The sequence below is a fragment of the Colius striatus genome, chromosome 7 (genome assembly GCF_028858725.1).
Source record: "Colius striatus isolate bColStr4 chromosome 7, bColStr4.1.hap1, whole genome shotgun sequence".
Lineage (NCBI taxonomy): Eukaryota > Metazoa > Chordata > Aves > Coliiformes > Coliidae > Colius > Colius striatus.
In genome coordinates this window covers 41,889,157-42,130,902 of record NC_084765.1, presented here as the reverse complement: position 1 = coordinate 42,130,902, position 241,746 = coordinate 41,889,157, and the positions used below count along the sequence as shown (strand labels likewise).

The 241,746-nt window shown below is 45.6% G+C and overlaps 3 protein-coding genes and 2 long non-coding RNA genes across 13 annotated transcripts; 4 read left to right on the top strand and 1 right to left on the bottom strand.

The window, feature by feature from the left end:
* Positions 1 to 8,993: 8,993 nt before the first annotated feature.
* MAP2K5 (mitogen-activated protein kinase kinase 5) lies at positions 8,994 to 145,386 on the top strand. Of its 6 annotated transcripts, XR_009819077.1 has the most exons (23): positions 8,994 to 9,200; positions 16,734 to 16,782; positions 22,257 to 22,324; positions 27,393 to 27,462; positions 30,991 to 31,031; positions 31,788 to 31,855; positions 34,500 to 34,548; positions 39,611 to 39,675; positions 53,645 to 53,684; positions 60,507 to 60,575; positions 60,671 to 60,752; positions 64,145 to 64,206; positions 71,105 to 71,153; positions 79,178 to 79,251; positions 80,186 to 80,236; positions 83,765 to 83,836; positions 97,285 to 97,314; positions 110,003 to 110,029; positions 110,350 to 110,382; positions 122,693 to 122,754; positions 125,034 to 125,079; positions 140,067 to 140,205; positions 144,998 to 145,071. XR_009819077.1 is itself a non-coding variant. In XM_062000024.1 (22 exons), the coding sequence occupies exons 1-22, from the start codon at positions 9,066 to 9,068 to the stop codon at positions 145,100 to 145,102; spliced, it is 1,347 nt and encodes a 448-aa protein (XP_061856008.1). In that variant the 5' UTR covers positions 8,994 to 9,065; the 3' UTR covers positions 145,103 to 145,386. The 6 variants fall into 6 exon arrangements, 5 of the variants coding, with proteins under 5 accessions (XP_061856008.1, XP_061856009.1, XP_061856011.1 ...); XM_062000024.1 differs by lacking the exon at positions 140,067 to 140,205 and having other exon boundaries at positions 144,998 to 145,386; XM_062000025.1 differs by lacking the exons at positions 97,285 to 97,314; positions 140,067 to 140,205 and having other exon boundaries at positions 144,998 to 145,386.
* Positions 145,387 to 154,376: 8,990 nt separating this feature from the next.
* Positions 154,377 to 158,368, top strand: SKOR1 (SKI family transcriptional corepressor 1). Its single transcript, XM_062000135.1, has 8 exons — positions 154,377 to 156,350; positions 156,441 to 156,537; positions 156,968 to 157,075; positions 157,159 to 157,230; positions 157,448 to 157,522; positions 157,595 to 157,669; positions 158,095 to 158,160; positions 158,271 to 158,368. Exons 1-8 carry the CDS (start codon positions 154,377 to 154,379, stop codon positions 158,366 to 158,368), a joined length of 2,565 nt encoding a protein of 854 aa, XP_061856119.1.
* A 10,914-nt stretch (positions 158,369 to 169,282) lies between these two features.
* LOC133625803 (uncharacterized) lies at positions 169,283 to 174,758 on the top strand. Its single transcript, XR_009819092.1, has 4 exons — positions 169,283 to 171,852; positions 172,269 to 172,429; positions 172,892 to 173,017; positions 173,603 to 174,758. It is a non-coding gene; the product is annotated as an uncharacterized LOC133625803 (long non-coding RNA).
* On the bottom strand, positions 172,138 to 179,064 carry LOC133625802 (uncharacterized). Of its 2 annotated transcripts, XR_009819091.1 has the most exons (4): positions 178,178 to 179,064; positions 177,763 to 177,878; positions 177,111 to 177,216; positions 172,138 to 172,590 (listed from the first exon to the last, which is right to left on the bottom strand). It is a non-coding gene; the product is annotated as an uncharacterized LOC133625802 (long non-coding RNA). The 2 variants fall into 2 exon arrangements; XR_009819090.1 differs by lacking the exon at positions 177,763 to 177,878.
* PIAS1 (protein inhibitor of activated STAT 1) lies at positions 178,690 to 238,219 on the top strand. Of its 3 annotated transcripts, none has more exons than XM_062000174.1 (14): positions 178,690 to 178,956; positions 204,793 to 205,234; positions 219,652 to 219,736; positions 220,363 to 220,410; positions 221,836 to 221,926; positions 222,542 to 222,676; positions 225,707 to 225,812; positions 227,278 to 227,351; positions 232,187 to 232,347; positions 234,185 to 234,315; positions 234,608 to 234,785; positions 235,911 to 236,053; positions 236,386 to 236,423; positions 238,077 to 238,219. In XM_062000174.1, exons 1-14 carry the CDS (start codon positions 178,831 to 178,833, stop codon positions 238,110 to 238,112), a joined length of 1,794 nt encoding a protein of 597 aa, XP_061856158.1. In that variant the 5' UTR covers positions 178,690 to 178,830; the 3' UTR covers positions 238,113 to 238,219. The 3 variants fall into 3 exon arrangements, with proteins under 3 accessions (XP_061856158.1, XP_061856156.1, XP_061856157.1); XM_062000172.1 differs by having other exon boundaries at positions 178,694 to 178,956; positions 237,877 to 238,219; XM_062000173.1 differs by lacking the exon at positions 178,690 to 178,956 and adding an exon at positions 199,988 to 200,054 and having other exon boundaries at positions 237,877 to 238,219.
* The last annotated feature ends 3,527 nt before the right edge of the window (positions 238,220 to 241,746 follow it).

Here is a 241,746-nt window from a genome sequence, read left to right as displayed (position 1 = left end):
ACTGCAGCTCATAAGTTTAAAGTCAAATACTGCTCATTCGTTGCCACGGATCTTGTCAATACCTTGCTGTAAAGGTTTAGTCTCAACGTGAGGTTGATAAAATGGTTTTTAATTACCAGACTATAAATACAGCTCTTCATTGGAATTGCACCTCCACTCACTGCAGCTTGTTTGATTTCTGATAATGTGTACTGCTGACTTTGCTTACCTGTTTCTCAATAAATGCAGGCAACATGACTCCTTGCCCATTCAGTGATGGGCAAGTCTCCTTAGAGAACATCTTTGACAAACTACCCTATTGATTACTGCAATTCTGTGCTGCTTGCAGCATTAAATAGAGCCTTGATTTCTTGTTCAATGATCTCACTGTGTAACAATTAGGCAAATGTAATATTTTGTTGTATTACATGAAAATCAATAGACCTCTTGCTCTTCTGATGTTGATCATGCTAAAGGATGAACTAGAAGATGTCTGAGGGCAGAGTGCAAATATAATATCGTTCATTCCTTTCATTAAGGCTTGTATGTGACCTGTTAAAGTACTTGGGAGAGAAAATACACTGTTCATCAGGGATAACGCTCCAGTTATTAAATCATTACAAAAATGATTTTCAAGTATGACTATAAACCTACTTGCAAGTCTTCAACCAAAGGTAAAATACTTCATCTGGCTTTTATTCTTGGTTTTTTGATATTAAATACCTACTTCATAGCATCTTTTTTTTTTTCACTTACGTTTTGGCCTGAATGCAAGGTCGAAATGTTGAGGGCCAAGAAGATTCTCACCACCTCAACTCAAAAGTGTCTGTAAGGCTCAGGGGAACACAGGGATGGCAAACAAGGATGTGCAGGCAGCATATAGTTCTCAGCCAAACCTTTGCTGCTTTACCTTTCTAATCCCCATCACCGTTAACTCTTGCCACGTGGCAGTCAGCTCCTAAAGGAACGCTCCAGTATGAGGAGACCTGGCTGGTCTGTTGTGGAGAAGTACAAATGCTTGAACTAAAAGAGTGTCCCTGAAGTGGGCTTTACAGGTGAGTTTCTAGCAGTTTAAGTGTTCAAAGATGCATTATTTGCACATGTTGCTTGCCTGTAAGGTCCTTTTGGGTTGTCCTTTTAGGGAACCAGGCTTTGTTAATTCATCTGGACCAGAATAATTTGTAATTGTTTTAATTAGCAGCTTCCTTTTGTCACATAGTATAATTTGTAGAAAATCCTAATGTTGAGACATAGTTTTTTATAGATGACTGAACTACAAAACACCCCTTCTAACTTTTTGCCTTCAATCTGCACTATTTCCATCGGAAAGAAACGTGTAGTTTGTCTTGTCTTGCCTTAACTATCTCTACTGTATTCATGAATGATGTTTAAATGAGTGAGAGATGACATAAAAAGGCAGAGAGCTTTGTTTCACCTCACTTAACAACTACTTCAGATAAATGAAACCTTAGTCTAAACCCAGAGGATCAGGTAGCTACTTCTTGTAGCAGTCTTTTTAAACAGTAATGACTATTGGGGGCATCTTAACCTAAACGAGCGCTTAGCATTACATCTTACCTAGGTCAATGGTCTCAGGTATCTGAGCTAAACTGTGCTACTGTAAATTAATGGAAAATGTAACTGCGCTTTGCTGAAAGATCAATGTCCAATAAAGGCTGCACAATCAAATCTTGTTGCAATGATTGAGGTCCTTAATTGCCTTTCAAAGATAAGGTGGTAATCAACATAGGTTTAACTGATCTTTTTTACCAGTTCAATTACATGCTAATGACTACAGCCAAGTCAGGATCTTTAACTACTTATACTTATTAGATCTTATGTTTGTTGTGAAAAATTACCTAAGCCACACAATCGATAAAACTCAGGTCTTAATTACTATATTTCACTTTTATACCTTTTTGTATGTTTGACAAATGTTTCACTAGAGGCTGCACAGCACTAATGATAGTACCCCAAGAAATACCCTTTTCAGTTGGTCTGCTCCTCCAAGTCTTGCTAACACAAGGCTGTGTTTACCTTTGGTTCAGTGAAGTTTTGTGACTAGTAATGCAAATGTTTTCCAGGCAGCTCATTGTACTTAAATAGCCTTTTTACATATCATAGCACCCTTTTTATCATGAGAAGATGTACTTCTTGCTAAGCTTCATGCAGACACCGTTTCCATGTGAAGTTCTTCACCTTTTTTTTTTTCCAATGTAAACTGATACTTAGATTTAGGTACTAAAAAGGCTTGATACTCCCAGTTTTTGATGACTAGTATTAAGTCGCTGTGTCCTGATGTTCTCAATCTCCTTTCTTTCCTGGAGTGATGTCCAGTGCTTTTCTCATCTTTAGAGAAAGCTGGAGCCAACTTATCTTTTTATTGACTTAAGCAGAAGTTAGGTCTGTCCTCAGCTCACTTTGTGAGGTTGACCTACTGTAATTAGGAGTGTGTAGCAGCATCAGGTAGATTGTTTTGTTGTTTTGTTTTTCCCTCTGATCTTTATTTTAGTGTATTTTTGCTTATTCTGGATGCAGAAAGTTGGCAGGCATGAATGAATCTCAGGTTCTGGAGGCTCCTGTGAAGTAGCACAGCAGGATGTAAGATTTAGCCAAAGTGATGTACCTGCACTGGTATGCAAGTCTAAGCTTCCAGGTGTGCTTGCTCAGGCAGACTCAGTGAACAATATGAATACTGAAAACCTGTAAAATAGTCAATATTTGAGAGAACAGTGTCAGCCCTTTCAGAGCTCTTACAAGAAAGGACACTGGTATCAGCCACTTTGTTCAAAGCAGTTCCAACTCAGCAGCAGTGGCAAGTTAATTACTTGTCAATTGAGAGGCTATTTTATTTCCTTTTGTTTGTTCCTTTTTGAAACTACAGAGATTAAAGACGTTAGAGAAATGAAGGAGACTGCTGATGTAGAAATTCTGGAGCTTCCAGAATTTGGTCAATGTAGTGGAGGCAGTGTTGGTTCCCTAAAGAATTTACTGAGCAAATAAGACTTGAGCAGAAACAGTTCTAGTCAATTAGAAGGCGTGGAGTGTGGTGTTCAGTTGAAGAAAGATGAATTTGGTAGGAAGGACGTCTAGGATGGGACTGAGAATGAGGCGAAAATGTCAGGTTTGAAGAAGTTTTTTGCCTCAGCTTGGTACTCTTCAGCTGTAATTGTTCTCCAACCTCTTGATGTTCCTTCCGTTTCCAATGCTTTCTGGAAAAGGAGAACTGGAATCCAGAGTTCATTCTTCCTGCTCTCAGAAGTGTTACTGCATTCTGTCACAGACAGGTTTAAGGTTTCTGATGAAACAGAATTTATTGGGATCATTCTATAGGCAAGAAAAATGAAGCAGAAAAATGTGAATTGACTAAATAGTCCCCTTTGAAAATCTAATAGCAGTAAAAAGATCCTTGATGTCTAAATCTCATTGTAAACCATTATTATAGATCTCCATGATGCACATTACTATTGAATGAAACTTATGTATGTATTAATAGTTGAATGCCCTTAGGCCTCTGACTTAGAACAACTTTGCCTGAAACAAGGGAGATTTTGCTTCATATATTATTTACTTTGGCCATTTAATTTAAATTGACTTTTGCTGTAACTCCTTAATCGTGTTCACTACAGAAAAGTAAGTTAATTCTGAGAGTTGTCTTGATTTCATCCCAAAATATGCATATTTGTGGCAGTAGACATCATGTTTTCTTGGGCTGTACTGTTCAGCTTAAATACACCTACAAAATGTGTTCGCTTCAGCATTAGAGCAAGGAGAATATAGAATCAAAATTGTCACTAATATATCCCAAGTTTATTTAAAAGCTGTGTTTGATTCCTACAAAGGAATGTTATTACTGTGTTTGCATTGAAGTCTTTTAAATAAAGCATGTGTGCAGTAGAACATCCACATTTGCATTAATGATTGGGAGACTCAATGTCAATTACTGACCTTCGTGAATTAGTAAGTGAATAAATGCTGCTAAAATGAAGAGGGCTAATGTATCACCACATATTTATTACTCATAGATGAGTGTGGTTTAACCTTAATTATTTATGCTAATACATTGCAGTGTTCTAGTAAATGCACTGTGATAAGGTTTTATAAAGTAATGATGTCGGGGTAGCATGAGAGCTTCTGCAGCAGACAGCTAGAGATCCTGACCTCAGTTTAGGTGAGAAATGATCCAGATTGTTAACATTTTCAGAGATGGAGTTGTCTTTTATAGAAAGATCCAATTGATATCTGTCCAGCATTTAAAAAATACAGAGGAAGCCACTAAGGTTTGAAAGGATAGAATTGTCTGTGTGACAGTTTAGCCATTGTGGTTGCTGTTTCCTCGGTAAGGTAGAATACATAATGGCTTGGAGTGATTTTAATAGCAATTGCATCACTTCAAGCACAGTTTATGAGCCCTGTTCTACCTGATTATAAAACCAATCTGTTATTTTCAGCGATATTAATAATCCAAATAGAGTTAAAACTATAAAAGATGATTGAAAGCAATCCTTCAGATCAAAAAAATCTGATCAAGGAAAGTTCCCAGTTTGAAATGTCAATTTCACAATAGACCCCTTTCAAAGAACACTCGAAGATTTTGAACAAGATGATAAAATATTCCAGAGTCAAACCTATTTTTATTCCAACGAGAAGAAATGCCATTAGATAATGATTGTTACACACTTAGTGATTCATGGGCCTGGTTATATACATGCCTTCTGATATATGAATTATTTAGTAAGAAAAATCACAATAATTTTGTTGTTACTCAAGAATTTATAGGTTGACAGAAAAACAATTATGCAGCCCCTGAAGCTGGGCTGGTGGGGTACAGTAACATCGTTAATGATAAACAGCCATTTTTGCTCAATCCAACTGGTACAGTTTATTGTAGTTTTTCAGTATTGTGTCATATCTGCCCTTTAAAATACACCTAAAACATGCTTGTGCTCTGCTTTATTTTGATATATGTTCATCATGTAAAGCTAGAACTAAACGCTTAGTAATTCAGCCCAAATCAAGTTTACTGATGTTCTGGGGTTTTTTGCATTCAAAATAACTTTACTGTCAGAAAGAGTTTAAAAAGACTTCTCTGAGGCCAGATTCTGCTCCAACTGCAGTGAGAGTAAGATTGGTTTATTTCCTCTGCTTCTTATTCTGGAGAGCCCGTGCAAAGTCACTGCAAGGGGGAGTGGGAAGGCATGGAAGGGAGACAGCAAGTTTTAATGCAGGTTTTAAAGGATCTTAAATCTGTACACATATCGATCAAAGTGGTACACTTGGGTGATTCTTTCCTAGGAGATGCATTTTAGAGAAGAACATGTTCAGAAAGGCTGGACACTGTTGACCTACTTTCTCCATAAGCCTAAGGGAATTCAGTTTGCACTCGCTGGCAGCCTGAAGATGTGGGAAGGGGAAAAAAAAGGTGAATTTCACCGTGAAACATTATTTTATCAACAATTGTGTATTTATCTCTTTATTAAAAAAGCCATGAAAATGTGCTGTACTAAAGCAATGATAAGGTGCCATTTTCTGTAGGAAATGAAGAGCTTGTCCTTTGTTGTTTATAACACCTATCTAGAAACTGGTACAGGGAGGAGGCAGAGATGACAAATTGAATTTAGTGAACCAAGGACTGGCATTTAGATTCTGATTCCTCTGAGTCTGTTTTATATACCATGTCTGAATTACATGGAATATAGTGCAGTACTGCCAATACAGGGTTCCAAAACATTTGTAATAGCTGGGATGTTGGGTAACAATTAGCAGATGTAGTTAACAAATGTTAACTATTTAGCCTGCAACGTGGTAAATGCATGGTTCGGGTGTCACATAGCAGGGCAAACCCTAGTAGCAGCGAGGTTAGATGCTCAGTAGTAGCTATAATGAAAATAGAGGACTTTCAGACTCTCCTCAGCTTCCTTCCCATGCCTCACGTCCTTCTCCCCAACGGTCTGTGCAGAGGACTAAGGGACATTAGTTGCAGTTCCTAATGCTGGTTGTAGTGCACTTCAGCTCCTGATGTGACTCGGTGCAATTGGCATAAGTTGCTGCTTCTGTTTCCACTGAATCTTTACAATGGCATATTGTAAGGGTTGTAACAGAAAGAGCAGGTAGCATGTATGTGAAGACATGCTGTGTAAAGAGGACTATGTGAGTTCTAAGCACTGCATTTGTCACCTGCATCAGCCTGATCCACTCCTGAGCCTAAGCTCACATATCCCTCCACTGACAGCAAGGAAAACCTCCTCTATGCAGGTCCTGGAGCAGGAATATTCAAGAACAGGGCCAGGGGAGTCAGCTCTTTCTTTCCTCCCTCTTCTGCCTGTGGAGTTGTGGTAGAGGGACTCAAAACTTCATTATATAACATGTGTGGTAGTGAAAAGATAGAAAATGATTGTGTGTTAGATAACTTACTTTGCAGTGGGAATTAGAGAGGGAAACAACTAATAACTTATTTCCTTACTTTCCAAGAACCTTGCAAATTATCATAACTGTGTTCCAGGCAATCAGTGGGGGGGACAGCATTTTTTCCATACCTCTCCCTGGTATTCCTGTGAGATTCTGCAGCAGGGCAAATCATTTTAGTGTTCTTCAGCATCAGCATTCTGCTTTTCCTTGACGTGACCATCTCCGTATCTCGTCTGTCCTCTCAAACCGCAGTGGAAAGCAGCAGAGAGCAGCAGCAGACTGCAGTGAGACAGTTGGTCTTGCACTCACAGCATAAAACCAGCCTGGAAGCCTGTGGTACTGAGTGAGGATATTCCTCCTCCCTCCCAGAAAAAAACCACCCCACAATTTATAGAAGTTACAGGCTTCATGATCCTCCTGTAATTAAAGAACTGATCTATAGTTCCTTTGCAGATTTTGAATGTCATTTCATTGTGGGTAGGCAACAACAGTAGATTGGTCATTATAGATAGGAAATCCATGTGTTTTTCTTGCTGACAGCACAGCATCTGGATTTAGTGGAGAAAATCAGACTGCTTTAATATTTCCTTCCCGTGTTCCTCACTGGAACGTGATAAGCTTGGCTTCTTAAGCAATTGGCTCAATTTTAGCACTATTATCATATCTTGCTTCTTCCAGTACGTTATTCCACTTTCTTGTTGAGGTTTCAAAGAGGAGATTCTTGGGGCACTCAAATACTGAACTTTTAACTAAATTGGATGACACATCTTAAAAAAAATAAATCAGTGTTCTTGCTACCCACATTTTCCCCTCAGCATTGAGGAAAAAGATACAAAACAGCTTTTGGTGCAGTTCTGTTCCCATAGCAGAAATTCTGCAGGACAAGAAAGTAAATATTAGCTGTTTGTTTGAAGTGGTGGTGGTCAGAATGGAAAATTCTGAGGAAACTGAAGTTTTAAAGAAATATGTGGCAAAACCAAACCTGTATGAAGAAACATGTGCTTGATGTGCCGTGCTTCTTAAGGTATAAAACCCCTTGAAGTTTGATTACAGCTGCATCGGCACAAATCAGAGCTGGAGATGGAGGTTGTGATTAGCCCTGGAAACTCTGCATAAGATTTATGCAAATTTGGCAAATTGAGTTGGTTTTCCCCATAGTCTTGTAAATGAAAAAGACATTTTAGGCAAATTGCAGGTCTATAGAAATTCGATGATTTTGTATCCTGTTCTTTAAGGTGTAATAGAAAATGAATCTGATTGAAATGAAGCTGACTGCAAGGTACACAGGGACTGCGGGTAAAAGGTTCATTTGAGCAGAAAGACGTCTGTGTGGGCAGCACCAATCCCTTAGACACTGAGGAGTTTGGGCTCTATTAATTTCTAGTGTAGGAAGTAAATTATGAAGTTATTGAACAGAGAGAGAATTTATCTCTGCTAATGGCCATTGAAAGATCCTTTTTTTTTCCTCTCTAAAGTTCTAACAAAGTAGAATTCTAGTATGAGGGAGCTTGAAGATATTTCAGGGATTAAACCAAATATCTCTTCATTTTTGCCTCCCTCTAAATTGATGCTGTAACTCAAATCATCCAGTTTGCCATTTATGATGATATGTGAGATTGTGGGGAAAAAAAAATGCTCTTCTCCCACTGAAAGAAACTGGAAGGTTTGTGCTGCAGAGCTGTTTGGAGCAGAGAGCCTGCCTCCCCTCAGACTCCTGGCCAAAAAGCTTTTTATTAAAAGCTAAACATAGTGTGTCGTGTTTTGTGACTGCAGGACAGAGCTGTCACGCTCCTTGCTGCTGCTGAGGACACCGGACCAAGCTTTTAGCAGTGATTTTTCTCTCACCGGAGCTATGCTTGAAGATAACTCTATTTTGAATCAGAGTGTTTTCAGCTGCACCACTGACCAGATGTGGAAAAACTCTTTGTTAAACGTATTTTACCCTGGCCTCAATATAGGAGATAGTTAAACTGAGTATTTGGTCATGTGGAGAAGGAGTGAAGTATATGACAGCTATTGGCAAAACCGCTTAAAGCCCGTTACTGCGGATGCTGGGGTATTGCAGCAAGGAGCAGAACGCAGCACAGCCCCGTTTGCGGTGCCCCGGGTTACTGGTTTGTGCTGGGAGGGTCGGACAGGCAGGGCACAGCGGTGCATGTGCAGCGTGAGCTGGCCACACGCGCACGTTTATGTCTGCAGATGCGTTTCTGTGTGTTGGAGTAAACTGAAGCCAAACGCCTTAAGGAGAGTCCCGAAGGCAACGCTGCCAACGGAGGCGACCCCAGCTCATCACGTCCACATTTGAAGACGGGCAGCACCGGGGACTTTCCACACTTTGTAACTCGTGCAGGAGGCCCAGCGTGGCTCTGATGTGCTGTCTCAGCGGTGGTTTTCCTGTTAAAAGCCGGAGGCGTGAGGAAGGCGGCAAATATCGCCGTGCCTGCGTCCCGCGTCGCGACTCCCGCTCGCTCCCCGGCCCGGGCCGCCTCCTCCCCGCAACATGGCGCGGCCTCCGTTCCCTCCGCCCCTTCCTCCTCCTCTTGCCCCTCCTCCCGCCGCCTCCGTTTTGGTTCCGGGGCAGCGAGTCCTTCCTGCGCGCGGGGCGGGGCGGCGCGGCGCAGGCTCGGCCCGGCTGGGAGCCGCGGGCCCGCCGCAGCATGTGAGCCGCCGGGGCGGGGATGCTCTGGCTGCTCTGCGGCCCCTCCCGCGCCATGGACAGCCAGGCGCTGGTCATCCGCATCAAGATCCCCGACGGCGGGGCCGTCGACTGGACCGTCCACTCCGCGCCCCAGTTGCTCTTCAGGGACGTGTTGGTGAGTTGCGGCGGCGGTCCCGGGACCCGGCGCCCTGCGCTGCCCGCGAGGAGAGGGGGATGGCCGGGGGGACGCGGCGCCGGGGCTCGGGGTCTGCGGTGCCCGGAGCGCCGACCCGCCACACAGAGCGGGAGCGAGAATCCCCGGAAGGCAAGAAGGTGTTTGTGTCAGGGACGGGCTTGTGGCTGCCAGGTGTCTGCGCCTGAAAGTTTTAACGGGAAAGCGGTGTTGGTGGAAACTGACAGAAATGACGGAGTGGCCTCGGTGCTGGTGCAGCACTACGGGGCGGCTTGGCTCTTGTGGGCTGAGAAGCGTTTGTGTGCTGAAGCGGTCAGGAGGAGCCGACCTGCGGGACAGTGGTCCCAAGCCTCCGGAGGGGCCGGTTGCTGCGGGGGGCTGCCGTGCAGTGCCGCCGGGCCGGCAGCATCCCTGCCCTGGTGTGGGGGGGCGGCCAGGGCACCGCTTTAGGGTGCTTTGCAGAGTTGTCATGTGGAAATCAGTGCTTCCCCGGCTCGGGGGGGGCAATGACTGTGTGCTCTGCACACGGGCTTGCAGCTGTGCATGCTTTTGATGAGCTTGCCCATTGCTGTGCCGTGGATGTGTTGCATCTCCTTTGCCCTGAACTGCCCTCAACCCCTGCCTGCTTTATTTTCTCCCTGTGGCACATCAAATACACAAGGATGTTCTGTTTACTCAGAAATGGCAGTAGATATTCATCCCACTTATTGTTTCTTAATTGCATCCCTGGACCAAAGGAAAATCTAATCCTTGTGTGTGTTTTATTCAGGGTGCCCTCATCTTTGCTACAGAGCACATCTGCTAGAGACTCTATATACCCCTGTCTCTCTGAAGAAAAATCTTGCCATACCACAGATCATGTGCATATTTAATTTACTCTGAGGTTGTTAATGTTAAGGAGAGACTCTGCAGATGGATTCCAACATGTTGCATTTTACTGGAGACATGCAGGATGAAGGGGTGGATTTGCTGGAAGATGTTTCATGTTGGGCCTGTAGAGGTTTGCAGAGGTAACTGGAGGAGAGGCAGATATTCCAGGTTTCATTCTTCCAAACATTTAGCATTTTTGAAGACTTCCCATAGATGAAGGAGAAGGAACAGACATATCAGTAAGATTTTTGGTGGGGACAGTTACCCCTTGGTGATTGCGGTGAGTGATTGCACAACAAGCCTGGGACAATCCACTCTGCCCATCAAAGACAAATGGTGCAAGTCTCAACCAAATTTATTCCACATTCTGCTTCATGTTTTCCATAAAGCAAGGGGCTCAGTGGTGCTTGGGCTATCCTTTGGCAGCTTAGAATAATTGGAAGTTGAAGTTGGATTATTTTGCTTACAAGTGAACAGAGAAGTGTCAGGCTGAGGCATGGCTTTGCAAAACAATTTTGCTTTTTAGTTTTTATCTCTCTTGCTTCAGCATAAAAGCAGGTGGGGGTATGTAAACCTTAAGCTGTGTAGTCTTTTAACAAGTAGGTTGAAAAAAACTGCTGTTGAAGCTTAAACTGTGTGTGCAGGAGGAGCTGGTGGCTGTCGTTTCCTCTGAGGCTGTGACCCCACAGAGGTCCTGGCCCTGCAGGTACCCCAGGAGTCATCTTTTGGGGCAGCATTCAGGTACAGGGACCTGCATCTAAAGCCAGAGAGGGCTTCAGGCAACAAAACTGCCAACTAAGAGAGTGATTGGACTGTACTTTACATGTGACACCCTGCACGTTGTGTTGCAGCTCCTGTAGTCACTCCATCAGGTTGCAGCTGGGGCTGGTGTATGACTTTTTGACCTGGAGTTAAGATGAACCTATGTGTTCAGTTGAGGTACAATACTAAGAGGCAGCATGCCTTTTGGAGCCACATTTTAAATAAGCAGGAGTACAATGGTACAGCTGCTGAAGTAGCTCCAATAAGCTTTACCTGCGTTGATTTATTAGTTGTATCTGAACTCGGGTTTAATGAGATGCCCTGCTGCAAGGAGTTAGAGTAATTGCCTCCAGTGTGCTGAGAAGAGAGCCTGACAGAGCCCTTGACATCTGAAGTGCTTCTAAGAGTGATTGTGGTCAATGGACAGGGGGGGACCTTGAAAAGCACCCAAAGTCATCAACACTTGCAGTAACTTTGAGTGTCCTGGAAGCAGTGCTTCCTGAGAGCTGTGGCTGCTCATCAGTGTGAAAGAAGTGAAAGAGTAAGGGAGGAGGACGTGTCAGGGAAGTCTTCAGCTTGGCATGTCTCAGCACTTTGTTTTTCACTGCTAATATGTCTGGGGTGACAGTTATGCAGGGAACTGCCATAGGCATGAGAAATCAAAGCAGAGGCTCTGTGCTATAATGGGTCACACAGAACGTTGTGCCTACTGCCAAATGGGCAGTTCCCTGATCAACAAGCCTCACGCTCACTCACACAAACTCTTCTCACTTAAAGCCCAAGAGCTTCAGGCTGGTTTGGCCAGTGCAGTGCTCCTCGTGTTCTGCCTCACTGTTGAAGTCACTGAGAAAAGAGGAGGTTTCTAATTCTTCCTCCTCCTCATTCAACTTTGCTGCTCATCTTAGTAGCTTGTTTGCAGACATCTGTCAGATCTACTGGACTTCTAAAGCTTTGTTTTTCCAGTCAGGAGCAGGTTGAGCTTACTGTTTCATGGCATAGGTGGTGGTTTCTCTGCTCAGAGGATGTGGTGGAACGTGACACGAGCTTACATTGCTGGTTTTCTTACAGAATCCCAGTTTCTGTCGTTACGTTCATCAGTGTTCTTCCCAGACTTCTGTGATGTTTGTGTAGGAAGCTCTGCATGCTGAGGCAGCCACAAAACATTTGGTGATACCCATTGCCTGTGCTGGATGCACTTCTGCTGCAGCCAAGCACAGCTGCTGAAGCGGGGACTGTACTTGTACGTGGCTGTTTCACTTAGCACAGCAGAGCACTGTGGAGAACTGCCCCAGGTGGGTGGCCACGTGTGCTGTTCGCTCTTCTGCGTGGTGCAGATCACTGTTAGCAGGGTTTTTGAGGAGATGCAGCTGCCACAGTTCACCTGTGGTTCACTTCACCCAGCTCCTTTGCAGACACAGATCGATATCCAGCCAACCACACACTGAATTATTTCCACCCACTGACAGCAGAATGTGAATGGTTCCAGGGTTGAAATATCCCAGCTCTTTGTGGAGTGAAAGCGGATAGAATTCTGTATGGGGGCATATCCGTGTTGGTGTTTTTCAGTTATCCACTGCTAGGCTGTTACATTGAGGGTGGTGGTGGCACCAGCACCTTTGTCCTAACTGGAAGTGTTGAATTGTGTATGGCGAGTCAGGACAAGATGACATTTGTCACCATCAGTGGAAACCTCAGGCGTGAGGGTGATGGGTGTTATGACAGTGTTCAGCTGGGAGTGCAGCCCTACACTAGTACTGTTGACGATTGTTGTTTTCATGTCAAAGAGAAGAAGGAAGAAGTTTCATGAGATCTGAACTGTCTCGAGGCCCTCGTTTCAGTATGCACGTGCTCTTAATTTATCTGGTAACTACAGGAATTAAATGAAGCAAGGCTCTGTACTATAAAGCGTGGTGGATCTGGCACCATGTGTAGCTGGGGAGAAGCCCTGAGCATGGTGGAGAGAGCAGGAATGGGGCTGACCCAGTCTTACATAGTCCTTCTGCCTTCACTGTAATTTCCACTCACCTGGCAGGCAATTACAGAGGGCTTATGTGTTGAAAGTATCAATTAGAAACAGTGTGGAGAATTGAGACATTCCCTAGGAAGGTAAATTACTGCATAATAATAATCCAGTCAAGTCCTGCTGTTTCCCTTATTGTCCACGTCTCTAAATTGAAGACACAAGAATGCAAGGTACTCCTTTTTTCTCAGCTCCTGCTGTTTGGGGCACAGTCAAGCTCTGCATAGTCCCTGTAGTTTGCCCTCTTTAGCTGATCTGGCTCAGTGTTGTCCTATCTGGAGCATAGTAGGCTTGAGCCTGCTGAGCCTGCTCCATGTTCTGCAGTTGAAGTGGTTTGATGGGAAGGAACCATCGTGCCTTGAACTGCAGAAGCACGTTTGCTGGCCAGTGCCAAAAGCCAGACCTCTGGCATCAGTGGGAACTAGGGACTCAGGGGAGCCTTGAGTTAGCTGTGTAGTAAGGCTGTTCTTCCTCCTAAGATGGGTTTCATGATCTGCTTTGTATTAGGAAAGCCCTGTAAGATTGTCTTTAAAAAAAACCCTTGCTGTTCTGAATTTAGCATCTTAGAAGTGTGAAGGGCCTCATGATTCCAAATGAGTGCAGCCTTGCAGGATGCTGGCATTGCAAGGTTACTTCCATTGTCCTTTTTCAAGTGAAACCGCTGTAGAATAGTCACCAAGTGTCCTGTCCATGCCATAGAATAACCTGTTGGCGTCAGGAGTGATGCTCAGTGCAACATCTCGTACGTCAGATGACACATTTCTTAGTTTCCAACTGCTCTAATTCTGTCTCTTGGAGGAGCCCTTACAGGTAGCAGGTATTGAAGCCATAAAACCCAACAGCTAGAGGTTGGTGCTGGTGGCTGGCCTTGACACGGCAGGATGATGCTTGACCCATGGAAGTGGCATTGCTTGTGTGCTTTAGGTCAGACATTGTGTTGGTTGCTTTCCTAAACAGGGTGCTAACATCTGGTTTTCATAATGTCACTTTAAATATGTTCTGTATCTATCACCAGTAAACAGATTTCCTTTAAAGACACTGCTAAAGGAATTACAGTGGGCTTATTTTTTTCACCAGGCTGTCGAGATTCGTTTGCCCTGGCTGTCACTGGAGTATTTAAGCCCTTGGTGTTAATTCAGGATAACTTCATGATATCTTACTGAGATAAAACAAGTTTTAACTGAAATGAGTGAGGGGCATGGTTTCAGTACTCACACTGTCATTTCAAGCAGTGCTTTCACGTGTTCTGCCTTCTTGCCCGAGACATAAGTGCTCCACAGCTCTTCTAGAGAGCAGATTTAATGGAGTTCTTGTTTAAGCTTCTGTGCCTTGATTTTTCTCTGCATTGTTAGAAGCTTTTTAGTTTTGTAAGATAAAATAGAAGCTGTCATGTGTGTGACCCCACTTGAACAACGTCCACGAGTTGTAGCATTTCATTGTTTGTGATCTCTGTTTTGATAGTAGAAAATCATCACACGCAGGTAATCTGTTGGAATTTAGAGTAATCCTTTAAGCTTGGGTCACCAAGAGGTCTGCTGAATGTTTGAGCATTGAAGTCTGGCGTAGCTGATGAGAATACGACCGTAACAACAGAGGGGTGGTGTAACTTCCCTCTCTCCCACTCCCTGCAGGGCTAGTGTGGGTTTATTAAAGTTGACCAGAGCAAAGGTTTTTTGTGGCTATTGGTAGGGTCTTATCTTTAACTATTTATTTAGTGCAAGACAAAGTTACGGTGCATAGTTCTTAAATTCATGTCCTTGGCTATTACTCGTTTCAAAGTCCCAATGTATAGAAAAAGTTACTCTGAATCAGGGAAGGATGGGGTGTAAGAACTCATTGTCCCTGTTTCAGTGCTGTTGCAGCTTTGGGAGTCTTGGAACTTTCCTAGCAGACATTTGGGGCCATCAGAATGCTTAGCCATCTCTTAAACCCCGTTTTTAAACACCCCAGACACTGGAGTCCCTTTCTGATAACAATTCTTAAACCCATTTCATGGAAGCATCTGTGTGCCCACATAAGAACATTTTACAAGTGGCTTAAATCTAACGCAATTACAGTGTGTTTGCTGAGGAATTGTCAATGTTTAACTAAATGGATTTAGAAATAATTAGTTAACAGTGTTCTGTTTAGGCAAGACTTGAGTTTCTTGTTAGGAGCAGAGGGTATGGTTTGGCTGGCTCTTGACAGAAGACTGACAGACCCATCAAACCCTGTAAAAGCATTCAAACACAAGAATTTTTGTTAACGTGGCAATGTTTGAGTCTGTTTCCTCATTTCTTTTGGCTCCATAGAGTTATAGTTTACATAATTAGGTCAGCTGTATTGCACATTCTGTCTTTATATATTCCTGGTTCATTTTAGCATCTAAAATGAGAAGACAACGTGAGAAAGTTTTAGAAGCACTGTTTTCTTCTGTTAGCTCTTTGGAAGTCTTGGAAGTCTTGAGGTTGTTTTTGCTGCTTTCTCATTTTATTAATTGTGTCTCTTTAACATTGCACTAAATGTTTAATTTCCTGGGTTTAGACTAAGTGAAAAAATAGAGGAAACAAAAGTGACAAGGACAGTGATCACTGAAGCTTTGCTACGAGGGGGTGCTTAGCACCCCGAGATGCTCACAGTGCATGCTCTGCAATAAATATTGTTGTTCATTAATTTCTAATCACTTTGTGGTGCTGTCAGTGGCGAGATTGTCTGACATGAGAAATCAGGCAGCAGGAAGGAACAAACCATGCTGTGCATTTCTGCCGTGCCCTGACATGACATATTGCAGCGTCTCAAAGGCTGACAGCAGCACATGCACTGGGAGACCAGGGTGGCTTCAGTCTGAGCAGCTATTTGTCAGGGAAGTTTGTGTATGTGCTGTATGTAAAGACAAAAAAAAACCCAACCCAAACCCAAAATAAGCTCTCTTCCCCTCGATTGGGTTGCTCAGTGTGTTTTGTGATGAGCTTGTGTATGTGAATTGCGCATCCCCGTAGGAAGCAGTTGCATGGCGTCATCATAAAGCTGAGGCTGGAAGTTGCCTTCTAGGTTAGTGCTGCCATTTCTGCAGGTATTTGAAGTTGTCCTTCAGTGCAGCCAACAGATTTGAATCCATCTACCAAGTCCTGAAAACACTTAAATTCCGATTAAGAATGACAAAGAGCCCTCCAGCCTTTCTGGTTTGCATGTTGTGGAGAGCATCTTGAGACACAGTGCTGCTTTGGAGGGCAGCAGCAGGCAGCTCGTGCAGCTGACAGGTCCTGCCGCTTTCCCAGGCAGTTGTGGAGTGAAAGCAAAGCAAAATTCATTCAGTCTCACAGATACTGCTTTAATTCTCGATGGCAGCCCTAAACCCATCCAAAGCTGTTTGTTACCCCGTTGTTCCTGAGCTGCAGGCAGGGCAGGAGATGGATCTGTGTGAGCAGCTTGCTTTGCGGTGGGAGAGAGGAACAGGGCAGTTGTTGGGAGGTGGAGAGGAGGGATTGGGGTGATGTAAGCAGAAGGACTGAGAGAGAAAATGTGCTTTCTTAAGTTAAAAGCCATTCGTAAACCTCTGGTTTCACGACTGACTTGGATGAGTTAGATGCACATTTAACCTACGGATAAAATGGATTTGCTTTGGAACTGCAAGAACAAACAGCACTGACTCGTTTGCAATTATGATTGAGTTATTTGAGAACAATTCTTCTCAAAGTAACGTGGAGAAGGAAGGAAAAGAGCACTGTCATTTGTACTGATAAAAGTTTGTAGTTCTGGGGCAGTGGGGAGTAGCAGGTCTTGAAGTCCTCAGCCCTCAGCTGGGGAGTGATTAAGATTCTTTACTGTAAATCATCCTGGGCATTTCCCATTTGCTGTGCAGCTAATTCTTCTTTCCATTCTAGGATGTCATCGGTCAAGTTTTGCCAGATGCAACGACAACAGCATTTGAGTGTAAGTATGACTTGTATAAACAGTCTCCATCCCCACCTCCTAGGGCTGTCATTTTTAAATAAATAACGTTTATGTTCATGAGATGTTACACTTAAATATTTATGCATTAATGCAAGTTTAATGGTGATGCTGAACTGAGCAATATTTTATTATTTAATCACATCTGGAATGAGCATATTTCCTACAATATAGCTTTAATTACCAGCGTGACCTTACCATGCTCTTACTCTGCACTGCAATTATATTGCTGGAATTAAATGAAAAGTATAAAGTACCTGGAGGTCTAAGTTGAAGATTTTAATCCTCCGTTGGAAGGAACCAAAAGAGCAGCAGCTTGCACTGAGATATGGTACAATGTACATCTTTTGTACCAAATATAGCAGCATTAGAAATTAATGTTGCCTTTCAATGGAATAAATGTCTGTGTTTTGCTGAAAGCACTGCTGTGTTTCTAGTTTCCCTTTTTCCTTCTCCCGGGCTCAAAGCGTATTACCATCTTCTCCATCTCCTATGTGAGAGCTGGAGGTGTCAGTAGTTACTCAGCTTCAGCTCCCGGAGAAGGTATGAGAGCTGCAGGACAAAGGCAGCTGGTTAGGTTTGGGCAGTGGTAGTAACTTGTAAAAGGCCTGTTAGAGAAGCTGGGAAGCAGCTTCTGTGTGAGATGTGAGCAAGGCGTAGGCTGGGATTATCCGTAACGGCACTTGCACCTCGTGAAGGTGGCTGTGTTACACTTTGGCTGAGTTAGGAAAGCTCAGTAGGCTAGTACCTACCTAACTGAGCAGGTAGTTTAGATCTATAGCTGCTAGTTTTTATTCCATCTGTGTTCTTTGAGCCCTGGTTTGGGTTTGGAGTCTTTTGAGGGATTCCTGAGGGATTGTCTTGTGTGGAGAGCAATAAGCTGCCAAGGGAGAAGGCTCCTGCTCTTCACTTTTAACGTTTGGTTTGGTTTGCTTTGGTTTTAATGCGTAACTGTGGTTTTTTTTTGATAGGAATAAAGTAGCAGGACGGAGCTGGAGAGGGTTAGAAATGTTATACGAGTAAAGTAATGATGCTGAAGGGGAGAGGGCAGATATGACAAGATAGCCTGGCATTCTTATTAGCGTTTCTCCCTGTTTTAGAGCTTTGTGGATCATTCTGTGTATGTAACCAAATGAAGTTCTGTTTTATGGCCCTTCCAGTGCTGTTCACTATTTTATCTTCTCATCTTTTGTCTTTTCCTCTTCTAAAATACCAGAAACTTAAGAATGGAACTGGTATGTGTTATTTCTCTGTAGCCTCCCCTTTTCTCCAGCCTTGCTTTTTAAAAGAAGACTTCCTGCTCCTTTTTTTGGTTATGATTTGCTAATATTTTTTGCTCACATACCTCCCACATCACACATTAGCTTTGTTTGAACTTCATGCACCAGTAGCAGTCACTGCAATCAGGGCAGTAGCCCATATTAATGGTACCATGTGTAGAACTTTCCTGGAAATACTTATTTCATTGTGTCTTCTAACATCTGCTTCTGTGCTTTCAGTTCATGTCTCTAGTCTGTCATTTACATCTGCACAAAACCATTTCCCCTGCCATTTAACTGGCATCTAAAATATGTTATGTATAGCGATGCCTGGTTTTTCTGGTTACTTTTTCCATATCAAATGCCTAGATTTTACCAGCTTAAGCTCCCTTCTCACCTGCTTCATTGCTTCTTCAGACGGGGATAATTGCCATCCCGTGCAGGCTTCTGCACACTTCCCTTAGTTATTGTTATCTACAGCGTTCCGTGCGTTGCAGCTCCTACCTGGGGCTGCACTTCTCCTGTTGGACCTTTATGTGGATTTCACCGTTGTATTACACATTGCTACAAATAAAATCACTAACAACATATGGCCTGTTACGATCCTTTTATCCAAACTCTGCCATTTTGTATATTTGTGACACGCTGCAGATTTTGTGAAGATTGCTTCATAATATTTGTTTACCATCTGCTGCACTCTATTTGGTATCTTGTGAGGATTTCTTCCTCCATTTTAAGTGACATTAGCAAAATCCAGCCAGTTCGTAGGATTTTTTGGTTCTACTCCTGCTTCCCTAATGTGCTGGAAAATCGTATTGCTGTGCTCTAGGCAAGTGGAGAAGCCTGGAAATCTTTCTGAGCCCATGTGTCATATCTAGCTGTTTTTTTTGGGTTGTGCTCACTTAAACTTCATGATAGGATGGCAAAGGATTTCTGCACAGGTACAAGACATAGGGGTTTTTTTTCTGGTTTTGCTCTTTACAAGCATTGCCTGACTATTTTAGGTTTGCTTTTTTAATGCCAGGTAACGTTTCTCTGCCTGTTTATACCCTCATCAGGAATTTTGCAGTTCTGAGAGCTTGGCAGTTAATTTCCCAACCATTTGAAATGAGCTGAGTCATTTATTGCACTATTTTTAAAATAAGCATTTGCAAGAGTTTTCCAGCTTCTCTTTTTCTGCTTTTGTTGGTCCCAGCTCAGTTTGTTCCTTCAACTCAGCGACTTTGATCGTGTCTCGTTGATCCATGGTGTTCATTGTGTTCACTATTCCAACAGCTCTTTCTTCAGCCTTTCTTACTCCGCTACACACTGCGGCTGGGGCTTGGGTTTTGGCCAGGTAGCAGTTTTACAGCTCCTTCTCCTTTCTGCCTAAAATGTTTCCAGGCAAGGAAGCATTCAGTTTCACTTCACTAACTCTTTTTAATCCTTTCCTCATTCATGACTCGCTGCAGGCTGGTAACCTGAGCAAGTGGTTCTAGCAATCTGGCAGTTCACCAGTTAAGTTTCCACGAGACAAGGCTCTCGCAGGACATCACTGTGCTATCTACAGCTAATTCCTCTTCCAGCTTCTGTCTTTCCAGTGGCCCATAGCATTCTGCCAGCACGCTTTTAAAGTCTAATTCTAAGGTTTTTATGTTACTTTTTTGCTTATTACTTCTTGTTGTTTTGCTCTCTCTTCTGCATTGCTTTACTCTTTTCCTTATAGCCTCAGAAATTACCTGCTAGGTTCTCAGAGCCAAAATGAGCAAACTTCTTTCCTCGAGTGGTTTTAATTTGTCGGCTCGGATCTCTTCCCGTATTCTTGAGCATAACTAGGAGCAACAGTGAGTTTTCATCCAGGGACGTGATGGCACTCTTATGCTGATGCAGCACACAGGGGCTGTGGTTGCAGAGAGCGTGTTTACCACAGCTTGTCTGTAGATATGGGACAGACAGGCTGCCCCGGCCTCTGCTCGCATTCTGAGCTGGCCATAGCTCCAGTCCTGAAGCTGTGTAAATGCTCTGGCTCATCTCTGTGAGCTCACCCTTTGGTATTCAACATGTTTGAACTATGATGTGTATGTGATAGACCTCTGGCCCAGGCTGCCCAGGGAGGACGTGGAGGCTCCTACTCTGGAGGTCTTCAGAACCCACCTGAACATGTTCCTATGTGACCTGATCTAGGTGGGACCTGCTTTGGCAGGGGGGTTGGACTGGATGATGTCTAAAGGTCCCTTCCAACCCCCACCATGCTGTGATTCTATGTTGCTCCCTGGCTTCCCAGCACATGTTAGCTCAGGCAGAGCCCTTTTGCTTTCCCTTTGGAACCATATGGCTTTGTAACCAGCTTGCTTGCAACTTGAAGCACGAGCAGAGCTCTTCTGGTCTGTTTGTCCTCGTGTGTGTGGATGTGTCAGTTTTCAGAGAGACCCGAGTGTCTCAAACCTTCTAAATATCCCAACTCGAATAGGCACATGTGGTTGAGATTGCCCACAATAGCTGTTTCCTGGCCAAAAAGGCATGTGAATTTGTCAGCCATTCGTTGGTATCAGTTGGATGTCTCATTGTTCTTTTATTTTCAAAGAGCTCCCAGTCCAAAGGGTTGGGGTGGGGGAATAAAACTGGCCTATGCACCAATGTGCTTTGGTTTTAATAAGTATCTAAGGAAGACGTTTAAATGGCAGCAGGCAAAAATTGGAGACAGATCATTAACCCCTCCCTTCTCCCCAAAAGCTACAGCAATAAAAAGAAATTAACATTTTGTAACTGATTTGGAGGGGAGGGGTCTGGTGCAGCTCTCCTGTGAGGTTTCAGGAGGGGAGGGATGGAGTGGCCACTGCTCTGGTCGCATCGCGGCAACCGCAGCTTCTGACACGGGAGCGTGTTGTTGCAGCAGCTGGTGCTAATGGGGGGATTGAGCCCCCTAGTAAATCTGCACCTGCTGAATCCCACCATATGTCTTTGGAAAGTCTATTCCTCCTTCAGATCTTCATATTAATAGCTCTTTTGTTGAATGCCTTGCTCTGCTGGAGCCTTTCCAAATCTCACTCCTTTTCCTCTGCCTCTTTCCTTATGCCACAAGTGCTTTCTCTGTGTGGCTGTGACTGAGCCATCATCACTGACCTACTCTAGGTGGCCCTGCTCTGACTAGGTGATCTTTCGAGATCCCTTCCAACCCTTAAGATGCTGTCATCACAAAATCACGATGGCCCAGTCGTGCTGCTGGTGCCTCCTGCCTCCTCTCCATCCACAGATGTGTTACAAACAAAGGCACGGACTGGCTTTGCTCATTCACAAACTTCTGCCTTTGTCTGATTCTCTGTAAACTTTGCAGATGTATGTCTGACTGTAAGTTGTCAAAGTCAGCTTTGCTGTGTTGTGAAGAAGCAGCGAGGCCCGTGCACTTGTCACAGGGATGGGGCAGGGGGCTGGGAGGAGCTTGACCTGGGGCAGGTGAGCTGAGCCAGGGTTCACAGTAAGACCAGAAGGTTTTAGTGGGAGGAAAACCATTTTAATTGTTGATTTTTTTAAAGTTTCTGTTAATTCTGATGAAAGAAATGCCAAAACTGAACTCCATCTGGGAGGACCAAAGCACACTTGGAACCTTTGTGTTTGCTCTGTGAAAGGGATACCTTGATGAGTTGCAATGAGGGGTGTGAGAGCATGTGTAAGGCATTCAGCTTCTGCCAGTAAAATAACTGCTGAGAGCAGAGTTTTGAGCATCCTGTAGCCATTTTAGACATAGTCTTTGTTAACTAATGTTTGCAGTCATCATTTACAAATATCAAATACCAAATATGGGTGTCAGGAGGTTGGGGCAGCACTTTTGTCTGTTGTATCCAGTGACAGGACAAGGGCTGATGGGATGAAGCTGCAACACAAACAGTTCCATTTAAACATAAGGAAAAACTCTTTCAGTGCTGAGGTGAGGGAGCCCTGGCCCAGGCTGCCCAGAGAGGGTGTCTGGACACGTTCCTGTGTGACCTGATCTAGGTGGGAGCTGCTTTGGCAGGAGGGTTGGACTGGACGATGTCTAAAGGTCCCTTCCAACCCCACCATTCTATGATCAGCCATTATTATTTCAATGTACCTGGTTACTTGTGTAGTTGGCTTATACCTTTGTATTTTTATTTACTTCTAAAAGCCCAAGTAAAAAGCTCACCTATGAAAGCTGTGACTCCCTCCCTCACTCATGGATGTAATATGTTTCTTTGTCAGATGAAGATGAGGACGGTGATCGGATTACCGTTAGAAGCGATGAAGAAATGAAGGCCATGCTCTCCTATGTAGGTATAATATCACAAATGCTGATATTTTTCCATGCTTTTCAGTTTCTGCTCATGGGTTTTGCCTCCTCTCCAAGTGTTAACCTCAGCCATAGCGTTCACAGTGACATTCTTGTGTTGGCTTCAGAGTGGAATATCCTTGTATTAAATGGAGGTGTTTAAAAACTGTATCACAAGAGATATACGGACATGCTTGACTTTTGGGGGGAAAAAAAGAGACTTTTACACTTACTGATCATATCATAAACATTAAGAATAATGCATCTTAATGACTTTTGCATTAGGTATAGTGCAGGCTAAATGGACTATCAATTTCTTGTATTTTTTATGCAGTACTTAAAGTAACGGCTCATTAAAAATGAACCCCTGGGCTCTGAAAATTTTTCAAAATCTACTTTCATCTGGAGACTGTTTCACCCCTCCTCACAGAAGAGTTTCATTGTAGCTGCAGGCTCAATATTCATAGAGGATTTAAAGACGTGTTTTCTGGTTCTTAGTATGAGATATATGTGTGTCAGCGTGTGCCTTTATATACATAGATGTCTGTAAAGCCTCTGCCTGGGTACCTATAAATGGAAAATCTGTCCACAGAAATGGAGGATGCAGTTGCTTATTGAAACAGAAGAATCTGAACATAGCTCCAGTGTATCTTTCGTGTTGCAGATGTAAGTGGGGGGGGAAGTCATTTAACATTTTCATTCCAATGGGATTGATAAGGAGGAAAATAACAAATGGTGTTTTCTCCCTAAGCCAGATGGAAGGTCAGTTCCTTATTAAGTGCACTTTTTGCTGTATTAATGGCCTTAACTCGGACCAGATCAGAAACAAGCCCTGTTCAGTAGCATTCACAGGTGGTTTGGGTGGGACTTGATGACTTGGCTCAGTTTGCTCCTCCTCATCCATGCTTGGGTCACCCACATCTTGCCTCTCCCTCTTGGGCACGTTCACTGTAGCGTTTAGCAAAGCGGTGTAGCTTTGTTGTCGTGAACTTAGCACATAAATGCATCAAACAGATGTTTCTGATGAAGCAAGCTCCTGTTTTCTAGGCTCCAGGAGGGCTTCCTCAGTGAGATTCTGATCCTCTTGATATCTGCAGAGATCACCCCGTTTCTTGCCTTGCAAAGGCTGGGCTGGCTCTTCTTTGACTGGAAGTCTGCGAGCAGACTCTGGTTCAAAGAGACTTTAGTCATTGCCTGTGACTTAATCCTGGGGTGAAGGAAGTGCAGTTTTCAGATGCTGGTGATTGATCTCTGTGAAACCCAAGGGATTTATTAAATAAACCTCTCTCATGTGCAGTTTTCTCTGCAGAGGAGGTGAAACCATTGTATCACAAGTCTGATATTAAAGATCATTAAGACACTGGTGTGGAAGAAAAGAAGAAAAATCTTGCTGCAGTCCAGGGGGTTTTGTGCTTGTTTGAGAGAGGGGTTTTTTTTGCTGTGTTCCATACAACCAGATCCCTGGTGCTGCTTCTCCCCTGGAATTCCTTCTGTTTCTTGGTTCTTTTCCTTGTGAAACATCTGCCATTTTTGCTGTTAAACTGGAAAACACGAATTTTCCTGGCGCAGCCTTAAGATTAATCATGCCTTTGTAAGGTCATCTTTTTTGCCATGCTTCCAAGCTTACTGTTAAAGTTTCAGTACATTAGAGTTATGATTGCTCAACTCTCTGCTTCCCCTTAAAAATTATGGGATGTCTGTAAATGACTTCTTTCTGCTTCAGCAGCTTTTCGTCTCTGAAAATTTTCCCTTCGGTTTTAAACTAGTTTTCTATTAGAGTGTTGCATTGATGGTTTAACTTTCTAACATCTTTTAGATGTCATTTTGGGGTATGTTTATGTGAAAACAAATGTTCTTAGCCTACCAGAAAAGGAATGAGTTTACTGTAATCTTAAAGAATATACCTGGGAAGAAAAAAGACTCATTTTTGAGCGTTTCGAGGCCTGCAGCAAATATTTGGAGGATTCAAGAGCTGCTCAAATGTCTCTAGCAATTTTGACATGGGACAGTTTGTGTCCAGTTCTGCCAGTATTCTCCAAAATGAAAGTGAAGGGGTTTCTTTCAGATTAAGAACAACAAATCAGTTCCCTGAGAATACAGCTGTCCTCCCTACCGATACCGCAGTACAACTGGGGAAGGTGTTTTGAGTTGTGTATGGCCTCTTACCAGCAGGTTCCTCGGTTTCTGGGCTTGGCAGCGAGTGATTTCAGGCAGTTCTGGAATTATTTTCGAGTATGCAGAAATACTTTGTGCCCAAGCAAATGTTGTGGAATGGTAAATAAAATTGCTCTGATGCACGAGGGTTAATTAAAGGCAGCATTGGGCAGCGGCGGAGTTGCACTTCAGCTGTTGCCTTGTATCAGTATAAAAAGGCAGTAATTTTTTTGACAGCCACTGATTGGAAAGTTGCTTGCAGCTTTCTGAAAGCAAGGGATACATGCTCTGGATCAATAACTGGCAAATTTTCCATTAAAAAGAATACCTGAACAATGTTCCAAATAGCCACTGGCATCTTAATTTTCCATGGAAACCTCAAACGCTCATGTGTGGAGGACAAGTCATTTTCAGACAATTTTTCCAGACTACTTGTTAACAGTTATTGCTGTCCCAAAAGGTTGACAGCTTACATGATTGATATTTCATTTACTTGCCATCACTGTTTGAGTAATGGAGAGGGCCATGGCTTTTTCTCTCTCTTTCCCTGTATTTTTTTCCTCTTTGGTAGGAAACAGTCTCGTGCCTGCTCAGTTTATTATTCCAGAGAGCATGTCATGCATGTTTATATTGTGTATGTATTTATGTCTTCAGGTCATAGAAGGCCACTAGTAAAATGGTAATTAAAAAGTTTGTTTTTCTTAAGCCATTTTGGCCCCTGTGGGGCAGGAGACACTTTTGCAGCTCCATAACTATTACATACTGGTGACACATTTTCATGAAGAGATGGCCCATGCCCCAGGACAGGCTGGGGGTTGACCTGCTTGGAGAGACACCTGGGAGGGCTGGTTGATAATAAACTGACCATGAGCAGCAAGAAGCCAATGGCATCCTGGGGGCAGCAAGAAGAGTGTGGGCAGCAGGGTGAGGGAGGTTGTGCTGCCCCTCTGCTCTGCCCTGCTGAGGCCTCATCTGGAGTCCTGTGGCCAGTTCTGGGCTCCTCAGCTCCAGAGGGACAGGGAACTGCTGGAGAGAGGCCAGAGCAAGATGCTGAGGGAACTGGAGCATCTTCCTATAAGGAAAGGCTGTGGGACCTGGGGCTGTTCAGCCTGGAGGAGACTGAGGGGGCAGCTCATTGATATTTACAAGTATCTAAATGGTGGGTGTCAGGAGGCTGGGACAGCACTTTCTTCTGTTGTATCCAGGGATCCAGCAAGTGTTGTATCCTCTCCCTTTAAGAGGAAAGAAAAGTGTTTCAGAACATTAGGGAGCTGATAAACTTCCATCTTTTTTAAGTTGTGTAAGTGGAGAATCTTCATGTTATGGGAAACCCTTGGTGTGTGTGGAAAACACGTGTTTGATTCTGTAGGCACTTAGAAGTTGACATCCCTTCTTGCCAGTTTGAGTAACAGTATCACAGAGTGACAGGCTGAAGTCTTAGACCACACTCGGCTGGTGAGAATTAGCATGAGAGTCAGTGGAGCTACACTGATTCATGCCATGAAGATCTGGCCCAGAGCCAGCGTGTTTGCTTCAAAGATGCTTGGCAATTGCAAAAGAATCGTGCTTTGTGATGTGCTTTCAGTATTTAACACATCGTGGTGGGAGATGTGTGGGTTGTAGACAGTAAACTCAGAGCAAGGTCTGTCTCCTGCCCCAGGGTTGTCTGCTTGTAAAGTTAAATGTCCTGCCTGGAGAGCATTCACCCCTCCTCAGGAGTGTCAATTAAAAGAGGCTAATAAAGAGTCAGTTTATTTAATCCAAACGTTTGTTTCTTCATTTAATGCAACTCTTCGTCCTCATGCTACTTCTCATGGTTCACAGGATCTCAAGGGCTGGAAGGGACCTGGAAAGCTCACCCAGTGCCACCCCCTGCCAGAGCAGCACCACCCAGAGCAGGGCACACAGGGACTCATCCAGCTGGGTTGGGATGTCTCCAGAGAAGGAGCCTCCACAGCCCATCTGGGCAGCCCCTGCCAGTGCTCCCTCACCTCAACAGGGAAGAAGCTTTTCCTTGTGTTGCTTTGGAACCTCTTCTGTTGCAGCTTGTCCCCGCTGCCCCTTGTCCTGTCATTGGCCATCACTGAGCACAGCCTGGCTCCAGCCTCCTCACACTCACCCTTGATGGATTTATAACATGAATGAGCTCACCCTTCAGGCTCCTCCAAGCTGCAGAGCCCCAGCTCCCTCAGCCTTTCATCACAAGGGAGATGCTCCACTCCATCAGCTTGGTTTCATGTTTTCTTGTCTTCGAGTCTTGATGTTCTCAGCTTCTTCTGCATCCCTGTTTGTCTTTATTGATAAACTTCCCCCCAGATCACTCCCAGAAGTTTCTGTGGAGCCCAAGGTCTCAGCATGTCTGTGGTGCCTTTCCAGTGAGGCTGTTTTGTCCACTGAGGCTACACACAACTTGTCTGCTGACGTGGGATGTGGCTCACACTGCCCTGCCTGCGCTCCATCACTGCAAATACTTGGGTAGTTTCCAGATCCTTTCCTCCCTTGGAGTTTTCCTGATTTCACAGTTTTGGGCTATATTTACAGCATTTCTTTGTTTTCACATTTGACTGGTTTTCCTGGCTTCTCCAGGTGTGGCAGCTGCTGTGTTTGCTGTAAATGTTTCATTTGCTCGCTCTACTGAAGCACCCCCAGGTTTCAGGTGGGACTGAGACTTGCTCAGCTGAGCCAGGAACAGGTCCCTGCGCTGGAGTCAGTACCATGCTGAGTGTGGCATAACCCCTCGGTCACGTTCCTCCCATGACACTTTGTGTGAACATTGCAAATGGTAAAAAAGCAGTCTACAGGCTGAGATGTGCTATGGCAGTCCTGAAAAATATCCCATCAAATACACGGAATTAAACGATCCAAAAGTGCTTTTGTACATTACTGAGTAATCTCTTTCTTTAATCTCTTTGCAGTATTACTCCACTATAATGGAACAGCAAGTAAATGGACAGTTAATAGAGCCTCTGCAGATATACCCAAGAGGTAATGCTTAACAAATTCTAATCACCAATGATGATATCAGCAAACTGTTTCATCAACAGTTATGTTTTCGGGAGGTTTAAATGCACATAACATGATGTTTACCTCTTGATTCGGATAGAAGAATTCATTGTTGTGGGGAGTGTAGGGGAAGCTGCATTTATTGCATATAGAATAGCTAATTTACTGGAGTAAATTAGACTAACAAGATTCAGTTTGCATAGTACATATTTAAGTACATTTTACGAACGGGATGGTGGTGGTTCTGCATGTGTTCACACCGAAGCAGATGAATAACTTGAGTTTTGGGTACTTATGAAAACTGGGCTTTGTTAAGGTCTTCCAATGTCATTAATCAGTCTAACAGACTTGGGGAATGTGACTGTCACTGTTCCTTTTGAGAATGGGAACGTGTCTGTCACAGGAGCTGTGTCTGTGACACGTTCTGTTTGAGATGGCGGCACTTAGGTATGGAAACGATCACAAGCACTTTCTCCTGAACGGGGGAAAGATGTAATCAGTTATGTGGGCTGAGACAATTGAAAAATAGGTCATCTACATCGTGAACACAAATCTGTAGGCAGCTGGTGAGGTTTGGGGGAATGCACTGCTCCCTCTGAAGTCAGGGAGTGCTTAAAAAAGACCGATACGTTACGTCATCCCACTGATTGACTCAGATGCTCCTCAGTACTATCCAGCCTTTGAATCCCTGATTCTTAATTGATGAAACAGAGAAGGTTTAAATTCTCCAAGTAAATCTCCCAGCAATAAATTAATTGAAATAATTAAAAATTAAACTCTTCTCACTTAACTGATATTACACAAATAATCATACTATGAGTTTCCCAATTAAACATTCTAGACTTCCATTACTTACAACTCTCTGAAGTTTGAATTGGGCAATTAACCAACAGCCTTCTCAAACACATGCTAATAAGGTCTCAAAAGGAGGCTGGGTTTCCTGGCAGTTTAGTAAGCTCCTGTGGAGGAGAGACTTGAATTCAAGGGGTATACAGAGAGTTTCTCTTTTATGGCTCAGGCTAGCAGGATCCGATTGAGAGGGGGAGTCGTTGGTATTTGAGCTGCAGGACTCCCGAGCAGTGGGCAGCTGGGACAAGAGCAAGGGCAGCAGTGGAGAGGGAAGCTGTCTTCTGCCTCTTCCTAGGCTGAGATGTGAGGGGCTCAGCCTTTCTCCTCCACCTCGTTCTGCAGAAGGCTGTTGAATTACTACATCCACTCTGTCTAAAACCACTGAGCACCTCTTGCAAAGAGTGAAATGATAGGTTTTGACGTGGCTCTAGAGAACTGATGCAGTGAATGATCCTAGGAGGTGGGGAAGCCTTCTTGGGATACAAGGCAATTAAATATTTTTCCCAAGCACAGTTTGAGGAAGCTGTGGCAGGAGGTGCTCAGTAGCTGGCGTGCCTGAGAGTTGAGGGCTGTTTCTGAGGTTACAAATCAGGCTTAACATTCTTTCAGATTCTCCATTTTGGGTTGTTTCTGAAGAATCATCCGAGTAGATTCCTCCTCCTGCAGCTGTCTCCTATTTGCTTTAGACCCAAGAGTAATCTGTGACAGTACAGGTTCAGAATGCATGTCCATGCTGCTGAGGATACGATCCCCACATCTTACCTCCATGTTTTCACCGTGGGCTCAACTATGTGCCCGTCTGCTGGCTATTCCCTCTTAGGTCATTTGCCACTTACTCCAAATTGCCTCAGAGCCGAGTTGCTGTTTCATCTTTCCAAACTACCTTCTTAAACCATCTATTCTGCCCAGGTTACAGCTTTAAAGCCACCCTGCACTCTCTTCCTACCCAGACTGCCTCTAAGTTCTGCGGTTGTTCTTCTGCAATATCCAACAAAACGCACTTTCCTGCATTTTTTTCCCTGTCTTCTTGTCCTGCCTCTCTAATGAACACCACAAATTTTGTTAGCACAAGCACTTTTCTTTCATGCCCTTTTGGCCACGTCTCTCTACGTCCTGCAGTGAAAACCCCATCAGTAAAATGCAGCTTTCTGCCTGTCATTTAAGGCTCTCTTTTTCTAAGAGCTTTCTTTGCAAGCCCAGTCTTCCCTTGAGTCCTTTTCCCTTTCTGCCCCTCTTATTTCTGAGAAAGTCTCCCAGTTGCTGTCCCTAGTCATCTTCCATAAACACAAGTCTTCCAGAAAGCCTACCAGTAGTAAATGTCCACGTGCCATCCTGTGTTACCTTGGCTGTGTTGTGTTCACATGAGAACGTAATGGCCTTTAAGAGGGAGAAATTGGAAAAAATAATGGCTTGTTGCTGCCTAGGTAGTGAGAGCTGGAGTTCTTTTTTTAGGTGAAAAATAAACCTCTGTGTCTGCATATCCATAAGCAAGAGTGTGTGTGTGTGCATATGCACATGTGTTTCTCTTGTGGGATGCAAGGTGAATATACAGTTCAAATATGTATCATTAAAAATGTTATTCTTTTAATGTCTTGTTCAAAATGATGATTTTGATCTGTTGGGGGGAAAAAAATAGGTGTATTTTAAAATAGTTTATTGTTTCCTGGTGGTTGTGGGTTTGTTTTAATGCTCATGATATCATAATGCTTTTCTTCTTTAAGATGCACGTGGTAATTTCTAATGTCATTTAAAGGCACAGGGCCTGGCCCTAACTGATGTGTTTAATAACTATCATCTGTGTCCTTCTGACTAATAAATAGTTGTGTTTCCTGCTGTCAGAAATGGAAGTGAAATGCATGTGCATCAGAGAGAGAGAGAAATCAAATTCATCCCTCCTCGGACAATCAATCAAAAGTGACAGGCCCTTTAACATACCATTTGTAGGGCACTGTAGTTTTAAAATGGGAGCTGTCTGGAACATGTAGCTGGAAGCCTTTGTGGCTTTAACATTTGACAAAAGCACATGCACCGAATGGAGAGACTTCAGGAAACTGCTGCTTCTCTTCGAGCAGCACATCCCTCTGTAAACCTAAACATCATCCTGAGGTGCCACTCCTGGATGTCTGTGTCCAAAATGTGGCCTTTTCTTTTGTGTTTAGCCGCTGTTTGGTTTATTGAGGCTCACTGCCGTTGCCTCTGACATGTTTTTTCCACGTTTAAGACAAAGGTGCCTGCATTTGGCGTGTGACTGGTTGGTGATGTGTGGCAGCTGAATCCTTTCAAATGCATCTTGCAAATATTTCTGTTAAGCTGTGAAAGCAGCGTGTGAAAACAGAGTGACAGGAGATGTTGGTTTGAATTTGAATTACAAAAAGAATCTGATCATTTAAGCCAACAGTTCTCTTCATTTTTGATGTGTTTTAAGCAGAAATTAGAATGTGTATTACATGATGTCAGAAAGCTCTTAGCATTTATAAATGCTCACTCCTGCAAGTTAAAAATCCTGGTTCAGAATTCCCACTCTGGGTCTTGCGAGGCACTTTTCAATCATTTCTCTCTGCTAATTTTGGTGTCACCCTCATTTCTTTCTAAAAGATTCATTTTGAGCAAATTTGTAAATGGCCCTGATGTGTTCTACAATTTAGTCAATTACTGTTTCAGCCTGCAAGCCTCCTGGGAAACGGAACATACATGGCCTGAAGGTACGAATTTCAATAATTGTTTCAGTAAAGTTAGATGGATTTGTAATGCTGTGTTCCACTTATTGAAATGTCAAATAAAACTGCACTTTCTTGAGCTCTGACAAGCAGATCTTTTTTTAATTTCCTTTTTTCTTTTAGGTGAGGGTGGGAAGGGGATCCATCAGCTGGGTGTTGGCTGGGATGTCTGAGAGGACAGGCTGATTAAATGTAGCATGGCCTCTCGTTTTGTTTTTCACCTCTGTTAATAAGGCTCCTGAATTTTAATATTCAATTTGTCAACTGGCTACTGCTTCAAAGACTTGAAATAAAAACCAAACCCACCCCACCACATTCATTTGATTTCAGTAGTTTTATCTAGGGGTGGAAGGCACTGCAAAGAAATCCGTTTAGGTTGGTTGATTCATTCGGGTGGGCTTATTGCTTCTGTGAGCACACTCATTTTCAAATGCAGAAGGCTACCAAGATACAAAATGATTGTTTAGGATTTTGACATGACAATACGTGGTGGACATACCATCCTTTTCTCTTTCCCATGCTGTTGAGCTAAGGTTTTAAGATGTAATGATAATATTCTGTAGCCCATGAATGCGATAGCCTGCTAACCTACATACCGGCGAGCCCTCAACCATGGGCATGCCTAGCAACAAGCTAATTAACCTTCGTAGTGAAATGAGAAATTCATGGCAAATTACAGGTTAATTAGAATAGTGTCCTCTGAACACAAACGACTGATCGAGATCCTTTCCCTGCCTGCAGGTAAATACACGAGCAGGCTCTGCTAATAATAGCACTTCGGCAGTCTCGGATTCCCTCCCAAGCAATAGGTAAGAGCCAAGAACGGGAGCGTGGGTTTCGTTTGGTTTTCCTTTTGTTAAAGCACCGTGGCACTCTGTGTGCTTTAGTTACCAACAATAAGCTTGATGTTGAATAACTTTTTCAATATGACTACTGGGCACGCAGGAGTGAGGTGGGGAAGAGGAAATTTCCTTGATTCATGGATCTTGTTAGGCTCGTACTGCTGGTTGTTCAGAAGTGTTTTCTGCCAGGAGAAATAAGTCTTTGCCGGGCATTTCAGATGGCTTTGTCTGAGGGTATCGTTCATGGGTGAGCTAATTCGTTTTAGCTGATCTAATAATCACTGCCTATGGCAAGGGCTGTGTGTTGCTTATCTCATTCCAGGATTCTTTGATTTAAAAATGTGATACCTGGTTCAGTAGGTTTACTGTTGTGGAGCAGTTTAGATTCCCTGTTTCATGCAATTTCAGCCAAGTTTTGGAGTCCATCTCCCTTACCTTTCATTTCAGATCCCAGTCCTAGTTGCAAAACCCACAGTAACACCTTAAAATGCAAGAAAACCCGTTGTCTGTTTTCTCTTGAAGACCTGTTTTTAAATACTGGAGCATAAACTCCCTTCTATGACATGAACTGTTACAGGAAATCATTGCACTCAATGTTGGTGTTCAAGCAAATTAAAGGAAAGCCCACCAAAAAACCCCTTATGCATTCATAAAAGGCAATAAGCAAAGTCTGGCTCCATCTCCTTCACCTAAGAGCGTATTTGAAACGTGAGGATAGGAGTCTCTGGTGGTCCTTTTAAACCTAAATTATTCTGTTATTCTACTAAGCATGTAATATCACATTTATCCCTGCATCAGCATGCTGCTGCCTTTTCTCTGTGAGAGCATTTTGCAAACAAGTTGAGATGAACGTGATCACAGGTCGAGGCGCACGGCATCACGCACGTGCAGCTGGTGAAGTTCTGGTACCCCGGTGAAGTGTCTGGTGGTGCTGCAGCGGTGGGATTGGCTCACAAACCCTGTCCTTGCATGGTGGGAGCGACGTGATGTTGTTACCCACTGATGAGGAGGATGCCACCCCACATGGCCAACGGCAGTGCTGGAGTAGCCCCACTCAAGAACCACTTAAAACCAGCTTTGATGTTCCCTATAGTGGCTTTGCTCGTTGAAGAGATGGTAGACAGCCAATACCCTGGGTGAATCCCTTCCAGCAAAGTTTGCCCCCATCCCTGGGGGAAGATTTACTGTGTGGTGCAATGGTGAAGATCTTGTCCAAGACTCTTTAAAGAAAATAAATCTGAATGTCTTTGTGAGCTGCAGCCCTCCTCCTAATCTGCCACATCGCTCAACTAAATAAAGCTGCTTTCTATAGCTGATTTGCTTTGGCTTTCAGTGCTTCCTGTACTTTGAGCTTGTTCTTAAAGTGCATTGAAAATGAGGCTTCTAGAAGATTCTTGTCACCTTATTTGGTGGTTAATTGCCATTCCTTTTCCAAAACCTTCTGCACTATGAGTTTTGTTTTTGAAGTAATTGAAAGTCTCTCTTTGTTTCATGTTCACAAATTGTTAGTCATGAAAGGTGACGAGATCAACTTATGTTTCCTTGGAAAACTTAATTTTTCTTTAAAGTAGTCATGGGAACAAGAGGCCTATTAAAGAACAAAGCCACCAAATATGAAATCTGTGTTTTCACTGTTCTTGTTAATAATGATCTGTGATCAAGACACGTGCACATGCCTTTCAAGAATATCTTATTTTGTACTTCTTTTTTTTTTTCAACTTCAGTAATAAGAGCAGAATATCTCTTTGAGATTAAGTTTTGCAGACATATTGCTACCCAGGCACTTTGTTTAGTTGAACATGCAAGGAACAGAGTTTGTCAGAAATAGAGGCGAAGCAGAATGTTGGGAGAGGGTGAAAGCAGTTTGAAGCCGTTACTAGTTTTACCTACAGACCCCATCAAGCTGATAGGTGCGGTTTGTTAAAGTTCTCTTACTGGAAAGAAGTAACATGGGTCAGTTGTGTAACATCAGACTACTGACACGGGAGTAGTTGCTCCTGAAAAAGCACAGGGCCTGCAGCAGGCATTGGAAGTGGAATGGAGGCACGTGGCAATCTGGGCTCACCACCCTCAGTTGGAGCGTGTCCCTGGGATGCCTGAGCTGTACTCTCCAGCCTCCAGCCTACGGTCAGTTGAGGCATTGAAGCATCATTGGTGACACAACCTTCTGCTGCAGATCCACAGAAGTTATTGAGGGATGATGCCTTCCAAAACGGGATAAGGCAACTGAAAACTAGATGTGAACCTTATTTTCCTGTTGTTTTTTGAATCCTCTGGTGGGTGAGGGTACCTTTTGTTTCTTTTCTCTTCTTTGAACTGACAAACAGTAGATTATCTCTCAAAGGGTGCCATAGGCAGGGATCTAACAAAGCTAGTTTGTAAAGGTGAAAAATACATTGATTTTTCTTAAGTGTTCCTTGCTTCTTCATTTCTGCAGTGTGAGAGGGGCTACACTGAACATCAGTCAGCATGGCTGCAGTTAAAGCTATTGGCATATGTAACCGTGAACTTAACCCGGTGGCTTGCTGCTTCCCACGGCTTCGCTTCATTTTACAGGGTGAGGTGGCACAGGCATTGAAAATAATTGCCTTTCATTTTTTTTTTTTTCCAGCTTAAAGAAATCTTCTGCAGAGCTGAAGAAAATACTTGCAAATGGGCAGGTAGGTGCACTGAATTGAGCCTCGGCTACACGCTCGTCTCGTTACTGCCTCGTACTGCAGTGATTGGCATACCACAAATAGGCAGAGAGATGCTTACTGCTCGTTTAGTTGTAATGTGTTCTTTTAATACAGAACTGGAAGAACCATGAAAACCTTCATGATATGAATGAGTTGTGTGTCCTGATTTACTTTGATTGGCATAGCAATTTGCTTCCCATTCCTCAAAATGTGCTAATCAGATCTAGCTCCAAATAGATTGAAGTACCTCACACGTGTTGCGCTGCTGCCACAATTTCAGGGAAGAAAGTTAATCAATTTTGAATAACTAAGTCAGCTGCTCAGTTGGAATGACCTTCGTATTTTTTAGGCCAGGAGATACTTGAATATCTATCAGGTTCTTGCAAGGAACACAATGTTGTAGCTTCTCACCAAAAAAAAACCAAACCCAAAACGTAAAACAAGCAAACAAAAACCCCCCAAAGTTGTAGAAAGCTGTGGTGTTACTTTCTCTTTCTGCTCCAGAATTCTGTCACCCAGAAGTGAAAGGTTTAATGTAGCAACTGATGGACAAGTGGATGTCCTGGACAAACAGAGCAATCGTGTCCTAGCCATTTTGAGCTGAGTGCGTGGACGAGGCTCGCGGTGCTGTAATGACATTAAATATACAGCATTAAATTAAACTACCTTAAAAGAATCCCAGGTTCTTCAGCAGGAACATAAATATGTTTTAATGTTTGTCATAGTGAAAGCCCTTTGATAGCCTTGGAGGCAGGCACCTGTCCGTTGCGATCAAGCTTGCCTATTAGGCTCTATTGACTGAGACATCTGTGTCACTGCAAATAAAAGACTCTTATTGATTTTCTTAACTGCTGTTCACTTCCCCTCCATGTTTCGAAGGCTGAAATCTTAATTATCTCAGATGCGTATTCAGTGCCTTCACACAATGACCTCTCCAAGCCTCATTGGCATTTCATGAATCAAGTAGTTGTAGTTGAGCGTGTCAAGAAGATAAAGGCTGGTCTTCATGCTTGTCCTTCAGTATCACCTGTAACATTGTGGTCTAATAGATGAGAGTGCCCCTCTAAAATGGGAGGCGAGCAGCCCAGCGTTGCAGCCTTGCCTGTTTGCCACCGAATCCCTTGAATACAGCTTGGAAATGTGTTTTTCAGCTTGTCAGCATTCCTTAACGCTCAGCCTTAGCTTCCCGTTCACAGATCCCTACCAGGTACATTTGTTAATGCCTCAAAGTTGTAGCCAAACGATATATTGCTCTGGATAACTTGAAATCGTTCAAGTGCCAGCAGCACGCTTCTGAACTGAAGCACAATCAAGGCCATCGTTATTTGCAGCGTTACTAGTGGGTTCTTTAAAGCAGAGTTGCTGAACATGAGTAAAAGCCATCTCTCTGACGCTGACTCCATCAGCTGTATGTGGCATTTTGTTTGCTCTGAGTAGCAGAAGTCAGTGTTTCGTGTGCTCCGCGGTAGTTTGTTTCAGATTCCTTTCCTGCATAGTGGAATGTAAGATAAAAAAGAAGCCAGACTCTTACTGTTGTATGAAAAAAAAAAGGTACTTGAGCCCATTCATTTAAAAAAAGAAAAGGAAATCCAGGCTAAGTTTTAAGGCTCTTTGATTCACTCTGCCCTGATGGGAGTGACAACGCTTTCTGTCTAGAGACAATGCTGCTTGCTACGCTGCGTTGTGTTCTGCAAGATTTGGTCACAGATCCGTGACTGGAAATAGGTTTCTAGTTGTAACTTCAACTTTTCCTGCTTTTGGAGGGATCAGATCACACTTATCATCACTTAAATACGGGTTGGGATGTTGTTTGTGATGATGTTTTGGCAGTTTATGCTTTCAGGCGTTCATAATGATATTCCTCTAGTAGTTTCCATTTAGGTTTAATAAGGAATTCATATTAATCATTAAAAGAAGGGGACATGATTCTTCAAGATAATCAAATATTGACAGGTTAGAAATAGCTTTCTGCCTGGGTTCATTGATATAGGTGATGTGATATAAATATTTATTTCTTTTCTGTCACTCAGAGTAAATGCCACCAATTGATTCAGCATTGATATAGTGTCAACAGTTCATAAGAAACATTTGACTGGCTGGTGTTTTCCGATTAGTCTCTGCTCTATAAAGTGGGATTTACTAAATCTCTTCAATTGTCTGCTCACAGACTGTGACTGCTTTCTGAAACCGTGATTGCTTCGATTCCTAAAGCAAAGGTGTGGCTTTAGGACTTTGCCTCTGTCAGGCCCCTACATATGAAATAAGGATTAATTGAGCATTTTGGGTTTAATGATTTGCAAGAGATAGACACTGATTTCTTCCAAAAGCAGCAGGTATAAGCAAGGAGTGTTTTGTTTGCCGATCCATAATCGAGGTCTGTTTGGCTTCTTCATTAATTCTGCTAATATTGGCATCCCATCCAACTTGGGTTTGAGGGTTTAATATTCCAGTCCATGCCGTCGAGTTCATTGTTATTATGTTATCATTTTATGATTGAGAATCCAGTTTTTCCCAGTAAAATAAATAAATCACCACGTGTTTTTGGCATCTTTATTCGAGCCAGTAAATCACACTTTATCTCTCCATCGCTTGCTGTCAGATCCTTGCTCCACCCCAGTCTTCCTGTTTCACCCTGCGTTTCTGGTTGCTCTTTGTGCATAGAGAGGAGAAGCGGTGCTGGGCTGGCAGAGGATGGAGCTGCTCTAACTGGCTGGTAGGAAACAGCCTGAAGAGAGTAATCTCCTTTTCTCACCAGTTAGGAAAAAACAGGAGACAAGAGAATACACTTTATGTCTCTGCTTCCGCTCTATTTGTTGCTTTATAACTTGTGTAACTACCAAAAAATCCTTCTTTTTCCTCCCCCTGCCCCTCCCAAGCAGCAAAGCTGCAGGACTGCTCATGGCTCTGGAGATTCACTTCATTCCTCTGAAGAGTTTTGTTTAGAAGAACATTAGGAAAGGAATGTTTGTTGCTACCTCAAAGACCGGTGAGGTCAAGTCCTCCAGCTTAGAAGAGCAGAACTCCTTTAAACACAGTGTGTGTGTTAATGCCTACTGCAGTCAGAAAGAAAGCACATTTAGAGCAAGGGGTCCCGCATAGATTCTTTACATAGTCTAAAACCCATTAATGAATTATTGTTCCTTGTGAGATGGGTTTTTATTTGCATCTCCTGATTGATGGCAACAACCAAGGTAGCTGCCAGCAGGAAATACATTTTCATTTCCATCATAAACCTTTAGAATTGAGTGGGCCATTTAATACCTTCTGAAGGTACCTGGCCCAGGTTTAACTACAAATAGGTAATACTGGCGAGTCAGCTTCTGCTTTGGGGTGTTTTTGACCTCACTGGAGGAGGTGCTTAAAGGAGAAGTATTTCCTGTGAAAAGCAAGCATGCTTTTTCTCCAGGTGGTAAAAGGAAAAGGTGACCCTGCTTCTGCAGGGGGTTTGGGCTGGATGATCTCTAAAGGTCCCTTCCAACCCCCACCATTCCCTGATTCTATGATTATTTTAAATCCGTGAAATATTCCATTTTCTGTTCACGAGACGTGCTGAGTTTTGACTCTTTAGGGCATTTCAGCTTGTTACCATCACTTACTTGTTCCAGTTGAAGCCAGGGGGCAAAGTTCCTCTTATCTTCACTGACACCATATGAAAAGGGATGCTTAAACATGGCTGAGTAACTGAAGGGCACATGTCCCCGCTGAATTTTAACAGCCATTCCTGAAGCGGGATGAATGCAGATAGTTAGCTTATGGCGAGCTCTGCGTGGCTCTCACCATGGTGCTAGTGGTACTTGAAACAGCTAATTTGAAGCTATCTCAGATGTGCTTTTGTGATTTCTAATCACATCAGTGATAGCAGGCCAGACATATCATTAAGGAATTTTTGATGCCTTTTAACACACAAAAACGAGAGTCTTTAGGCAGCCATGGCAAGCGTTTAACCTGGCATCCCATCACATGTAAATAGTTCATAGGAACAAGGAAATGGTTTGGTGACACATCTCTGGGAAAATGGCTTTTGGAAAGGGGATTTGCCCATTTTTTTCATTACTTACAGTGGGACTGTTTTCATTACTTACAGTGGGACTGTGTTCATTACCTACAGTGGCCAGGCAAGGGAGGAGATCATTTTGTAGCAGCAAGTGCTGCAGCCCAGGGTTTACTCTCATGAAAATCCTTAATTTCAGGGATGCATGTGCGTTCCCAAAATGCCTGGTGATTTTTTTGCCCATTCTAATAGGTGCTTTAGCTGGAAGATCAGTATAACTGTGTTTGTGCAGGAGAAGGTTGAGCTGTGGCTTTACATTTGAGTTGCTCATCCAGCAAGGCGATACACAATCAGCTTGTATAAAATCCATATCGGAAAGCCCCCAAATTCCAAATTGTGTTGGACTTCTGCCCAAGCAGCTGAGGCTGTTGTCATGTCTGGAAGGATGTCCCGGGGAGCAGAAAGGTTGAGGCAAGCGCTGAGTTGTGTGTTTCAAGGCAGGTTGTTTTCAGTGGATAGCAATTCAAGACTTGCTTTTTTGCCAGAGTATTTACTTTAGTTAAAAGGTAGATCAATGAAGCAGTGTGAAGCAATCCTGCTGACACAACTGTCACTCAATTAGTGTCAATTATGCCGATTCCAGAATAGATCATAAACTTTCGTAGCCGTACTTACGGTGACAGTTTTCTGTTGGATTGTTTCCATTCACCTCCAACTTTGGCTTTGGTTATGTGCTGTTCTGGAGACCCTTTTCCTATCAGTATCTGTGACCTGACCCTCTTGAGCTATATTATATCATTCCATTTTGACACCTTTTATCAAACTTTAATGAAATGACCCAGGCAAACAAATTGTCATTAAACTTTCCATCACTTTGTCCCTTGGTATCGTCTTTTATAAATTGGACAGCAAATGTTGTATTGATCTTCTCGTTCTTGCAGCTGAACTTGAAATGACCCAGACTGCTTGTTGTTTATGGCCTACAGTTGCTTTTCCTTGACATTTCCATCCACAGCATGACATCTCTTTTGTTTTTCTTTCTTTCTTGTGGAGATGAATGAACAAGACATACGGTATCGAGACATCCTCGGCCATGGCAATGGAGGCACAGTCTACAAGTGAGTGTTGAATTTCGCTTTCCATTTCATTCCCAAAAATCTTACAGCACACTCTCTCCTTTTTTTTTTTAGCCTTCCTGTTTGTGTGGAGATGTAGGTGGGCCATTACTGCTCCGCAGAAAAGATGATACAAGGAGTTCTTAATATAAACTTCTAAAGAATTCTCTTTACATATTTGCAAGGTATCTGCTCTTGGGTGCCGTGAGGGCTGCTGCATTTTTATTATCTTTTTAATACTCAGCTTGGAATCCCTCCTGGGTACCAAGTTAATGGTTCAGGAGTAGAACTTGAAATGTCCTGAAGCGTAATGAATTGCCTTCAGTATTTGCAAATGCCATTATTCTTGCTGGCATACCACACCCTTTGCTAGCCCAGTACTGAGAATGACACCGGTGGGATGTGATGACACCGTTGCTCTGCCTTTTCTCTAGCAATTCAAAAGCAGTGAGTACCCCTTGTGCTGCTGCTGCAGCCCTTTCCCTCCCTCACGAGCAGGATGGTGAATACGTTAAACCACAGACTCCCCCAAATTTCGGTGGTGAAGCTTCTACCCTGCAGCCAGCCTTAATTTGAATATTGTAAAGGTTGTAATAGCAGAGATCCAGTTTTCTCGACAGGAAAGTCTTTCTCATGCATAGTGCAAAGTTTAAACTACATAATATAATATCTGATACTTAATAGTCTGCAGTGGGGTATGAAAAATATTCCACTGGGAATTAAGAAATCCATACTTTGTGAGAAAGCCCTGAGGGAGTAATAAAGGTTTCCTCCAGAGAGCTATTTACCATATACAGTAACCCAGCATCCCATTATGATTTTGTTTATACCTTAGACATTTTAACTTTGATATTAACGTGCTTTTAGAAGCCAGTGCATTTGGTTGAGTTTCTAATTGGCCGCCAGCACTGCGAGACCACTCTCCTTGCAGAAGCTTTGATGAAAACAGACTTCCAAAACCTCAGAGGAGCAAATCAGTCTTTGAATGGACTCTTCCAAAAGCAGTAGCCTTGTAAGTGGGATGCAGTTCAGAACTCTCATTGATGTTCACCCACGGAAAGACACTCCTAGACCAAGAAACTTGTAGAAACTGTGTTGGTGTCGTACTTTGTAATAAGAAATATTCGAGAGTGTTGAACTTTACAGCCCAGTCAGTGACTTCTTGGTGTTTTCTGATTTAGAGAAGGTTCCTTCCTTTCCCAAGTACTGATAGAGGCCTCAGGAGTGCATGGAGGTGGGAGAAGCATCACAAAGGAGAGACACATGCTCTGGTCCCTGCAGAAGGCACTTGAGGTGCAATTAGGGACAAGGAACATCCCACAAAGTCTAAGAACCCACATGTGTCATTTTTTTATGCAGTTCTGGGTTGTTTTCTTTAAAGAAATAGCTAAAATAATGAATGAACAATGTGAAATCAGGAGCAGTGTAAGAATGGCCATACCAGATCATGCTAAAAGTCTCTCCTCTTTATCCTGTGTCTAATAGTGGCCAGATCTGAGGAGCGTGAACCAAGGCAAGTGAACGTGTTGGATGTTGCATTTAGGGCAATGGTCTAGGGCAGTGGCACCGGCTTTTGGTGCAGCATTTTTACCAAGCTACATCTTTCTCTTGTGATGAATGCTGCTTCAGGAGCTCTGCAGGAGCGGTGAAGGAACAGAGACGTGAACGCTGGAGGCACAGAGGATAATAGCCCAGGAGGGAATGTATAATACTTGTGGCACTTCTGCCTTGCCTTGCTGCATTGTGTGGGCTGATGCTGTGATCTGCCTCGTTAAGTGGCTCAGTGTTGCCTTTGCCTGCAGTTTGGGAGAGCGAAAGAACTTACCTGTGGAAACATGAACCCTCTTCTGTGTGGGGGAAGTACTTCTAGCTCTGGGTTTTTAACTTGTTGTTGCATTCCTGTTGTAGATTAGCAGCTGCAGTGACTTCACAGGGTTTTCTGCAGCACAAGTGTCTTTTTGCACTGCTCCAGGGAACATGCACTTGTTTTTACATGGGGATGTTTCACACCTTCCTGAAGGTTGAATTTCTTTTCAAGTAATAACAGGATATAAATAAGAAACACGTTTTTCTTCCCAGACTGGCTTCTGAGCTCTGCATTCCTCACACATCTTCCTGAGTTGGTTTCTTGCTGCACTGGACTGCAGAGTTCCATCCTGGAAGAGTGAGTGCTTGCAGTTGTTGCAGGGAGCTGGCACTTACAGTGATGTGCTTTGGACAAAGCACTGGCAGAACTTCCTACCTTGGAACAATCACCTCTTCTTAAAGGAGAGCCAACGGAACATCTGAGCTACACAAGCCAATAAGGAATTGCAGAATGGAATACTTACAGGTAGCTGGATTGCACCAGTCATAGATAGCAGCCCACATCTATTTTATTCCAGTAAATCAATGAACATTTGTCAAATAAAATGAATTGCAAAGGTTTGGCTGTTTTCCTCTTCCAGCATTCCACGCTGTCGGTTTGTTTCAGAAGAGGCTGTGTGTAGTATTGATCTCCATCTAAAGAACGACCCTGTCTATGTGGCATCTTTTTCTTCCCCCCCCACCCCTCCTTCCTTTCTAGCTCTTTATACTAAGTCATATCCATTATGGCAATGATATATTATCAGCATTCAGCAAACAAGATAGCGTGTCGCAGGTCGCTGAGCAGAAATGCTCAGCCTCTCTCTCTCTCCACGTGAATTAACTACCATTGAAATAGTTTATTGAGATGGAAGTATTGATCACTTTTCATGCTAACCTTGGCTTAAGAGGGAGAGGGGAGGTGGGTTTGTTCTCTTTGGAAGACGCTGTGTTTAGTTAGAGAATGTGTTGGGTTTCTTTGGGGTCCTTTAGAGCTGACGGCTGGTTTATTGCTTGGAGAAGAGATATCGTGGCTTCGTTTTTATGACAGTATAATTATACTTTAGAAATACACTTGATTACTGTGTGTAGCAAAATTGTTCCAGTATATTGGCTTGGCCAATATTGCTATACAAACAACTTTTCAGTCAATTGAGTCTGGTGAAAAATCAATACTTTATAGCAATATTTGTAGTGAGAACTTGCTGAATCTGAATGTTTTTCCTCCTCTAAAAAGAAGGGATTTGATACTTGTTTGACTTCCTGGTTTTCTCCCCCTACCCTTTGAAGCACAGTTTTCTTAATTAAGGCATGATTACAATGTAAAGGGTTGGATGTGGCATAACCAGTTCATTGTTGGTGCTTTTTGGTTGCTTGTATTGCCAGAAACGTGTGAGAACCTACAAACAATCCCAAACTGGGTATTCAGAAAGTACCTCTGAACATACAAGCAGTCACACACCAAAAATCCTTCCACTGGTGCATATTGGACAGCGTGTGCCCTGTCTTAAGACTGTCCAAAAAGTGGTGAAAGCTGCCATAACAAGGACTGAGAGCACTCCAGTGTCTTTCCTGTTGGCCAGTGGTTGGAGGTAGTTTACACCAGTAACAGGGGTTTCCACTTTCTGTAGAGGATCCCAGGTCCAATTTAACACACTTTTGGCAACTCACAGCTGCCATTATTTCGTGGAGGTTTGACCTGAGAAGGAAGCCCTGTTAGACTGGTGCATGTCCAGCTTTCCAGCTCAGCCTGTCTTATCAGCTATCTCATAGAAGCCGGTAGGATGGAGGGTGCAGAGTTCGGGCTGCCTCACAGCAGCACCAAGCATCTGTACACCACTACACCTGGGGTATTTGCTTAAAATGCAGATTTGGGAAAAAACCTTCCACTGGTAGGTCCAAAAGAGACTGAATTTAGCTCCATCAGTGCAGAGCTCTGAGAGGCTGTTGTGTAAGATTGCTCCTTTTTCCTTCAGTGAAAGGAGGGCGGCATTTTGGCTTGTGATGGGGTGTGTGCACATTGCCAGCCTGTCTCAGGTGTAGCTACATTACATTATTGTGACCTAAAATCCTTAGTTTTATGTGTATTACAAGGTTGTGGTATCTATCATTGGCAAGTGGTTACTCTGTGAAGCCTCTCTCACGTGGCCAATCTAAAGCATGACTTTATAACACCAAAACTTGGGTGTTTTCCTGTTAATTCTTTGCTTTGCAGTTGTAGCTATTGAGGAGGGAGATGTTTGAGGCCCTCAGTGAAAGAGGGGGGTGATAATGGCTTTCTGTGTGTTGTGTAGGGTTTGTGGATCTTTGGATTCTGTGAGCAGAGTCTTCAGCAGCAGCCAGCAAACTCTGAACGCTCTGTACACTGAAAGAAACATCAGGTCCCAGTGATGCCCTAATTAATTTGTGGAGTTACGTGGTATCTGGGAGAGAGGGAAGGAAAGGGAGAGCTGGTTATCATCTTAGCAAAACACTGTCATACCAGAAGGCTTCCCTTTAAGTTAGTAATTGAGAGAGAAGTGGCTGTTGATGATGCACCACCCAGAAGAGTTGTATAGCCAGGGAAAATAGGGGTAGATGAGGAAGCTTAATTTGTTTGAGCAATTTACTTGATCAATTTTGCTCTTGGGTTGAGTTGTACATTCCAGCATATGCCTGTTCCTTTATTCCCCATCTCAGCCAACCTTGGGGTGCCCCATTAGCGGATTAAACATAGCGCACGGCGAGACAGCTGGGAAGTTGCTATGTCTTGTAAGACAGCCTGCAAACTGTGCCTTGCAAGCACGTTGCAGATCCTCTAATGTTAGCAGGGAAAAGTGGTGTCACTTCTGGAGCAAGGAAGCTGGAGGACATCTGTCTGCATTTGCCAGCAAGGGGAAGTGGAGGCCATTTAGTTAGCTCTGTTTGCTGGAATAGTGCTGGAGCAGTCAGAGTTGATTGGTGCCGTGAGGAGCTTTGGCTCGGCAAGGTTGCTCCTTGTGGCTTTTAATGCAGGGCACTGGTGCTGTCATGAGGGAGCTCCCTCAGAAGAGTCTCTGTAGTCCCAGTTTGTTCTTTCAAAGCAGTAACTGTCACACACCTCAGATGGTGCTGGAAGGCAGTCCGAATCTAAGCTGAGCTGTTGCTCTCCTCTCTCCGCTTGTTTCTTGTTTTCCATATGAAGATGCAGTAGGATAACAGTAAGTTGCCCATCTTGAACATCCAGATTATTGTGGCCCCTTGGCAAAGCAGGCTAGTGCCATCCTCTGCACGTGGCAGAGGGTAAACGGAGCCAGGGAGGGAGATGATTTTCCCAAGGTGGCAAAGCAGGGTCAGCAGCCAGCGCAGACACAGAGCCCGTCTCTGCAGCCTCCCAGCCCAGCCGGCCGACCAGGGCACACGGTCCCAGAGGGGGTTCTCACCGTGTTTTGTACACAGTGCTTGTCCCAGCCTGGTGCTAGATGCAGCTCTGAAGGAAGTCCAGGCAGGCTCAGTGTTTAGTTTGGCGCTGAGACGCATCCGTGGCCGTGTGGAGCCCGAAGGTCGCGGCCTCCTGCGCTCTCCTGTTACACCTGTGGAGGCGTTTTCCTTTATTTCCTTTCCCAGACTGCAGTCATTTTCTGTTTCTGCTGCTTTGTTTTGGTTTTAGTCACACTGGGAAGCACTGGAACGGTAATAGCTCGACTAAGTTAGCAATACCCCACCGAATCCCTGCACATTATCCTTGCAGTTTAAACAAGACTGACCAGTGATTGCTGCTCACTTGTTTCCTTTGACCCCGGCTATCGCTTGCCTGCCTCATAAAATCTGTGATGTGTTATGCACAAAAGTGCATAAAATGAAGATAAAGCACCTCCTTCAAGTCTGACAAAAAGCATTCTTCTGCAGAATGTTAGCTGCAGTGGAAGTAAATAAATGAATGGACAGCAATCACAGCCTAGTTGATGAAACTGTTCAATTAAAGCACAGGCATTTACATGGTGTAATTTCCCTAAATTGCCAATGAGCCCCTTTAGACACAACCAGTGTTCAAATTGATTCCAGCATTGATTTTGGCTGAAGCTGATAAATTTCTGCTTGTTAGTTAAAGTAATTTTGCAGAAGACTTTGTGCTGCAGTATTGAAGTGTTCATTTAGCTGATGGTTAAAAGAGGAGTTATTTACAGAGGGTTCTACTGTTGTTCTGAGATGGGACAATTCCCCGGTCATCTTTTTACTTTTAATTTTTAAGCTTCAGCTTCCAATCAATAGGTTATTGAAACTGATTAAAATGTATCCAGCCAGCTGCCTATGGCTGTTTAATTAGAAACTGGGTGATTCTTAAATTAAAGTTGGTTTGTTTGCCTTGTGTGCCCACAGCTTGGAAGGTGAAGCGAGCCCTAATCCTGGACATTTGAGTGTGTAACCGGTGAGTGAGGTGAAGCAGGAGCAGCTTGCCCCAGGGTGGGTCGTAGCACGTGTGTCTTGGTTACAAAGAACACGCCTGGTAGGAGAGGTTTGGTGGAATTTGCCACAGCAGAGCTCTGCCAAGCTCATAGGCACCGACTGCTCCCTAACGTGGAACGCTCTGTTAGATAATGCTTTTGCTCAGAGGAGTGAGTGTGCTGATGGAGGGCAGAAGAACATGAGTAGGAATCCCTTTTTTTGCCATTGTGTTGTGTTTCTGGCCGTCTCCTCGACCTCTGTTGGATGTCTCTGTGCAGAACAGCGGGTGTAACGACACTGGTGAGGTTGATGTTGGTTTTTCTGGTTCTTTTGCCCCAGATTTCTTGAAAATGCTCGCCCAAAATGCTAAAAGCCACCTACTCAGATATCCACTGGTCATCACCAGGACTAGCCAGCCTTTCCCAGCTCCAGTGTGTAACTACATCACCTCAGCTGGTTTAGGGACGGTGGCAAGGAGCTGTGCAAGAGGGGCAATGCCACAACTGTTTCTGGCATGTTGCTCATCGCCATGGCATCTCGATGCCACCAGTGAATGGCACACTGTAACTTTCTGCTTGCAACTCAACCATGATTAGAAGAAAACCCCCTTTCAGCTACTGCAGTGAATGCCTAGAGGACTTTTGCTTCTCTGCTTACTTCTGTTTTCTGCTCCTGGCCCGTACTGAATTCCTCAACAGCTCTGTTTTTCCTTAGTGGTTGTTACACTGTGAGTGTCAGCAACACATCTCTCATGAGCAAATGGTTTGATAATGCAGAAGATGCAGCTTTAGGTCTCCTTATGGAGGGGTCTTAGCCTCGAAGTTGCTGTCACCATAGGATGTGACGTACTTTTTTGGGTCATTCTGCTTGAGATTTCTTCCTAAAGCTGTGATGGGTTGGCTTTGTGCTGGCAGGCTGTATGCTGTGTCAGATAATGCCTGTCTGTGTCAGTCTAAGCTTATGACCGCTCTGCTGCCTTTGTCCTTTCAGCTACCTGAAAGCCAGCAGCTGAAATGCATTACTATGTCTGCATCTGATCTGGGTTGGTGCTGTGGTAGTGACCTAGTGTTGGTGATGGTGGCGGCACCACGGCCTCCCCAAGCCTTGTCAAGGCTAAACCATCTCCATCTTTAGTCCTCTCTGCCTGTACAGGTCTCTCTAAGGAGTGGGGACTGGATAGCAATGGGAGGGGACTGTAATCCAGTTTGCAAAGGTTGACCCTGAACGTTTGGCTGCAGCGAGGAAGGAAGACTCGTGTAAGTGCTGACAGATGGAAGTGGTAGTAGGTTGCAGCATAGAAGAGGTGAGGGATTCATTCTACTGTGCTTAGGCTTGGATGCCAAAGCTGCTTCATTCCCACAGAGATGTGTTAAGTGAGACATTTTGCTATCTGGCATTTTCTTTCTGCAGCTTCTAGTGCCAATTTTACTCTTTTGCAAAGTTTAAAATTTAGACACAAGTATTTTGTGTTTGTTTTCCACTTGAACAACAAATCATTTTGCAATCAGTACTCAAGCATCTGTAATGGGATTTTAGATAGAGGGGAGGTTGGGGTAGATTGCTGTTTGAATTAGCACAGTCCCCATAAAAGCTCCTTTTTACAACTGCTGTGCACTTTGGATTTCCTGTTTTAACAGCCAGAGAGTCAGGCTAATGTGTTTGTCTATTGCAGAAGGCAACAACTGTCAAAGTGTTTATTTCCTAGAAACAATTTGAATCTGTTTCTTTAGATGGCCATTGGAGTACGTGACAATTCCATCATTAGACTGCCAGTGTCTGACCAGGAGCACGACAGACAGTTGCAGTACTGGGGAGAAAAACCAAGGGGGAGGGGGGAAATTAACAATAAGGCAAATCTGTGGGTGATTTGCTGCATATAGTTTGCAGCTGGTGACTGGCATGTCGTTCTGCAGTGCATAACACTTAGAGAATTGTTTTCATCTTGCACGACAGCAGCACAGTCATTTTGCTCTGAGTTATTTCTCCAAGGGCAGGAAAATGCTCGGTTTGACTTCATTCAGTGAAGCACCTTCCATCTGAAGGTGCTGCTTGCTACAGCCATTGCTTCTGGTGGTAACCTTTTAGCTCTGAACCTAAGGGCTTCCACGTGTATGTTCATTTCTGTTAGGAAACACTCTGCCTCAGTCCCAGAGCCCTTCTGCGGGTGGTGTTCTGTGCATCGAGCAAGGAGAGTGTCTGCAGGACCTCCTCTGCAGTGCCAGGGGTGAGCCGATGCACGTATGGGGAAGTGGAACAGTATTTGTGATGCTTGTGGAGTGATGTGATGCCGTGATGTTTTTAACACGTGTGTGTAGTGAGCCCATGGCAAGGTGTGAAGCAGAGGGAAACGCGTCTGGGAGAAAGGACCTGAAATACTGTTGTTTTTACTCTGTGGCCTCAGGTTGCTACCTTGGGAAGTTCAGGTTGGGCACTGAGAGAAACCTCTTCAGAAGTAAGGTGGTGCAGCACTGTAGCAGGGCATGAGAGCAGCAGGGGATCTCCATCCTTGGGGCTTTTGGAACAGAGCTAGACAAAAGCTGTGGCCGAGCTCATCCACTGCGGTAGTCCTGCTTCAGCAGGGAGATGGGATTAAGTGGTGTGCAGAGGTCCCTTTCAGCCACCTTTTCAGCTACTAACAGCATTGTTTATCAGAGTGGCACACAATTTGTATGAGCCAGCAGCAGAGCTTTGGTGGCATTAGCCACAGGTTTCTCTGGTGCCTGGAGCAGAGGGGAGCGTTGCCTCCCCGCGGGCACGCGGCTGACGCGATGGTGCCAGCAGTACATCATTTTGTCGGATCTGCTGATGTTAGTTATATTCCTAGGGAGGGAAGTGACTGACTCATTGGCATAGCAGATAGGTCATGGCTTTCCCTTGAATCATTTGGTCTTGCCAAGGAATATCTTATTGGTTAGAAATTGTTTCTGTGGCAGTTGGGGGAGAAACAGAAAAATACATGGCGGTGGTCAGAGTGAGCAGAGGGGAAGCAGCATCCTGTGCGTGGTGGGCTGCTGCAGGCTGCTGCAGTGCTTCCTTGCATCAGCATGAGCAGCATGATAGAATGATTGTAATGACTCTTTGCTTCTAGGTAGAGACTGCATTTATCTTGTGTTTTCAGATAGCAGTAAGCTCAGTTTGTAGTAAAAAGTGATTGTGTGTATCAGGGAAAGCCGCTTGAGGAAGCTCTTGGCATACCCAGTTCTGGTGTGACCATCTTTACTTAAGTCACTCGTATGTGGGCAAATGCTTTGCCATTAAAAATCAGGAAACTGATTTGAAATTGCTGTTTCTCTTGAGTGCCTGTGTGTTGAAACCTGAAGTTAGTTCTTTGCTTGCCCTGGAAGAAATGACACCACGATCCCAGCAAGTGACGCAGCTCCTCGCAGTGCCTTCGGGTAGAAACTCTCACAGGGAGAACATAAAGTGTTGTCTCAGCAAGTTGAAAGAGGAATTTTTCGTTTGATATCCAGGATATTTATTAGGAAGCTTTTGCATGTTGTGTTTGGTTGATGTTGTTTATTTTACTTCTGAGCTGAGTAGAAACTCACCATGTTCAGTGCGTGAAATTTTTAGCATTACATGTTAGGATGGTTTACTCCACAAAGAGATTTTAGCCAAGGAGTCTTACCTTTCTTCTCTGGTTTTCTTTGCAGTAGAGCTCAGGAAGGACAAAGCAGGCAATGTGAAATTCAGTTACGTTTCTCTTCCTTTTTGAAAGCAGAGACCAGCTGCTTCTGGTGCTTTCATTTTTGAGTTTGCCTTCCTGTAGAAACACATCTTGTACACGGGGAAGAGAGATGCTGAGGAGCTGACAGTTCCCCTAAAGCCCTCTTCTAGTTTTCCATGATATTGATTTTTGTTTCCTCGAGCACAAGGGATGCACATGCTGTACTCAGCAGTCCATCAGAGGTTTTTCTGGCTTAGCTGGAGGGCTTTGTTCAAGCAGAGTGCACGTTGGCTCACGCCGTCTTCCCTCCTCCCCAGAACAACCTGGGTTTTGCCACAGAGCTGGACGAGCTGCCTCCACTGGGCTCCTTCAGGGACAGAGTGTAGGAGACAAAGCTGTGCTAAACGACTTGGCTCACATGAGTCCCTCCAGGGCTTTAAATGTCTAGGGATACGTTTAATAGTCAAGGTTAATAAAACATTTGAACAACTGTGCCAGTCGTGCTTAGAAGCCGTTCATTGCAACGGGTGCAGGGGCTGGGAGGAGTGAACTCTAGTGGGAATGTGAGGGAAGAGATTCACGTGGGAATGTGTCAGGATCCGTGGGGGCTGAGCTCTGCCTGTCCTTTTCTTACACAACAGGCAGCAGCTTTAATCCAACCTGAGAACTTCCCCAAAGGAGACATTGCCACTTCCTCCACCTCACCTTAGCACAGAGTGCCAGGGCAGGGGGGAAGGAAGGACCCCAGCCCTCATCTCCTTTCTGTCTTAACTTCCAACTTTCTTGCTCCATTTCCTCCCAGTTTCTCCGAGCTCCTTCAGTGCTTTCCACCACGCTGCCTCTCTTGCAGGAATAAGTGTTTTTCCAAGGAGATCCGAGTTGCTGCTTTCTTGCTCCCATCTTCCCTGAAGGTTTCTTACTTTTCTGAAACCTATAAAAAAAATGTTATTAGGAGCCTTACCAGGCTGAGTTATTAAAACTTGGATTTAATTAATACCTTGATCCCAACACCGGGTACTGCTAATAAACTTTTCTAGGTTCTTTTTTATAGTGGACACTGGCATCAAGTGCTCAAAATGACTTCTTAAACTTGTGCTTGCTGCTGGTGGCTGTCTCTGATGTCATACCGGCTCTTCGATTTCTCCATAACAACAAAAGATTTATAGACATCTATTCTCAGTCGTCTGTTAACAGCTTTTGCAGTGGGTCAAAAGCAAACCAGAAACAAACCCCGACAATAAGAGCAGAAGAATGAGTTTGTTTTCCCCTCCCGGAGCTGGTTTCTGCAGGAGCTGGTTTCTGCAAGGCGTGAGATGCTGCAAACAGTGGTTGCCTTGAATATTTTGCATTTCAGTGCGTTTAATTTCTAGTGTTTACATTTGTCTTTGGTAGTTCAGCAGCTATTTAGCAACTGTTTTCACTCTTCTTTAACATCCACTTGTCTTTCCTGTTAGGCACTGCTCAAATGCCTTCCCAGCTAGAGGAGTAGTTGTGACTGTTTATTAGGCGACATCGTTTGCCATCCTGGAAGGTTTTTAAGTGTGTGTTCACTGAAATGTGCAACATCTCCGAGGAACCTTTTGCATCTTGTTCTAATGATCTGGTTCTACAGGGATGGGTTTGTTTACTTACTTTTGGAGGTGATGCCGAAATGTGTGAGAGTTGGCCCTTGAGATGAGACTTGCCATAACTGCTAGGGTATGAATTTTAGTTGGATCCCCTCGTAGACATCCCTAGACTTACTGATGGGGTGCAGGATGCACAAAAAGTAGGTTTTTCTTCATGCTGTGCACATTATTCCACGGGATTTTACTTTTTGTTTCAGTGCATCCTTCTGCAGCTCTGTAAAGGTACTAAATCTTCAGGCTTTAGCTGTGCTCACTGTAACCAAAAATGATCAATTCCAACTCCATAATATCTAACCAAAAAAAACCCCACCCCGTTTTCCCTACACACTCATTGGAACTGGTAATTACTGTAGCAACTACAGACTAATTTGAAGTGTTAGCTGTTAATTAAAACACCACAGAGGTGTAGGGTTGTCTTTTGGTGTAACCAAAGCTCCCATTCAAAGTTCATTAATCACTTTACAGTTATTGTGTTGAGGAAGGTCAGGGCAATCGAGATGCAGGATCAGCCTGGAGTAAACAAATTCCTTTCCTCCCAGGTAGCATGGCATTTGCAAAGCCACTGGACAGCAGCACCCATGGGCACGGTATCTCCTTTGTGATCCAATTCTCAGCGATAATTAAATGTTAAATTGGTACTGTCAGTGCTCTGTAAACCAAACCAGGTATCTGCCCTCTGCTGGAAACTTAACCCAAACTTCCACGGATGAATTAGCGTGCATCATAATTAAATAATCAAGTCTTCCCTTTTAATTCACTTGGAAACAGGAGATCTCTCTTATGGAAAAAAGATCAGCTTTCTTGACAAGCTAATTAAGTCGCCAAACTGTCCGGCGCAGCCCATATTAAGCTAACAGACGTTAGGCATGCCATCCCAACCTGTTCATTTGCTTCCTATCATTTCTGCTGATCTCAGAGCCCATAACGTTTTGCCACTGTTGATTCATCCATAGTCAGAGCAGATTTCATTCAGTCCCTTGGATTCGTTGATGCTGCATTCAGCCTCCAGTCCGAATGCTGACGGTTTCCCTTTTTGCCTGATGCACTCATATTAAGGAACACTGATTCTTTTTTGGTGTACCATTTTAAACCACATTTGTCCCTGAAAGCTAAATGCCTCTTGGTTTATCCCTCAGTTATTGAATTAAGGTGAAGTTTGTAGAAACTTCTGAGCCATTAACAGAAATTACCTAAGCGCTCAGGGTTATAAATAAGATATAAAGAACAGTCTCACCCTGTACCTTGTGTATGATTTTGCATGCAAAAAGAACCCCCTTATTAAAGCCTTTCTTCTCCAGTGATAATTGCTACAGGTAGACAGTGGTAAAACATTACAGTTCTTTAAAGTTAGTGCCACGTATATGACATTACTGTGCATAGGGTCATAAATCAGTGTGAGACAATGAAACTAGTGAAGGGGAAAACCTTTAATGGTTTTGTTTTTATGCAGAATTACATTGGAGCCTTAGTAGACGTTGTTTTTTCACCTGCCTTTTCGTCTTCTCACAAGTTTGTGGTCAGGAATACAGAAGTCATTGTTAAGTAGTCTGTTGTAAATGGTTGACTGCAGAAATTAAGACAAACCACTCTTGAGATATCGTGGAACGTTGTTTTGGGCACAGGTGAGCGTTCCCAGTGAGGTTCCAAAGAAACACAAGGCAAAGCCTCTTCCCTGTTGAGGTGAGGAAACACTGGCAGGGGCTGCCCAGATGGGCTGTGGAGGCTCCTTCTCTGGAGACATCCCAACCCAGCTGGATGAGTCCCTGTGTGCCCTGCTCTAGGTGCTGCTGCTCTGGCAGGGGGGTTGCACTGGATGAGCTTTGCAGGTCCCTCCCAACCCTTGAGTTTCTGTGACCCTGTGAACAGTCACTAACCTGAAATACAGCTGCAGAAAACTCATTTTGCTCCTGTTTTCTGTGGGCCCTTAGGTTATGAAAAGGAATCAGCTGTGACTTTAATTGGTGTAGCTGTGTGCCTCAGTGTGCCTTACCACTGAAAATACCAGTAGGACTGGCCAACTTGCACGATGAACCCTCTTTTCCGTGAAGATTCCCAGTAGTGGATATAGGGGCGTTGCACTAGTTGATCTCTCAAGGTCCCTTCCAACCCTTTAGAGCCTGTGATTTGATTTCACCAGAAGAAAGTGTGCAAGTGGATACCTTCACACATACAAGTTTACTCTTGTGCTGTACCAAAGTCCTCAACATGCAGATTCAAAAAGCCCTGGCAGAAGCTTTCGTTGTAGGTATTTTCCTTTGACCAATTGTTCTCATCAATCTTTCTTTAGAAACACGATGTGAGATTGGTTTAATGTAAAAACGTTTCGGCTTCAAGTCATTTTTCTGTGAAATCAGTGGATACATGTTGCACATATGTATAGAGGTAATTTTATGTGATCTCCAGTTATTTAATTTTTTCCCTCATGCAGGGCATATCACGTCCCCAGTGGAAAAACACTAGCAGTAAAGGTAAGATATTACAGTAATTTTCTTTCTCTCCATTCTTTCTTGACCTTGGTTTCCTTCCCCTCCCTCTGATTGCTAGATTTCCATTTGCTTTATTGCATTAAAGTCGACGTTGTTTATGCAGGAAAACTCCAGCCCATAAATATAGTCGTTCCAAACAACCCCAGAGCTCCCAGAACTTGGGTTTTCTCCCCTGGGAACTGCCTGGCTCTGTGTGTGGCTACCACTGTGTCTTCCCCTGGGAATCTCCAAGTGCAGCCGTGGTTTGTGCCTCTCTGGTTGCACCATCCTGAGCCCAGCATTACAGTAGCAGGGCTGCAAAGGTCACAGGGTGTCAGCATCTACCTTCCTCTGCTAATGCCAAAGTGTCCCCAAGGGCATATTCTTCAGTGGTCTCTGCAACCTCATTTTTAAGTAAATAGGATTTCCCTGTTGTCTTTGGGATAATATTCTGGTTTCCTAGGAGACTTTGTGGCTTTAACAGGTTTATTTATTTTAACACCCCCCCTCCCTGAATGTTTTTTATCCAACTTCTTTTTCCTCCCCTTGTTAGCATTCTTTGCAGCAAGGCTGGACACTGGAGGCTTTATGTGGTCAGATAAATCCCAGCCTTGCCTGAAAGTTCAGTTAAAGCTGTGCTACACAATCTGGCAACTCTTGTATGTCATTTGGTAGATTTATCTGTTAAATTATTAATGCAGTTTATACTAAAATATTGAAATGTGCCCTTTTAACACATCAAAAAAGTTCCTTGAGCTTGGCTCTTTTGTTAAAGCAGCAGAGACTTCCAGGAAACAAGTGAATTGTTGCATTCATACAATCCCAGTCCATATTATTCCATTTATGGAATAATTACTTAGAAAACTGTAAAATGGGCTTTTTGTCTCTTTTTTTTCCCCCCTGTTATCTTTCATCATTAAAACTGGGCTACACTGAAAGGATTCAGAGGTGAGAGAGGAGGGCGGGAGGAGGAGTGATGGGAACTGCTGGCTGCCAGCAGAATTGGCGTGAAGTGGAACTTAAAGATGTAAGACACTACCAAGGCTTCAAATGAAGCATTTCTATTTACCAGGCAACATTTACATTTATGGTCAACTTTCAGATTTGGGCTCAGGTTGTCTTACAGTTCCAGTCAGATACAATGGATTGTTTTTGCATTCCCAAGGATCGCACAGGTGAATCCCTTCAGCCCTGGAGGAGAAAAGGGAATGCTTACTACTGGATTCAGAATGATTCCCTACCTGTGGGAAACATGGAAACTGAAATAGCATCCAAATAACTTCTGGTTCTGTGGAATATAGATGTCACTTGAAGGAGTTTCTGAAAAAAATGACCTTGAAGAAGTCTTTATGAGTGGTGTCTGTCAGTTGTAAAGCTGTTGTGAGCAGTCAGAGAAAGGTGGGAGTTCTCTGAGTTGAGATAGGCACAAAAATACAGAGCATTTAACACCACAGAGTATTTATGGTTACAGCTTCCCTTGTGGAACTGAAAATGCTCTTCCCCTAAATGCTGGGCTTGTGTGAGGATGCTGTGTGTCCCTGGTACCTCCTCTGCTGCTTCCTCAAATAGTCTTTATCAAGCTCTCCAGAGAGCATCTCGTGTGCCAGCCCCACTGCTCCTTGGCATCGCCGCTCCGTGCCTGCCCCGCGCTGCCCTGGGGCTGGGGATGCCCGCACAAGCTGCCATCAGAGGAGGTGGAGCAGGAGAAAAGTCACACAGGCACGAGAGGAAATGAGTTCACCCTTCACAAGGTTAATTGAAATCACCTCCCTGTGGCAAAAAGCCTTTTCCCCCAGCAATCTCCCCTCCTTGTTTCCCTGAGAGTCCAAGGGTTCGGGTTGTCCTCGTGGATAATTAGCATCCTGCAGGTTTGGGAAACTGGGTTCTCTTGTAGATACTTCCTCATGGTGGGCCTGTCACTCTCAATTCTGGTTTGTTGGTGTGATTTCAACATGTGTGTGTTATCACAGTTACCATACCACCCTTCCAAGCTGAAGGTCAGTGGTAGGAGTAATCCCTCTGGCTTGCTCTGTGCAGAACGTTACCCAGCACTTCCATGGCTCGGCATACCCAGCGATGAAATGAGGGTGGGGATCTTGACGTGCTCTTCACCCGGATCAGATGCTTTGACAGAGGATTACCACACTAACAGTATAGCTGGGTGGATCTGTGAAGGTGCATTTCTCCATGTAGGGGGCTTTAATTTTTGGTATTGATAGATTTGATAGGACGAGGCAACCTTCAAAAAACCTGTTGATTAAAATGCTTTCAGCTGGTAGATAATCTTGCAAATGTATTGAACAGGAAAGCAAAGCAATGGCTGTGTTACAGAGCAAAGCAAAGCCATTGCATGCTTTATGTAAACTTCACAGCTAGATAATGTGCAGAGGATTTAATGGATTATTCCAAAGTAACTTCTTTTCCTAATTAGAGGGAGAAATCCAGACGCCACAATTGAACATACACAGCCTGATGGCTGCTCTTCCACTGCTTTGAGTTTCTCCTGCTCTTAAGCTAGCATTTTAAATGGACCATTTGATTAATCATTTGTATACTGACTGTAATACTCCCAAATTTCCTTTGAGTTGTACATACTGTAAAAGACAATTATGTCGCCGCAGATTAAATAAGCGAATTAAAACAGAACAGCAGCTTAATTTGACCTGTGATTTTCCTCTCGTTCCCTTTAGTGGAACGTATGCCACTCCAGCAAATAGATCAAGTCATCCATGACAGCTTGTGATGAATTGCCGTATTTATACTGTATATTTTAATAGCCTCACTCTAATTTAAATTGAGCACAGAGTAAATTATAATTCAGTCACTTGACTGCTTGTATTTAACTTGACAACTCATCCTTATTTGTCCTGGAGGTGTAGTGGAGAGCTGAGGAAATACGCTCAGGTATTCCTCCTTCGAAAGTTAACCCTTTTCACGTGAACTCTCGGGCTCACGTGGGTTCTGGGAGTGGTTGCAGCCTTACAGGCAGCAGCTGGGGAAGGAAGATGTGCAGGAGTGCTTGCAGCCCTTCGCTGAAGCCCAGAGCACCACCGTGTCGTTGACATTTCAATGCCCCCTTCTCCAGCTCTGCCTGTGAGGCACCATTTCAGCTGGTTTTGAAGTCAGGGCAGGCACTGGAGCTCGGAGCTGCCAGCCCCAGTCACCCTCGGCCCCATCCCTGTGCTAGTCCTGTTCCGCTGCATCCTTGAGGCACAGTTACCTCTTGGCAGGCACTGAAGGCTGGGAAGCACTGCTCAGCCCAGAGCCCATCTCTTCCTTGGGCTTTTGTTGTGGTTTGTGATGCAGACTTGCTCAAAAACTCTCCTTCTGCATGTGTTGAGCAGTTTCACGCCGGGCTGGTTGGGTTTCACTTCTCTGCTCCCAGTAAATCTGGTTGAATGACTGACTCTCAATACAAAGCTCTTTCCAAAGGTGCCATTTGGAGAAGTTCATTGCCTAATGTTACATCTCAATCCCTCACCTGTGTTACAGCTGTAGAAGTTGCAGCCAGATCTTTTTCCACAACTTCTCTTACCTTGGTGGCAGTGTTTTGGCAGGAGGTTGCATTTTAATCAACAGGCTTTCAGAAGGTCACCTTCTCCTGTCAAGTCTGTGTATTATCACCAAAAAGAGACCCCACATTTGGAGGGTTTTGGTTTGGCTTGTTGGTGGAGTTGTTTGTTTTGCTCTAACACTGTTCCAGCCCATGCTTCCCACTGGCAGCTCACACACGCTTCAGAGTTGTTTCACTCAAGTGAAAGTTGTTTCCTAAGCAGAAGTTTTACATATCAGGGGTATGACCATGGAGGTTAAAAATGCAGATTAAAGCAGATATTTTTTTCTCTGCCCCTATTTCATAGAGTAGAATCACAGAATCATTTCAGCTGGCAGAGCCCTTCCAGCTCATGGAGTGCAGCCTCTGTCCCAGCCCCATCACCCACCAGCCCATTGCCCTCAGTGCAACACCCACCAGCTCTGAAACCCCTCCAGGGATGGTGACTCCAGCAGCTCCCTGGGCAGCTGTTCCAGTGCCTGACAGCCCTGGCACCAAAGACATTCCTCCTCACATCCAGCCTGGTTTCAGTGCTGTTGTAAGTAACACAAGGTTCCTCCAACCTTGACATCAGATGGGTGTCCCTCCTGTGTTGCCATTCACACAAGCCTCACACGTCCAGATGGAAGGAAACACTTCTGGACAATAGTTACACAGAGGCAGTGATCCCCCCTGACTGATTGTGTGCTGACAGATGCCTGCCACACCATTGCACTACACTCCTGTGTAGGCTCTACCCTGCAGCATCCATGCAAACAGGGTAGCTCTGCTTTTCCAGGTTACCCTCACTATTAGGATGCAGGGTCTGTGTGTAATTATAGTGAATGCAAATCAGGCAGAGACCTTTCCTCGTGCCAGGTCTTGGTTGATTGGATGTCAGTGATGGATCTGACGCTGATCATGCTAACTAGTCATTGTTCAGGTTGGCGAAGCCTTCCCAGGGAAGGAGGCAGGGAAATTTCACACTGTGGGTAGGTTTTAAGTGAGGGAACATTTTAATGTTATCATCCTGTTGGCAGGATTAAGTTCTGTTAATATTCAGTGGGTAGCAGTGATGGGGTTTAGCAAATGATTTCAAGTTTTCACACTGGAAAAATGTAAGCAAATATTGTTGGCAAATGATTATTGATCTAGACAAGTGTGTTAAACGTTTCTTGGCAGCCCTGTATTACACTTACAATCTAGTTTAGTGACAGCTTTTATAAATAACCCTAAAGCAAAGTCTTGATAGAAACAGGTTATCGTTTTCTCTTTTAGACAGATTTGGGTGGTGTAAAATGCCTGTGTTTGGAAACGACCTCTCTGTGTTTTGTTTTGTCAGCACTATATGCAGCCTGTAGTATCTATTGTGCTAATTCTGCAGATTGACTACGTTTTGTTTCCCTTTAGCTTAAAGTCTTAAGCTGTGAAATACTGTGTGATAGCAGCCTGAGCCTGGCTAAGTGAAATTCAACAAGGGCAAGTGTAGAGTGTTGGTCTGGGACAGAACAACCCCTGGTAAAGAACAACCCCAGGTACCAGCACAGGCTGGGGAATGAACAGAGAGTAGCACAGGGGAAAGGGACCTGGGGGTGCTGGTGTGCAGCAGGGTGAGCATGAGCCAGCAACGTGCCCTCGTGGGCAAGAAGGTCCCTGGGATAAATTAGAAGGGCTGTGGGCAGTAGGTGGAGAGATTCTGCTCCCTCTCTGCTCTGCCCTTGTGAGGCCACATCTGGGATATTGTGTCCAGTTCTGGCCCCTCAGTTGCAGAAGGACAGGGAGCTGCTGGAGAGAGTTCAGTGCAGGGACACAGAGATGATGGAGTGGAGCATCTGCCATGTGATGAAAGGCTGAGGGAGCTGGGGCTCTGCAGCTTGGAGGAGCCTGAGGGGTGACCTCATTCATGTTTACAGATGCATCAAGGGTGGGTGTGAGGAGGCTGGAGCCAGGCTGTGCTCAGTGATGGCCAATGACAGGACAAGGGGCAACAGGGACAAGCTGGAACAGAAGAGGTTCCAAAGAAACACAAGGCAAAACTTGTTCCCTGTTGAGGTGAGGGAGCACTGGCAGGGGCTGCCCAGATGGGCTGTGGAGGCTCCTTCTCTGGGGACATTCCAACCCAGCTGGATGAGTCCCTGTGTGCCCTGCTCTAGGTGCTGCTGCTCTGGCAGGGGGGTGGCACTGGATGAGCTTTGCAGGTCCCTTCCAACCCTTGAGATCCTGTGGTTCTGTAACAGCTAAAGAAAGTGTGTGTGGAGTCCATTTTGGTTTATATAGTTGTACTTCATATTGGGTGTGCAAGTCTTCAGATAACCAATCATGGCAAGGGTTGGTTGGTTAAAAGTTGGCTTTCGATGCTTGTTCTGTCAGAGGCAGCATCCTTGTAAAGAGTCTGCCTTGAAAATCCTGCACACTCACAACTCCAGACAGTGCACTTCACCTTCACTGCAGCACTTGGTACTTCAGTCCTGGTTAGCAGTTTGGCTCAAAATGGTGAAAAATGAGAGTATGGATGAAGGAAGCAGCAGTTAAGCATGGACACTCCCAGTGATGTAGTTTGTATTTGTGAGGAATGCTTTGCTGATGTTTACCTAAGCCTCTGTACCATCTGCCATCATCTGTGTTCTTTCAGTGCATTTAACAGTTTTCCATGCTGCATACAAAGTTATGAATTTATATTAAGAAGGAGGTAAATACTAAAGAAGCTGAAGCTGTAACAATAGTGTTAAGAGACTCTCCTTTAGGGCACAGCTGAGGCATTCAGAGATACTTTGAATACTACTCTAGTCCTCAGCCCTTGGAGTGAACATCTGCACGTTCAGCACAGCCTGCCTGAGCTCACAGCCTTCCAGGCCTTGAACAGGACATCTGCAGCGAGAAGCATCACTGCTGGGCAGATGAGGAGGAGCCTGTGCTGACCAGGAGCTGGGAGGTGATTGCACTTTGGGTGAACAAGCAGTAATTCTGAGTTCACCAACCTGCAGAGCGACCACTCTGGCTCTTTACATTTGAGGCTTTTGTCCAAGTCCTAACTCATGTCCTGGTGAAACAGTTAAACCATAAACCTCCTGGTATTTCATGGGCAGAGCTGGCTGCATGACTTGGTTGACTTGATCCTGGCTTTTAAAAATAAATAAGTCTGTCCTTTCATTTCCTTCCTTTGCTTATGAGTCCCACCTATTCCTCCCTTTCCTTTTCTCACCTGATCAATACATGGATCTTCAGGTTTTTATTTGCAACACTCAGTTTTGATGTCAACTCTGATCAAATGTCCATTTTTGTTTGTATTTCAGGTCATACCCTTAGATATAACACTGGAACTCCAGAAGCAGATAATGTCAGAGTTAGAAATCCTTTATAAGGTGTGTACATATCCTCCTTTTCACTGTTCTTGCTTCTGATCCTCTCACAGCAAATTCTATAACTGGCTTCTGTTTTTTCCCCCTTCTTTTTGCAGTGTGACTCATCATACATCATAGGATTTTATGGTGCTTTTTTTGTAGAAAACAGGATCTCGTTGTGTACAGAGTTCATGGATGGTGAGTTGTGTGTCTGCTGTGCTACGTCTGTCAATGGGAAAATCATATAAGGATGTGCTCTTCCAGAATGGAGCAAAATGCAATAGTGTGGCTTGGAGATGTAAAGCATTAATAACTTTGCAGGTTGGGGGGGTTTTTTAAGCAACAGGTTGGTGTAGGGATGGTGTTTTATTCCCCACGTTGTGCCGTGTTTTCCCCGAGTGTAACTTCACTTACTTTTATTGAAAATGTAAATAGAACAGAAATAAATGCTGCTTTAATTTGTGGCTTGATATTTGAATCTTCCATACAATCTGTCCTCACTGACAAAACAGCTGTTCCTCACTTGCACTGTTTTGATAGCCAAAACAGATTTTCTTTTAAAGAAATCTATTAACCCAGCGTCCTATGTGTTTTCAGTGGAAATGGTCTCTTAATTGCAAGGCAAGGAATTATTTTCCATCACAGCTGTTTAGCAGTGCTGCACTGAGTTTCTTTTTGAGTGTACTCTTGTTTCTTCCAGCGTGAGTCTTCAGCCCAGCAGCATCCCCTTACAATCCGAAGCCGCTGTCATTACGCAGGTGTATTAGTACTTGGCTTTGCAACCTTGTGCTGTGTGGCATTCTTGGAGAAAAGGCAGGAAAAGTGCACTGATTACAGCAATTTATAATCATTGCTGCCCTCTGTGTATCAGTTCTCAGGAGTGTGTCTCATGACAGATGCTGTCCCCTTGTGTCTCGTGCACGAGAGCCCTCTTCACAGCGGTCACCTTAGCACTGCCTTGTTAGGAGCAGCAGCCTATTGCTCTCACCAGCATTGTCTTATGAGCCAGCACTTTGTGCTCCAACCAGGTTTTTCACAAAGGTTCATTTAAAGTGGAGATAAAGAAGTAAGGATCCTGCAAATCATTTACTCTGGAGGGAAGGCTTTCCAGCAGGAAGAATTTCCAAAGCCGAATGTGTAGCGTCAAGCACTGTTGAATAGCTTCTTTCTGTCTGAAGGGGACCACAGATAAAGCCCTTTAAGGGTTTTATGGTGCATTTTGTTTTCTCCCTGTTAAAATGGTCTCTTATTGCTGTTATTTCTCTCTTACTCTTTACACCTCCTACCTCTGTCTGAGTGATCACAGTGCCCCATTCCCAAGTACAAATACTCTCTCAGATTTCTCACATCTGATGAAAAAGTGTTCCATTTCTTCCACAAAACCCACAAGTCAAATTGTTTGCTCTTGTCATGCTGTGTGACTACTGGCCATTTCTCTGCTCTGCCCTTGCGGTTGCACTCAAGACTTTGCAAGGCTGTGCTAAGCAGCAAGTCACACGCAGTAAGGAAGCATCTGCTCATGCCAAAACATGCCTCTGCCTGGAGTGTGTGTGCTCCTGCTAATTCAGAGATGTTTAAAAATGACAGACACAAATGCTTGTAGTTCTGAATTCTGGTTTGAAAATATTTCAGCCTTCAGGGTATGCATCCCTCATGATGTGGCACAAGGGTGGTGTTTACTGACCATGCACAAATTACTTGGAATTATACTGGAGATGACCTCTGCTCTGCCTCATGTTGTGCACTCCTTCTGGCAGAGAGCAACAGCAATCATTTAAAGGAAGAACAAAATGCAAATAAAGGGACCTTGCCATCTTTTTCCCCCCCTCAGACCTTTAATTTTGATGCTTAAGGATGGAGGTGAAGATAAAATACTTCCTCATCCTGCAGATGAACAGCTTTAACCTTGACAATTTTTTATCCCTTTTTACTGTCTTAGGCCAGTTTATAGTATTTCCTGAGTCCATATCCCCTGACTCTTGTTTGCCCTGTTGTATCCCATACCCATGATTTGTGATATGCTGTTTCCTTTATGAGTTACCCAGGTGGATCTGCATCTTTTGGGAGCCTCATGACTTAGGGGTACACACAGGCACCCACAGGCAGCAAAAAGCCCAGTGGCTCCAAGTCTGCAAATACGAAAACACTCAGATTGAACTGACCTGGGTCACCCTCCCTCCTGCCAGTTGATCATAAAGATCCACAGAGGTGTGAGATGAGGCTTTCTAATCTTTGCCCTTTTGTATTTGTAGTGAAGATGATCTTTGAGATAGAGATGGTGAGGTGTAGTGCTGTCTTTTACTTGTGTTGTGGCCTCTTTTCCTGGTACCCTCTGAGGACTCACTAAATTCCCCTTCAAAGCAGCGAGAGCTGCAGGTTATCAGACTGTACACAGAGATTTGGGAGCTGACATTTGGAATTTTTGGGAAATATTGCCCACTGCAGATCTGTTTTCTCCACAGAAAAATGCCACATTTTCCTGATTCCTTGCAAAAAGAGACTTTCCTTCATTTTCAAACAGAACTGGCTTTAGTGGGATGTGTAATGGCCAGACTTGGCAGTTTGGTCTATTAAAGTACTTTAATTCTGAGTTCCTGTGTGCCCTACTCTAGGTGGTCCTGCTCTGGCAGGGGGTTGGACTGGATGAGCTTTCCAGCTCCCTCCCAGCCCTTGAGACTGTGTGATTCTGTGACACACTGAGCAGGGTTAGGTCAGTGCTGAGCAGGGTTAGGTCAGTACTGAGCAGGGTTAGGTCAGTGCTGAGCACTCTGAAGAACATCAGGCCTTGAATAAGTTGCCTATAACATGCTCTGCCTGTAATTTGCTTGCCCTTGGGTTGTTTTGGCATTTAACTTGGATACTTTCAATTCTCAATTTCACATCTACTTTGTTTCCCAATAATTTGGACATTTTGAACACTGTTTTGTTTAGATCCTGAATCTTCTTTACAGAAGATAAGGGAGACACTGCTTCCCAGTCCCTTGGGGATTGGGGAGACATCATAGAATGGTAGAGCTGGAAGGGACCTTTAGAGATCATCTGGTCCAGCCCCCCTGCAGGAGTAGGTTTCTTGCTTTCCCCATGAAAGTGTGGTGCTGACACGACAGGGTTATGCCAGACAGTAAGTTTTGTCCCATACTAGACTTTACTGGCAAAATGTATCTGCTTGCCCAGGAGCTCCTTGTTCTTCATTTTCAGACATCAGTGTAGATGTCTCAACCAGACTTTGACTGGTTGGGACATCAGGAGCAAAGCTTTAACTGAGCTTTGTGCCCAGATACTGTGTAACATCAGCTCCACGTTTTGGGGGTCAAGGCTTGGGATACTTTGGACTGTTTTCAGACAGGAATTGGATTATTAATGCTGCAAGAAAATACAAGTAACATGAGTGAAGAGGGACCCGAGGACTGTTTCATGTGTTTACTCTGAGTTTGGTAGCTTTTTAAGGTCAGTTATTTCTGACAACCGTTATTGTTACATCACTGATGGTGTTTTTATTAATAACCAGGGCCTAGAAAACCCTTGTGGCTTCAAATCTAGGGCACTATTTCATTTTGCATTACCTAAGCACGTTTTGTTTGTCCCTGCAGGGGGTTCTTTGGATGTGTATAGAAAAATTCCAGAGCACGTGCTGGGAAGGATAGCAGTAGCTGTAAGTACTTCTTGCTGTTTTGTCTTTCAGTTTCTGATTGTGCATGTGATGCATCTCAGGTCTGAGAGCACAGGTGGCCCTTTGGGACACTGAGTCATTTCCAGGATCTGTGTCCTCATTGTGTCTGGGTGAAGAGGAGGGTCCTTCCCATCTCCTGCTCTTCCTGACCATCCTGTGTGCACAAGGACACTGGGGTTAAGAAAAAGCCTTCTTTTTGAGTGACCCCTGAGTTGCCAGGGGCTCAAGGAATGATAAATGGAATGGGATAAGAGAAAAATAGAAGGGATTTTCTGGAGAGCTGTGTGGTCATATTTGTTTGTATCAACCTTTGTAGGATCGAGCCGTCCTCTTAGTCACCTTTATTTACCCTTTAGGTCTTTCTGTGCTGTATGGTCCCTTTAAAATGCAATTGAGAAGCCCTGACTTGGCCCTTCCTTATGGTGATGCTTCATCTGCTGGTTCTCCTGTGTGATTTCCATTCTAACTGTCCTTATGCTGTACAAAGTAACTCCATTAGATTTGCTTCCCAGGTTGAAAAATTAAGTCAGTTCCCGTTATCAAAATGCACTGGCAGAACATGTTTTGTGTCTTCCCCTGTGGCAGATGTACCCCTTGAGGCAGATGAGGCTGAAGTTTTTCTTTGGCACAAGGCTGCCCAGGGACTGGCTGCTCTCTCACCTCTGTGCTGGGACCCTTCACACGTGAGCAGTCACGCCTGAAGAGCTAATAGTCACTGTAGGGGTGAGGGGCAGGGCGATGGTCTGTGATCTAAGAACTGTCAGTCCCCAAAGTCCACTGAGTTTGGGAGCAAGGTGTTGACAGTGAATTCTTAGAGGACCTGGTAGACCATGGTAGTGTCTCAGCAGCATTCAGTGACTGTGTTGCTAGAAATTCACTAGCCATGACTGAAAACTCCAGTTACAGAACAACAACAAAAAGGGAGGAGGGGGGTGTGAGATTCCACGTTTGGCCATAGCTGAACACAGGGTAAATGACCAATGTCTTGGTGGATCTCAGGATGGAGAGAGATACTGCTAAACAATTGCTAAATATAAGGAATACTTTGATAACTTAAGCAGCTTAAAGCATAACAAAGTTATTCTATCATGTGCCATTTAATTAAGTGCTGGGTTTTCACATTCATTATACATCAAGCTGACAGTTTAAATCCTTTAATCCAACACAGGCAGCTATTTAGTCTCTGTTCATTGTAATTCACAGCTCTACTTTCTCTTAATTTGTGTGGCCTGCCCAGGGTGATGAACATCCTTCTCTGATGCTGTTTCCTCTGAGTAGCTTCAAATCTGCTCATTAGATAGCTTAGCAGTTTCTTATGGAATTGGAATGTTTTTCACCTTTTGGTTCAGAGTAAAAACGTTTCATCTCTTCTTTCCTCTGGAGAGATGAGTGATGGGCTGCTCACAGTGTCCTCATGCTCCTGATGCTAGGCAGTGTGTGTAGCAGCCAGTAATACTGGGATGGCCATTTCTTCAGCTGCTTATTGCTTCTCCTTTTCCTCATCTCACTTTGTGTTGTGTGCTTGATACATCCACACTAATTTAACGTAGCGCTTCCTTACCTGCTGTTGTCTCTCCTCTCCCCCATCCTCCCCAGCCCACCTGGATTGATATTCTGCAGATGTTCTCTTCCAGTTTTTCACCTCTCCATAATGGTGGTGCTTCAGCCCCTTCTTTTATGTCTTGCTGGGTCTTTCTTCCCCTTCAAGGTCATCTCTTCACAAAGCTGTTAGTTAGCGAGCTCGGCTCCCTGACACGGGCGGTGAGCAGATCCTTCACTTTTTCTAGTTATTTGCTGCTTTAGCAACCTGCACCGTGCCCAGTGCAGTGCCAGGGGTCAGGAGAGAGGTGAACAAAGGAGCAGGTGCCTTCAGAGAAGGAACGTGCCCCTTTCTCCTGCTTCTCTGTAACAGAAGGTGTGCGCTGAGGCTGAACCAGCTCTGGCAGCTTCCTCTGCTCTGGTGATGCTTTTTTGCTCAGTTGGCATGGTAGGCTTGTTGGAAGGAGGCAGTGAAAGCCTTTGTTTTCTCTAGCATTTATCAGTGGCAGCAGGAATGGCTTCTCTAAGTCTTCCCAAATGGTCACCCTGCATCTTGGTGTCTGACATTTCAGCAGAGCCCAGCATTTAGTGTGTTGGGGCACCTTTTGTGCCAAGTGCAGTACACAGACACCGTAATCCCCACCCCGAACAGCTTGGGAAGATTACCCAAAGCCTAGAGGATTTCTGGTCGTGTGCTGATGAGGAGGAGAATGTCAGACAAAAAGCTAGGGCTTGTGTGCATGGATTTTGTGGACAAAACCTGGAGCTTCCATAGCCTCTTTCCCTTTTTTCCCCCCCCAGTCTGTATGTTTTCTTTCTACCTTCCTTGCACCATGTACACAGAGTCATTTGTCTCTTATGCTCCTGAGACACAGCCAATGCATTAGTCTGTTGAAGCTGCTTAATAATATGTGTGACCTGCACATCTCTTAATTAGAATACCCTTTGTTACATTTGTAGAAGTCTTTAAGTGAAACCATTTCCAAAGGAAAGCGATGCAGGCCCGTGCAGACATCCAGCAGCATCCCAGCTTTCCTCTCACCCCCACCCCATGATTTCCTTGCTGCTTTTCTTGTCATACAAATTTAAGCATTGTAAAAAGAGGTGGGCTGGCAACCCTTAAAAATGATTGTCCTCCTCACAGCAAGGAGCACAAAAGGCAAAGGAAATTCCAGCTGGTGTAGAACAAGATCTGTGTCACAGCAAAGGGAGCACGTTGCCCCCACACTCGCTCCACTTGCTCGGTTAAACACTGAGTTGTACTCAGGGTCGTTTCCTTGTGCTCTTTGATCTCCACAGGCTGGGGCTGAACTACCTGAGAGACATCCTTTTCTTGTCAACCTTGTCTTTCTGTAGCCATAAGGACAGGACTGTGTTGCCAGTCCTTTCTCACTCGTTTCCTTGAAATACAACTATAGATACTTAACAGTTCAGCTTAACCTGCAGTGCTGCTTCACGGGTGTGGATGGTGCCTTGTCATACCCTCCCTTCCCTAACAGACCTTCTCAGCATTTGCCAGGAACCAGAGAAGCTTGTCTGCTGAGACCATCAAACATTTTCTGATGACAGCAGCTGCCACTGTGTTTCTTCTGATGTGATCCTTTATCTGCTGAGAGTTAAACTGGGTAGCACAGAGTCACGTCGAATACGTGTAGCCTTTACACCAGTGTCCTTGCTGTCCATTTCCCACTACAGAAGTGATGACTACTAATTGTGATGGACAATCAGCTCCCAGGCTGAAGTAGCAGGAATGTATTGCCAAGTGCAGTATGCTCTTGGTTGGGTTTTCTTGAGGACTGAAAGGTAGAAGGAAGATTTGAAGCTGAAAAACAGAACGTCAAACATAGAGCAAGGCAGTGGGAAGAAATCCTTCAAGGAGGAAAGCATTTGCCAGGGCTTGGGGAGGAAGCACAGTTTTTTTCAGGGGCAGGATAAAGTGGTTACAGAGAGAGGTAGGGTGCTGAGGTTTGGGCCTCCAAGGAACTGGAGGGATCTCTGACTTCATCACAGAATTCATCCTGGTTGCCTGTACGAGACAGGGGTGAGTCTCTCCTCTTCCTTGTGCTCTGTGTGAAGGGCTGAGGTGTTTTTCCAAAGGAAAAGTGTACCCAGAGAACCCCCCAGTGATGTTGTGATCGCTCCTGTTCTCATACCCATGTGTCTGCTGGCGTAAAATCCGTCCTACCTTTGCTTTGCCACCTCACACATTTATTTTCCCTTCAATTTCTGAAGCAGTGACATTGTGCGCTGTATTTTGAGTGCTAATGTTGATTGAAGTTCTCCCTGAAAGGATGTGCACTTGAACTGTCAAGAGAGTGAGTGATTGACAGCAGGTAGAAGTACTTTTTGTGTCAAGGCTTTGTCAAGTCATTGTTGTAAAACCTACTTTACTGAATACCAATAATTCCTGCAAGATGTTGGATCAAAAGATACTCTCTTCCAGCACCATTTTAGAATAATACTGAAGAGTCCTTCCCTAACAGGCAAATGTAAGTGAATAACAGTACTTTACACTGGGTTAGTCCATTTGGGGGGCTCCTGTGTGCATATTTGCAGCCCAGGATGAAGGGAAAAACTCTTTCCATTCCTTTGTGAGCTGCTGCTGCTGGGAACGTGAGAGTTTGTTTAATGCCGTGTCTCTTGGAACTGCTTATTCAGCACACCTTCCATATGAAGGATGTTTCATAACTCCCAGCTGTTGATTTTGGGTTTTCCCTCCATGGGAAATGTTTCCTTTTTTGCTTTTCCTAGGAATACATGCTTTAAAATCAATAGTTTTATAATGGTTTTAAAGGGCCTGAAAGAAGATGTTCAATACTCTAAATATATGCTTAATAGCCAAAGGAGCTTTACTAGTCTCAAAACCACCCTCACCGTGGGATGAAGCCTGAACTGTTGCACCCCCTTCATTTGTGTTTGCATCAGTACCTTCCCTTTTTTTCTTCTCTTTCTGTCAAAATGCTGTGTAAGTAGAATTCCCCTGTTTTGCTTCTTGAAAGGCTAAAATGAGCAAGGTCACAGGCTGGGCTGGGCCTGCAGAACTTGGCTAAGGCCTTTTGTTACAGGTAATTACCATCTGAGGCCATGAGATGGTTGGGTATGCAATGTGACTTTAACACTGAGGAATTGCCACCTGGAGCAATTTACTGGGGGTGTGGAATCGTGGTTTGCTTTACAAAAGAGGTTCACAGAAACACAGAATGGTGGGGGTTGGAAGGGACCTTTAGAGCTCATCCAGTGCAACCCCCCTGCAGAAGCAGGGTCACCTAGATCAGGTCACACAGGAACGTGTCCAGGCGGGTTTGGAAACCTCCAAGAAGGAGCCTCCACACCCTGCCTGGGCAGCCTGGGCCAGGGGTCCCTCACCTCAGCACTGAAAGAGTTTTTCCTTATGTTTGAATGGAACTGTTTGTGTTCCAGCTTCATCCCATCACCCCTTGTCCTGTCACTGGGTACAACAGACAAAAGTGCTGCCCCAACCTCCTGACACCCTCCCTTTAGATATTGGTAAATATTAATGGATCCCCTCTCAGTCTCCTCCAGGCTGAACAGCCCCAGGTCCCACAGCCTTTCCTCATCAGGAAGATGCTCCAGTCCCCTCAGCATCTTGGCAGCCCTGCACTGGCCTCTCTCCAGCAGTTCCTCTGGAGCTGGGGAGCCCAGAACTGAACACAGGACTCCAGATGAGGCCTCAGCAGAGCAGAGGGGGAGCAGAACCCTCACCCTGCTGCCCACACTCTTGCTGCCCCCAGGCTGCCACTGGCTTCTTGCCCACGAGGGCACGTTGCTGCTCATGGGCAGTTTATTATCAGCCAGCACTGCCAGGTCTCTGTCCTGGAGCTGTTCTCCAGCAGCTCACCCCCAGCCTGTGCTGGTGCAGGGGGTTCCACTGACGTTGGTTTTGTTTACAGTGTAAAATTTTAAGAGTTTCTAAGCCAATAGGAAGGCTGAAAATTGCCCTGCTACCTGCTTGCACACTGTAGGATAGCTGTAGTCCTTCAGCTGCATCACTGTAACAGAGGTGACTTCATCCCACTCTCCTCAGACAGTGGATAGAATGGGATTGTTTCATCTGAAAAATTCAAGCAACTCCACAAAGGGAAATAAATGCTGTTCTGGAGAGGCACAACAAGAGTGAACCTCGGGAAAGTGGATGAAATGTCACCTCATAGATGCAAACTCTCTAGGGCTGTCTGAGGCAGCAGGGATGGTGTGGGTAGAGAGTAATCAGCAGCAGAAGTACCTTAAATCCTGTTAGTTGTCTGGGCTTGTGAAGGTTGTAAATCCATGGGAAACCTTGCAGTGCTGGAAATGCCACAAGTGTTGGGCTTTAATTACTTTGTGGAAACAAAACCTGCGGAGAGGATAACTTGTAACTCCCAGCTACTCTCCTGGGGAGCTGACTGATCTGAGACTATTATAATCCTGTTGTACATAGGAAATAAATACAGTGGCAATTGGACCCAGCCATGCTCTTGTTGGCTCTGGAAGGGCTGCGTGTACCTGGTCTGTGTAGGGAGGTGTCAGGGGTGGTTGTTCTGGGGAGTAGATCTGCATTTATGCTAGAAATGTGTGTCCTGCACCTTTCCATTAATGTTCACGTGGGGCACTCCAGTTTAGTACCAGAGCAACAGGCTTTTGAGTTTAGGTTTTACCAGTTTAGGGAGTGGAAGGGGCAAATTCTGCAACAGCAGGCCAAAGTCTGCCCCAGTTCTTACGTTCTAGGGCTCCTAGTTGTATTTTCTGGGGCTGTGGGTTACAGTAAGGTGTGTGTTTGGTCCAAGATGAGTCATATGAAGAATGAGACAGTGTATACGGTTCAGGAGGAGATGTTCCACATTTGCATGGAGGAAGTAAAAGCAGAAGTAAAGGAGGAAAAAGTACAGATGCACCAAAGGGAAAGAAGTGGAAGAGGCAGTTAGGTATTTGGTTGTTTTATGGCCTTGAATTCCACTTGGTTGCTTTTGCTGCAAGCAGACAAATCATTACACACTTTGCCTTTCGTTGTTTTTAACACCCCAGCAAAGACAAATGAATCAAAAATACATTGAAGTGCCTGAAGGGATTCAGTGTGAGCTCAACTAACTTCAGCTTACAGATCCTGGGAAGGGGTGTTCTTAAAGAACCTGTTGTCATGAAGCAGCAGCTTTGGAGCAGAGGTTCATCTGGGCCCTGTGATCCTTTGGCAGAGGGGCTTGGTCTCCCCTTTTCCTGCTCCATTGCTCCTTGGAACTCGTGTCTTTCGTGGCTCGTACCCACTGAGGTGTGCAATGTTTCTTACCAGGAATCTTCAATATGTTTCTTACCAGGAGTCTTTGTGTTGTTGCTCTTTTAAATTCAGGTTGTGAAGGGCCTTACCTATTTATGGAGCCTGAAGATTTTACACAGAGGTGAGTGACAGCTGTTTTCTGTTTTCCAATGAAATTCTGTGTTACTTTCACCACACTTTCCACAGAGACTAACGTTTGGTTTGGTTCCAGTGGAGTAGTGCAGAGTGGATCTTACTCATCAGCCTTTTACTGCTGTTCTCTTCCTTTGCCCTCCCTCCTCCCATACAAAGAGTAGAGAGTGCAGTGACTTTTGTAGAGATTTAGGGTTACAAACAGGTGCCTGGTGGAAAACTCAGCGAGGAAAATCAGATGCTTGACTAATATTGAAAATAGAAGGTAGGTGATGAATTTCCTGCCGTCCTCCAGAAGCCTCATGTGACAGCCACAGGCAGTGCTGGAGTCTCAGACCTCTAAAATTATGGCTCACTGTCCTCTAACATGGTCATGAATAATTAAAGGCACTTTAAACCTTCTTGGACATAAGCCATGTTTGTGTTTTGCTGTGTGTGCTCCTTCCTGAAGCTCCTCTGTAGCTTTTTGAACCTTCTCATTTATTTCTTGCTTTTTAACGTGGTTACATTTTGTTTCAAATGTATCTGTTGTGATGAGCTAATTCAGATTCCCTACAACTTTCACCACCAGTGTCAGTTCTGGAAACGGTGGAAAATGATGCTTAAAGAACAAAGAAGCCCTTCCCCCTACACCACCATCACCACCTCCCCACATCCCTCCCCCTAAAAAAAACAGAGAGAGAAACTCATTACATTTATAATGTTTCTAAAGTGTCTGAAAGTAACTGCTCTGGTTCCTAATGTTGCTAACAATACTATTTAATTTAACCCATCTGCTCACTCAGCCCGTGTGCACAGTTGGAGCGTGCAGCAACCCACAGCAGTTGTGATTGAGAGAGAAGCACAGAGAGACACACAGAAAATCTTAAGCTGCAAAACCAAACAGTTCAGATGGTCTCTAACTGAGGTGTCTGGTTTTGGAGTGGCTGAGATGGGGGGCCCTGGCAGGGTGGTCAGCAACACCTGGGTCAGGATGAACAACCCGGTGGGGTGATGAGAGTGAGGAGTCATCCAGAAACGTGTGCTGACTGAGGGGAACAGGCTAATTGCAGCCACTAATTACCAGTATGTCTTGAGGTCCAGCTCCTCCTCAGAGCTCGGGCTCAGACTGTCCTGAGGCTTTTGTGGAGCTTGTTTGTCTTGGAGGAGGAAATTGATCCTCTGTGTCGTGGCCCAGTGAGCAGCTACACAACAGGACCTTGGCTTCAATTCCTCCTTGGTCTCACTGCATCTCCTTCCTGGGAGATGGCACTGACGTGAGAGCACAGGCTCTCTCCTGGCTGGGAGAAAGAGAGCTGTGGCCAGAAGAGTGAGTAGAGATCAGGTAAGGACCTGGCTTTGTTACCCCTGATTAGAGGGTGAGTGAAATGCTGCTGGTGGATTTGACCCTAGGCTGTCGCTGGATTAAAAGATCAGAACTAACCCAGAGTCCACGACCAGCTCGGTGCAGGCACAGCTTACCAAGGAGGCTTCGTTTCTGATGGTGGTTTAAGCATTTCACCTACTAGCCTGAATGTGGCCAGGTGCAGAGCTTTTATCAGCTCCATCCAAGAGGATGAACAGTTGAGATGCCAGAACTGCCACAGCAACTGTCAGAATACATAGAAAAGGTAGCTGGAACATCCATGGCTGGCTGCTGCTGTGAATAGACTGTGCAGTCTTTGCCACACTTTTATAACACCTAAAACAACCAATTGCTTCATGAAAGGTTCTGAGCACCTACTGAATGTGATTTGGAGAGGCTGTTGTGGTCAGGCACAAATACTGGAACTGCAACGTTTTCTTCTACTGCTGCTGTAAATTTGGAACCTGGGTCTGCTTCTTTTGCTCTGCTGGTGAAACACAGTCTCCCTTTCTTCATGGGTCTCAGTGCCTTGATTGAAGAGCAGCTCCGAGGTTTTGATGAATGATGTAAGCTCCATGCTATGTTCTAAAGAAAAGCACAGAAACTGATTTTTCATCACAGCTCAGATGTTCCTGGCCTTGGTCTGTTGCTGCATTGACCAAGGTGAGAACAGCACCGCTGGGAGTAGCCAGCGTTGCAGGATTCCTCAGAGTTTCCCTGGGAGGTTGGTTTCCAGTGTTGCTCTGCACCCATTTTTAAGGTACACAACACATGTGTGTACTTCTGTGGGTACAGGGTAATACAGTGCAAGGAAGGTGGCTGTTTCTCAAAGTAACCTCCATCAGCTGCCTACTGGTTCTAGTGCATCAGAGGTAAAGGAAAGAACGGCTAAGGCTGACTGCCTTGCTGGGACACAGAGAGCAGCCCGTGCAGGAAGCTCACACAGGCAAAGAAGTCAAGAAGTTCCACCCTGGTGGTAAGGAAGGTGGAGAAGGAATCGTTGTGCAGAGCTGTGCAAGGCAGTGCAGCAACTGACAGTTTGTGACTGGAGCGTGGATTAAAGCAAAGGAAACAAACAATGATCAAGTCTTTTATTCCAGATCAGACATTTCAGCAAATATTACAGCTTAACTTCAAAACAAACCTTGCAACTAATGAGGTGATAGCCGTGCATATTAATAAACCCAGAGCTGTAGTCGTAGTCATCGCACCCACATCAAACATAAACATAAGATTAACACCTACACCGCTGCTTTGGAAGATGTGAGAATGTCCCAATGATAAGTGTGCTCTTTTCCCCAGAGGATAAGAAGTAGAAATGGAAGGGTAATGAGAAATTAACTTAGATTTAAAACAGAATTAGCAATTAAACAAGTCTAATCATGTACAAAGTCAAAGTTTGTATAAAGGCAAAGCAAAATCTGTTAAGTTCAAGAATAAGTATAGACCATACGCATTTTATCTCGTGTGTTTTCCTCCCTTCACACCTCCTCATTAAAGAAATGAACGGAATAAATGTTACCTGCTTGTGTTTAATTGTACTGATCTGTGTTTGTATGTGTGGCTGTGTGTTTTGCATGGTTTGGGCACCTTGAGATTTGTGTCAGAGTTTTGGGGAGTGTTTTCTGGTTTGTGGTGTGCAAGGGTGAGTGGAGTTGGTGATCTGGAGGATCTTCCTGCACTGGCAGAAGGGAGTTTTGTGCATCACTCAGACCATCTCTTTTGGTTTTTTTTCCCTGGAGTAGAAGGATGTTCAGATCCTCTTTGTTCTGACAGAAGCTGCTGGAGCTGAGGAGTGCTGGGTGGTAGGGATAAGCACTAGTGCAGCGGGGTCTTCAAGACCCACCTGGACATGTTCCTATGCGACCTGATCTAGGTGAACCTGCCTCTGCAAGGGGCTTGGACTGGATGATGTCTAAAGGTCCCTCCCAACCCCCACCATTCTATGATTCTATAGTCAATGAGTGTTCCCATCTCAGTAGTTTGCTGAGGATTTCACCAGAGATGTCCAGGGCAACGTGTTGGGCTTTTCCTCCACCTCTTTTTAGATCTGTGAGGAAGAATCAGCGTTGTCACCACGTGCAGTGGAGCACACCCAGAAATACTGGTGCATGTGTCTGTATACATGGATGTATGTACAGGTAAGCACATCCATGCACACTCACTGGGACTCAGCAATCGTGGCCTCTGCAGAAAGCATGCTGATGAGGTCATTATGGCAAGAAAATACTTCCATTCTTCCAGCAGCTTCACTTTGACAGTGGTGTTCTGTGAGCTGCCTGCAGATGAAGCTGTGCTTTGGTACCTTTTGTCTCCCTCGAAGCTGGTGTGTCACAGTTTCTTCAAAAGTCCAGAGGAAGCCTTTTAAAAACCTGTAAGGTTTGTTTTCTCCCAAATAAGAAGACTGGAGTGGTTGATGTTCAGAAAAGCTGAACCTCTCTGACACTCCTGTTTACTGGCCAGTGAGAGCTTGGAGGTCCCGTTTATTTGCAGAGAGGTGAAGCGACTGTGGCAGATCTATGATAAAGAGGACTTGTTCATCCTCTGTAATGATGCTTCATCGAAATCATTTGTATTAAGCAAGCACTGGTAATGGGAGCATAATGACCCCTTTTGGCTCTTGTTTAAATTCTTTCACTTCTAAACAGTAATATTAATCACAAGCAGATGGTGCAGAACATTATTTATGCACATTTGTTTTCCAAAACCAAAATGTTTAACCCATTAACTGAAGTGCTTTGTGAAGCCAAAAGGCTGATGTATTGATGGGGTGATTTCCCTCCCCACTTTCGGTGGCAGATATTTTGTGATGTGTCTTTTATTTTTGCCTAGGATTGTCACTGCCTTTTTTTTTCCTTGAGTAAACCATTCCAACTTTTGGAATTCATCACAAATACTTGCTTAAATCCCCCATTTGTGCTGCTGTTTAAATTGTGCTGCAAGGGCAGAGTGTGTTTGTTCTCAGCAGTCAGAGGACACTCCTCGTTTGGCTGCAGCTCGCTCAGTGGAGCCCACACAGGCTTCTCTCCCTCCGTGCCCTGATCTCTGATTGCTCTGTTTTCCTTTTGGAATTGATGGGGGTTTTTAAAGTTTCAGTTGTGTGGAAGGATTTTGGGATCAGCCCTTAATGAATGGCAGATGGCTTTTTAATTGTCACCCCACTGTCACAGAGTGGCAGGGAAGGGGCGTTGGGAGGTGAGACCTGCAGATCCCCAGGACACAAGGTGGTGGTTTGGCTCTTCTCTGGTGGGACAGGGGACAACTGTGGCATCGTGGTTTCCTCTAGAGAACAAGAACATGTGGGCTGCACCTGGAGAACATTCTCCCTCTCGCTCTGTCCTTATGACGTGGTTGAGTCCTTCTGGAAAGACAATTTGTTTATGTGCATGTTCCCTCATCGTTGCTTTCCATGAGGTCCTGGTGTTTTACGCTTGGAGCTTCCATCTGCCTTCCCAGACCCTTCCTCACTCAGTGTGAAAGGATTTGTGCTCTGGTAAAAAGCAATGCCAGTGGTCAGTCCTGATCCCACAGACGTGTCTCCTGCTGCACTGCACCAAAAGGTTTCTCTTCCCCATTCTCTTATCAATTACTTTTGGTTAACATCTTTTCCAATTGCAAACAAGAGCCTCTTGTTCTCTTTTGCAAGTGGCAGAGCTGTAAACTGCTGGATTTGTGTGCAGTGTCAGTGTTCGCTGCCTGTGTGGTTGTGTCTGCTGCTTAGTTCCTCGCCACTCAGTGCAAGCCTGGTAACGAGGTGGCTCTGTTGGCTGCCATATTTTTAGAAAGAAGGTTAAACAGGATTACTGTGGAACTTGCTGTTCTGCTCAGGATTCAGGGTAGAGCCTGCATGTCTGCTTAGATTCAGCAAAGGCACTGGAGACCAGAGAGGAGCGTGCTGCTTAGCAGGTTGCCACGAGCAGAGGTTTGAGGCTTCCTGAGGTCGCAGTTAGAAAAACACATTCCTTAAGATATTGTCGGGGAGATTCAGTGGCTCAGAATCGCTCTGTGGTGGTGTTTTGTCTCATCACCTGAGGCAGGGGAATAGGTAGAAGTCCGTGGAAATTGCAGCACAGGGACTGAGTTTCTGAAGATGAAATGGAGACCAGGGCACTCGCAGTCTGTCGGTGCTGGGACGCGATGGAGACCCTCGTGACTGATTCCTGCTTTGGCTCTGGGGGGAGGCTGCTAAGTGTGTGTTGTATGGATACTAACCTAAAGCACACAGATGCTCTTAGGCTATACACTGTGCTATTGAATCCTCCCCCTTTTTAAACTGGATTTTTAGCTCAAATGTGGGAAAGCATTTAATCAGCTTGTTAATTGAGGTTATACATTTCTGCATTACAGAGACAAATTAAGCAAGCTACTGTGGTACCAGCAAACATCTGCTAAACAAAGGCAAACTTAATGATAAACAAAATTAGGTTCCTTTCTACTTGGGTTTCATCCATCTGCACCCAACTAGTGTTCACTTTTAAAGAAGGCAGAGATACAAGCTATTGCTTTTAATCCATTTTGACAGAAGAAAGCAGCGATTAGGCAAAGCCACTGTGCTCTAATCTTCCCAAGTTTAAGCCAGGCCATAACACACACATTGTGCTTTCTGACTGGCATCCCTGGAACAGCAAAGATGCTCAGTGTTTCCTGCATCGCAGTCAGGCTGGGTGTGCAGCAGTTTATTCCCACGTCGATTTTACAGCGTGCAGCAGAAGTGTAGCGACTTCTTTGGGCGTCAGAGGGGGTCAGCATTAACATCTTTACACTGAATCTGGCTTTATGTTGATGTTTTATTTGCTGGGGCAGGATTAGTGATGGTTTTAAGGCATTGCTGGCAGTTAACCTCTGTAAAAGCCCTGAAATGTGTGAAATCAGGGCTGGTTTCTGCAGCAGGAGCCGTGGAAGTGGAAGGCAGTAGCTTTGAGTATCGATGTGCACTAGAGCAAATCTACATCGTGTCTTTCCCTGGGGCAGAAGGAGGCTGCAGTGTGCTCGCAGGTTTGTGTTTTGCCTGTGTTCTATACAGGTGTCTGTGTGGGAGACCTTGTGTTTGTGATTTTTAGGGAATATGAAATTCTGCTCTTGTCACTACGTGGAGTTTAGTGAGGGCTGTTAGAGCAGGGGCAGACAGGGCTAATGGCAGCGTTAGACTACCAAGTCTCAGGGCTGGGATGAACCTTAGGAGGTCACCCTGGCTATCCCTTGGAATGAAAACTGACTTCACCATTTGCACCATTGCTTTGGCTTGTTCCTAAATTGTTTGTTCACTCTCTGGGTGTTTCCTCTTCAGGCCATAACCTGCAGGTGCTTTTTTTGCAGGCCTGCTCCAGCCCACACACCAGGCAGCTGTTTAACCCTGTGTGTGTGCAGCTGATTAATGCCTGTGTAAATGCAGTGCTTCCACTTCTCTCTTTGAATCCCCTTCTATATTTTCAGTCTTGATTTTCAAATTTGTCAAGGTCACTTGGAACTCCAGGTCCCATCCTCCTGTGCACTTGCTGTCCTTCCCACACTGCTGTCACCTGCACATTTGGATTCAGTGATCTTAAAGGTCTTTTCCAACCCAGATGATTCTGTGGTTTAATAACAGGGATTTGAGAGGTACAGACACAACACTGACTGTGCTACTGGCTGTTACAAACCAGAGGTTGCATTTGAAGTACATCTTTGAAATGCTTCATATGAAAATGCACCATGCCAAGATTCATAACAGTGTATCTATGATATATGTGTATCTATGATATATGTGCATCTATGATATATGTGTATCTATGATATATGTGTATCATCTATGATATATGTGTGTCTATGATATGTGTGTATCTATGCTATATGTGTATCATCTGATATATGTGTGTCTATGATATATGTGTATCTATGATATATGTGTATCATCTATGATATATGTGTATCATCTATGATATATGTGTATCTATGATATATGTGTATCATCTATGATATGTGTGTATCTATGATATATGTGTATCTATGATATATGTGTATCTATGATATATGTGTATCATCTATGATATATGTGTATCTATGATATATGTGTATCTATGATATATGTGTGTCTATGATATATGTGTATCATCTATGATATGTGTGTATCTATGATATATGTGTATCTATGATATATGTGTATCTATGATATATGTGTATCATCTATGATATATGTGTATCTATGATATATGTATATCTGATACATGTGTATCTATGATATATGTGTGTCTATGATATATGTGTATCATCTATGATATGTGTGTATCTATGATATATGTGTATCTATGATATATGTGTATCATCTATGATATATGTGTGTCTATGATATATGTGTATCTATGATATATGTGTATCATCTATGATATATGTGTGTCTGATATATGTGTATCTATGATATATGTGTATCATCTATGATATATGTGTATCTATGATATATATGTGTCTATGATATATGTGTATCATCTATGATATGTGTGTATCTATGATATATGTGTATCTATGATATATATGTATCATCTATGATATATGTGTATCTATGATATATGTGTATCTATGATATATGTGTATCATCTATGATACATGTGTATCTATGATACATGTGTATCTATGATATATGTGCTGCCTCTCCGGGATAACATCGATTAAATCCAATTTTCTTCCCTCCACAGACGTGAAGCCATCAAATATGTTGGTGAACACACGAGGCCAGGTGAAGCTGTGTGACTTTGGAGTGAGCACCCAGGTAAATTTCCCCCTTGAAATATCTGCCCCTCTCTCTTTCTAGTGTCAGAATCACCTGGCTGCCAGACAAACAGCCCCACAGCAAACTCCCCTCTGCTGGGACAGCCCCATTCAGTTTTAATCTCCGGGCGACTTTTCATCATCTGAATATGATTGTTCATTGTTTAATGACAGTAAAAACTGCTGATATTGTAATTACTACTTACGAATAGCAAACTTCATTGATATGCAGCTTTGATATGAAAGCGTTTTGGCCAGACAAAAGGGAGGGCAGAACGAGAGACGTGTCTGGGGAGCCCAACTGGCCCACAATAAAAATTAATATTGGGAGTAACAATAGTGGTGGGCTCTGACAATGTGCAGCACAAATTTTAATTAATTTCCATTTTGGGCCTCCCTGGAGAACTTCTGTGATAGTGACCCACGAGCTTGCTGTGCTGTTGATTTGAATTTCAGCACCTTTACTCTCAGCCAAACACGAGGACCAAAGAGAAGGTCAGCCTGGTATTATAAGTTGTCGGGGCCCGTCGTCCCTCCAGCGTATTTAGTGCTCGTTGCATTCAAGCGACGAGCGTGGCTTTGTTCACATCTTGAGCCAGCTGACTGAAAAATGAGCGTGTTCAATCCTTCTTCAAATTGACTTTTTTATATCAGACTGGTTTGGGGTACTAAAGCGATAAAGCATCCTGTTTAACACAATTGTTTAAGGTTATCTGCCATAAAGTGTAATGCAGTGCTTGTTTAAATTGGAGCTCTCATTCCCAACGAAGGAGAGATTTAATCATTTTTAATGCCTTCGCAGATAAATTTGTTCCCTTTTACATAATTTTTGGTTGATTTATAGGAATGATGACTGTAGGTTAAATGAGGAATAATTGCCCATTTTATTTCCACATTATCTTTATATTGTTCTAACAGACTGTTTTGTCTGATAGCTGGTGAATTCCATAGCCAAGACGTATGTCGGAACAAATGCTTACATGGCGGTAAGTGCATTTATGCAGGAGTCGCATCGAAACGGAAATGTGTGTTCACTGGCATGTTCTGTGTCATGCAAGACGTGTTCTAAATCCACCCTCAAGCTTCCTCTCTCCCCATGCTCAGCATAAGCTGTGTCCTAATCACACATGCCGTGACACAGCTCCCTTTCGCTCTCTGGCAGACCCGTTCCTTCCCATCCACGCTCTCTGACAGCCACGCTTCTTGCTGATGGGGAAGGGGAGTGTTGGAAAAGTGCTTCTTTCGTGTGTTTTCAGATGCCTTCACTGCACTGTAACCACTGGGAACAAAGACAAGAGCTTGTTCAAGGTTTAAAAACCAGAGTTTTGCACGGCTGCCCCGGGGCTCTTTGCAGAGCGCTGATGGTGCTGCTCTGAGCCTGCGGTTCAGCAAAAGTGGTGAAGCCTGTGCAGACATCTCATGGGCTTCTTGATACCTCACCACCTGTGTGGCTTCCTCCCACGTGAAGCTGCCATGGCAATTTGAAACCAGAAATAGGCAGACTAAGGATTTGAGGGCGTTAAGTTGCGTGTTGCCGGCCGTTCGTGCCGTACGGATCAAATCCTCGCTCTCCCGGGGAGTTGTGCTCAGAACGCGCGTCACAACCAGGCTGCTCTTGTCCTTTTTCTGGACGTTAAAGCACAAATTCCCGCTGCTTTTTAGATCAAAGTAAGGCATTGCTGAAGAGGCCTCATTTGGGGGAACTCTGCTGCTGTTAGCTAGGATGTGGGGTTTGGGTTCCTCGTTCCCAGCAGCGGGTCCGTGCTGTTCGTGCCGTTGAGATGAATCCGGTGATGAGAGCCAGGCTGAAAGTAACCTACCAAAGTTAGCCCCTCTTTTCCATTAGATCAGTCTGATTGAGTTCTGTTGCCCGTTTCACAGGTGGCAAAACTCAGAAGCTTCAGTTTAGAGCAGTATGTGGACTGTTGTCTTTTAGTTGCAGCTCTAAAAACTCCTTTAGCAAACTACTTATGTCATAATACTAATGAGGAAAAAACAAGCGTTCGACTTGTTTCAGAGAAGAAGAAAGGTGCAAACAATAGGAAGTGGTTGATACTTGTATTTTTCAACCTCAGAAAAGAGGAGAGAGAGAAATCCATGACCTTTAATCGCTTTCAGGGATTTCTTTCTTACTTTCTTGTAAGAAGAAAGCAGAGCAGGGTGTCCATTTATTTGCTAAGTGCTTTTCTAGTCAAGGTGTACTCATTACGTGGCTTCTGAAACACTCGTGTCACCAGCACAGAAAGACTTGGGCTGTCCTGTGTCATCAGAATATTGTGTACACAACAATATTTTGAAGAAGAGAGAAGAAAAATCTGGTGTTGTGTGTTACCACTTTCCTCTGGTAAGCCTGCTGATTCCTGTGCCTCCATTTTCTGACAGAACTGAATGCAGACGAATAAACTGCTTCAAATTAATCAACTTTTCCCACTCAGCTGTTACTCCTGGAGTGGTATTAAGCAGGTCTGAGAGTTAAATTGTATTGTGCTTGAGGTGTACAAAGCAAGATCACTGGTCTCTTTCCCAGATGTACATTAAATAAATTACTTCTTCTGTTTTTTCTTACTGTTTATGGATGAATGTGATGCATTCATCTGGTAATTGAAAAAGAAGTTTAAGCTAAACCTTCCTTGATGGGATTTCTTGGGTTAAGATCCTTTTGCTTGCTCAGCCCCTTTGTCATCATCGAGCGGAGAGTGTAGCCATCGAAAAATGGTGAAGGCCCTAAGCTTGGTTTGTCTGCCAGCTTGGCAGGCTGTGCCAATTTGAAACCATTGTTTAAAATGATGATTCTCTTTAAAAGAAAGAGCAAGAAAGCTTTTTGATCGAGAAATGAGAATCTCCAACAAAGTGCATTTCCCGGACAACCGTTTTGTCACCCCTTTGTGCAGAAGTAAAAGTTAGGCTGGAAAAAAGGAACCAGTTGGAGAGAATATCTCCTCGAGCTGTGTATCCTTAGGACGATCTCTGTTACACACTTCACTTCATGCATGTGTCGTTCTTGCATCTTCTTTCCCATGCTCTGAAACCTGTGAGACAACTTTTCAACCCGCGGGTGATTTTCTTGCCGCTCCCTCCTGCGGACGCGTCGATTCGAAGTCTGAGCTGCTGTTTGAAACCTGAGCTGTTACAACAGAGGAATAAACAATTTGATATTGCTCAGTGTGAATTATGCATCTGATGTGGAGTCTTGGGCAAAACAGTGACCTGGGAAGATGTGCACTCAAAAAGATGTGCCTCGTTACCCTCTTGCCACGGGTGCCGTGGCTGGGGCAGCCGGTGCCGTAGCGTGTTACACAGCCAGCTGTATCTGTTGGTGTGTATTTTTGGCTGCATATCTGTGTCTTTTTGAGGATCTTGATCAGTGTAAGAAGCTGCTTAAAAACTATATCCCTGCAGGATGTTGTTTCAGATGTTCCAAAGATGTACTGAACTACGTGAACTTAAAAACTCACCTTGATGTGGTTTTTAGGATCACTGTTTGGCTCGGAATAAACGAGGCTCAGTCAAAAAGATTTTGTCCCAGTTACATTCTGGGGTGGTTTTTTTTAGGTTAGGGCAGCTGTGGAAGGGGAATCCTTGAAGATAACGTGGGCAGCACTGTGTTTTTTACTTAACATTCACGCTGGGATAAAAGCTGTCGACCTGGGATCAGCAGTGCAGGGCAAACATTGAAAACACATTGCACTGGCACTGATTTGGGAGCTGGTTTTCTAAAAATGATCTCTGGATTATTAAAGACTTAAAAATCCAGCCAGTGCTTTGTAGGTGGTTGGGCTAGACAGGTGCATTAGCAGCACAGTGGGGAGAGAAGTCTCACAGAGCCTTTTATTGTTACGTCTCATGCTGTACTTGACCTTGGAAATACTTAAATTGTGGCTTTCAAGTGAAAACCAGCAGTTACATCTCACAGCATTCTGTTTCATGAGGCATTACACTTGCTGTTAATAGCTTTGAGTGAAATCTACAGATCAAAAATGAAATTAAAAAGTGTATCAAAGAAAATTGCTGCCCTGTGACTCCATTGGTTCTTTTGGCCTCGATAACTTTGCTTTTTTGGACCCTTGTTTCTCCTCGACCCCTTGGCTCAGGCTCCAGAGCCTGTTCTGCTGGACACCTTGCTGCCCTGCCTGGGCTTAGCAGGAGATGTGGATACCGTGGGACTCTCACGCTTCGACCTTGTTCTTTGCTGTGCACACACAAGCCACTGACTTTATGTTTGCAGATGAAACAGCCCCAACACAAACACCAAGGGCAACTCTACAAAGTGCACAGCAGTGCATGGCTAAAAGTGTGGGCACAGCTCAGTCCTCTGCTCTTGCAGAAGAGGCAAAAGTAAACAAGTCCCATTTGCAGAGTGGATTTGCTCTCTGCCAGGTTAGCCGGGGAGCTTTAAGCTTTTGGAGTGTTTCCTCCCTTGCTTTGTTTACCCTGGGCTAGCTGTTGTGGATATAAGTATGTTTGTTTGTTTGTTTGCCAGACTGAAGGAAATGTTTTGTTCTGTCTCTTTGCAGCCTGAGAGGATTTCAGGGGAGCAGTATGGGATTCATTCAGACGTTTGGAGTCTGGGCATTTCCTTCATGGAGGTACGCACAAACCTGTTCATTTCACAAGAATCAAATGAAATCCAGCATCAAAGTGCTCTAATGTAGTGTTTGTAAACTCTTTTACACATGCCTGCTCTGAACTATTGCTGAATTTCTGGGCTGTATTTAGAATGGGTTTGTTCTTACTGCATTGGATTCCTTTAGACTCAAAGAGCCTCTGCTCAAACCACGTCGCACTCTTAAGCCCTCTAATAAAACTCCATCTGAGAGGAAGAAGTAAGTCCCAGCACATGGTTGCCTCTACCTCCTTTCAGCACCTCTGGGACTGAAGCTGATGTCATTTCTGTATTGCATCTTCACAGGCCAGGCCAGAGTGGGCTATTATTAGGGTTAAAATAGCGTTGCACACAGATTGAAGGTTTGAGCTGGTTAATGGCCTTGCAAAGCCTCTGCAGAAATATTAGCACCCTCTCCCTGTGTGGTTAAATAAAGTGTTGGAATTTAAGTGCTCACAGGGGCTTTTAGAAAGATTTCTCACAAACATAGTTTCAAGCAGGAGAAAGTCATCAAAATGAAAGGAAAAGCTCTTCAAAGAGAGTGTGGTTGCAGTCATTCAGGTTTCTGCAGGTTTAGTCACAGCAAGGTCAGTTTTGATTCAAGAAAGAGGTTATTTTTCTCAGCTCAGGGCTCATGAGATGTTTTAAGAGACAGGAAGTTCAATGACTTTATAAAAACAGATGGTTGTTGATGCAAAAAAAACCAACCTGGAGCATATAAGCTGAGTGGAAGTGCCTGTGTTGCCATCGCTTCTCAACCAGTCAAATCAGATCTGGCTTGGTCTGGAAGAAGGGAAAGGTAGCTCTGGTCTGGAGGTGGCAGAAGGGTATGTTTGTTTAGCCCATTTCACACTGGCCTGGGCTGTCCCAAAGAAGGAAGCTTCAGTCAGAAATTCTTGCAGCCTTTACAGCTCCAGCAATAAGCTCTCAGGAGACTTCCTCAGCTCAAGGACTCTCCCACGAAAGCGCTTTCCCCTGCTTGGAGTAGTTGTTTCGTCCTGTAAGAACTGTTCATTCAAACCATCATCGTTGACTCCCACCACCTTCCTTGCACAGCCTGGCAAAGACCTGATATGATTAGCTGAAGCATACAGAAGCCTTTCCCTTCTCTTCTGGTGCAATATAGTGTCATGAAGCTGAATATACCTGCTGGTGGAGGGCAGGTGGTGTTTTTAGCAGAAGATTAGGTAGAAGTTCAGTAGTTTGGGTACAAACGTTCACTTTTTGTATCTTGAAAGTTGACTGAAACTATTGTTATGTTTGCCAAATCAGTTAGAACCAAAAGTGTGGCTGCTTAATGCTGAATCATTGCATTCCCAGCTTGTAAATCTTTGCCAGAGCCTGGCTGAACAACATGCTTTCACTGTCACAGGGGATGCAGTTCTCTTTCTTTGCTTTACTGCAGATTTTAGTGGTTTGTGATGCTGGAGAGCCCTGGCCGTTTTGGGAGAGATACAGAACGTACTCACACACTCTGGAAATGAATCCAGCCAGCAAAGGGCTAAAGTGAGATGGGTTATGTTAAGACTTGACTGTGGTGTTCTTCCTGATTCACGATAGAGTGATGTGAGTGGAGAAGTCCTATAGAGTAGACATTTACTAGTTCCTCTGGTGAATAAAAGATGGGTTGTGTTGTGCAGCAGCAGTCTGATGGTTTACTGTATAGACTAAGAGATTTGGAGTTTTATCTTAGGTTTATTAGTAGGTACCCTGTCTGCTCATGCATTTGTTTTGAAGGGTGAACTTTGCATCCCATTAGCCAACATTAGGAAAACTCCTTTAACTTGCATTTACTCTCCTCTTTCAAACCTCCTCAACTTGGGGGGGAGTTCCTCATCTCACCCCCCTTACTTTCCACAAGTGTCTCCTGAACCAGATGTACAAAAACCAATTTGGTTCTGTGTGCTTTGTGCTTTGTTAATTGGGATGTCATCTGGTCCTCCGAGACCTTCAACACGATCGCTGTGTTATTGAAGTGGTTTGAGTGATGTGTTAAATGATGAAAGCAAGGACAGGGGCTTAGAAAAATGGCTCAAAAAAGAAAGGTGAAGAAGATGCTCAAAGAGCCACACAAGGTCACTGTCATTAAAGTAACACCGTATTGACGCGGGGATTGGTAGTGGAGACACCCAGGCTCTTGTTGATGGAACTGTTAAAAAGGGAAGTTTAGCATTTGCTGCAGGGGTTTAAAAAACATCTCCATTTACTAGTGTAAAACTCCAATCCCTACAACTTCATGCTAGCACGGCTGGAGCATGTCAGGTTAAAAGAAGTGGCGTGTGGGACCAAGTGAGCAAGGGCTGTTCTGCCCTGGGATAATAACATCCAGCAACTGAGCAAAACCTTCTCATTTTCTTTAGTAACTCTTCTGAGCCTTTAAAATGTCTTGGATTTCTTTGCTGAGAAGCTGTATGTAATGAGAACCTGATCTGTTACTTTGGAAGGGCAAGAAAACTGCCCCAAAAAACTCGCTGGTGGAGTGTGAAAAGTCTTAGATGTGGGTACCACCTGAGTTTGGAGAGATGGTGACTGTTCTCGTTCCTTTAGAAGTAAAGAGGTGGCTGAGGGTGCTCAGCCTTCCCTTTGCCAAGAATTAAGAAGACATTAAGTGGGTTTGGAAAAGAAAGGGAAGAAATGCAGCTAGCTTGTTTTATTCCTATTTCTTTCCTTTTGCATTTCTTCCTTTGGGAGATTCTGAAGTGAATTAGCTTTACCATATAAGCTGTAAAACTCTGTTTCATCACGAAGAGTTGGTGTTTGCACAAAGTTTTTAGGTGTTTTCTTTAAGTGCTTCTGGGTTGCCAAAGCGAGTTCAGTTTAAAGCAGTGATACTGCTGTCAGCCCATTCATGTGTCAGCGTTTTCATTGCTAAAAGCTGGTTTTCAGGGATGTAACTCAGTCATAAAATACACTCCAGGCTGACTGGGCTGAGCCTGGGTGCTCTGTGTGCTCTGTAACTGATTCACTCTCCCTCCCAGAGCCGTGCCCTGAGCAGGAGGATAAATGAGATTGCCTGATAGATCCTGTTACTCTCCAACACGACCCTAATCCAGCCTTGCATGGCTGCTGTCTGAAAGTGAACTTCAAAGCATCCAAAACGGGATAAAACACATCTTGTTGGGTTTGGATAGGCAGCATTCTTGTCCACTGGTGTCTTTTTGTGGCAGAGCTATGCTACTGGCACCCTCAGCCGAGCCACTTCTCCTGGGGTAAGAGACAAGAAGCTGAGTGAGAAGAGCTTTGGTGGGACCCTGTAGGGCTGGTGTGTTCTTAGTTTTCTCCTGGATTTGACCACCTCAAAGGTGCCTGCTGAGGAAGCAGTACCATAGACCAGAGTCTCCTACAAGCTGTGAGAAGGGAGTTCTGTGAAGGGAATGGAGCAGAACTGTGGTACAAGTTGTTTGTGGAGGCAAAGGATAGGCTTGCAGATCTTTGCCAGAAGATCCAGGGCTCGTTTTAGCTACGGCTAGAATTGGTGTTATGTTACATTGGAATGCTGCAAATGAAAATGACTCGCTTCTGCCACTAACAGAGTAAGTTTTGGCAGCAGAATATGAGCTCATGTGCTTGGCTAGTGATACCTTTTTGTACTGCCTTTTGTATCCTAAGCCAGTGTCTGCTTTCCCCTGTCCTCCGGTGAGAAAAGCAGCCACTTCCCTGAGTTTCAGGCCTCCTTTTATCATTAACTGTTCTTGCAAAGGTTATCAGTGTTCTCTCCTTCAGGGAAAAGGCATTTGCCTGTTAGTTCTCGTGTTAGAAACAAGTTCTTTGAACTCCCAAAATAAGGATTTTAAGTCTCTTGGTCGCCAGTTCTCTGTATATTTGCAAGAGTGCTCAAGGGTTGCTAGTTGGTTGCAGCTTTTGTGTTAAGATGCTGCTTTAGGCAATACTCCGAGCAGTCATAAGGCAGATTTTCAGCAGCTGTATGCATTCCCACACAGAGGAACACCAATATATATCCCACAAACATGCCTTGCATTGTGTACTTCAGGCACACATACTTATATCTGTATATATGTGTGTCTTCTGAGTGGGTTATGTACATGTGTATCTTCTGAGTGGGGTTTAACACCGACTGCATACAGTGTGAGCACTGTGGGATCTCGTACTCTTCAGCACACCTGGGCTGGAAGTGCAGATGGAGATGTCAGCTCACTCAGACCAAGGAGACAAAGAGGAGGGACATGTTTGAAGAGGGTGCTACAAGAGAAGCTCTGCTTTAAGATGATTCTCTTAGAGCACTTCAATCTTTAAGGTGGTTCACTGCATAAAACTGATGCAAAGACTCAGGGAGATGTAACCTGCTCGAGGAGAAGAGCTTTCAGAAGAATTCTGAGGAGTCTAAGGTACATGATCAGTCACATATGTGAAGTGATAATGGTTCAAGATCAAGACTGTGAGCTGATCTGCAGGAAGTTCTGCCGATCACCATTTATTCCTCTACGGGATTCCACTTATGTGGAGATGTTATGGTTGGTCTTTCATCAGTTTATCTAAACAGTAGCAGGCAGACAGATATGAGAGGAAGATCTGAGACCCGCAGCTTGGTGCTGCAGCAGAGTTTCTGCGGTGTCGCTGGAGACTTGGTGGAGGTTTGGGAGGAAGGGTTACAGTCATGATGGGGTGACGGCGAATGTCTGTGTGACTGCTGGGAGCAGACACAGACACAGTGACCTGCAGTGTCAAAAGCTACACTGAGTAGCAGCAGGAGGAATATTAATTAAAATAGCCCATTAGAAGGTGGCAAGGGTCAGGCTTGAAAGGGAAATGAGAATTTGCATTTAATCTCCGTGCAGAGCAGGAGTGTGGGTATCGTAACAAACTCCTCGGCTGAGGCGCCTCCGATCGAGTGACAGCTCTGACTCGACTTGTCCTTTCTGGTTTGGGTGCTTGTGACGAGCACAGGTTTATTCTGCTTGTTTAAACTGGAGAGGCTGGGAAAGGCCTTGCCGTGGCGACGCTGCTGATGCTGGCAGAGCCCATGGGAATGGCCTGTAGCAGAAGACACGAGCTTGTCATTAAGAGAACACATGAAGAGCAGGATTTCCCCATTCCTACACTGAGAATTCCAGCAGTTCTTACTGTGCTAGAGGTGTCTGGGCACGTTTCAGCAGGTACAGTGTGGTGTGTCTTAAATTACTCTCTTGGGGTTTTTTGTTACTAAGTTCCAACCTTCTCTAATCTAATGAAAAAGAACCCCAATCCTCACTTCTGTGCCCAGCCTTCTGATATCCAGCAGTGCTTGCGTGGGATAGATGTTTTGCTTTGCCCCTGCAAAACACTCCTAAGATTAGAACTTAAGCCAAGTGTTTCTGAAAATGCTGGGTTACCACCTCTGTGGGCTGACACCCTTGCCACTAGCAGGGCCTCGGGCAGTGCTGGTTCCTGTGGCCCTCGCCAGGCTCTTCCTGAAGGAGAATCTACTTTATGGAGGAAATGTTTCATTTATGGACTTCTTCTGGTTTCATGAGGCGTGGGTGGGAGCAGACTGGTGCCTTGAGCCCTTGGGTCTCACAGCTTGGGCCGCTGATAATTGCGTAGGGGTGATTATTTAGTGGCAGACATCTTTCATTCAGGATTCAGGAAAACAAGATAAAAAGTGCTTTTCACAACAAGCCTCATCCTTTTAAGGACTTGTGTGGTGTGTGTGTGTGTATATATATATATATTTAAGGATTATATGTAGTGTAATGTTTGCAGTTTGCAGGGACAAATCCTTGCAGGCTTTGGTCAGCCACGGAGTGCTCAATAACTTGAATTGTTCTTACTCTGGATATTTATGGTCAGAATGACACATTTCACTTGTTGTGAGGCAAAAGCTGGCCTAGATTTCTTCTTCTCCTTCCCCCCACCTCAGGCTATTTTGAGCCACTTCTCCAAGCAGGGGCCATTAGCTCTGTTTCTTCATCTGCCATCCTCACCAGGATGAAGACGCTCAACGTCCAGCCGCATCCTGATCTTGGTGGTGGAGGAATGAGAAGGAAAGGTACCAGTGCCTGAGGGTTGGGTCATGAATTAATAATTGCTGTGGAGTGGTGGGGGCCCGTCAGAAGAGCTGCAAACGGGGAAGTTGCCTGGCAGAGCGCTATCAATCACTCAGTGACCATAACTTCCAGTAATTAGTGTATTTTATGGGCCTTTGCTTCAGTGACTCGGAAGCACATATGCTCCACTCCCAGCTAAACTTAGCCAGAGTAATATTCCAGGATGATTTATCCGCTTGCTGCGCTGGGATGTAACCCTATATTAGGTGAAGATTGTGAACTAAGCTGCAATAAAGTGTAAGTTTAGGTACAGTTTGTGGGGGTTGAGACCTCAATGTATCATGTTTCTCAGCAATTGCTCTTAGGCCACTGCGGGCAGTCGGTGAGGCGGCGAAATAAATAACCCAGTTCTCTACCTGAGTGGACAGATGAGTGGACAATTAAGGAACAACATCTGCCATGGTGTATTCCTAGTATGTAGGGCTAAGTAACGTAGATTAATGTTCCCTCTTCTCATACTGTGTGGTGGAGTTGTTCCTTATCTTCTCATACTGTGTGGTGGAGTTGTTCCTTCTCATACTGTGTAGTCGAGGTGTTTCTTCTCATACTGTGTAGTCGAGGTGTTTCTTCTCATACTGTGTAGTCGTGTTTCTTCTCATACTGTGTAGTCGAGGTGTTTCTTCTCATACTGTGTAGTAGAGATGTTTCTTCTCATACTGTGTAGTAGAGATGTTTCTTCTCATACTGTGTAGTAGAGGTGTTCCTTCTCATGCTGTGTAGTCGAGGTGTTTCTTCTCATACTGTGTAGTCGTGTTTCTTCTCATACTGTGTAGTCGAGGTGTTTCTTCTCATACTATGTAGTAGAGATGTTTCTTCTCATACTGTGTAGTAGAGGTGTTCCTTCTCATGCTGTGTAGTCGAGGTGTTTCTTCTCATACTGTGTAGTCGTGTTTCTTCTCATACTGTGTAGTAGAGGTGTTCCTTCTCATGCTGTGTAGTCAAGGTGTTTCTTCTCATACTATGTAGTCGAGGTGTTTCTTCTCATACTGTGTAGTCGAGGTGTTTCTTCTCATACTGTGTAGTAGAGCCATTTCTACGTTAAAAGTCAAACATTTGGAAGCGGTTTTGGGGCAAGTCTGCCTTTCTTTGTTATTTAGTTGGTTGGTAATGGCAGGTGAGCTACCTCAGTGACAGTCAAGATGGGAAGCATCTGAAGTTGAGGCACATTTCCACCAGCACAATCAAATCTAACTCTTTTTTCCTGTCGGTATTGGATCTAAATGCAGCCAGCACATAAGCAGGAAGCCTCCCTGCTTCAAACACAGAGTCTCATTAATCTTTATGGAGCATTTGCGTGAGTTTTGCACCTGACGGTTTCCACAGACGGGCCCTGAAAGGCTCACGTCCCTCCTCTCTCCCTTTAGAAAAGACTCTGCTATTCTGAGCAGCACCTTTGAAGAGGTGGCAGTGAAAGCCTGGCGATGTGAGGGACCTGTGAGGGGAAGAACGGTGCCATTTAATCACGATTGTCTGCGGCCTTTAGTTCGCAGCGCATTCGCTGTAGTTCACGTTGAAAAGACGTCAAAGTGAAACTAATTATCTTTAATTAAAGTGAATTAGGCTTTGATTTTTAATATATTTTATGTAGAGAGATCTCGAACTCATCTGCTCAAGCCAAGGAACGTCCCAGAGGTTATTAGGGCGTATTTCTGTTGGGCCTGACGGTATTAGCAATAACCTTCTCCCTCACAGTCCTAGACACGAACAAATATGTCACTTCATCAGTCTCTGTTACCCGCTCTTATGCCCCTCCACAGGGGTCGCAGATTCCACAAGTTATCAGCTAATGGCGTTATACATTAAAAATTGAAGCTTTCCTCACTCTGAGGCCTTTCAAGGCTTTGTTCTTAAGCCCCAGACACTTTGGAGTGCAGCTGCAAACTATAGGCAGAAGATTAAATTAATTTGTAACTCTTTTTTTCCGTCCTGCATTACTAAATCCTGCGCATTTAATTGAAACCCTACTTCAAGATGCTTTGTGTTTCTGTTCTTTTTTGTTGTCAGTTTAACCTCAGAAGCACTTTAACGCTGGTAAATTGCTGTTATATCCTTTTGGATTCTTTCTTTTCTGGGTTTTTTTTTTTTCAGCTGTGCAATAAGAGGACAGTGAAATTGATATTAGAAGGAAAGAAGAATCTTAGGGTAGTTTTTGAGGTATTTAATATTTATTAAGGTCCATGCCCTGCAGAGTTTCAGGTGATTTTAAGCCATCTATCTAGGAATGTATAAATTGGTCTTGGAATGAAATTTCACCTGGGGAATTTTATGTTATCCAGTAGTTAAGTCTGGTTCCTGAAGTTCCCCCTGTCTGAGTGTTCGGAAGCGGCGTCTGCTTTTCCATAAAACCAGGGTTTAACTGCGGTGCACAATCTAAATGCAAAACCCTTAGATGGAAATTTAATTGTGTAAAATGTGCACAAGGTAATTAAGAACAAATTTTAGAGCATTTCAGACTATCAAGCCCTCCTTCAGCTTAGATCGCTGGCGATACTCTAAGTGCTTATTTTCAATTTGCAGTTATGCTGGAAAACGTGGGACGTTGTCTGAATTAAGAATAAAAACATCCCATGCTCTTTGTTCTAACTATAAATTACAAAGCAACTTGCACAACGTAGACAGTCACCTAAGTGGGAGACTTTATTGCCTCGATGTCCTAAGAATATGGTCTGCACTTCCTTCCCTCCCTCACTTTGGGATCAGAACTCGGACCAAGCTGCTGTTGTCAGTAACAATATCCAGGCAGGGGAGTCAAGAGCCATGGGAGGGAGGATTTCTGGATTTGTCATTTTTCAGCTCCAAAACTGTTTATTACATTATTTCAACAAGTCATTTTGCTTTTGTGTTCACATTAAATGTGTGTGTTTGAGCAGAGGTTAAAGCTGCTTCCCAGCCCTCCTTACGGCTACTCTGTACAGAGGATTTAGGCACCTGCCTCTACCACAACTGCCTGCCTCGTGTGCTTTTTGCTTTCCTTTACGTTCTTTTGGGTGTAGCTTGATGAAAATCAACATGCATGCACACTGTAGCTCTGCCTGGTGTTTAATAAATCTGGATTATTTCTCAGTTTGTCAAGAACTGGTTTAAAATCTGATGGTGCACTCTACATGTGTCTCAGACCAGCTCTGGAGGAAGCCTCCTGTCAGGTATCACAGGGTAGAATCACAGCATGGTGGGGTTGGAAGGGACCTTTAGAGATCTTCTAGTCCAACACTCTGCTGAAGCAGGTCCCACCTAGATCAGGTCACACAGGAACGTGTCCAGGTGGGTTTGGAAACCTCTCGAGCAGGAGCCTCCACACCCTCCCTGGGCAGCCTGGGCCAGGGCTCCCTCACCTCACAGTGAAACACATGCTGTCACTTGGAAGTGCATGTTGTTTTTCACAGTCTGCCTGAAGCCCACCAGATGAGTGGTTTAGGTGCTCTGATGGGCTGCTTCTGTGTCTGAGAAAGTGAAATTAATAGGGTTTTTTTTGAAACCACACACCACAGCTCCCCCCAAAACACAACCCCTGCACAGACGTGTGGTTGCTCTGCAGTTGTGTCCAGAAGTGCTACTCTGACAGATTTCTTCGGTCTGACTTTCATTTCCATGCTGGTGTTACAGTGGGTCTCTTTAAACTGATGTGGTTTACAGTTCTGGTGTAGTGGGAAGGTATCCAGAGGGAAATGAGAACCAGCTCCTTGGAGTTTAAGCATTCCCTTCTCTCCTCCTTAATACCCAGAGCTGCATAAAATACTGATCAGTTCCTGAACCCAGCCAGTGGGAATGGAAATACTGTGTAAATGGAGAGAAGTTTTCAGCAGTATGTTACTTTGGTAGGTTAGATTTTTGTGTGTCCTGCACTGGGCTTATGCTGCCTATCTTTGCATGACTTCTTGAAGACAGATGACAGTATGAAATCCCTTTAGTGAGGCTCTAATCTGTTTGTTTTGGGGGGTTTGTGGGCTTTTTTTTCCCTTTCCTTTAACTGTGACGCTGTTTATAAAGCTAAATCCACACACAGAGGTCATTGGTTGGCTGAACTTAAACCATTTTACTTAGTAAATTTAATTAAGAAAATACAGTGCAACTCATAAGCAAATGAGTTTTTTCTAGTTTTAAACCAAACCACCCTCTTGAGTGCTGATTGCCTTGCTCGACCCCTGGTGATATAGAAACAGGCAAAATTAAAAAGGACATTAAAGCTTCATTAAATCTGAAACACATTTAGTACAGTGACATATCTGCAGGCTATTTCAGGGAAGATTACATACTCTTTGGTAAGTTTCTTAATTTATAATACCTTGACAATCTTGCAGGGAGGAAACAACTCTGACTAGATGAATCGAGTGGTGGTTCAGGGGGGATGCAGAACTGGCACATCATCTGTCCATGGCTCTGTTGCTTTGCAGTTTCAGTCAAGGAGCAGGTTCCCTGAGAAATGTGTTTCTTTGTTATCAGCCCCCAAAGAACTTATTCCCGACGCAGATCAGGTTCTTCGAAGCTCGTGTGTACACTCTGTACTGAGATCTGGCAGAAAAACTGCTCTCTCCCCAATTATTCTGCTGCCTTTGGAGCCCCTGCTGAGGGTGTGGTGGTCAGGGAGAGGAATTGTCACTGAGAGTGGAAGTGCTTAGTTTGGAGTCGTCACCGAGGCAGCGGTCGTTTCTCTGCTTAAATAAGATCTGCAGAAGGATGCCTTGTGCACAGAGCCATCATCACCTTCTTGTTCCACAGGGAGATAACTCTTACACTCTTCCAGGCCTGTAATGACTATTCTTTGGGAAAAAATCTGAATTCCTTCTGCTTCTGTTTGTGGAAAAGTGTTTGGCATTTCTAGGTTTATGTCTAGGCTACCACAGCAGCAGGGCTCCTCAGGATCTTCAGCAGCCTCTTGGAAGTTAAAGAGTGGTCATCCCAAAGGAAAAGATGAAAAAGGGAACGTATTAGTAGCTCCTGGCCCTTAAGACTGAGCGTAACACAACATGTAGGGTCCTTTGCTCAACCGTTTAGCAGTTTATTCTGCCATCAGAGGCTGACTGGAGTGATGCTGAGCCAGGGAAGCTGTGAACCAGACACAAGGGAGAGAAGGGACAGCAACCAGACCTGCTTAGCTCAGGCTGGTAACGAGGATGAAATTGCCCCAGAGAAAAGCATTGTGCTCAGCACTGCACCAGAAAAAAAACCCTGAAAGGCAGAGTTCGCTCTGGAGAGTTGAGTCTTGAAAGAAAACCTGGAAGACAAACGCAGAAGAAGCCTGGAGGAGGAAGCTGGCTTAAATCATGGACGTGCTCCTGCAGGGGGGTTGGACTGGATGATCTCTAAAGGTCCTTTCCAACCCCTACATGGAATCATACAGTTATGATTCTATGGTCATATCACTTTGGAGAACCTGAAGAGGTCTTACTTGTCACCTCAATGTCATTCCCTGTTCCAGGGTGTCTTGTAAAGCCTGAGTTCTACATTCTGTAGGTGTTGGTCTTACAAACCAAGCAAACAGCATCTCCGAGTGGAAGTCTGCAGGCAGATCACACCTCTCAGAGAGATGGGTGGCACGACAGGAATGTCTCAGAGACACTGCATGTATTATTGTTCATAGGCATCCATAGGTCCACAAAGGCTCCTCCTCAGCCCTCATGCAAACTCCCACTGATGAGATACTGAGGAAGGACTGGGGTGATTTTTCAGTGAGTGCATGGAAACGTGGCTGTGTGGTTCCTGTAACTGTGATGTCTGTGCAGTAAGTGCTCAGAGCTGTTGTACAAACCAAGCAGCCCCTTTAGAAACCACTTGGTGTGTCTGTAGATTTTCGAGACAAATATAGCAAAAACCTGTTTTAAGAGTAGTCACTAAGAAAATTGTTTCACCTTTTAGCGTTTCTCTTGCGTGCTCCTGTTACACAAATGCTTTGGTAACGTCTTCCTCCTGAGGCTCTGGAAGTTTACTGTGTTTGCCGAGGCTCACAGCCAAATGGTTGTGCCATTCCAGGTTTGGACAGCAGCTGGAGTGGAAGGAAGGGCACAATCTCTGCTGTTTTCTAGTTGATTCCATTCATACCATCAGCTGCTTCTTAGCACCTTCTCAGGACATTTCTCCTCAGCTGATGCAGCTCTTGTGTGTCTGCTGGTCTCTTTGCCCCATCACTTCCCCATTTTGCTACTGCTCTGTCTACACCTTATTGTTCATACTTAGGGTAGTTTTGTGCTGCCAGCCAGGCTGAAATTTCATCAGAGGTTAGCACAGCTACCTCAGCTGCAATCTGGCTAGGTCAAGTAACCACAGCACCGAGGAGCTCAAATGTCAGTGGCAACAGAGGTGTCGCAGAACAGCTTTTGCCCGGCGCTGACGTGTGGTTGAGCCTTCACAGCACACGATGGGATGGCTCAGTCCCTCAGCACTGATGCTGTTACTCAGTCTGATGTGACTGTACAGAGCTTATCATGCAGACTAATCAGTGATGATAATGTATCCTGGTAGACCTCCTTCTGAAGGTTGAGGAGGGGAGGGAGGATTCAGGAGAGTTAGCTGGAGTGTGGAGAAGCTCATCTGGCTTCTCCGTACAGCGTGGAGAGAGCTGAGCTTATCCAGGGTGCAGGTCAGAACAGAGCTACTCTGCAGGCCCTTTGGGAGTGTGTGCCAACTCTGCAAACCCTCATCCTTCACTGAACCTACTTAAACTGGCTGTGTTTTGCTGAGATTGCTTCCAAGGTTTCAGGTACCAAACGGGAGTACGTCAAGTCTTGTATGAAGAATTTACCATGGAATATTTATTAGCTGTGGCATTAGTGTTGTTGTTGGGTCTAATAGTGGTACTAGCAGATACTCTACTGATGCACCAATTGACTTCTAAAACGGTGTGGGCAACAAACCCAGCTGGTACTGTGTGCAAATCAGAGTAGTGTCTTTTTGCAGGTGCCATGGTTCCTCTCCAGATCCCACTCACAGGTTCCCTAGCTGGGTTTGACACCGATAAGGAAGCGAACCTCAGCTAAATAACCTAGATTTTACTCTGAGCCAGTTAAGGAAGGACTTTGGGAGTTCAGTGCATGCTCTACAATACCTGTTCATTGCAGATAATTACCAGGAAAGGTCGGTGTCGTTGGCCTCGCTATTGAGGCTGAACTGGTTTAATTTAGAGAGTCCTCAGGAACTTGGGCATCAAACAGTGTCAGTGAGTGGTACAGACAAAAGAGCTGGAGGAATACAGAAATACTCAGAAACTAAGAGCAGGGGGCAGTTGTTGTGAACGACTCCATTCTAAATACAGCCCTTTGTGTCTTTTCAGGTTTACTTTTGCTGACATTTTCCAATGTGTACCGTAGTAAGAGTTGAGTACTTTTCTCTCTTTAAGGAAATGTGCCCTCCATGCAAATCTATATAACTACACAAATATTATTTCCTTTCCCAGCTTGCTCTTGGGAGGTTTCCATATCCTCAGGTAAGATTGTTCATTACTGCTGTTTGCCACTGTGACATTCATTCCTATGTATGAAGGTGCAGAGAGCAATTGTGAACATTTGAGCCACATACAAATAAATCTGTCCTGTTAAATTGAAAAGCAGTATCTTGAAGGAGTCGTTCAGAAGTCTCCGTTGATTCCCTTTCCCTTGCTTTTTGTCTTCTCCAAACTCCAGACCTTCTTTCTCCGGAGACAATGAAAATGATGATGATGTTAATGATTTGTTGGGAGATGAAAAAATAATCCAGTGTGTACAGCAGTGCTTTTTGGAGCAGGAAAGTGTATCTGTTCCTTTTTTATATCTCCATTTTGAATAATGGTCTAAAATCTTCTCAAACCAAAATTGCAACGTGACTGGAATACTTAAGGCCACTCCAGATTCTCCCTTGGACCTGATAATAGTGTTTTATTCAGATACTGGCATCTTCTAACTTTCCACTGGCCTAGCTCAGCTTCACTGAAGTTGGTGGTAAAACTACATCCACCTGCAGTGGCAACGGTTAGGGCAGTGCCGAGCCCTGCAGCTCCTTTTCACTTTGTGCACTGGCAAAGACACAAAGCTCAGAACAAAACAACAAATCCAGAAAGAGGTTTGACGATTGCTTTAAATTCTTTCTGCAAGATGGATGTTAGAATTCATGGGAGGAAACTATTCCATAGTTGCTCAAATGATTCTTTCCCGGGAGAGGGGGGAAAGTGAAACGTCCAGGGACTAAAATGAATTATTTGAATGTGGTTTTTATGTTTTCGTATGTTTTATGAACAGTGTTTTCTGCATCTCGGTCTATACAGATCAGAGTGCCTGGAGGCATGTCTGATTTAAAGGTGGTGTTGGTCTGTGCTCTTTAAGCATCTATTAACTTGCTATTATTATGCAAATAACTGTTGTAATACACATACTAATTTATGCGTGGTTAGATTATGCAGATGCCTCACAAACATGGTTATTGAATAATAGGCTGGGACTCATTCTCTCTCCCATTTTTATAAGCTGTTTTAAGCAAATTCTCCTGACACTTTTATGGACTTGCAAAGGTTGGGTTTGTTTTTTTGCCTAGCTGGAAACACACTGATTTTTCACTTTCTCATCTCCCGTGGAACATGTTTACAGCCTGCAAGAGCTGTAGCAGGTTACCAGAACATACTTTGCATATTGTATCCATATTTTAAAACATACCCTCTCCTTTGAAGAGGGGGCTGAGAAAGCAGCTCTCGTGTTGAAGTGCCTTCCATGCTTTGGCGTGCTCATCGAGTGCCTCGATGTTCATTGCGGATGCTGCGTTACTGAGTCAGAGTGATGCGGGGTGCAGTGTAAGGTAACCCCCCCTCTTCAGAGAAGTGTTGGAGCTTGGGGAAGGGAGTTAGGGAGCATACAGTGTGTGTGATTCCGTCACAAATTTGTTCTTTCTGGATTGGGAGCAAAATATGATTGCTACTTTTAAGATCCTTTTTGCTATTCTAATTAAAGAAGCGGCTCGGGTTGGTGGGAGAATATTTGGCAAGTCAGCAGTCCATGAAATTGTGTATATTTTTTAATGTAAAGCAGTTGAGGAGGTGAAACTTTAAAATGTAGCTATTAAGCTTTTGCAAAAACTGCTTTTCTTAAGGATTTTTATGTGAAGAGTATGTATTTTGCAGATGCTCTTACATAGCTGGTCACAAGAAGCCTTCAAAGCCCACCCTGATTAGGAGGCTAATTAGCCCTGGGAGTGAGTTAATGTCTAAATATCTGTTATCTCCCTATGTAAGGGCCCGATTCTGTACTCACTCACTTGACTAAACCCTTCTCACTTCACTGGGCTTATTCAAATGAATGAAGCTAATCATATGTGTGCTTGCACAATTTGTCCCTAAAATAACTTGAAGTTCTCTCTGAAACCGAGGAGCGGGAGCACGTGTTTGAGAACACCTGAAAGTTCCTGCAAATCAGTGTTTGCCTCCAACTGCATCTGGGAAAAAAAACCCTTTCCCCCTCCCTTTTTGTCTGTTTTTAAGACACGGACAAGTGGTGTGTGGAAATGTAGTTTGAATGAATAGGATTTCTATGTGCAGTCGTTGCGGTGTGGAAATTCAGGACTCCTGCAATATTAAGTAGGACTAAAGGATTCTTTTTTTCCCCTGGCCTTTAATAGAGTATTTTAATGATAGAACTTACCATTTCTCATTTTCCACATCTTCTGTGAGTGTTTGTTTTGCCAACACTTAGCTGTCAAACTGTCACTGTTTAATCTTACCTTCACATTAAAGTCTTCCCTTGAAAGCCTGCGAGCAGCTTCCCTGGTGTCAGTGAAGCTGCTGCTGTGTTCGGAGTGAGTTTGGTTTTGTCTTGATGTGCAGCTGATTTCCTGCAGCCAGCTGCCAAAGGGAAGGAGGGATTCCAGACAAGGAGAGGTCAGTCATGATCAGAACAAGACTTTTCCACTTTGCACAGGCATCTGTGATCCTTAAAAACGTTGTGAGTTTCTCAAGCTGGTCTGAGTTTCGTGGCTTCGTTTGCTTCCCTGCTGCGGGGTTGCCGCTTCTGGAAGTGTCAGAGTAGAGAGCTCAGAGGATTTCCCACGGATACCAACGTCACTTACAAGTATCTCCTTCCCCTGATGTGTTTGCTTAACTCTCCTGAAACGTAGGAACGGTGCCTGTGCTCACACACAAATGATTTACACCAACTTCTTTCCTACCTTAAATGTTTCAGAAAGAAAGGAAACCCCTTTCACCAAACCCAGGTGCTGGCCCATAGTCTGAAGGTGGCACAGAGGGAAAACAAGCTTCCCAGTTTAACCTTAGTTGATGCGATCTGATGTGTGTCTGCAGAAAGGTGTGAGATCAAAACCAACAACCCCAAACAAACCCCCAAGTGCAGTGGCACCTGACAGTGTATTTAGTGAAGTTGAAAGTTGGAAGCCCAAAGATGAGCAGCGGCTGAACGAACGGCGAGCCATCCGCTTCGTCACGTCAGTTCCAACCCAGCTTATTGTGTGAAAACACGATGTGGCCGATGACTTGCCTAATGATGATCAACTGAGGAGAAAGGAAAAGAATTGCCAGCTAAATATTCCCGGCTTGGAGTCAAACTTTACACAGGGCAGGGTGTTGAAAGGGAAATACTCCAGAGGGGCAGGCAGCACTCAGCTGCTGAGGGTTTCATCAGGGGAGTGTGGCTTACAACCACCGTATTTCAGATACTTCTGCATTTGGAGACGTGTTTCCCTTCCTTTGGCTACAATTCCAGGCCTGCCTTAATAAATTCCATGAAAATGACCCAAAGTTTTCGACCACAGCAGCAAAAAGAAAACAAAAAGCCACCAAAAAAAAAATCCCGTCCCCCATTGTGCCCCCTCCCCTCCCACTGCTCCCCCACCCCTAAATCTGAGCAAATACTGCCCCTGGTATTGTAAAGCTTTGAATGTTTTCACACCCCATTAATTTATTACTTCTCTTGCCTCATCTTTAAATTTTTTTCCCTCCTCTTCCCCCCCCCTTCCCTCTTCTGTTTTTTTTTAACTCGGGCTCCCTGCTGCTACAGCGATTTTCATCTTGTTGTTAATTTTCCCTGCTCCATATGGAGCTCCAGACATTTCACCTGGAGGCTGTACTAGATTTTGCTGTAGCGATCGCACTTCCGGAGGCCAAAACTGTCATTTAAGGTTCGTGGTGCATCTGTCTACGCCAGGCTCTTCGCTGGCACGGCGAGAGTGTGAATAACAAATTGGATGCACCTGAGATTCAGATGATTAGTGGGTTTGGTGAATCCGGGCGACTTGTAAGCAGATAGCTGTAGGGATGGGGAGGGCTAAAGAGCCTGCCCTGGGTGAGTCTGTGCTCACACCTTGCGCTTGGGATGCTCGGGGAGAGGGGAGCGGGGCGGGGGGAGCGGGGAAGGCGCGAGCATCCCGGCAGCCTGGCCGCGGAGAGGAGCAAATATTTCATCCTGCCTTGTCATTGATTAGAAAAGAGCCTTTAATTTCATTTCACCCCATGTTGTGATTAATTTGCATTCTTTGTCAGAAGTTAATGGAGTTTTTTATGGTTCACTCTGAAATCCTTGAAGACATCAGAGTTGATCTGATGTTTATACAACCGCCAGCGGAATTTCTGCGTGTGATTGATGGAGAGCTTGATGTGATTCCAAACGGCTTTTTAAGCTGTTTTTAAGAATTATTTGAATGAAATGCAAGCAAGATATTGTTGTAACGATCAAGATTATCTGTTAAAAATCTGTTTCAAATAAAGAACACGATAAGTAGAAAAAAGAGGGATCAAAAAGACAGGAGGGATGATGAACACAGAAGATGACGTTTGCTAAAACAGATAATCCAGGGATTCAAATAAGTTGTTTCGACACATAGTGAAAGTGGGAGAGACCTTAATTTAAGGATCTGTTCTAATATAAAGACTTTTAATATTAGATGAATAGTGGGGATGAATTAGTAAAGAATGTAGTTGTAGTTAGACTCTCCCCTTGGTTGTTTTTTCACCTTCATTTCCCCAGCAACGCGAGCACCGAGCGCTGGTGTGTCTGACTCGGAGAGACGAGGCTGTCAGGCCCGTTAGTTCAACAAAATGATGACATATTGCTTGTCTGAAGGAAGAGGCATCCTTAAATCCCTCTGCAAAGAAAACATAAGTGGATAATAGGAAATTTTATAGCCCAAGAAAGCGCTCGCTGTAGACTTGCCATTGGTTTGCTTTATCAGAAAATATACTGAGGGTGGGGGGGGGGGAGAAAATCCTCGGTGAAAGAAACCCGCTTTTTGCTCCTCCTGTGAGGGAAAGGTTTGTACTTTTCCCAAAGCCCAGCATATCAAAAGCACCGGAGAGACGATGCAGAATATTCTTGCATGTGCTGGGCCAGATCCTGAGCTGGAGCAAATCCCTCCTGCTCCAGGGAGATCAGATGCAGACTTTTGGGACACAGCTCTTGGTGCTTTCTCTTTTCAGCAGGAGAAGATTTTGCCAAATGTGGTTTGTTTGGGGGTTGTGGTGGGGGTGTTTTTTTGTTGCTGATACTAAAGCTTGGGAGGTTTGGTGGGGTTTTTTTTGCAAGATTATGTTTCTGTCCTTTCCTCAGCAAATTCCACCCTCGCTGTGATTTCTGCAAGTAAGATTTAATTATAGGTCAAAAAAACAAAGCTCCTGGGTGAGCGCTTCTGTTTGAAAGAGCTGAATTTCTCTGCTGTGCCTTAGTTTGCTGAATAATTGCGTGGTTTCGAGTGAAGTTGCTGCTTTCCCGAGCCCCGTGTTAACACGGTCTTAAGATTCTTTTTGTTCAGTGTAATCCATACTATTGACCAGATTTGGCCTGGTTTCATCTCAGTGTAAGCAGCTTGTCAAGGGGGAGGGAAAAAAAAAATGTTTAGTTTGCCTTGCCATGTAAAGTAGCCATTTTACTGCTGTGGTTTTTATTTCAATTGACAGGAACATCCTTTAAGCATTCATTTATTTCGTGGAGAATAAACTGAGGGCTGGTTGCAGCATGTTTCCTAGTAAGAGAGCAATGTTTCTCTTCCACGTCTATCGTTACATCCAACCATTTAAAAGACATTAAACCCTGTTCAAATGCTAATGCTGGAATAGTGGATTAAATTATTCTGTAATAGCTTAAATATGATAGATTTGTGCAGATATTTTGTGCTTTTGTAATAGAGTCCAGAAATCACTGCCAATATTTTAAGTCGCCTGCTATTATTTTAAACCCTCAGCAATTGTGGAGCGTAGGTTTCACTAGATACACAGCATTCATGAGATAATGTGCTTTGGCTGCATTTTTCCTTTATTGTTTGAGGTTGGTTTTTTTATTCCCCTTCTTATCCAAAAATAAGTTTGAACTTACATTGGATTTATCTGTTAGAAACTTGCTGTACAATTCAGTGTTAATTTTTTCCAGAGGTGTTTTCTTGTTGGCAGGCTGAGATATTTTCAGGGGATTTAAAACAGGGGGAAAAACAGGGCTCTGAAGTATAAAAAAGCATTTTTTCTCTTTGTTTTAATTTTGACCTTCTTGTCTTTTTCCTTTTCAAATGTGAAATGGATGACTGAATAACATGAGCTTGGAAATGTAGGTAAATCCTGCTTTTGTGATGTGTTTTTAGTATGTTTTCAGAGTAGATCATTCGTTCACGATCCTGAAAGAGGGGTGTGTAATTTTTTTTGCTTTCTAACCCTGAGAACTGCAGGCAATCTGAGGGAACAGGGATTTTAGGCTGTGTTTGAGCAGCATTCTGGGATGTGTTCAGTGCCTGTTCCCCTTGTCTCGTGTAAAACCTCGTACACTCGATACCAGATTCAAAGCTGTGAAGAGGTCGGTTTGCCACAGATGATCACCCGTGGGTGCTGGATGTGAGCTTGTGGTTTCCAGTCAGTGATGGCATTGTCACCCTTTGCAGTTTGTATTGGGTAAGAGAATGGCTCGATGCAAGGAGCCCTTTTGTTGCTCCTTGCAGGTGTTGCCCTTCCTTCCCAGCACAGGACTGACTGCAGAAGTTGAGCAAGATCCTGGAATGAAATCATGTTTGTTGCCATAAAGAGCTACTTACCAAGAGGAGGGGGGAGAAAAAATCCAAGAGGAAACAGTGAAATCTCTTCAGAGAGACTTGTGCAAATATGTAAGGAGCCCCTGCTTCTGTGGAATGGGGAGATACTCTTCTACTGCTTGGAAGGAAATGGCCTTCCAGTTACAATCCCTGCAGTGGATGCTCTTGAATGAGTCGCCCAAACTAAAGCTTCAACCTGGGATCTCAGCCCTCCCTAGGAAGAAAACTCGCAGTGGGAGGATTGATTTGTGTGGCTGGTTGGTTTAGGGGGTCATTTGCAAACTGTCAGCAAATATTGGATTTACTGAAAGTTTACATCTTCTGCTCTCTGAACAGGCTTTCTTGGCTGAGGTGAGGAGGAGGCGTTGTTCCTCCCAAGTCACCCAGGAGCTGGAGGTGACAATGGTGCAGCAGGTCGCTTGCCCCGTTTTACCTGCTTGCTTCCCAAGGGTGCAGCCATAAGAACTCACAAATGAATTGTTTGAAGAGCAAGAGTACCTGCTCCTCACAGGTCTTTGAGGTTGTGAAGTGGTTCTGGAGATGGTCCCAACATTTGCTCTTCCTTAACTTCACGAGGGCTGTGTTTCCAGCATACCTGGTAGGAGCACACAGCACACATCCTCCTTTGCTGAGTGGTGGTTGCTCGGTGTGGTGAAGAGCCCAGACAGCCAGAAGGAGTGTGAATGATGTTGAGGTGTAGGTAAACATTTCCCTTCCATGGCAGCTGTTCTGCCAGCCCCATGGATCTGTGAGTTCCTAGGAACAGTAGAATGACGTAGGAGAGGATGCTCGTTGCATAGAGCCTTTCATTGCCCAAACCCACTCAGCATCTCAGCTGAGTTGGAAAACTCTGCTTGCATACACAATTTTTTCTTGCTTTGGGTTATTTCCTTTCAGATGTCCCTGGGATTGTGTCATCTGTACCAACCACAATTGACTTTGCAGCTCTTTGAAGAAAGCTCAGGATTTTTCTAGATGGCACCTAGTGACAGGCTTTAGGAACTGACTTTTTGATCTGTTTCTCTGCAAGCTGTAAGGCACTTGCAGTGGTTGGCTTGTGAGGAGCAACAATCCTGATGGGTATTCATTTGCTGCTCTTAAACCCTTCTGGTGTTAGAGGCTCTCTTTGTTTCCTTAGATTGTTTGTTCTTGTGCTTTATTACTAGAGAACAGGGTGTAGTGGTAGTTGTGTGTGATGAAAGTGAAGGAGAGATGCAGCAGAAGATTGGTGGGCACGTCATCCTTGCTCTGTCTTTAGTCTGAGGGCTCCAGTCCTTTTGGTTTCTCCTTCCTAGATTTCTGGCTGCTCTTTGAGGTTTCTCCTACTGGCCATCAGCTCTCTGGGGGCTCACAGACCTGGACACAGCACTCTGCTACTGCATGGAGAAAGGATAACCTTGTGTGTCTTCAGGCTGTACTCCTCCCTGGACATCCTGCTATGGCTGTTTGTCCATCTGGGGTTTTGGTTGTCCTCTGGGTTCTCCTGGTATTCCTCTGTGTTACCTCATGGTTGTTTCACTAAACTTGATAAACGTGGGTGACATGAAGCAAGAAATGGTTAGATCTAAACCCCATTCCTTCATCTGGTTTCTAGCTGACCACTCTTTGCTCTACTTAGTGCACTTTTTGTGATGCTTTAAGCAAGGTCTTAAACAGGGGGCTGATGAAGTTACCGTCTTTGCCACGTCTTGTTTTGTCCCACGTTCCTGCTGACCAAGGAATGTGTTATCTTGAGCGTCCTGGTCCTGCTTCAGCGTGGTGGTTACTGTCGGCTTCTCACACTCCTTCCCTAATTTCAACAGTGTGCAGTTTTCCATGCCCACATTGTTGAATTGTGTTACTAAACTCTGGTAAGCAGATTTCTGTGAGAAGTGGCTGCAGTTCAATGGTGGATGAAATAATCTCTTTGTAGAAATTTGTTTGTAGACCTCTGGGAGAACCAGTGTAATATAATTGTAAGGATATATTTAATATTAAGGTGGTTGTGAATTGTCTTTCTATTAATTATTTTGGCTCCCTTTTTGATCCTGTGTTTTGTGACAGGGACTGAAGTTTGCCATTTCCAAAATGCCCGGATTGGGATGGGGGGAAGGGAGTTCAGAGTATCAGGAACAAATTAGAGAGGTCAGTCTTACTGGTTTGGTGCTTTGGACTTCTTTCAGAAGTGTAATCAGTTTGAGTTGTGCAAGGGCTTGTAAAACAAGTCTGAAGATTTTGCTTTCATTCCAAGGGAACGGGAAAACTCACGGTGGTGAAGACCACACGGTGCTTACATGTTCCTTTCCCGTGTACATCAGATACAAACCCAGCCTTGGCCGTGTGTCAGTAGGAGGCAATGTTTGTACTTGCTGCCATTCAATAAAACTTCACCCTCGTTCGTAAGGATTAGAAATAGAAGGGATGTGTACTTAGCAAATCCACAGTTCCCTGGATTAGGAAGAGGAGTGCTCTGCTGTGCAGCCTCCTTTAAATCCATAACTGGGTGATTTGTTGGTGCACCTATTTTTCTATTAAAAAAAAAAATCACGAGCTGGAAAAGCAGTATATATGTAAAGAGAAAAATTGTTAACTGCTATGGGAAGATCTAACCCTGGGTCACCTGCAAATCTCTCAAACAAGAGCTCCAGGGCAAGTCCTAATTCCAGAGAGTAAAAGCGAAAATTAAAGCTTCAGCCGGTGACTCCTTGAAGTTACCCGGGGTGGATTCATTTGAGTTTCCTTGATTGTGCTTGTGAATCTAATGTGCAAGGGACGGCAGAGGTCTTCCCAGCCACTTCCCATCCAAAGTATCTCCATGGAGACAGAAATATAACCTGATGGGCCTGTCAAAAGTTGCTTTTCATAACCAGAGGCATTCATTAAATAGGAGATGAAACAGGAGGCAAACTTTTGCATTTTTAACCAACCTGAAAAAAGAAAAAGCCATTTGGAGAATGTGCTTTATGGAGCAGTTTATCCAGATACCACTGGCTTTTCATGACCTGAGGAACAGACTGCTAATGTGATAGATTTATTTCTCATTTGCCCTGCTTCTTCAAATTATGAACTACCACACACTGTAAGTAAAAACGCTGCAAATACAACGAGGGTTCCAGACTCTGGAACAGCCCATCTCACTCTGCAAAGTCACGCCACTCTGGCTGCCTGTAAAAGCTTCCAAAACCTTCTGGCCAACTGGCTTTTCCAGCAACGAGCAGGTCAGGGGCTGGCAGACGTTCTGGCGTGGCTGAGGGAGCATGTTGGTGATAAAAGGCTTAAAGTGACTTCTCTGAGACAAGAACGATGCTCAGTGAGCACATCAAAGGGTTCCTCGATGCGTCTGAAACACACGCTGCGCCTCCTCCCGTCTCCCTTTTCAAGCAGGGTGTTTAGTTGTGCCACTGCTACCATTCCACTCTTTGAAATCCTTGGTGGAAGCTCCACAAGCACAACAGTGACAATCCCTTTCCTCGCTCCCCAAGTTTTTGGAGCGTCCCACTGGGTAGCAACACACCACGCACGCACGCTTGTGAGCTGCAGCTGATGCGCTTGCATCCCTCGAGATGGACCTGCCGCCTGAACTTCTTGTCTCACAGCAGTGCATGAAAACCAGACGGTTAGGGGAGGTAAAAAAGGAGCGTGGGTGAACAGGAAGATAAAACATTTTATGTTGAGTACTTTTAAAACCGTTCTTAATGTGCTATAAAGCGGGATGCCCCACTTTTCATAACTGTGTGCGAGAGGAGAAGCACCGACTGTAAAGTTGTCATCAGTTAGGTTTGGTTTATAGTTGCAGAGGCTGCCCAATAATGTGGCCTTGGAAAAGGTAAACAACATAGTTTTAACAGTGAAAAATATGCCTAATATAAATACAGCCGAGTTCATTGCTGCTCAGAACTTGAAAAATATGACTGTAACGTTGCATTTTCCAGCGGAGTTAACAGAGGAGCACAGCACAGCCTTACAAGCAATATATCTGAGAGAGAGAAAATAGGTAATACATCTAACCAGGGAGTCTCTGTGGCATTCGCAGGGAGGAAAGCGCAGTAGCTTTATTTAATTGAGAAAATGAATCAATTACAATGATGTTGCATCATCAGACGCGAAGGGAAACAGCAGATATGTCATTACATCGGGTAACAGCGTTAAAAGGTAATTGAGTGTCTTAAGCATTTTGAATCAATTCCAGGTACTGGCACAGCCACCTTAATGCAAAATTTATGAAGATGATCTCAAAATAATATGTCGCCATCAAAAGTGTGTCATAAAAAGCCGGTAACGACGTGCGTGTGAGCGAGCACACGGCTCTGCCTGGCGCGGGAGCCCGGCCTGCCGCTCCGCCACACGCTCCCGGTGTCACAGGAGGGCTTCTGGCACGCTCGGGTTTGCCTTGCTTTTGTTTTGCGAATCAATTAGTTAGGAAACAACGTTCCTAAGGTCTTGTTCTGAAACTGGATGTCGCCGTGTCGAGGCTCCTGTGTGTGATCCCACCTCTGCTCTTTTTCACGGCCAGAGCTGTTTTTTCCAGTGAGGGAACGTGGCTGATGCTGGGGATGAAAAACAGAATTGCCTGCTTGTGTGTGTGCTAATCTAAAGAAGCTCCAGATCACCCCTGTTGAACGAGCTGAGTCTGTTTTGTCATATAGCATCTGGGAGTGAAGTGGGGGGGGTGTAAAAACAAAGACCTTTTTATATTCGCAGAAGATTTTGCTTATTAGCAATAATGCAGCCAGCAAATCTCTTGTGTTGAGCTGACACTGACCATTAAGAAATAGAATGGGCTGCTTCTCTCTCTTTATTATTTGCTTTTCTTCCTGGCCATCAACAAAAATAGGATTATATGTAGAAGCTTTATGTGTGTATTTGTGCGCTGCTAATACGATAACGAAAGACTTCACGTGCATAATAGCAGCTTTTCTTGGTGCTAGTTTGCAGCCTCCTCTGTATTCCATTTTACTACCTGTAAAGTAGTACTCGAGGATCCTGCCTCTGGCTGGGTGTTGGGGGAGAGAGCGTGTCCAAAGCTGATGGCGGCCCTCAGACATTCATCATCGTGGCACTGTACAGCGGAGAGTATTGCGTGTGAGGGGCGAGCCAAATCAACTGTGTGAGAGCAGGAGCCGTTTGCACGGAGGAAGGGCTGCGTTGCGTTTGCCTCGCCGTCGCGGTGGGTCGCCAGCGACTCTGCGTCTGCTTGGGGGGGGCAAAAGCTACGTCGTTAATTCTCCACCCCCGTTACAAATGGCACAAACGAGCACAAGGCCAGCAGCTCAGAATTCAGGCTGATGGGCTGCACAAAGTACCTGCTCTCTGCTTCGTGTTTAAGCGTTTGTGTTGTCCTCCTGCCTTTGTTTGGCGTGGCGATCCCAAGGCGTTGGCCAGAAGACTTTGTGTGTGTCTCTGTAAGCAATCCAGCGGGCTGCTACTGCAAACCCTTCCCCAACCAAAGGGATGGCAACAGATCTCCAGAGCTGACCCACAACAAGTCTTTCCTTTGGCACTTGGAACAACTCGAAAGTTCATCAAACTTTCCAAGCCTCACAGGTGGCGACGCCCCCGCTTCCAGCCGGGGTAAAACTGGGTTGGAACGGATAAGAAACTCGGGTAAAAGTGGAGTGTGAAAGGCTTTCCTGAGCTGCAGCAGACACTTCAACCACATAATTAAAGTTTTCTTCACACACACACACAAAAAAAAACCAGGGGGTTGTGAGCAGAGGCTGGCAGTGATCCAAAATTCTAATTTCTGACTATGATTTAATTTCAATTTTAAATAAATCGGTTTTTAATTTAAAAAGAGTGAGCTTCATAACATTAGCAATGATTGCAACATTAAGCCCAGTGCTCACAATCTAGCAATATAAAACATTATTTATATCTGAATCGTAAACAGCCTTTTGAAATGGATTATGGTTTTTCTTCCTCTTCTAATACAACCTGGAGGGTACTAAAAAGTGTTGTGTGAAATTAACATTCTGCTGACTTTCGCCTATAAATGAGAAGCGAGCTATTAACATTTGTGTATTTTCATTATGTAAATTGTGTTAACACATGCCCACAAATTGCCACCAGCGATGCAATAATTTTCTCTCAGTGATCATAATGTGTCCAAGTGAGTCATTTTGATTATGACATGCTAATTACATATTGCCTTTTTTCAGATTCAGAAAAACCAGGGATCTTTAATGGTAAGCTTTATGAGTTCAGAAAAAAATTCACTTTTCTTTTTCCTGATGGCTGCTTCCTCTGCATGCTTGGATGCCTTGTTTTAAACTTAGCAAATTGCATTTTGAGGAAAATGCAAACCTTTAACTGCCTGTATTAGATTAGGTACCATTAGAAATAATAGAACATCCTGAGCATCAATGTTTTTATAAGAGTTTGCTGCTGTTGATTAATCTTGCTATATTTTATTGCATTAATGATTTTTTCTTTCCACTCCACTGTAAAGATATTGCATATAGGCTAATACTTTATTTTTTCTCCCCCTCTCTCCTTTCCATCGCAGCCTCTCCAGTTATTGCAGTGCATTGTTGATGAGGTGAGTCGCCGTCTTATGTGCTTTCACTCCTAAAGTCATTCCTAATGGAGTGGAAAGCTTATATTTTGTTTCCTAATGAAGCACAGTGCCCAACATCCTCAGAGCACGAGTTGCCTTGTGCAGATTGGAGCTGCTGAACATGAACTGGCCTTGTCCCGCTTTGTGCTGTTTTTCTGCTCTCAGCATTGAGCCTTTTGAAGGACTCGGTTGTCTCAGGGGCCGTTCCTTTGAGCTGTTGGGGCCCTCAGGCCTCGCTCGTGTCGTGCAGGTTGATCCTCTGCATCTTCCAGGTGAGTTGGAACAAAGGCACTCAAGTGGTGGCACACTTTCTCCTGGCTACACTTCACACAATCTACGTGGGCAGAAAGGGCATTTTGAGAAGGAAAACCAGAGTCGCAGCGGGAAAGCATCCGAATGCCAGCCAGTCGTTTTGGTTTGACCAGAAGGCCAAAATAAGGAGCTGAGATGCAGGAGACCCAGGTGTGACCAGTAGGCAGAATGTCAGTGGCTGATGTCCCGTGTCTCGATTGAAACACTCCTTTGCTGCTCCCATCTCCCATCCCAAGCCGACGTGTAAGCAAAGGTCCCAGCTCCTGACAGTAAGGCGAGAGCCGAGGGCAGACTGCTGGCAGTTTTGCTTTGGCTTTCATGTTTAATAAGATGGTGATGATGGTAATTGGGAAGTTTAAACAAGGAAAAGGAAGCTGTAACTTTTTAAAGACTCGCCTCAAGCTCTGGCAGAACGTCAGGTTGGGGTCCCTGCGTGTCGATGTGCACTTTGATCATTCAGCTGTTCCAGCCTCGCCTGTGTACGGTGTTTGTTCAGTTTGGTATGGGCCCACAGCCAGGGTGATGACCTGTTGGGCATCTCTGCGGTATCTCCATCCATTCCTGCCACTCACAAAGCCCACTGCTCTTATCCTTTTATTAGAAGGATGACTTGGTGGCTTAGCTGAGCTTCTTTTAAAAGTGATGTTTGGGCCTTGAGGGATGGGATTGAATTCAGATGATTAAGCATCCGTTGTGTAAAGGAAAGAAGTTGCTCCCAGTCCTGTAGCAGTGCTAGCTCTTTCACCTGGCTCTTTGTGGTGCCTGGTTCTTTGGGAAATTTTAGGCAATTCTGCTTTCTCCATCCACCTGTCATGTACATTTTGGAGGCATGGAGATTCCAAAGCACCAGTGCTGTAACCCCCAGCAGCAAAAGGACACTTAATCCTAAGGAAGGTCAATTAAAGATGCCCATATTTTTACCTGTGTTTTGCTGCTGCTAGACATCTTACCAGGGACTAAATCTAAACTCACTCTTCTGAAACACAGCTCTAAAGAGATGCAGGTTATGGTAGACCTTCTTGCAGCTCTCACATCTTTTCCTCAAGCTTAGACTTGCTCCAGTCTTCTCACAAAAACTCGAATCAATGAACCTCCTGTAGCATGTAAGCGTCCAAGTTCCAAGCTGGCTTTAATGTTAGCAGGTCTGTAGCATGTAAGCATCCAAGTTCCAAGCTGGCTTTAATGTTAGCAGGTCACTGTTTACTTGCTTGGGGAAAGAGGAGGATGGATCAGTGCCATGGTGCTACATGCTCGGTACCTGTGTGTTGTTAGTGGGGGGTCATTTGATAAGGAGGAGTCGTTTAGTAAGACACAGAGTGTTGAGATTCTGGCTGCCACACCTGGAAGTGCAAATTCTTGTTCAATGGTGTCCTGGAGAACATTTGTTTTAAGATGTATTCTGTCCTAGCTCATGGGTAGCATTGACTTGAACAGATCCTCATGCCACTGCCAGGCCTGTCCTCCGTGCAAAAACCTCAAAGGAAAATGTGTTTAACTTGTCTCTGTGCTATTTTTCCCTCCTCGCTTTGTCTTCTGCTAAGATATGTCTCTTGAGGAACAGCAGAGGGACCTGCTTATTTGGCTGATACACACTCTTCCTTCTATGCAAGGACCTTTTGAGAGGGAAAGTCTCTTTACTATCTGGTGCTGTTCATCTGTTGTTGCTACCAAGAGTATTAAGGATGAGATATTATTAGTGTTGTAAGACTGACTATTTTGGGTCCAATTTTTCCCTTGGCTGTAAAGAAGTCCTAAAACTCACAGGAGGTGGGAGCAGAGCCCCTCTTGTACAGCCTGTCCCCAGAGGCACCCCCAGATACTGGTGCAGAACTCCCCACCTGCCTAAATGACAATCCAGAACAGCAAGGAGTGACGGTCTGCAGCTCGCCTCTCCCTCCAAACAGGGCACAGCAGTGCTCCCATCATGGCAGGGCTCTTGGATGAGCCATAATGTCACAGGCTGGGGGAGCTTCACGCCATGGTAATAACTTGCTGATGTGGTTTCAGTTGAAAACTCTGGGTCTTTTTTCCTCAAGCCCTTTGATACGGGTTTTTGTGTGACAGAGACTGGTTTTGGGCATTTGGCTGCTAAAAAATGTGGTTCAACAGCTCTGCAGAAAAGAGCATTTCTTGAAGTTGGGTCTTTGCTGGCAGCGTGCTTACCCAGGTCTTCTCCCCTAGAGATGACTAGAGACTTCAGAGCCCGATGCAGGGAGAACCTGCAAGTTGTTTTACATGATGAAACAGAAGTAACATTAAGAGCTTGACTGTCCACGGTAGGTTGTTATCGTATTAGCAGTCGTTGGGTTTTTGTAGAGCTGTTCCATGTCCCACCTAAACAACAGCAGGAATCCCAAAGCCAATGTGCTCTCCACCTTTAGTTCCCAGGATTTATCAATGGCTGAACTAGTTAAGAGGTTGCTTCTGTGTTGACTTAAGTGTGCTGGACTTTTCTCAGACTCTGTGGGGTGGTGACTGAGGAATAAAAACTGTCCGTGGGAGCTCTCAGATGTTCTGCAGCACTGAGAATTTTTGCAGGTGTTTTTAACTCTTCATGAAATAGGTGAGACAGGGGAAGTCACTCTGGCAGTTCCAAAAGCCTGGTGGTTTTTGTTCGTTTCCTAGGACGTACATTTCCTTGCAGGAGCTCTGCAGAGTGCGTAAGTGACTTGAGAAGCAGGATAATTTAACCAAAAAAGGCACGGTTCTTCTCAAATCACAGTAAACTGTGCCTGATCTTTGGTGTGTTAAATTGTGGTGTTGGGCTTTTAATGGCATTGGTTCTGGGATCATTTCTTTAATGGCAAAATTAGTGAGGAGCATCGTGTGAATAGGAGACAACGCTTGCCAGGACCTTTATTTTTTAACATGTGGTAACTCATAGTGGAATGTGATCCAGCTACAAATAAGACACGCTCATTTAAGCAACGGGCCTAATCGTTGCAGCATCTCCCACCATGATAAGACTCCTGCTTCTGATCCAAAGATGAGGATGGACTAGATGTTGATGTAGTTCACCCTGCCACACAGCCAGCAATAAAGGCAGTCTGCTGTTATTTGAGAGCTGAGAGTAATTTAATATTCCAGCACTCAACTTAGTTTGTCTCCAACTCAACGAAATGTTGTGTGGGAAGCACTGAGCAGTGCAGATGAATCCCTGTTGGGAAGGACATGCATCGCTTGCTGTGCATACAGTCTTTCCAGAAACACTCTGACATGGAGGAGAATGGAGTCCTGCTGGAAGCAGGAGCCATTGCCTGGCTTGGAAGATGTCCTAGATGTGGCCCTAGATGTGTTTCACGATCGTGCAGACAAAGAATCTGCAGTGCAATCTACTCAGCAAAGGGCTTATGGTCCAAAAGCACTAGATGCATTTGAAATGAAAGAAAGAAAAGTTTTGGTGGTTGGAATCTGTTTCAGATGTTAACTTAGAAATACAAACAACAGAACCCCAGAATCATAGAAGGGGTTGGAAGGGACCTTTAGAGATCATCCAGTCCAGTAGAGTAATATGATTAATGCTGAAATGACACATCAGAGAAGGAGTGGCCTCCCCGTTTCACTTAGTGGGTTGGCTCTGAAGACTGCAAGTAAAATCAGTGTGTGCTTTTAACCTCTGTTGCTGCTCATGCTCTCAGAACATCTCCCATGATTTTTGCCTTAGCTGACAAAAAAAAAAAACCCTTAACTGTTCCCTGCTCAGCCTCCAAATCTCCAGCCACGTCCCAGCCAACCTACACGGTCTGGTTAAGTGTTCTCTTTGCTGATGTCTGCGACATCACTCAGTAAATCAAGCAGAGATGATGAGAACTGTAGCCTTGATTATAATAATGCATTTTCCTTTTAATTCTCTTCCTTTTAAAATCCTCAGTTTAAAGGGTGAGAGTAGTCTGAATTTTCTGTTAGGGAAGCAGTTGGTTACTGGGCTCTGCAGCAAAATGTGGGGTTGGGTTTTCAGGGGAGTTGGACTAAATGATCTCTAGAGGTCCCTCCCAACCCCTGCCATTCTGTGGTTCTGTGAAGATCAGAGCTCTGATTGGGAACTGACATTGTCTTCAACATTCTCCCAGCCTGTAGTTACTTATTTCCCTGTTACCTTGATGTCAAAACGCACTATGTGAGAAATTACCGTGTGGTTGCTTCCTCAGCTGTATTCCCTTCTAAACGTGTCATTTTTCCTAGTTGCTAGTTAGAGGGTGTCTAGTAAAACACCTCAGTGATGGCAGCTGGTGTGTGAAGATCTCACAAGGGCAGCCCTGAGAGCTCTGTGGTGTTCAGTGTGCCATCTTAGATGACCCTGTCGATCCCCTGGTGTTTGTCTCTAGAGGTCCCCGCTCTGCACCCGGAGCAGGTTGGCTACACAAAGCCTGCTCTGTGGAATACATCCAGCAGGCAGCCCTCCTGATGTAAGCAACTCCTTTAAATTTTCCTTAAGCTCTCCAGGGCTGTTTTGTTTGACCTTTATTTGGTTAGAGTATCCCTTCTAGGAAAGCAATTATTGCCAGCCCCTTGGGTGGCTGCTGTAAACCAGGTTTCGCTGTACTGGAGCGGTTGTGGTCACAAGCTCTGTAGTTAAACATCAGCTCTGGTTTCTAGCCCTTTCTTCTTCATAACCTGACATAAATTAGGTTTGGTTTCAAAGTTTCCATAGGTTGTCTCAGTGTGATAGTGACTATTTTAAGCTATACTGCATTAAGGAGAAAGGAACTGGTTTGTTGTCCACCAGGGTTGGTTAAATTGCTGTAAGCTACATTAGAAGCTTGAGGAGTGAAAGGCTTTCAAAAGCAAGTCCCATTTGTACAAACAGGAGGCAGCATTGACAAACCTGCCCATTTTGACAAGTCAGGCAAAAATGTAAAAGGAAGCAGGAATTCATTAGCTGTACTCAGGAATCCTTGCAGCTTCACGAGTAAGTAGTGAGAAGCTTGCCATGAGTTTCTTGAGCATCCCTGTGAAGTGCCCCCACAGAGATGCTCAGTCTCACAAGACTGCAGTTTAATCTAGCTCAAGGACTTTACAAACTCTGCAAAGACCTCTCTTCTTTTTTTGTCTTTTCTTTTTAAATTTGTTCTCTGGAACCATTCAGCAGCACCAGGTAACTCTGGTGTCCTCTGAATGCTGAGCAGGGAAGCCCTGCAGTGTCACTCCGTTTCCAGCATTTCCCATGGAAGAAAATAACTTGCATTTAGTAACTGTATCTCCTTGTTTCCATCCCCTTCTTCTTTTCACTTGGTTAAATATATCCCTCTGTTTATTGCTGTGCCATAGCCTTAAAAACTCACAGGATGTTCAGCTTGATCAAGTAACACAGAGAAGCCTGTTGCCTCTCGAGTGCTGGGTTTCTTACCCTTATGCATCAGTGCTGCCTTTTGCTGTAAGTGAAGTAAAAAAGTCTCAGATCGAGACAAGGCTTTATGTTTTTCTTTAGAAATTTCTCTTTAGATTGCCAGGTGTTGATTTAAATGTATGAAGAGGTATATTTAACCCAGAGCTTTGAAGGCTTCCGTGCAGGAAAAGCTGGTGTTAGGGTATAAAGCACGAGTGTGCGCCTGTGTACGCAGACCCACCGTAATTGCCCTGTGAATAAGGTGGTTTAGGGTGTGCTTTTATTGAGACAGAAACTGTGACCTTACTAGTGTATGAGTTTCAGAGACTTATATAGGAACAAGGTAAAACCACAGGTAGGAATTGCTGAATAATTACCTTTAGACCAACCTGAGCAAGAACCTTCCCAAGAGGGCAAGCTCATTTAATGGTTCCTAAAACTCAATCTTGTGGATGTCAATGGTCATGCTTGATTATTTGCAGCAGTGTTTTATGAAAAAGCAATAAAAATGCATTGGGAGCATACAGAGGGAAAAAGAGGGAACAATAAATGGTTTTAGTTTTTCAATTGAGTCCCTTTGGTGTGAACAGGTAGAGGCTGTGTTTCATGCTGCTGTGCCTTAGCTGTTTGAAATGTGCGTGTGTGTATCTACCCAAAACACTGCCGTGCTCTGCTGGCTTATGATCGACAAGAGACCAGCAATGAGAGGGGAGAAAAGAAAAACCCTGATGTTTGTTTTAGAGAGAAAGCAATTACAGTTATGGGTAAAGGATTAACCTGTTTTGCCAGCTCCCTCCACACGTACCTGCAAGGCCCTTCAGAGAGCCCCACTAACAAAGCCTGACAAAGATTATTCCTGGTGTTAATTACACTCTTCTGCTTCTTTCCTTCCCTCTTCTGGGCTCTGAAAAAATATCCCACGGTAGCAAACCCTGCAGAAGTGAGGAGCAGATAGCCTCGGGTATCCCCTGGCTGACTGCAGCAGAAGCATCTTCCCACCTTGGGTACAGATGTAGGTTACCTGGAGGTGATATTTTCAACAGACTGGGGAGCAGGTTCAGTGGTGCTGAGAGAATAGCTGGTCCTCACGTGACTTGAGGTGTTAAAGGTAAGGCTGAGTGTTTTGGTGGATAAAACACTGGCCTTTCGACCTTGGTTTCCCGTCCAGCTAGAGATCTGGAAATAAATGAGTTTACTGCTGACACTCCAATCCCAGCAGACAAAACTTCACACCAAAATGCCCCCACGTATAATTTGTCACATTTGGCATCTGCTGCTAAGAAAAGAGCAAGAAGCGACCTGGCGCAGAGATGTAATCATCTTTCACCTTCCTGCTGGGGGTGGGAGCAGAACTGGGGCAAGCCAGAAATGCTTTCAAGTCTGGGCCTCTGAGGCACCTCCAGACACCTCTGCCTTCTGCAAACTTGTTACTTGTAGGAAATCACCTGCCATTAGGTTTGTGCAAGGCTTTTGAAGTAGATTGGCTGCAAAGTCAGAAGCGGGATGTTAGTGATATGTTTCTTTTTAGGGGTGCTGTGGAAGAAGGTTGTCCTTGCAGGAGTAAAACTGAAGGTGTACAACACTGCAGTTTGCTGCTCTCCTTGGAACAGCTCAGTAACTGCAGAGCATTTCTTACATCTAATTGCACCTGGCAGCATTTCTGCTGCATTTAAAACTTCTGGCTGAAAACAATCACAAAGGAAAATGCACCCTACGTGCATTCCTTGAGAGCTTTAGTAAAGGAGAAGCTGGAGCACGTAAAAATTGTCTGATCCAAGAGAGTTTTTAGGCTGAAGTGATAAGCTGGAAATGCTTTGTAAAGCACACACTTTGTTTATTAAATACTGCCGTTTCAGCATCAGTGGCCAAGTTGCAGGAGAGGAGTATCTGCCCAGAGGAGATGGTAATTTCCAAGACAGGGTGTGCTGGGGAAACCCAGAGGAGAGAGGAACCAGAGTTTGGTTTGCTGGGTTCTGCTAACTTCCCTCCTGTGGCCATAGAGCCATAGGACCATGGCATTTCCTTCTGCACAAGCTTCACACTGAGGAGAGAGTACTGCAGAATAGCAGTGGCTGTGGGGAATGGGGAAGTTTAACCCTTCACAGAGAGGGAGTTGGCAGATGAGAAAGGGGGAGTAAAACCTATTTACACTGAAGGTGGGGACCCACTGGGAATACACAGTGCAGCTGAGCTGGCCTCGGAGCCCCCTTGAGGTCGTGCAGCATGACTTTCCTCTGGGGGACACCTTGATGAGAGGTTGCCATCATCCTGCACCATGACTGTCCATCGGGCTGGCCCCCAAGGGAGGAGGTAGGAGGAGCACAGGTTTGATCTTAACACGTAGCTGGGGCTTTGCCATCGCAACCTTGAAGGTTTTGGGTAGAAAGCTGCATCTCCTGATTTTCCTGTTTTATACTGAAATTGTGACGTTTCTGTTCCTTCTTCCTTGAGAAAATATTTTGCTCTCAAGAAACTGTCTGTTGGGGCAAGACCTCTTAAGGTGTGTAAAGCATGGGGTGCTTTTGGTGTGTATTGTCAGTCAAGAACTGCTGCCTCATTTCACTGACACGAGAGTGTTTCCAAAGGGAACACAGAGCTGTTGTTATCTGTTGGATTTGCTTCTGGAGTTTGTCCAGGTGAACCTCCAGGCTGGACAGAAAAGAGAGGAAAGGTGCCTTATCCATATTTATTTGTGGATTTGCTGGGCATTATTTCCTGGGCCTCAGTCAAGTCTCAGCTTTAGTGAGAGCAAACGGATCAGGAGACATTTGGAGTAACAAGTTTGAGAAGGAGGTGAGGATAACGCTCAGACCTGTAATTCAAGCTCTTGTTGCATAGATGGCAAAGGATTGGTTGGCTTCTGGACACTCCATTAGGTGATTCTCTCTTCCTTTGTTCAGAACCCTGGAAAAAACAAAAGAAGATACAGATAGTGGTGTTATCACTCCCTTCAAAAGAGAAAGGACTTGTGGAGGGATTGCTCAGTCTCAGGTCTTCATTTAGATAATGTGACTTCCCCTGGCTCCGTGGAAGTCAATAAGGTTTATACCAGAGCCTTGGCACTCTATAAATTAAATATTAGGAGCAGTGTTTGAAGTTCGTAAGCCCTCCCTCCTCCTGCTAGCTCAGATTTTCTGCTGCTGTGCTTTTTTCTTTATGCCTGAGCACCTTGCTGACAAGTGCTAATAACAAAATGCCAAGAGAGGGTCCGGTCGGAGTTACCACACATTAAACATTCTGAACTTGTCCTTTTGCTCATAGATTGTGCATAATTAATAATTAAACGGTTTCAGTTGTAATGGGTTGACCTTCTTGAACTGTTCATTATTCACAAGGCAAAGGCATCACTCAAACTTTTTTCCTATTGCCCTTCCTTGTTCTCACTCTGTGTGCACAGTTTGGCTCATTTTAAGAAACCAGAGGCTGGTTTTGTCTTCTCATGCAGCAGATCCAGTTGTGGGAATGTTGCCTGGGTGGATGCTCAGGGGGAAATAGCCAGTCTTGGGAAGAAGCTGCCTGGAGATGAGAGAGGCCAGTGGTACATTGACTCTGAACAAGCATTTGTGCTGTGTTAGCAGCATCCCCAGTACACAGGTCTTCATGATAAAGGTTGCAGTATTTAATGAAAATGAAGCATTTCCCAGTTTAAAATGAGTATACCTATTCCTCACTCCTTTAACATCTCGATTTTCCCACTTATCTTTCCTTCTGTAGTATGATTTCATTATGCAGGTGGGTAAAATAAGGCACTGGAGTGCAGCTGGACCCTCCCCTCTGGATACCTGGAGTGTGACTGTGTTGCGTCACACGGACGGCACACACGTGGTAGAGCTTTGGGTAGCTTTGTGTTGTCTCCTCGTGTTCCCATCTCTTCAAGTGGCAGCCACAGTCCAGAGAACTTCAGGACACAGCATAGGATGCATTTGTTTTGTGTAGCTTGGGAAATCTTTGCCTTATTACCTGATAGAACAACGTTGTGATTGCCCAAGTTACAGAGGCAGCGACAGCAGCACTTTCTGTCCTTAGAAACGGCTCTAGCTACAGACTCCTACCTTTCTCCTGCTCCAATGGTCATGCATAGAACAATGTAAAAACTGACATATTTCAGTCATTGTTTTCCCTGGGATCATTTTTTTCTCTTCCTAAGGTAAAATGCAGCGCTTGAGGTTTCAGTGTTGGCCTTTGGTAGCAGTGGAGGGTCCGCACTGCCCTGCTTCAGCCAAAACCAAAGCCTGCCTCTTTCTCCCTGCCCTGGATGGAGCTGCAATAGCAGTGTTGTACAGAAAGATGAGCCAAAGAAAAAGGGCATTTTGCATTGGCTTTCATCCAGGTGAAGCTTTCTTGCACACTTGTGCAGGAGTGCCTTGTCTTCTGGCTGTGCTGCAGCTCAGGAGCTGCGTGGTCAAGGCAGCTTGACCGGTGGAGCAACTCCTTCCCTTGCTTGCGTGAACCCTGACGCCACCTTACCTTGGGACAGCCACAGTGGTGCCTTCGGGGCGGTTCATCGGCTTCTCCTCCCCTCTCATAAGGAAGTTTCACTCTACCAGGGGTCCAGCATCTCTTTGTAGAAGTTATCAAATTGATGTGAAGTGGCAGGTTCTGTTCCCTGGGACTGACCCGAGCTGGCACCCTGCTTAGAGGGGCCGTTGCTGGATGCTTCTCCCTCGCATTGTTCTCTTGGGTTGCTGGGCCAGTTGCCTGAGAGAGGGGCTCCAATAGCTTCACTCCTCTTCATTTTCTAAACAGTATGTCATAGGTGCCCAGTGTTTCCTACCTCTGCAGCTTTGAGCCTTTCCCACCTGGGAAAGTGGCTTTTGCCCAGGAAGGCTCTGCTGGACAGGAGATGATGATGAGGAGAGCCCAACCCTGCTGGGCCCCGTGCTGGAGAAGCCAGCCTGACGTCCTGCTCTGCGTTTTCTGTGTAAACACCAATCATTGCAGTGTGAGGCTCTTTGAAGTGGAGGAAGTTTAATTGCACTGCTTATTTCCTTGTGTTCTTCCACTCTCCAGTGGAGACCTTCCTCTATTGATGTCATTCATAAGTTTAGAAACAATAACCTCTCCCTCACCGGGTCTAAGTTCAAAGAGGATTTGGGCACGTTCTATCAAACACTCCTTGTGTTTAATAGAAGTCTTTGAAAACTGTAAAGCAATTTTGGCTTCTCCTTTTACTCTTCAGCTACTTTTGATTTAATTGTATTTTCCAGCAGTTTCCAATTGTTTGAATTGGAAACAAAGCCTTAATAAGAGTTCTAGTTAATTTTCTGTCTTGTAATTACCGATCTCATTTTTCTGATAATTGGCCACAGCAATTATATGTATATTTACTAATCACATAGGAGGCTCTGCAGTTGTGTCTATCTGCCACCACTGATAATGGCACACACATTGCAGAGGTGCTTTTATCATCTTCTTTTTTCCACTACATCAAAGCTATTTCCTCGCATTCACAATAATGAATACATGCATGCATTTGACACAGTTGTGTGCTAGAGAAATTGTTTGGCTCCCACCAAATGCTGCACGCTCTGAGTTTCTTGCCTGCAGCGCTGGAAGGTTGTATGTAATGATATATTGCTCATCCAAATGGCCAAAGCACTCCAAAGCACAGTGAGATTAAAATAAGTCATTCCTTTGTTAATTTAAATAGGTGCATGTATCATACTTTGCAGGGTACTTTGTGTAGGGATGTCAGGGAGGAAAAAAGCCGCCGAAAGGTATTTTTAATAGCAAATGAGAATAGATGAGAATGGAGTCATTTGCAGCTGCCTGTTTTATGTGGCTCTCTTGTTCCAACTGTAGGTCTAATGAGATGACACTGTTAAAGTACTCTGCAGTGTAATTTCATTACATCCTGAGCTGTTACACTATAAACACAGTGGAGCTCTCTGTCATTCTTGGAAAAACTCCTAAATTCGTAAAGCCCTTCTTTGCAAATGGTGATGTTGTTTGTTCCCTCTTTGGCTTTTTCCCCTCTCTTGCACTCCTATTTGATTTTTTTTCTATCTATTTCGTTATCATTCTTTCTTTCTCTCTTCCATAAATACCGGCTGGTTCTTTTCCTACCACCAGACTGACAAATTCTGCCTTTCTTTTCCTCTTAAAAACGCTTTTTTTCACCTTTCAGATGGGAGAACGGGCAGCATATGAGGACAGCCTCTAAAATGAATAAGTGTAAATAAACATGAGTGTAAATAAATAGCAAATGCAGTGAAAGAAACAAAGGTCAACACAAGAATAATTTCACAGCTCTTTGTTAATTACAAGACCATTTGTGTGTTACTTAAATAATCATTAATTTCTCATTTACACTTTCCCTACCTTCCTTTTTACCCTGTGGCTATCATTGTCCTTTTTTCACCTCCCCTCAGTGTCTTTCCACATGTTTTTACCCATTGTGTAATACTCATTAGTTGAAATTCAGTGTTTTATAACACATGCTCGGAAGAATTTGTACCTTTCTCCCTCAAATTCTCTGTGTGAAAAAAGGGGGGCTTTGTCACTTCCTTGGGGGGTTTTTTTCCCCCACACCCTTTTTGTTTTGTTGTTGCTGTTATATTGCTGTCCTTCTGGAGGAAGGGGTAAAAAAAAAAGGGAATTGAAAAATTATCTTCTCTCCTTCTGACTCTGCTTCTTGTTTCAATCCAATCCCAGGAATCGCCCGTCCTTCCAGCCGGGGAGTTCTCCGAGCCATTTGTACACTTCATCACTCAATGGTAAGCTCAGTTTGCAAACATGCCATGCCCTCAATGTAAATGATACATGCCATTAACTCTGCAGCTCTGCGAGACCTTATGGCTTTCCTTGCATCCTTTCTGAGAGGAGAGGGACTTGGGGGCCTTGGGCAGATGGGGCAGCAAAGCTAAGCAAACTGTTTAAATTATGTAAACGTTATTTACACAAAGGGTCGTAAAAGTACTTACAAGGGGGTTTTTCCTGGTTTAATCAACCTGCCCTGGGTGTGGGTGCAGTCTTGTGCACTGAGACTCCTAAGGATTCGTGTTTGGGGGGGGGGGTAAAGAGGCCACAAAGACTCGTGTGTATAATGTCGTTATTCAGGGCTTTTTAAAGTATTGCTTATCAAATTGCCTCGATATTTAAAGAGGCAAACAGCCTTGATTAATTCACCAGCTTGTCAGTAAGTAATCCTTACTGAGAGTCATCTTAAAACACACCACTGGGTATATTTCCTTTGCTTAAAACTCAATAGTTTGTTGGGAAGCTTTTAAATTAAAGGAGAATTGGGCAGAGGAGGAATTTGTATCATAAAGAATACAGATCTTTTTGGAGTGTCTGGAGGATAAAAATATACAAGGAGAAGCTATGCTAAAGAAACAAAGTGAGGGGGAAAATCTCTTAATTGTCACACACCTCCCCCCCTCCCAAGAAAAAGGGGGTGGGAAGCACCTGTTTCTGGATGGCACAAAAAAACACAAGCTTGAATTCTGTCAAAAAAAGAAAATACAATGTATTTGGTGGAGAATGATCCCTTCTGCAAACATGCCCCTTCCAGGGCTGGATGCTCAGCTGTGCTAAATCAGATGGAGCCACCTCAGTGTGTGGCACTGGGAGCTGCAGGCACGTGGCCAACAGGGAATCTTGCTCCTTCGGGAAGGATTCTTCAGGATTCTTCCCCCTTGAAGCCCTCAGCACAGTCTGTAAGTTGCACCTTCAGGTTCACTGTGCTGTGGCAGAAGTTGCACAATAAAGCTGATTTTTTTGAAGACATGACTTAGGAGAGAGCACCTCTCAGGACTGAGGTAGTGTGTAACGAATCGTACAGGCACCAAAAGCAGTCTGATGGGCGGTTAATTAAAGGGACTAAATAATTAAGGTTTGTGTGACACAGGCCTCCGTTTTCAATCGTTTCAGTTTACAGGAGGATTCAGCAGCACAACTTAACCTGTGGTGGGAAGGGTTGCACTTCCTATCCCTGCAAACAAAACCCAGATGGATGGCAGACTGTTTCAAACAAATCCTCATCGAGGCAGAGGGAGGGATATAACCTGTGTTAAAATTTCCACAGATGTCAAACTGAAGCATAACTGATGGTGGCTAATAGCCTTGTTTTTCCCTGGGGATGCAGCTACTTTGGACTGTCAGATTAGAACTGCTCCCAGCCTCGTGGTCAGGCAGCTCGTGTGAGGTGCTGCTTGTGGGCAAGGCGTTCGCAGCACAGACCATCCCGTGTTTGTATTGGCTGTGCTTCTGGGTGGGAGGCAGCACTGTTTCCAAAAAGCAGATCTGAAGGAAGGTGAGTGCTGCTGAAGCAATCAATTCCTGGTAAGGATTAGAGATGCCAAGTGAAGGGCGTCTCAGCCTTTATGACTTTATGCCAATTACGCCACAAAGGCTGGCTGTTGGGATGTAATCCAATTAGTCAGTAGGCAGCTCCTGATGGTCACCTCTGTGCCATGTTATTGTGTTCCTTCATGCAGCTAAGCACAGCCTTCGATAGCTAATTGCACCTGTTGCATAGAAAACTAGGACTATTTGGATGAGAAACGTGATCTTATAAACAGGTTAATGCTGTGTAATGAACTATCACCCTGCAGTGTAATGGAAATAAATGTGAAAAAATTAAGGTAGGAACCCCAGGGTGTTGTGAATTCTCCTGAAGCTCTTTAGTGTTAGAGTTAAATTTCCCACCTGTTTGTAGAATACTTTTGTGTCGAGCTATGTAATAATCCCTCGCGAAGTGAAAAGCAACTCACCGTGCCTTCTGAGCTGACTGGTTGCCAACAATCTCTGTGTTTACGTGCTCTCGTGGTTACAGACAGTGGACACCACGACATCCCATCAGGGAGGGATGGGAGGGAGGGAAGAAATCCATTCCCATTTGGGCCACTCTTAGGAACTCCATCAGCACAGGGTAAAGTGAAGAAGTGTGCTGAAATTCTTCCCTCTGTGTTAAAAGCGGGCATCTTCCATTTTTAAGCAAGGGCAATAAAAGAGCAGTTGTTTACATATGCACATTTTGTTTTATGCCACATAGCATGAAAAAGCAACCAAAGGAAAGGCCAGCACCTGAAGATCTAATGGTAAGTGGAACTTACAGTCTGCATTGGTCTGTGAGTATCTTTTATCCTTGTATATAGAAGTGTATCCTTTCATCTTCTGCTTTTTTCAGTATGGACAAACTTAAGTCTAAACTCTTCAGTCTAAACTCTTTCTGGCCTGTGCAGCAGTTACCTGTTGACAGAGAACACACAAACTAAAGGTGGAATCATCATTCCACTGGAGCTGATGAAGATGATGGGCATTTTGCCTTTGCCTTCATCATGGCCTCAGCTTCACTTGGTGATTTGGGGGAGCTAACACGGGACTTCACAACCGGTGGCTAGTTTCAATCGAAGCCAGTTTCATGCCTAATACACAGTTCTTAGAGTTTTTATGTCCAGGGATTACAGCTTAATGTAGGTCACTCTTTGTCATCCTTTGCCTGTCTTAACCTTTCAAAGTCTGAAGGTTGAGAACAGAGGATACGGTCAAAGTAGTGTGATTGTAATGAAACTCAGGAGCCATTTGGATGAATAGAAGTGACTGTTTGCACTTACAGCCCCGTAGAATGAAATTAGATTGGCCACAGAAGATGGAGTTAATATGCAGCTTTGATCTGTCTGTAGAAAGGTGCTCAGTATTGGAGCCAGAGCTCAGAGATCACTTCTTTTGCTTGCTCTTGCCATTTTTTTCAGTAAGGCAATAACCAGGTACCTGCTCTCAAGCCGATCCCTCGTGGCTGTGCATTCAGTGGAGTGTTGTTTTGACTGCTTCTAAACAGCAGCAAAAATACTCTCATCAAACAATTACTACAAATATTTAAGGTACCTTACCTTGTAGGTGAGTGGTGTTCCCTTCTGACTCACATCAAATGTATTTGATTGTTAAATCTCTCGTTATTTTTCTTTCTTTACTGTAACTTGGAGGCCTGTGTAAAGTCCTTGCAGTGTATTTTCTGTGCATTAAATAGCTAGGGATGGTTGTAGCAGGTTGTAACAAGATAGGGAGACGTTGGCATCATCTCATTCCTTGCTTACATGCTGCGAGCTGCAAGCAGAATGAAACAAGTGTTTCTGCTGCAGCTCTTCTCTAGTTAAAGGCTAATCTCTGAAAATGCCCTGGAGCAGGCATCTCACAATCCAGACTAGTCTCAATTTAGATCCTGGTTAGTAAAGTATTTAACTGTGAATCTAATTTTAAGGATATTAACTCCAATAGATGTACATTTGAAGTCAGGCATCCGCTTAAATACCTTGGTAAAACGAGGCCTTAAAGTTGGTGGGAGCGCCCTGCACTTTGTGGTGGTGTGTGTCTCACACGAAAGGCTTACACTGCCTTATTCTGTCTTTTTTATTAACTTTTGATGGTTGGAGAATTCTTGCAGTTAGTCACATCTGAGAAAACTTGGAACAGGTTCTAGAGATGTAGACACATTTACCTTGTGCACTATTATGCCATGGCTGGATAGCTTAGCTATTAAAACAAGGGAATAGGGTTTCATAAAACCTATATCTGTTTGTAAATGCATGTCTCAGTGATGCAATAGGCCTGCCACTTATAAATAAAACATCTGCAGATCCCACATACCCCCATAAGTATATATGTATGTTTGTAAGCAATAACACCACTCCAGGGTGTAGAGCCATAAAAATGAGGCCAAAGGGTGAGTGCCTGCAGTACCAGGGAAGTGCACAGATTTATCTTTACGACTACATGCCCTGGAGTGTGCTAGTCCCCTTTTAAGGAAGTATTTTGTGAAATAATTTTCAAATTATAGCAGCTCAGGAAAGGAGGGGGAAAAAAACCCCTACTTTTTAACCAAAATCTTTTGTTTAATGCATTTTTCCCCTCGTGCTACTTTCTGTTCAATTAGAAATGGACTCGCGATGACAAGTGCTAAAGCGTGAGGCAGGCTGCTGCTGGAATGGTGACCCAGTCTTTGCCCACAATGTGGCCAACCCTCATAAGCTGCCCCAAATTCCCAGCCTGGTGGACTCAGAGCACCTTTTTCTGTATCAGACTCGCTAGTCCTCAGTAGCTGCTTGCCAGTCAAACCCTTCACGTTCTTGCACTCACCCAGTGCCATCGAGGAGCGCTTCATTTATAGACCTGTCCACATACACACAGCACACCTGTACATAGAGGTGTGTGTAAATCGTGATAGTCTGGGGGAAAACAGAACCAGAACAAAAGCTGTTAAATATCCTCTGAGCTCCAGAATTGCTCTCGCCACAAGATCTTTCTAATTCTGTTTCTGAAACCTTTGTTGTTGTTCTCCTGGATATCCGTCTCCTCGTTAAGTATCGCAGTGATGCAGATACCATCAGTGTAATCCTGGACTTGTCAGGGTCAGCTTGCTGTTGAGTTAAAAGAGAGCAGGGTTTCACCTTGTTCATTGAGTTTTGTGGGGGTTTTGTTTGTTTTGTTTAGAAGAAATGTACTGGCAAGGATGAAAGGTGTACACCTAGTCATTGTTAGCTTCACACAAAACAGTGGAGTGCAGGCTTCCTCCCCTGTGGACGTGAACCATACTGGAAGTCACTATTTTGTAACCAATTTAAGTATAATTAAAGAGTGAAAGCAAAATAGAGGGAGCAGAACATCAATCTTTTTCTTCTCTCCTGATAGTCTGTGAATTGTTAAATGCATTTCTAAGAGCCAGCTAACAATACCTGGAGTGCCAGATGGGCAACTCCAGCGAAGTCACGGGGTTACATCAGGGATGGATTTACTCTATCACTTCAGGAAACTCTTCTTTTATATCAAAGTCACTATGCACATATTGTCAGAAAACAGGGCCAAAGCCAAGGCTGTGTGAAACTCCTGTAAGAAGTCAGGCTTTCTAGTACCATAGATACTCTGGTGCAAGCGAACACCCAGTTTCCATATCGGCTGACACAAACCAGGCTCCTGTAGTCACGCCGGTCACTGTGCTCTCGCTTCTGTATACTCATCCCAAACCAAAGTGCAACGGCGGTTTCTCGGTATTCACATAGTCAGTGGGTTCGTTATTTCAGACTATTTCAGGTGAACCACCTTGTTCCACAGGAGATTTCACCAAGCAATGGGAAAATTGCCCATCCAAGGAAAAGAACGGCCTTTATGATCCACTGGTGGTTGTTCCGAACCCTGTGCTTGCAGTGGCTGCTCTTCTGCCTCCAGTTTGTTCGCAGTTTTGGAAGAGAAGGGCTTGCAGTGAGTTAAACTGAATGCATCCCTGGTTCAGCACCAGGGGAGAGCACACAACATCTCAGCGTGTTCCTGTCGCACATCTCTCCCTTCCCAACTAGGAAAAGAACATCTCAACGGTTCTCCTCTGTAAAGCTTTCATTTCTTTTGGTTTGTTTCTCCATGAGCCTCCTGGTTTTCTCTCAGGTGTGGTGTTTCCTGGCATCACAAGCCTGGCTCCCGGGGAAAGGCCGGCGTAGAGAGGCGCGGAGTGTGATGTGGCGGTAGGGGTGAGGTTGAAACGCCTGCTGGTGCCGAGTGGATGGGTAGGCATCCCTGGGCTGCTTTGCCTCAGAAAGCTGTAGATCTGACTGTACTTACGGTATTTTTCAGCAGCTTTCCATTCTAAGCTCTATTTAATGGAATCTATGCATAGTAAGTAATCAGGTCAGAGAGAAGCAACATCCCCTGTTTGAGATCAATCGCTGGCTAATACTTTATCTAGGCCACTTTATTATCTCATGCTGATTCCATTCCCATTCTCCTCCTCCTTTGTAGCGTGCACTTCAGCTGTGGTAAAAGTACGTATCGCATACATATTAAAAACATATACCCATTCTATCTGTATGTAAATGTGTGAGACACAGCTGGATATTGCAGGAGTTTGATTTACTAATAGTTATTATCTGTTCTAGCTGTTCAGAGGCAAAGAGAGTTTCAGAAAACAAGCTAGCGCAGAAATTGCCTTTATGATATCACTCTCCTGCTTTGGTAATTGTTTAAAATCTCTCTTTTAGCTGGAAGCTTGGCCTTTTATTTTGCAGATTGTAAGCTCTTTTCTTTTTTTCAGAAAGCCAGCAGAAGCGTTGGAGAGTCTCGTCGGGTTTTTGTTGTTAGTGCAGCATTGAACTCGACACATCTGGCTGTTTAAACAGAAGTGATTTACCTAAAGAAATTGTGTTTGTAATACCAGAAGTCAAGCATGTAGCGGTTGTTCCATTATGCTCTCCCATGGATGCATAAAGGTGTAGTCTTTAAAGCACTGCTTTGATTTCTCAAGGAAAGTTTTGGGCAGGGAGAGGCGATGCTTCTGGCCAAGGATACAGTCACCTTCTGAGCTTGATTCCTTTTGCACAGATCTAATAATTTGTGTGCAAGTCTCCAAGTTTCAAACACATTTAATGGCTTTTCTCTTTTGTAGATCTCAACTACTCATGCTTTTTATGTTGGTGTCTCATCCATTTAGAAAATTGTGTGGGAAACTACATCATCTGTGTCAAAGCCACCGATCTGCTGCTAAACGTGTTCTTTCTTTATTTTAATGCCTAGTGCCATTCTGAAATTTCCCAGTTCTCTGCCTTCAGCAGTCCCTCTCTCCATTCCAGGGGTGGCATTTAAGCCAGAAAACCCTGATCTCATCAGCTACCATGAGCTTTTTTCAGATAGATGTCAAGATATTACAGACTCGCAAAAAATGGCTGTTCCCCAGTCTCCAACAAGTGTAGGAAATTAAAAGTGAGGGGTTTTTAAGTAGCTATATCATGAATAGCTAAATTCTAGAGGATCCAGCCAGTAGCACTTCTTCCCAGGTAGAGCTGAACTTGTCTGCAGCTCGGTGTATTAAACCATTGTTTTGTAGCTCTTAGGAAACACTTTTATGGTTTAAACAAACAAAGGGAGGATCAGCATAATCCTCCGTGGATTTTTATATAAACCTTCAGAATAAGGCCACTAAAATACAGCCACTTTGGCTTGTCAATAAAAGGGATTTCCTCCAGCAGCTGCTGTTGTGGCTGGTGCGTTACGGCAGTGGCATCCTTGAGGAGCTGGAGGTGGAGGTGAAGGTTGGGGGTTTTTGATGGTATCATCTTTTGGGAGAGACCATCTTCTGCACTTTGCTTTTCACAAGCACATCCCATCAGTCTTGTGAAGACAGATTTACAGATCAACGTCTTCTGGCTGCTCCTGTCTAGATGTTTATGTGTCGTTGCTGGATCACAGTGAGGCAAGAATTTTTCCCTCTTTGGCTACACATTGGGGTTTTTTTTCTCTTGTGCAGGATCTCCTGTCAGTGAAGACTTGTCCAATGTAACATTGTCTGTGCTCGAACCTGTGATGGATGGCTTTGTTTGCAAACATTTAGACTCTCCCGTGTCACAATGCTGCGAGTTGTTCACCCCACAACAAGGGGCTGACACCAAAACGTGTGCCAGCTGTGAAGGAAAAGGCACTCTCTCCATTTCCCAAGGGAAAAATGCAGAGCCAAGTATTTTAGCTGTTGTAAATACACAACCATAGAATCGTTTAGGTTGGAAAAGACCTTTAGGATCACCAAGTCCAACCATGAAATATGTATGATAAATGTCTGTCAGTTCAGACAGAGAGGAAACAAATCCCGGCTACATTGGAGGCAATGTCAAAATCTATATGGACTTCATTGATGCTAGGATTTCACACTAGGGCTCAGGATGCTCGTGTTTCTGTGTGTTCATTATCTTCCTTGCTCAGGGTAGCTCAAGAGTTGGAGGAAAAAGAATATGTATTCATTCAGGTGGCAGTGTTGCTCAACTTATTCCCCACTCAGCTGAAACGGGGAAAGGTGGGTGGTGGATCTTTCCCCCTGTCTTTCAAAGAAACCCCCCAAAAAGCAGCTGTCTCTATCATTAGAGTTATGGTTTGTTCTTCTTCTTTGTCACTTGAGAAGCCAGCTGTTGAAATGGAGAAATACATTCCATCAGTGTCACTGAATCCAGCAACTACAGGAGACTAAGATTGTGTCAAGGTTAACTTGTGAGCGTTGGACTTTGAAGGTGTGATATTCATTCTGTGTCTTCTGCAGTCCCATTGCTCATAGGGCCACTGACTTTTCACAGGAGATGTGAACATCTGACTTTCTAACATGCCCTAAAGCAGCACAATACACGAGCACTTTCCAGTGAAATGTGAAAAGAAACAGCTCGAGTTGGCTGGGGAAAAAAAAGGGTTGAAAATCCAGGGAAATTGGACAAAAACAAATTGGCAACAGCTTAGAGTGGTACAGTTAATATTTTTGGTTTCTTGAGTCTCCTGGGCTTTGCAGTTTAATTTGAGCAAATGTTGCATTTGGCACTTTCGATGGTTCTGTAGTTCTCCAGGCACAGAGACAAATATTTACACCTCGCTCATTTTGGTAGCAGAAGGGCAGATCTTTCAATGATGAGACACTGGGAAGTTGTGCATTTCTCTTGTTGCTGCTTTCATGTCAGCTGTCTTCCTTGTGTATTTATTTCACTAAAAAAAAAAACCCTAGAAAAACCACACCAAACAACAAAAACCTGTTAATGGTTCCAAAATGAGAGCCCTATCTTTAAAGCTGCCCTTCCTTTTCATTGCAAATTCATCAAGGAATGTGCTCTAACAGGCAACTGTTGCAGCCTCTGTATTTATTTGTGTGATGAAACCAGAATTAGACGTTTATTCAAACACGGGGCAGAGATTAAAATCGCTGGCACTTGTGTAGTACCAGCTACTTGTGGGTCTGTGTTCAGATTAGCACCTCCAGACACTCCTGCAGTATTAAATAAGAGTAATAATTGCCTATGAATAAGCTTGAGTATAAAGCAGGAGATAGAGATATGGCTTCTTAGTGACCTGTATGCATTGTGCCTCAAATCCCTTAATCAGATTTGTGCCGGTTGATTCTTGCAACTCCATAGAAATTCAGCTGGAGGATCAGGGCCTAAAGTACTAAAAAAATCAATTAATACTACTTTCTAATTTGTGTGGTCGACAAAAAATGCATATAAATAGGGGACATTTTTCTACTTAAGAGGGCCGCACTGAAAGATTTTTAATTGGATTTTCATTGTGATTGACAGCATTTGATTATGACAGTAACTTTATTTGGCTGGACTGTTATAGCCCTCTTGTTCAGGGCTTGCTTTTTTTTTTCTCTCTCTCTTCCCCATCAAAGCTCTTTTTTATCCTCTGAATCCCCAGAGGAGCAGCAGTGCCTGTGAAAGAGCCTTTTAGCACCTTTGTTGCAGCCATCCCTGGTGATGATTGGACCCAGCTGGTAGTAGATAAGAAAATGTGCCTTTCACAAAAGAGGTTGCATCTCCCGTCTCTATCGTTTCAATAATTTTAAGAGCCCCAGAAACCTGTTGAGGATTAGAAGTAGCTTTAGATGTGAAATGAGTGTTAAGTATTAGTAATCGGGAGATTAGGGCCCCGGGGACAATGGGAGATAAACAACTGCAATTAAGGCAAATCTGCCAGAGTAAACAAAATTTAGCAGAAACAGATGCCCTAACCATTTTGGGGGATTGATTGGAGGGCACCGAGGAATCGATTTTTGTCTTGTTTACACTTCCAAACCCCCGTGATAAACTGGGAGGCTAAATATTTCATACAGCCTGATTTTAGTTAATTTTTTTCCAGCTCCTCACAGTAGGTCTGCTCTCTTCTAACAGTGACCAGGCCCGAGTTTATTCAGCATTCACAGGGAGCAGCTAATTGTCTATGAAGGGCCCCTGTGTTTAAATGGGCTTGACAGGAATTTAAATTTTGTTTCAATCAACCTCTGTGCTCACAGCCTGCTCCAGTTTCTAATTTTTAAATTAAACATGATGGGGTTTTTTTTCCCTCTCCTCCATGAAGCCGAGGCCTCTCTCTCTCTCTCCTCCGGCGCCGGCTGCTCGCGCTCCCACCCGAGGCAGCTGCCGAGCACAGGCCTTTATGAAGGCCGTAACGGCAAAGCACGGCTGAGGAAAAGTTCATTGTCCCATAAACGTGCATCTGCCAGTTTGGATTTAACGGGAGACACCGGGGTAAACGCTGGGCTGGTGGAAATCAGGGTGGGTTTCCACCGGGGAAGGGCTCCCGACGGCATGAAAACAACTCTGAGGATGGAAATGCTTTTGGTGGTTTCTTCAGCCACCTTGTGAGAGATTCAAAGGAACGCTTTATATCTCTTTTTTCCCCCCCAAGCCAACTAGTGGTGATATATTTTGCTGCCTTCTCTCTGTTTTCAGCACGTTTATTCCAACGGTGTCTCCTATCTGTCCTTTCTCTGCTCCCGAGACGGGGCGATTTGACAGCGTGTTCACGCTTGGTCATTTCATAACTCACTTTATTTAATCCCTTTACCAAACCTGGCAAACAGAGCGTTGGCGCTTTGCACTAGATGCAGGCGTGTAAAGCAGGATATGGTTATACAGGGTGCTTTTAAAAAGGCAGCTCGTTCCATTGCAGGAACTTGAGCACAGAAACGCCAGCAAAGTGCTTCAAGGCAGATGATTTTCTGCAGGTTTCTTTGGTCTGTTGGTCCTTGTCACTAAACTATATACTTGTGTGTGTGCTCAGCATTTTGTACTCCAAGGTTTTGGTGCGAAGCATCGGGGGGTTGTTTCAGTTTACTCCAGCTTAGTGATTTTCTGTTTGATTTTTTAGATGTTTTTTTTTCCCTTCTCAGTAGAAATCAGTTTCTCAAAACATCGGTTTTGAGAACATCAAACAAAACAAGTGTTTTTTCCATCCTTCTTTCCCAGTCCAGGGAAACACTTAGTCCCCGTGTGAAGGAAGCACATCAGATTTTCATGTCTGACTGGCTCTATCTGGTGTCAGTGAGACTGTTCCAGTGCTCATGCTGAGGCACGAGCCGAAGGCACTTCTGCAGGTAGGTGTACACTAACGTCAGAGTTCAGGTCAGGTGTGGTTTCTGGTGTAAATCCATTCTTCAGAGCTAGCACTCTTCTCATTCTCATCACAGACAGGTCTTGAAGCTAATGAATTGGATCGATTTCAAACAAAACCAAACCAGAAGATGTGCTCCAGGCACGCACCTAATGATCCCCAGCTCTGTCCACACCAGACCAGAGCTGGTCAGAAGTAAAACCTTTCCCATCCCTGAAACAACTGCACCAACCGTTTCACTCCGTGGATCTGCTTCTGTTGTCGACAGCTTGCTAATGTTGACATACCCTGGCAGCCTTGGGCCACGCTCTCTATTCCTTTTCTACATCTCTTCTTAACCTCGGTGGCACTTGCAAAAAGCACCCTCCAATTAGATTTCAGTTGCCTTAGTTTTAAGAGACGTCACACACATAAAAAAACACCTTTCCTGGGAGTGAGCTGGTTTCGTTGGCTAAGCATAGGAGACAAGCCAAGCGCTGTTGAGGGTTTAACAGCAAAATATCAACAGCAAAACTGCTGTGGAAAGAATGGTCTGCAGATGGGCAAATAGACTCCTCTGTGCCACAGCCAAAACCAATACTCTCTAGTAAATTTAAGGCTGGTATATGCCACAGAAAGAGAACAGCAAGAATCAGACCCGTCCGTGTACACACCCCTGCGACACCCTGGGGTCCCGAAAATAAGGAGCAGGGGGGTGAGTGAGTTGCTTGAGGTCAAGTCCACGCTATAGAAGTCAAAGCAGTTGCACTAGTTCCTGCTAATCTGGCCTGAAAAAAAAATTCCCTCTTGGCCTGGTGATGAGTTGCCAGCCTGGACACATCAGTCAAGTGCACAGAGGGGTCTCTGAAGACATTTTAGGGCCACCAGTACAGTGTTGGGCTGTGGCCCACATCAGGAGCTTCAGAAGAAGGTGGAAAGAAGGCTTTTAATGAGAATGGAAGGATCTGTGTGTTGCTGTTTGGAAATGGAAATTCGGGTGTGATACATGGACAGCTCCTCTTCAGGTTGAGATTTGCAGGTGTAGGTTAAGCTGTTCTTCCTCTTGTCCCACTCCCCACTTGGGGACTAGCAATATATATAGGCAAATTCTGTGCATTTCAGGGAAATTCAAACAACAAAACTACTGAGAAGCAGATGAAGATCACTTGCAGTTAACTTTCTTGCCTAAAAAGTTAGAGGGCATTGGTAAAAAAATGATCTACAAATAGTTAAGTGAATGTAGCCCAAGGAAGAAGAAATATAGCTCCAAGCCTTCACTGCTTAGTAGTGTTATCCATTTATCTTTGATATATTTTGTCTCATCCTTTCACTGTCTTAAATATCATCAGAGGGATCGAATCCTTAGTGTGCTAATCTGGATAGCCACGGTTCTAACGCTGACCTAAGCTAATCTGCCTCTGCAATTGCAAGAACTCTGTCTGACTCCTCTGAAAGTAACCTTAAATTGTGGTCTTGTAAGAATTCCAGAGCTGTATCCTTCACTCCTTCTCCTAATGAGGTTATGACCAAATGCTCATTATAATTGCTTTAGACTCCTTTTAATTTTCAAGCTTATTAATCATAAGAAGAGTTATTTAAAATTGCATAAATTAATCTTAGATTAAAAGCCCATCAAAGCCTCGAAACAATTAAGAATAAGTAGGATTTCCCTGGGGCAGCAAGTTTTATTTTAATAGTGTAGTCAGGTGGATATCAGAACATTGAAGTGTGGTAGTGATTAATGTATGCAAGATTTAAATGAGAGCTTTTAAATGGCAAATCTAAATCACATATTGACCTAACTGTAGGCTTTAACTGTATTGTCTGTCATAAAGTGTTTAGTAATCAAGGTTTTAATTACAGCATATGTTAGGGAGGCCACGCAACAAACAAAAGCCGCCGCTCTGCGTGGGACTCCGTGGCGGGCTGGGGCTGTGCTGTGAGCTGCACAGGAGCAGGAAAGGGAGCAGAAACTTCAGGGAGACTGATGATACTTGATTTTGCTGAGGGGTGTGTTCACCTTCCTGCTTCCTCTGCACCCAGGGAACGCCGCTGACTGACAGCTTCCCAGCCCCTCTTTGCTAACCCACCATTCTCTAGGCCTTGGGCTCTAACGGGGCCTTGGCTCTCTGAGCTGGCAGAAGCCACAGGTGATGTGCTCGTGGGGGTGAGAAACTCTGTGAAAACGTTACCTTCTGGGTGCTCCTGACCCTGGGAGTCCTCGTGCCCTCGGGCTTCCTGATGCGCTCCTGCAGACCTACTGAAGCCCCGTGTCTCTGGCCCCTGCTATGGACTGTTCCACTCCAGCAGCCAGCTGAGAACAGGCTCTTGGGGATGCTCAGTTCCTCACCAAGCACAGCGAGAGGCAGTCTTTTGCCCTGAATACTCTCTGTTCTGAGGACAGGAACTGGGAGACAGAACTGGGCCAGCAAACACTTGGTCCCAGATGAAGCGCAGCCGTGCAAGTACACAGGGGAAGGTGGTGCTTTACGGTTAAACTTGCTGCGACTTGACATGTTGTGGTCCCCTTGCTGCAGACAGGGAGGCTTCATTTCTGGATTGGAGCATCTCTCAAAGCAAGGGTTGACCTTGCTGCCACTTTGGGACACTGAGGGCATGTTTCTAAACACGCATGTGAAGCCTCCCAGTCGCTGCTGCTTCAGGCACTTGTCCTTTTCTGTAAAGGGTCACTCGCGTGCCCAACATTGCAAAGGTAAAGCAAAAGATGCAACAGCCAGATGACACTTAGTGCCTTGCAAGCTCTTTTCACCTTTGCACATGTTCTGCACGGCCATGGATCCATGTGAGTCCAAAGCCTTCAGGTTTTTCACCCCACTCAAGCCTCAGAAACGAGCGATGGAGGGAGGAGGCTGCTGCACGGAGCAGCCCCCGAGGAGGGCTCTGACACCTTCTGTGCCTGTGAATTAACGATGTTTTGGGAGTCGGCGATAGAGTATTGGCCAGAGGATTCCTCGCTGCTATTCCTGGCTGTGGGAGCAGAAATCGGCCTCGTGGATAGCTGGCACAGATAATTAGAACAGCATTTAGTTTGGCTTGTCCTTGGAGGCAGGAGCTCTAGATGTAAAACCCTCCACTAGTGGAAGCAGTGGTAGAGGGATGAAATCTTACACATGCTGAGGTCACTAGAGGGGGACACGGGGTCAGCCCAGGGCAGTTTGGATTACACAGTAGTTTATGTTTCTGGATGTCCTGGGAAGGTAGCACAGCTCCAGAGCTGAGACTTGGGTTTGTCCTTTTGGAGGTCTGACTCGTTTAATGAGCAAGAGTTTCCTTTCGAGCACGTGCCCTCAGTTAGTTACAAGAGCTGTAAATGGCATAGATGCGCCGGTGGCAGGGGGAGAACTCGCTGGGGTGATGACTGCCATGTGCTGTTTCACGGCCAAGTTCTTATTTTCCAACAGGACTGGTGCTCCTTCTGCCAGCTAGAGAGGAGCAACCAGCCAGGCTTTCCTGGTTTAACCTTGTGGGCACCTGATGGAGCTTATCTTTGAACCAACAGAGCAGCTGCAGTGGAGGAAGGCATGGGCCGTCCCAGCTGATTCAGGAGCATGAGAAAGTGTCCTGATTTGGTCGCATTTTACGCTGGGGTGCTGCAGGCACGGGTGGGAGTTGTGAGGAGTGGCTCTGAGGTGAGGTGTTGGGGTGTGGAAATGGGTGCAGCCAGGTCCCAGCTGTCCCTTGGGCAGCGCAGAGCTGGCTCAGGATGCTCCTGACAGGGCTCAGCTCCTACTGCCAGGGAAGCCTTACCAGTGTCGTCAGGGATTAGGGAATGGCAGGGAAGGGGACCAGGTTTCCAGTGTTAGTTTTGTTCAGTGTTCTGAGCATCCCAGTTTTGTGCAGGGAGAGCTCTGTGTGGATGCATCTGATGCACCACAGAGACATCAGATGCTGCGGAGCGGTGACGTGCCATTTCTAATGCCGCTTAATAAACTGCTGCATTGTCTTCTCCCTTCCCCCCTTTAAAAAATGGCATCAGGGTTGCATGTTAAGCAGAGAGTGAGCTTCCCTTAAAGCAGCCTGTAGCCATCAGTAATATTTATTTTCTCCATTTGTTCTGAGCCTGGGAAGACTGTGGTTTCTTCCATACTGTCCTGATGGAGCCCTGACCAGCAAGCGTGCAATGCCCCTAGCCCTAATGTGCCATTAATGATAGGTTAATGTACAGTATAATGTTTGTTGGACTATGGGTTCATTACACTTCTGAGTGCAAGGTCCTTCTGCAGAGCGCCCAAGGTCCCATTGCATTATATCATGCAATAAAAATACCCTTTTCATATCACACGCTAATAAACTGTATTTGAAATGCTGTCTGAGGGCACTGCCATTGTCTTGATAGGCTGTGCCTGCAACAGTTGGGATCTTTTTACTGTGGCTCTTGTTGTTCCCAATGCAGATTTTTACAGGGAGTGTAGAATTTGTCTGTGCTTCTTGGTAATAAACAGAGCACAAGTCCTTTAGCTGCACAGGCTGAGAGGAGAGCCTGTGGAAAAAAAAAGAAGATGGAAAGGATGGCACTGTTGGAAGTGACAGCAGTGCTGCTGCTTCCCTACACACCTTGCCTAAGTGCAAGGTCTTTCATTGTCACTCTGAATTTGCTGGGCGCTGTGGTTACGTTGGGCTGTCATGGAGTCGTTAACGTAAGACCTTGGTCCCTCTAATGGTGTCTCTGCTTCCTCCTCTGTATTCATAGGGTTTAGGTTAATGTCTGCCTTTGCAGCTGGCTGCTGGCTGCAGGGAAGATGGGCTCAGGATGTCGACAGGCAGCTCCCAGTTTCTGCAGCAGGAAAGCCACGGTGCTGCTCCCTTTGCAACCTGCTGCTCGGGCCACAGCTACCCCTTAGACCAAGGGCATGTAGGGTGGTGTACACAGGTTCCTTCCCTTAACCTTCACGTCCTCCTGCAGCAGTGCAGCTCTCCATGCTGGCTCAGGTGCCCCTGAGCACTTCCTAGCAGGGAGCAAGCACTGACCCTGGCATAGCCATCCTCCAGGAGAGCTCAGAGCCGTGCTGCCCTCTCCCATTAACCTCTCACTGCCCCAGTGAAAACTATATCTAAGGAGATGATATTGTGGGTTAGATCTGGATGCACTGTCAGGAAAGAGCAGAGTCACTGAGCACCATTTGGGATTAAGGTTCATGTCTGTGTCCTCCCCATCCCCCTTGTGTTCTCCACCCCAGGGAACACCACCCTGTCATTCTTGCAAGTGAACAAGGAAATTGGTGACTGGCTGGTGTTTGACATTGGGAATGTCCTTTGCCAGCATCCTGCCTAAGGTCAGTAGCTGCCCACTGCACGGGCCTCTCAAGCCAGTCTCACCATAAACACTCGCTTCTTTTGTGACTGGAATGTTCTCTGAAACCACAGCAGGGTTGCTTGATGGGTGTTATTTGTTGTGTGCCTGTCCTTTGGCAGCATTGAGGAGTTAGTCCGGGGCCACCAAACTACCCAAACACAAACCCTTTATAAGCAGTGGCAGGGGAACTTATTTATGGGATAGGCTCTCATGAAGCTCTCACCTTCTTTGGGCTTGCACATGAGAGGCAGTGTAGATAGTCATGTCTGCATGAGACTAAGTAGCTGGAAGGATTTGAGCAGCCCAAATTGGGACTGTGGGTGATGCAGAGGCCTTGTGTTAGGGCTGTGTGCTTGGATCTTCCCTGGACAGTTCTGCCTCACTCCTACCAGCAATGCTGGCGAGCAGATGCCAGAGCAGAGCTGCACGGGGGCACTTGGGGCTGGAAAAGGCCTGTGGGTCTGCAGCCCTGCTGAGGATGTGATGTAAAGTCTGTTGCAACAAGCTCAGGGTGGGTTATTATCAGAAACAGAGACTCCTCAGGCTGGAGGAGAAGGCCATGAAAGCCAATTGCTGCATTTTTAAGGGTGGGTAAAATGACGGAACTTTTACCCTTGAATAATGGCAGTTTAATTGACTGAGCTAAATGATTGATGGCTTGTGAGCAATGGCTTTGAATTGCCAGGGCTGTGTGTTCAGGGGGGCACTGCCCTTTTAATTTCATGTCAGATATTTAAATCCCTTACACCCCCTGTCTGTGAGGTGCTCCCCTTTGAAGGAGTTAACCTGTCTGGTGGGACCCTGCAACTTGAGCAATGGACCCTTTATCAAGAGAACGAGATGAGACAAGTTCATTTAAAAAGCCTGGTTTGTCATTGTTTATCTAATTTTCAGAGTTGACACACAAAATTAGGCTGCCTGACACTCACTCTGGGGCTATCCCTGGCCCCGTCCTGCCTGACCTTTTCTGCTCTGAGCTGCTGTGTGCTGCAGGACTCGCCGTGGATCCTACTGAGGCAGAGCCCTGGCTGGGGTAAGGCAGAGCCCTGGCTGGGGTAAGGCAGAGCCCTGGCTGGGGTAAGGCAGGCCAGCACCTGGCCAGCATGGGGAAGCAGTTTGGTGGTGGCTTTTTCTATCTTATTTTCTGCTGCTTGCATCTGCTGGATGTATTGGTTTGCCAGGTATTCTTAAGGCTGAGTGTTTAAGTATTGGCAAGGAGTTGCTGACTGCTTTGTAATGCTTTTAGACTTCAAATGCTGCTGTAAGGAGGCCAAGGGCAAGTTGGATGGACTGGTGCCTTGTCCACAGCTCTGTGTGTGTGTTCTGTTCCTGATTCTTTGCCCTGTGTGTTTAGTGCAGTTGCAGGTGTGACTGTGGCAGGAGAGATGCTGCTGAGCAAGGGGTGATCCAGCAAGGTCAGGTAGCAACAGCAGCAAGGTGTAGTGGTGTAGACACCAGTGCAGGCCATCCATGGCTGTTGTATATCCTTGAGCCATGTGTGACCTCCCTGCTGTCAGTGCCTGACCTGAACATGCCATGGGCTGGAGATTTGCAAAGGCAGGTCCCCACTGACACTGTAGCCTTAGCTTTGGTGGACATCTGTTTTCCCATTCCCTGTTGAAACAGAAACAAACCAAACAAGCAAAAACCTACCTAACAAAAAAAAACCCCACCCCTACCAGATTGTGAAAACCAGCTCCTGGTAAAAGCATCCCTCCAGCCTGGGAAAAAATCCTCACTAGAGCAGCGTGGCCTGAAAACGGGAAACCTAGAGAGTAGGTTCAAGTTAAACCGATGCCTGGGGAGGAAAGTGAGTGTGTAAAAGGCCAGGCTTCAGTGCCATAACCTCACAAAACAAAGCAAAGTGGGTGAGCAGCATGGCTAGTGATGTCCTCAGCCTTGCACAGCCTGCAGTTTCCCTTTGCATGTCGGGAGGAGCTGGAAGGGGAGGATGTGCTGGGTGTGAGATGCTTTCCTCTGCAGGGAGCCTCTCCGTCATAAAGGAGATTCATGGGAGAAGAGGACTGCCTTTAATAGCTGCTTTTTAATTGCCCCAATGCATCTGCTCTCCCTTGTCTGTGGGCTCTTGATTGTGGTTTTTCTCCCCAGTTCTCACTAGTGTCCTTGACTGTTGTTTTGTTTAAAGAGGCGAAACAGCTACTTCTAGGTCTTTGCTTGGAATAAGCATTTACTTCACTCTCACACCTTTTGCACCCAAAAATCCCAAGGTGCTGGGCAAAACACGCCTGCACTGCTTCTCCCAGCACTCTCATGAGAGAGCAGAACCATTTATTCTCTTTTCAGCCACGAGGCTGAGGGAGATTCAGCAGCTTTGTGAAGGTCACACCAGAAAGTATGTGGCAGCCTGGGAATAAATGCCAAGAGACTCCTGTCTCTGGGTTCCCAATCCTGCCCTCTCCTCAGTTGTTCTTGTGGGAAGGAACCAAGTAAAACCAGGGGTGTAAAAAAAAATGCAGGAGATAAAAAAAGGCTGCTGCCTTTCTTTAGTGTTGTTCCTGATGTTACACATTCAAGACCAAAGCTAAAGATTTTTAGTAGCCAGGTGTTGGGAGGAAAAAGACATTGCCCATATGCTCGGTGCCTCGAGCATCTCTGTGCTTAAATGCATCATTTTAAGATCATCCATCTTCTCCTGGTAGCACTGAACTGTCTGCTGCCATCCTCAGAGCTCTCAGATGGACTCTGGTACCTCTGGATACGTGGTGTTGCCTTGGTGGACCATTCTCCAGCAGCAGCTGAGTGTGAGCACGCACACATCTGCCTGCGTAGGGAAGTCAGAGCTCCCTGACAGATGTAAAGTTGCTGTCTGCAGCTAAGAATACCTGTAAGGAAGCAATTTGCTTTGAAAAATTGAATATTGAGGGAAAACATCTATTTCTGTAGCAGTTACAAAGAGCAAACTCAGAAAGGTCGATTCCAGTGGCAGGTAGCAGCTGCCCACAATTTCAGAGATAAAATTAAAGGCTTGCAGCTGGAGCCTGGTGGGAAGCACTGACAAATGCAAGCAGGGGAGAGCCAGTTCTTTGAACACACTTTGCTTTGGAAACCTGGGATCACACAAGAGTCACCCTGGTGCCTCCTGTTTGCAGGAGTGGGGTGATCTTGTACCCACAGGTCAGTGGCATGGATGTGTCTCTGTGGCCCAGGCTTTCACACAAGAGGAAGTTTACACAGGAAAACTCATGAGCTTTCTTCAGACTGCAACCATGACCTTGCTGTTGTAGCTTCATTTTAGTCACTGGTGTTTCTTAGATCCTGTAGACTTTTGGCATGGGGTTTTTTTTTGTTCCCCATATGTAGAATTATAGACTGGGCAGGCTGAAGCTTTCCTTGGGGGAAAAGTCAGGGCAGTGGCATCGGGTTGGAGCCTGCAGTGAGGGTGTAAGGCATCCCCAGAGGCTGTGTGTTGTGTGCACCCCATAAAGAAAGACCTCGAGGAAGGAGTAGAGGCCACCAGCATGGAGGGGAAACCCACAAGTGCAGCTGCTCCCTGTCTAGCCTGAAACAGCAGCTGCTGCTACCATAGACATTGAAGGGCAGGGAGTGGACACTGGGGAGGAAACGTGGGTGAGGTGTGGTGCATCTCACACACATGGTCCTGGTGCATCTTACACACTGGTGCATCTCACACACATGGTCCTGGTGCATCTTACACACTGGTGCATCTCACACACATGGTCCTGGTGCATCTTACACACTGGTGCATCTCACTCACATGGTCCTGGTGCATCTTACACACTGGTGCATCTCACACACATGGTCCTGGTGCATCTTACACACTGGTACATCTCACACACATGGTCCTGGTGCATCTTACACACTGGTGCATCTCACACACATGGTCCTGGTGCATCTTACACACTGATGCATCTCACACACATGGTCCAGGTGCATCTTGCACTCCCAGTCACCAGCACCATGCTGTGCTGTGGTGTTGTCCCTGCAGCAGTAGATCCTAACAGACCTCTCTGCATGGTGGGGTTTGCTCTTTGGGTTGTGTCAGCAGCTGTTGAAGTTAATCATGTGCTCCCTGGTGACCAGCAGTTTGTTGAGAGGTGGCTGGGAAACAGCTGATTGAATTGGCTCACCAAGGGGTGGCCATGCCTGCAGTGTGGTACATGGCATGATCCTGTGCAGTCTCTTCCACTCAGATGAATGGAAGGGGAAGAGTTTCACTGAAGTCATTCCAAAGAAAGACGTGTTTCATAGCTGAGAGACTTAAGCCACTGAGTGTCCTGCCTGGTGTAGCCTTGTCTCCTCGCGCTTCCTCCCTCGTGCTCGTAGCTAACGGCGTGGCTTATTCCAGTGGCTCCTGTGTTTGCTGGCCCTGGCCCACCAAGTGTTTTATGGCTTGGAGCTGATGCTGGGAGGACCGATTGTGCTCTCTCTAGCCCAATGCTGCTCCATCACTGCTCTCTGTGCCATCCTATGGCACCAGCCTTGCCGTGCCCCGCGGTGACTCTCCGTGTGCCGGCCGCCCGCGACTCCCACACGGACGTCACCCTCCCCCAAAGGCTCCCCAGCAGATCTGCTCCCATTCCTTTGGTGCTGATTGCAGGAGCTGTGGAGTTTAGTGTTGCAAGAACCAAGCTGCTTTTGAGTGATTTGGAGTAGAGGCTTCCATCATGTGTGATGGTTTCTCCTGGCGATTGCTTTTCCTTCAGTCATTTCTGTAATTGCGGCACTCGGTTTCCTGTGGATTTTTATACTTCATTTGAGATTCATCTGAAGATGGCACGTTCCCATCTCTAGGAACAGAGCCAGATTGAGACATGAGCTGCCTAAGCTGGCTGCTGAAACTGCAGGCCATATTTCTGCTTCATCCTGAGACGTTGCTGTGACTTTCCCGAGGTGTCTGTGCCACAACCTCCCAGCGCCCACCTCAGCCCCGGGATTCACGGCCGGGAATGTTGTGTAGCTAATCCCTCTCTCCATCACACTGAATTCCCACAGTAGCTTCTCACAAAGAACTCTTTCCGTTACACTCAGGTGGTGTTTTCATTTCTGCATTAACAAATGGCACGTGCCACGTGCAGGACCCGCTCCTCTGCCTACAGCTGCTGAGTGCTGCACAGCCCGGACGTGTGACCCTTGCAGGGATAGTGAGGGGTGTTTTCCTGGCTAATTTGTGGAAGCCTGCATTGAAGGGATGCCTGCACACAGGCTGAGGCATAAGGTTTCCACTGATAGCAGTCAGGGACACGGAGGATGTGGCATTCATGCAGCCAGGTGTTGGCACAGTTCAGTCTATGCCTTCTGACAGCAGACTGTTGTGTTAACACCCATAGAACAGGGACATCCCAGAGAGAAACTTTACAGTGAGAGAAGTTGCCAACCTTTATAAGCAGACTGGTGCTTCAGTGGTTGTGGCAGGGTGTCTGTTTACCAACACATCATTTAGAAGTTGCACAGCCCGACAAGCAAAGAGCTCACAGCACAACACTACAGAAACACCAGTACTTCCAAGGAGTGCCAAGCTAAGGCCTCAGTAAAGAGTCAGGGCTCCCTCAGCCCTCTGCTCCCTCCATGAGCTGTGTGTGTGGGTGATGTGGCTCCATGAAGAAGTTCACTGGTTTGAATGGCTGCTTTATTGCACTTCCATGACTGCAAACCCCAGGATGTCCCAGTGTATTTAGAAATAACTCCATGAAACCCCAGACCTTTGTGGGTTTTCCCAGGAAGGGCTTTGTTTCTCTTGCCTAACTCTGCCTTGTCCCCCTTTGCTGTGTTTCTCTTGCCTAACTCTGCCTTGTCCCCCTTTGCTGTGTTTCTCTTGCCTAACTCTGCCTTGTCCCCCTCTGCAGGGCCACCCCTTCGTCGTGCAGTACAACGATGGCAACGCAGAGGTCGTCTCTATGTGGGTGTGCAGGATGCTGGAGGAGCGACGCTCGGCACAGGGACCCCAGTGAGCCTCACCCAGGGCCACAGCTCACTCTGGCCCAGCAGCACCAGCCCCCTGCTTTGGACTCTTCACCTCTCTGGATCATATTTTACTAAGAAATATTTTCTAGGAGCATCACCAGGATGTTTGTTGCTGCTTTTCCCTCCCCGCCACGTGAAGGGATTTTCTTCCCACGTTTCCTTTGTTGCTGAGCAATTTAATGCCCTCAGATTATCTTCAGTTAAACTGTACACAGCCTTAAAGCGAGCATTTTATATCTATATTTTTTGTTATTGAATGTATTGTATATTTCCTGGCTCCAGAGTATTTTTTAACTGTTAATCTTTGTTAAAATGAGTGTTGGGAGGATCTCGTAAGGAGTTGTTGGCTGGCTGTGAGTGCAGGCAGCCACAGAGTCATGGTTCTAAGTATAAAACAAAAGCAAACAAACAGAGAAGTATTTGGACTGTGAGGAGTCAAGGGAGAGAGAAAAAGCATCTCTGCTCCTGGGGTTTGCTTGGTGGGCCAAGCAAAAAGCCAACGTGTGTGCAAAGGACGTTCACACTCGGGCACCACCGGCCCATCTGTAAATGCAGAAGGGTGGAAAGAGGTGAGGTGAAAGAGGACAGTGCTCTCCTAAACAGGGAGTTGGGTGAGCACCAGCCAGAGCTGCAGCCCTGGAGCTGTGACATGGGCTGGCTGGGCTCTGGCTGCAAAGGGAGAGCAGCCCCAGCACAGAGGGTGCGAGGTTCTGCCCATGGTGGAGCTTACACAGCATCCCACGAGCCTGGGAGGGGGGAAGAGAGCCTGTACAGAGGGGCCCAAGCTGGCCTGTGCCACTTGCCCTCGTGGCCAGTGAACAGGCTGTGGGGTTTTAGTTCTCCCAAAGCATTTTGCTGTTCTCAGCTCAACCTTGATAAGTCCTTGTCTTGCCTCCAACTCGCTGCACGATGGGTGCAGTTGGGTCAGGCAAAGGCTCTCAGGGCTGCTCTTACCCTAAAGGAAAGAGCAACTGCGGTGTCTCTGCCGTGTGTTTCTCACTCCTGCATTTTCTCTGTGGGTTTCCACAACAGACTGACACAGATTTGATCAGTCCTCCTCGTGTTCAGATGCTTATTAAAAAGGAAGAACAGCACAGAAGAGAGGAGGGCAGAAGAGAGGCAGGGTTGGGGGAAGGGGGAGGGGGGAGTGGAGGAGGTTGGGGCTTTTGTTTGCTTGTCTTTGCATTAGTAATAAACTTTGGCTAAAAAACCACGAAGCAAAGCTCAGGTAGTTGAGTAAGTTTGTTACATTCCAACAGCTTAAAAAAGGGATGAAAGGCAATTTGGTGACCGATTCCCCCTGAACTGCTGCAAATGCTCAGTGTTCCTCTGGAAGCAGCATGGAAAAGACTTTGTTTCCTTCCTTGGAGGGATCGTTTGTCTTCTTTTGAAGTGTAGAGGTTGCAGGCATGAACTTATAGACTAAAGTTTGTCTTAATTGCTCTGATGTCACAACCTCCCTGGCAGATAACAGTACAATGAATGAGTCAACAGCCCTCGTACCTCCAGGTCCTTTTTCTAAAGTGAGACAAATTTCTTCCCTGTGAGCCAACCAGACTATAGGCAGCTCTTCCATTTATTTATCTCTAACAGTTTGCATTAGCTTGCTCTGGATAAAAAGTGTCTCCTTTGGATTTAGTTAAAAAGTCAGTCCAAGCAAGGCTTTCCCTCTGGCTTTCAGAGGGGTCAGGAGGGGATGACATCACCCCCAAAACCTGGATGGGAACATGAGACATCCCCTGGTTAAGGGGCTGACAGTGTTCTCATTCACTGGCACACGTGCTAACCTCATCAGTGTACTTCATCAGTCCAACAACCAGGGAGAGGTTTGAGGCCTCTTGTCCTCTTTCCTTCCCTAAGTCCTTGAGTTGGGTGCAGCTGAGGGATGAGCAACCAGGGTCTGCTCACTTCTGCCCAGCTCTCACTGAGGGGTTGACACCATCTGGGGAGAGATTAAGGCAGGTTGGGGACGATCCTGCTCCTCTTCAGCACACCCCATGTCAAGCAGCAGGTATGTGGGGGTTCCCCAAACTGCCCCCTCCTGTCTTGGTGGCTCTGAATGGTGGGTCCCCATGGGAGGTCCAGACTTGCAGCCCAGTCTGTGTGGGTGCAGGGGGTGCTGGGCCCCTTCTTCCAGCACAGCACTTCACTCTCCCAACCCACCTCCTGGTCCTGTGTGAGCCTCTGGTGCCCCCAGAGCCTAATCCAAGCCATTCAACCCGATTCTTGCCACCAGCATCAGCACCAAGGGACACAGGTAAGGGGAAGTTGTGGAAGGTAATAAAATTGGGTCAAGATCTGGGCAGATTTAGCCCTCCTGGGTGCCTCCCTCCCATGTCAAGCAGCTGCTCAGCAGATCTGCACCCAGCCCAGGCTCCTCTCCCCGCACCAAGTGTGTGCTGCCTGGCAGTGGGGCTGTGCTGAGCGAGTCCTGCCTGGGTGCAAGGGCTGTCAGCACACAGAGGTGACCTCGAGATCACCAGGACATGTGAAACCCGCCCTGGGCTCTTGCCACCAGCCTTCCATGGAATATCATCCCAGCCCTGAAAACAGCTCCAGGGGTGGGAAATGAAGAGGGATGCTTCTTCCTGGCTGCCAGGTAGGGCTGGAAGCGCTGGGTGCTGCGAAGGGGCTCAGCACTGCTGCTCCCTGTGTTGGGATGGGGCTGGGGCTGCCTGGGGATGTTGTCCTCCCCTCCTCCTTCCTGCTGCAACTTTTTGGAGTCTGAGTTGGGGCATTTTTTTGGCTAAAATGCAGCGATTTTATACCCCCCAGGTGAGTGCTGCTCAGAAGATGGCATGTGGGGGGTGCCTATTGACCACACTAACTCATCAGTGGATGCTACAGGGAGGGCTGAGTGACCCACTGTCTCCCCCAGTCCCACTCCTCATCCCACCACCTCATTCAAGGACTCCATCAGCACCCCCACACCAGTCTGACAGCTCTCCCTGTACCCTCAGCCAGGTGGTACCAAGGGAGCCAATCTCCTGGGGCAGCGTGGACGCAGCAGGCTCTGGGAAAAACTGGGTATGTATGTCCCATCTGTGCCAAAACTTGCAGTCTCCTCAGTTCTCCTCTGCCTGCAGTCCTTGCCAGGCAAAGCTCTTCCTGGGAGACCAGCCTGGGGTAGTTTGCCCTTAAAGGCAGCACGGAATTAGTTGGGTTCTTGTATCCCGTAGCCAAATACCTCCCGCTGACAGCTCTCCAAAGGCGAAGTGGCGGTCTTTGTTTTGCAAATAACAGCCTGAAAAGCCGCCTGCGCGTGTGTCTGTGCCTATACACACACAGAAAGCTGGCAGAGAACGCAGAAACGGGGCGTTGAGGGCTGCGAGGGGTCCCCGAGCCCGTCGCTCTCGGCGGCGCGCAGGGACCGCAGCGGCCGGCGAGGGGTTAACGGTGATAACGGAGCCACCGCTCCAAACAGCTCCGTGTGATCCTTTGGACACCGCAGAGCAGCAGCCATCAGCAGCACTGAATCTGGGGAGGGTCGTCTGTGTTTTCCTGCCTCGCTGAGCTTCGTGGTCCTGCGGGACAACACCTGGGAACCCCCAAGGAGCCGCCAGGCTGGTGCAGAGAGGAAGAGGAGGGAGGAGGCAGGTCAGGGGCTGCAAGAGCTGAGAGACCCTAAGCTGGGGCTCTGCTCCCGGGAGGGCTCCTGCAGCACCGGGGTCCGGGGCACACGGAAACAGCCTCGGGCTGTGCTGGCAGGGGTGTGAGCTGCAGAGGCTGCGGCTCCGCTGGGTCTGGTGCACACGGGCTCTTCCTCCTCCCTGCAAAGGGCTCCGGGGCTGCTCAGCCTCTTAGGGGACAAAAACATCTTTGTGCAGGGGCTCTTTCTCGTGCTGCCGTTAACGTGTGCAACGGGCAGGGAGAAATCTGTAAGAAACCCGACAACACCCATCCTTGCTCAGCTGCCCGGAGCTGGCCCACGATGAGACACATCACAGGTGAGCCCAGCTCTCGGGGAGCTGCAGCAGAAGCAGCTGCAGCTTCTTTGCTTCTCCAGAGGGTGCTCAGGAGCCCCTCTGCAGTCATCCGAGGTTATTTGTGGGTGAGTCCTGCCCCATGCAGCCTGGTCTCTGCCCCACTGAGGCTGCTTTGTGGGGCGCCAGGCGGGAGCTAAGCCCGAGCCCCAAATGCTACAGCTCATTGCTCACCATGTCCCTTCGGTGGGAGCCAGGCCCTGGGAAGCAGAGAGGAGGGGGAGCAGGGGCCTGTGGCGTGACACTGAGGTCTGGAGCAGTTATTTCAGGGTAACCCATCTCCAGCCTTCCCAGGGGGACACCTCAGGCTGGGGGGCTCACGTGCACCTGAAGGGATGGGGGAGACCATCCCCTGAACTTGCTGGCCTCATCCTGCTTCCCCAGCTCACCAGCACCGCACCACCGGGTGCCCAGCCTGGTCTGGGAAAGCCCAGTGGGGAAAACAACTAACCAATCTCTGACTGTATGAAAGTACTTTGGGCACAATGAATCAAAGGAAGGTTGTGCAAAGCTCTGGGGTGTGCGCTCTCCCTGCGGGAAGCTGCGGCGGGAGCTCTGTGGCTGCCAGGGAGCTGCACTGACCTGGGGCTGCGTTACCTTCAGCAGAGCACAGGGCCATAAAGCACCGGCGTGCACTAAGGACAGGATTTATAGCTTGAGCCTCAGCGGGGACGGGAGCGGCTGCGGCTCCGCCGGTCCCCCACTGCGGCTGCTCCCACCGCCAGTCCTGCAGGGAAAGTTCAAGGTTTATAAGTAGCCGGTCAGAGCAGGAGATGTTTAATGGGAAATGGATGTTTTTACAGGCAGGAGGAGGGGAGGGGGGAAAACTTCTCTGCAGGCAAGCCAGAGCTGCTGGAGGGGCTCTGTACCGCGGCCAGGTGAGTGCCGCAGCTCGGGCCTGGAGAGCCGCGCTGGTCGGCTGCCCCGGGGCCAAGGCAGAGTTAATTGCTGCCCTGGGCTCATCCCGCTCCATCTCCGCCAAGGCGCAGCTTTAACCTGATCAATAAAGTCGTGTCTATCGATCGTGTCCGTTGCGTTCCTGCAGAGCCCCGCAGCCGCGCCGGCCCAGGGAAATGAAGCAGATGGGGGACAGCACTGCCATGGTGGGGGGACGGGGAGGGGGTTAGGGGAGAGGGGGCAGCGGCTGGGGAGCGCTTGGACAGTGGGGACCTGAAGGCACATGGCGGGGTGCAGCGTGGGGAGAGCCAGAGTGGGTGTTGCGGGGAGAGAGCGTGCATAGGGGAGGCACGGTGGGTGTCGTGGGGTGGGCAGAAGGGGAGGATGTGGTGGGAGAGCTGGGGGGACTGGGCAGGGGGAGAGCCGGGGTGCACAGAGAGGGGTAAGGGTGTGCGCACAGAGAACTCGGAAGGGGCCCAGGGACGAACCGAGAGGGCTCCGTGGGCTTCCCGAGGGTCGCACAACGGGAGCCCCGGGGAGGGGGCCCGATCCTCCCACCCCCCCGTACCCCTGAGCCCACCCTCCCTGGGCTCTCAGCACGCCGGGTCAGGCGGAGTGTGCCCGGGCTGCAGCGGCGCTGCCCGCTCCCTTTGTCAATGTCCAGTAATTAAAATGTCACCGTTTAATTTTCAGACCTCTCGGAGCAATCTTTTCCTAATAAAGAGCCTGATCGAAGCGCTGCTTCCCCGCCCCCGCCTCCCCGGGAAGGGCCGTGAAGAGGCTGCAAAGGCGCAGAGCCGCCGCGGGTCGGATCGATGGAGAGAAACCCGGATTGATCGGCCTCTAAAATTAAATTTATTGGGGTCATGGTTTTATATGGTGCTGATACAACTGTTAAATGGGGAACATTCATTTCCAATTGGAGGCGTTTATTAAACTTCCACTGAATTAGACCGCCGTGATTTATGTGGCAATCTCGGCGCAGCCCTCCAGGAGAGAGAGAGGGGCCTTTCGCCGCCGTCCCCGCTGATTATTTATTTATACACCCGTGACACGGCTTCCTAAGTTTTAACCTAAATTATCCGCCGGCCTCGCCTGCCAGCGGGCACCGGCCCGGGGTGGGGGGTGGTGGCCGGAGGACGGGAGGTGGATTGGAGGGGGGGTCCCGTCGGGGCGCAGCGCCCTGCCCGGCGCCTCCCCGGCGGCCCCGCTCCGCGCCCCTTGCCCGGCCGGCTCGGTGGGCTCCGGGGGGGCTCCCGGGGCGGCGGCGGAGCCCGCAAACGTCCCGGCTCTCGCGTGCGGCGATCGTTGAGCGTTAATTAGAAATTCATTACAATTAAAAGCCGCGCGCACACGCCTTAATTACATCTGATTTTTAATTCCGAATCCGTGTTTACACAGTAAGCGAGACGTACCTCCTGATTATCCCCAATACTCTTTATACTGTACTAATTATGTAAATTAAACCTAATTAACTGACAAAAACTGCAGTCAATTCAACTGTTAAAAGATACGGCGGCTGCGAGGAGAGGGGCAACGGCAGGGAGGGCGGCCGGAGCGGGAGGGCCGGAGCACAGGGGCCGGAGCCGATCCCCGCCCCGGGGTTCCGCGCCGCCGTCGGGGCTCCGCCGCTCCGGGCTCCGGAGGAGCGCTGCGGGCAGCGAGGCAGCCGCCCGGCCCGAGGAAGGGCACGGTGGAGGGGGTCGGGGCAGAGCAGCATCCTCCCAGGAGCACGGCCCCCCCCCCCCCCCCCCCCATCTCTTCCTCACCCCTCGACGTGCCGCCGCAGGAGCGGCCCCGGGAAGGGGGGCAGCGGCTCGGGCCGCGCCGCTCCCAGTGCCTGGCAGCCCGGCGTGGCCTCGCGAACGGTTTCGCAGCCGCTGCGGGTATTTAACGACGTGGGGTCACCCGAAATCCGGCGGGGAGATGAGCAGCGGGGCTTGGCCCTGGCGCCTCTCACCGCGCTCCTGCGTCCGCCTAGCTGGAGGATGGGGCGCGGGGGGGAGGAGATAAATAATTAAAAGGCGAGGAATAATTACCGGCTCGGGTTGCGCTCATTGTGGGGAGGCCGCGCCGCAAGGCCCGGCCGGCAGCACCCGCTCCGCGTCCCCGACGGAACGTCCCGAGGGAGCCGCGGCCGCTTTCTCGCGCGGGAGCGCGGACCGGGGCCGGTTCGGCTGCGGCGGCCCGGCGAGCGCGGAGGAGATGGGTGGCTCCGCACCTGCGTTTCGCTCCGCGCCGGCTCCGCCGCATCCTCCCGGCGCCGCTGGTGAAGGCAGGGAAGGGGGGAGGGGGGTACACACACAAAAGTGATGGCTGGGGGCGATCCGCGCCGTTATTATCTTCTGTTTGATCGGTGTAATTGCGCCGATCGCGGCCGGACGCGATGATTAATTACAGTTTAATTAACGTGGCCGTGACGAGCGATGCATGCGGGAACCCAACCAGGGCAGGGACGCGGCCACGGGCCCCCGCCACGCCGGCAGGACCGGCGGCCGCCGGAGCGAGGGGTCTTGTCATCCCCCTGGCTTTCGCTCCGGCGGCCGCCGATGCTGCCGCCGTGGAGTGGACACCCGTGGGGAACGAAAAAACACGGGCTCGAGCCCCCCAGCTGTCTCCTCCCGGCGATTTCGTTGCCGCCCCGGTGTCCCCCCCCCTCGCCCCCGGTGCCGCTCCCGCTCCCCGCCGGCGGGCCGCGTATCTCGGTGAGGGGCGGGGGGGATGCGCCCTATCAGCGCATCCCCGATTTCGATGTGGCCCCTCCGCCATCCCCCCCGGGCTCCTCTTTTCGTTACCGCCCGCTCCCCACGCAAACTTTCAACGAGCGTCGCTCCCCTCCGGGGATACCCACACCGCGGGGGAGGTGGGGGGGAAGGGCGGACAGGCGCGGAACCCAGCGCAGGTGCGGTCCGGGGCCGATCCCCGCTCTTACCTCGGGCAGCCCGGGCGGGTCCCCGCTCGGCGGTGGCCCACCGTGCTCCCCCCCCCCCCACACACACACACTCCCCACCCTCCCCCCGCCTTTCCCGCTCCCTCCCCGTTCCGCCGTGCCTTAAAGCCGCGTCGTGATTGACTGGAGCGCATCGGTGATTGACGGCCGCGGGGTCCCGGAGGCAGTTAATGTAAATATGCTGGTGCTAAGTGGGTGTGTCTTCCCGTTATTTTAGCTGTCACCGGATCAATGTGCAGCGTCTCCAAGTACGGATCCGGATCCTCCCTCGGTGGCGCGGCTGGTCACTCGCTCTTGTTGCATCTCGCCCCGGCGGACGCGGACGCGGAGGCGGCGGCGGGGCGGGCGGCGGCCCCGAGGCGTCGGTGAAGGGCGCAACGCCGCTGCCCGCCCGCCCCCGCGCCCCGGCGGCTGCCCGCGGGAAACGGATCGGTGGGGACGGGGCCCCCCCCCGCCTCCTCCCCCCACCTCTCCCGGCTGATGGCGGCCCCGGCGCCGGGCTGCGGGCCCTAGCCCCGAGGAGAGCCTGCACGTCCAGCCGGGCTCCGCGGCGTGGTAAGTGGGAGCGGGCGGCGGACGGAGGGGTTGGGGGGGGGGGGGTCAGTCGAGGCTCGTTTTCGGCGTGCGCTCCCCGTTATTTCGTGTAATTACCACGGAAGCGGCTTACCGCCGTGAGCCCTCCCCGTTAAGCCAATTTGCCCGGCTCGCTGCTGCCCTTCTGCTGCTACGTGCTGCGGGTCCTGCCCGCCCCGGCCCCTAATCCCGCCGGTTCCTAATCGCCCGCCGGAGACACGACAAAGGGGCTCCCGGCCAGCCGCGCCCGCCGCCTCGCTCCTCCCGCCACCGGGCACCGAGCGGCAAGTTTGGGGCCGGCCGGCCCGGCCCGGGGCTCGGCCCCCGCCGGCCCCAGCGCCGCGGGACGCACGGGTCGCGTCCTCCGGCGCGTTTCGTTGGAGCCCGGCCGGGGCTCGGCGCAACGGGCGGCCCGGCACGGCTCGGCGAGCCGGCACAAAGGGAAGGGACGCGGCACCTCCCGGCGCCCCCGGGGCGGGGGAACGAGGGGTACTCCTTTTCCTCCCTCCCCCGGACGCCCTTGCCCCGGGCGGCCGCTGCCGCCGGGCTCCCGGGGCCGCTCGAGCGGCGGGGCCGTGCCGGGCGGTGGATGCGGCAGGGCTCGGTACCGGCGGCCGCCGCGCGGGGGGATGCGCTACGGCTCCGCCGGACCTCTCCGGCCGCTCTGCCCGCCGCGGGGAGGGGTCCTGAGGCAGCGCCCCAGGGGGGAAGGGGCTGGGGAGGCTCCGGGCCAGGGCCGGCGGCAGCGATCGGGGAGCAGCCGGGCGGGGGAGCGGGGCTCCGGAGCGGCGGGGACCCGGCAGCGCTTCTAACCCGCGCCTTTCCCCGATTTTGTTTTGCAGGGGCGTTTTGGGGGGAATGGAGGCGATCGCCAGTCAGATGGGAAATGGGAGAGATGCAAGCTCCTCCCCAAATTCAAAGCAAGAGCTGCAGCCGTACCAGGGCTCCAATACCCTCAAGCCCAACCAAGTGGGTGAGACCTCTCTGTACGGCGTGCCCATCGTGTCCCTGGTCATCGACGGGCAGGAGCGGCTGTGCCTGGCGCAGATCTCCAACACGCTGCTCAAGAACTACAGCTACAATGAGATCCACAACCGGCGGGTGGCCCTGGGCATCACCTGCGTGCAGTGCACGCCGGTGCAGCTGGAGATCCTGCGGCGGGCCGGGGCCATGCCCATCTCCTCCCGCCGCTGCGGCATGATCACCAAGCGGGAGGCGGAGCGGCTCTGCAAGTCCTTCCTGGGCGAGCACAAGCCCCCTAAACTGCCCGAGAACTTCGCCTTCGACGTGGTGCACGAATGCGCCTGGGGCTCCCGGGGCAGCTTCATCCCGGCCCGCTACAACAGCTCCCGCGCCAAGTGCATCAAGTGCAGCTACTGCAGCATGTACTTCTCCCCCAACAAGTTCATCTTCCACTCCCACCGCACTCCGGACTCCAAGTACACGCAGCCCGACGCCGCCAACTTCAACTCCTGGCGCCGCCACCTCAAGCTCAGCGACAAGACGGCCACGGAGGAGCTGTCGCACGCCTGGGAGGATGTCAAGGCCATGTTTAACGGCGGCACCCGCAAGCGGACCTTCTCCCTGCAAGGGGCGGCCGCCGGCGGGCCCGGCGCCGGTTCCCCGGCCGCCAAGGCCGCGCTGCACCCGCCGCCGCCCGCCGGCCCCGAGCTGGCCCCGGCGCACAAGAGCCTGCGCTGCAGCGGGCAGGAGCCGGCGGGCGAGCGCGGCGCGCTGGGGCTGCCGTCGGCGCACGGCGGCACGGCGGGCGGGCACGGCGGGGCGGGCGCGGTGCGCAGCTACCCGGTGATCCCGGTGCCCAGCAAGGGCTTCGGGATGCTGCAGAAGCTGCCGCCGCCGCTCTTCCCCCACCCCTACGGCTTCCCCGCGGCCGCTTTCGGACTCTGCCCCAAGAAGCAGGAGGACGCGCTGGGCGGCGCGGGGGGCGGCGAGGCGGGCAAAGGCGGAGCGCTGCCCCCCGGCATGTTCTGGGGCCCCCCGCACCCCCACCCGCACCAACCGGCCCAGCCTCCCCACCAGCCCGGCGCCGCCAAGGACGCCGGCGTCTACCCCTCCTTCCCCGTGTTCTGGCCGGCCGCCGGCAGCCTGCCCGTGCCGCCCTACCCGGCGCAGAGCCAGGCCAAGGCGGCGGCCACGGCCGTGGTGGTGGCCGCGGCGGCGGCGGCGGCGGCGGCGGCGGCCGAACCGCCGGGTCTGTCGGGCCGGCACGGCGAGCTGGAGGGCTCGGAGCCGTCGGGCAGCGGGAGGAGCAGCGCGACCCCCCAGGAGGGCGCCGGGGCGGAGGGCGAGCGCTGCCCCAGCGCCTTGTCGCGGGCTGCGGGCGAGGAGGAGCGCTCCGGGGACGAGGCGCTGCTCCCCCCGCTGCCCCTGCCCAGGAAGGGCAGCTACCTCTCCGCCTTCCGCCCGGTGGTGAAGGACGCCGAGAGCATCGCCAAGCTCTACGGCACCCGGGAGGCGTACGGCGGCGCGGCGCCCCGCGGGCCCGGCTACCTCTCCCCGGACTTCCTCAGCGAGGGCAGCTCCAGCTACCGCTCGCTCTCCCCCGGAGGGGACACGGCCGAGGAGCCCGAGGTGGACGTGGAGTCCAACCGCTTCCCTGAAGACGAGGAAGAGGAGGACGCCGCCGCTGCCGCCGCCGCCGCCGCCCCGCACGCCGAGGGCCGGGAGCCGCCGCCGCCGCGGCTGTTGGCCGGGCCCGACGAACCGCCGCCCGACGGGCCCGAGGAGAAGGCGGGCGAAGCGGCGCTGCAGGAGGCTGTCCAGCCGCCCGACGGCAGCCCCGAGCGGAGCAGCAGCAGAGGCGCCTACGAGGTGCGGGGCCGGCGAACGGGGGCAGTTTTCTGTCCTCGGGGGTCCGCCGGGGGGGGGGCCGCGCAGCCGCCCTCACTCGCTCTTTTGTAGGTGTACGCGCCGGAGCGGGGGGAGCAGCTGCAGCAGCTGAAGAGCGCCGCGTCCCTCGGAGCCCCGGCCGCCTACCTGTGCACCCCCGAGGCGAAGGGTAAAGCGGGCCGCGGCGGGCCGGGGGGCGGGAGGTTGGTGCGCATCGACGGCGCGGTCCCGGGCGCCGCCCCTGACGGCTGCTCAGCCCCGGGGGGGCTCCCAGGCCGCGGCTTTCGTTCGGGGGGGCTTTCGGGAGGAAAAGGAGTGGAAACGGTTTGCGGATGGGGGACGGGACGAGCCGCTCCTCCGCCCCGGGGCCCGGGCTGCCGCCGTCGGACGGGGCCGGTGCGGCGGGGATGGGCTGGCGGGGCCGCGCCCGGCACGAGGGGGCAAAGCTCCTACCAGCAAGCTACTTTCCAATAGCAAAGCGATTAGGATGTCCGCTAAGAAGGTTTTAACGAGGGCTTTGTCCGTAATTATGTAATTAAGGATATATCAGGACCATACTTTCATTGCTTATGGTTGAAAATCGGTTTATTAACTTTAAGAGCAAGATAAAGAAGACAATCACTCCGCGGCAGAGGATTTAGAGACCAGAAAATCCTATCAGGACCAAAGGAATGTCTCTCATCCCAGCCCTGTAAATACCGACAGAGGTAAGCGCCGGTCCGCGGGGCGACGCGCGGTCCGCGGACCCCCCCGCCGCGCTGGGGCTGACGGAGCCCCCTCCCCTCCCCAGGAGAAGACGGCCTCAGCATGGATGTCGCCGGGTCGCAGCTGGTGGAGAAGGACATCGAAAATTTGGCCCGAGGTGAGGCGGGAGCGAGGCAGGGTGAGGGATGGGGGGGGGGCTTGCGGGACTCTCCCCCCCGCCCCGGCCTCTCCCGGCGGCTCGAGGTATTTGTGTTTTCTGCAGGAGTGATTAACTCCTGTGATTAATGTAACGTAATGCGATTAGCGCCGCGCCGAGCCGCCTCCATATGGAAAAGTGCGGGCTCCCCTCAACCCCGCCGCGTGTTTTTAAACAGATGAGTTACAAAAACTGGTCCTAGAGCAAATGGAGCTGAGGAAAAAACTGGAGAGGGACTTCCAGAGCCTGAAAGGTACCGGCCATCGCCCCCTCGCCCCTCCCCGCCCTGCCCGGGGAGCGATGCTGACCCCCAATGTCCCCGCAGATAACTTCCAGGACCAGATGAAGCGGGAGCTGGCGTACCGCGAGGAGATGGTGCAGCAGCTGCAGATTGTCCGGGGTAAGGCCCGGCCGAAGCCATGCACAATTATCACTTCTGTATCTTTTTCTTTGTCCCTCTCTCATTTTTCCCCCCTCTCTTTTATTTTGCTTTGGTTTCTATCGATATCATTTCGTGCCCTCCGCTTGCTCTCGGGATTCCGAGCCGCCCCGCAAACGGCTGCGAGGCAGCACCACACGGGAACGAATCACCCGTCCCCTCTTGAACCGATTTCCACCCCTGTTAAACTAAAAACCGAGATGTAAAGTCACCGGGGAAGCCATGCCCGGCTTCGGGCACATCCCTCCCCTCCCCCTGTCTGTCTGTCCGTCCTTTCCCTCCTCCCCCCACTGCAAAAGAGCGCGATGCCCTTCGGCCAAGCGCATCCCCGATGGGGCGGCCGGTCCCCGCTCCCGGCGCGGTGTGATGCTCTCTCCTCATCTCAGACACGCTGTGCAACGAGCTGGACCAGGAGAGGAAAGCGCGCTACGCCATCCAGCAGAAATTGAAAGGTACCAGACACACACACACACACAGACGTCTAGGGGGTGAACTGACACCTCTGCCCCCCACCGCCCCGAGCGTGTGGGGAGCTGGGGGTGACGGCTCCGTCGCTTTGCAGAGGCCCACGACGCGCTGCATCACTTCTCCTGCAAAATGCTGACCCCGCGGCACTGCACGGGGAACTGCTCCTTCAAGCCGCCGCTGCTGCCCCAGTGAGGCCCCTCCCCGGCCCCGGACCCTCCCGCTTCCCCCGAAGCCATGCGGGCAGAGCCCACACAAGCCATTTCCACGAGGAGACACTTGTACATAGAGGACTCGGAGCTCGGCTTGCCTCGGACTGGCAATACTGCGGGGAGCGGCCCCGGGGCGGGGGGGAAGAACCGGGACCCCCTCCCCTCGTGCCCCTCAGGGCCCCCCGTTCCGCCTTCCCCCCCTCCCTGTGTGTCCGCTTCTTCCACCCTCGTCCAGACTGGAAACAAAAGTGGCTATGTGCAATGGATATAAATGTACTGTGATTCTCTTGGTACAGTATTTGTTGGATTTTTATTTATTTATTTATGATGTATATTGATTTCTCCCCCCCGGGCCCCCCTTCCCCTCCTCACCCACCCCTTGTAAATCTATGGATGTAACGGCACTTTAACGGGCGGCTCCGGAGGCAGAACAACGCTCGCCCGCTCTGGGGACAGACCCTCTGTACGTGATTTTTGGTTCTTTAATAAAAACCGACTTTAAGAAGCCAGGATCCTGCTCCGCGGGGCTCTCCCGGCTGTGTTTTGGGGGGGGGGGGGGGGGGCGTGTCCCCTCCGGGCAGGTCCCAGAGACTCCTGCTCCCGTTTCGGGGTTGGGAAGGGCTCTCTGCTCCCCTACCAAGTTCCCCTTTCGCCCCCCTCCTCCGCGCCGCAGCCGGGAGCTCATTAATGCCCATTTATATGCTCGTTTCACACATGAAAGTATCACATTAATGAGCTCTGAGAGCGGGTGTGGAGGTGCTCGCACACCTATTAGCCCTAAATACCTGTTTTTTAGCCCAGGATTAACGTGGCGCGGCACATCGATGGGCTGCAGGGCTAAACGCCGCGGCGGGGGGATGCACCTTGCAGCGGGGTCCTGGGACGCCGCGCGGGGAGGGGCGTGGGACGGACCGAGGGGACACGCATCGGGGCCGCTGATGGGAGTGGGGAGGGCACCGCGGTCCCGCAGCATCCCGGGGCCGCGGGGGCCGGGAGCGGCGCGTGAGAGCGGGGATGCCCGGAGGAGGCTGCGCATTACCCGCTGCCCGCCCCCGCGAGCCGCCGCCGGGAGCTCCGCAGCGTGGATCTGCCGTTAATTAGTTCCCGGGGCTCATTAAGCGGAGCGGCGGCGGTTCCGCGGGCTGTGCTGCCACCGTGTGGCCGCGGCCGGTACTGCAGCGCCCCTCTCCGCCCGGGTACCGAGCTCCGGCTCCTTTCCCCGCCGGCTGCTCTGGCCGCATCCCGCCAGCACAGCCGGGCCCATGGCTGCCAGGGGGTTTTATTCCCCTCGGGAGCTCGGCCCGGATTTTTGGCCTTTCCCATTGACAGGAGTAGGACAGAGAGGGCTTGACCCTGGGCTCAGCTGTGCTGGAGTGGGAGCAGCATCTCCCATCACCTGTAGGTGAAGCAGCTCGTCTCAGCCAGGTGGGCATGGTTGGCTGGTCTGAAAGTTACAAAGCCCTTGGGCTGGAAGTGCAGCTGGCTCTTGGGATTCAGAGCATCAGCCGAAGCTCTTATGGCTTGTTTGGGGAGAAACATCCTTCTGTGCTGTAGGAGCTGAGAGGTGTCTGCAATAAGTGGCTTTGTGTGGGAGCACATGCAGGTAAGCTTATGGGCAGGGGGATTATCTGGCTGAGATGTGTTGACCAGAGAGACAAGAAAAGAAAGAGAGACAAACTCTTTAGGCTGAGAGGTGGGTTGTTTGAAAGCATGAAACTGTTGGGCCTCTTTGGAGCTTGTAGGTGAGCAGCTGAGTCTTGTCTCGTACACATTACTTGGTGTCTCTTTGGCTGGGTCATCCTTGGCACTTTGTGAGCTGGAAATGGCACAGTGTGACCCTGTGGAGAACTACAGAGGAGATTGCTCTGTATGCTGGCACTGCTGCACCTCAGAGGACCCTCAGTCCCTGGTCTGGATCCCCAGTCCTTAGTCAGGACCCTCATCTGGGCTTTGATGCATTCTCAGCTCTCCTCTTCCTCCCCAGCAGCTCCCTGTCCCCTAAACCCCTCTGGCCTCGGCTGTGTTCACCTGCCTGGCCACACGGTGTGGCAGTGGCAGCGTTTCCCAGCGCTGGGGCAACAATGAACTATGATGTTGTATTCATATTTTCCCACTACTTAGCTCTCATTAAAATGTACTTTGCTGAATTGAATATGTGACTTCAAATGACACAACGTATTAAGTGCTTAATATACTAGAAATTATGAAACTATTATAGTCTAAGTAACATGAAATAATTAGAGGGAATTAAACTTCACCAGCACAATGAGGGAAAGGCTTCACAGGTTTTTTTCTTCTGTTGTGGCTTTTTTTCCCTCCCTTTCAGTCTTAAAGCAGTTGAGTGCAGCAATAGCCCCTGAGAATAAACAACCAGAGTGAGGACTTTTAAATAATTAAAGCAGGAATAAGCCTGGAGTGTGTGTACTTGAGCCTGTGATGGATTTGGAACCGGGGGAAGCAGAAGGTCTGTTTGCTGCAGCTGATGGAGTTGTTCTTTCAGGCCAGTGGTAGAGCAGCTCCAAGGAGCAGATCACCAGACCTCCAGCCTTGCCAAGGCTTGTCCCCATATGCTGCTTTCCTCTTGTACACCAGGCTGTTTGTTTGGAGGCGAGCAGACGTGAGGGCTCCCAGTGACCGAGCTGCTCTGGGTTTCGCTGTCGCTGAGCTGAACGTCCCCTCTGCAGAGCAGCTTCTCTTTTATCCAGGGTGCCAATGCCAGAGGCCCTCACAGTGAAGCCACAGTGACTGAAAGGAGCCTGGTCTCTCCTCCTCAGAAGCGTTTTGAGCCATTGCACTGAAGTTGTGGTTGAACTGTGGCCGCTTTTCTTATGTGAAGCGGATTGACCTGCAGCGTGGGCAGATGTGAGGCTGGTAGATGCTCTCCACTGGGCCTGCAGGAGGCTGGAGTGAGCTGGAGGTCGGTTTCTGCTCCCTAGCCCAGTAATGAATGATAGGACAAGAGGAAAAGGGCTCAAGTTGCCTCAGGGGAGGTTGAGGCTGGAGCTGAGGCAGAACTGTTTCCCTGAGAGGGGTGTCAGCCCCTGTGCCAGGCTGCCCAGGGAGCTGGGGCAGTGCCCAGCCCTGGAGGGATCCCAAAGCCCTGGAGCTGAGGTGCTGAGGGGTCAGTGCTGGGCTGGGCAGGGTGAGGGCAGGGCTGGGACTCCAGGAGCTTAAAAGTCTTTTCCAACTCAGATGCTTCTGTGATGCAAAGCACCCGACCCATCAGCTGCCGGGCTTAGGCACAGGGTGTTTGCACTGGGATGTGACTGTATGGGCTTGCACTGCTGTAACACGTACCGGGTGCTGAGCAACGGGGACCCGCTGGATGAGAGCCCCGAAGCTCCAGGGATGCTCACCAGGCTGGGATGCCGGGGAGGCCAGGAGATGGCGTTCCCAGCTCCTCGCTGCCGTTGGCCGGCTTTGCAGCACAGCTTCTGTGCGACTGCCACGGAAAACTACCGACATCAGCCCTGGGGAAGGGACCTCTGAGCCTCGGGGGGTTCGCACGGGCTGGACCACCTCCTCCCTGACAAAGGGATCTGCAGCAGTGAAGCCACGAGTCCCTCCCGGAGCAGCAGCTCCAGGGGCAGGAGAGCAAAGGGGGGAGAGGCATTTACTGTCCCCTGGGCTTCAGAGCCGTGGGTGTTGCTGTTAGTGTGGGATGGTGGCCACTGCTGAGTGCAGATGTGCTTGCACAGTGTTCTGCTGGAGGACTTGAGGGAAGGAAAATGAGCATGGGGTGGATGTGAGTCCCATCTCTGAGGGCTGGGGTGCTCAGGGGGCATGGTGCCATGGGTAGGGGGGCAGCCCTGGGTGGGTTGTGTGTATTCCTCACGGGTTTGCTGACCCCTCACAACTCAGGGCAGAAGGGCAAAGCAGCTTTCCTCTGAAAACCTGGTGTCAGGAGAAGCCCAGGCCGAATGGGACATCACAGCCCTGGTCCTGGGGACTAGAGCAGAGATACCAGTACAGGTAATTGAAGCTGCTTTGTCCCAAAGTGAGGAGAGGCTCTTCTGCAGATGCGAAAGGCTCTTGCCAGATCTATGGAGCAGTGTCAGAGCAGCAGTGCTGTGCTCAGCTGAACACTAGGGAGGCTCACACTCGAGTTAAAAGTGAAGAAAATGGTCCTTAATTTGCCTCTTTGAGGATTGTTCAGGTTCAACCGACTGTATCATCAAAAGACACATTTGCTTGGCAAGTCTAATCACTGAGTACAAACAACAGGCATCTAAGGAAGTGTTCACTCTTTAATATGTCCTTTTGATTTCAAGGGACCACTTTCTGCTGAACCCTTTGGAAAACAAGTTGTGCAGCTGGGTGCAGGCAAGGGATGCTTTATGGGAGAGGTGTCTGTGAGACTCACCTGACCTTGAGTGTGCTCTTCCAGTGCTGTTGTATCGTGACAGTAAGGATTATCTCGGGCTGGTGGGTGCTGTGTAAAGATACAGGGGAAAAGGTGTTCCCTTTTGCAACATCTGCCCAGGCCCAGCGTGGGTCTGGAAACCAGCAGCCTGTATCCAAGTTGGAAGGAACCTGTGGAAGGCCGTTGGTCCAGCCCTTGCTCACAGCAGGGCCACCTAGCTTGGGTTGCTCAGGGCTGACTTCAGCTCACACCTGGACATCAGAAGCAGCTCTGTGAGCTCTCTTTGCTTGTTCTGCATGATAAGTTTTCCCCTGTCATACCCAGCATGTTTCCCATTGCCTTTTGGTGTAACCTTCTGACGGGAGGCTGGCTCCATCTCCCCTCCACTCCCCCATTGGGGATTTGCAGACAGCAGTGAGACCTCCCCTTTGTTTCCTTCTCTCCAGGCCAGACACGTGCAACTCCCTCTGCATCTCTCCATACATCACGTGCTCCAGCCACCAAACATCTTGGCCCATTAGGACACCCATATCCCTTTCTGTAAAGCTTTTCTGGCTTGCCCCTTGTCCCTTGTGTCTCTTACATCACAGAGGGCATCCAGGAACAAACTGTGCCTGGGGAAGCTGTGCTGGCTGTGTCCTGTCATCACAGCCTTCCAGCAGGATTTGCTCTGTTGTATTCTCTGGGTTGATGCTGGTGAGGCCAACTGTTGTGCATCCTCTGGATCCTCTTCTTTGCCCAGACCAAAGCTGGATGCCATATTTGCTTCTTCCCAGTCACCAGCATTGCTGTGACCTGCCTGAGATGGCCAAGAGTGGCCCCACAGTGATGCTGGCTGGCCCCTTGCCTCAGCAAGCTCAAAAAGCCTTTCCTTAGGGCAGAAATCCCAGCTATTTAGGGATGTGGCAAGGGGCTGGGGACAAGGTGTGTGTCTGGTCCTTGCCTGGCTGGAGCTGCCTCCTGCCTTCATCCTGTTGCGTGGGAACCAGTTGGGTTTGTGCACCGACGTGTACGGCTGGTGACCTTCGGGTTCCCTCTGAGTGTGTTAGGGACAAGTGTGAACAGGCCAGCAAGGGGCTGGATGTGAGCAGGCTGGAATGCTCACACACAGGGAGCTGTGGGTTGAATTAAGTCAAGGGAGGCTGGGATGCAAACGAGGCTGTGTGCCGCGTGGATGAGGCCGGGGTGCAGCAGGGGAGCTCTGCCTTGCTCACAAAATCGCTTCTTTCCACGTAACAAAGTGAACTCTCTGCTTTTCTTGGAAACCACATTTTCTCCCCCCTTCCCTCCCCCCTCCTCCTTTTTTTTTTCCTTTTGGTTTTTAATTCATTTCAAGCTGAAAAGCCTTCCCTTTGATCTCCTTTCTGGCTCGTAATGAAGTGCTGGGCTCCGAGTCCCCGCATCGCGCCTGTTGTTTCTGCCTTGCTGCGCCGCCTGGCCGTGCTGGAGGTGGCTGGTGGGGTGAGCTCTCCTCTCCTGAGCTTTTCACACCTCCTAGCACCAGCCCAGCTTCAAAGCATGTTACAAACAGGAAAGGCCCCCAGTCTGCTGGCATGAAGGCCAGGCTTCCAGTGAAGCCTGTGGGAGCTGAATGTGCACATCCAAAGGTACAATTTGACACTAACAAATTAATTCTCGCTCCGTTTCTGGGGGGGAATGTAGCTGCTATTGGCACAGTGCAGCTGGAGGAATGGGGAGGGGGCTGGCAGGGGGGAACTGGTGCCTGTGCTGGAGAAGGGATGTGTTCCAGTCCATTGTGTGTTGGAGGCAGTTGCCCCCTGGCTCAGGGGGCACAGGAACGTGCCCAGGTGGGGTTGGAAACCTGCTCAGAAGGAGCCTCCACACCCTCCCTGGGCAGCCTGGGCCAGGGCTCCCTCACCTCAGCACCAAAGAAGTTCCTCTCTGTGTTGAAATGAAACTGTTTGTGTTCCAGGTTATGCCCATCACCCCTTGTCCTGTCACTGGGCACTACAGAAATCAGTGTGACCCCATCCTCCTGACACCCACCCTTTAGGTGCTTTATAAGGGTTGATGAGGTCCCCCCTCAGCCTTTTCTTCCCCAGGTCCCACAGCCTCTCCTGGTAACATTCCAGTCTCCTCATCTCGGTAGCCCCCTGCTGGACCCTCTCTAGAAGTTTCTATCCCTCTGGAAGTGAGGAGTCCAGACAGGACTCCAGATGAGGCATCACCAGGGCAGAGCAGAGGGGGAGCAGAACCTCCTCCCACATTTCTTGATGCCCTCCAGGATGCCATTGGCTTCTTGCCCACGAGGGCACATCGTTGGCTCACCAGAACTCCCAGGTCTCTCTCTGTGGAGCTGTTCTCCAGCAGGTCATCCCCCAGCCTCTTGCAGCAGCTTTTTGGGAAGCCTTTGCTTCTTCTGCTTGTGTTACCCCAGCTCTGGAAGAAAGAGCAGCCTTCAGCTGCTAGGGCTGTTAATGTCACCTTTCACAAGTACTCTGCTTGCAAAGGAACCTGCCAAGTATAGCACGTTTTAATTTGCTTTTTTCCCATGCATTCCTGGATTTATGGCTTGGTTTAGTCTGGTTACTGCTTGCTGTATGGATATAAAACTCCCTCCAGAGGGTCACTCCGTGCCATAAGCTTTGTAGGTTCCCTCGAGGAAACTGATGTGCTGTTCCCTGAAAAGCATCCACCTAAAGAAGGGTTTTATATTTGGGTTTTGCAGGAATTGGAGCTTTGAAAGCTGGCAGGGAGATTTATCTCTCTGGTGATTACATCTAACAGGCTTCTGTCTGAACACAGATCTGTTACTATATTCCCTGTGTGCCTTGAAATGCTTAGTTGGTTTCAGGTAATATGGATTTGGGAACGTATTTATTGTGTGAAAATGAAGAACAAGGAAAAAGGATGGTGGGGAGGGGGAGGGAAAAAAAGAGCAACTTGGAGAAAATGCATTTTCAGTGATGCCTGCACCAGGTTGAGAAGCACATTTGCAGTTGCTTGCCATCTGTAGCAACTTGTCCAAAGCAAACATTACCAGTCAGTCCAGGTTTGGCTGCATAATTGCCATAAACCATTGCAAGGGCATCCAGAATAGCACAGCCCTGGAACTACTTCTGCCATTAGGTCCTACTCCCTTGAAAAATAAACCTTGGCAAGAGCTCAGGCCTCACTAATAAAAATTCCCTTTTCACAGCTCTAATCAAGTTTTCCAGAGCTGTGGTCCAAATGAGAAACTGCATGCAGGATATCTGACCCAGGAGAACAAGATGGAGCTTTTCATTTCAAGCAGTGCCAGGCTGGAAATTTCCAAAGTTCTCAGTGGTTCACCTATGGCAAAACTGTGGAGAGTGTCAGAAGAGACCTGTCCCTTCTGTGGCCAAGCTCTGGCAGACTCAAACTCCTTTCTCACAGGTGGAAAAGTCTCCTCTGGAGTACTCATCCAGAAAAGGCATCTCTCTTCAGAGACTTGCAGATGTTTCTGGACTGACTTGATGGCCACCCAGTAATTGTTTTTAAAGTGGGAAAGGTGGTGACGGAGCTGGAGCCACCTTGCTGAGTGGACATCCAGACTGGCAGTGGGCTCCACGCTGTAGCCTGCCTGCCTGGGTGGCACCTTGTGCCTGGAAACCTCTTTGAGATCCTCCAAAATTGTTCCATGCGTGGTCTCTGCAGGAGATGCTGTGGTGTACTTTGGATCGCTCCTCGTTTGCGACTTACCTGCCCTTCTTGCTGGCAGTGGGAGGTGTGAGGATATGGTTTGAGGGGTGGATGGTGATGATTGGGTGGGTTTGGTCCCACTTTTCCACAGTCCCAAACAATACTGTGTATTTCTGCATGGACGGGAGGGAGACTTGAGAAATATGGGCCTGTCCCCAGAAGGGTGATGAGGAGTGATGGCTGGGTTTGTGCAAGTCACCTGGAGTTCAGTACTAAGTGTTAGAAGAGAAGCTGCCCATCAACTGAGCAGCACAAGCACTTTTAGTTTAACCATTGAAGTAGTTTGCTACCAATCTTTTTGTCCAGCCTTAGATCCAGCTGCCCACCAGCAGCTTCCAGTCCCAATGTGTTTTTCCTTTTGTGTGATAAACGCTCCTCTTGCAACGTTTGGGAACGAACCATCTTGAAGAGAGATGATCTCCAGTAGGCAGGGGATGAATCTCTGCAGGAGAAAGGAGGAAACCACAGTCACACTTTAGCTTTGTATCTCGGGCTGGCTGGGCTAAAAAGATGTAGAGAAACATAAAAATGCCAGGCAGGATCATTGCTTGAACGCTCACGTGGGCTCCTAATTGTGGAAACATGTTGAATTCTGTGATATGCTGCAGTTATATAACACCTTCTATGAAACTCTTGGCATGAAAACAATGCATAAAAATAACAGATGTGGCAAATCACAACCATGTTCTGAAATCTCTCTGCAGCTCAGTGGAAACAATGGACTTGATTTGAATTGGGATATTAGGACTTTTTTATTCCACCCCCCCCCTTCAAAAAACCATGTCCACAGGCAAAGAAATATTGGAAAGGACATTAAAAAGGCCAAAAGTACAACCAGGGTGTCTCTAAAGAAATTGCAAGTGGCTGCTAACTCCAGGGCAGCAGAGCAAAGGTGTGTAGGGGGGATAAAGAGTCAAGCCCTGCTTGTGTGACTCTTGTTGCCTTCAGCCAGGCTTTTCTGCAAGGCAAGAAAGTGAAATGGGGTCCTGAGATGTGTCCCAAGGGAAGAGCAGCAAACCTGGTTAAATCAGGGCGTGTGGTTGCATTTCTAGGTCCAGCAAAACCTGAAGGGATGCCTGAGATGAGGGTCTCTGCAAGGGGGTAACTTGGCACGTGCCTGGGGGTCTCCTCCAGCCTTCCAGCGCCCCCAGTGTTTTCCAGGGTATTGGCACACAAATGGTGGGGTTGCAGTGCTCCACAGGAGACGTCTCAGGCGGCAGGAAAGTGGCTTTTCCCATGAGGCTGCGCTGCTGATCAGTCCTCACCGCTCACAGCCTGTGACCAGGGAGCAATCAGCACGTGAGAGAATGCTCTGTAGCTCCACTGACTGATAAAGAGGAACAGGCTCCAACTAAACCCCAACAAGCTCCTCCCGTGTGTTGTGGTGCAGCGTGTCCTGAGCACGGGCAGTCTGCAGCTCAGGGTGCCCAAAGCTGGCTTCACGCTGCGAGGGGCTGCTGCTCTGCAAGGAAGAAGAACCTGGCTGTTGCTGGGGGTTGTGTGTGTCCTTTGCTTGGCCTGTTGTTTGTTTCAATCCCCTGTTTGGCTATTAGCCTTTGATACAGTTCAAGCCCTGGCCCTGGTTGGCACAGGTCTGTAATAAGGGTGCTTCCCAGCACTGCATTTGGCCTCAAGTCTGCTCCATAACATCCCCTTAATTCCTTATTCAGTGCTTGAGACAGCCAAGATGTGAGCAGGGGACCGAGGGCTCGGTTGCTTCTGAGCAATTTGGCCAAGAGAGGTGCTGGTTATTTCTTGGTATCACTTCAAAGAGTTTTGGTTCCCAGATGGAAGAAAACTGCAGGACATCTTCAATGAGAAAGGGGAAAAAGTAGTATTAATGGCCTATTTTTATTAGTAAAGAAAGGCCTTTCAGTGAAAGGCTTCCAGCTTTGCCTAGAAGAGGAAATTTCAACTGAAGGAGAGCACCTACTGCTTTGAAAGAGTTTGTTGGGTGGAGATGTCAAACTGAAAGGATCTTGTGCAACTCTGCTTTTTAGGTCTACCACTAAATTGACCCATTCATTGCTTTGCTTTACCACAGGAAAATTGCTGAGGAATGCTAAGGAAAAGACTGACCTGTTGGACTGGCTGGAAGTCTGCAGCACCTTCCAGAATCAGACCCAGACATTTCTGTCTCTGATTTCTGTCCAGAGAGCTGATATTTCTGTAGCTGTTCCCATCCTCCCAAGTCCTCTGGAAGTGTGAAGTGGTGGGGTTTTTTTTTACATCCAGCAAATGGAACAATAACAGAGGACTAAATTTTCCCATCTGTCAACTAATGCTGAGCAAATTGAACATCTTTAGAGAGACAGAGAAATCTCGGGTCAATTAAAACCTGCAGTGTCTGTAGCACAGGTTCTGAAAGAAACTCTGTGATCGTATTTCTGGCTGTTTGGGGTTTTGTAACATATCACAAATGTTGAAAGACTTGTGTTAGTGGCTCGGAGAGGGTGGCTCTAGCTTGGGGAACTTTGCTTCGTGCTGCCCCAAAGTAACGCACGGTGCAAAGCTGAAACCTGGATTTTGGGGGAGCTGGTCTGGTGCATTAAGGATGGTTTGTGATGTGGGTAGGGGAAAACTGGAACCTGCTCTCTCTTCCTGCTCTCCTCCCCCTCCTCGACCCAGGTCTGGAGCAGTTTATAACATAAGAGATGCTTCTGGGTGCAGGTTTCCACCTCTCTTATGTGCACATAAGCTTTGTGTTACTTCTCTGTAGACTTTGTCAGCCCTCCCCTTTCCCCTTGTCACCGCCCCAGCTGGCAGGCTCAGATAAGGGCTGAATGGAGAGATAAGAAGCTCTTTTTCCTTCTCCTTCATCTGGAGCACCAACAAATGGCCAGGCTGTGTTTTAGAAATCCCACAAGCTCTGTTAAATCCATGGGAAATCCAAAGGGAAGGGTTATCCCCCTCACTCCCTCTGGTCTCTGGAAGACAGATTCACCTAATACAAATCTCTGGTGAAAGAAGTGAAATGAGGAAAAAAAGAAGTTAGAATCAGGTTCCTTTTCTCCTCAGTAACACACCAGGTCTCTTAAGAAGCCACCCTTGAAGCTCCAGGAGAGTTTCACCTTGAGCAAACCCATGTTATGTGATGTGGCAAAGACACACCCTGAAAGAGACAGGTAGGAATTTGGCTCTAGAGCTACTTCTACTGGAAAACAAAGGAGTTTCTGTGATAGTCTGGAACAAGTGCCAGTTAAAGGGTATGAACTCTTTTCATACTGCATCAGCTGCAGAATATTGCCAGCAAAATTCGTGCAAGCCATCGGTAGCTTTTCGCACCCTTCATAACCAGGCAGGCTCGGGGCAGTGGGGTGAAGCAGCCCAACAAATGGAGAGAACAAGGAAAAGAAGTAACTTTTTCTTGTCCATTGGCTTCTCCCTCAGCAGTGCACTTTGAGAGTGACATCCAGGGATGCAGCAATGCATCTCTATGGGACTCGAAAGACCAGAGCACAAGGAAACGGTGTGAGGGCTGTGGCTGGAATCCTCTGGGCATCATGGCTAGTGTGATTGCTGCAGCGTGTGCTGCCTTCCAGGAGGCATGACAGCTGCATCACACCAGCGATAATGAAGTAGGAGAGGATGTAAAGGGGCAGATATTGACTGGCTCAGGTCTTCCTTGCTCTGAGGCCCAGCACCAGAAGCTGCTGCTGCTGTGATTCCAGCGTTGGTATCCGCAGCACTTCAGAGCGGATCAGGTTCAAGTACTTTTTTGCTGGGTTGTTCTGTCTATTCGCTAGCTCGTGGAGATAAATTATGATGTCAAAACAGAGAGATGTTGTCACACAACCATCTCCCCTTCTGGGGTCAAGGTTCTGCTTCATAGCTTGGAAACCCATTAGTCCATTTGAAAGCATGTGGCCAAGAACGGATGGGGAGGGGGGGTGGAAAAAAGTCTTGTGTGTTTGGGTCAGAGCCACAGACAAAAGGCTCTTTGTGCTGAGAGCTGACAATGACAAATAAAGAGGAACCTGTTGATCTAGGAGAGAAATGGAGGATTATGGAAAGATCACATGGTGGGGAAAAGACCTTGGCTGCTTGTCTGGATGTCAGTCTCTCCCGTCACTAAAATGCTTTCTGCAGCCACGGCATAGTTGTTAACAGAAATGCTGTCTTCTGCTCACGTGGTTGGGGGTGGTTTTCTCTAGCTTGCAAGATGCCACCTGTGCCTAAATGCCTCCCTTTCATGAGATCACATCAGAGAGGTGATATGCTCTTCCCAGGGTCCTCGCTGGGTCTTGGGTGGAAGGCAGATTAATTAGTGTTTGCAAACCTCTCTGACTAGAAACAGTAAACGCTGAAAAATAGTGTCTGTCCAGCCACGGGACATAAATACCGGCCACAAAGAAAAGGCAGTAACAAATCCCCTGTAATTCCACCAAGTTACTGGAAGTAACCCAAGAGCTATGTCTAATGCTAATCATAAGAGTATTTCCCAAAGGTAACATTTGATTCCCATCCAAACCCAAACATATTTGAAGCTGTGCCTGAACGTTGTCGTGCAGCAGATTAACTGGGGCGGTTTAATCTGTGAATAACTCCGTAAAGCCTTCAGCCAACTCTGAAGAAACAGCAACGGTCTTGACAAGACTGGACTACAAAACACTTCCCAGATAAAGCGTGTTTTTCAGAGGAAGCCAGGGGAAAGGCTTCGGCGGCTGTTGCACACGCATCTGGCAAACGCGTCTTTCTGATCGGTGTGCGGAGAACGTGCTGAACAGAAACATTTATATTGAACATCGATGGGCTGCCTGCAACGACCTCCAGAGTCTGTGAAGTGCACCAGAGATTTAAAAGGGAAAAGAAATCTATGAGAGCCCATTATGTCCTGGAATGTATCCGAGCCCATCAGCGGAGGGAGTGCCGGCAGCTCCCTGCGCTTGCTGTGCTGAAGGAGACCTATGGAAACACGGTTAATCCCAAATAAAGGGGGTGGGTGCGTGGGGGAGATAACACCAGAATGCTTTTTATCTGGTTTTATTTCTCTTTACAGCTGTGATGGGGAAAGGGGACTGGAAAATGAGACCCAAAGGGAGAGGTCCCTGGCTGTTCTTTAAGCGCCGGTCTGCGATCAATGCAGATAATGCGCTTGGAAGGACTGTCTCGTTTACTGGTTTTCAGTAAACTGCTGGGCTGTGCTTCCCAGTGATAACGTGATGGTCGTGTCTGTGCCAGTAGGAATACACTTTAAAGCAAAAAGAAAGAAAGAAGCTTGCAGTTCCTTGCAAGCAGAGTGTGGATAGTTGAGTCTGGGATGCCCCAAATCCCATACATGGATGGAGAAACATCTGAGGCCGCTGTGTGTTTCTCTGTAGCTTATTCCAAAGACACAACAAACTGTACCTCAACACAATATCCTCCCCAAGAGAGGAACACGGTCTCCTGCTCGCTACAGCCTCTCTGGCACACCAGAGGTATTTTTCTGACCACATTTTCTAACTTCTTCCTTTGCTGCCTTGATTTTTCAGCCCCGGTAGTCGATGACACATTCTCGGTGACTTCAGAGCTGCTGGAGTAGGCTCAGGGTCTAATTATCCTCATTAAAAGTATAAACTAATAATTCCTAGTTCAAAGCAGGTTTGCTGTGGACAGGACCACTAGGGATTTAGTGCATGGTACTGGGGTTGGTGCTTGGGTTTTCTGTTAATAGTGTTTTCTAACTGGAGGCAGATCTATTTAGATATGCTTTGGGAGAACGATTTTGTGGGTAAATATGACCTTTATTAATATTTTCTTTGTTAATTCATTGATGCCAGTAAAGAGCTTTGAAGATGAAAGCGCTGTATGCAATAAATATTAACATTATTCCAACTTATTTTAATGTTGCCAGCATTCCAGCTCCATCATCTCTCATCCAAGAATCCCAAAGTGCTTTCCAGACGTTAATTAATTTCCTCTCACCAGGCCAGGGAGATACCTATTATTATCATCTCCATGTCACAACGGAGTCATTCCGAGTGCATTTCTACCCCGTGACTTGGTCCAAATGAGGTAATATGGCAGGAGGCTTTTTTTTTTGGGACTGATCCAAGAATTCCTGCCTCCCATCCTCCCGTCCTTGCTGCTGGGCAGCATTCCCTTCTTGGGAGTGGGGTGCGACACTCATCCGCTCGGCACTCGCCCGCCTTCCTCGGGGGCTTTTATTGGTTGCTCTGCAAGAAAAGAAAATAGGCAAGGATAACATGCCACACCCAGGATAGGTGAGGATACAAAACCCTTCCAAATCAGAATTAGCAGAGTTATGAATCGTGCTGAGCCAGAGGAAACCTTCATGGGATGGTGCTTTAGGGTCCTTTCGTAGAGTCGCAGTCTTAGAGCCCGTACTCAAAAGAGTGGTAAAAGGGAAACATTTTCTCCAGTGCAGCAGGGGGAAGGATGCAAGTTAGCACAAAAGATCTGAGCTGAATAGCACAGGCTGCAGCTGAAGCTTCTAAAACGCTCTCCCTGAACCAGAGGCGAAGTTAATGACGAGATGAGACCGTTCAGAGACAGCGTGACTCCAGCAATCCATGAGAACAATGCAAAGTTCAAAAATAGCAGTATTGACTGGTGGAAAAACAACATACATATAATTTTCAGGTAATTACTACAGTATAATTAGCTCTGTTGTTTTCATATGAGCCATCTGAAATGAACTCTGCTCGCTACTGAAACTCAGCTTTATTTACAGTGTTCCCATGACTAAAGTGATTCTTTAGAAACAGCGATTAGGTAAAAAAGAGACGTGGGTACTTTATACCAGACACTGTCTCCCTGCCAGCAGGCACAGCTTAGCTGCTGGCATTTTATTCAGCATTTTATCCACCTCTATTCTGAACCACTTGAGGCAAGATGAGAGCTAAAGAAGTGAAGATGAGCATAGTCTACTCCTAGACTGTCTCCACTACTTCCACGTGTAATAATCTGCTTCTATACTGTGTATGTTGCTTCCACAAGGGGAACTGTAGCACAGGGAGGAGAGTAGCAGGTCTCAGTCTTTCTGAATGGTCACAGTCACTCAGTCATTGTGCAAAATTGTTAGGAATTGGGGCTGTATGGAAACGTCAGTATTTTACAGGTATCATGTGAGTGGAGGAAGAGGGGGGGTAACACATAGTGTAACAACAAATACTCAATCCAAGTTCTGGAAAACTCAGCACCTTTATCTTCTTTTTTCCCCTACAGGACTTGTTAGGAATGATTTGGTATCTGTAGGAAGTAGCATCTCAAGCATTGGGACCTTGCAGTCTTACATAAAATCCCTTTTGATTGGAACGAAGGAGTTTGTCGCCATTGAAACTCGGTTTCATTGATGCTGTAAGTCTGTGGAGCTCAACTGAAAGTCTGCCTCACCTCTCTGAGGGTTATTTTGGAAATAGATGTAGCTTTCTGCAGGTTTCTGGCCTCGTCTTTGAATAGTTCTTGGCCAATTTCATGCTTCTGAAGCATCCGACTCAAGGCCTTGCTTGGCTTTGATAAGGCCCCTGTTGCAGTTGCTTTTGACTCTTTCCTCACGTGCTGCATCCCCACGTGATGGAAACGGCTGCAAGTGACAAAAAAATCCCAGTTGGCTTTCAGCAAAGTGGAATTTTGTTGACCAAAACAAAGAAAACATGGACTTGGCTCAGCCAAAGGAAGTGCTTTTGCAGGAGTGGATGGATAGCTCAGGGACGACCATTTCTTCTCAGGGTGGAAAAAAGCTATTCTAGCTGTATTCTTTTAATTTTAAAAAAAGAGAATTCAAATAAAAGCCCAGAGGTACATGCAGCACCAGCTCCACAGTGGCAGTTTTCCTGGGTAAAAGTTCCACAAGTTAACTGGAGGTAAGTTAAACTAAACGCTGCAAGGCCAGTCGGATGCTGTTCCCTTCTTAGCAATCCCCGGTGATGTAAAACTCCTCTAGTGGAAATGAGTTTGGCAGTGGAGACTTCTGTCATTACACACACAATTAAAGGAGGCTATGTGGATGCCTTTTGCATGACAGCACTGTGGCTGGTTTGGAGGTAACCCCAGCACTTTTCTTTTCCTGCACCTGTGTTCTATAAAGGTGCAAAACCTGAAAAGCACCAGGCCAAACGATGGCTGTGAGCTGTGTGTGGTGCCGCTGTGGGAGGCTGAGACCCAGGAGGGACAAGGGGGAAGACCTGGTTCTGTTCCTGCTTACCTTAGTCTCCATTTGACAGGACTCATACTGGGTTTGACACAGTTCAGATATGGAAGAGCTGAATTATGAAGGCCAGGCTTTAAGAACATTAGCAGAACAGGAGCAAGCACATACCATCCATTGATATTGGGGTGGAAAAGACTAAGCAAATAGTTTTAAAGAATGGGCTAATTGTTGGGCCCATTTCTATTGTCCTGCAGCTGCAAGGCTTTGTGTAGCAGTAAAGTACATCAGGAGATGAGCCTGACTTGGAATGCCTCATTCCAGGCAGGGAATCCAATACACAGGGCACCCAAAATATCAAGGAATGCAACTGAAGTGTTTAAAGCCTTGTACAAATTGCAGTGGGGAAGGAGTCTGTGCCCTGGCCACGGGTAGGCCTTGAGTATGGGTGCTGTAAACCACACTCCTGTGTGTACAGCAATAAGGCAAGTTGAGATTTAAGAACTGCAAAAACAGGAAACACGCAAACGAGGCTGGGATGTGTCACCCTGTAACGCTGCATGTGTAATTAGAGATTAGAGTAACTCATTTCCATACTGCAACAACAGTGTTAGACCAGGAGATCTAAGGATAGAAAAGAGGTGACATTAGCAAAATGGCTCATTAGCTTTCCCTGATTTAAGATTTCAGGTGATTAAGTCCCAGTCTGTAAATGCAAACAATATAGGCAGCAAAGATGTAATGAATCTTCCCTTCCTAGCAGCCCTTGTTTGGGGCCAAACTTGAGAGATGATGGTGACATAATATGATATAATTTGATATATTATTGCACTTGGATGTGAATTTAGGGGGATGTGTGTGTACCAGCCAAGTCTCAGTCACTCAACGGTGCTGAACTTGTTACCCAGCATATTGAGCAATGCCAAGTGTATTGCTTATCAAGAATGAAACAGACTTATTTATCTGATAGACTGGCTACTCCATTTTCCTCACTCACAGTCAAGTATTTTCCACCAAAATGTACCTCTATGACTTTTTAATTTCCCCCCCTACACACACACAAAAAGGCAATTTCAGTGACAAATATAAATGGGTTTTATGCCTCCAACAATCTCAGGAATACGAGACGTTTTTAATGGCTTGGTCACGTTTTTCTATCAAAACCCAGAGTCACAGAGAATCTAACTTTAAATAAGTTATACTCTGGATGCAAAATTCCCCCTCCATTACTTCTGAGCAAAGAGTAAGTTGGAAAAGTCTTGGAGACTCGGACTAATGAAAACAACATGTTAGTAAAAAACCCACTTATCCGTTTAAAAACGTGTTGTTGTGTTTGAACGTGGCTTGGAGCAAGTGAGTTTTGTCACATGATACGTTTTGGGGGAGGTTATAGAAGAAAAGGAGGGGATGGGGTGGTGGAAGTAGATTGTAGTGGTTGTATTTTTTACCACAATAGGGCAAAAAGGGGGAAATGAACTTTATAAAAGGGGGAATTGAAAATGCCAGAACTTTGAGTGGTTGAGGAAAACCCTGATTTTTCTTCCTGCCCCACCCCCTGCCAAAAAGAAACAGGTTAAAAGAAAGATTGTAGTTGTATCTCAGAAACAGAGGTGGCTGACAGCTGTAAGACTATTTTGGAGGTGTTCTTACCCGCTCCAGTTGCACTACTTTGACGGGCACGTCCTTTGGAAACGAGACAGAATCATGGCAGCTCTGAGTGTTGCCATCACTGGCAGAGCTGGAGCAACTGAGAGCACCTTTGAAAACTTCTGTGTGTTAACAAAGCCTTTTCTTGGCAAACAAACCCCCATCTAAGTCTCAAGAGTAGAGAGGCACAAAAATTTCAGTGCATGTAAATAATCGTCTAAAAATAGAAGCCCAGATTGCTTCTCACATTAAGTTCCTCCTTCGTACTAAAAGATATACCACAAAGGAAAGAAAATACAAGAAATGACTATCAGAAGTTCACACTGAAAAAACAAAGGGCCTGTATTAGCTTTGTCTGTAAAAACACTCAAAGTAGTTGGGGTGGATCGTTTTGAACTGAATATTCTGTATCTTCTCCTTTAGTGCACTTCCTTATTTTTAATGGCTCTGGAGACATTCTCAGCCTGTTTTATTTAAAGCAAGTTTTGACAGAGGACACTGTGGTTTATGGCCATGTGTCAGGTTTGATAGTGTTGTGCCATGATTTAGCAAAGCACTTAAGCACATGTCCACATCCCACTGAATTTGGTAGGAAGTGCAGCAGCAGAGGGAAAGCTGTTTGCTGTGCCTCTTTCAGGGGAGGGGGGAAAAAAGCAATTCAAAGACAGAGATTTGCCTTCATACAGTTATAGATCTTCTTTTTGCCAAATTCCTTGGACCAGACACCAACTTGTAGATCGTATTAGATGAGGATTATTAAACATTTTCAATCACTCAGAATGTTCTAAACTGGGCTGGTTCAAACCACTGAAATAGATCAGCTAATTATGGTACACGTGGGTGTAGTCATCTGACTCTTATTTTTTTTAGATATCTTGCCTAACACCCTGCCCCCCTCCCCAAACCAGCATTTTAGACACTCTGCTAAGCCTTACTTACAGGCAGTATTAAGCCAGAAGTATGGGAGTATCACTTATCAGCTTCTAATTGCTGCTCCTTTTCTGAATGCTGCGTTTGAGATGCCGATGCTGAAGGAAGAGGAGAACTGCAAAAGAAATGGATGAGAGCAGTGAATACTCGGTATATCTGCACAGAAATGGGATGCACACATGACCTGGAGAAGAGGGGTACCAATGAGGAGTCAAAAGATGCACATGGGTTGTCTGTCAGGCTGGTCTTTACACCAAGCTGGGGAAGGTTTCTGGGCGAAATGCTACGAAATGAAAAGTTTGGAGAGAGACATGGGTTGTCTCTACAGAGAACCAGGACTTTATATATATTTAGCAATAAACAGGATGGTACCAAAAAGCTACTTAGTAGAAAGATACTTGATAATGCTGTCACATTCTCCCCTTAATGGAAACTACCCAATTTTAAATTGTGGCTAACTCTTCAGGTCGTATGGGAGACATAAATTACAGTATGGTAATAATCATGAGTGGTAATCTTTTTAACCACCGATTCCCTGGGTGGCCTCAAGCATACTTTCTTTTTTATCTGTAGAGTGGAGACATTAGTGCTTTTCCCCCCCCCCCCCCATCTTGCAAGACAGACAATATACTTTCTGAATGTACGATGATGAATGTTATACCAGCTAATTTTCTCTCTCTCTCTCACTTAAAATGATGTGCAGTGCTGGCCACGTTACACGGTTTTTCCATCCTATACGTGAAGGTGAAGGCTAAGTGGAGAAAGTGTCACGGCAATCTGTAATTATAGAGTAACACAGAGGTAAAAGGAAGCTGAATCAAGCTGAGGTGTGAGACTTAAATGTTAGTGTTGAAGCCGATTGACTTCCCAACTGATGTGGTCACCTTTCCAGGTAGCATTTTTGGCATCTATTATTTACCCCCTTGGCATTATCTGGTCTGCTACTGCCAGAACTCACCTTTTACTCAAAAAAAGAATACAAAGTGGACAAGTTTGCACCTAAAAGCTGTGTTCTGATTCTGTAGGCCCTCCTAAAACCAACTGTATTACACAGAATCTTAAGGGTTGGAAGGTACCTCCAAAGATCATCTAGTCCAGTCGTTTCCTAAGTGGGAAACCCTGGCAAGCTCACGTTGATTCCCTCAAGTTGCTCTGCAGTAGTCGAGGGAAACAGAACTTGATGCCGTGCTCCACGCTGAGGACGGTACCGAGCGGGAGGCAGATGGGGGCTGGGGGCACCGGCCGGGGCCCGGCACCCACCCTCGTCCTCGGCAGGGCCCCCAGCGCCCGCGGAGGGACCCCGCGCAGCGCCCCTCCTACGGCACCGAAACCCGCGGATTAAGTGGCAGGAAGCGGAGTTGCAAATTCCGATTTTAATCAACTTATCCCTACAGGAATGCGTGTCCGCCTCTTCCCTCTGCGGATCCTGCGAGAGGGGCCCCCGGTACCGGCAGCGGCTCAGCCCCGAGAGCCGCGGCGCTGGCATCCTCAACGGCTCCCCTCAGCGCCTCGCTCCCCTCACGCGGCGGAGCAGCGAGGAAGGCGGAACCGAGGGGGCCGCCTCTCAGGGGAAAACTTCCCAGGCAGGGCGGCGGCCACGCTCTGCCCCCGGGACCGGAACGCAGCTTCCCCGTGGGAACGGCTCCGCTCGCAGCCCTGTGGAAGGAATCTCGCGGGCCGCCCCCCGCCGGAGACCCCCCACCCGGCCGGAGCGCAGAGGAGGGACAAAATGGCGCCGCGATTCAAACGCTGCGCGCTGCGTGCCGGCGGGGGGGCGGCGGGGGGGCGGTGTCCCGGCGGGGTTCACTGCGCCTGCGCCCGGAGTTGCAAGATGGCGGACAGTGCGGAACTAAAGGTAAAGCGCAGCTTCAATTCCCTTCGCGATGCCTGTCGCTGCCGCGCTCGGGGCCGCCGAGGCTGTGCTCCCTTCCGCGCCGGGCACCGGCTGAGCCGCTGTCGGCGTCGTGCGGCGGCCCCGCGGCGCTGCCTCGCCGGGGTGACTGCGGCGGCGCCCCGCCGGCAGCGGGGGCTGAGGGACGGAGCGGGGCGGGGAGCGGAGCTGTCCTCCACTCGCCTCTCGCCCGCCCGCTCTCCGCCGGGCAGCCCCGCCGGGCCCGGGGAGCGGCAGCGACGGCTGGGCGGGGAGGGCTGTCCTCGGCGCCGGAGGAGGGGGTTGGTGGGGCGGTTGGGCTCGGGCCGGGCCGTCGTTAGGGGTGAGGGCGGCGGCGACGACGGCCGAGGGGAGCCCCCGGGAGTTGCCGGCGCTGGGCAGCGCGGTTCGGCCGCCCCCGACGAGGGGGACGGTTCTCCGGGCTCCCCACAAAGTTTCCAGGGGACTCCTCGAGCGGTGCCGGGTGGGGAAGGGAGCGTTGAGGAGCGGCTCTGGCCGCCGTTGACAGGCGGCCGGCTCCTAACGAGCGCCCTCGCCGCCCGGCGCGGGGGGGAAAGCACCGGGCAGCCCCGCTCCCTCCCCTCCGCAAATAAAAGGCGTCACAAGCAGATGCTGAGGAGTTACGTGATGTTAAGCTTGCTGCTGTCCCTGTCACCCTGCGAAACGCATCAGAACCTGGTGCTCCGAAGCACCCTCGAGCGAAGTTGCAGCCGCCCACCTTCGCTTCCCTCGAGTGGGCGAAGCTGAGGCGGGCAGGCGCGGGGAAGCCTCACAGGGTTGCGGGAGGGTTTGTGTGGGACTGTCCCGGGTGTAGGAGGGGGAGCAACTGCGTCCCTTCGGCTGTCTTGAGGAATAGCAGTGATGGAGCAGTGGGGTGCTGGAATATCCATACTGTGCTCAAAAAAAAAAAACCCCACAAACAAACCCAAACCCACCAAAAAATATCCCCCCGAAGTTTCCAATGGCTTTGGCAGGCTGTGTGGGGCTGCGAGCTCTGCCTCGCACACCGGACGGGAGATCCAGAAGTTTGAGAATTACAGGGTCGTTATTCATCAGGAGGGCTTCTGAGGTACTTTACAGTGAAAGACACAAATCAGAAGGGTATTAAACGTGTAACATAAACTACAGAACACGTGAAGTATGACTTGGGAAATAATTTGTCTTTCCCCAGAGGTTTGGTAGGTCTCGGTTTTCTGCGTCTCACAGGCTTCTTGCTCTTTCGCTTTTAAACACTTAAAGAGCTGTCAGGATGTAAAGAAGTTATCAAGTCCCTTGCATGTTGCAGGGAATCTCTTGTCTGCCAGGTCAGGACAAACACATCTTCCCTCAAATCCTCCAGTGTCCGTTGTTTTTCTGGGTGGTTTGCAGAGCATGCTGCTTGAGCTGTGTTGTCCCTAAGCTTTTATTTACTCTTTCCAAATTGGGCTTCCTGCATAATGAGAGAAAGGGTCGAGATGGGATTCCAGTGTTAAACTTTTGCTAATCTTAGCATGGCAAGTGGAGTAGTGTGTTTTGGTAACTAACTCTTTAAGAGGTTCTGGTCCACAGGAGCTAGCTGGGGTTTGTGTGATGCCTTTCTAAGTAAGACTGACTCAAACTGACTTCAAAGAGGCAAAAGCAAGGGAATAAAGTTTGATTTTTTAAACGTGTTTCAAGATGGTAGGATGATGGTCAGGGGACAGTGCTGAAAGGCCTGGTTTTACTATGAAAATTGTCAATTTATTGATCTTAGAAGCTTTGAAACCTGAAGCCTGTCACTGAGCCTGCAGGCTCTGCGTATGTGTACAAGTGTTTGAGTGCCGCTGGTCTGCGGGAGTGTAGCGTTGAGACTTCTCCTTTTCTCCTCCTCTGCAGCTTTACAGGTGGGGCTCCTTTTATAGGAGTGGATTTGTGTCTGCTTGTCATCCCAGACTTCTTCATTGATCTCTTTCTATAACCTGCTGCTTGAGAACTGAGAGAGAGAAATTACGATTGGGTTTTTTTTTTGTTCAAGTCCTGTTGCTTCCTTCGGGACCTGAAGGGTAAATGCCAAACTGAATGAAGTTTATTTTCAATTTCACTTTGCTGCTCAGGATATTGTAGTGGTGCTTGCAAGTTGGGGCTGTAGGATGGTTAGCGCTGCACTCTGTGAAAAGTTGCTGAGTTTGGAGGGGTTTTTTGGTAGCTATGGGGGCTTGGCAGTTTACAGAAGGAAAACAAAACATTTACTTAATAAATTCATACTTTGAAGACTTGAATAACTTTTTCTTTCCTGTAAGCTATACAAAAAGAGGGGTGTGGGTATGTCCTTCCCTGTCAGGAGGGAGAGGGAAGGACAAGGATGAGTGAAATTTCTGCGTAGAGTTGTAGCTGTCCCACACTGGTTTGCCAAAAGTAGCACAACTCGGTTATTAGGGACTGGCTGAGGTGAGCACTCCTTGGAAACACGTGGCTCATGGAAAGCTGTTTGACTGTAGCTGGGAGCAGTGGGTGTTTTTAAGCAGGAGTACATCCCCAGAAAACTTTGGGTTTGAATTCTTTCTCTTTTTTTTGCAAGTGGGAAGGTAACTAAGGGAGAGTTTGTGATGAAGGCACTGCTATTTGAAGAAAGAACAGTGAATTCCTTTCATCATTTTAGTTTTCTTAGCTAAAATCTTGTTTCTCCACTGATGAATTAGCAGCTGGCGTTGATTTCACATTTAGTGGCCTTTGAAAACTAGAGTCGAATCTTAACAGTGTGGTAGTAACTCCCTTTGCCTTGCCAGAAAAACTTAGTGAAGTTTCTGAAACTTTCATACCTTCCTGTGTAAGGACTCGTGGGGTTACCTGTGGATAACACACCCACATGTAGATTATGGAATGTCATACAGTGGGAGGTGTTGCCAAATGCACAAAGTACAATCAAAGCTTCTTGCTCCCTCCAGAGAAAAAACCAACAGTGGCCTTTCTTCCTTGCTGTAATTTCTCTCAGAGTTCTGTCATGAAGTAGTATTTATTTTCTCACCTCCATCAAGGATATTTCAATCTCTTGCCCCATTTTGGAGTGTTTGTCCTGTTGGGGCTGGGGGGAGGTGGGGCGGGGGGAAAACCCCTGCTGAGATGAAACACACTTTGGGGATCCCAGGCTTGTAAAGGTGGCTGTATTGTTTGTTACTCTCGAAGGTTTGGATAAATGGAAGCAGTATGTTTTCATTTCTGTTGATGAAACAGGGTAACTGAGAAGTCTGTTCTTTTGCGGATTACCTCCCTAACTCCATAGGCTGAGGCATATGTGAATTTTCCGGATCTTAATTACTATTCCTGTATAATTGCATCCAGGCTCTAATTTATCTCAAGGTAAGCTATTTAAAGCTCTTTCTAATTGGAAGGAGTATACTTGAGTGATTAAATCTTTCCTTCAATATTTCTTACATCTCTTTAAATTGGTTATTAGATTGTTGTGATCTTTGCCTTCTACTCAAGTCTTTTGGAAATCATTACACAGTTTGCAATAATCAATTCAATTATACATGGATCAAAGAACGAAAAAGAAATGCTTATGTTCAAGTATTGTCATTCTTGATACTGTCCTAAGAAGCTGGTTTGGAAACCACACGCTGGGAGGTTTTCTCCTTTGTTCTCTCTCCTTTTAAGAAAGCGCCTTTGGGGATTGAAGAGATCCCTGGTGTGTTTCTTGTTAGACACAATTTATACTCTAAAAAAAAAAAGTGAGCCAGAGTTTGAATGAACATTTCTAACAAGCCACTGAAACATACTCAGTTGGGAAATACCCCTCCCCTAAATACAGGGAAGCACTTTTTTTTTGAGGGAGAGAGGCTGAAAGCGCAACTTCCAGGTGTCAAATAGGTTATCTGCTATGGAAATGCAATCGTGTTAAATTGCACCATCAGTGCTAATAAGCATAAGGTGCCTCTTTCAGTGTTCATTTGGAATTTCACTTTTCTGTATTATGAGCTGTTTTTGCCTAATCCTTTTGTAAGTTGCTGGGGTTGCATGTTTCTATGATTAAAGTCAATATAATCCACTTTTCATTGTTATCTGGGTCCACGGATTACGTTATTTTCATGCCTTTCTCTTGGTGTGTGTCAGTATAATTGTATTTTTAGCTGTTAGTTTTGGTCTTTGGCCCTGGAATTGCAGATATCAGATGAGTAAAATTGGCAGCTGTGCATCACTGCTTAACTGTCAAAGCCCCAATCCATAACGTTTCTTTATTGTCAATAAAACCCAGATTGCATCTTGCGTACATGTCACCACAGCGTCAGCACACTTCCAGTGTGAACACTGCACGGATATTAGGAGCCAGCCTGGAAGGATCTGTAGGCCCATGCAAGTAAATTCTTATTCATGGACACTCGTGAGGAGGAGGGAAGGTGTAGTTCATAGTAGTTATTTTTAATGGATTTACAGTTCATTTCCCTTTTGGTTATAAAGGTATTTAGAAATGACAGCTAAAAGGCTTAGAAACTGAGAAGCGGGTAGAAGATGCATCTTATTTAGCTTTATTCCTTGAGAAGTGTTACCCAAGGGAGGGGAAGGGCTGGGGACTGCTTGGCCGTTGGTAAGAATGTTTATGGATCAGACACAAGACAAATATTTAAAAGCTTCCCAGGAAGCAGGGTGTTGACAGTTAAGATACCTACAGATGCTGGAGTTATTTATAGGGATGTAGATGGCTGGTGTGGTTTATACTCTGACCTGCATTCATACAGAGCACACAGTTAAGTGCAGACTTGTCACTAATGTGTTTGGCACGGTGGGTTTTAGTTCCTGTAATCCATTGTTGTAGAAGTCAACGTCTGATCGTTTTTTCTCTTTAGTGCCATTATAGTGAAAACTAAAACAGAACTTCCAAACACTTGGGACTCGAGTGCTCTCTGTAATTGTTCTGAGATACCCCCAGCCCTCCCTGACCCTCTGAGTGTCTGGCTGCTGCATTTCTCTGACTTGTCTCCTGTAATCCTTGTCGATTGTAGTAATGGTTATGAGTGAGTTTGGAGCTGAACCCTGGGGTTAGTTGGCTGGTGGACTCCATCAGCCTGGGGTTCATTTCCTTCTCCCTGCTGAAGCTGTTGAAGTAACGGTGCCTTTCTTGCTGTGAATTAACATTTTGAAGGGGTTACTCTGTGGGGCCTTGGCATCACCCAGTGTCCCAGAGGATTTGTGGCTGGGCAATGGATTGAATCCCCTGCAGCTTTTCTCTTACCTAGTGATATTGGTGTCTGGGCCTTTGCCTTTGCAAGGAGAGAATTCTGCCTACAAACCTGCAATTGTCTCAGAAATGTCTGTTTACTTTTGCTGCAGTTCTTCCACCTTAGAAATTTGTGCTTTGATGAAACCCGTGACAGATGCTCTTCTAGTGGAAGACTCTCCCTCAGTAAAAAGCACTAAAAGCCTTCTGAAAGCCACAGTTTCAGTGAAGAATGAAAACATGTGTTTAAACATATAAAAACTTGCTGGTACATACCTTGTGTGTCTTCTGCAGTCCTCAGCTTGTGCTGTCCCCTGTTAAAGTAGGAACTTCACCTCTGGTTAACAGAAATGTGCCTGCAGGAATCACAGAGAAGTGTTTGCCCTCTTCTTAAGTGGGGAGAAAAGGGGAAATGTACTGTTTGGGTGACAGTTTGACAGGCAGATAAATTTCAGAATCCTTTTTGTCAAGCTCAGATATCGATTGTCTCATTGCTCTGTCACTGTTGCAGCTCTGCATAGATCACTAAATGCTAGGAGTGTTGGTCTGGGCTTTTTAAAATGAAGGTGCTCGGATATTATGATGCAGAAATTGCATGTAGTACCCTCCAATGGTAGGCAGTTTATGGAAATAAATGCTTTTCTTAAAAGTAGATCCTTTTGCTAGTTAAGGGATGGGGAGATGAGAGGGAAGGAGAAGAAAGGAGCTCCAGTACCTTACAAAAGGATGCTTATTCTGTGATTTTAGTGCTATCAAAGCCATTTGCAGTGACTAGTCACTGCTATAAGATGTGGCTATTTGAAAATCAGCTAGAAATTTGAGCCAACAAGAAGCAGCAGATGATGTTAAACCTTTGAAAATGAGACTGTATGGAGTTTGGGATGGGATATGTTAGCTTATTTAGCCTTGTTCCCAGCTTCCAAGTTTTCAATAGCAGCCAGAAAGAAGGAAAACCAGATAATGTTCTATTGTTATTCTCTATGTGCTGTGGTACAGACCTTTCTGTTGTAACTTCTTATTGTTTTGCTGAGACTCCTGGGCTTGTTACAGCTGTATTGATCCAGGAGTTTGTCAGCAATTTGCTTAATCTTATTCTCCTGTTGGGATTAGAGATGGCTATAGATGTACTGCTATGTCTCTGCTGTTCTGTCCCTTTGCTTCTACTGGAGGGATACCAGAGCGCTCTGTAAGCAAGCATTGTATTCTGAGACTAAGGGAGAGCAGAAATTAGCAGAAGGTGGGCATTACAGGGCTTGTCTGGAGTATGTGAAACAGAGAAATGAAAAGCTAGTATACAATTAGACCAAAGGTCAACCTAAGCTTGACCTTTATGTCTATAGGAGATGATATACAAGAGATTTATATAGTAAGTGGCATGATAATTAATGGAGAAAAAAAGGAGCCCTTTAAAGCCATTGCTTGGTAAGAGTAGAGTCCTAGGCTCTGCAGCAGAGCCAAGACTCTGTGGGTATGCTAAAGTTTATTTAGCATGGAAGCCAGAAAGATAAGTATTACTCACTTTATGTGCATGACTGAGGATTGCTCTGTAGTGAACTTCCCTTGTTTTGTTTAGGAAATGGTAATGAGTTTTCTGGGTACATGCTAATAAACACGGATGAGTTCTGTTGCCTCTCTGCTTCTGCCAGGACTGCATGGGCTGTAGGTAATGCTTCAGTTGCCAGTTTCCATCCTAGAAGTAGATCTAACAGCAGGAGACAGTAAGAAAGGGGAAGTTTTAATTTCTACCCTGCTTTGAGGCTGATATGCAGCCAGCAACTTCTCCAGAATAATTGGCTGTGAAGCATCCCTTTATCTCTGTAGATATTTTTGCCCTGTGCCTTGCGTGTTTGTTAATGTATACTGAGTGCTTTTCCCCCAGCATCCAGCCCAGATATGATTTCTTGTGCTAAATTCTTCAAGAGTTCAATAGGACTCTCCCCTTAGCTTTTTTTGGTATTACTTCCAATTTGATGCCTAGTTGTTTTCTTGCTCCTGACCTTAGATTATTTGGTAATTGTGGTTGTAAGGGACATTGGGAAATCCCCAGTCCAACCTTCTGCTCGAAGCAGGGTTGGCTCTGAGGTCAGAGGGGGTTACTTAGGACTTTATCCAGTCTGGTCTTTAAAACCTCCAAGGATGGAGACTGCACAACCTCTGTGGGCAACCTCTTCTGCTGCTTAACTGTTCTCATGGTGAAAACAGTTATGTTTTTAATATCCAGCCTGAACCTCTTATTTCAGCTTGTGCCTATTGTCTCACTGCTTCTGCTGTGCACCTCTGAAGATCATGGCTGTGTTTTCTTGATGACCTCCTTTACATATTGGAAGGTTGCCATTAGGTTCTTCCAAAACTTTCTCTTCACAAGGATGAATAAGCCTTGTTTCTCAAGCCTTTTACCAGATCATCTTGCTGCATCTTCCATCTTTGTCAATAGGATACCAGCAGTTTGTTTGGGGATGGGATTTGGGCAGATGATTCCAAGCCACAGATGTGTTTCTTGAGATTTTTTTTTACTCCTGTGGTTTTCTGTTGCTGGAGATGTATGACAATATCCTTGACATCCTCAAATGCATAGAAGCATCCACTGGTATCACTGGAAAAGGGGGAGTTCCTTGAAAAGCAGCGAGCCTTCACCTCCTGCAGATGCATGTTTCGTGGCCACAGCCATTTCAGTGTGCAAACATATGTGATACATGTTCTCAGAAATTTGTCTTAGGCAGGACTTAAGTCATAATCCTTGGGCAGAGCTGAGATTAGAGGCCTAGTTATCTAAGCTAGGTTCACATTAGGAAAAAATCAGTTCTTTTCCAAAGAGCACTTTAGGTACACTGGAATTTTGTGTTGAAGCTATAGGGGTTTGTATTCACAGTGGTTCTTGCACTGGGAATGTGCTCAGGCTGCCAGCCAGAGCTGAGTCTTTACCTGTCCATACAGTACAGCTCGTTATTGACAGCTTTAGGATCTGTCATCTGCCACACTTTCAGGGGGTTTGCAGCAGAATGCATTTGGTCCATTGGATTTCAGCCTTGGCCTTCTTGACTGTGTATTTGCTCGATGCTGCCTCTGTTTTGAGGCTCACAAAGGGGAGCAAGTTGGCAGTTGAGCCAAAAGGCAGAACTTAACAAAATAAGTTATCCCTAGTTGCTTCTGGGATTAAATTCATTGATGTAGTCTAAGCTCTGCCTTTCTGATTCTCTGTGGTCTGATCAGTGTAGCAGTCTATGCGAGGATCCTCCAGCTTTGTTTTGCACGCGATGGTGCCAGAGCTTCCTCCTGAGAAACTCCATCTCCCTTCTTCAGAAGAGCATCTCAGCTTTTTTCCTTTTGCTGTGTAAGTAGATAGCTTATTTTTGCTGTCCAGCCACGTGAAGAAATTCACTGTCTCTTAAAAGTAGGGCAGTCATTTGGGAGTCCGTCAGAGATGGAACTTCTCACTTACCTTCATTTACAGTCTTCTGCAAGATGTTCCTCCTGCCCTCTTTGCAGAGCAAGGGCTGAATCTAGTAAGGCTGCTCTGTTCAGCTTTTCAAATGAAAACATGATTAATTCACATGCAAAATAGAATATGGGATGGAAATAGCAGCGAAGATAGTTTTGCTTGGCAATTGAGTGTAAGTACAGCTCACTATTACTTAATTTTTGAAAAAGCAGATGCAAGCAGTGGCCAAATACAATAGGAATTGTGTGTTTGGTTCAGGTACAATCTCCTGTCTGAGCTGCAGGAGCGTGTCGTAAAAAGTTGTGTGGATGAGAATGTTTTCTGATACGTTCATTCCTCGTATTGTTTCTTGAGACTCCCTTGACAAAATGATCTCACTTCTGTGCAGATGTTGCATCTTGTTTCCCTGGTGCAAAATAAGAGTCTTTGAAACAGTCCAAGTATTTGTGTAGATTTTCACCTCGTTGAAAAATCTGTTAGAGACAGTTCTGCTCAGGCTATCTATGGAGTTGTTAGTGCTCCTATAGGTATATTGCAGCAAAATGAAACAACTTCAGCAGGGGTACAGAAACAAAGCTGTTCCTTTCCATAGCTTCAGTGTTGATGTAGCAGTTTCTCATCAGTGAATCTACTGAGGCCACTGATGGCAAAGCTTCAAATTTTTAAAATCAAGTATCAGAACTCTTGTTGGTTTAGATTGCAAGTATTTTAGATAATGTTTTTCTAGAGGGTGTACACCCAGGTTTTCCTTTAGTTAGCTTCCACTTTTACCTCTTTAGTGTTAAAATTCGCCTCTTTCAGTTGACAATGTTTTTATTAGACGCTCCACAATGTTGCTTGTGTTTCTGAGGAAATGGCTAAAAATAAACGTGTGTTATAAACTTGAGTCTTAAGAATGTAAAAGGAGCTGTACTGATTGAGACCAAGGGTCCATCTGGCCTGCTTTTGTTTCCTACAGCTTCCAGCCATGAATGCGTAGGGAGAAGTGAAAGCAGGACAAAGTATGAGACAACTGTTACCTCCCTGCAATACTCTCCTGGTCTCCAGTTATTTTCAGCTTGGTCCTTTGAACCCAGTCTGAACTACCAGCTGGGCAAGCCACGATAAATCTAATTTCCAAGTGCTTGTCCAGGTTTGTCTTGAACCCATATAAACTTTTGTTGACAGTGTTTTGGTAGGGATTCCTGCTTGCTGTCTGAGGACCCTTCTCATTTAGTTTGGAGCACGGATCCAGGGAGCTTCATTCACTGGTCACTATATTGTGTCATGAAAGAGGGTGAACAGCTGATCCCTCTCCACTCTTCTGCTGTTCGTGGTTTTCTAGTTTGCTGTTGTATCTGTCCCCTTATTTTTTGGGTTGAAAAGTCTCAGCTTTTGCTATTTCTTAATCAAGAAAATAACGCTGGAGTTCTGTTGTCTTTCTGTGAACATTTCCACTTGTAACGTGTTGCTTGGTTGGTTTTGTTTTTTAAGATGCGACCACCAAAACCACCTGCACTTGGAGACCTGGGTGCAACAGGGATTTATACAGTGTGTAATGATTTCTCATTTGCTCTCTATTCTTTTCCTAATGATTTCTAACGATTTGTGTGTTTGACTCCTGCTGAGCTGATGTTTTCATATATCTGTTTATCTTGGGCCCAGGAGCTTGCTCTAGTGTGGGAAAGGTCACCCTAGAGCCTATCACTTCATACATAAAGCTATGTCTGTCTGGGCTGCTTTTCCCCATAGACATCATTGTATATTAATGTACACTGAATTACTCCACTGAGATCTTTCACTGATTCTTCAGTTTGCCTTCCTCCTTACAACCCCATCATATCATCAGCAACTTTGTCATCCCACTGATCACTTTGTTTTCTAGGTTAAGCTATATGAGCCAGCGTAGGCCCTTGCAAAACTCCATGCACGACCTTCCTCTATTGTTTGGTCTTGGAACAACTCAGACACATTTGTAATAGAAGAACTTTGAATAGCAAGCTAAGGATCTATGGCCTGGTTTTTGTTTGGTTTGGTATTGTTTTTTTTCTATTATTAATGCTGTAAGAATACCCAGCTTGTTGGTGTGGACTGGATTTTTGTAGTTTCCTTTGACCTCTGCTATGCTGTTGTTTTTAAATGTATGTAGGACTCTGAGGTGGTGCCAAGCTGTTTTAAGGGGAAGCAGAGATGTGTTGGGACTCGTTTCCTATGTTCAGTTAACCTGAAAAGTCTTTTTTTGAAATGTGCCTTTGTTTTTGAAAGTACATTCCCGAAAGTACATTCCCACAGCTTAGTAAAGGGCTTGAGCTGAATGTTATTGACTCCTTTGTTCCTCAGACTTGTGCATGACTGATACTTTGATGCCTGTATTTATATTTTTTCCCCAATACTAGACTGTCCTTTGCTTTTGACATAGTTCTAGGCTCAGCAAGGTTGTGGAGTACTGCGATGCTTACAACATCCTTACCTGGAAGTAGAAGCTGTATGTTACCTAGTGAGTATCTCAGGAGGCAAAGGCTGAAGACACTCATTACTAAAATGGTAGGTTGAAGCCCAGAAAATGCTTTGTCATGAGATCTTAAATAATCTCCCTCAGCCTCTGTGCCTTTGGCCAGTACATGTAAGAAGGGACAGGCAGAGTAAATTCATGAACATGCCAAGAGTAATTCAGATGACATTAATGAGCTGCAAAAGGCTTGTATATATGCAAATTCCTTTTCAGAGTGGGATTTGGATGAGTGCAGTTAATGAGGAGGGGCAGTAGTTTGGACAGGAAAGATGAAAAGGATGGGTGACTGAAGCATCCTCCTCCCTCTGCCCAGCGAGTAGGGTGGGAGTTCAGGGGGAGACAGCTCACCACAGCGTAGGAGAAGCAAGGGAGTGTTTGTGTCTGCAGTCAGCACTGCAGAAACACTGCACCTTTTCTGGTTTGACTTGGTCAGGATTTCCATGGAAGTTTTAACTTTGCTATCAAAGTTTTCATAGGCAGCTCCTTCAGTTCTGATTGTTCTCTTGTCTGAAGCCAAGTTAAGTGCAGTATCATTTTTGGAGTTTACTTGCAATAGTTGCCTTGTATTTTAAGTCATAGGTGTGTCTGAAACTTGGCTAATAAAACCTTCATTCCATCAAGCAGTTTGTTTCCATGCAGAGCAGGGGGGATTGCGGGAACAGATTAATTGAATTCAGCCTTACTTTGATTATAAGAGAAATACAGTGCTTGAAGGATGAGGTGGCAGGGAGGGGGGCAGCGTGTCGGATTGACAGTGCTGGGAGATGAAATATCCCTCTTCCCAAAGAGCAAGTGTCCTTAGTATCTCCTCTTAACACGTTCCAGTGTGACTGAGAAAGAAATGCTTCTATAGGCCTCATCTGTGCTATATGTGGGCCAGGAAAATATTGCATGGAGAAGGTATTCTTAGCTTTCTAACACTGTTGAATGTTTTCTCCCGGGATTAATCACTGCGAGCTGATGGGTTCTTAAGCGCTGCATTGCTTGTCTGTCAGCCTACAGATAACACGATGCAGCCTATACACGTGCAAACACAATTTGTGGTGTGGACAGCGCTGCAAGGTTGGAAGGACAGAGAGCCCAAATTCTGAGGGACCCAGTGGGATTGGGGAGTTACCTTTGTCAGGAGTCTGGGTCTTGCCTAAGATGCATCTTCTCAGTCTGTCTCTGGCTGCATGTTGTCATGTGAGACTGTTTTCTTTATCCTCTTTTGAATGCTGAAGAAAAGCAGGAAGGTCTGCTTCCTCCTCTATTATTCCATCATCTTTCTGCATTTTTACATGGTGGGAAGAAACCAGCCGTTGTGGGCGATATGAAAAACTGAGCTTCCTGCTTTCCCTTTCTTTGTCCCGTGGCTCTTTGAGACGTCTTCCCCGGGATACTCATTCAGGCTTTGGCACGGCTACTGCCCGGCTCTCTCTTTCCCAAGCTGTGCTGGTGCTTGGAATGAAATCTGTGTGATGCTTGACGGTCTTACTGATGCTGCAGTGTCACGAGCAGCAGCCAAAGAAGTCATCCGGGTCTTGTTAACTTGGCTGACCTAGGATCCTCAGTCTGTCTCAGAGGGAGTTAGGTCGAGTCCTGACACAGTAAGAGTTTTGAAATGGGAGGTGAACTTCTGACTGCCAGTATTTTCTCCGGGGTTTGGATAAGTGACATAAGTGTGTTTTCCATCCAATTTACTGATTTCTTCCCTCCCCCCAGAATAATAAATGTATTTTGGCACTTCAGTATTCTTCTGTCTCAATATGTGATGTAAATATTAATTCTATGTCATTGTTGCATGCAATAAATCCAATTTTTAATGCATCTGTACAGTTAGGAATAAATCAGGCTTTAGTGTACATTTAACTGCTCTATAAATAGCCAGACCTATAATTTGTGTTCCCTATTGTGCTGTGACAGACAATAGCACTTGAGAGTTTGAAAAACTGACTTTTCTTGATTTACTGGGTGGCCACATGTGGTTCATGCGTAGTTTCCTTGCTAGCAGTTTGCTATTATGTGGTTACTCTCTATTCTAGATACCTTGTTGAGGGAGAAGATGAGCTAGGATAGTGATTTTACTAGGTAACTGATTTGCTTATGTAGCCCTGTGTGTTCCTAGGATGGTCACGGGTAGTCACTGTCCACTGACAAACCATTCCCACATTGATGCCCCCTTCTGCTGTCGACCTCTGCCCATGTTTCTGAGGTTTATGGCATGTAATTTGAAATTCTTTGCCTTTTTGGGATGTCTGTGGGACCTGGTGCATTGTACATCTCATTTGTAGTTCTTGATTCCCTTCTTTGACTTCTGCAATTCTGAAAGGTGCTCTTCTCCACAGAATCTGAGGTGGTGAGGGATCTTCCAAGGTTGTCTAGCCTTCTGGTTCGCTGCCATTCTGCCTCTTTGGCTGTAGCTGCATGAAGAGCTGTCTGTAGTAATGTCCAAGTTCCTCTCCTCAACCAAAATGACAAAAACACGTGAGAAATTTAGGTTGACCTCCAATTTTTACTACTTTGTGTTTAGTAAGTTTGAATTTCCTTGATGCTTAAATATTTTCTTGATGCTTAAACAGGAAAATATTCAATTGCTAAGGACTGTCAGTCATGTTTTGGCCTCCAACAAATATCTAGGACAATCTTTTCCTAGAAGGGACTAGAGCTAAGCAAGCAGAGCAAAAGAACTTGGATCATCTCCTCTGCTTTGTAATAATGACTTTGTTTCAGACATAAGAGGAAAGGCAAGAGAACTGATGTCCCCTCCTGAAAGAGGAGGAAGACTTGATCAGACAAAATGCTTTTCTTAACTGCACTAAAGGAATGATTTTGAGGAGCTTCACTAGAACACATTGAAATCAATCCTTCATCGTGGAGGCCAAGCAGAGATAATCTGTGCTATGAGAACGCTAATGCATGAAACTCAGTGCTTCTGTCTGTTTCATGCTGTGTTCAGCAGTCTGTGCAGAACTGGGGAGCAGTTACTTAATTTGTGTGGTGCATCTTAGCTGATGCTTTGAGGAACTGTAACATCAAAGGATGTTACAAAGGATGAAAGAAACTGGAACACAAGAAGATCCATTTCAACATAAGGAAAAACTCCTTTACTGCTGAGGTGAGGGAGCCCTGGCCCAGGCTGCCCAGGGAGAGTGTGGAGGCTCCTTCTCTGGAGGTCTTCCAAACCCACCTGGACACGTTCCTGTGTGACCTGATCTGGGTGGGACCTGCTTATGCAGGGGAGTTGGACTGGATGAGCTCTAAAGGTCCCTTCCAACCCCCAGCATTCTGTGATTCTGTGTTCTTCAAGCCTTTAATTCATCTTGATGACTTATTACTATATGACTGCTTAAAAAGAAGACTGTACTTTGGCTTCCTTATGTAACTTCTATGTGTGAATTTGAAGACCTTATGAAATAAATTATGTGCAGAATGACTAACTTTTTATTTTCTTTAAAAAAAATGACCATACAAATGCCAGTATGATTGTTTGATGGAATATTTGTTTTCAGCTTATTGACACAGTGGGAGCTTTTGGCTCCATTGCATATTTCTGCAATAACAATTAAGACTAATTGTTAGTAGTAATAAATTATTATTCTCTGTGGACCAGTATTAGAAGAGAATAGGGTATTTGGGCAGTGTATTTCATAGGTATTTGTTGTCAGCAGATTTAGTTCATTTGTGTTCCATTTCTTCCTTTGGAAAGGGAAATCTTGAATGACAAATTATTGAGTATTTCAAATTCCTGATGTTTTATCTCATCTCTTAATTTTCCTGTTCTTCTCCCTTCCTTCCGCCGTTCCTTCCTCCCTAGTTTTTGTTCTAGATATTAACTGTTGTTGCAGTCTGTTGTATATTCTTGTGCTTACAGATAAAAGCCCTACCACACATTCTTGTGCATCTTGTGAGATGGTGTGTGAACAAATAGATGTTGGTACGTGGTGCCCTGTTTTCCCTGAGCTGTTGCTGTCCTGTGTGGATGGATCCTACTTGTGTGGTGGAGCTCAGCATCTCAGAATCACTCTTTTTAGATGTAATTCACAAAACCTGGAATTGCATTCCTCAGAGCAGAGCTTTCAGAGAAGGGTTGCTTCAAAGCCTGAAAGAAAACACTGATTTTATCATGAGCCAGTCTTGTCTTCAAAAATCTTCTTTAAAAGTGAGAATTATGAAGTGATAACTCCTCCAGATTTGTAGTTTTCCTTCTCTGGGAGCATTAAGCAATTGGTTACTATTAAGGAGAATACAATTCAATTATAGACTGGATTCAGCCAGTTGTTCAGTACTTTGTAAGTAAAAATTTAGTATGATTGTTAATGAAAACGTTTTGAGATACCAGAAAAACAGTGATGACATAGTTCATCTCCTGTGCTGCATCCTAGAAAATGGGACAAATGAGGAGGAAAAGGATCTATAGTTCATCTAGAAGCATTTTGGGTGTATTTGGCTGTATAATCTGACATCCTGAAGGGTTCTCTCATTAGAAGCTACTTAAACAGCAAAAATGTTTGTTTAGAGTGGACAATTAACTCTTCAGCACTTAGTGATCACTTAGGACATGTGGAGAGAAGATCACTTGGCAGTTCTGCAAAGTGCATAAATAAAAAGGTTTTTGTGGAAAACATGCATCTATTATGGTAATAATTTGTTTGAATCGAGTGAGGCTTAAGTTGACCAACATGTAAAGAAATAATATCTGTAGATTTAAATAGCTGTTGCAAGCAAACTTCAAACACTGAATATAAGAATGTAGGTCTTGAAATTGCTGTATGTCTTGCTGTTAAGAGGTTCTCTGAGCTGCTCGTGGAAGCTGGCTCTTTATCCACATTGCAATGTGAGTACATTCATTAAATTCCAGGTACATTCTTCCTCAGCTTTCCTTCAAAATTGACTTCCAAAAGCTACATGTGCTTCATGCAGGTATTTGAGATATGTAGAAAGTAACTAGAACTTCGTTCTTTAATGTGCTGCTGAAAAAGAATGGCTAAAAGGATTTTTGTTTAGGAGACTCCCTATCTGTAAATCCCAGCTCAAATTGCTCATGTAACCATTGCTTTTGTTTTAATGGCATGTTTTAAAATGTATGTTTTATTCGTTAAAGTCATTGAGGGAGGGGAAATAGATGTGTGTTTGTAACCTCTGGCATGGCTCCCAGAGGCTGAGACTTCTTGGCCCTATATTTTTCCTTATTTTTTTTATAGTAAGAGACATTTTTTCAGACTATTACTGAATGCTCTAGAAGTTGTCATATTTTGATTATACCAATGTAGGACTTTTGTGTTATTTCTCAGAGAGATTTTTATAGGACATACTGTGTTTAGGAAGCTCCTTGGACAGCTGTGTGTGTGGCTGGCTTGGCCTCCACTGAAGCTTATTGCACAGGAATTAGCTATGCTGTCAGCCAATTGAAAGGCTTAGTTAAGAGTAAGAACATTCTTAATGAAAAGTAAATTTGTCTGGCAATGACCCTCTCCCAAATAGCTGAGAATAATTGTCTTTGTTGTTAGCCTTAGGTGTAAGCTGTTTGTCTTTAGAGGGGCATGTTATTTAGTATCCAGAGATGGTCTAAATGAGTGTTTCTGCAATTGCTTGTCATGAAAATCATGCTAGTGTGTAGCTCTGTAAAAATAATTCCCATCTGCAGGGATAAATACACTAGGGACAATTAAGCTTGAGTGTGGCTGAAAAAAGCTGGAGTCTCCAAGACCTGAAAGGAAGATTACTACTGTGTCAGCAACCTTATTTAATACCAAAAGTAATAATGTAGTTCACCTGGTGAATAAAATCTCTGGAGAATGGTAAAACTTTTGTTATGGATTAAGATAAAATGTGACTCACTTTAAATCAAATAATTTAGACATGACTAAAGTCTTGGCAGACTTTCCCTAACAAATCTAGCTTTTGCAGTTTGAGCAGGTTACTGCACCAGCTGCGCACCCCACTTCTCTTTTGGAGTCACGTTGATGTGCAGCCAGGGAGGCAGAGCAGGACACAACGTGGTTTGTAAGCCATCAGATTAAAAAAAAACAGACAATCCCATGGATTTAAGTGTTCAAGCACTGAAGTGGCATTTTAGGCACATAGGCATGCAGCTTCTTCTGCTGAACCTGTCTTCCAGAGGAAAGAACCTCTGCAGAAAGGGTGGAGAGGAGGTCTAGGAGGGCAGTTACCTGCAGTAATTTGTCAGGTTGTATGTGTCAGGGCTTTCAGAAGATATTTCACATATGTGGTAGTACTGCAAAATACCACAGCCATCTGCAAAAAACATAAGATGACTTTTAACACATGGAGATGCTATTAAAAATTCCAAACTCTGCCTGCCTGTTGTTACTAGCAGCCTGTTCGGTGGGGCTGGAGCTGTCTTACTGTTTTGTTTTGCAGTATCCCTTCACTCTTCAGTGGATTTTGTTACTTTTGTCATCTCTAAAGCGACAGACGTTTCTAAGAACTTGGTAGCATGAGTTGTGCAGGATCAGATGGAGGCCTCTGAGCTGTGGGCTGGAAGGAGGACTTAGTTGTGCTGATGTATGAAAGAGCATTGCTCTGACCTTACTAAGACTGAATAAATCGGAGGATAATGAAGTTTTACCAGCATGACTGATACAAGCAAGCAGCGTTTGCCAGAAGCAGATAAGAATGATGTTCCTTGAACTAACTGACCTGTGGAATGAAGAGTTAAGTGGTTATGGCATAATTGGTAAATTGTTACGTGAACTGAATACAGGAGGACATGAGTTGGAAATTCCAGATCCTCCTGTGCAGAAACCCTTTAGACTGAACTGCTACAGTTTTTGGGTGATTTCTCTGTCAGGGATTCTTGGTGTTGGCAGGAGCTTGAATCTGAGCTTCATCGCTCAGGTAGGTTGGTTCAAGGGTCATCCATGTCTATATTACCAGACATGCAACCATTTCATATGCAAGGAAACACGTTGTTTTTGAGCACACCGAAGTGAGTAACACCTGATGACTTAAGCTTTGGAATGTATTTTCTCTGCTAGCACGAGAAGACACACGTTACCTGGTGAAAATCATGAGTAGTGTTTGACCTTAAGGAAGCCCATATCTATGGGGAGACCAAGAGTAGATGAGTCCAGGTTATTTTTGACGTTTAGATTATATGGAAATACAATTTTATTGATGCATATTTAATGAATTAAAATCTGGTTTTATTGGATTACAATCCATTTTTATTGCCAGCCAGCCGAATGCATGGATTTGGTCATGCAATTGCATCGTGTTCTTTGTGAGCACTGATAGACTATGTACACAGGGTTTCTTTGATTAAGAAATATTCTGTCTTCTTGTGTGTGTAACAAGATGCAAGTAATATTTCTACCTGCCATTGGTTTGTACCTGTTCTTTTAGTGCTGCCCTGCTTGCCAAGGCATTTTACATGCCACACTAGAAGACAGATTAGTTTTTCATTATGAAAGTCAGTAGCTTCCTTAAAGGTTGTAGTATGTTGCATATTTATGACTGTTGGTCCGTGCTTTTGCCTCCTCTCCATTTTGAATTACGGTGACTTCAACCTTTGAGTGTTTTGGTTGCATTAGACAAACGCAGGAAGTTACAGCCTGTCACCAAGGCGCTTTGAGCTTCCATGAATTGCTTGTTTCACTCCCTCCTGCAGCTTTGCGGTAGACTGATTTCAATTTTTATAGTTTAGCCTTGATAGCTTCCTTGTGTGAGTCCTGCAGATAGAATTTAGGACTAGGGAATGTGCCTTCATAAAAGATGGGAATATATTTACCTTCATGATCTCCCATTTTCACAAATCTTAAATGTCTTAAGAACCCAAGAGTTTAGTCTGTATGAGCAGAGAGCTCGTGTAGCTCAGGTATGGCTTTCTTCTCCAGAAGATTTATATCAGGGGTTAAAGAGGCAGTTCATAGCATGCAAGAACTCTCCTGTATTTTTACAGCTGGATGTTGGAGGCATACTGAGATTAATTCAAAACCATTTCCATACTAATCTAATGCTTCCTAGCACTTCTATTACCAAGAAAAAATAAAAGGAACATTTTTTAATCTGTCTTTGGGAAGTGCATTGTGGAACTCCTTGAGTTGTAGTTTCCTTGCTTCAGAAGGGGGAAATTTCCATTTCCATTTGTTGTTGAAAACAGCGTTGGGGCTTTGTCAGTGTGAGTGTGTCCTCGCTGCTCCTGCAGACTGTGCCAGGGCCGGTCCCTCTGGATGCTGAGGCCGAAGCTGCTGGGCAGAGCGTCAGTGGGAGGCTTTGGGGAAACACTCCAAAGAATACTACAGGGCTGTAGTCAGAAGGCTTTTCTGTCTTATGACTTGTTGCAGTGCAGTGCTTGCTGTCTTCAGAGACTGATAATAAACTATTGCAAATCACTGTGTTTCTAGTAACAGAAGAAATTTAGTGTCCTGTCTTAAATTGCTGATTATAAATGGGTGGCCTCCCATTCAGTATCAGGGTTTTGTTTTCATTTCTTTTACTACTTCTTCCATTTCTGACTAGTGTTGAGCTGAATTTTTTTTTTTTTGGCTTCTCTTTTCTTTTTTCTCCTGTAACTTTCCTGTTAATAGTTAGAGAATTGTGGAGGACCTGTTACGTAGCTTTAGGCACAAAATGCGGTGTGGTACCTAGCCAAATGCTTCTTCTTGTGCTGGCAAATCTTCTGAATGTGTTTTGGAGCCTTTTCACAGCTTCTAGTTATCATAAACATGCGGAAATAACTTGTTAAATTCTCCTGATAGTTACCAGCGCTGATAACTGGCGAGGTAGAAATACCCTTTCTAGAGAGCATTCATCACATTGTTGGGGCTCTGGATGTTGCTGCTGATGGGTGAATGCTGCTTTGAAAGCAGTGCCTTGTGGTGCTGGTATTTGGGAGAACTTTTCCATACTGTCCATCATGCTTTCCTGTGGATGCTGCTGAATTGGTTTTTAACAGTTACTGCCTGCAGCCTGGTTTTTACCCCTCAGATAAGTCCCTCCCTTCAATAAAATGGGGAAAAAAAGGTGAAGGTCACTGTCTGTGGTGTTGGATCTCAGCAGATAAATTGTATCTGATCCTTTCTAGAGCAGTGGGACTCACAACTCATCTTCTTGCATTTCAAACTAGTATTTTAGTCCCTGTGTCTTTCCAGCCTAGAAGGAGGACGTTCTTCTCCCTCTCTGCTCTACCCTGGTGAGGTCCTGTGTCCAGTTCTGGGCTCCTCAGCTTGAGAGGGGACAGGGAAGTGCTGGAGAGAGGCCAGCACAGGGCCACCAAGATGATCACGGGACTGGAACATCTTTCATATGAGGAAAGGCTGCGGGAACTGGGGCTGTTTAGTCTGGAGGAGACTGAGGGGGAAGCTCATTAACATTTACTAATATCTAAAGGGTGGGTGTCAGGAGGTTGGGACATCCCTCTTTTCTATAGTAGCCAGCAACAGGACAAGGGGTGATGGGATGAAGCTGGGACACAAAAAGCTCCACTTAAATATAAGAAACAACTATTTCAGTGTGAGGATGAGGGAGCCCTGGCCCAGGCTGCCCAGGGAGGGTGTGGAGGCTCCTTCCATGGAGGTCTTCAAGAACCACCTGGACATGTTCCTGTGTAACCTGATCTAGGTGGACCTGCCTCTGTAGGGGAGTTGGACTGGATGAGCTCTAAAGGTCCCTTCCAATCCCCACCATGCTGTGACTCTGTGATTCTAGAAAAGATGTTCTCTGCCTTAATCTGTATGTCTTTTTAGGTACACTTCTCTGAGTCATGAGCAATGGGAGAAAGTCCAGTTCTTGAAAGCAACTTTCTTCAGTCTGATCTTCTAACTTCTGCTAACAATTGGACTTCTCCAGCCAGGAGGCTGCTTGGCCTGGGCATCTTTCCTTGATGGGTCAAAGGAATGGGCTTGTGTGGAAAAACATTCTTTAAAGATTTCTCTCTGCTATTTTCTTTGCAGAGAGAAATCAAAATAAATGTGTCTCAACATTTGCCTGCTCTGATGGAAGTTAAGGTTCCTGATAAAGTATGTACTCTGAATGCCTAAACAGTGTTCACAAAGCAAAATAGTCCTGTTTTGTGCCATAGACACAGTTCTCCAACCAGATGTGCTTGTTTGTTTGGGGAGCTTGGTGAGTCAGGAGCTACAAAATGTACATTGATGTTGCAGCCTGATGCTTTTTATTGAATAGTCCTTTTGTGGATGTCTTGGAGAAAACCCTTGTTTCTTTTTACCTCCTAAGTGTCTACATGCAATTTTTGGTTTGGGGAGCAATTTTCCTCTTAGCTTTTAAAAAAAGTGTACCAACTCTTTGGAAAGAGAGCACTTTAGGTAGAGAAACATCCTTTCCTGTTGATGGTCACAGGAGAGAAGCAGGCAGATGATGTAAGGTGCTACCCAGGGATTGCTTTTGCATCCTTAAGCCATTTTCTTCCAAACCTTACCGGTTATCTGAAGTAGATGTGGAGCAGGAAATAATCCTTGTTTCCAGATGAGTCGCTGGAGAGTATTTCCTCAACATGCAGGAATAGGGGGAAGCACCTGCTGGTGTGGCTGCAGTGTGAGCTGCATTACATGATTGGGTTCACACAACCTGGTAGGAAAAAAAAGTGGCACAGATCTGGAAACAAGCAACGAGGAGGTGGGAAAATAACCTGGCCTGTTTCCTTCCGTGGATCTCTGGCCTGACACATACAATTAGATGACCTGAGACAGCAAAATGGCCCGATGACTTTGGGAAAGATGGACTGCGGTTGCTGGCTTGGGTGAGGGGACGTGGGCTGAAGGGGGAGTGTACAGAATGAGCCAGGCAATCCCCATGACTAATGCAGGTTTGTGGAGAAACACATGTTTGTGTTGTCAAGCAGGAAATATCAGATAGGTGTTTATAGATCAGACTTAGCTCCTCAGCACTGGCAAGGTCTTCACTGCGAGTCAAAATAGAAATGCTCTTTGTTAAACTGAGATAAGTTGGGTTTCTGTAAAGCTTGTTCTCACTCTCTTGCATGTTGAACAGTTTTTCTACAGTCCTTGTTTTTCAGATTTCTATATTTTCTAGATAGGGCAGGTACTAAAATGCCTGACATCATCAGAACACCTAGTGTGCTTGATGCTGGGATTTGTTGTATCTGAAACAGGCTTGCAGCCAGCTTGCTGTGTTTCTCGCGTGGAAAGTAGGCAAAGGGGCAAGCAGATCAAACTTTTTGTAGCTAAATAGCATAGATTTCTTGTGTGCTAGTGTGATGTTTGTAGGACCATGTATTTACCTGTATGTGAACACATAACTAACCACCTAGTTATATGTAATTGGAGTTTGCAGGCTATCCTTCACTCTGTCCTTGGTAGCTGGATATATCCTTTTATTTCTGTTTGGCTGGGGGGGTTTATTGTTGTTTTGTTACTTTCCATTGTGTGAGGAAAGAAGAAGGTAAACATTTTACCAATTCTGATAAACAGCCAGAGGTGGGGTCTGTTATTTGTGTTGTGGGTATTTGCTGGTGTTGGGAGACAGACTCTCTGGGGTGGTTTTTGTAGCTTGGTGCAGGTATACTGCTGTCAGTGATCTTTTTTGCTCCTCTACTTCAGGCAATAGGAAAAAAACCTCAAGATTTCCTCTTTCTGCCTTTGCCCTTCAGCTTTGCTGGTGTAACTAAGCCAGCAAGGGGTTTGAATTGTGACGAGGTGAGATGTGACAGGGAAGAAAAAACTGTAAATTGCAGCTTTTAGATGTATTTACTTTGTACATTTTGGCAGCACTTGGTTTGTTTCCCTGCTATCATTCTCCTGCCTGTTCTAAGATTAGGGTCCCAGTGTGACGTGGGCCAAGGGCTCACAGCCTGGATCGTGCTTACACAGGCAGTGGCTCTTCTGCTGGTAGAGCCGGGCTGTGTCCTCAAATAAAGCACAACTGTGGTGGAGGAGGGGAGAGGAATTTCCACGTTCAGAGACTTTTGGCAGCACGGCTGGCTGTCAGGCTGTGCTTCCCCATGCCAGTGACTGACAAAATCCACTGGCAAAACCTTACGGAACCCTGTTTGTGTAGCGTTGCATTGAAGGCATTGTCTCTTTTTACTCACATTTGTTTAAGAAAGATTCTAATAAACCCACAAGCCTTTATTGCTGGGTTTTTTTCATGACTACATTTTTACTCTATATATCTGTTAGTGCCCTCAGTGTTGCACATGAAAAGGTTCTTGTCCTCCTTTGTAAGGAATGTGCTGGGGTGGGGAAGATCTGGGGGATTTTGTTTTGCTTAGTGAGTCTGGCTGCAGGATGGACCCTGGTTTCTGTATACTTGTTTCTAACTTGCCTGTACCTTCAAAAACTGGAAAACATCCAGCACGGAGCAGGACTTTCTCTGCTAGCTCAATTACTTCTTAATCCTCTGTGTTTTTTTGCAAGCCAGGCCTAGGAGTTCATTGCAAAACAAGAACAAGGCGAAGCTCTGAGCAGTTCTGGCTGTTGAGGAAGTGACTTTCAGTGGTGATGGTAGCAGGCATTAAACCCCTCAGCTGTAACTACTCATTCTGCTGAGGAAATGTTTGTAAAACATTATAAATAGTGTTTTGCCATGTTTCGAATCTATTTGTTTCCCTTTTCTTTCAGCTGTCAACACTTCAGATTGTAACTGAAATGCCTTATTCTTAGAAGACATCTCTGTTTTTTACAAAGCACCTCATCTGTTCTCATTAGTAGCTCTATGACAGCCCCATAGTTAAAAAGTGTGAAGTAGGTTCTTGGGGTATTCAGAGCAAAACATGCCAGCAAACTCCACGTGTTTGTGGTAGTCTCCAGCAAGGTTTATCTCAGGTTTGCAGTGAGGTTTTTCAGTCCTGTTGGTGAGGTTGAACTAAACAGAAACTTTGTGGCGAATGTAGTTAAATCTATCTGGGTGCACACCTCATTAAATACATGAATCATCTAATTAAGAACTTCTAACTAACATGACTGATTTCAGAACAGGGAAATACCTCTTGTGAACACCTGTGCATTGCAGGGCTCTTGGCAGGTGATGGAGGTTTGAGGAATCGAAAGGAGTTTCAGGTTGATTTTGCAAAAGCCTAGGGATAGTGTACTTTCTAATATTAGCACTCTAGGCTTAAGAATTCGTGTGCAAATAACCTGAGTTAATGAATGTGTCTGAATTCTTTGCACAGTTTGAAGTACTGGAGAGGATGGGAGCATTGGTGCCCTAATTCAGAGATCATTTCCAAATGCAAGTGCTAGTTTGGTTATTCAGCATCCAGTGGCTGGGAAACTGCAGGATCTTGGTGTGCCAAAGGAGCTGATGTATACTTGAAGTATTATTTTGAATGTGATTGTTTGGGATTGACTCCAAAATCTTCAGAGTATTTAATGGTTTCCTGTGGAGGACTCAGCCAGTCATGGCAGTGGGTTCTAGGCATTTGCTCCCTCGCAATTCTTGGGAATCAAAAATTCTTCAGGAATATAATTTCAGATGATGTCACAGGCCTTGTGACGGTGAACAAGCCACTGCCAAGGGCAGAAAGAAGTTTTTAGATAGGAACTAGGCTTGTAAGTTGACTTTCTGGCTCCTACTTGAGCTGTGGGGAAGTGCTTAGTGTGCACAATCGATCGCTGGTTTCAGTGCTTTGCATGCTGTTTTTCTCAGTTCCTGAGGAAGTGAAACAGTTTACAAGTCTTACTAGTTTAATTCATTAGAGCATAGTGGGAGCCAGTAAAAGACTGTGTAAGTGAAGATACTAATTAATAGAAGGCAAAGCACATCTTACCCATCCAAACCAGAACATGCATCTCTGATGTGAGAAGGAAGGAAATGGAACATCTTCCTTGTGATGAAAGGTTGAGGGAGCTGGGGCTCTTGAGCTTGGAGGAGACTGAGTGGTGACTTCATTTGTGTTTACAAATACATAAAGGATGAGTGTTAGGAGGCTGGAGCCAGGCTGTGCTCAGGGATGGCCAATGACAGGAAAAGGGGCAATGGGTACAAGCTGCAACAGAAGAGGTTCCAAAGAAGCACAAGCCAAAACTTGTTCACTGTTGAGGTGAGGGAGCACTGGCAGGGGCTGCCCAGATGGGCTGTGGAGGCTCCTTCTGTGGGGACATTCCAACCCAGCTGGATGAGTCCCTGTGTGCCCTACTCTAGGTGGTGCTGCTCTGGCAGGGGGGTTGCACTGGATGATATTTCGAGGTCCCTTCCAACCTTTGAGATTCTGTAATAGAAAGAAGTTTCCTTTAAATGAGTAATGATCATATGGGATTGAACACAACTCAGGTTATAATTTCTCTCTCTCTTTTAACATGGTCATATCTCTCCTTTCCTTTTAACCTATGTGGATTGGCAAAAAGAAAGGGAAGAACTTGAAAGTGAAGTAGAGTTCCAGAGTGAAAGACTGACACAGCTTTTAAGTGCAAGTACCAGAGACTTGGCTATTGTCAGTGTGTGACTTTATTCATCTAACTGCATGTGGGGGAAAACCAATTAAAGATAGAGCAATGATTGGAAAATAGTTACATTTATAAGCATTGTTTTGTAGTGGCAACTTGTCCTTCTCTTAGCTTGTTTCTCCCCCTAGTATCGCTGTCCTGAGTTGTGTATGGAAGTGGAAATCCCGTTAAAAGTGGTACTGGTTGATGTTATGTTTCAGATCATCAGTGTGGGAAGTGTAGTGCTGGTGTGCCTTTAAAAGTTGTACACTTCAAGTGATGAAGCCACCTTCTAGTGTCAGTGTTAAAGGTGATGTAACTGGAAGACTAATCTTTTTGTTTTGTTTCTTTTAAGCAAATGGTTATGAGCCTTCGAGTTTCTGAGCTGCAAGTACTTCTGGGCTACGCGGGGAGGAACAAGCACGGCCGGAAACACGAACTTCTCACGAAAGCACTGCATTTGTTAAAGGCTGGCTGCAGTCCTGCTGTACAAATGAAAATCAAAGAACTCTACAGGCGAAGGTTTCCTCAGAAAATCATGACACCCGCAGACTTATCTATCCCCAGCGTACACTCGAGCTCCATGCCAGCATTGTCTCCGTCTACCATTCCACAGCTCGGTTACGATGGCCACCCTGCCACATCACCATTGCTTCCCGTTTCTCTTCTGGGACCTAAACATGAACTGGAACTCCCCCATCTCACATCTGCGCTCCACCCTGTCCATCCTGACATAAAACTTCAGAAATTACCTTTTTATGACTTGTTGGATGAGCTGATAAAACCTACCAGCCTAGGTAAGGCTGCTAACGTTGCAGTGATATTTGAAGTCATTGTTTTTAAATAGCAGTGGGTGAATTCAGCTGCTAATGCAGTAACTGGTTAAATATTGCATCACATCAGTGTTTAGAGAATTGCTATTTTTGGTAACTTTTGGAACAGATTGTTCTACATGGAGAGATGTCTTACGTAACACTCATTAGTTACTTTAGCTGAGCCACTAAATATGGTTCAAAGACCCGTTATATTTAAGGGATGAGTTTGAGAAGAAACAAACTAAACCTTAGAAAAAGGCAAAAGAAACTCCCATCTGCTTTCAGTAGTTCTTATAAATCGTAGACTTTAATTCCTTAAAGGAAAAAAATGAAGAAAAATCCCCCCAAATCTGTCAGGCCCACAAAATCATCTCATCTGTGCTGGGAAACAGTGCCAGACTAGATACTTGCTGTGATCCATGACAGCCTGACCGTCTGAGTTCAGGAAGACTTGATTTTCTTTTGCAGTTGTGGTTGCTTTTCTTTAAAACTCTCTCTTGTGTTAAGATATGAAGCACTTGTGTAGCTACTGAGAGCGATCTGGTGCTTACAGAGCATTATATAACAATGTTTGCTGGCTCTGATTCTACACAGCACTTCACAGCGTGGTTAACTTTGAATACTGTTAAATATTGCTTAAATACAGTAATCCTGTTGATTTCTGGAGGGACTGCGTGTGTCTTGGAACCTTTTTCCGTCTTGAAACCCTGGGAAGGATTCACTTTGAGAATCGCTGGAAGAGAGATTTGTGAGAACAAACATGGGGAGATGGTGTGTGAGTGAAAAAAATGTCCTTTGTGAAAGAGATCCCTTGCAAAGAAAAATGAACAGAAACTTTGTGTGAACAGCTCCAGGGGCATAGGAAGCCCCTGTGGTGATTTGAGTGGTGATGGTGGTCTGCAGATTGCTCAAGTGTATTCCACAGTTGCTTGCATACTTTTTGCTTTAACTGTTGTAACAGAGACAGTGATGGGGAAAAAACATGAGCTTTTGATAATCTCATCTTCTGGTTCAGGTATTCTTTTAAGAGGTGTACTATATCTATTTAATCTGAAACCTAATTGATTAATAAGCATTCAAGGCAATGCTGGTGGTACAAGATAATTAGGTACTCAGTATGTGTCTCCATCACTTCTATGTTAGAAATACTTAAAAATAATGCTATAATTTCAATAAGACATTCCAATGCAGGAATTACGGTGTGCATTTATTCTTAGATGTGGTGAGACCACTTTGCTGTCAGTTCCTTGTCTGACAAACGGGCTCAAATGAAGAGATCATAATTCATGCTCTGTCACGTCTCATTGCTTGAGGAGTTTATATACAATAGGGTATTTCCCCCCCCTCTTTGTGGACTCCGAGTGTCGTGGTAGAAAATAGAAGTTGGATGAAATTCCAAGCAGATGCCTTTTTAAGGCATCTCTGTCTTTTCAGTTAACTTAAGGGTATGTTTGGGCTTGGTTCCTTGCTGCATTTGCATCCTGTGATATCTTTCTGTTCGTCTGAAGCAATAAAGTGAAAAAAGCTTTTTTTCCTGTGCTTTTGGGGGAAGAGAGCTTCAGAGTCTGTGCATATGAGAAATGGCTGGTTGTTTCTTTGTGTAGTGGAAAGTAATGTTGGTACAGATTGTAAAATTGCTAACTGTAGATGTCCTGAGGGGATTTTAAGAGTAATAAATACCGATATATTAATGAAACGACTGATTGGATTAATAACCAGTGATATGGAGCTTTATATGTTTTCAAAACAATTTGGAGTGATTGTGCATACAGCTTAGGAGTTCTACATGCAAGCATGCAGCAGGCTTGTATTCATTTCCTCCATTTCTACACCTACTGATACTCCTAACTAAAACCGGTCTTAAATGAGTTGTTGTGTATTTGCCTCAAATGGTTTGGGCATCCTTCTCACTGCTGCAAACAATGTGGGTTTCCTCAAATGTCAATTTTGTAGGTTCCCTGGCTTTGTTTTCAAATGGCAGATGCATCTTACAAACACTCAGAACCTCTCCTTGGCATTTGGCCAGTGTTTCAGCATCTCCTGCTTGCATCTTCCCATCGGATTCCTCATGCAGTTGGAATAAGAAACATCTGAATTTACTCTTTCTCTTCACCACAAGAGCAAACTGATAACTTGATGTGAGGTTTTGAATAAATATCCCCCTGCTTAAAGTGGAACCTACTGGAATAGAAAAAAAGTGTGTGAGAAAGTACCATCTCCACTGATTTGAGAATCTTTAGGTTCTTCTGAAATGATAGCCATTATGTGGGCCTTGGACAAAACACATCTTCAGATGTGATTCTCCCTGGTCTTTCCCAAGTCAAGGTGAAATTGCTTGGAAGATTTGCTATAGTAGTCTTCTGTCCCATCAAGATGTGATTATTAATTGGAAAAACAACAATTTGACAAAGCCTCGGGGAAGGGAGTTGCACAGCAGGGCACTTGAACATGCATTCTGTACCCAAATGTTTTACGTAGGTGGGGAGTACACAAGCTAATGTGAATAACAGATAAGGACATTAAATCTGCTAACTATTATTTTTATGTGAAGAACAAAAGGAGGAAATGGATGTTACCTTCTTACACTTGCTTCCTTAAAATGTCGCTCTGAACTGGGATGAAAATGAACATACTGGCTGCTGGCTGGGCTGGGTTCGTGGCAAGGAGGAAATACAGTGCTCTATCCATCCATACCCTTCTCACCAGCAGCTATTGAGGGTCTTCATGGCAAGCTAAGGTTAGAAGGCTGTTGGCTAAGTACTTTTTTACTTTATCTCTCTGGCTTCCAGCAACCTGTGCAGCTTGTAACAGTGAGTAGGTGCTTGCAGAAGAGCAGACTTGCCTAGCTAGTTGAACTCGTAAACTCAGCCTGTGCTACCTCAACCTGCTCTCGTTTGAAGAACTGAAAATAGCAGCTAAGCCCCACTGACGGTGTGACTCTGCTCCTGCTGTTACTCTGCTCAGATTGCAGAGTCTCTCGCTTCCTTCTGAGCGATTCAAGTCCATGACTGCTGCGAGCCCTTTCAGAGCACTGTGTCTGATACTGACAATTCTGGTCATGCTGGCAGTGCTGCTGGGCAATGACAGCATTTTCTTCACTCCCCAGAAGACTTATCAGAGGGCTCGTTTATCTGCAACGAAAACATATCTGCCCATGTTCAGTGGAGCTGTCGAATGTGATCCAGATTTTATTAGTCATCCTCATTGTAAAATTGAGAAAACATCTATATTGGATGTTTTTTCTACAAGGAATGCTCTGTAGTCTGACAACATGTGTTGGTGGATGAGTGTGTTCCACTGAGCTCTTGCAGCTCTAGCTGCCTCGTGGTTAACCACCATTTGATGTGACTGTATGGCTGAGGTTTTTTTTTGAAGGAAAAGCTGTCCATTTTGGCCTTGCTGGAATAGATGCAAGTTGCCTTATTGTTGTGACTTCTCTGTTGTTTTTTGAATAGGAATTTCTTTAAACTGGAGAGTTTTGGTTCTTAGTTTCTCCAGTAAAGCTGCAGCTTTCACTGAATTTCCCCCTATTTTCAGCCTCCGGTGCAGAGACACTGCCAATTGGTTTGTTTTCAAGCACAGGGCCAATTTTCTAAAGGTAACTTCTAACACACAGATAAGATCTCTTTTGTGTTGTGAAATGTGTTTACTGTGAGATGAATAATGACTACCAAAATTCTGCTGGGTGATTATAGAAGGGACATTAGATAGTTAAACAACATCTTAAAAATACTTCTTGTTACAGCATATGTCATTCCTAATTGCTTTAGCTGTGTAGCTGTTCCAAAAACCACTTTAACTAGGTTATGGGGCTTACCTGTAAGGGGAAATTAACCTTTTCTTATCAATGTAAAGGATTAAAGAGGCTGTGGGCTATGCTGCTCTCTTCAAAGCCAGCCAAATGGCATACAGTTGATCATCCTGCAAGTTGTTTGCTGTGGTTCAGGTTTCAGTGAATTGGAATACAACACTGAAACTTCATATCTGAGCCATGGAAATTGGGATTTTCACCTACAGGTCTCAGCCTCCTGGAAGGAGGAGGCATGTATCAGGCTTTTTAGGGAGCCAGAGTATCCCTTACAGAAAGCATGCTGCCAGGCTGCAGATACCGGCTCTATGGAGTTGAAAGGAGCTTCCAATGGCTCTGCTGAAGCTTGGCTTGATTTGGTTAGGTCTTAGTTTAATTTCTTCATCTGTAATCTCTAATGACAGGATTTCTCCAGTTGCCAGAATTTCAGCCCTGGTGCTTGCTCTGAGGAGTTCTGTGCTTACTAACCAGTGTTTGGACTTCTGACTCGCACTTACCTTGACATTTCCTTTCAGACTGTGATTGATCACGGTTACTTGGACATGCGGTGTTTTTGAAGTCATATCTTGCAACTGTTCTGACTGAAATCTTCAAGGGTGACTGTAGCTCAAGGTACAGCTGTTAAACAATTAAGCAATTCAGGGCACTTGGATTTTTCAGTTGGAAAGTAGAAAAGTTTTGTTTGGCAAGTATTTCTCGCTCTCATATTATCAGCAAGCTGATCTGTTGCTCTGTGCAATCGGTATCATGGTTTATATGAAAGTCACGCTTGTCCCCTCTTCTGTGTTTGTTATGTTTTTAAATGTACTTTGTGGGAGGAAGTTCAACAAAACACTATATTTTCAACTCGGGCTTGAGCTTTCTGACTTCCGTCTCTACAGCTTTTAATTGTGCAAGAATAAGCCGAAATATTGGCTCTGTCTTGTTCATGTGCTGCAGTTGGACTAGAATTACAGTGCACTTAGGTTTCTTCTTTTGACTTCAGCTTGTATTTGCATGTGGTGTGCCTTACATTCATGGACAGAGACTCTTTCCGTAGTCTAGAATCTGTTTAAGTATGAGGGAGCTTTAACCAACTGGGTAACTCTGGTGCTACAAGAAAAGGAGTATCATTTATTAGTGCTCCCTTCAGCCGATTGCTCAATGTCCTCATGCTTGGAACTGAGATCACCCAAATTCCGAGGCCTCACAGGATATGGCTGTTTGCAGACATCGCTGCTCTGACGTGAATGATCTAGGAAGGCACTTTGCTTCCCACGACCAAACGATCCTTTTGATAACTGATAATTTGATAAGGAGTTGGGTTCGATGATTCTCGTGGGTCCCTTCCAACTCAGGATATTCTATGATCCTAATTAAAGCTTTTAGTAGAAGGAATTATGGCAAACCACGTGATTGACTGAAAGCATGTGAGTAATCCGTTAATAACCAGTGAACCAATCTCAGCTTGGAGTGGTGTCCCTCTGAAGTGTTTGGAGAGCTGGAGGCCTGGCAGTGGTGCCCACGTAGCCCGAGAGAGGAAGCTGTGCTGTTGCAATATGCATTTTTTAACGTTTCCTCTTGCAGTCAAGATGTTGAGATCACTTAGAAGTTGTTGGAGGTGCTACTGTGGCTTCAAAGACTTTGGTAACTTGGGAGTCCTTTAGAGATGCTTTTATCTCCCTTTATGATGGCTTTGAGGAAAAGATGATACAGGTTGTGCTAACGCTGGTAGAGAGCTTACTAGGCACTCTCTTATCTAATCATGAACTTTAAAACATTTTTACCTTTCCTGTTAGCTTTATAGAACTTGCTACTTTCTTGCTGAGAGTAAAATTATGCTAGAAGCAGGATACCCCATGTAGGGACGTGGTAGAGCTTTTTAGTACTGCTCCTTTGAAGTGTTTAACTGCCATTGGAGCTCATAGCTAACATCTTCAAGCCTGAATGGCAGCAGTTAAGTTCTGGTACCTGTGTATGTAGGTGTCTAAAGAAACAGAGTGGCTCGAGTATGGATGATCCGGTGATGTTCCTTCTCTATGGCAAAAGGATAAAGCAGATGCACAATGGAGATCTGTGGGCCCTGGAGGGGTGGTAGCGAGAGGTGAGCTGGGTAGAGTGGATGTTCTCTCCACAGAGATGGATTAAGAGGGCAGAGAGTTCTGTCACGGCAGGTTGGCATGAAATTGTCCCTTAATACTTACTGTAGTTCTTGAGAAATCCTCATTGCTCAGAAATGCTCTAATGCATGGCTGGTTACAAAAAACCAACCAGCTAACAGAAATATCTGTCCAATTGCACAGAGTTTCCAGCTGATCTACAATGTGTCATGGAGAGTTATAAAATATGTGATGTTTATGAATTAATTGTAGCCTTTGGAGTATTTCCAGGTTGTTTTCATATATATATGTGTGTGTGTATATGCACTATTTCAACTGAGCTCCTTCGCATCTCTTTACTCCCTGCCTTTCCCACTCCCAGTGTAGCTCTGCCTATTTCTTCCAAGTATCAACTGGTATAAGCTTAAGTTGAATGGAATTTAAAAATGGCCTGAGATGACTAATGCAGCAGGCTGACCAGAACCTGAGTTGAGTTTTTCATCTGGTTTAAACTGAAGAACCTGGCATTGTCACTTCACAGTAATGCAGTGTGCTTGTGAGAGTCGTGCAGTTGTAACCTGGGAAAGTGGGTCGAGAGCTAGTCTCTGCTGTCAAGGAAAGAATGATTTGTATGTTTACTAAAATGCTTGTCCTCAGGTAGTTTTGAAGTGTTTTGAAATGTTGAGGTTGCTCAATATCCATTGTGATAAGTGACTGAAATGAAGTGAAATGGCCAAGATGTCGCAGCAAGCGAGTGACAAAACACAAGTGGGAACCTGGTTTGACTCACGGTGTTGGATGTGAGCTCTGTGTGGCCACGGTCACGAGGCACATGGCTTCTGCAGAGCCCTGCTCTTCTGTGTCTGCCTCACAGCAGGTCAGGAGGGTGAAGGGCTCAGCTTTGGCCTGGTCTGACGTGGCTCTAGTAATTAGCAGGAGGGTTCTTCTAGCTTCCAGGGGAGAAGGTGGCTCTGAGGAAGGGTCGAGCAGGGACCAACCTGTTAGTGCACACTACAAATGCACTTAATGGGCAGCAGGAAATGTAAAGCTATGGTGAGTAGTCTTTTAAAAGGTAGTGCTGCGTGATTCCCAAGGCTGCAGGAGCTTGGTGCTGAGAGGTTGTGGTTAACAGAAAGGAAGTGTTTATGTACAAACACTTGCGTTACCCAGGAACTTCATAAATTGTGGTGGTTTTAAAAGGCCTAATGATGCATCCTGAGATGTTGTAGCTCCCCCGTTAAGGTGTATTCTCTCATCATTTCTCTCCCACATAGCTGCATAGTTTCTGCTTATATTCAGATATTACAGTGTACTGTACACAGGCATTTGATCTCCCCTCCACAAGCAGTTGTGTAAATGAGCATCATTTAGGATTGATACAAGAGGTTTTGGACAAAGTGCATCACGAGGAGCTATGTGTATGTAGTAGTATGTAACAGATGTCCTGGCTTCTGCTGCAATTGAACATTATTCAAAGCCTGCCTGGATTGTACCTTTTTAAAAGGTAAACATTTTCCATGTCTCAATGTAAATGCAGTAATTTTGATCTAGCTTGGAGGCAGAGTATTAAATTTTCATCAGTATATTTGAAAGAGGATTAAACATAAATTGATACAGTGCCTTGTGTTGTTTAAAGGGAAAAACACCAAAATGCCTGTGCTGCAACAAAATGAGGCCTCCTGCCTATCTGGGGAAGATAAGCAAGAATTAGTAACTAATGCAAAGTTTAGGATTTTCTGGCAAACGTTTTGACAAATTGAACCACTGAAAATTAGGATGGTGAATAACTGAATAGCTATCTCTTGTGTGTCTTACAGCATGTAGCAAAAATTTGCTATAGCCCTGTTCCTCTTACTTAACAGAGCTATTTTTGCCTTCAAAAATAAACATGCAGTGATTGGAAATCATTGGTAACAGGTTAATTCAATGATGGCTTGTTCTCACAGCCTGAACTTAGGTAATTACTGCAATGTAAAGTGCAAGTTTAAGTTTAGTCCGAGTAGCTTTCTGTATTAGAAGGTAATAGATTCCCTTTGCTATTTAATAAGCTGCGCTTGGTGATGATAGATGGAAAAGATTAGCCTTAGTATATTAGCAATGTGATGGTTGGGCACAGTTACACTAGGAAGCATCACCACCTCAAGGATGTGCTAACATAAGATTCATTAAGGATTTTAAGGTGTCTGTTCTTGAATGGAAATTTAGAGACCCGCTTTTTCTCAAGACAGCAAGAGGTATTTTACTGCAGAAAGATTGTGTGGCTATTTTTAGCTGTGGGTACTGGTGAGGTAGAACAGAATATTTTTAGAGCTGTGGAAAATGCAGCCACTCGAGCTGGGTTCATTTTTTTTTTACTCTAGTGCTATAGGGTTTTTCCAAAGTAAAGAATAAAATCGGTAGGAACTGGTTTTTATGTATCATTATTATTACTTCTATAGGCAATTAATGTGTTAATTACCTAGATGTGTACACCTTCATATAGGATCTGAAGTGTTTTGGTTCTGTGAATTATAGTATACACTAAACCAGCTTTTGCTCAAAATATTGAGGATTTGTTGCTCACGTGAAACGTTGAACAAAATAACCAGCAAGACATAGTTGGGTCACTCTCACTTAATCGGTACCAATCCCGTGTGCTGTTTGGATCGTTCTGTGAATGAGGTAAGCAGGAAATCATTCAGGAAGCCATGGGGATAGTGAGTTGGTAAAAAGAATAGCTTTGAAGAAGAAACTGTAATGCTTCTGCAACTTTTTAGGCGCTTTAGAGCGTGTTGTGTTAATGTTGGGGGCCTGGAGTGACAATAGGCCTGAGCTTGTGCTGGTTCTTAGTAAGTGTTTGTACATGTTTACGAGAAAATGAGTGTTTTGTTCATTGCCTTTCCCTGGTTTAAGTTGGATGAATGAAGGAGTAGTAAATACTGCTGTCCACCCACCCCCCTTCAGCACTCCCTCAAAAATGGTGAGATTCCGGTGAGGAGTGTGTTTTATACAGCTGCTCTGAAACTATTCTTGTTGACACCCATTTAATTACACAAGTCTGCTTGAAAAGCATTATATTATACTTTCAAAAGCTGCCCTTTCAGATCACTGAATTATTCAGGATTGGTTTTTTAGCAGCAAGGTAAAGCAAGGCTTGAGATTCAGGGTATTGACAAAAACATTACTGTGCCTTTTGTGTTCAAAAAGCAGAAAGAAGCCCATTAGACATGTGTGTGTCGGTACCTTCTTTCTGAGATTGCAAAGGAAATGTAGCCCATAACCAAACCACCTTGGACTAATCCTCCAAGCTCTGGACCATTCAGAGAGTGCTGAGGAAAAAGTTGTAACATTTAATAGTTTATAGTTATGGAAAAATCCCAAATCACCCCCCTTAAACCAATTCCTGGCAGCTTACTTACGAGTGTTCATATTAACTCTGTTGTCCTGGCGAGATTCCAGCTTTATTAGTTGATAAATTCCATTGTAATCTGCTTGGTTTTCAGTTGGAGATCTATTTTTTGCCTTTCTTTTGTTAAATAATAACAGTTGTTTGCAGGGTACAGTTGCGTGTTTTTTGCCATCAAAATGATTTTCTCCTACAAAAGTATGTATTTGCGTGTTTCTGGTTTTAATCATACTCCAGAACTTTAAAAGATGTGTTTGACTTGTCAGGACCTGTTTGGTGTCCTTAAACACAGCAGATACGGCAGATGAATTCATAAAATCTGTTAGCTTTTCAGCGCTCTTAAACGCCAGATTTCTGTGTCTCTTCCTTGAGAAACGTGAAGCCCTTAGAAGCAGAGGTGTTTGTGTAGTCATAGATGAGCTTGGAAGCTTGGTATTTCATAGTTAAGCTGTTACATTGACTCTGCTTAATGTGTTATATTAAAGTTTTCGTGCATCGTTTGTAGGGTAAGTAGATCTAGGAAGAATAGACATGGGTATAAAAAGATTGGGCAAAAACACATGGGAGAAGGTTAGAGAAAACCACACAGTAAAGACATTGCTCATCTCCCTTCCAGAGGCTGCTTGTGGGTTTATTTGCTATATATCTCTCTTTCTCCTTGATAAACTCCAGATGCAAAAGCAAGGATCCCCCGCAACTTGCCTCTTCTGTGTCCCTCGTACCTCCCGGAACACATTCCCCTCCCAGTCTTGCTTTGCAATAGCACACGAGGCAGCCAAAGAAACGAGCCACTTGGTTTTTTCCAAGTATAATCTTTATGAAGCTATTGGTGTTTCCTTGCCATCCTTAACTGACCTCTGCTTGAATTCACGTGCCATTGTTTTGCAAGGGGAGGGTGTGTTTTTACCCCCCTGTCCTTTCCGCAGCCTGGCTGCCAGCGCCGTTGCGGCACGGGGAGCTGAATTCCCTGCAGTGTGGGTGACTGGGAGCTTGTCCTGCTGTGGTGGTGTCAGAGTGGCATCTGCAGCATCCTAGCAGAAAGCTAGAAACTGGAAGTAAAACTTTAACCACCACAGCCCCTGTAAAACTTACCCTGTGCTTTCAGGTGTGGTAGCTGAGTATCAAAGATGATGGAGTGGAGCGTCTCCCTTCTGATGAAAGGCTGAGGGAGCTGGGGCTCTTGAGCTTGGAGGAGACTGAGGGGTGACCTCATTCATGTTACAAATCCATAAAGGGTGGGTGTAAGGAGGCTGGAGCCAGGCTGTTCTCAGTCATGGCCAATGACAGGACAAGGGGCAATGGGGACAAGCTGGAACAGAAGAGGTTCCAAAGAAACACAAGGCAGAACTTGTTCCCTGTTGAGGTGAGGGAGCACTGGCAGGGGCTGCCCAAATGGACTGTGGAGGCTCCTTCTCTGGAGACTGTGTGCCCTACTCTAGGTGGTGCTGCTCTGGCAGGGGGGTTGCACTGGATGAGCTTTCAAGGTCCCTTCTAACCCTTAAGATTCTGTGGTTCATTGCTGTTCCTGGCCTCTGTGTTAAACTGATCTGTTTGTTCTTTGCATGGTTTGTTCTTGCCATTTCTTACTGTTGTGCTGAATGTAAAAATGCAAACGATGTCTTTATAATTAACTGAAATGTGCCTGTTCCTAAAGGTTGGGTTTGCATATGGTAGCTCACACCAATCAATTCAGATTAAGTTTGCTCATTTTGGTGGTTACACGTCCAAGGGGCAGAGCTGGATCCTGATACTAGTTGAAGAGCTTTAACTTTCTTTTAGAGTCATGTAACTTCTTGTCTGTCTTCCTCTGTACTACTCAATCTGTCAAGAGTTTGAAATCCTTTGATTGGCTTTTGGATTATGTTTGCCTAATTAACAAGTTTTTCCTTCTTTGCAACTTGGCCGTGCTCCCGTGGTAATCGCAGTGATTGCTTGTACACAAAAGCAATGTATTGAAAACACAGCATGTGGATATTAATGCTGTTCTACAGCTAGGAGAGCATCAAGCAGCATGTGATGAGGTACATCTCTGATCACTTAGGACCTTTCAGCTCATGGACTTTTGCTTCAGTTACTAAGATAAGTGCGTATGAAGTTATTAGCCAGCATAAGAAACAACTCACACACAAGCTTCATAGAAGTTGGAAAAGACCTGTAAGATCATAGAGTCCAACCCTCACACTGCAAGGCCCATCACTAAACTAAACCATATCCCTCAGTACTACATCTACATGTCTTTTGAATGTCTCCAGGGATGGTGACTCCACCACCTCCCTGGGCAGCCCGTTCCAATGCTTAACAACCCTCTTACTGAAAAAGTTCTTCCTGATGTCCAACCTAAACCTTTCCTGGCACAACATGTGTCCATTTCCTCGTGTTCTATCATTCATTATTGGAGAGATCAACCCCCACCTCACTACAGCTCATCTCCAGGTAGTTGTAGAGACTGATCATGTCTCCTCTCAGCCTCCTTTTCTCTAGACCAACCATCCCCAGCTCTCCTCAGCCGCTCCATTTTTGGTCTAAACTATCAGTGTTAAAACCAACCGACCAACCACTTGGCCACTCCCCTGACCCCAAAGCTTTCCTTCTTGCCTTCTTCATTTTAGGTGGCTTCTAGTTGAGAGTAAGTTCAGTACCTGTTACTGGTAATGCTTATGTTTCTGTGGTATTGTAACTGTTAGGAGTTTGAAGCAGCTACTTGTGTTGCAGGAAGTTTTGATTCAAGCCCAGGTTATTTATTGTCTTGGAAACGTGTTAGAACTATAGCTCATGAGAAGTAGAATGGTGAGAGCTCTCATGTCACCACTGAAGAATATGATTTTTAGTTTTCTGCCATTTCAACATAAAATGCTTCAATTCTGCCAGTGCAAGGGCATGATGAAACTGAATATAAAACCTAGAAACCCCCTTTTCAAGATCACGTATCACTGCTTAGCAAAAATAAGTCTTGTGGTACCACCAGCCAGTAACAAGCAGAGGAAAAGGGCTGAGTTTTGGAACCTTTGCTGTTTTGTTCACGGTTATTTTGCTCCTCCCTTCTTTCTGATGCTTACACAAATCCCTGTTCCCTGCTTGAGTCTTTAAACTGGGATTCTGCAAAACCAAACCAAGCAAAAAGATGAGCACTTGAAAGGGAAAAGATTGCTTGGGAAATTTGGAATTGAGACTTTTTCTTTTGGTAACTTCTGTTTAATTTCTTTGGATAATTAAGTTTTAAATGAGGGTAGCATTAGTTAAATGTTCAGCAGTCTTGTCCTTTAATTAAAGATGTTGAGAGTTCACAACGACTTTCCAGAACTTTTCTAATAAAGTCAAAGCTGACAATTTCTAGGGTAAAGCAAATAATACCTGGGAGGAAAGTAAACCCAACAGATTAAGGCCTCATTGAGCCATGTGAAAATATGAAGTAATACCTTGAATTCATTCAGTTCTGTGGTCTGCAGGACATGAACTTTGCTAATTCATCTTTTGTGGCTTACAGTGTTTAATCCTGATCTTTCAATGCATAACTAAAAATAGGTATAAACCTATATTGAAGACCAAAGATCAGAACAGAGTTTCATTGTTAGTTGTATACATTGTGTTTGTGTTTCCTGCAGTTTCTTCCATTGTGGTGACGTGACTGGCTGTCATCTGAAGCCCTGAGTGTTTCTCATTTGAAGAAATGGAATTGAAAATGTGTTAAAATAAAAATAGATGTTGGATGATGTAGCTCGAGCCTCTAAACGTTTGCTTGAGGCTGCAGGTTGCACCCCAGCCCAGATGGTGCTTTTGGACAGTACAGAACCACTTATTATTGGGGGTTGGGGTGGAGGGAAGGGGAAGTAGATGCAAGGAGAAATACAAAAGGTTATTTTATATCACTTAATGCTTTAAAAAAGATTTACTATTGCTAGTGTTTTCAGAGAAGTTGCTCTTTGGTATGTGTTACCCATCCTTGCCCATCTAGCTTTAAAGCTGCTGATCATGAGCTGTGTGTGGTTGTTGCATATAATGTAATAAACCATACAGACCTTGTGGCATTGTCATACAAGAAAGAGACAAATGTCATTTTGTGAGACTGCTGCTGTTAATATTTACACTAAGTCAATGTCTATTCTATTGTTGGTTCCAACCTACCACATGCTGTTTTTAACTAAATATGTGAAGTATCACCCTGAAGTACTCACTCATCTGTCACTCAAGGATGAGTCAGGAAATGTATTATAGTAAAACAAAGATTGATAAATTTATTGTGTTTAATACCCAGTATAGTTATACAGAACCTTATGAAATTAATAAAAAGTAAGGAAATTGAATGGCAAACTTCTTTACAGCTTTAACTTTGATACCTGTGTTGATGAGGGTGCTGAAGAGTTCGTTGAGAAGAGGCTTCTCTGAGTTTTGAAAAGCCCTTTTCATTGCTGTTGTGTTTGGTTCTGTACTGCAGTGGTGCCTGTAGTCCTGGTGAGGGGATGTGTTTTGGTTATAGTCACTGTTTTGAAGATGTTGAACCTGCCTTTGATTTTCAGCAGGTGCATTAATGCCTAAGTAGTGTTTGTTTTGTCAGGGAGTGTTATGACACAGCTGAAGGACTGTAAAACCAGATTTCGTGCCTGTGTATCTCGTGAGTGGTTTGCATGTTATACATTTGGTACATTTAACTCCATAAAATACCTTACTGAGAGGTGAGAAGTCCCATGTGTTGTGCTCTCAGTCACTCTATATACTCTTACAGGCTAACCCATGATCTTGTGCATTAAAAGAAGTAAAATGTGATTGATGAGAATGCCAAAGAGTTTTGTTTTATTTAATATCAGAGAACATTTAGCATTAAGTTACCATGACTGATAGAAAGTCTTAAGCTGATTTCTCTCAGCTTTGCTGTTATCTGTATCGTTCCTTTATCCTTCACATGCACATAAAGTTTGTTCATTGTGGTTTTATTTACAGGAGGATTTAAATGACAGCTTTCTTGTTGCCTCACAAATTGCTTGCAGGAACAGATGTATGCCATACTATTGGGCTTGCTATAAAAATGTGTGTGTGTGTGTATATATATATGTAGACACTTTACTGAAAGGAGATGGTTGTGTTGATTATTATTTGCTGTTTTTAAAGTGTTGATCTCTTGTTTTTCTTCTAGCATCAGATAATAGTCAGCGATTTCGAGAAACCTGCTTTGCATTTGCACTGACGCCACAACAAGTGCAGCAAATCAGCAGTTCAATGTGAGTGAGTCTGATCAGTAACACAGGGTGGAAGGAAAAAGAAACCTTAAAAAGGAATTAGCTTACCATAGCTTTCATTTTGAAATGGGATCCTAAAAGACACAGGTGTGTGTGTGTAGTGCCTCAGAGAATGCTCTGCTGGGGAATTCTTTTCCCCTTTGTGTGTAAGCTGATGGGGAGGAAAAGGATGAGGAAGAGAGGATTAAATACCACCACAGTCCAGTGATTATTGGGCAGGTTTCTCTTGTACTAAGCTCTGTACAAACACATAACCTGCCTTCCTGCAGCCTTTTCACACCAGCAGTCAGATCCTTTGTCAAGTTCTATGTTTATTTCCTATAAAGATGGTACTCTGTAGCCATCCATCAGAATTTTCTTTATGGTATATAAAAAAGAGAACAGTAGAGATCAGATGAGAATGTAATCGATTTCTTTACCTTGAACACAAAGTGTACCTTTTGGTGAGCCTTGAGTGTGGTGGTTTGACTGACCAGGGCACCAGTGTGGTAGAAACCACATGTACCAGAAAGTGGGGTGTACATACATTGAACAAGCAAACTCTGAGAAAGTATTGATGAACTTGTTGCATAAACAACATGTTTTAACCAGTGTTCTGTTGTTTCCAGGGATATTTCTGGGACCAAATGTGACTTCACAGTACAGGTCCAGCTAAGGTATGGCTTTGTATCACCTATTTTCGATGCTGTTGTGGTTTAAAATATATCAGATGCGTGCTACCCAGCAGGTCAGGCTTTCCTTTATGGAGAAGAGTCTCATCCTGTTGTCCTCCTGAGAAGAGCTTGCTGTTGGCTGCTTTCAGAAGGGCAGACTGAACTGCTGGTCCTTGTTATATGCAGCTTTCCTGAATTTGCTGGTGGCATGTCAGAACACTGCAATTTTTTAGCTACAACCAGCTGATTTTCTTCAGTTAGATTGTATGTATGTTCCCTTCCTTAGCTCCAGTCTGGCAGATCCCAGGTGCCTGGGCCTTCAAAATCTATGTGCAGGGAGGGTTGTTTTCCCAAGCAGAGACCCAAAGTCTGCTTTTCTTTAGGCAACGGGAGGCAAAATGTTGGGAATCGTCAGACCGGGTCTTAACCTGCTGATTATTGTAGAGGTTTTGACAAATGCACTGTCAATTGATGAAATGTATCCCTGTGATTCTGCAGAGGACTGTGAGCAGAGCTGGCTTCAGAGCTCACCCCTGTCAAAAACTGGCTGTCCTGCCTTTCATCCTCCTGATGGTGTCTGCATAGTGAGCTGTTCACTCACCAGACAGAAAGCCATTGCTTTTGTGCCTTGCTTGTTAGGTTACCTTCTGCTCATCAGCCTCTTGGGTGGACTTGGTGTGGGGTCAGATGGACAAAGGGATGAGGAGGGCTTGAGGGAAAACAGGGACTGAAGGTAGTTGCCTCTTTTTGAGAGCAGCAACCTCTGGGGCTCAGCTGTGCTGAATAGCTGTACCCTGATGTGATGGTACATTTGTGTCAATGGGGCAGGTCCCCTGGAAGAAATCCAGTGGAGTTGAGAGGCTCATTTTGGTCTTTTGAATGCCTATTGTCCACAATCTTGGCCTACACACGTTTTTAGGACAAGGAAGGGTGTGTCCTTGGTTTCAGCAGCAAGTAAGCCTGTCTGAGCTTAAGTCAATAAATAAAACTGTCTGAACTGAAGGAAGAGGCTTGACATGGGCATGAGGATAGCATTCGATGCTGTGGCTAAGCAGCTGTCTGCCTTATTGCAGTTGGAGGAGGGACAGTTGAAGAGACTGTCTATTTGTGAAACCCATGTCTTAGATCAAGAGGTCAGGCTGAAGGAGTATTAGGGAATAAATTCAGGTTTTGTAATAGGAACCTAGAAATCTGAATGAGTCAGAGTCAGTCTGAGGAATTCAAGAAGTCAGAGGAGGAACCTACAGCCATCTTGATCCAAACCTGTAATTTTAGGGGGCTTTTCTGCTTAATAATCTGTACAGCTAATTTGAGGACTGTGTTTAGCAAGATTTGTCATAACTCAGTGGGGAAAAAAATCCTTCTAGGAAGGGATGATCTTGAAATCACTTTAGAAGTGAAAGATGATGGAAGCTCTTTTACTTTTAGGTTTTGTTTATCAGAAACCAGTTGTCCACAAGAAGATCACTTCCCACCCAATCTGTGTGTGAAAGTAAATGGGAAACCATGCAGCCTTCCAGTAAGTAAGATGTTATTTTGATATGCATATTTGGATAGTGTTATTTGGAACTGTCTGCCAGAAATTAGCCTGAGAATTTATCCTGACCTTTGTTTTCTCATTTTGGAGCATTTGAATGAAGATGGAGAGATGAATGGGGAAGGTAGTTAAGGGAATTATTTCACAGGAGACCAACCAGTATATTCAGAAGATTTATTTCCAGAAACTGTGATGGTAAATTCTTGTTAGACAAACACCTAGTGAGTGTGTTTTGGAGATCACCTGTGCAGGGAGGAGATCACCACCGACAACGGGGTAAAGAGAAACCTGCCAGTGCAGTGAAGCAGCACACAGGATTAGACTGGACAGCGTTAGCCAGGCAGATTGTACAGCAGTACTGGGGAAAGAGAGATGGCAGAGGTGCTTCTGTGTAAGGAGAAGGGGCTTGTTGAACATCTGATACTTCATTGTCTGATACGTATCTCTCTTTCAATTGAAGCGGAAGTCTGGTTCAGGTGAGACACAGCTATTATTGGGGCAGGGTTGTGGTGATGAAAGGGCAAGAAAGCAGAAGCAGTATTTGTTTTTGGTTTTGGATTTTCTTTTGCTGAGGAGAAAAATACTTTTGATTTCTAGGGCTATCTTCCACCAACCAAAAACGGTGTTGAACCAAAGCGACCTAGCCGACCAATCAACATTACCTCACTCGTCAGATTGTCCACCACGGTACCAAACACAATCGTCGTTTCATGGACTGCAGAAATTGGGAGAGTAAGTAACTTCTGATACATAATGCTGTCTAAAGCTTATTAGTTCCTGCTTTGGCATCTGTTTGAAGGATTTGAAAGATAAGCAAGTTTAATTGTGCAGAAAATGCTTCATGGTTTAGCAGTAGACTGTTCCTTCTTTTGACTGTGTAACTTTAAGCAGATATGACATGCTTTCTGAGATCTGTAGCCCTCACAGTTTTTGATGCTCTTCTCCCTCTTTGTGCCCCTCATCTTTTTGACTCACTGAGGACCCAGATAATAAAATCAAGACATCTTCTAAAACTTCCTTTTTGGTTTAGCTTCAGACATCAAGCTCTCCATGATTTCTAGGGACTTGACAAACCTGATCTTGGCTTCAACTTGTAACCAGCATGTGACATTCAGTACAGAGTGGTCTTTTGTAAGTGCCAATGTGGACACAAAGCATGGCAGCTCAGCAGGGCCCAGGAGATTTCATTTGCCTTTTTACATTTCTGTTCTAAAAACTGTACAACTTCATATTTAAAACTTGGTGGTTTTCTATCTGCTTTGTCTCTGTGGGGAGAATGTCACAATATAAAATTGCTGATGTTCCACTGCACTAATTGAATACAGAATATGCTGCAGAAAGTTACTTCAACAAATTAGGCCCTGAATTAGTGGACTGCTTTCACTGATGGCAAAATACCTGCCAGAGAAGCATTACACAGTCAACATGTACTTGCAGAACGGTGGCTTTGCTATTGCAACCATCCTGTTTTTAGGAGTCCTGAGAATTGCCCTGAGATTAAACCTTGTCCAAGAAGTTTGCCATTGTGCACAGCCCAGGATTCCTGAACCAGTGTGGAAAAATGCTTACAGCCCAGTCGTGCACAGTAGCCAGCTAGAGGGTGGTATTTAATGAGGGATTTCTTGTGGAGTGTGCAACAGTCTCCACTCAGGTTCTAGAATAAACAAGGGCTGAACGTTTTTGTTTTAAAACCTTATTTTGTCTAATGAGAGCTGCAAGTGTCAGAACTAACCCAAACAGGTTCATTTTTAAATGCTTTATGTTGCAGAAGTGCCCAAATGCAAGTTGCTGAACCCTGGTGGTTGCTCTGCCTACAGTGCTGGCTTTCTGCTTAAGAATGCTAATGAGGATTTAGGGAGAAGAGGTGTCACAAGTCTTCCTGGACTCTGAGCTAGTCTCTTGTGAATTAGCCACTTTCTCAGGCTACATAGATACTTCAGTTGTAAAAAGCATCTTAGCTGACTTGGAGCCTGCAATACAAAACTGAAGAGAGTGGCAGATTCTTGGTGTACATCACGAGAATCAGATGCCAGCCAGAACTTCCCCACTCATGGGATGTCATGCTTCCTAAAGGGATTGTTTGAACACCCTGGCAGTTAAATGTGAAGGATCATTTTGTATTTGGATGTGCCTGTGTAGTATAACATTTGAATTCCCCTCCTTCTCTTCCCTTAAGAGTCAGTTGCGTGTCTCAACTGGTGTGCTCTACCTTTCCTGAAGTCACGATTGTGATTTTTACACAATCTGTTTCAAGAGCCTTCTGTACAAGATGCCTTGGGCAAGTTCCTAGCTTTGTAGATTCAAGCTGTCAGTAAATAATTTCACAATGTTAATTAGCATTTTTCTAACTTCTCTACTAATTGAGGCATTAAACAAACAAGTGAGAGCAGTAGTGGTTTTTAACGATGTGAGAAGCCTTTGTTGTAAGAATGAAATATTTAAAGTGTGGTGTTTCTGATGCTGTTTCAATTTGTGTAGTTTCACAGTGAGATCTGCTGCTTCAGATTCTGGTGGCAGCCTAAAGAGAGGATGGTAGATGTCACAATTGTCTGGATACTTTTGTTAGTGGAAGCATCTGTGGCAGTTGCTGGGTGAAGACTTTGTTTTTGTTTGAAGTGTATGAGTGTAGCTACAGGTTTAGTGAATATTGTTTAGGTCAAAAAGTAATTGATGTACCCTAATGTGAGAACATGAATGTTCTCCTTTCCATTTTGAGGGTGGGAGGGGAGATATGACATTTTTAGACAGACAGTTATTACCTGCTGTTGTTAGCAGCTTCCATGAGAAATGAGAGCTTCAGAAATGCCAGGCTGTGGTTAGAAATAAGTTAGTGATGCCAGGAAGAGCACTCTGCCACTCCTGCTCATCCCTCAAGGGAAGGAAGGCTTACCCTGCTTACAGGGGAGCTGGCAGAGTTGATGTTTGGTCTGCATCTGACCTGCTTGTAAGCCAAATGATTTTCTGCAGTGGCCCAAGTGAGCATCCATGACAGGAATAAGGAGTGTGTGCACGGTCTGTTCTGCTGAGACTGAGGCAGGGGGAAGTGACCTTAACCTCTTCCAGAGGGGAAAGACAGGCAGTGGGGAGTGGTGACATCTTGCCCACTCCAGCTAGGTTCACTGAAGTACATCTTGGCCCCATTGGCTCTATAAGTGCTTTACTTCTGTTAGGCTTTGACAGTGAAGTTAGCATTTCATAGACAGTAAGTGCAGAAAGATAAGAAGAGGAAAGTTGAACAGTGCTTCTGAACTGAATAGGGAACACTGCAAATAATGCATCTTTTGAAGAGGCATCACTGCTGATTTTCTTATTTTGAAAGCAAAATGAGGTTTTATTTAAAAGAAAAAAGAAGTTTTGATGCTGCCTGACCTGACAGCTTCCCTTAAATGTGCCAACACAACTGCAGTACCCAACATCCATGTAAAGTTACCCTTCTTCAATGGACCGTAGCCTGTACGTCCCCAGTTAGATGTAAAACTTCCAGAAGTGTCCTGAATGCTGCTTTAATAGCTTGATTTGCAGCTAAATCCAATCTCAGTGAGGCGTGAAGTCACTTTTGTTGCATCTCTTAAAACTCCATCCCTGTGATCTCTCAAAGCACCACTGGCTTTCGCTGCAGACTTTGCCATCCAAGGTCTTGTAACTGCTATAGAAACACAGTGCCCTGGAATCACATAAGCAATTGCATAAGCATTGTATAAAATACAAGCTGCCTTTTGATTAAAAATGGTTTTGACTTGTCTCTTTTGTCCTGTTTCCTAGAACTATTCCATGGCAGTCTATCTGGTAAAGCAGCTGTCCTCGACGGTGTTGCTGCAGAGGTTGCGAGCGAAAGGAATACGGAACCCTGACCATTCTAGAGCACTGAGTATGTCTGATGCACTGCTTGTTTGCAAAGGGAAAACTAGCTTTTGTAAGAGGAGATTTGAAATAGGAGCATACAGACTGAGGTTTGGACTTCCTACAATTCTCCGGGTTTTGAGAATCTGATAGTGGTGTTCTTTGTATTCAGTTCCAAGTCAAAGACTCAGAAGCCTTTGTTTGTACTAGGAGCCAGTCCAGGAACCCTGTTGACACTGTGAAGGGAAAAATGCAAGAGAATCTCTTTCAGTTCAGCCATACTGGCTTTGTTCCTTCAGAGCAGAACAACTGTATTTATATAGTTAACTGGTAATTCAGTACCTCTGGCAAACTGAACTAAATGCCTCGATACTGAACCTTGATGCTGACATGCTGGAGGAAGGTCTCCATCAGCACAGTTACTGTGCCTTTGGCACAGCACTGTGGAGTGAGCTCCTGGAGAGAGAGTGTCCTGTACAATACTCCTCCCAACCCTCTTCCAAATTTAAGTGTGAGGGTTGCCACTTGATTGTTTTCTCTGACAGGTAGATGTTGGTGTAAGTTTATGCAACGGAAATGCAAGCAAAAACTGCTGTGTGCTTCTTGTAGTGGGGAGGGGGTGGAAATATCAACACCTGACAGCTCTTAGTCAGACTCTCTAATGTTCAGATAACGTGTATCATACACAGCACAGGACCTGGTCCAAAGGCTGGAAACCAGCCTGCCAGTAAATGTTCCAAAGCCCAGTGTGTATGGTGCTGGGCATTAGCTTGTGCTAATGCAGTGTCGTGATTTAAATGCACAAAAATGTAGAGAGTTTCCAGTGGCTGCTGCTCTGTGTGTACAAGGTGAGAATGAGGGTGTAGCTCCAGTTGTAGAGCAGGAAGAAGATGGAACTGACTTGTTCATTTAACTAATGACTGCTTATAAATCAATTTTGAGAAGTAAAAGCAGAGGATGGGTAGGGAGGAGGGAACTTCTGTAGTGCTAATATTTCACTGCAATATTGCACTCTGCATTTCCTGTCTCTCAATTTGCTTTTCAGTTGTAAATCACAGGATTGCTTGAGGAGTATTTCAGAGGTTTACAGTGGTGCTGGTCCCTGCGAGAGTTCCTAACACACTTGTTTCATGTGCTTGAAGTGTTCAAGTCAATGTGGCTCATCTTGTCAGTAGATTTTAGATAACTGTCAAGTACAAAGCTGTATGTATAACAAGAGACATCTCTGTGTAAAGAACTTTTCTGGGGATCTTGGTTTGAGATGAGCTTTTCCTGCTGTTCACTTTCTTAAGTCTTGTCAGTAGGATGTTTCTAGGGAGTAAAGGCTGCTTACTGCTGTGTGAGTCTGAAACAATGGTCACTGCTGCTTGCTTCCAGTGGATATGGCACACTGAAAGATTAGCACACAGTTTCAAACTTGTTTTATTTCATTGTCATCCAATTTGTGTTTTAAATCAACTGCAAATGAAACCCTTTCTTCTTTCAAACAACAGTTAAAGAGAAGCTGACTGCGGATCCAGACAGCGAAATAGCAACAACGAGCTTAAGAGTTTCTCTCCTCTGTCCAGTAAGTGGGGTTTTTTTAATTCCTTCAAAACTTGATCAAAAATAGGGCTGTTCTGGGACATGTGTGTGGTAGAGGATAGCTTACGTTTAACTGTGTGTTAGCTTGGTGGAGATAGAATCTGGAGTTGCCTGTCCATGTGCTTAAGCATGTGATACACCTCTGAGAAAATGAGTGTTCCATTAAGCTGAAACTGCTATTAGAAGTTACATGTAAGCATACCTTTAAATCTGTCCCTTGATCATCTGAGTGTGCAGTTTGGGTCCTTGGTTGTGACAAAACCACTGTCACTGGCAAGGCAGGTGAACCTGCAGTTGAAGCATCGAGAGTGTTTGAACTGAAGTTGAGTATATGCGTCTGTACACCTTGGAGTATCTAATAATCTTAGGTTAAAAACAACACAGTGTTTTCTTCAGACGAGGTTTGTTCCAAATTTGAAGTGGAGTTCCAAGGAATATTGAAATGGCAGAGATGTACTGGATCTTGACCTAATGATTGTTCTTTAACCAAATCAGCAGTAGTTTAGACCTGGGTTTATGTTGTCATTGGGAAACTGCACGATATTATGTGCAGTGTTTAAGATCTGTGGGGCTTCGGTCGTTTCAAGTATGATGCACTTTCAGAACTCTTGCTCTCTGTATTGACTGCCAGAGTATCTGTACTGCAGTATAACTTTTTAACCTCTTTTCATGATTAAGGGATCCATCTGTTTCCTGCATTGGCTCAATCTGCTCAACCTTGACACAGAATTTTCGGGTTTGAAATCTAAAAGAGAAAACTGACTTGATTCTTGCAAAATTGGAGCTTATTTCTCAATACATGTAATGAGTTCTTAAACTCTATCAATGCAAAGGTAAACTTTATGGGAGTTTTGCTTTGTGAAGGTGCCAATTGACATTGTGTTACTTCATTAAAAATCATTAAATGCAAATCCTTCAAGCTTAAAACTTTCTCCATGTCAACATTGATGCTAACTAAAGAATAAGACAGAAAACTCATCTGTAAGAAAGATATAGGGATTGCATTTACAAAAGAAAGTCCTCATCTGTAAACTCTGACCCTCTTAATCTGCACTGTTATAAACCTGTGGATTTGTGTCCCATCGAAACTGCTGCAGATCTGGAACACCGAAGGATTTTGGGTCCACACCTGGCAGCTTATTTTGCTCAGCTGTTGCAGCTGATGTTTTTTGTTGTGCCATTAGTACTTTGTTATTCTAGAAAGCACTACATAGTCCTGGTGCTTTTTTTTGGTCATTCTTACAGCAGCATATTCTTACCAAAGTTCTTCTGCAGTGCTTTTAGATGCATTCTTCTCTTGGTTATGATTCAGATGAATCAGTATTAGAGCAGGAATATCCTTTACAATGTTGTTTTTAGGACTGCAGTCTGCTAATACCTGCAGATGTCAAATTCTATTCTCAGAGTTTTATCGGGGTGAAAGTGAAAAAGGAATCACATGTTAGGATGCAGCTCTTCAGAAATCCTCCCTTTGTCAGTATTCCCACTTCAAAACGTGCTGTTTTCTGACAGGCACACAAACCCGAGTCTTCAGCAGATTATTTAGAGTGTATTTGCTCTCTGTTTCATTTTAGTAACATCTGCACAATACACACACTTGCTTTTTTTTCCCCATTAAGTTCCTCATTCAGTGCTGTCTGATTTCACTACAGCTCTGGAATAATCTTACCATTGCAAAGGCTGGTTGGGAGCAAGGCTGCACCTTTCGACCTGTCCTATGACTAGAAAGGTGATTTGCCTGATTCAGACTGCCCTCAAACATCAGTGTGATTTGATTTATAGCCCACACTTGGTAACTTCAAAGTGTTTGACTCCGGGAGAATTTCTTGGTGAATATTTTGTGCTTATTTTCAAGTGCTTGAGTGCAAAAGGTATGTTTTTGAATGCACACATAGAAAATGCTGATTTGGCCTCCAACAGCAGAACTGGAACTTAAGGACTGATGCATCTTCAGCTCTGTTAATGTGAGGGGGCTGTTTGCCCAAGTCATTTGTCATGGGTGTGATTCTCCTGTGTATAGTTCCATGAAGTAAATGGATTCGCATATCTGGATGGGGGTGGCAAGTTTAGACTTTATAACCTTTATTTTGACCTAAAAAAAAAACCCCAAAGAAGTGCAGAGCAAGGCATCTTCCTCTGAATTTGTTTTGGATTGCTGCTGAGCTTTTTTTAGCACAGGAGCCTGCTCTCCCTCCGAGACCGTGGAGTGGGGAGAAAAAGCTGTCCTTAACTATTGGCTGAATCTCTCCAAGATGCAGCAGGCAAATGGGCTGGACACAGCCTGTATTTCAGGAAGACACTTGAATTCATGTTCTTTTTTTCACCTTGTAATAAAAACAAATGAACCCACAGGCTCTGCAGGCATATCAAATATTGAACTGAACAGCAAATCCAAATCCAGCATTTTCATGGTTGGTTTTGCACCTTTGTTTACAAGTCTTTAATTCCTGGTTTGGGTGGATCTTTTACATGGAAAGATAGCAATGTTTTGTATGCTTGTGAAAGAAATGAGTGCACTATCTCCTTGGCTGCTGACAGGCAGAAATCAAAGCAGTGGTAGTGCTGAGAAACACAGTTTTCCAAAAGTTGGGATGCATCCCTTCTTTTGTGACCTTTCCTTTTGTCAGTCCTGACATAGCTTGGCCAGCATGGCAGGGCTGAGCCAGGAGGTTCAATGCCAAACATGGGAAAGGAGAAATCCACTTGTTAACAGTGATTCTGTCTGCCTGTGTGTGGCTTTGGTTCAATCTGACTGCTGCTTACGAATTAAGAGATGAAGCTTTTACCCCAAAATGTTGACAATGTTTCTGGTTTAAATCTGTTTCTTTACTGAGGAGAACAAGTATTTATGTTCTTCCTGCTGCATCTGTCTTTGATCTTCCTTATTTTTATTATGCATCACATAGAAGCATCCAGGTTTATCTCTGGTACCTTTAGTCTTGATCCTTGCCGGGCTAGGAAACTCTTAGTGTGCCCAAAAGACAAATGAGTCATTGATCTACCATCTGGGAGATAAGGATTCATAACAGGCATGGTTCATAGTGCCTGGCTTTGTTGGGGGTTGATTATATGACAGAAATAATGTGCTTGGTCATGGATTTTGGGGGAAGGGGTGCCAAACACATGGCACATACAGCCCCTCCTGCTGCCTGAGCTCCCCACCAGCCTTACTGCAGACTCCACAGGGAGCTCTCAGCTCCCCTCCCATCTGGTGTGCTGGGTTTTGTGACAGTGAGGGAGAGCCAGAGGGAAGGAAAAGCAGCAACATCCTGCAGCCTGGCTGGATTTGCTGGGAATGGGGTGGGGGGATTTCTGGGTATGGGGGATGCAAAACAAACAAAAAAGGCATCATGGAGGAAGTAGTGGACTGTGAGTAGAGCCTTTGTTCTTGACATTGTTTTTAGTTTTCTGATGTTGTGAGGTGGAGTGCCATCCTGTGGCACCCATCTTGTACTGCTCAGAGTCGGTGTGCGTGACCACAGCCCTGCTAAAAACAGTTCCTCCTACTGTACGCTGCCTGAGTTGGCTGAAGGCTCTCAGATGAAGTCATTGTGCATGTTTTAGTCAAATGTATCACTTCAAGATACTCAGTGGAAATAGTTCATCATAAATAATTGTTTTGTTGGGCTTTTTTAATGTGGGAAAAGTCTTGTTTAGACATCCCTACTTTTTACCTTCAGTATGGTCAGTTAAAGCCCCTCCTAAACTGCAGCTTAAGCACTTTCCTAGAAAACAGCTGCTTTGCTTTTTTGAGGAGAGGAAACTTCTTTGATTTCAGATTAATATGGAATGTCTTTGACTGTCTAATAAATTGTGCATCCAATGTAACTGTACATGAATGTTTCATGGTCTGGATTAGCCCTGATTTGTCTCATCTAAACTGAGCTATTCCTACTCCACAGTTAGCCAAAACACTCCCTGTATGTAGCACTTCTGTGTTACCTGCTCAGCTTGAACACTCAACTGTGCCTTTTGTATTGAACTTATGGAAGCTTTGTGCTGGCCAGCAAAACCTCACTGCCCTGGCCTTTCTACAGACTTCAAGGAATGGATGGGCCCCATCTGAAAGGGCACTTTAGGACTCATTTTCTTCTGTCTCATCTGTTAACGTTTGCAGACCCTTGGTCATGTTGAAAAGGGCAGGATGATACTACATGGGGCAGTTTCAGGTTAGCTCACAGCTGTGTATGTAGCAGCAGTGTTTATCACAGCAGGAAGAGTATAGAATAGTTAGTAGTTACCAGGTCTCACTGACTTTGTGAGTAATCACTTCCTGACAGTTCTTTAGAGAAAGCAGTGAAAATGATGGAGTTAGAGAAGCACATCAGGAAGTGATCCATAATCCTGCAGGTGCATTTTCGATGTGCTTGCTTCTGTGTCCTTAAACAAGGAGCTTTGGTAGTGCCCCACTGACTGAGAGATGGGCAGCAGCTTGAATACACACTAACTGTGAGGAGATAGGAGAGGACTGACCCATGGTCATCAGCTTTTAAAATATTAATGAAGAAGGATTCTTTCTCTGGGGTTTGCCCAGGACACTGGTATGTTACAGGTGCTCAGAGGGCTCTGTGTTTTGTTAGAGGAATATGGAAGGAGGTAGTTTTTGGTTTCTTTGATCAGATGTAGTTAAAAGTGGGACTTTTCTAGTGACATAAACCTACAGGATGGGGAGAGCAGTATATGTGCTGTACATTTTAGTCAAAACTCTTGATTCTGGACTAAAACTGACCCTGACTCTTGTCTCTTTTTCAGACAGAAAAGCCCTGTTTGTTAATTCAACACCAAGATGATGTTTTGTTGTTGTTTTTTTCCTTAAAGCTTGGTAAAATGCGGCTGACTATACCGTGTAGAGCCCTGACTTGTTCACACCTGCAGTGTTTTGATGCCACTCTGTATATTCAAATGAACGAAAAGAAACCAACCTGGGTTTGCCCTGTGTGTGACAAGAAGGCTCCCTACGAGCATCTCATTATTGATGGGTAAGTAAAACTGCAATCAAAGTGAAGTACCTTACACTCTGCTTACTGTTCTTGTGCTGCACAGAACACAGTGCTCTGAAATCTCCGCCTGTGACTTGTTCTAAGTCACCATGTTGTTACCTGTTGTTGGTGAAGAATTACTAGCCAGGTACCTTTGTATTTAGTGTCCTGGAAGAGTTCTGGATATTGAACTGTTAGAGTTAATAGTAATGACAGGAATTCCTTCCAGTCCCAGGTAGATTTTTGAGCTGCTCTACCTAAAGCAGCTGTGGCTTTGTTGGTTTTTTTCCAACATTCCATAGTGCTGGATCCAGCACGTGTTGCCATTTCATTTAGTAGAGCAACTGCACACATTTGACATAGTTGATAGCACACATTCATGTTAAATAAATGCTGCCACCTCCCTCAATGCATGTACAATTCCACGTGCAATTTCACACTTGGGGAGTTGCCATGTATAGTAAGTGGCATAGAGATTGATTCCCTGATACTGCCTACCTGCAAAACCTACCTGCAGGTACTGCCTGCTCGCATTTTAGTTCTTCAGATAGGAATGTTCTTTCCAAAGTGTGATAAGAGAACAAGTAGTCTTCTGAGAAGACTCTCAGAAGATTTTACTCAAATAAAACCCCATCAAAGACCAGTCAACCAACCAAAAAAAAGCCAAACCAAACTAACCCCCTCCAAAGCAAAACTAAACAAACAGAGCCCCAGAAAACCTCCTCTTTGAGTCTTTTTTAGTGAGGATGTGCTTCGTTTTGGTGACCTGCCAGTGAAGTGTAGGATTGCTCAGACTCCACTTTAAGGCCTTGCAGAAAGCTCTTGAGACATTTGGGGCTTGCACAGGTTGCTTTGGAGTCTTTGACCCTGAGATTTACAGGTCCTCTGCTTTGGATCAAAGGACTGTGGGGTTCCTTCTAGATGTCAGCCTGAAGTAGTAACCATTAAGAGTAGTAATGATTAAAATGACTCATTTACCTTATTTCTTCTTAGGTTGCCAGGTTACCATGTTGAAGATCAGGTGATATAGCATCCCAAAGAGAAGGTTATTTCTAGATGTTTCATTCTGGGCGTGAGCTTTCTCAATAATTAAAGCTCTTTCCTGCACAGAACCACATGGATAGTTTTGGTCAGTTCTCACTGGGAGTGATGTGGTGCCAGGATCCTGTAAGTTTTAGGAGATGCGTCTGGGAGAAGAGACTGCAAGCTTAGATTCTCACACACAGCTTTTGTTAGGAAGTTTTTCCTTAGATTTGAGGAAATACTAGCCCTTAAATACTCAGCTAGAGGGACTCCATTGAGCTGTGTGCTTCCTCAGTTAAATATTGTCAAATACTGGTAAGAAGGTGATTTTTTTTCTTAATGCTAATCCACATCCTTCCTTCCTTTTGGGAAATGGAGGGTTCTGAATCTCTGCAGGATTCCTCTCTTTCTCCTTTTAAATGAATGTGCAGGTTTTTATTTTCATAGAATCACAGCATGGTGGGGGTTGGAAGGGACCTTTAGAGCTCATCCAGTCCAACCCCCTGCAGAAGCAGGGTCACCTAGATTGGGTCACACAGGAACGTGTCCAGGCAGGTCTTGAAGACCTCCAAGGAAGGAGCCTCCACACCCTCTCTGGGCACCCTGTGCCACTGCATGATCTTAGATAATATTTTAAATTTTTCAATAGCTTCTCTTTCTGAAGGAAGCAGATGAGAGAAGGGTGGAACAATGAAAGCTTTGGACTCTTTTTGAACACCGATTCAAACTTGCACCGGCTTGTAAAGGTACTGGAGGGAGGAAAAAGCAACTGAGCTCTTTTTGAGGGCTGATGTTCAGTGGTTTTGATTAACAGGTTATTCATGGAAATCCTGAAGTATTGTACAGACTGTGATGAAATTCAGTTTAAGGAGGATGGCTCATGGGCTCCCATGAGGTCGAAGAAGGAAGTACAGGAAGTAACTGCATCTTACAACGGAGTCGATGGTAAGTCATGTTTTGAGCTGTTTGGGCTGAATGTCCTACTGTTGAGCTGTTGAGTGGCAGCGTTGCTCATGTTTGCATGTATGTTTGTAGCTTTCAATGATAATTTGTGGGAAGGATTATCTGAGTACCACCTGTCTGGGGATGGTGGTAGTTTTAAGTTATCGTCACCGTGATTTCATGGTCTCTTATTCCAGGTTGTAAGCTTTATTTAGGAAGGCACAGACTAAGTTGTGATGTTATGCTGCTGCTGATGAATAAGCTACAGCTTATAATATTGACTTACTTTATATAGGATGCATAAGCTCTTCCTTGGAACACCAGGTGTCTTCTCACCAACAGTCAAATAAGAACAAGAAAGTAGAAGTGATTGATTTAACCATTGATAGCTCATCAGATGAAGAGGAGGAAGAACCACCTGCAAAGAGAAGCTGTCCTTCCATATCTCCAGCATCCCCATTGAACAATAAAGGGTGAGCATGAAGCATGCTGGTCAGTGCAGAGAGAATGGACTCACGATGGAGAGTAGTGACCAGTTCCAAAAGAAATTGCATCTAGAAGGTTCTGTCTTTGGATTGTATACTGATTTAGTAGTTTGTAGCGAATGGAATTGGTCTTGGGTCTGAAATAACAACTTTGAGTTCAGTGTGTGACGTGGTACAGGTTTTTTATGGTATTTGTACTCATATTTGTGTTGGGCCATAGAAGTATGGGGGTTTTGTTTCAGTTTGGAAATGTTTTTTCTTCCAAAGGGAAATACAAAAGCAGCAACAAACTGAGAGAGGAATGAGAAGCGTGGGTGTGCTATGGGAGTGTGGGGGGTTTGCTGGTGATTACTGCCAGCAGCATAGTAATAAAGAATGCCAGAATAACCTGATTGCACCCAAATAGCCAAGCTGGTAATAGCACCTTGTTTGCATTAACATGTAGGGATGAAAACTGAGACTAAACCAAAGAGATCCTGTTGTTGAACTGATTGCTGCTCCAGCAATTTCAATGACTGAGTGATCAGTTAATACTCCTCAGGACCTCTTTGGCTATCTTCTTTTGCTAATTACCTTGCAGAGTGTAAGTGTCGTGTTGTTATGCAGATTTGTACTTATTTTGGGGAGTTCAGCATACCTTTAGCCTTGTCCTGACTTAGGGTTATTTTAGCAGAGATCCCAATACCATTTGTAGTGAGTGTCATCAGTTTCTGCTGTTTGAGCCTATGAGCTTTCCTTTGCTTTTATTTCTCTAGACTGCAGCTGTTTGGGTTGTAGTCTGTCCTCAACTGAATTAACTGTTCTGACAAAATGTCATTGTGAGAAGAAAGCCTGGGGTGGTGTGATGTTAATGCCTCTTCCCTCCATCCCCCTCCACTCCTTTCTAGCCCTTGCAAGACTCATTGAGGTGCTGTAGTGTTGTGATGCTTTCTAGTGAAGCTTTGACATTTAGTGGGGGAGTTGTGCTCTTGTCATAAAGTTCACAATGCATACTGAGAGGCTGTGTTCAATTTGAGAATAGGCTGTCCCTATGTGGGAAAGCAATAGAAATCTTTAAATGCTGTTCTTCTAGCATTGAAGCCAAGACTTGTAACAAGCTTTTGTTTCTTCCAGTATCTTAAATTTACCCCATCAAGCATCTCCTGTGTCAAGAACACCAAGCCTTCCTGCTGTTGACACCAGCTACATCAATCCATCACTTATCCAGGACTATAGGCATCCATTCCATATGACACCTATGCCTTATGACTTGCAAGGTGAGCTTCTGACTGATGGCTGTAAGTACAGTTCTCCAGGCAATAGTAACTATTGTTAAAGGATTTAAACACACAGTTGTTTGACAACCCAGTACTGCAAAGGATTGTTTTATGTCCACAGTGCATCAATGTGTGACATTTTAAAAAAGCAACCAAAATGAAGGTGAATATGTTTAAGATTTAAAAGGTTAGTGCTTTGCAAGCTCCAGCAGCAAAGAGGATGTGAAGTGTCAGCAGTATTAGGCTGGGTTTACTTCAGAATAAATGGTGGGAAAATGGGGAGGTGCTTTCTTGCTTTGAGAAGCTGAATTCTTGTCTTTGGTTCTTTACAGGTTTAGATTTCTTCCCTTTCCTGTCAGGAGACAATCAGGTAAGTCAAGGAAAATCAAATCATATGGCAGATAAAGTTTTCTGAGCAGTACTTGCTGGCATGGATGTATAGACGAGGAAGGAGCAGATGTCTGGTGTAGATGCAGGCAGGCTGAAGCTTTGTTTTATACACACACAAACTGTGACCAAACATAAGCTTTGTCTAAATGGGGGTGTGGGATGAGGCATAACAAAAGAGAAACATTTCATTTTCGAAAGGTTAAGCTCAATCAGTTCCTGTTGTAGTATGGAGTGACTCTTGTCTATAGCTGAAGGTCCACCAGCCACCTCCTTAGTCCTTCACATCTGAGGTCTGACTTTGGCCATCTGACAGTGCTGGGCCCTACTACTGGGACACTTGACAGTCTTTTATGCAACTTGGGGGCATCTCTTTGTTTTTTGTGAGGCTGTGTGCCTGTTGGTACCATTTTGCCACCATTCTGTTAAGTGCTTACCTAAATGGGCCGGATTGGTTCTGAACTCCTCCAGTTTTGGGAACTAAGCAGGTCGTTCTCAGAAGGACTCTGGCTTGTCAAGTTCTCCCACTTGATCACATTCTGTGCCTCCAAGAAAAGAAGGGGTGGCTCAGCTGCCCTTTGTCCCTTCGTGTCTGTTCTGTAGTCTCAAGTAGAACTGCACTAAGTGTAGAGGGATGTTTCTCTGGCATAATTAAGACAAGAGCCCGCGCTGTGGAATTTAGATTCAGAAAACCTCTCTTTGATATTCGGTAAAACACAGATCTGAGAATTCTGCTGAAACAAGTAGTACAGAGGGCTGATGCTGCACTGTGCCACAGTTATACCAGTGCAGGAATGTTGGGGAACAAGGCTGAATAGCCTGCATGTGTTTCCTCGTAGTGGCAAGAAACGTTGAGAGCTAAACCACCCTGCAGAGAGATGGTATTTAAAGTCTGATTCTTGATAGCTGAAGCCTTTGCCTTTCAGGGGCTGCCCAGCAGAGAGAATAACTTGGGACAGCCCTCGCTGCTGTCTGATGGCACAAAGTGTGCTAGTTCTAAATGCATTTTTCCCAGCAGTGTGCTTTCCTCCACTGGCAGCGCTTGGCACACAGTGTCACCAGCTGGGGTTGGTCTGTGGCTCCTGGGTGCAGGAGAGGGATGGCAAAATGTTTCTTTGAATTTTGGGGGATTTTTCCACCAAGGAATTTTTTTAAGAGGTAAAAGAGTGCTGCACCATTTTGTAGTACTGTTGTCTTTCTAGTGTTTGCTCTTACTCATACTGGTATTTCCAGTTTTGGCTTCAGAAATCAGGGGCTGCAGAGGTAAAAGCTCATGGCATTGGTCCACTTACCTTACAGAAAGGTTGAGTAGACAGGCTGGTGTGAAATCCAGAAGCTGTCAGAGCTTTTAGCTTACAAATACCTTCTTTTGTGCTGGTCTGAATCAAAACTGTGGTGTCTGAAATGTAACCTGACCATGTTGTTTTTCCCCCCAGCATTACAACACATCCCTTCTTGCCGCAGCAGCCGCGGCGGTTTCCGCATCAGATGATCAAGAACTCTTACACTCTCGTTTTTTCCCATACACTTCATCTCAGATGTTTCTCGATCAGCTAAATGCAGGAGGAAGCAGTTCTCTGCCAGCCACAAATGGTAGCAATAGTGGCAGTAACAGCAGTCTTGTTTCCTCCAACAGCCTGCGAGAGAATCATGGTCATCCAGTTGCAAGTAGGAGCAGCACGGACACGGCGTCAATCTTTGGTATCATACCAGACATTATTTCATTGGACTGATCTTTTGTTTTTTCTTTGTTGGAGTAAATGAACTTGTCAGAGGAAATCTTTGTGCTTGGTTTTACTTTATGTTAGAAACATAAGACAAGTTTTTTTTTCCTTTTTTAGGGGAAAAAAAATTGACGTGTACAGAGAACAAAAGTCTATTTTCAGTTTTACTTTTGTATATAAACCTAAGATGGCCTCACTGGTAAAAAGAAGAAAAAAAACCACAAAACAAGAAAAAATTAACAAAAAACAAGAAGCTTCAGTTCGTTTTTATGGATGCTGAAGATTTTACACACCTGTGCATTTGTCATGTTGAGTTACTTTCTTTTTGCCCGTAGTCTGGACGCACACGGCATTATTTTCTCCACGGTAACGTAAACAGGAAAGGAGCTGAACTTTTGAAGTTCAAACCTGTGACAGGGTTTTTTCTCCTCCTGGAGGCATTTACCTTTGGTAGTGGAATCTAATTCCCTCATCCCATTTTTAGTGCAGATTGTATCATACTTAAAGCAGAATAAAGCCTACCCAGAGCGTTCCACAGCATCCCCTCTGTTTGCAGGACAGAGCCTTTCAGGAGTGGGTTTGGTTTCTTAGGACGTTTTCTTTCAGTCATTTCTGGTTCTGTGTGACCCTCTATTCAGACAATTTGGTTTTGTTTAATCCCATGCTTTAGTCAAGCACGTTGCAGGCTCATTAGGACACCAATTGTTCTTGAGGGCCAGACTCTCTCAGGCTGAGGAATCACTTGGCTGTGCTTATGTGGGACAAGAAGGAGGATTTTTATAGCATCTAGCCCCGAATAAAAGCATCGACACACTGGACCATAGGGTTTTCTTTCTAAGGACTTACTATAAAATCCTTTTAAAATGACTTTAGAAAGCTAATCAGCAAAATATTAAGCATGTATCAGTTTTAACTTTGTGGAACTGCTTGTGCTTTCAAGTTAGCCACGCGTGTATAAACGGCCTGTGGAAACTGAGGCCTGTCTTGTTCTGTCTGGAGAAACCTACTTTTAGCTGCAGTAGATCAAATTTCTGCTTCAAAGTGAACTTGTCAACAAAAGGAAGAAAACACAAACACCTACCAACACATTATTGCATGGTTTGTGCAGCAGATAATGGTCTTGGTACAATGTCTTCTGAGTCCACATTCATCCAAATCAATAGTAAACGTGTAGTTGTGAGTCTCTCAAACCAAAAACCAACCCAGTATAAAAGCCCCACCTTGTAGCCCGTGTACTCAGATGTATTCATAGAACCATGTTGCTGCCTACTGAAGTCTCTTAGGGTAGTGGGTTTCCAAATTCAGTTTTCTCTTCTGGGCCTTGTAATGCCTTTGATTTCCCAGAGTTTTCAGGATGCTTGTGTTGAACTTTGAGCCATACTTACTGCCTGGTTGCTTTTCTCTCGGTTTTGTTTGGTTTTGCTTTTGAAGTTGTGCATGACATAGGAAAAAAGACCTCTTTTTTTTTGTTTTGTTTTGTCATTTGGGCTGATCCCTTTTATTAAAGAGTGAACCATGTAAATAGCTGGAATGCAGTTTTTCAGGAGATTCTTTTAAGAGAAAGGGGGAGGGAAGGAAGCGATTCTCTTGTGTCCCAAAGTCCACGTCAGAGAGAGTAAATATTTCCTCTGGGGTGAAAGCTATTTTTATAACTGGTTTGAAAGTGCAGGTTACAAGTTTATCAGGAAAGAGAGTTAAGGAAAACTTAAAATCAGCAGATCCTTGGCTGAGTTTCTCACGTTCCAAAACCGTTGACTGCGGCGAGTCGCTTTTGAGCGTTGACAAGGGCCACCTTTTGCCTAGGAAGCTCTCTCAAAATCTTGCATTGATTTAAAGAAAAAAGAGACTAAAAAAAGTTAAAAAAAAGGAAAAAAAAAGGAAAAAAAATCTCTAATCCCAGTAGCATTAGGTATTGCTGTATGGTCAGTCGTATGGTTATCTGAAAGGTTCACATTGCGTGGCATCCAAATCGGTTTTAGTGTTTTTCCAGCATCCCCTCTGCCACTAAATAGTTGACTTGAATTTTGAAAACAAGATGTTTGTGTTTATATGTATATGTGTGTGTATATATGTATTTATAGATCTGTGTGTGTGAGTTCCAAGTGAGTTCAATAGTTTTTTCCCATGCATGTGTATTTCATACATACCTGGCTGATATCTATATATATATATTTCACCAGACACCAGTTTTATAATTTATTCAATGTCAGTTAAAAAGAAAATAAAAGAAAAAAGGATAGAAAAAATGGGAAATTACTTATTTTTTAAACTCAGTCTGATTTTGAAGTGATGAAACCTACAGTAGGAATATATCTCATCCATTTTAGCCGTGAGCACTAACCTGGTAACTTCAGAGCATATAGCGTTTGTAAACCCGGAGTAGGACTGCCCTGGGTGTCCCCAGCTGCTGAGAGACACCTCAGAGAGGCGCAGGAGAGCTCGTGGCAACCTTCCCGTTGACTGTGTTGTTCAAGGCGACCCAAAGAGTAGCTTATGTCACTTTTGACGGTGACATTGAGGTGTAAACCGAGGCGTGGCGACGCGGAGTCGTGGCTTTCGGGACGTGAGGTCAGCTGATGCCGTCTTCCCTTTCCTCACGAGTTACCCTGAAGGGCAAGAAGGCTGTTGAGTTCCCCGTTGGCATTTTTGAACCTCGTTGCTCTACAAAGAAGGGACAGAAATGTGCTGAAGTCCTCCTTTGTGGTGTTAATCCCATATGCTTTGTGAGTATTCCTGTTTCACGCTAGGGTGTTCTGTATAGCTGATAATTCTCTGTGCCTCTGACCACAGTTAACATTGCTTGGTAGAAGTCTCAGTCTGAGTTCTCGACATGTTCCCTGCAAACTTCACTCCAAACCTCCCTCTCCATTAGCTCACCAGTTGTCAAAGACGCAGGGCAGCACCCTGGCTGCCCGCAGGCCGCAGTTCCACTGAGCCTTACTCTGCTCTCCTCTGTCTCCAGAACGCTTCCACTGGCAGAGTGGGGCGTGCACACACGTGTGTGTAGCACTGCATGTGTGTGTGTGTGTGTGTGTACACACACGGGTGTGAGCATGTAGCCGCTGGAACAGCGGGGTGGAGGCAGCTTGGGATCGCTTTTGAGGCCATTACGATGCATCCTTTAGAGGATGAAGGACTGTGCTACACTAAAACCTGTGCCGTGGGTTCAGAGCTCCGTAGCACCTCCGTGGGGAGAGATGTGGCAGCAGTCCCAGCTCGCCCCCTCCTCCCGTGGCGAGGGTTCCATAAGCCTTTCCAGGGTGGGTGACTCTCTTGGACCTGCCTCCCAGCGCAGAGCTAAGGCCTGTGAGGGGGAACCTCACAGGAATTCCTTGCTGCAGTTTACCATTTCAGGGGTTTTAAGCACATTTTAAATAGAAAGGGGTTTGTTTTCTCAGTGTAACTGGGTTTTCTTTTTTCCTTTTTTAACCAGAGCTTAGATTTCTAACAAGGGAAAATTGCTGGTGGTCCCCAAAAGTGCTGCTGTTAATTGTTTTAATTAACAAAGGGAAAAAAAAAAGATGTATATAAGCAGAATATTAAAATTACCATTAATTCCATGAATTGAAAGCTGTCATTCAT

Excerpts from the sequence above, each read along its gene's own strand:
- MAP2K5 (XM_062000024.1), top strand. The coding sequence starts at position 9,066 with ATGCTCTGGCTGCTCTGCGGCCCCTCCCGCGCCATGGACAGCCAGGCG. Across the intron at positions 64,207-71,104 it reads TGGGAAGGATAGCAGTAGCT|GTTGTGAAGGGCCTTACCTA; the intron begins GTAAGTACTTCT and ends TTTTAAATTCAG. Across the intron at positions 79,252-80,185 it reads ACTTTGGAGTGAGCACCCAG|CTGGTGAATTCCATAGCCAA; the intron begins GTAAATTTCCCC and ends TTTGTCTGATAG.
- SKOR1 (XM_062000135.1), top strand. The coding sequence starts at position 154,377 with ATGGAGGCGATCGCCAGTCAGATGGGAAATGGGAGAGATGCAAGCTCC. Across the intron at positions 156,538-156,967 it reads GTGCACCCCCGAGGCGAAGG|AGCAAGATAAAGAAGACAAT; the intron begins GTAAAGCGGGCC and ends ATTAACTTTAAG. Across the intron at positions 158,161-158,270 it reads CATCCAGCAGAAATTGAAAG|AGGCCCACGACGCGCTGCAT; the intron begins GTACCAGACACA and ends GTCGCTTTGCAG.
- PIAS1 (XM_062000172.1), top strand. The coding sequence starts at position 178,831 with ATGGCGCCGCGATTCAAACGCTGCGCGCTGCGTGCCGGCGGGGGGGCG. Across the intron at positions 219,737-220,362 it reads CAGCAAATCAGCAGTTCAAT|GGATATTTCTGGGACCAAAT; the intron begins GTGAGTGAGTCT and ends TGTTGTTTCCAG. Across the intron at positions 232,348-234,184 it reads GAGCATCTCATTATTGATGG|GTTATTCATGGAAATCCTGA; the intron begins GTAAGTAAAACT and ends TTTGATTAACAG.